This window comes from Tachyglossus aculeatus, chromosome 17, assembly GCF_015852505.1.
Source record: "Tachyglossus aculeatus isolate mTacAcu1 chromosome 17, mTacAcu1.pri, whole genome shotgun sequence".
NCBI lineage: Eukaryota > Metazoa > Chordata > Mammalia > Monotremata > Tachyglossidae > Tachyglossus > Tachyglossus aculeatus.
In genome coordinates, this window is record NC_052082.1 from 28,769,098 (window position 1) to 29,057,455 (window position 288,358).

General features: G+C 39.7%; 1 non-coding gene across 1 annotated transcript; it reads left to right on the forward strand.

Moving 5' to 3' along the window:
* The first annotated feature begins 87,548 nt into the window (after window positions 1-87,548).
* LOC119939817 lies at window positions 87,549-87,686 on the forward strand. Its single transcript, XR_005454780.1, has one exon. It is a non-coding gene; the product is annotated as a small nucleolar RNA SNORA7 (small nucleolar RNA).
* Window positions 87,687-288,358: the final 200,672 nt, after the last annotated feature.

Below are 288,358 nucleotides of genomic sequence, written 5' to 3' on the forward strand. Positions count from 1 at the left end.
ATATGCTGATGACTCTGCTTGGGAAGGAGACATACATAAAAGATATGCAGGTGATTATAATCTGCTTTCCAAAATCAGCAAACTGCTTTGGATTCATAAGTAGTCTGAATATGATTGCATTTCTGTACCAGGCTGCACCTGGCAAGTATTTACATTAGCAACCTAGGACTGAAAACAGGTTCTGAATCCTGTTCTCCAGGTAACACATTTTCCAGTGCTGTAAGGATCAAAAAAAGGTAGAAGACAAAATCAAGAAGGCCAACCTGTGGTTTGAAAAGTATCAGAAGATGCTGATAATGAACTTCAATCCAAACTGAAAGTCTACAGAGAAATTGTCAGATTTAATCTATTCTCTCTTACTGTAAAATTCTGGACACATCACTGATCTTACATTTGATTTCTAAACAGATTTGCCAACACCAAATACATGCTGTACTCAACAGTTAATGAAGCTAGCTTTTTTTAAGAAGTCCATCGAACTTATGATCTCATTCTTACGTACCCTCATTGTGTTTATATGTGTGATATAATTATATACTGTATATGAGGACTTATTTATTTGATTATTCTAGCTGTAAACAGTTCTATGCTTATCTCCCTGTTAGCATGTAAGATGCGTGGGGACAAAGAAAGTGTTACTTTCCAACCATCTGTTCTGTGATAAGTTCATGTGGGGAAAGTATAAACAGGAAAAACATAATAAATGTGTTAAAGAGTCACTGAAGCAATAGATGAAAAATCTAGGGTGGGGAACATAGTTGTGGGCATCTTAGAGTCAGCAATATGAGACGAGCAAATCTGGTGTGAAAGCAATTTGAACTAGGGAAATTGTCCTGGAGGAGATACGGAACAGAAGGCAGACACAACAATGGCAATAGCTAGTATGGGTAATGCTTGTTTTAGTCTGGTAGGAGGTGATCTGCTCGTTCAACTGATGTTTAAGGGAATACTAATCACTCATCAGTTATAAACCACACTCAAGCACTGATAAAATCTTTACCATTAGTAAAAAAGCATCTTCAAACCCCAAAGAATAACTACATACGTTAATGGGCCTGGTACTTAGTATCTTGAGGAAAATGAATACTTTTATAACTAACAGAAATTAGTTTTAGGAATTCACTGAATTCTATGGCCTGCATTATAGATTTTGAGTTTAGGAAACAATGAAATTGTAAATAATGCATTACTTTGGCTCTAGCAAAAAAGTGCAATGGAAAAACATTTGAACAGTATTTTTACTAAATCCATCCATTTATTTAAATGGACAGCCATTAGAAAAATCTTGTTAAATGAAGCATTTAATTTCCATTAGTAGTTCAAAATAGGCATGCCATGGACAATACAACATATTTCTTTTATCCATTTGTTGCCTCATCAATACTATATAAATCATCAACTTCTCTGCTCCTTATATACAGCGCTTAACTTGTTGTCTGATTAAAGGCTGTGTAAAGTGAATCGTGTAAAGCAAATTCAGGTTATTCAGACTGGTGGTGTGCAATTGTCTAATCACAAGAGAGAAAAGCCCCAATATTCAAGCACTTTTACTGACACAGATCAAGCAGCTTTAAAACCCTGTCACCTTGTCTCTTCCTACCTTACCTTACTGATTTTCTATGACAACCCAGCTCGCAGACTTCATTTCTCTAATGCCCATCTACTCACTGTACCTTGAGCTCATCTGTCTTGCTTTAGACCTTCATCTGTGTCGTGCCTCTATCCTGGAACTCACTCTTCCTTCATATTTTAATGGTATTTGTTAAGCACTTAATATGTGTCTAAAAAGCACTGCTCTGAGTGCTGGGATAGGTACAAATAAATTTGGATGGGTGCAGTCCCTGTCCCTCATGGGGCTCGCAGTCTAGGAAGGAGAACAGGTATTGAATCCCCAATTCACAATTGAGAAAAGTGAGGCACAGATAAGTTAAGCTACTTGCCCAAGGTCATGGATCAAGAAATTGACAGAGCTAGGATTAGAACCCAGGACGTCTGTCTCTCAGGCCCATGCTCTTTCCACTAGGCCAAACGATCACTCTCCCCACTTAAAAAGCTTTACTAAAAGCAGTCTCCTCCAAGAAGCCTTACCTGACTCAGCTTCATTCCCTCTTCTCCCACTTCCTTCTAGGCTGTAAGCTATTCGTGAGCAGGGACCATGTCTACCAACTCTGTTATACTGTATTCACCCAAGCACTTGGCATGGTGCTCTACACGCAGTAAGTGTTCAATAAATATGATCGATTGATTGAGTATAGCACCCTCACTGTGTGCAGAGCACTGTACTAAGAAGTTAGTAAAGTAGAAAGCAAAGGAATTGGCCGACATGATTCCAACCCACAAGGAGTTTACAGACTAGAGGAAAAGACAACCCAAATCTAAGATATCTTAATGCTGATGATGCTGATGCTAATGATGGTAACTTGACTTATTTCCTACGTGTGGCAGCTACAATAGAAAAGATACCTCTTTTGTTTGCACAGTGTGGTTTTATGCGGACTTCCACAGTCTGGTGTGAATTAGGCATTGGGTTTCTGTCTGTCCAGTATTTTTCTGTTTTCCATGTGGTACCTGTATTCATGTAGGCATAATTTCTCTGTAGCAAACTGAAGTGTCAGCAATTACGATGGAGAAACTTACTCAGTTCAAGTGAACGTCCACACAGTAGGACATATGACATCATCACACTATGCCTCATACCCACTATAATGCATGCATCATCTTGTGCATCTCAGTATCCTGTATTCTATATTGCCATATAATAATGATGATGATGGTATTAAGTGCTTACTATGTGTTCTAAGCACTGGGGTAGATACAAACTAATCAGGTTGGACACAGTACTGTCCCACATGAGGCTTACACTCTTCATCCTCATTTTACAGATGAGGTAACTGAGGCACAGAGAAGTTAAGTGACTTGCCCAAGGTCACACAGCAGACAAATAATGGAGCCTGGATTAGAACCCAGGCCCATGCTCTTCCCACTGGGCCAAGCTGCTTCAGTGATCATCGTGCCTTTAGGTTAGAGGAATGGCTCCAAGGAATTGTGAGATTGGTGGAGCAGAAGAGAATGGTACAATAAAATTGCTCCTAGCAAAGAGGGCCCCTATCTGTAGAAAGAGCTTCATGTAGAGAGATTTGCACCAGTCAAATGACAGGGCTAAAGTAGGCTTCACACCCAGTTGTCAATTGAGCATTAGTTTCACCAATCTAAAAAGTAAAGTCACTTATCACTTAGCTCAATCATTAACTGAGGGCAAAGATATATTGTGCTCAATAAATACGATTGAATGAAAAAATGAATTTAGAAGGGTTGGAGAAGAAAGGAAGGATGGGTGGAGTCTCTTTGAGGCAACTATGAACCTGAAATAATTGTATCACTCAGAATTTCTGAGGCTTAGAGAAGAGTCTTGAGCAATTTTGTGATTAAAGGAATGACAGGGATTTTGCAGAGAGCCCCAAGCAATGCAATCACTTATTGTAGGCATTGGTAGGCTGCATTTGTCAGTAATTAGGACACTTAGCAACTAATTTGGGCTCTGGGTATTGACAGAAAGGTGGGCTGGAATGTCTTGTTTTTGACCATGGATTTTCACAATAATGTCTTGAATTTACATAGCTCTTTAATATTCCAGAATGCTTTCGCATGTTATCCCATTTTTGTCCTCATAACATCCCTGTAAGGTAGGGATAGACAGTTATTTTTTTAATCTCTTTTTTACAGGTGAAGAAACTGGGGCCTAGAGAGATTAAGAAGCAGCATGGCCTAGTGAAAAGAGCATGGGCCTTGGAGTTTGAAAACCTAGGATCTAGTATTGGATATGACAAACGCCTATTGTGACCTGGGGAAGTCACAACTTCTCTGTGCCTCAGTTCTCCTCTTCTCCCTCCTATTTAGGCTCTTAGCACCATTAAATCTACCACAGCATTTAGAACAGTGTTTGACACATGGAAAGTCCTTAACAAATACAATAAAAAAAAGTGATTTGGCCAAGAACAACACAGCAAGTCAGTGGTAGAGTATTGAACATTGGTCTCCTGATTTTGACTTTGTTCCAGTTCCAAGTTTGACTATGTCCTTAATTAAGAGAAGCAGCTGTGGCTCAGTGGAAAGAGCACAGGCTTTGGAGTCAGAGGTCATGGGTTCAAATTCTGGCTCTGCTAATTGTCAGCTATGTGACTTCGGGCAAGTCACTTCACTTCTCTGTGCCTGTTACCTCATCTGTAAAATGGGGATTAAGAGTGTGAGCCCCCCATTGGACAACCTGATCACCTTGTAACCTCCCCAGTGCTTAGAACAGTGCTTTGCACATAGTAAGAACTTAATAAATGCCATTGTTATTATTAATTATTCAATTCTCAAATACTTCTGATTAAGAAGTATCAGGCCCAAAATGACAAAATTACTAATACTTTTGCTCCTTGCATAGGACTGAATCTTGTCAAGTTCACATTGATTTTATTTTGAAGACTTTGAAATTGTACTTAATTCCCCCTACCTATCAAACTTCCACATTTCACTTGTTTACTATATATCATACCCTAGCATTCTACCATTTCTCCACCACTATTTCTTCTACCATTATGAACACTGAAAAAAGGATCAAAATTTACATTGCTTTTCTCACAGGAATTAATAACGAGGCAGCTAAAGTAAATGTCAGAACACGGTCAATTTAAGAAGGTACAACTCAAAATTTTGTTTATCTGAAACTCAAGGATACATTTAAGGCAAGCACAACTAAGTTTTTATAATGGTATTTGCTAAATGTCTACTATGTACCGTCACTGTACTTAACACAAGCTAATCAGGTTGGAAGCAGTCCATGACCCACGTGGAGCTCAGTCAGTCCCCTTTTACAGATGAAGTAAATGAGTCACAAAGAATTTAAGTGACTTGCCCAAGGTCACAAAGTAAACAAGGGGTGGACCCGGGAATAGAACCCAGGTTCTTCTGACTCTCAGTCCCATGTTCTATTCAGTAGGGCACTCAATCCAATTTATGGAAACACATTACGAAGGTGAACATAGGATTTTCACAGATGACAATGGACTTTTTCATGCACTGAAAGAAACAGAAATCCTTCAAACAATTTGGTCTCTTTAACACCAGAACTCTTAGGTTTGCTCTAGCCAGTAGAAAAAAAATGTTTCAGATTGCATTTATTCCTTACCAAACCTAACCAATTCAGTAGAAGATAAACAAATCTACAATATATAATTAAAAAGGGTTAGGCATTCTGTTTCATCTACTCTGATTTGAGTTCTACATTTAGGGAATATTCCTTAACTAAGCAATTAGATCTCTCCCTCATGAGCAGCTATCTTCTCATCACTGTCACCCAAAGTGGATGGCAGTGCCACCATGGGTGACAAGTGATACTAGGCAACTGTAATTTATTTTCCCAGCTCAAACCTTAATATATAAACAGAAAATCTCAGTCTTCCTAATTCACACAACTCACTTATTGAAGACTACTTGAACTATTTGGAAGTATTATGCTGATATTCTGAACAATGTATATGGTACTGTAGTATCCCCTACTACATAACTAGGGACTAGGTTATCGTTTGGATAGAGATGGCATTATTCTGCATCTAAATAATGCCTCAAAATGATCAAATCTGCTTTTATGTTTCTAACCAACACAGCTGAGGGAAGTACAAGTTGGCAACATATAGAGATGGTCTCTACCCAACAGTGGGCTCACAGTCTAGAAGTCTTTAACAAATATAACAACAATGCAACAACAATACTTTAGGGTTGAACTATTGTCCTCGAGCAGCTGCTTGACCAAATCATAATTTCTAAAAATGATCACAATATTCATCTCAATTCTGGACTCTTCTGTAGCATCTCTAAATTTTTTTCACAAAACTGCTACATATTGGAATCTGTGATCATTAGCCTGTAGGCTTTAGCCTGCACTCGTTAGGCATATACACCTTATTTGTTTCTCCTGAATAACTTGTGTGTGCATAACAACTGCAGAATGGTGCTCATTCATAAATTATTCATTGGATATTGCATTCAGAATTTGAAGTTCGGGTCAGATTCCAAGAAGTTCGTGTTTAAAATTCAGATACTGACGGTTCTAAGGGGGAACCGTAAGGAAGGTGCTAACCTTTGGGTTGTGAATGTATTATGAAAGTTATCATCCTTTCTTGTATATTTTCCTCATAGTAATATGCAAGATTCTTCACCTAGGCAGTTTCTTTTTGTCAACATCCCTTAAAAACATAAATCCTTCCTCAGTTACTTCTATTGCGGTTTATGTGGATATGATTTAGAGAAGCAGCGTGACTCAAGGGAAAGAGCACGGGCTGGGGAGCCCCAGAGGTCAAGGGTTCTAATCCTGGCTCTGCCCCTTGTCAGTTGTGTGACCTTGGGCAAGTCACTCCACTTCTCTAGGCCTCAGTTCTCTCATCTGTAAAATGGGGTTGAAGACTGTGAGCCCCACATGAGTCATCCTGATTACCTTGTATCTCCCCCAGTGCTTAGAACAGTGCTTGGCACATAGTAAGCACTTAACAAATACCAACATTATTATTATTATTACTACTAATAATTGTAATCATCTTCTTATCCCCCTTTGAACTTAACATTGTTTATACTATCACTTAAATCAGTTAACTTTGAAGTTTTTTAACCTTTGGTTTAGAAAGAGATTTAAGGAAGGCTAATTAAATAATCAATAAAAGCCATGAGCTAGCAATTTATCTGATGAAATGTTGGTTTTGATTTGTAAGTAAAACAATGCTATATAATTTTAATTACCTTTAAGGACTTTAGAACCACTGTTTAGCTATTAACTGTATGAATTGATTGAGTTTCGCTAATAAGTTATTTACATGCCAACAAAAATAAGTTTTTTGAGCAAAGCAGTGGCCCATGAAGCTAAGGGTATTAATCTTGATGACAATCTGAATTGTTGCAGTAAGCTATTTTCTCAGTGTGTGCTGTGAATTCATACTGAAGAAGTTTCAGATGAAAAATGGTTCTTAAATTATATGAAAAATGCAAACTTTTAGAGTTGTGATGGACAATATTTTACAATGAGAATTACCTGAAAATAATCTGAACAGCCTAAGTTTGAAAACAAATGTCTTTCCTAACAATGTATAATACTTAATTGTGACAATGGAAGTTATTATATTTGATTTTCCCTCTTTTCAAAGTTAATCCCTATAGTGACAGAATTACATTCCTTGTTATTTCTTTCTTTTGATGCCAAAATAATCCTGTTGCTTGACAATTAAGGGTGCCCAAACTATTGTTCTGTAATCCATTTCCTGGAAGGGGCTTGGGTATTTATGATAATTAATGGATGAAGTTGGTACAAAGCTGGGATTTGTTTTTACCATAAAGACAATGGGAGAGAACTAGGACAAGGTGGTGTGGGAAAATAGCATCATACTTTCAGAAAGGAGTCTTGTGGGGAACCATGCGGTCTTGCCCATCAGTACCCCAGGCCTGTCTGGGCTGTGCACTTTTGAATACAGGAATGCAACTTCTTTGGAGAAGAAAGGCCAGTGAAGGTCTTGAGGACTAACTTGTATGTGAGATAGCTAGATACAGAGAATTGCACATTACAACACTAAGCAAAGCAAGATTTCCTGATGATAGATACCTTCTAGAAATAGGGGCTGATTACTCCCGTTGCTAGATAGGTCTTCCTTCTGTGAATGCAAGTTCACAGGCATGGACTTCCTATTCAGAAAATCACACCCTAGAATTAGTTTCTGCTAAGATTATTCTTGTGGGAGTTGGAATTACAATATATCAATCAATCAATGACATTTATTGAGCACATACCATATGCAGAACAATGTACTAAATGTTTGGGAAAGTACCATGTAACATATATAGCAGACACATTCTCTTTCCATAATAAACTGCAAGAGGAGACATATATTGATTAAAAAATAAACAATTTATAATATGTAATTTAAACAATGAATGTAAGAGTTCTGGTGTTGAGTGTGGAGAATATATCAGATACCCAAGGGTCACAGATATAGTTGCATAGATGATACTGAAGGGAGAGTGAGGTCTTAATAGGGGAAGTCCTCTTGGAGGAGATGTGATCTTAATGATGCTTTAAGGTTGGGTGGGGAGTAGTGGTGGTAAAGGTGAATGATATATGCTTCAGAAGAAGGGAAAAAGAAAGATGCCAGAGGTGGAATGATGCAAAAGTGGTGCTGGGGAGTAAGAAGGAAGCTGACTCCTCCCCATTTCCCAGAGAGTCTGGTGGAGTGGGAGAAGATGATACCCCCTCTAGAGAGAGCAACATGGAAGGCAGTGTCATCTGGGGAGAGCCGGGCTTCAGTGATGGTGAGAGGGAGTGGTGATTGGGTAAGGAACAGGTGATGAAGGGAAGATTTCCCATGATGTAGTGGCGTTTCCAAAGGCTGCACTTGACTGAAGTTTGGATGGCGTGCAGGGGTAGGGGATGGCAAAGTGGGAAATTATTTTGATTCAGGTGTCTGGAAAAAGAAATGAGGCATTGATTGAGTAATTTAGAAAAAAAGGGGGGGGGGGAGTCTTTTGAATGATTGAACATCAAAGGCATCTTTACTCAACACCTACTCCCAAGATGTTCTACATAACCCTTTTCTCCAACACTTTTGGTTCTGTAATTTCTCTGAATAAGAAAAAGGACAAGGCTGAAATTGCCTACATATACTTTATATGATGGACAGTATTTAGTCATTCAAAGAAAGTTATTGAAAACTACTGTGAGCAGAACACTTCATGAGGCATTTGGAAGAGTACATTAATAGTAAAAGATATGACCCTTGCCCTTGAGGAGTGTAACCTCATTAGGGAGACATATATTATAAAAATTCCATGGGAGTGGGAGGAAAGCAATAGATGAAGCTGATGTAAAGATTTTGAAACAATAACTAAAGGGATTAAGTGATTAATAGAACATATAAGTCCATTCATAACTGTTTAAGGAAGATATTGACTTGACCAAGTCCATGAAAAATAAATGGGAACTGCCTCCTGAAGGAAGCGGGGCTTCAGGAGGACTTGGAAGATGGGGAAGGTTGTGGTATGGTAGTTAAGAAAAGGGAAGGGAGTTACAAGGCAGGGGGAAGGATGTAGGCAATGGGCTGCCGACCAGAGAGTTGGGTGACATTTACCACAGCTGTTCCATTTCTACCATTGCTACTACCACCATAGATGAATTGGCATGTTCTGGGAAGTCCATGGAAATGTCCACATGACCAGGGTAATCTGCTTAGAGAAGCAGTGTGGCTAAGTGGAAAGAGCTCGGGCTTGCGAGTCGGAGATCATGGGTTCTAATCCCGGCACCGCCACTTGTCAGCTGTGTGACTTTGGGCAAGTCACTTCACTTCTCTGGACCTCAGTCACCTCATCTGTAAAATGGGGATTAAGACTGTGAGCCCCATGGAGGACAATCTGATTACCTTGTATCTCCCCAGGCACTTAGTGCTTGGCACATAGTCAGCGCTTAACAAATGCCATCATCATCATTATTATTACTATGTCTGCTCTGGAAACTCCAATTAAAAGCCTGTTCAGTTAGGTTGGTAATTATGGTGGTGGTGGTAAAGACAGCAGTAGAGTCAGCAGCTATTGCTTCAAGGAAAGAGAGGGGAAAAAGGTGATTACAAAGGTAATAATAATGATGATGATGGTATTGGTTACATGCTTACTATATGTCAAGCAGTGTTCTAAGCATTGGGGTAGATACAGAGTAATCAGGATGTCTCACATGGGGCTCATAGTTTTAATCCCTATTTTACAGATGAGGTAACTGAAGCACAGAGAAGTTAAGTGACTTGCCCAAAGTCACATAGCACAAGTGGTGGAGTCAGGATTAGAACACACATCCTCTGAGAAAGCATTATAATAATAATGGTGGTATTTGTTAAGCACTTACTATGTCTCAAGCACTGTTCTAAGTGCTGGGGGTGGGGGGATACAAGGTGATCAGGTTGTCCCACGTGGGGCTCACAGTCTTAGTCCCCATTTTACAGATGAGGGAACTGAGGCCCAGAGAAGTTAAGTGACTTGCCCAAGGTCACACAGCTGACAAGTGGCGGAGCCGGGATTCAAACCCATGACTTCTGACTCCCAAGCCTGTGCTCTTTCCACTGAGCCACACCTTGCTCTTCTTCCACTCCAGTAACTGTCATTGCCACCACTGCTTTTTTGTCCATGTTGTCTGCCCTACTGTTGGGCCAGAACAAAAGTAGTTTTGTGACTTTCCCTCTCTCATCTCTCATCTCCATTTTCCCTTGTTGTCTCTCCATCTCCCTCTCTCTTCAGTCTCCCATCTCTTCCCTTCTTTCTATCTCTGTCCCCTTCTCTCTGCCCCCTGCCAACTCTATCCTTCACCTCCTGTCTTCATCTTCTTTGTCCCTTCCCCTCTTTGCATTTTATTCCACTTTTTATTTTCACTCTCTTACCACATCATGGAAATGCCATTTCTTTCTAGCTTCTTTGTGACTTTACATCCAGAGCAAGGAAAGAATCAAGTCAATCACAGACCTGATTCACAATTTATCTTATGTATTACTTTATAAAAGAGAGCTCCTTCCTATAAATTTGTTTTTGAGACACAATATATTTTTAGATTACAAAGCACTAAAAAAAGTTAAAAGAAAAAAATCCGAAAGAGATGTATATAGAATAGATGTTATAGTTATAAATTCATATATTCTGATACATACAACTACAATAATCACTTTGATTTAAATTTCATTTCAAATAATACCCAAACTGTGTTTCATTATGGAACATTCCTTTTCCCATTTTAATGTGAAGTATAAAAAGATTTTTTTCATTAAGGGCAACTTTGAGGCTAGAACTAGTTTGCACTTCAAAACCTGTAAGCTGTATTTAGAAATTTACTTAATTCTTACCTTCTGTAAATATCTGAAAGTAGAACTAGGGAGAAAAAAATGAGCCTAATTCCTGACTTTCTACCATAACGTTAATTTTCCTTGGAAAATTATAATTTAATCTGCGTTCTTCAAAATTTCTAAGGAACCTAGCTAACCCCAGGGGGTTGGTTCTAGTGAAGACCATTCTTTCATTATTTTCTTTATTGCTTTTTTTTAAATGCAAATCACCAAAAATTCAGATTCTCTTACATATAAATATCGCTCCCGTTTATGGTATAAGGACTTAGGACATTCTATATACCAAGTATATCTGACTTTTTCAAATGATATGTGGTTATCAAAAATTTAAATGGAGGCTGTATACATATATTTCATCAGGAAGCTATTTTCTTAAAATTAAAAAAGTACTCATTTATGTGCCTTATAGTATAAATCTGTACAGAAAAAAACAAATGTCCATTTAAAAAAATGAAGAATCCATATGTTTTTTAATGGTCCTAATTCTAATGCCTCATTAGTTAACTAATGATTCTGGTTATAATTACAGAGAGGCTAAAATTACAGTTAAGCACTGAAGGGCTGTAAAATCATTGGTTGAGTACAAATAGGGTGATTGAACATATGACCAATTCACTAGGAAAACATCAATTTAAAATAATTTCTTCAGTATCCCCGAAATCCCGAAGTATTGGAAAGCACAGATATATCCCAGATTATAAGAATACAAAAAAATAAAAATTGCCGTTTTGAGTCATATAAATGTTTCATCCAGATAAGTGGTGGCATCAATTGGTCAGTTTATCATATATTCATTCACCTTGGAAGTATGGGTGTGTCATAAAATATTTCTAACTGTTCCTTCTTGACATTTAACCTCTAACATTTCAGCTTTTTCTACTAGAATCATTTATTACCTCCACATACAGGTACTATGTTCAGTCTCATAAATTGTATCTATCCCAGTACTTAGCATGGCTTAGTGGGAAGAGCATGGGCTTGGGAGTCGGAGGACATGGGTTCTAATCCCAGCTCTGCCATTTGTCTGACCTTGGGCAAGACACTTAACTTCTCTGGGCCTCAGTTACCTCATCTGCAAAATGGGGATTAGGACTGTGAGCCCCACGTGGGACAACCTGATAAGCTTGTATCTACCCCAGTGCTTAGAACAGTGGTTGGCACATAATAAGCACTTAACAAATACCAACATTATTATTATTATTCAGTCTCTCCCCACTGCAGTCCATACTTCATTTTGTTGCCAGATCAGTTTTCTCCAGAAACGTTCAGTCCATATTTCCTCATTCCTCAAGAACCTCCAGTGGTTGTCCATCCACCTCCATATCAAATGGCAACACTTTACCAAGGGCTTTGAAGCCCTTCTACTCTTCCTTGCTGCTCTCCTACTGTGACCCAGCCCACACACTTCACTCTTTTAATGCCAATCTACTCACTGTACCTCGATCTCATCTGTCTTGCCACCCATGTCTTGCCCACATTTTTCCCCTGTCCTAGAATGCTCTCTCTTCATATCCATCAGACAATTACCATTCCACCTTCAAAGCCTTATTGAAGGCACGTTTCTCCAAGAAGCCTTCTTTAACTAAGCCCTCGTCTCCTCTTCTCCCACTCCCTTCTGCATCACCCTTGGACTTGGATTTGCTCTATTTATTCACCCCTCCATCATACCCAGAGCACTTAGAGAAGCAGCGTGGCTCAATGGAAAGAGCCCGATCTTTGGAGTCAGAGGTCATGGGTTCCAATCCTGACTCCACCAATTGTCAGCTGTGTGACTTTGGGCAAGTCACATAACGTCTCTGTGCCTCAGTTACCTCATCTGTAAAATGGGGATTAAGACTGTGAGCCCCCCATAGGACAACCTGATCACCTTGTAACCATCCCAGCACTTAGAACAGTGCTTTGCACATAGTAATTGCTTAATAAATGCCATTATTATTATTATTAAGTACATATACATAATTAATTCATTTATATTATTGTCTGTCTTGTCCTCTAGACTGTAAACTCACTGTGAGCAGGAAAAGTGTCTGCTTACTAACTCTGTTCTAAGAGCTTAGTACAGTGCTTCTACACACAGTAAGTGCTGAATAAGAATGATTTACTAGCTACTAAATACCTGCTTTCCTTTCTATTATGACAGTGGGATAGGGTCTGTGTTAGACCTGATTATCTTTTGTCTACTCCAGAACTTAGTACAATGCTTGACATGTAGTAAACATTTAACAAATACTACTATAAATTTTATCCTCACTCAGAACTTTACATTTCTTATTTCATTGGATGACTTGTTTTCTTCTGCTAATCTCTCTGACTTCTTCACTATTCAAATATGGTTTTTATTCTGTCATCTTTTTTGAGAGGAGGAGGTTTGATTTTGGTTTCTAATTGGGTGCTTTTATTTGCCACCGAGCTTTTTGGAAGGCATTTAAAAATCTACAGTTCGCAGGGTGCTCATGTTATTCTGTATGTATATATGTATGTATATGCTCCTTGATCCATTTAAGAAATGTATTCAGTCTATTATCGACTGTACTATTTCCTCCATGAAAGCCATTTAGCCACTGGACTACTTCCTCCTTGAAAGCCATTTAGCCCATCCATAAACCTTATTGCCATTTACCTGATCTACGTGAAGATAATTTAAACTACCGAACCTAATATAGGATGCAAAAGAAAAAATTGGGGAAACGAGAAAGCAGCCTGGAAACAGTGTGCTTTTAGTACAGAGTATCCTCTGAGGGTCAGAGGATCTGGGTTCTAAATCTAGCTTTTCCAGTTGTCTGCTATGTTCTCTTGGGCAAGTCATTTAACTTCTCCATGCTTCGTTTTCCTCATCTGTAAAATGGGCATTCAATATCTGATCTTTATTCTAGAGAGACTGTAGGACCCATGTGGGACAGAGACTTGTCTTTGTACTGATAAACATTTATGTCCCCCAGTGTTCAGAGCAGTACAGTAAGCCCTTAAATGTCATCATTAAATGAGTTAATCATCCACTTGAGATGGGGAATCAAACTTTAGAAGAGCTGAGGGACAGATATACAACCCTAATTGGGCTGCTTTTGTAGACTTGCCCAACAAAGAATATACATGTGAGTAGGGAGAGAGGGTGTGTATGTGTGTGGGTGTGTGATTTATGATACAGGAAGGGGAGTACAATGTGTATGTGTTGTATGACAAAGGAAAGGGAAAGGAGAATCAAAATAACTATATCATATTAACACTAGCAGGATGGTTTTAAGTATCTGATTGCCAAAGTAGTGACTTCAGATTGTGCATATTGTGCTTGAAAAATGGAAAACAATGATTACACTGATGATGCAGATGCAGTTTGGAAAAAAAACATTGTTTCATGATATAGTCCACGAGAGTAGTTGAAGTTGGATGATCTTAGGAGAGAACAGATGAAAATGGAGTTGTAGCACAACATTTCAGATTTGGGAAAGTTTAGAAGATGACATGTGACTACAAGGGTTATGAGGCCCTGGAAAAGGTTAACAAGAAAGGTTGTGAAATCTTGTTTTATAATAGGATAAATATTCATATTTTTGAAAGCTTTACTGGCCTGAGGAAGGGAGATGATGTAAATAAGACCACTATGACTGGCTCTTTGATGCTTACCACAATCGAAATCTTTTCACAGGCAAAGATGCATAAAAGTGTTAAAAGGAAATGTAACAATAACTATAAATCATGTTGGCATTTTGAATAATCTTGTAGTCACATAAGTGCATTTAAAATTGAATTTTAGAGGTGACCAAAAGCTATCTTAAAACCAATTTTAACCAACTACCTAATGTCACAGAACACCGCCCCCTTATAGTTTGTAAAATATTTGGTTGAAAATTCTATTATTTTGTAAATTGCAAAGTTCTAAAACATTAACTTTAACATGATGCTTTATTCTAATCTAGGTTTCCAACTATTTTCCTCCCCTATTTCTACCACTTGTAATTTAAAGGGCTACGGGAAATTATAAGCATTGTTGAAATTCTATTGCATTTCTCTTAATGGATTACAATTGAACATCTGTATTAGAGTGCATATATTGCTGGGAATTATGCACATTTTAAAAATGTTCCTAGTTAGCAATCCATATTTCCCTGCTTGTTAGAGGAAAAAAATTATCTTATTTTATGTTCATTTAATACATATATATATATATATATATAAACACACATATATTAAAATCACAAATATGGGTGTCTTCTCTTAGATATGATCCAAGTCTCGATTCAGTGCTCTATCACTGTCGTTTCTCATAGTAGGAAAAAAAGCTACTATCCCCTATCCCTATTATGTTTTAATGTCTGTATCCCACGTATACTGCAAGTTCTTTGTGAGCAGGGATCATATCTACAGATGTTATATTCTCCCAATAACTTATACAGTCTTACATACCCAGTAGTTGCTCAATAAATACGACTGATTGATTGGTGTGACATACCAATATCTAGAAATCAATCTATTATAAACTGCTTTAGGGGCAATGTTTTAAAAGGTCTTTGAAGATACAAAAGGGAAATGGGCCTGAAAGCAGAATACTCTCTGGCTTGTTCTCTTTAGTGCTGCACAGCTTGGAAAACCAAGATTTTAATGGACAAGTGTGAGCTACAGAGCATCTATATGGGGCTAGAGTGACAAAGGAGGAATTTTCTTTTCCCCTCCTCATTCATTCATTCATTCAATCGTATTTATTGAGCGCTTACTCTGTGCAGAGCAGTGTACTAAGCACTTGCGAAGTACAAGTTGGCAACATATAGAGACGGTCCCTACCCAACAGCGGGCTCACAGTCTAGAAGGGGGAGACAGACAACAAGACAAAACATATTAACAAAATAAAATAGAATAAAAATGTACATAGCTGTGTGACTTTGGGCAAGTCACTTAATTTCTCTGTGCCTCAGAGAATTTACCCCATCTGTAAAATGGGGAGTAAGACTGTGAGACCCCTGTGGGACAACTTGTTCACCTTGTAACCTCCCCAGCTCTTAGAACAGTGCTTTGCACATAGTAAGTGCTCAATAAAAAACCATTATTATTACTATTATTATTATTATTATTATTACTATGTTGTATGGGCTGTGATTTAAAATGGAAATGTAAGTTGCACTCTGTTCACTAGTAGACATGGTCACATTCACATTATATGTTGCCAATTTGTACTTCCCAAGCGCTTAGTACAGTGCTCTGCACATAGTAAGCACTCAATAAATACGATTGATGATGATGATGATTCACAGACCCAATCATGAGTCTAGGCCTGTCTCATCATTCAGCACTAATGGCCCATATTTTTGTACCTTATGAAAAAAGAGTAACAATGTGACCTGATGTTAAGCAAACTATTGACTCTTTTCTACTCTTTCATTGGATCAGAAAGAGAATTAAGATTATTTAAGGTATTTAAAAGGATGTAATTAGCTCCAAAGTAAGTATTTCTATGCTTACTATTTATAATTTCTATTTAACTAATGTTTTGTCTGGTGGAAATGTTCTATGACCCAGTGTTATACAGTAATGATAGAGTTCATGGTTAGTTTATAGTCTGCATTTAATAATTAGGCCCTTAAATGAATTCATTTTCTACTGCTCACTGTCAATGTTTATTTTAAGACCACTTAGGGAATTGTGATAGAGGACTTCATGAACATTGCTTCAGCTTTTATTTTTCTCCTGTTTTTCCAAGGCACTCGTTAGGCCCAGTGATTCAGTTTATGCTGTGTTGCCGCAAATACAAATATATCTTTTAGGATTGAGGGTGACACTCCTAATCAGGAGATTTTCTTTGCATGAAATGTAGCTGAATAAACTATGGCATGACAGGCATTTGACATATTCACATTGGGCATATAAGCATCACCTGTGCTTCTCTACCACTTGTAAGGCACTTTGGTAATTAAAGCACCAAACAGAAACTATTTGGGAGAAGCAGCATGGTATAGTGGATGGAGCAGAAGCCTGGGAGTCAGAAGGTCATGGGTTCAAATTCTGGTTCTGCCACTTGTCTACTGTGTGACCTTGGGCCTCAGCAACTTAACTTCTCTGGGCCTCAGTTCCCTCATCTGTAAAATGGGGATTGAGACTGTGAGCCCCACGTGGGGCAGGGACTGTGTCCAACCTGATTTGCTTGTATTCACCTCAACTCTTAGTACAGTGCCTGGCACAAAGTAAGTACTTAACAGATACCACAATTGTTATTATTATTACCTATAGGCCGTGAAAGTAATTTGCCTCTGTTTCACGGTGTTACAATTTTCTTGAAGTTTCTCCTCTAAGAGAATAAGTATATTTCTAAGTGCTGCACACCAAGTAGATCTGTCTGATTCTGGTTTCACCCAGCTCTCGACTGTGAGGAATTATATGATGATCTGTTTCTTTATATCTTTAAGACATATCCTCCCTCCTCTTTATTTAGTGCTTATCCAGTTGCCCATTCTGATTGTATTCTAAAATTCTGTATCTACTGGTTGTATTTCATCTACCCCTGTGCTTAGAAGAGAGCATGGCACATGTAAACACTTAACATTTTCACAAATTATTATTATCATAATCATTATTATAATTAATAAAGCTGTAGCTGCTCCTCCTCGGCATCAACAGCCACAGTAGTCAGTGGTTCCAGATTGGGAAGTAATGCAAAGACTTTGATGCCCCACAGATCTGAAACAGCTCCTTCTTTAGTGGTTCCAGAGCGCTTAGTACAGTGCTCTGCACATAGTAAGTGCTCAATAAATACAATTGATGATGACTAAGAACCCCAGTCTCTAATTCCAACCATGCCTTAGGAGATTTAGCCATCCTTATAGGAAGTTACTATTTCCATAATAATAATAATAATAATAATAATAATAATAATGGCATTTGTTAAGCACTTACTATGTGCAAAGCACTGTTCTAAGCGCTGGGTGGGATACAAGGTGATCAGGTTGTCCCACGTGGGGCTCACAGTTGTAATCCCCATTTTACAGATGGGGTAACTGAGGCTCAGAGAAGTGAAGTGACTTGCCCAAGGTCACACAGCAGACATGTGGCAGAGCCAGGATTTGAACCCATGACCTCTGACTCCAAAGCATGTGCTCTTTCCACTGAGCCATGCTGCTTCTAATAATAATAATGATGATGGCATTTATAAAGCTCTTACTATGTGCAAAGCACTGTTCTAAGCGCTGGGGAGGTTACAAGGTGATCAGGTTGTCCCACAGAGGGCTCACAGTCTTAATCCCTATTTTACAGATGAGGCCCAGAGAAGTGAAGTGACTTGCCCAAAGTCACACAGCTGAGAGTTGGAGGAGCCGGAATTTGAACCCATGACCTCTGACTCCAAAGCCTGGGCTCTTTCCACTGAGCCACACACACACGTTTACAGATACACCCACCACCCCCGCCACTCTCCCAACTTTAAGACAAAGTATGAGTGATAAGTACTGGAAAGAGAAAGTAATTCTCACTGACAACTATGCACAAATGAAAAACAAGATTCTTAATTACTTTGCAATTATATTGTTTTAAAGGGCAAAGAACACAACTTGCATGCATAATACATTAATTACATGCTCCTACTTATAAATGGAGATAAAAAATATTTCCATTATTCAATCACTTCAGATGGAAACAGCAAAGGAAAAGCAAAATCCGAAAACAACTAGAAATCATTAATAACCCCAGGAAATTTGTTAACCGGGCACTGAATAATGCTTGAATTTTTAATGCATATGACCTATTCTTTCCCCCTCCTCACTGAGGAAAGTTAAGTAAAGAACTGCTATCCCTGGCAACTGATTGAATTGTTGTAATCATTATCATCATTACCGAAAACGTGTATTTATAAAAAGTTTCCAATCCTGAAAACCTGGGTGCTTATCGTTTGTGGAAAACTGGCTAAGATCTTTTCATGTGTACCAAGGAATCTCATACAGTCCCCAAAGGGTCACTGTGTGTGGAAAATGGAAGAATTTGGGGGCTCATTGCTTTTGTAGTATCATGGAAATATATCATATATGATATATGATATATGGAAGCAGCGTGGCTTAGTGGAAAGAGCACGGGCTTGGGAGTCAGACGTTGTGGATTCTAATCCCAGCTCCACCACTTCTCTGCTGTGTAGCCTTGGGCAAGTCACTTAACTTCTCTGGGCACAGTTACCTCATCTGTAAAATGGGGATTAAGGCTGTGAGCCCCACTTGGGCAAACTGATAATCTTGTATTTATCCCAGTGCTTAGAACAGTGCTTGGCACATAGTAAGTGCTTAACAAATACTATTATTATTATTATTATTATCAATGCTTCTGTCTCCTATGAACTGTTTGAAATCTCACTAAACTGATGAATACATGAGGATTACTGGAGAAAGACTTCTGAGTCAACAAATGCAGTTTTTAATATACTCTCCGAAGTGCTTAGTACAGTGCTCTGTGCACAGGACATGCTTGATAAATGATTGATTGGTTAATTGATTTCCTCATTGCTTTATCCAGCTGGGGTTATGTTGTTGGTTGGAGAAAAGAGGAGGAATAAAGGAGAACGTGAGAGAAGGGAATATAAATACTGGGAGAAATATGTCTGTAGTCTCTTTAATAAATGATTAATATCCTGCTTTCAGTTCAGTTAGATTGAATTGATTTTCCTTTTCAATCCCAGGAAGGCACTACCCACATATAGAGGGCAAAATAAGCCTCCCCTGCCTCTTTCACTTCCTTCTTCTCTTCCCACGTATTATTCTCCCTATCGGTTTTTCATGTAGTGTTGCAGATATTGTTGATGTACAGAAAAAAAAAATCTATAATCTACAATTAATATCCATTCACAACTTACTATCATACAGGGAGAAATTGATTTGCACATTTCCTCAAAGATGTAACGTTAGCTGAGCACAGCTGGGTGTGAGTGTGTGTTTGTGTAAATGAGTGTTTCCAGATGAAGCAAGATGCTTTCAAACAGGGCATACTGGGGTCAGTCACTTTGGTAAGCCATGGTTTGGGAAGCCAAGAGCTTGTAGGCAGGCATGCAGGTTGAAGTTTCTGATGTTTCTATCAGCTATATTGGAGAGGGTTAGAGAAGACACAACAATGGCTTTTATACTCATCCCAGTGTGCACAGAGCATGCCAGGGACAGGTAGAGAGTTCTTCAGTGGGGCGAGGGTCAGTGTGTGTTGAGGGAGTGAGCATAGGTGTGCAGGGAGGCAAGGCTGTAATTACTGGAGATTCAATTGGCTGTGCTGCAGAGGAGATAAATGATAACTCTATTTTCCAAGAGCAGATACCTGAGCCAGGGAAATTATTCACAATGCTAATGATAGAAAATATAGAATTAATTAAAGTAGTGCTGTATTTTGCAACTAGAAAAGACAAAAAAAATCTCTCTCACACCTTTGACAGTAGAGAATCCCTAAAGTCTCAGTTCTGGATCCCTTATATTCTCTTTCTACACCCACTCCCTTGGAGAACTCATTCACTTCAACTTCCATCTCTACATGGGTCATTCCCCAAAACTACATATCCAGCTCTAACCTCTCTCCACCTCTGCAGTCTCACTTTCCTCCTGCCTTCAGTTCTCCCCCTTCTAGACTGTGAGCCCGTTGTTGAGTAGGGACCATCTCTACATGTTGCCAACTTGTACTTCCCAAGCGCTTAGTGTAGTGCTCTGCACACAGTAAGTGCTCAATAAATATGATTGAATGAATAAATGAATCTCTACTTGGATGTTCCTCCATTGCTTCAAACTAAACATGTCAAACAGAACTCTTTTTCTTCTCACCCAAATCCTGCCCTCCCCCTGACTTTCCCATCACTGTAGCTAATACTACTATCCTCCCTATCACAAAAACCCTTAACCGTGGTGTTGTCCTTGACTTATCTCTCTGATTTAACCCACACATTCAATCTGTCACCAAATCCTGATGGTTCTGCCTGTGCAATATTACTAAAATCCATGCTTTCCTCTCCATCCAAATTGCTATTATATTGATTCGAGCACTTATCCTATCCTACCTTGACTACTGAATCTGCCTCCTTGCTGACCTCCCTGCCTCCTGTCCCTCCCAACTTCAGTCTACACTTCACTCTGCAGCATGGATTGTTTTTCCAGAAAAAAGGTTAAGTCTATGGCTTCCCACTCCTCAAGAACCTCCAATGGTTCCCCACCCACCTCTACATCAAAAAGAAACTCCTTTTCATTGGCTTTAAAGCACCTTAGTCAGGTCAGCCCTTCCTACCTTAGCTCCTGATCCCCTACTACAGCCCAGCCTGTGTGCTTTGCTTCTGTAATGCCAGCTTACTCTCTGTGCCCCGATCTCATCTGTCTCACCACTGACCTCTTACCCATATCCTCTCTATAGTCTGAAAATCCCTCCACCTCTGTATACCCCAAACCACCACTGTCCCCAACTTTAAAGCAATATTAAGGTTACATGTCCTTCAAGAGACCATCACTGACTAAGGTCTCTTTTACCTGTCTCTGCCTTCTGCACCACTATGAATTAGGATCTGTGACCTTTAGAGATTTACTGTTCCCTCCACCTTCAACCCCATAGTCATATGTACACATCTGTAAATTATATTCTATAAATTATTTGTTTACATCAATATTTGCCTTCCCCACTAGACCATAAGATCTCTGTGGGAAGGGAACATTTCTTCAACTGTAGTGTATTTTAAAGTCCATTGTTGATTTGGTTGCCTATCATACAGAGTAAGGAAGCAATTCAGAATGAAGCTTCAGAGTTGTGGAAATCTGCAATTTTCTTTAAATCCGTGACATTGGATTCTACTACAGATGTTACCTCTGTATTCTTGAACATCACATCATCCATGATCCATATTTCACAATCAATAGTACTAAGCCTATGATGCACCCAGTCTTCTAGCAGGGCTGATGGATGGTGTATCAGGAAGTGTGGATTTAGCTTTCTGCCATCAGCTTGGTTCTTTGACTTCCAGACTTCTACTCCCCTGTGAAAAGTCATGCCAAGTTTGATTTCACTCCAAACTAGATTTCACACACGGAGTATGGGAGGAAACTGTGGGGATAAGTATTGATTCACACTTCTGGGAAGCAGGAAATTACACACAATGATTGAGAGTGATTTCATACAGCTCTGTTGTATTGAACTCTCCCAAGTGCTTATTGTAGTGCTGTGAACCAAGTCAGTGCTCTATAAATGCCATTGATGGATTATAGTCAGGTGTGTGAAACAGTTTCTATAACCAGCTGGGTTCTGTGAGAAAGATGAAGCGTGAAAGAGTTAAGAGACATTATGTAGAGTGAGAGAAAGGCTGAAACAATATAAAAATCCCAGGAAATATTTTTCCAAAAGCGGAGTCTATTTACACAGTCAGACTACTCCCAGATCAAAAAGGACGTGAACAAATATTCATTCATTCATTCAATCATATTTATTGAGCACTTACCATGTGCAGAGCACTGTACTAAGTGCTTGGGAAGTACAAGTTAGCAACACATAGAGACGGTCCCTATCCAACAGCGGGCTCACAGTCTAGAAGGGGGAGACAGACAACAAAACATATTAACAAAATAAAATAAATAAAATAAATATGTACAAAAAATAAATGAATATGAATCCACACAGTATCTTTTGCACTAGCTTTTGAATGTTTTCTCTTGGATAATCAGGGTGGGGCTCAATCAGAGAAAAGACGTGTGAGCTGGGATTAAGGCGTTTTTAAATTATATGAACATATTCATTGATCACTTTCTGTGTGCAAAGCACTATACTAAGCGCTTGATGGAGGCAGAAAGATAGAACCTCCAGATTTTCATATGAGAAAGTCTAATTCCTCCTTTGGTGCCACATTTAGGAGGCAGGGTAGGGAGAAAGCCATAAGAGTCACTCTGTGGTGCCCTACCCCAAGGGAACAGTATAGATTAAACCAAACCAATCCGGAGAAGAATTGGAAAGGAATTAGAGGGGTGGGGCAGGAATTTGGAGAAGTGGTCTTCTGCCATCTTGAAGGTGAAAGATTATAAACTGTGCATGGGAGAGCAGGACACAGGGGAAGCTCCTGCTCTGACTGAACAGATAGAGGGCACAGGGAGAGATCAGAGATAATTCCAGATGAAGGTTAGGGTCCCTGGAGGTTTGTGATTCAGGGCTAAGAAGCCAGAGGAGCAAGGGTCCTATCCCTAGTCTCTAGACTATAAACTTGTTGTGGGCTGGGGGCGTGTCTACCAACTCTGTTATAGTGTACTCTCCCAAGCACTTAGTTTAGTGCTGTACAGACAGTAAGCACTTAATAAATATAATTAATTGAGGGTAAGAAAGGAGGCCGAGGGACCCCACGTTCAAAGAGCCCAGAAAGGTTGAGCTTGGGATGCCCTGAGAGAAGAAGGAAAATAATAGAAGAATGTGAGTCTTGGGATGCTTACTGGGAAGTACAGAGGGTCCTGGGGTGGAAAAACATCATTTATAGGGAAAGGCAGTTTGAACAGGGATTATTTTCACTGTTACTGAATTAAGAACCTATTAAACATTGTTGTGATCTCACAGTTTCTACCTGTGGAAGAGGTTGGAAGAGAAGCTCTGGGAACCAGGGAGACATGAAAACCATAAAGGGAGAAGCATTTTCTCCACAAGTTTCCTTTAGCTGGTTCTGCAAAAGGGACAATAGGCCAGTCTCCAGTGCCACCTATGTCTTCAGGGAGATGCCTAGGCTTCAGCTAAAGGGTGGTGGCAGAAATGGGATGTAGGGACTTGGGGTGTCCTGATTAGAATGTCTCCAAATGTGTACTGGAAGAACAGAAGGACTGGCGAGTTTCACGACCCACACAAAGCTAGGAAGGATAGGGTCACTCCTAAAGTGATTCCGGGGTGCTTTTTTGTCTGTAATTTAGGGGATTAATTGTTAAATCAAGGTGGTGGGATAGTAAAGTTGAGGTTCTGTACTTGGGGATGCCCTGAGAGAACACTCATGAGTAAAAGCACGGACCCATGGAAAGAGCCTGGGTCTAGGGATCAGAGGATTTAGGATCTAATCCCTGCTCTGTCCCTTGCCTGTCCTGAGATATTGAGCAAGTCATTTCTCTTCTCTGTGCCTTTTACCTCATCTTTAAGATGTGGAACAGGGACTGGGTCCAACTGGTTATCTTGCATCCCAGTGCTTAGTAAAGTGCTTGGCACATAGTAAATGCTTAACAAATGCCTTTAAAAAAAGACTCTTCAAAAGATAGGTGCCAACTTCTCATTGAAAGCAGAAATGTAAGAAGGGACAGGGATATTAGGGGAGGATAGACACTAGGAAATACAGGCTTCAAACGCCTAATAGATCAGAAAGCACCAGGTTGGGCTGTGTTTGGAAATTCTCCAGTCTTTCCAGGGATCTGGATTATGCAGCATAGCTCAGTGGAAAGAGCACGGGCTTTGGAGTCAGAGTTCACGGATTCAAATCCTGACTCCACCAGTTGTCAGCTGTGTGACTTTGGACAAGTCACTTAACTTCTCTGTGCCTCAATGACCTCATCTGTAAAATGGGGATAAAGACTGTGAGCCCTCAGTGGGACAATCTGATCATCTTGTAACCTCCCCAGTGCTTAGAATAGTGCTTTGCACGTAGTAAGCACTTAATAAATGCCATTATTATCATTATTATTATATGTGATAGTCCGATTTAGAAAATTGTTGGGGAACACCTCCATTATTTTCCTGGATTGGGCACATATGCCTGCAAACCAAACCTGGGAAGAGAATGGAAGGAAAAGCAAGGGAATAATCTCAAGGATTCTTAGATAACTCGAAATCCAGGAGCTTTCAACCCAGTGGTCCTTTTAATCTGTCAGCTAGAGAAGGAGTGAGAGGACGCTAAATGCTGGAACCATCCTCCTCCATGGCCCACCCTCCAACAGGATCCAGAAAGCTCCCTAGCATCTCAGAACACAAGTCACGTTTCCCACGGAGCAGAGAACAGGGGAAAGGGGGTTTTTATAAACTAGAAATGGTTGGGAATGTTCTGTCACTATACTAAGGAGGGTCAAGTAAAAGCATTAGAGAGAAAAGGGACCAAAATAGAAGGCTGCTATTCTGGAATGCTATTCTGAATGTTTAATGTTAACTGCTTCAGTTTTTTCCCATAGCTTATACATTCCTCAAGGGCAGGGACTTTCATTCATTCAGTTGTATTTATTGAGTGCTTAATGTGTGTGAACCCTGTACTAAGCACTTTCTTCCATTTATGTCATCTTTGTATAGTCCCAAGAACCCACTATGTATCCTAGTATATAGTGGAAATTTAATAAATGCTGTTAAGAAATAAATGGTAGAGGAACAAATGATGTTTACATAAAGACAGTTTCTTAAGATTAAATTTGTATGGATGACAACAGTATATCTACCTGCTATTTAGGAAGCTGAAAAGGTAAACCAAAAGGTTAGGGGACAGAAGACAATCAAAAAAAGGTTTTAAAGGCACAGAAAAACAAATCCTCAGGCAATGCAGCACCCCAGCTGAAAACTGGAAATCAGTTGCTGAGCCTTGACCAAGGTGGTGCACTGCTATTAGAAAAAGAGTGGCTGTTTTTGAGCAAAGCCTTACTTAAGGAATGCCCATGAAGCAAAAGAAAAGCAACGCTAGGTAACACAAGCATTAAACATGACAGCACAACAAGGGGTAGCCTTTCAAAAACAACGGCAAAACTGAAGTGGCATTACCACAAATACTGTGGGCAGTAGATATGTCATAAGGAGAAGAATACAAGGAGGCAAAGGTTAAGAACAGTCTAGACTGTAAGTTCATTTTGGGCAGGGAGCGTATCTATCATCTCTTTTGTCTCCTACCCTTGCAAATGCTTGCTTAATACGTGATCTGGACACAGTAAGTGCTCAATGAATAGCACTGATGATGAAAACTAGATAAAAATCCATTCTCTCCTCTCTCTCTGTCTTCATCTACCTATTCCTCACTCTCTCTCTTCCCCTCTTCTCCTTTGTTGTTCTGCCCCTCATTAACGTAGCACACCAACCCTGCCCTTATCCAATCCACTCACTTCATCTTTGCTCAGGTTCTCTTGCTGGCATCAATGTGGGCAAAGTGCTTCCTCTGAATTGGCCCCCAGGTGAACTGTCCCTTGAGCTGGGCAAAAGCAGGAAGAAGGGGAGAACGGTGTTGTCGCCCTCTCCCCCAACCCCACTCTACCTCTTTCTCTCCCTCTCTTCAGGGTCAGCACCTTGGTGATGTCTTGAAAGGAGGAGAGAGGTGGAAGGTTGTGGGTAGGAATGAGAGGAATCTAGGAGCAGGAGCAACACGCCTGTGGCCACGCACACCCCTCCTCCCTCCCAATGCCAAAGAGCTGCTGAGTCCATTGCAATATCCAGGTCAGGGATTCCTTTCCTTTAATTTGGGCAAGGGGTGGGAACTCTTGATGGCTGATTGGGTGGGCAGAGTGGTGCAAGCCCAAACTCCAGAGTCCCTGGTATTTGTTCAGTGGGGCATTGTGCCCATAATCCTCTGGAGGCTGTCACCTACCCATCTCTTCCAGCAGAAGCCCCAGCCGAGATTCCTCTCCCCGCCCCCAACTCCATTCCTCCTTCCCACAAATGTTCTCCTTCCCCTCTCCAATCCCCTCCAATTTCCCTTCCGCTCTGCTGTCACATCCCCACTGGCAACGACAGCTGTTGCTAGGAAGCAGTTACACAGTGTAATGATCCCATTGCTTTAGGCCATGTGCAGTGGAACATTAATACCATTAATGTGGAGGTGGAGAACAAATTGTATGGTTCTTTGTACACCAACTGTTCAAAAATGCATTTTGTCAGGCTTTTCTGACTAAAGTTTACTGACCCCTGGGTTAGTCCTGCCAGTTCCTCATCAACCTGGCAGCAATCATTTCCCGTTGAACTCATTACTGCTCAAGTTTCTGCTTTAGCAAATATGCCGGGGAAATAACCCCTCCCTCTCTGATCCTGTCCATTCTTCCTGCTTTTAATAATAATGATGGCATTTATTAAGCGCTTACTATGTGCAAAGCCCTGTTCTAAGCGCTGAGGAAGTTACAAGGTGATCAAGTTGTCCCATGGGGGGCCCACAGTCTTAATCTCCATTTTACAGATGAGGGAACTGAGACACAGGGCAGTTAAGTGACTTGCCCAAAGTCACACAGCTGACGAGTGGCAGAGCTGGGGTTTGAACCCATGACCTCTGACTCCAAATCCCGGGCTCTTTCCACTAAGCCATGCTGCTTTTGGCAGTTTTCCCAAACTCCCTCCCTATACGCCAAATTCATCTTCATGCTTCTCCATTCCCATGTACCCCCATCTTCTAGTTCTATTATTTTAACACATTTATTTTTCTAACAGCAGCTACTACTGTTGGATTCCATTAAGGATCTTTCTGCAGTTATCATCACATGAATTCCCAGTGTGAGTCCAAGGAGCAGGGATGCAACACAGTGAAACAGGAGGAGAGAAGGTAATTGCGGGGCAAAGGAGAAGATTGACAGTAGAACTTACTCCCCTTCTCTGCCTCTGCTCTAGACCTGTTCACCACTCTCTGATCCTCTGCCTTCCATCCCACCATAGTCCAGCTCAACCAGTAGGAAATACAAGTCATGGAAGGGGCCAGTGGTTGTGGCAGCAGTGTGATATCCTTTACAATTGCTGCAAAAACTGAGAAGTTCAAAAAACAGATGGAAAGCTATCAAAGTTATGTAGGGTGGGCTTCATGGCATGGTGAGTTTTGTGATTCCCTTGTGTGTAGGGACTGTGTCCTATAAATGTATCTTGCATCTACCCCAGCACTTAGCACAATGTCAACACATTATTATTATTATCAAATGCCATCAAGCCCTTTATGATTCATAACGACTCTGTGGTGCCAATACATAGTAATCACATAAATAATATAATAATGATAATAATTTCTGTTAATAGTGCTGTGGAGATGCGGGATTAGGGAGGAAGGCTGAATTTGAGGCGCTATGAAAGGGAACAGGGGAACCAAGATAGAGAGGGCTGTGTTTACGTGCCTCTTCAAGAATGAGGCCGCATTCTTCTTCTTGCAGCTCAGGGAGGGTTGCTGAGCTGACGTCTTCCGGAAAGGTTCCACTCTCCCAAAGAATACTGGGAAATTTCAGAATCAAAGATAATATTCTCTGCACCTGGGAGAGTGTTACAGGAAGTGCTAAATCCTATTCTTCCCCCATTCTCATCCTATCCCAGTAGGCCAGAGAGGTTACACATTCAAGTCTTGCCAAGTGTTGCCAACTTGTACTTCCCAAGCGCTTAGTACAGTGCTCTGCATACAGTAAGTGCTCAATAAATACAATTGAATGAATGAAAGCGTGGCCAACATAGCAATTAACCATTGTACCTACTGCTGATCAGCTATGAACTTTATAGCTCACAGGGAGGTGAGGCCACAGGCACAGAAAAGTGAAAAAGCATGCATGCCAGAAGGGAGTCAGAAAGTATACTGGATCTGTACTCTCCCTTGGACCATTTCCCTTCTCCTTCGGAAATGGTCCAATGGGGAGCATTGATGCATTACACTTGCTGCTGCTGCTGCTGACATTCATTAAGCGCTTACTATGTGCAAAGCACAGTTCTAAGCACTGGGGAGGTTACAAGATGATCAGGTTTTCCCACAGGGAGCTCACAATCTTAATCCCCGTTTTACAGATGAGGTAACTGAGGCCCAGAGAAGTTAAGTGACTTGCCCAAAGTCACACAGCTGACAAGTGTTGAACCCATGACCTCTGACTCCAAAGCCCGTGCTCTTTCCACTGAGCCACGCTGCTTCTCAAAGCTGCTGGGTGTATTCCAATTATTCCAACCAGAAGCAACATGGCCTAGTAGATGGAGCACAGACCTGGGAGTCAGAGGACCTGAGTTCTAATCCTGGCTCTACCACTTGTGCCTCAGTTACCTCATTTATGGATGGGGATTAAGACTGTGAGCCGCCCACGAGATATTGGCTGTGTCCCAACTGATTAGTTTTAACTGCTTAACTGATTAGTACTTTCTACCCCAGTGCTTAGTACAGTGTCTGGCATATAATAAGAGCTTTAACAAATACCATTAAAAGCTAAACAAAAAAACCTAGGTTCTAATTCAAGCTTAGAATGGGTATTAATATTGGGAGCATCATGTGGGACATGAACTCTGTCCAACTGGATTAGCTCATATTTACCTCAGCATTTGATACAGTGCCTGGAACACAGCAAGTGCTTACCAAATACTATTAAAAATCATTCAGATCACCTGAAGCCTAGTCTTATATCCGTTAGTTTGTAAGCTCCTTGTGAGTAGGCACTCTGCCCTCTGGTGTTGTGGCATTCTTCCAAGCGCTTAGTAGAGTGCCATACATTCAGAAAGTGTTCAACAAACAGTACTGATTCATTTGCATACACAGAAAACAAATCATTAGCTCAGAATTTTGTAATAGGAAGAGCCACAATATCTAAATCTTGTCCCGGGGATATTGTTTGGCCTCCACACACATTTTAAACAACTAATACCAAGAAGCTTTACATCTTAAAGCCAGTATGAAAACCTGATAAATATAATGTCACTACTTCAGCCAATGTGTTTTTCAGACAATTGGATGCAAAATAAAGACAGAGGAATTAAGAACAGTGATAGTATTGTAGCATCTCTTAAGAAAGGCGTAACATTAAAATTTAAAGACTTAGCCTAAAAAGAAAACAGAAAGTGATAAAGCTAGTCTGTCCTCGATTTGCATAAGATGCAACAGGGAGAAAAACAAGCAAACAATATTACTTGATGACTTTTTAACCAAGCAGTCAGTTCTTCCAAGGTCCACTGAATGCTTCTCTGTCTTGTGGTTACTAAGTGAAGACTGCAAGAATCTGGATATAGTGTCTGCAAAATGCTGAGGACTTATTACTGATCATAATACACTTCTCTGTCAAGTATTTTATTTGTAATTTATCGGGCCTCTTTCTGGGGCTTAGACTCCTTGCTCCAAAGAGGGTCATCTGGGCTGTACTGCCTGAGCTGAAAGAGTTGTATGGAAAATTGCTTCCCTATTGATGAACTTTGTGAACTAGATTGATGAAATAGATTGATGAACTAGATGAACTACTAGAGTAGTTCTAATTGGACAGTCAATCACCTTGTCCTGTCCTAACTTACCTCCCTCATTTCCTACACAATCCAACAAACATACTTCAGTTCTCTAACTCCAACCTACTCATTGCACCTAAATCTTGTCTATCTCCACCATCTACCCCTCACCACATTCTGTCTCTGGCCTGAAAATCCCTCCCTCTGTATATCCAAAAGACAGGCATATCCCTGCCTTCAAAGCCTTATTAAAAGCATATCTCCTCCAAGAAGCCTTCCCCGACTAAGCCCTCATTTCACCTTCTCCCACTCCCTTTTAAGTCACCCTTGCACTTGGATTTGGACACTTTATTCAATCCTCAGCCCCACAGCACTTATATTCATATCTGTAATTTATTTATATTAATGTCCGTCTCCCCCTCTAAATTGTAAGTTTGTTGTGAGCAGAGAACATACCAACTCTGTTGTACTTTCACAAAAGCTAGTTCAGTGTTGTGCACAAACTAAGCATTCAGTAAATGATTGGTTGATTGGGCACCTTTATGACACCCTGCAAACAACAAAGAAGTATGACAATGTTTGGGAACTGAAACTGGAGCAGAACGTACTATAGTGAACAGAGAGGGTTCTTTTAGCATAGTGTTTCCAATAAGTAGGCACAGTTTAATTGTCTCAGATTCCCCAACTAAATTCCTTGATTCTGCATCCTGAAATTGATCAATCAATTATATTTTTGTGTGCTGACTGTGTGCAAAATGCTGTACTGAGAGATTGGGAGAGTATAGTATCTATCCCTGCCCACATCGAGTTTACAATCTAGAAATAAGCATGATGAAAGTGGAAGGTTTGGAGTACAACAGAGTGTGGCTCTGGGCAGTTGTTCTCTAAGGATAACACTGCTAATGCCTCACTGGTCATAAAAAGGAGAACTGAAGACATCTTCATTACCAACCTTTGGCTAGACTTTTGACAGTACAGTAGCCCTGGAAAATGCAACTCTTCACTTTGTTTAGGAGTGTTGGGGATGGAAGGTTGAGGAGTGGAATGATGGAGAGAAAGATAAGGAGTGCGGTTTCATTGACACAACATGGACCTGTGAATCAGAGGACTTGGGTTTTAATCCTGATGCACCATTTGTCTGCTGTATGACCTTGGGCAAGTACAGTGCCTGGCTCATAGTAAACAATTAACAAATACTATTTAAAAAAAGGAATAGGGAGGGAAGAGAGAAGCAGCATGACTTAGTGGAAACAGCATAGGCCTGAGGAACCTTGAGGCACAGCATGGCCTAGATGATAGAGCAAGGGCTTGGAAGTCAGAAGGACCTGGTTTCTAATCCTGGCTCTGCCACTTGTCTGCTCTGTGACCTTGGGCAAGTGACTTCACTTTTCTGTGCCTCAGTTACCTCATCAGGAAAATGGGGATTAAGACTGTGAACCACATATAGGACAGGGACTAGGTCCAACCTGATTATTTTGTATCTACCTCAGTGCTTAGTGTAGTACTTGGCACATAATAAGTGCTGAATGAATACCATTAAAAAAAGTTCTTCAAGTTATGTGTGCCTACATTTCCTCATCTGTGAAATGGGGATTAAATACCTAATCTCACTCTCTCTTAGATTGTTAGCCCCTTGTGGGACAGGGATTCTTTCTGATCTGAGTATCTTGCAAATACCCCAGTGATGAGCAGCATAGTCCTTGTCACATAGTAAGTGCTTAGCAAATATTGTTAATAGTAACAATATTACTAATGATAAATCAAAGAAGGAGAAAATAGTAGAAAAAGAAGAGAAGTGAAGGGCAAGTGGAGGATAATAGAGGGGGAGATGAGGAAAGGAGAAAAGGCAGAAAGTGAAAGAAGAGCAGGAAAATAATATAGACAGTAATATCTATGGAAGAAATGATTGCATGAATGAATGAGGGAAAGAATGAATGAATTTATCAACATCATCAATCATATATATTGAGTGCTTACTATGTGCAGAGCACTGTACTAAGCGCTTGGGAAGTACAAATTGGCAACATATAGAGACAGTCCCTACCCAACAGTGGGCTTACAGTCTAAAAATCCTTCTAGTTACACCATTTCCTCCTTTTTATCTGACAAACCTGTTGCCTCCCTAAGTCTTTCTTTCCCTCTAAAGGCATGGAACAAATCTTCAACTTCTGTTTTACTCTAATTATCATGCACTGAACTTAGGTAGTCAAGAAATAGCATTACTTTTATTGCCCGAGTTCAGGGACTGGATGAGAGGGTCCTCTAGTCCCTAGCCATATGATAAGCCGAGGGCCCGCCGGGTCCTGAGCCGCCCTAGATCGCCCAAGGGGTGCTCTGGTGCTGAGGCTGTGAAGCGACTTTGATACTGTTAAGGCAGCTACTGGAATACTACAGGAGCACCGAGCACTCTACCACTTTCAGGTCTAGAATCGCTGTGCTCCACAACTGTCACTGGCCACACAGCGGCAGGTCTAGGACTTGGTGCTGTGACTTCTTAGACTCTTCAAATATGAATAGCAAAGCAACCTCCTTCAATCTATATATAGTGATACTTATTCAGTCTTATATTCCACATCTACACATGTCAATGTCCCTTAACTATGTCTTCCTTTTCAAGGTCATTGATTTTTTTTCACATTTTTTTGGATTCTTTATTTTCTATTTATCAGAATCTTCCATTGATTATGTCAGGGTTCATGTTTCTTGGTTCTTTTTCAGTTTCCAAGACCATCAATCTCACTGACGTCCAGACTAATTTGTGTTCCAATCTGATATTGTCCAAAAATGATCTACGTGAAAACAGTTGACTTTTATCTGCCATTCAAGAAAATGTAATTTGTTGTTCCTTTTTGGAGATTAGCAATGATATGAAGCCAACTTCATTTGCTTTATTTATTGAACAGTCATATGTTACTAGCAAGGTTTTGCTTAGGAAAAAATAAATTACTTTTCAGCTGTTCATTCAATACAACAAATCTGTTCCTGTCTATTGTCCATTAGAAATATATGTATTAGTATAGAAAGTCAATTGGTACAAATGGAATAAAATGGAAAAGTTCATTGTTATGTCTTTTTAATTTGATTAGGCCATTTGGAGCAGAGGATAGTGTAGTAGAAGTGTGAATTTTATAGAAAGTTCTGAAGATCTTGAGAAGCAGCATGGCCAAGTGGAAAAAAGATGGGTTCTAATCCTAGCTCTGCCTCTTATCTTCTGTGTGACCTTGGGCAAGTCACTTCACTACTCTACCTCATCTGCAAATTGGGGATTAAGACTGTGTGACATGGACTGTGTCCAACTTGATTGTCTTGTATGTACCCCAACATTTATAACAGTGCCTGGCACATAGTACACACTTAACAAATGCTAGGAAAAAAATCCTTTGAACATATTAGAATGTTGGGAATCCATGATTTTTCTTGTCTTTCTATTTTCTCTATTTCTATTTCCCTTCGAAACCGGCTGTCATTTTAAAGAACGGGCCTTTCCTTTATTTCAAGCAATTTTATGGCTAAAGACGGATGAGATGCTAATCTGAATGTCCCAGTTATTCTTACAGCAGCAAGAGCGACACACTTGAGAATGAGTTTATAAATGGGTGAGGGGTAGCAGTGTCTGTGGCTGCAGACGATGGCCATAGATTATTCTTCTTCATAATCACAGGTAGCCCCTTTAGCTCTGATCAACCATTTCCCAGTATCAACTGCTGGTCACAGGAGGATTTTTTGCAGGAAGGTGAATTGCTCTATATAAGCCACAGCAACTATTATAAAAAGCAGTGAAAGCCTATTCTCCTGACTGTGATAACCACCTTATTGTTCTAAACCAAGTCCTCTGCAATTGGCAATAAAGGGTGTTGTTTACCCAGTTAATCCAGTTCATCCAGTGAGGTAACAGTAGTATCCACTGATTGCCTTGGGGTATGAGAAGCTCTATTTAGGAATCCATTGGTCACTCTGAATGGGAAAAACCATGAGAAAATTGTCTGTCTCATCAACCTCAAAACTGGCTACCCAGAAGATTTGGCCTAATCCTGTGGTACAATAACACAAGGTAAACCAATATATTAGGCATACAATTTGCAATACTCATGACACTACAAGATACAATTAATAATGATAACAGTTAACCAAACAGAAACACAGCAGTCACTGCTTACAAACTGGACAGATATAGAGTCAATATGAGCAATTAATCAATCAGTGGTGTTCACTGCACACAAAGCACAGTACTAAGAGTAAGCGGACATGGTCACTGCCCTCAAGAAGCTTACAGTCTAATGGGGAAGACAGACATTAAAATAGGCTACAGTTAGGAGTAGAGTCTAGAATATGTACATCATTATGGGCTGATACCATGTTTCTTGATTCTGTTATATAGTACTCTCCCAAGCACTTATAACACTGCCCTGCACATGGTAAATGCTCAATAAATACCACTGATTGATTAAGTGCTATGTGGATGGGTGAAACCTTAAGTCTTAAGGGAATAAGAATGAATGCGTGTGTGAGGAATAAAGACAAATAGAGAATAAAAATTCCTGAGAGATCACTCAGGGAAGGCTTCCTGAAGGAGTTGTGATTTTAGTTGGGCTTAGAAGAAGGTGACAGTGCTGGACTTCCAAATATGTAAGGGAGGGATTTCCAAGAAGGAAGGAGGGTGTGAACAAGGGTGACGTGAAAGAGATGGACTAGTGAGTAGGTTGATATTAGAGTAGCAAAGTGTGTGGGTTTGGATGAAGTGATAAAGGAGTGAGGATAAATAAGGGGGTGATCTAATAGAGTGTCATATAGTGAGGAGTTTCTGAGAAATGGAGAGATGGATGTGCTACCAATGAAGACACTTGAGGAGTGTGAAGATGTGCACAGGACAATTTAGAAAAGTGGTTTGGGCAACAGAGTGAAGTATAGACTGAAGAGAGGAGAGGCTGGAGGCAGGGAGGTCTGTGAGGAAGTTGATGCAGTAGTAGGGACAGATATGACAACTGCTTGAACCATTGTGGTAGCAGTTTGTATAGAGAGGAAGAAACACATTCTGGATGTTGTGGAGAAAAAATTGACAAGATTTACTGACTATATTGGTTGGAGTAGAGAGATGAGTCAAAGATAATGTCCAATGTTGTAGGCTTGTGATGCAGGAATGATAGTGGTTTCAGCTACAGAAATGGGAAGTCGGGGGGAGAAAGTTTGGGAGAAAAGATTGGAACTTGGGTTTTGTACATATTAAGTTTGAGCTGATTGTGGAACATCCGGGTAGCAATGATATTACAGAAATGGGCAAAGGTCAGGACTGAAGATAAAGATTTGGGAGTCATAAACATAAAAATGATCGGTAGAGTGGAGAGAATGAGTACGTTCTCCAAAAGAGAGGCTAGAGATAGAAAATAGAAAGAGACCTAAATTGAGCCTTGAGGGACACCCACAGTTAGGATGTGGGAGACAGAAGAGAATGAAAAGAAGTGGTCTGATTCATAGAAAGAGAATCAGAAGAGTAGAGTGTCAGTAAAACAAAGATTTCCAGGTGGAGTGGTTTACAATCTCCAAGGCAGCTGAGCTCTAAATTAAAATTAAGATGGAGTAGAGTTTTGTTGTCACAAAGTTCCTTACAGATGATTTCATTCTCCATAAGTTCAAAATTCAGCTCCTTTGTGGTTTATTTTATCAATCCCTTATTGCTCCATAATGTTTTCCTCATTTCAGCGTCCCTGCACACATATATTTCAATCTCTTACAAGAATTAACAAACTGTTATATTTTTGCGACTACCAATGAACATTTTCTTTTTCATTTTTTTCAATCTGCCCTACAGTCTGGTGTTCATTTTCCTATTGTATTTAGCAGGTGAAGTTCTGACTGCAGATATATCTGATTGGTGCTAATTATTTTTTAATAACCAGATTCACTTCAATAGGTGAATTAAATTTGTATCATATCCCTGAATATGAATTATTTCTACAAGATGTTGGCCTCATTCCTTTAACTGGGCATAGAATGATGAATTTATGAATTACTCAACCTGTTCTAACATATCAGAAGAGAAAAACATGAGATTAATTTGATGCATGAATGAGTCAGTGGCCAAACAGGATTCTGGCATGGCAGTGAGCTGTGAAAGGGCGCAAGATACTGAAGGAACATTAAGAGCATATGGCAGATTTTTTAGGAAAGGACAGAAGGCAGGAATTATTAAATTACTGTTCTTCATGAAGGCTGTCTGAGAAAGCATGGAAAACAGAATTAAAGAGAGCAATCTTATCTCCGATTCTAGATAGTCGTGTAAAGTAATGGTCATTAATACCAAAATTTGTTGATTGCACTGTAAAATGCATCTTCCAAGAGTTGAAAGTAATAACCTTGCAGAGAGACCAATCCATCAATCCAAAGTATTTATTACTGAGTGCTCACTATGTTCAGAGCACTGTACTAACTGCAGATGAGCACAGTAGAATTACAAGATAATTGGGTTTGACACGGTCCATGTCCCATGTGGGGCTCACAGTCTTAATCCCCATTTTAGAGGTGAGGTAACTGAGGCACAGAAAAGGTAAGTGCCCAAGTTCACCAGCAGGCCATTGGCTGAACCAGAATTAGAACCTAGGTCCTTCTGATTCTCATGCCTGTACTCTTTCCACTGGGCAATGCTGCTTCACCATGCTGCTTGTTGTGGAAAGGAATGGGTGTTTCTGCAGTGTTGGGAAGTGAGTGAGAAGCAATCATCTTATCCATTCCAGTAGCATTTCAATAGTGTTATCATAAAATACAAAATACTTGAAATTAAAATTATATTGGTAATAACATTAGAACTTTGAGGCCCATTCTTAAAGTGTGCTTTATGATTCCAGCTGGCTTAATTAAGCCTAATTCATCCAAGAGGACTTCCTTAACTAAATCTTCATTTTCTCTTCTCCCACTCCCTTCTGTGTTGCCCTGATTTGCTTCTTTTATTCATCTCTCCCTCAGTCCCACAGCACTTATGTACTTGCCCTTAACTTATTTATTTATATTAATGTCTGTCTCCTCTTCTAGACTGCAAGCTCACTGTGGGCAGGGAATGTGTCTACCAACTGTCATATTGCTATATTGTACTCTCTTGAGTGCTTAGTACAGTGCTCTACATTCAGTAATCACTCAATAAAAATGATTGATTGATTGATGGATTTAGAAAGCAAGTATAGTCTATGAAAGTATTATAAAAACCCTTCACTCCAGCCCTTTCTTTCTATTATTTTTCAAAGTCCATCCTTAAGATCAGTCTTAAAGAGTTTGGAATTCTGATTCAAATGGAGTTCTTGACTAAGAAGCAATTTAAGACGGAACTGTGGTAGAATCTTCAATTTACGGAGCCTACTTTGGTAGATAGATAAATTGATAGATAAAAAAAACTTTGAACAGGGGTATTGGGAGAAAGGCCAGGCCATCTTCTCTTCCAGTTGACCTTGTCTTTCACCAACTCAGAATCAAATTTGTGAAGCATGCAAGGACCATATGTGCACACTCCCTTTGTTCTTTTGTGCACCATGTGATAGCTTTATCTAGGTTGCTGAGTATGACCAGTGTGATTGCTGCATTGACAACAAATTCACTGCAATAATTTTCACCCCCTTGCTCATTTTGATCAAAGCTTCTTCACCAAGAAATGTCTGATAATTCCATAATGAAGGCAGGTCAACATTGGATGCTAACTTTGTGACCATGTTGATCTTAGATGACACTGATGAAACTGCCTGATAAGCCAGATGGAACTCTTGGATAAATTCCCAGTCTTTCAGACATATAGAACTTGGCCACCACCAGAGATTTCTATACTTTCAATTTGTTATGAAACTCAGTTCCCTGCTGCTGCTAAATTTGTTCTGTCAATCTCCTAAAGGACAGACCAGACTTCTTGATTTGCTTTCTACTTAATGCATTTTCCTATCCATTAATCATTGGATTACAGTGAATTTTCCAAGGTAGCCAATTTAGAATGTATATAGGGTTTCCCTAATGCATGCTGGTGTGCAACCTCAGTTTGTTCTATTTTATTGTCAGTGCTGACTCAGTGAATCAGTTAATAAAGGCACATACGGCAGGTGCTTAAAGGCTGCCTCAGAGACTCTCTCAGTGATAATAATGATAATAATGATGGCATTTATTAAGCGATCACTATGTCCAAGGCACTGCTCTAAGCGCTGGGGAGGTTACAAAGTGATCAGGTTGTCCCACGGGGGGCTCACAGTCTTAATCCCCATTTTACAGATGAAGTAACTAAGGCACAGAGAAGTTAAGTGACTTGTACAAAGTCACATAGCTGACAATTGGTGGAGCTGGGATTTGAACCCATGACCTCTGACTCCAAAGCCCGTACTCTTTCCACTGAGCCACGGAATCACCTTTTGACATATCAAAGTGTCAAACTACATGTTTGATTATAAAACCAGCACGTCAAAGGTGAGGGACAGGTGTTGCTTAATTGTACAGTAAATACAATTAAGTGAAAGTATTCTTTTGGAAAATGTATGTATGCTCACAGTCTGTGGAGTACAAGCTTTGGGAGTCTAGTTATCTTATCATAGCTCCCAGCATGGTAGCTTTGAATACACTGAACAAGGCTGGTTGTTGAATAAGCTTCATTTTTTTTTTTCTTGATAGCGATGGAGAGAAGGTGAGTCTGGCATGTTTATCTGACTCAGCTGGGCATATCTTCATGGAGTAGGTCTGTTTTCTTGATAAAAATTCTCTAGGCAGTGAACTGTATTTGCAGGATTTGCAAGTACAGCAGAGAAGTCTTGGTGTTTCTTCCTGAACTCCTCCTGTATCTGAAAAAAAGTCTGCCAGATTGTGTTTTGTTCCAAAGTCATATTTGAAGTGGGCTTTTGTAGGTTAGAGACATATATCTACAGTCAGCCCTCCTCATTTGTTCTAAATAGTTCTGATTCACATTATTTATATATCAACAGGTAGTTCTATTCTGAAACAATTTTGCCGTTATAATTTAGCTAATATACAAATAAATCTTCAGAAATATTGATTGCATTCTTTATCAAATCCCGTGCTTTAGTCAGAAAAGAAGTAACACAAATCCTGCTGGCAGAAACATTTAGCTTTATTGTTTTTTGTATTATTTTTTGTGGCACTGTACTAAGCCCCGGGGTGGGTACAAGCTAATCAAGTTGGACACAGTCCATATCCCACATGGGACTTCCATTATTAATCCCCATTTTACAGATGAGGTAACTAAAGCACAGACAAGTTAAGTGACTTGACCAAGGTCACACAGCAGACAAAGGCAGAGTAAGGATTAGAACTCAGATCCTTCTGACGCCCAGGCCCATGTTCTATCCAATAGGCCACTCTGCTTACAGTTTTAGGATCCTGCTGGCATGTTGAAGAGTGAACGAATCCTAGTTTTCTGATACTTAGCTTCAATTGCATTTTTATGCTTTCTTTTGTTTAATACATATAGCACCATATATTTGGTAAAGAATGTAATCTCAAATGCCATATTTACTCATAATTGCCTCCACTGCATAATTTTTGCCCCAGACTTGATTTTGAGGAGGGAATTAATTTTTTTACTATATACTGTTAATTGAAGCAGCATGATCTAGTGGAAAGAGGATTGGCCTGGGAATCAGAGGACCGAATCCTGGCTCTGCCACTTGCCTTGGTTTTGTGATCTGTAAAATGGAGGTAGAATGCCAATTCTCCTTAATATTTAAACTGTGAGCCCAAAGTGAGACAGGGACTGGTTCTCCTTGATGGTCAACCTATACAAATGGGTTTATCTTTTTAATGAATGAGTTCTCTTTTCAATCAATCATATTTATTGAGCGCTTACTGTGTGCAGAGCACTGTACTACTACCACTCCACCATGAGAATTCCAGGTCATTTTTCCCCTTGGTCTCCCACGGACTCTGATAATGCAGTCTCTCTTGAAGAATGACTGAGGTTCCTCTGTCCTGAGGCTTCAGCCTGTAGAAGGTAGCATGTCCTGATGGAAAGAATACAGGACTGGGATTTAGGAGATATGGCTTTTTGCCCCACTGACTGGCCTGCTATATGACCTTGGACAAGTCACTCAACATCTCTGGACCTCAGTTTCCTCATTTGTAAAGCAGGGATTCACTCATTCATTCATTCAATCTTATTTATTGAGCACTTACTGTGTGCAGAGCACTGTACTAAGCTCTTGGGGAGTACAAGTTGGCAACATATAGAGATGGTCCCTACCTAACAGCGGGCTCACAGTCTAGAAGGGAGAGACAGAGAACAAAACAAAACATATTGACAAAATAAAATAAATAGAATAAATATGTACAAATAAAATAGAGTAATAAATACGTACAAACATATAGACATATATACAGGTGCCGTGGGGAGGGGAAGGAGGTAAGGTGAGGAGGAGGAGGGGATAAGATAGAAAGTGGGAACTGTGTCTAACCTGGTAATCTTGAATTTAATAAATGGCATAATTATTTTTCAGGATTAATACCTTGTGCGCAGAAACTGACAGGAGTGCTAGTGTTGTTGTTTTTTTAAGCACCACTCCCAGTATTTCATTCCTGCCAATTGTGTCCCGATTGGTGTATGGAATATAGTGAGCAAGTAATTAGGCAAGGATGTAACATATTGTAAAGGGCATATACTTTTTTTTTAATGTACAGACCCATTTATACTCAAAGTGACTGCACTGTGTTGTGCAAGAGCCTCATTATGCGTTAACTCGTACTTTCTAATCAGGTAGTCTATACCCTTTACCAGGCTTTACCTGTTACTTCTCACCTTCCTTTTACTTATTGGAATGCAAAAGACATTTAATGGCACTTTTTTTTTTAAAGAGCCAAAGTTGAAAATATTCTCAAAAATGCATTGCTTTATTCTGGCAGTAGTTTTAACATGGTTCATTTCTACCTTCCTTCTATTCCAGCCTTAAATTATCTTTAGTTATATCTGTTTGTGACAGGCACAGCCCAGCTCCATTTAACTAATTAACAACCAAACTAGCCACATAAAACACTAAAAAAAGCTGTACAATACCCAGGAATGAATAGAGATAATCTGTATAATATGTTCAGAAGGGCATCAAGATTCAGATTCAGTAAAGGGGGACTCTGCTTCTCCACAGTAGATCATTTGAAGATTTGTAATCAACTGGCTCATTGTAGAATCAAATGTTCCCAGAAAGAGAATGTCAGTGTTGCTAAGGGCCTGAATTCACTAAGACAGTGATGTACTGCCAAATCATTTGTTCATGCAGACTTTAACAGTCAGGCCAAGAGAAGTTCAGTGTTCAGAGCTGTATTAATTGAATATGAATCATTTACAGTCTCTTAAGTGAGGATGCTCAGGTTTAGTCTTCTTTTCTTATCCCCAAACTTTAAAAGAACATTTGAAGCTGCCAGAGTCTGGCTAAGTCTATATGCTTCATCTGGTTGAGGCACAGAACCCTACAAATCATATTTCAATCAATCATTCAATAAATTAATCTCTGCCTCTATGTAGTGGGGGTGATGAGTATTTAAAAAATACATATAGGGAAAATATGTCTACGTAGGAGTGAGTACAGGTATTGAATTCCAATTTTAGAGATGAGGAAATTGCATCACAGAACAGGGTGGATTAGTAGAAAGAGCACAGGCCCGGGAGGAAGAGGAGTTAGGTTCTAATACTGGCTCCACCACTGGTCTGATGTGTGACCTTGGGGACGTGACTTAATTCATCTGTGCATCAGTTAACCCATCTGTAAAATGGGGATTAATCAATCAATCGTATTGAGCACTTACCGTGTGCAGAGCACAGTACTAAGCACTTGGGAAGTACAAGTTGGCAACATATAGAGACGGTCCCTACCCAACAGTGGGCTCACAGTCTAGAAGGGGGAGACAGAGAACAAAACCAAACATATTAACAAAATAAAATAAATAGAATAGATATGATTAAGACTGTGAGCCCCAGGAGGTACAGGGACTGTGTCCAACCTGATTATCTTGTATCTACCCCAGTGTTTAGAACAGTGCCTTGTAGATACTAAGCACTTAAATACCATAAAAAAAGAGAATTAAGTGACTTAACCAAGGTCACACAACAGATCATTGATAGAGCTGTGATTAGAACCTAGGTCCTCTCCTTTCCACTTGGTCATGCTGCTTCCCACGACCTTGTGAATATTGCCTCTTGTTGCTTGACCTGCATTCTTCACTATCCTGTAGCACATTATTTAACAATGCAGTTAACCATCTTGGAATCAAAACTCAAAAACAACTTGTCACACGCATTAGAATTTTTAGGGAGATGTAAACAGAGTCAATCAATTATGGTATTTACGGATCAGTTACTGTGTGCAGAGAATTGTACTAAACACTTGGGAGAATACAATAGAATTGGTAGGCATGATCCCTGCAGATTAGAGTTTAGGCCTAATTGGGGGAGACGGACATTAAGGTAAATTACAGACAGAGGAAGCAAGAGGGATGGGGGTGGGTGAAAATTAAAGAGCTAAGGGGTATAGACACAAGGGCAAAGGCTCTGCAGAGGAGAGAGACAGTAAGGTGGGGGGTAGAGAGAGAGGTAGATCAGGAAAGAGTAATTAGGAAAGGGGATGAACTCTTTTGCAGTCTCAATTAATCAACCAATCATATATACTGAGCACTGTGTGTGCAGAGCACAGTACTAAGAAGCAGTGTGGCTCAGTGGAAAGAGCATGGGCTTTGGAGTCAGAGGTCATGGGTTCAAATCCCATCTCCGCCAATTGTCAGCTGTGTGACTTTGGGCAAGTCACTTCACTTCTCTATGCCTCAGTTCCCTCATCTGTAAAAGGGGGATTAACATTGTGAGCCCCCTGTGGGACAACCTGATCACCTAGTAACCTCCCAAGTGCTTAGAACAGTGCTTTGCACATAGCGCTTAATAAGTGCCATCATTATTATTGTTATTATTACTAAGTATTTGTGGGAATCCAATAGAACAGAATTGCCAGACATGTTCTCTGCTCACAGGGAGCAAGAGGGAGAGGCAGATACTAAAATAAATTATAAATATGTACATAAATGCTGTGGGATTGTGGGTGGAGTAAATATCAAGTGCTTGAAGGGCACAAATCCAAGAGCAAGGGTGAAGCAGAAAGAAGGGAATAAGGGAATTGGAGGCTTAGTCAGTTAAGGCCTCTGGGAGAAGATGAGATTTCAATAAGGCTTTGATTGTAGGAGGAGTGAATGGTTTTATAGAAAAATGATCCAGGCAACAGAGGGAATTATGGAGTGGACTGGAGATAGGAGGCAGTGCGATAAGCAAGAAGGAGGATGCGGTCCTACAGACAGGACAGGATAAGTGCTTGGATCAATGTAGATAGCTGTTTACTTGGAGAGGAAATGGCAGATTTTAGCTATATTGTGAAGGTACAAGCCAGCCTGCAAACTTTGCTCCTCTGATTCCAATCTACTCACTGTACCTTGATGTCATCTATCTCTCCTCTGACCTTTTGCCCACATCCTGCCTTTGGCCTGGAATGCCCTCCTGCTTCATATCTGACAGATAATTACTTTTCTCAATTATTCTTTAAATCCTTATTGAGGGCACATCTCCTCCAAGAGACCTTCCCTAAGTGTCATTTCCTCTTTTCACACTCCCATCTGTCACCCTGATTTGCTCCCTTTATTCACCACATCCTCAGCCCCCTACCACTTATACACATATCCATAAGTTATTTATTTATATAAATGTCTGTCTCCCCATACTAGACTATAAACTCACTGTGTCCAGGGAATGTCTCCAACTCTGTTGTATTATACTCTCCAAAGCTCTTTAGTACTGTGCTCCACACACATTGTGCTCAATAAATACCACTCTTTGATTAACTGAGACATTGCAAAAGAATCCTTCCTCTTTCCTAATTGCTCTTCCCTGATTAACCCCTCTCCAGCCCCACCCTGTTTGCCCTCCAGTAGGTGCTTAATAAATATGATTGATTGACAGGATTTGGTGACAGATTGAATATGTGGATTGAATGAGACATGAGTAGATTATAATGCCAAGGTTACAGGCTTGTAAAACAGGAAAGATGGTGGGTTCTCTCCACAGTGATAGGAAAGTCAAGGGGAAAACAACATTTGGGCGGGACGAGGAGTTCTGTTTTGGACATGTTAAGTTTGAGGTGTCTCCCCGTTGTAGAAAGTGTGGAAATCATCTTAATCCCTGTTGTCCAGTACTGGTTTCATATCCTGCATGTTCTTCTGCATTTGTAAACTACAAATTCTGGGCCTAGAAAATAGAATTAAAAGAAAAAAACAGTCAAAAGCAATCAACCTTACAAGCATTTTAGTTTCTAACAGCTGGAGATTATGGAATGAACCAAGTTAAAATGTTTCTCTGTCTCTGAGGACAGAACTTGATTCTTATTTGACTTTTGCCGAGACCTACTTGACAAGCACTATTCTCAAACTGAAGGGCAATAAGGCAGCAGGTAGGTTGAAGACCAGGGACCTGAGGGAGGAATGAGCTAAACTGTTCCAACAAGGGAAGGTGCCCCTCACTTTCCAGGATTTTGATATCTCCTGTTTTGCATTATGGTATTTATTTTGACCATAGTCTAATTCTATCACTTCTTAAAAACCTGTCTCGGTAAAATATAACTTTTGTTGATTTTACTTCAACACACTTCAGAATGCAAACACAATATGGTCTCCTCTTCCCTTACCAGCTGCTTGCAAATGTTGGAAATCTGATCTGGATGCAGATCAATCTGCATTGATAGATTGACATTCCTGTAGAGCTCACAATTAAGTCTCTACTATCTTGCTTACCTCTATTCGGGGAATCCTATGTAATGTTGGGTAAAGGGCTGTAATGACAAGAATCATTCAAGGAAAAAATGAAGCAGAGGGAGAACGTGAAAGGGACGGAGGTGCAAGCTCCCGGCCACTAAAGCTAAGGTGTACAGGACCTTGGAGGGCTAAAATGTCCTCCCCACCTCCAAGAAAACCTTCCGCCATCGATAGTACCCAAACACTGCCTCTCTTCTTAGTGCAATGAGCAATCTGGAAATAAAGGAGAAACGTTGCGGCACTGCTATAGGAATAATGTCAGTATCACTCTTCAGACTTGCATTTTAATTTCTTAAGATTATGAGTTTGTCAATTCTTGGATCTGATATGATGAGCCTATTCATATCCTGACATCTTTTGCCTTTTTCTTCATGCTACTTGTCATTGTTGGCATATGTGTTTATGATGGGAGGAAAAGTCTTTTGCTTTATAGGCAGCAGTAGAGACATCAGCTGGTCATTGAAATTTCTGGGCAGGTTGGGAGGGCCAGAGAATAAGGACTGTTTGGCTACCACCCAAGTGATGCCACTCTGGAGAGAGAGACCTTTCCAAGGGCAGACAAGTACATTGCTCTGCAACAAGTAAATGCTCAATAAAAACTATTGCCTGATTGATGGTGTATTCAGCACCATTCTCTGTGAGCAGTCCTTCCATGGCTAGTCTAGTTTGACTCAATGCTGTGAAATTGATGCCTTACCTGGCCATTTCACAAGTACTGACCTTCTTTGTGGAAGATTATGTTTTTCAGTATCCAGTCATGTCTTGATTTCCATGATGCGATGGTGAATTTCTCTCTATTTATTATTTTTCTCTTTGTTATTGCATTTAAAGCTAGAGATTTACCAGACACAGTCAGACTTGAGCTTGGTAAGGCAGAAAATACATAGTACATTTTTTCTAGTCCCTTCCTCGTTTACAGTGAATCATGTACTGCTAAATAGGGCTGCCCAGGCATCCAGGAGTTTGCCAGGTGATCAGTCCTGTTACCTCATCAGTGATTCAACAGCCAGGATCCTCAGGTACCTACTATATAAGATTTTTTGTCTAGGGCAAGAGAAGGTGATACCCCTCTGCCAGTTGAGTTGGAGTGGTGATGGTTTGCACAGAGCTACTAATACTATCTCTCCCGATACCCTGTGACCAGCATAATTGTCATCTTCATGAAAAAATGATTGCCGACTGTGGAAGCCTGTAAATCAATATCCCTATGTTCCATAGCTGGGAAGATCATAGTGGAGGTTAAATCCTACTCCCTCCTACTTAGACTGTGGGCCACAGGAAAAGGGACTGTGTCCAACCTGCTTAACTTCCATCTACCCCAGCACATAGAACAGTGCTTGGCACATAGTAAGTGCTTAATAAGTACTAGACTGTAAGCCCATTGTGGGCAGGGATAATCTCTCTTTATTGCTATATAGTACTTTCCAAATGCTTAGTACAGTGCTCTGCACACAGTAAGGGCTCAGTAAATATGACTGACTGACTGAATAAGTACCATAAAATTACTATAATTATTGAAAGTGCCAACTCTGGGTACATACCCAGTGAGGATGCCTTTGCTGGTTTACCAGATATAGCTAGTTGCTCAGGTCAAGGTAATCAGCAATACATTGCATTTCTTTCATTTCTACTTATGGTATTAGGTTTATTTACCACAATCTTTAATATTAAAATTTATCCCAGCTGTACAAGAGCTTTCCTTTCACTCTAGAAAATGCAGCGGTAACTGATTAGCCAACTGAATGCTGGGCATCTTAAGGAAGAGGACAGAAGTTTTTTTTAAAAAAAATTCCAGAATGATCAAACTGATGAAGGAGCTTCTCCATGAGAAGAGACTAAACTGATTAGGACTCAGTCTGGAAAAACAAAGACCAAGAGATGCAATTAATGAACTCGGTACAATCATGAGAAGCAGCATGGCATAGTGGATACAGCATGAGCCTGAGAGTCAGAGGGTCATGGGCTCTAATCCTGGCTCTGACACTTGTCTGCTGTGTGACCTTGGGCAAGTCACTTCACTTCTCTGTGCCTCAGTTACCTCATTTGTACTGTTTAGCCCCAGGTAGGATAAGGACTCTGTCCAACCTGATTTGCTAGTATCCACCCCAGCACTTTGTAAAGTGCTTCCCACATAGTAAGTGCTTAACAAATACCACAATTATTATTATTATTACTGTTGAGAGCAAGAGAAAGCACAGAATTGTTCTCAAAATCACACAACCCCAGGTTGAGAGCATCCATTAAGTTATGAAAAAGCAAAAGAAATAGAACAAATGAAAATGAATATTTCTTTAACACAAGAATTTGTGTAAGCTGAAAATAACAGCAGGTTCAAAAGAGATTTGAATAAATTTTTGGATGATAGGTGCATGATGGGTTAGAGAGGCAGTGTGGCTCAGTGGAAAAGAACACGGGCTTTGGAGTCAGAGGTCATGGGGTCAAATCCCAGCTCTGCCAATTGTCAGCTGTGTGACTTTGGGCAAGTCACTTCACTTCTCTGTTCCTCAGTTCCCTCATCTGTAAAATGGGGATTAAGACTGTTAGCCCCCCCCCCCGTGGGACAACTTGATCATCTTGTAACCTCCCCAGTGCTTAGAACAGTGCTTTGTACATAGTAATCGCTTAATAAATGCTATCATTATTCCAGGGATAGCCCTGGAATGCTGGAGTGGGTACCGATTGGCCTGACCCATAATGGGCATTTCTAGTAGTTTCAAAAATAGTAGTCAATGAATTGGAAAACCCTAATAATATAAACAATAAGATATTTTGATTCCACATGGCTTTAAAAGCTTTAGCTCATTGTTATTTTGGGGCAGGGACAGAACCAAGCCTTAGAGAAAACTGCAAGGATGAAACAGTTATTCCACTTCACTGAATAAGCCATGGGGTATTATCTGCATTTGGTGTCTGGCCAAACCAAAGCCATAGGAAAGTAGAATTTGGATCAGGAATCAGTTTTGACTTGTAAACCATTGTTATTTCCTAATCTCACTTCCTTTTCTAGAGAAAAGAAGTGAGATTTACCAAAGTTCCCACCACAAGAATCCATTTATCTCAGCTGTATTTTCACACATTCTTGTAAGCCTGTATTCCCATAGGAACTTGTGCAGTCAGAAGCAAACTCTCTAATGCAGTCCCAGGGCAAAGCCAGGTCTAGGCAACTCCAAATGCTGTGAAGCTTAGAGATTCTGGCCACTGCAGGTCTCCAAGGGCATTACCCAGACTGTAGGATTATTATGCACTGACAAAGGAGAAAGGGTGTAGGTTTATGCATTAACATGTGCGGTGAAAGCCAGGCCTGCTTAAGGATGTGAGGCAGAATGCCAGGAAGACAGATGAGGCTATAAGGGGGAAAGCCAGGGATAAGGCCTCTCCTGGTTCTCCTCTTATCTCTCCGGCCATTCATTCTCAGTCTCCTTTCTGGGCTCCTCCTCCCTCTCCCATCCCCTTATTATAGGGGTTCCTCAAGGGTCAGTTCTTGGTCCCCTTCTGTTCTCTATTTACACTCACTCCCTTGGTGAACTCATTCGCTCTCACAGCCTCAACTATCATCTCTATGCTGATGACACTCAAATCTACATCTCTGCCCCTGCTCTTTCTCCCTTCCTTCAGGCTCGGGTCTCCTCCTGCCTACAGGACAGCTCCATCTGGATGTCTACCCACCATGTAAAATTCAATATGTCCAAGACTAAACTACTTATCTTCCCTCCCAAACCCTGCCCCTCTCCTGACTTTCCCATCACAGTAGATGACACTACCATCCTTCCCATCTCACAAGCCCGCAAACTTGGTGTCATACTCGACTCTGCTCTCTCGTACATCCCTCACATCCAATCCGTCACCAAAATCTGCCGGTCTCACCTCCGCAACATCGCCAAGATCCGCCCTTTCCTCTCCATGCAAATTGTTACCTTGCTGGTTCAATTTCTCATCCTAACCCGACTGGATTACTACATCAACCTCCTCTCTGATCTCCCATCCGCCTGTCTCTCCCTACTTCAGTCTATACTTCACGCTGCTGCCCAGATCATCTTTTTGCAGAAACACTCTGGGCATGTTACTTCCCTCCTCAAAAATCTCCAGTGGCTACCAGCCAACCTATGCATCAAGCAAAAACTCCTCACTCTTGGCTTCAAGGCTCACCATCACCTCGCCCCCTCCTACCTCACTGCCCTTCTCTCCTTCTACAGCCCAGCCCGCACCCTCTGCTCCTCTGCCACCACTAACCTCCTCACTGTAACTCGTTCTCGCCTGTCCCGCCATCAACCCCCAGTCCACGTCCTCCGCCTGGCCTGGAATGCCCTCCCTCCGCACATCCGCCAAGCTAGCTCTCTTTCTCCCTTCAAAACCCTACTGAGAGCTCACCTCCTCCAGGAGGCCTTCCCAGACTGAGCCCCCTTTTTCCTCTCCTCCTCCCTATCCCCCCTGCCCTACCTCCTTCCCCTCCCCACAGCACCTGTATATATGTTTGTACAGATTTATTACTCTATTTTACTTGTACATATTTACTATTGTATTTATTTTGTTAATGATGTCCATATAGCTTTACTTCTATTTATTCTGATGACTTGACACCTGTCCACATGTTTTGTTTTGTTCTCTATCTCCCCCTTCTAGACTGTGAGCCCATTGTTGCGTAGGAACCATCTTTATATGTTGCCAACTTGTACTTCCCAAATGCTTAGTACAGTGCTCTGCACACAGTAAACGCTCAATAAATACAATTGAGTGAATAATCCAAAAACCGGGATAAGGCACACAGTCCTGGATGTCATGACAACACGCCCAAGCTAGAATAAACCTATGAACTCTGGAAGAGAACAGAAACTAAGTACTCTTAGAAATGTAACTGCAGTACAGTGATCAGAGGGCCTATCTTTAGGTGTATTGTCCCAAGGAATAAAAATGATTATCTAAATAGAATTAGCAGTGGCTGCTTTTAATTGTCGGCACTCTCTCTTCATATCTGACAAACGGTCACTCTCCCCACCTTCAAATCCTTATTTAAGACACATGTCTTCCAAGAGGTCTTCCCTGACTAAGCTCTTTTTTTCTTCTCCCATTCCCTTCAACTTGGAATTGCATCCTTTATTCACCCCTTCCCTCCAGCCCTACAGTACTTACATACCTATCCATAATTTATTTATATTAATGTCTGTCTCCTCCTGTAGACTGTAAGATCATTTTGGGCAGGGAATGTGTCTACCAATTCCATTATACTCTCCAAAGTGTTTAGTACGGTGCTCTAGTAAGTACTTAGTAAGCGCTCAATACTTACGATTGCTTGATTGATTGATGATTCCCTTTCTCAAATCTATTTACATTTGACCTTAGCTTTGCTAGAGAAGAGATGTGGGCTGGGGGAAGTAAGGTGGATCAGGGTGCTGCCTGGGTTTTTCATTGGGATTCAGAGACAAGCAGTAGAAATGCTGCCAGAAAGTAACTTCTGGCAAGCACGGTACGGTTGGGAGTGAGGCTTGTGACAAATGGGCTCCCCCCTCCCTCCCTCCTTCTCTCCTCACTCTCTATGGGGCAGCCTGTGGCAGTGTCTGGTTCCAAGTGGGTTGGAGTGAGGACATTCATTCATTCAATCATATTTATTGAGTGCTTACTGTGTGCAGAGCACTGTACTAAGCGCTTGGGAAGTACAAGTTGGCAACATATAGAGAAGGTCCCTACCCAACAGTGGGCTCACAGTCTAGAAGCCTGGAGCCCGTGGAAGCAGCAACTTCAAACCAGACTACATCGTCACCGACTCTCTTCAGAAAAATCGTCATTGTGTTGATAGATGCCTCAAGGGGTGTTTTTGTTTTGGGAGCAAAAGGACCACATTTCATGTTCTACACTAACTAGCTTGTAGAAAGAGGATCATTGCATAATTTTGTAGCTGAGGCAAAACCTTCCACTGTCACTATACCTCCAATCAAGGCTCTGATGACAGGTAATATATCTGGTTTTATCGATATTGTTATGAATCTTAAATCCTTTATCGATATTGTTATGAATCTTAAATCTCCTGCACTATTGGAAGACAACTTGATTTGACAAGTAAATCCAGATGGAAAAATAATAATCTTCTATGGAGATGAAATATGCATTAAGTTATTTCCAAACTTGATTTGGCAAGCAAATCCAGCTGGAAAACGAATAATCTTCTATGGAGATGAAATATGGATTAAGTTATTTCCACAGCATTTTGTGGGATATGATGGAACAACCTCTTTTTTTGTGTCAGATTTTACATAGGTGGATGTTAGTATTACCAGGCATTTGGATAAAATTTTGAATATGGAAGACGGGTTCTATTTATACTTCACTACCTAGGATTGGATCATATTGGTCATTTAACTGGACCAAATAGTCCATTGGTTAGACCAAAGCTTAGTGAAATGGATAACGTACTAAAGGAGATTCACACTTCACTCTTGGCCAAGTTAAGATACATTTCTTGGCATACTTCTGATAGTCAGTTTTTTTGTATGGCTATAACTTTCTCAGAAGATAGAGAGGGCACGTTTCTAGTAAGAATATGGTCTTACTTTGGACAATGTGTTGGTCATATGTACATCCTCCTGGGCATACTTCCACCTCCCTGAATTCTTTTGGATTTTCAGTTAGGAGTGGTAGCCAATGGCCCATTCTTCTTCGCATGTTACCTATTCTTGAGTTATCTACATTTTTTGTGCTCTGACTTAGCTCTTTACAAAACTATTCCTATTGAAGGCACATCTCCTCCACGAAGCCTTCCGTGACTGAGCTGTCCTCTTCTCCCACTCTCTTCTGTGCTGTTCATACTTGCTTCTTGATTCATCCTCCCTCCCTTTCCTACAGCACATAAGTACATAGATGTATATATCTGTAATGTAGTTATCTAATCTATTTATCATTTATTTATATTAATATCTGTCTCCCCCTCTAGATTGTGAGTTGTGCATTCAATCACATTTATTGAGTGCTTACTGTGTGCAGAGCACCATACAAAGATCTCGTTGTGGGCAGGAAATGTGTCTGTTACTATATTGTACACTCCCGAGTGCTTAGTACAGTACTTTGCACAAAGCAAGCGCTCAATAAATGTGATTGAATTGAACTGAATTTCTCTTAGAACCCCTTGGATCAGAATTCTTTCCTTTTCCTTCCCTCCTGGAGCTGAATACCTAGTTCCCAACTGCTTACTTCACCTGCCTTACTCCCATTAGAGAAGAAAGCTAGGGTTTTTTCTTGGGGATTCACGGCTGAAATCAGACAGCCTCCAGGTGTGGTGTCCAACAAGGCTCATCCTTGGACATGGACTGGACAATATTTTCTGCTTTCCCTTCCACTTGTTTGCAGTTTATTATCAGAGTTCATAAGTTATTGAAACTCCCCAAGGTTTTCTCCCTTCCACTCCACAGTCCAGTGATTCTATCAAAACTGTCCCCTCTCGCCTTTGACATCACCTGCCCCCACCCACAACCTTGCAGTTTTTTGGTTTGGTTTGTTGTTGTTTGTTGTTGTTGTTGTTCTTGCTATGGGCAGATCGTCATGCTGGTAGTCAGAGCAACTGGCAGAGTGCCTGTTGCTATGAGAAGTAACATACAGTGGGGGCTAAGTGCTCAACACACACACCCTCCCAGATTCAATTTCCTGTATATTGCACCACTGACATAGGGAACCATTCAGAGAATAGGACAGGAGGAGCCGATTATAAACCAATGTTTTAATTGGAATGAAATAACAAAGGCTTTCCAGAAGCCTTTCATTTGTTGTGGAGTCATATATTAAATAGTTGCAAACCTGTCATATACTTTCCTGTTTACATTGTTCTCAATAGTTCTGTGCAAAGGTGAAACAAGGGATCTGGAACCTGGCATCAGAATAGATTTCAGTATTTTTGGAAATGATTCTAATAAGCTGAGAGCATGATCATGAGCCCTTGAATTACTCATATGCAGATGACTGTTCTGGAAGACTACCCATAGAGAATTTCAAATGATTAAGAACTGCTCTCCATGGTGCCATGTCAGTGGAGATGACTTTCGTTTAAGAGATCTATGAGAAAGACTTATTTACTACATTTGTTTACCCACCCCTAGTGATTTTATCTAAATGATTTCGCCTTAACAAAGGCTTTATCTTATCATGCTTAAGGTAATCCATAATGCTAAAAGATAGGAGAGTGAAAAACTTTGAAAAACTCAATGGAATTGGTTTAAAGTTTTAATTTGACCAGAAAAAAATATTTGACATTATTCACAGTAATGAGAAGGCAATGATTCATAAAATGATGACAAATAAAATAAAATCCAATCCTTAAGGGTCCGTTTATTCTTGAAGCATCTGTGGGAACATTTATAAACCCAAAAGGAAATATTAACATAAGAAAAGTCGTTACTGGGATGAGAAAATAATAAATAATTGAAAAAAGAGAAAAAAATACATCTGATATTCTCTTTAAGAAAAATATGGGGAGTTGATTAGTAATTTTAAGTGAAAAATACAGACGTGGGTTTTTTTTTCAGTTCTTGAGAAATTGCCTTGAGTACTTTAAAGTTTCGGGAAATGGCTATAGATGTAGTTCATTGTTTGCTCTTCCTATTCAAACTGAGTCTCTCTTTTAACAAGCCCATTAACAGGGGAGGGGCAGGCAGGATTGTAACCTATCTGCAACCTGATAAGCTTTTAAAATACAAAAACGTTCAATCAGATATAAAACATATTTAGAATTTTAACAACAAACTTCTCCTTCGAAGGGAATTATTTCATTTGAAATGCAAGTAGCTGGGGGATAGCCCACTCAGAATCAACACAATGGACTATGAATGAACAATTAATAATGATGGCATTTGTTAAGTGCTTACTATGCTACTGTTCTAAGCCCTGGGGTAGATATAAGGTAATCAAGTTGTCCCATATGGGGCTCACAGTCTAAATCCCCATTTTACAGATGAGGTAACCGAGGCACAGAGAAGGTAAGTGACTTGCCCAACGTCACATAGCTGACAAGTGATGAAGTCAGGATTAGAACCCATGACCTCTGACTCCCAAGCCCATACTGTTTTCCACTAAGTCAAGCTAAAGGAAACCTGCCTGCATGGCCATACCTTCACAACACTAAAGAGTAACATAAGTGAAACAGAGCTGATTTTTGCCAGTGAATCCTTCTTCGTGGGTAACGTATTGCCCAATGAAAAAAGATGGACAAAACAGTAGAAAACAAATTCAGAAAGACTAGTGTGTCATTCTAGTACTTAAAGACAGAATGTGGTACCATCCAAGAAGTCCGGAAACGAGCAGGGCCTGTTTTATGGCTGGAGCAACAGTCCCCTTGTGTTCACCACCACTTACTCTCCAAAGTGCATAGTACAGTGCTCTGCACATAGTAAGTGCTCACTAAGTACAACTGATTGATTGATTGATTGGAGACCAGACCTGATCTTCAGGAGAAACTAAGTATGCGAAACACATCTAGCCAGATAATTTAAAATTTATCTGAATTTTAAAATTTGGGTTTTAATAATAGGTCCTTAATAAATACCACAATCAGTTAATTGGCCAAGATTTAGACCAAACTGTAGATAGCTTTTTTCGGTTTGTGAGACTTGAATTTTTCCAGCATTACAGAACTCTAAGTGGCAAGACCATCTCACGAACAATGAGATTCTTTAATATACTCAAGCTACTAGCTGCAAGGTAATATATTGGACATTTGAGCATATCAGGCAGCAGCTGAAATGGGGTAAACTCTCAAATTGTATGCTGTAGATTTTAAACACCTTGGATCCAGGAACCACAGGCCTTGACTACTGTTGCATACTACCAAATCCTTAGTAGAGAACATTAAACTCAGTAGATGTTCAATTAATTTCATTGTTTCTTTTAGATAAGAGGGACTCTAACATTTAAAAGACATGGATTTATTGAGCTCTTACTCTGTGCAGAGTACTGTACTAAGAATTTGGGAGAGTACAGTACAACAAGAGTTGGTAGACATGTTTCCTGCCACAACAAACTTGCAGTCTAGAGGACATACAGTAAACATCAATCATCAAAATGTGGTGAAACAGTGGGCAGTTACAGCTAGATTGTCAACAATGGGCCAGTTCATCATGTCACAGTCAGATATAGGGTAACTATGACAGGGGTTTGAGAGGGTCATATTACCAAGGAAGAGACCCCCCCCCCCCCCCAAAAAAAAAATCCAGACTTTGCAATAACAAATAGAACAATGAAACAATAGTTTCCACTACATAACTTGTGGGTGGAGGAGATTATCTGTCATGCATTGGCTTTGTTAAACATGCCTGCACAGATTATAATCTGTGTCTCATTGTCATTGTCTCATGACAATGAGATAATGACTCATTGTCATTAGTGCCATCTTTAATCTTCGGAATCTTTTCACAAACATACACAGGCACACAGTATGGGGCAAACAATACTGATGTAAATTACGGGGCAGGATACAGGAAAACTTCTATGTATTATAATAATCATATTTTTATCCTTTCATGGAGTTAATAGGATCTGATATTGGTATTATACATAATGCAAAATAAAAGTACTTCTAATTTATGTAACACCTTCCTTTTGAACCCCTCTTGCATTCTCATCTGTTGTTGAGGCAAGAGGAAACTAGACCTTGACTTCATTGGTGCCAGCTTCTCTGTCCTTTCCAAGAGTATAAATTTCCCTATGGCCCCAAACCATAATCAGAGATGAAATGAAGATGTTGGTTTCCCTAGTGAAATCCATGTCTGTCCTTTACTCCTCATAGTCCAGAAAACAACTTGGAAACATGAAACACAGAACAGGAATTAGCAGCAGCAGAAACAAGCAGCTCCCCTTTCCCTATTCTACAGACCTCAGAAATCTGAGATTTTCTAGTCTATCTGTAGTTCTCTGCCCACTGTCACCTCACGCTGTCCCCGAGTGCCCTGCTGGGAGTTTGAAAATTGCTTCCTATCCTCCTCTTAGTGCAGGGCAGAGGTTTGAGCTGGGTGGAGCAGGCATTCACATTTATTTCCAAGCTCAACTTAAAATTGCATTTGAAAAACACTTTTGTTGGATCTTTTTCTAAAAGAAAAGTCTAAAGGTGATATTACTATTTCACTCATGCTATGCTGAAGTAATTTCATTTCCTCTAGCTTTCTATATGAGTACAGCAATGATGGCTTCCCTTTCTCACATTGGCAGTGTATCAATTGAATGCATGGAACCAACATTCTTCTGCCACACACAATTTTATTGCTCTTCTCAGAGTCACGCTTTATAAAAATGCACTATTTTCAAAGGTTCAATTTAATAATGTCAAATGTTACTGTGTTTTCAGCAGCTCTTCTTGTTCATCCTTCGGCGGTGCATGTTCATAAACAGACAGAAGCTTGAAGGTCAATTCAGCAAACTGAAGCACTTCAAGAACCTTGGGTGAAGTAAATTTATTAGTTTTAAAAAAAGATCACATTGAGGGTAAAATATAGGAAGAAGGTCTGAAACTTTGTTTTTTCCAGTCCTTACTTAATTTTTAGCTCAGGTCAGATTAAGAAAAAAAGTAAAAACAAACAAAAACACGAATGTTTCACCCCCTCCCTTCCCACTCCTGGAAATAAACAACTGTTTATGTTTTTCAAAGCAGTTGTTTTCCCCCCTAATCAATTCAGTAAGGGGTAACATTTTAACATAAACAAAAATTTTGTGGTCAATTAGAGCTATGCAATTGGTGGAAATAGAAAACATTGCTTCACCCGACTGTAAAATGAATAGTATAAATAAGGTTATTTATTAGTATTCTTATTTCCAAGAAGTAGTCAGTGGCCTCCTCCAGGAGGCCTTCCCTGACTGAGCCCCCTTTTTTCTCCCCTCCTCCCCTCCCCATCGCCCCCTCCCTCCCTCTGCCCTCCCCCCTCCCCCTCCCCACAGCACATATATATTTGTACATATTTATTACTCTATTTATTTTACTTGTACATATTTACTACTCAATTTATTTTATTAATGATGTATATATAGCTATAATTCTATTTATTCTGATGGTTTTGACACCTGTTTACTTGTTTTGTTTTGTTGTCTGTCTCCCCCTTCTAGACTGTAAACCCATTGTTGGGTAGGGACCGTCTCTATATGTTGCCGACTTGTACTTCCCAAGCGCTTAGTATGGTACTCTGCACACAGTAAGTGCTCAATAAATATGATTGAATGAGTGAATAGTGGCAACAGAAGGAAAAACATAGATTCAGTTGGAATAGCAAGGGTATGGACACATGAATAGATCAGTGAATGAAAAAATGAGTTTGAAAATCAATATTGTTAATGTGGTAAGGGTGGATCAATCAGTCACTATTTATTGAGTGCTTACTTTGTACAGAATACTGTACTAAGCACTTAGGAAAGTACAATACAACATAGTTGGCAGACACATTATCTGCCCACAAAGAGCTTACAGTCTTGAGGATGTATACTAAATAAAATCATTAATAGATAATGAATAAATGATCTTATGATGATAAGGAAGTGGCTTTTTAGAGATGTGCAAATAGAGAAACTCATAGTGGGTTAGAGCTGAGGAAAAAGAGAGTTATTCAATACAGGGGGAAATGCAAACACAAGAGCAATGCATTGAGACATGATAGTTTTGACACAGGCATACTTAAAATAGTAACCTGATGATCTAGGATACAGAGGGAGAAGAGAGCCATTAGGTGAGAGAGGAAGGTAGATGGTGTGATCCTTGAACTCAACAGATAGAGAAGGTTTTACTCTATGCAAAAATAAATGGAGTTCCACTGGAAGTTTATACGAGGGACCATATTGTGTTGGAAGTGGAATAATAAATAATAATAATAATGATGATGGTATTTGTTAAGTGCTTACTATGTGTGAAGTACTGTTCTAAGCACTGGAATGGTAAGTGATTATCATTGCTACTTGTGTAAAGGTAGATTTAAGATAGGGACAAAACCAGTATGGAGATCTGGATTAATCCATCCAGTGGGAAAATAATGAGAATCTGAATCAAAATGGTGGGTGGAGTGGTTTTGTTAATAGTGATGGAAAAGTTGAGTTTGGCAGGAAAGTTTTTGACCTATCGGTATAAGGTGCTGTAAGGAAATGTCTTGGCGGTAGGAGCAGACCGACAGGAAGTAAGTGTTGAGAGGATAAAACTGGAAATGTAGATTAGGGAGTCATCCTTAGAGGTGGTAGCTGAAACCGTATGAGAAGGTGAACTCCTTGGGGAAAAATAGTGAGGAATAAAGGGTCAAGAGGACTCAGAACCGAGGCCTACAGACACCCAAAATGGAGGGGGAATTGAGGTAAGGAGTCAACAAAAGCATCTGTGTTGTAGGACAATAACTAAAAAAAGCCCTCTTTAAATTAAACTAAGGTTAGAGAGGCTATTCGAAAGGAGGAAGTGGTCAGCAGCACAAACGGCAATCGGGGTGTTGAAGAGATTTAGGACAGAGATTTATGTTGCCCATTTGTACTTCTCAAGTGCTTAATACAGTGCTCCGCACATAGTAAGCGCTCAATAAACATGACTGAATGAATGAACAGAATATAGCCCATTAGATATATCCCATTGGACTTCCAGTACATAGATTTATTTCTATGGAAATCATTAAAGCATTATTTTAAAATGATTCATTTATATATTAAATATAATCTCGTTTTTGCTTGGAAATGTTTTTTTTTTTAATTTGGACACATTATCAAAATAAAGAGATTTATATGAATAAAGCTTCAGATAAAAGTTCAGGACATTATTCAAGTTTTACTGGACACAGAAAGCTTCTTTTATTGTTAATACACATTGGGCATTTGTTCTACTGGCCAGGTTGTTGGCACTTCATCTTTTATTTTCAGAGCACTTACATTTTAAGCATAAAGTACTTAGAGACAAGGTTAACTGTTAGCAATTAAACTTTAAGGAGGTAGGCGTAAGGGTACAACACAGTAGATGGAGCTCTGTGCTATCATGACTCCCACAGAGGAGTGCTAACACCAACGATTTCAAATAATAGGCTTCAAATATATGATTCATTTTTTTACAAAAGAGAACTGCCATGGGCACCTATAGGGAGCTATGTGAGCAATTTAAGACAACTGCTTTCCTTAATCATACTCTATCTGGAGTCCATGAAATAACATTGTTCAACTGAATTGTAAAATACTTGATTTGTGGGTGAGTATAATTACCTTTCCCTTAATTAATATCAATTTTGTTACCAAAAAAATGACCTACTGGTCCTCCAAAGAGAAGGTAATGGTCCTGTACTTTAAAAATAGAACTCCCCAGTCATTTGATGACTTTTTGTAAAAATTTAGCACTCACAGAGGCCTGATTGATAATATTTCGTGGCTCAATGGAAAGAGCCGGGGCTTGGGAGTCACAGGTCGTGAGTTCTAATTCCGGCTCCTCTGCTCATCGTTTGTGTGACCTTGGGCAAGTCACTTCACTTCTCTCGGCCTCAGTTATCTCAACTGTAAAATGGAGATTAAAACTGTGAGCCCCATTTGGGACAACCTGATTACCCTGTATCTACCCCAGCACTCAGAACAGTGCTTGGCATATAGTAAGCACTTAACAAATGCCATTATTATTATTATTTACCCATGTTTCAATTGCTAGGTCACAAAATAGCACATCAGCTGTTTCTTATCTTTCTCCAGTTTGCAGTACAGACTTAAATTTTATGGAAAGATCCTAGGAGAAACACCCTGCAAGTAAGTCTAAATGATTTGCAAATTTATCTTCATCATATATATTATTTCTATTTTCTTCATGCTATTCAAAGATGTGGCAGGGTGGCCTTTTTGGCCTTTTGGACTAGAGCCCCTTCAAACTCCATCACCCATTTTAAAAGTCTCCACTCAGCATGCAGTCAGCACAAGCTAGGCATTATCCCCATTAGCCGCAGCCTCTCCAGATGGCATGTGGTGGACACTGGCCGCACACACAGGTGTGGACAATCCACATCCACCTTTCATTCACTCTCAGCCACCCATAGAGGGGCGGCTTGTGTGCTGGGGAGGGAACACAGATTGGAGCAGCCCTGGCCCTGAAGGGCACAGATGTATGGCCCTCTGAGGTGAAACCTCCCCTCCCCTATTTTAGATTGTGAGAACCTGAGGATCAGAGCCCTTGTCTAATTCTCACCAGTGTAGTCTTTCTCAGTGCTTAGTATCGTGATCTGAACACAGTAAGCTCTTGCTAAGTACTGCTATTACCACAAAAGATAGAAAAGCAGAGATGGGGAGGAAGAATTTGCAGCTCGACCATTTACAGCTGGCAGATTCTCGAACAAAAGGCAGATGATCTTGTAGTGTAGAATTTTGGCTAGAAGTCTTTCCATTTATGTCCTAGGATGCTCAACACTCCAGAAATGGATTTTGAAATCTGCAATTGTTAATAACACAATGGTCAGTAAGCTTAGTCCCATGACTCAGCACTTAGGTACTACCCCAACTCCCACAGTATTTAAATATATATGTCATAAATTAATAAATGGTATTTATTGAGTTCTTATTTTGTGGAGAGCATTGCACTAAATGCTTAGGGGAGTACAGTACACTTGGAAGTCATGGACTCTGCCCTATGGTAACTTAGATATCCTTCTACTCAGTGGCTTCCTCTTAATGTAATGTATTTTAGTGTTGTTCTCTGCTGCTAGGCTGTAAGCTCCTAGAGAGAAGAGATTGTGTCATCTTACTCTATTGTATTCTCCCGAGAGCTTAGTACTGTGCCCTGTACAGAATAAGCATTGAATAATGCCATTGATCAATTGACTGATTCTAGTTTCTTTAAACCAATAATTATTGGCTGAGCCTAAAAATATATTTTTAAGCATTCATTCGTTCATTCAATCATTCAATCGTATTTATTGAGAGCTTACCATGTGCAGAGCACTGTACTAAGTGCTTGGAAAGTACAGTTTGGCAACAGATAGAGACAATCCCTACCCAACAACGGGCTCACAGTCTAGAAGTCTAGTTCATCCACCTAGACCTACTTAGGTAATTCACAACCTGTTCAACTAAAGTCCTATTGGTTTTTTTTTTTTTTGGTGGGGTGGGGTTTCATTAGGAAAATATTCAAAACCATAAAGCTGATTTTAAAGTGGTATTTTAATTCTATAAAGAAGACTAATTTTATAATGGCAGCCAGTAGTAAAATAGGACATCTTGCCCTAGATATTTGAACAGACAACAGAGTGTATTTTCTGCCACACGCAGTGAAGTCTCAGACCAAGATGTTAAAATTGGTATTACAGAACTAGTGGAAAACATATATTTTGACAAGTGTAGTAACCGAAGGAAATGATAAAAACAAAAGGCTATGTTGGAAACAAAATCACTGTGCCATGAATTGGGGAATGTGGTTTATTTTGTAGAAAGGGTGAGTCAAACTGGAGGATGAACTGAGATTATTTTAGAAACAGTTGAAAGGAAAACAAATAGAAAAGGAACTGAAAGAAAAGGCTCTTAACCACAATTTTTAATGCCAATGCCAGTTCTAAACTTTTTTTGCAGGTGAAGAGATGATTTGCTACACCTGCCTCACCTGAAAGATAATTTCAGTTGTCTTTAGAAAACCAACGTGAAAATGTTCCTTGAAATGCCTTTCTCCTCCAAAGCACAGGAATATTAGTCTGTCATTTTGGTGGGGGGTTTTTAATGGGGAGGGAGTTCCAGGGTGGAAGGAGGTCACAGTCAAGGGGTCAGCAGTGAGAATGATGAAAATGAAGTACAGTAAGTAGATTGGCATTAGAGGAGCCAAGTGTGCAGAGACTAGATGGTAGTAGGAAACTAGGGAGATAAGTAGGAGGGGTTGAGTTGATTGAGTCCATTAAAGCAATGGTAAGGAATTTCTGTGTGATGTGGAGGTGGATGGGCAACCACTGGAGGTTCTTGAGAAGTGGAGAAACATGGACTGAACATTTTTGTAGAAAAATGATCAGGGAAGCAGGCTGATGTATGGACTGGAATCAAGAGAGGTGGATTAGTAGAGGTGGGAAGCAGTGAGTTCAGCCAGGAAGCTTGATGCAGTAGTTGAGGCTACTGATGGATTAGAATCTCCTCTGGCATCTTGGTTGGTATTTTTTGTGGAATTTTATTTGTATAAATCAGGGCTCTGTGACAGTGAAAAATCTTTTTTCTGGCTGATCAGTGTGACTGTAAGCTCTCAATAAATAAGACAGAATGAATGAATGTCTGAGTAGTATTCTCTTGTTGTCTAATACTCTCTTCTTTAGAAACTCTTTACAGGAATGCCACTTTCACAAGAACTGGGAACCCATATGGTTTTGGGCAAATGGTTTTGGAGCACAGGGAACAGGTGGGGCAAAATGGCAGAAAAGAGGAAAAAAACACGCAGCTGTCAGTGCCAGGAGTCAGGAGAGTGGAAGATTCAGTATGATCTCATCTTTTCTATTTCACTCATTCTTTGGTTGTTTTCCTTCTCCTTTAATTTCCATTGTGTACGTATGCATTTGATTAGTATATAACTAATTTATTCCTGGGTAAGTTTTTATCTAATTATTCAAGTCACAGTACTTACACTTGTCAACTTACATCTTAAATGGACTCACTAAAAAGTATTGTTACCAGTAGAACTTGGGAGAATGATGGAATTTCACTTGTCTGTATTCCTTCCTGGTTACTCCTAGAACCAAATGTTCAGCTGGAATGCAAGGCACGTTGTAAGCAGATTTCTTAAACTGCAAGGGATAAGAGGAGTAGAAATGATCAGGAATGAGAGCCTTATGTGGAGAATTTCAGGAGGGGACCCTGTGAAGTCCGGGGGGACCTTTGAAACTGGAAGAGAAAGAACTTATGAGAGTAAAACTTAATTGCTTTGAATGAATGTCTCCTCTCCATAGAGAAGATTGTTGGAGGGTCCCAATCTTTTGGTAGCTTTTGTCACTGCTACTGAGCCTCTTCATATCCCAGAACTCCCACTTTCTGGGGATGATGATGATGATGGTGATATTTAATAAGCATTTATCATTTGCCAAACACTGTACAGAGTTCTAGGGAAGATACAATTCAAACTAGGCACAAACTCTCTCCCATGTGGGACCCAAGGACGAAGATATTGAATCCCCATTTTATAGATGAGGAAACTGAGGGAAGGAGAATTTAAGCGACTTGCCCATGGTCACCTAGCCGGCGGATGGAGGAGCTGGATTAGAACTCAGGTCTTCGGCAGTCAGTTAGTAGAGATGGCATTAGAACCAGGTCCCCTAACCTCCAGGTCCTCCTCTTTCATTAGGTCACTAGGGATGTATTGAGGCAGTGTGTTTAGTGCTGGGGTTTACCATGCAGTGCTTCCCTCCAGCTTCTGCTGCTGTTATCCGACATTATGAGCAGCAGCAGGGAAGAAGATAGCTGCTTGGCAGTACCAGGAAATTCTGATGCTGCTGCTCCTGCCACCACCACCCTCCAACTAAACCTGTCCACCCAGTCTGACCTCTGAACCTAATCTATCTCGCCACTGACCCCTCTCCCATGTCCTGTCTCTGGCCTGGAATGCCCTCCCTCCTCAAATCCAACAGACAATTACTTCCACCCCTTTCAAAGCAAGTCACTAACTTCTCTGTGCCTCAGTTACCTCATCTATATAATGGGGATTAAGACTGTGAGCCCCACGTGGGACAACCTGATCACCTTGTATCTACCCTAATAATAATAATAATGGCATTTATTAAGCGCTTAATATGTGCAAAGCACTGTTCCAAGTGCTGGGGAGGTTACAAGGTGATCAGGTTATCCCACAGGGGGCTCACAGTCTTAATCCCCATTTTACAGATGAGGTAACTGAGGCACAGAGAAGTGACTTGCCCAAAGTCACACAGCTGTCAATTGGCAGAGCCAGCATTTGAACCCATGACCTCCGATTCCAAAGTCCGTGCTCTTTTCCGCTGAGCCATGCTGCTTCTCTAGTGCTTAGAACAGTGCTTAGAACAGTGCTTGGCACATAGTAAGCACTTGACAAATACCATTAATCATTATTATTATTAAAGTCACACCACTTCCAAGAAGAATTCCCTGATTAAGCTCTCCTTTCCTCTTCTCTCACTCCCTTCTCTGTTGCCCTGACTTGCTCCCTATATGCATCCCCCCGCCCACCTAGCCCCACAGCGCTTATATACATATCTGTAATTTATTTATATTAATGTCTGTCTCTCCCTCTAGACTCCTGGCTGCATCCACTTGACCACAGTGTTTCTCAAGGCTGTTATGTCCTTATTCATTCAGTCAGTCAGTTTACTGAACACTTACAATACAACAATAAACAGACACATTCCTTGCCCACAACAAACAAGGTAAGGAGGACTGGGGTAGATACAGTGTATACAGCTTGGACACAGTCCCTGTCCCACATGGGACTCACAGCTTAAGCAGGAGGGAAAACGGGTATTTAATACTCAGTTTACAAGTATAGTGGGGTTGGGATTACAACCCAGTTCCTCTGATTCCTATCCCTACACTCTTTCTACTACACCACACTATTTCTCACTAGGCCACTGTGAAATAGTAGCACCTTTATTTTTTAATCCATTTCTAAAGCATAATAAAGTGAAGTATGATAATCTCAGTGATGATGATGATGGTGATGATTATGAACAGGATTTTCCACTGTGAACCACAGATGGGCTTCAGACCAGTCATAAAGACCTGGGGACTGGGAACCAACATAAAGGAATTGGCTGTAATGCTAGAGGCTGTGCAACGCCACTCACACACTTAACTCTGCCTGCCATGTTCCTAATGGAGCACAGAGTCTACTGGTGTGCCATATTTAGAAGTGCCCACAAGTATTACAGAAAATATTTTACTGGAAGCAACATGGCATAGTGGAAAGAACACAGGCCTGAGAGTCAAAGACATGGCTCCTAATCCTGGTTCTGCCACTTAAAAAAAAAAGGAATTTATTAAGTGCTTATTATGTATCAGACACTGTACTAAGCACATGGTAAATACAAGGTAGTCAGGTTGGACATAGTCCCTGTCCCAGATAGGGCTCACAGTCTTAATCCCCATTTTACAGATGGGATAACTGAGGCACAGAGAAGTGAAGCAGTTTACCCAAGGTCACACAGCAGACAAGTGGCGGAGCCGATATTAGAACCCAGGTCCTTATAACTCCTAGAACCATGCTGTATCCATTTGGACATGCTGCCATTTCTTTTCTGTGTGACCTTGGGTAAATTGCTTCACTTCTCTGTGCCTCAGTTGCCTCATCTGCAAAGGAGGCATTTAAGATTGTGAGTACCACGTGGGACATGGATCCGGTCTGGTCTGATTAGCTTATATCTGTCTTAATGATTAGGTACAATACCTGGCAGACAGTAAGTGCTTAACAAATACCATTCAAAAAACAAAAATGAACGAAACATTCACAACTAAAATGATGCCAGAATACTGTTGAATCTCTACTCTAGCACCACAGACCAGCAGGTAATTACCAAAATAATAAGTCAATCAGTAGTATTTTTTAAGCACTTACTGTTTGCAGAGTACTGTACTAAGTGCTTGGTAAACTACAATTGAGTTGGTAGATACACTCACTGCCCTCCAGGATATTACTGTCTAACGTGAGTCATCTGAGTAGTTGTTGTGGTCTTCCCTAACTATATTAGCCAATTTTTTTGTGTATTCCTGCTAAGATTATCCACCATACAGTGTTCACCAGCCTGCCCTTGCTTTCACTCCTGGGCTTAAAGGGGATTTAGGAGGTTACTTTTTTCTCCTCATTTCACAGTATAGTCCAAAGACAAAATTATTTTCTGAATTTTTTGTATCATAATGTAAAAAGGAAATCCCTTAAGGAGATACTTTTCTGTAGTTTATCCTGTAAACCTATGCACAAAACCCAGTTCTTGAATTAGAAATAACCTACATTATTAATGATCATTTTAGGACACCTTCATGCCAATTTATGCCTTCATCTAAAGCAGGCTCAAAATGTATTCAATCATCAATTAACTCTACTAATAGACATGATGATGATGGTATTTATTAAGCGTTTACTATGTGTCACGAACTGTTCTAAACTCTGGGGTAGATACAGGCTAATCAGGTTGAACACAGTCCCTGTCTCATATGGGATTCATAGTTTTAGTTCCCATTTTGCAGGTGAGGTAACTGAGCCGCAGAGAAGTTAAGTGATTTGTCTAAGGTCATGTACAAGACAAGTCATAGAGTCAGGATTAGAACCCATTTCCTTCCAACTCCCAAGCCCATGCTCTATCCACTACACCATGCTGCTTCTATAATCATCAGCAATGGTATTTAACAATCCCATGACAGTTTATGTAAAAACATAAAGAATTTCCTATCCATTAAAAAACACACTTCTTGCCAACTTGTACTTCCCAAGCACTTAAGTCTTCTAGACTGTGAGCCCACTGTTGGATGGGGACTGTCTCTATGTGTTGCCAACTTATACTTCCCAAGCGCTTAGTACAGTGCTCTGCACACAGTAAGCGCTCAATAAATATGATTGATTGATTGATTAGTACGGTGCTCTGCACACAGTAAGCACTCAATAAATATGATTGATTGATTGATTCTTACAAAGCTATGGTAAGTGACCCATTAAGAAGAAATATCAAGAAATTGTAATTAAGAATCCCAAATGGATTTGAAGTCTGTAATTTTCTTTGTACTGATTGATTTGACTGAAAGAGCCAAGTGATGCAGAGGTTTTCCAACATCTTGGCCCATTCACAGGAGATCTTAGACTCATTACTATTGCTTATTTCTGCACTATGAAGAAAAAAAAACTGAATGCTTTTATAAGTGTTACTTCTGTTGGATGATAATATGTTTTCTGTTGAATTAACTTATAACAGGAGGTAGAAAAAGCAGAAAAAGATGATGGTTATGAGAATGTAATGGTGGCCTGGTATATAAAGGAAAGGTAAATTGATTTTTCTTAAAAGTTATTAAGTTAGTAGTGCATTAGAAAATGTTCAGAAATTCAGAAATTGCTCATATAGTGAAAAGTTTCTTTCTTGTGTTCTATTGTTTTTATTTGTTCCAGTTAAGTTTACATATTCAATGTTGAATGGAAAAAAGGACAAGTCCTTGTAGTTTATGCAGCTTTACATCTCTTTTCTAATCCCTTAATCTTTTTTAATATATTCCATCACAGTTTGAATTGTTAGGCATTTATTTTGAGGATTATGCATTTTAATTACCATTTTATAAATACTATTGTTAATTTTTCAACAAAAGAAATCAAAAGGTATGAATTTGAACAGATGTTAAATACAGTTTGACCAGTAAAGACTTAATTAAGATGCTTAGGGAACTAAAACATTATGCGTAACCGAAGGTTAATGGCAAAAATTTAAACAACTTTTTAATAATTATGATATCACCAATTTTGGTTCTGGTTTGGTATGTTCATCCTCTGATTCTCAGAATTACTAAGAACCAATTCTGTTGTATTGTACTTTTCCAAGCTCTTAGTACAATATTCTTCCACAGTAAGCACTCAACCAATACTACTGATTGATTGCTAAGAAATCATCAGTTCAACCTGTATTGAATCTGATCTAGCAGATTTCTCCCAGTTAGTATAGGGTAGATGCCAGGTAATCAGGTTGTCCCACGGGGGGCTCACAGTCTTAATCCCCATTTTAAAGATGAGGTAACTAAGGCACAGAGAAGTTAAGTGGCTTGTCCAAGGTCACACAGCAGACAAGGGGCAGAGCAAGGATTAGAACCCACATCCTCTGACTCCTAAGCCCAAACTCTTTCCACTAAGCCTCACTGGGTAGCACACTGTTCAGTGATTCAAAGATAGACAAGTAGAAAAACAAATCAAGAAGCCTAATATGTCCTCTGTGATCTTCAAACACAGTGTCTATCTCAACATGATATCGATTCAAACCAACTGAATGTGAAATGGGCAATAGTGATTTCCAGTCTTCTTTGTGTATCATATGATTTCTCTAGCTTTCCACCAGACATAACCATCACACCATATATAATGTTGTGTCCTGGAATTCTGTCAGACACCATATCAAAGTAATGTATGTTATCTGACATCTTTGCCTGTGAAGAATACATGTAAGAAAAAAGGCTTGTATCAGGGTTCCCCCAAACTGAACTGTGGTTTGCTGCAGAGGGTAACTCATAGATAAGGCGGACTGAAGAAACTCCTTAAGTACACATGGAGTGAAATGTCAGCCACCTGGCATAATCATGGACATTTGGAAGACAGATGAGAAGACAGGACAGCTTGGTGTGTGGCAATCAGAAATGGGATAACTGTCTGAAAGCAAAAGCTTTGTGAAAATCATAATCCAATAATTAGGCAGTCTTGTATTTCCTCCTGTCTTCAAGACATCACTACTTGGATGTCCTGCCAACACCTCAAACTTAACATGTCCAAAACAAAACTTCTTATCTTCCTACCCAAATATTGTGCTCCCCTTTGACTTCATCATCACCATAGACAGCACCATCATCCTTCCTGTCTCACAAGCCCATAAACTTGGCATTATCCTTGACTCACCTCTCTCACTCAGCCCTCATATTCAATCTATCCTGTCCGTTCAGCCTTCACAACATGGCCCTTTCAATTTCATCCAAACTGCTACCATGCTAATCTAAGCATTTATCTTATCCTGCCTTGATTACTCTATCGGTCTCCATACTGACCTCCCTGCATTCTTTCTCTCCCCACTCTAGTCCATACTTTACTCAGCTGCCCAGATCATTTTTCTACAAAAGTGGTCAATTCATGTTTCCTCACTCCTCAAGAACCTCCAGTGGTGGCCTATGCTCCTCTACATCCAACAGAAACTCCTTACCATTAGCTTTAAAGTACTCAATCACCTTGCCCCCTCCTAACTCACCTTGCTGCCATTCAACTCAGGCTGCACTCTTTGCTTCGATAATGCTGATATACTCACTATACCTCGATCTTGTCTATCATACCTCTGATCTCCTGCCCATGCCCTGCCTCTAGGCTGGAACATCCTTCGTCTTCATGTCCAAAAGACAAATGCTCTCCCCATCTTAGCCTTAATGAAGGCACATAACATCTCCTCCAAGAGTTTTTCCCTGATTAATCCCTCATTTCCTCTTCTTCCACTCCCTTTTACATCACCCTGATCTGCTTCCGTTATTCACCACCCACTCAGTGCCACAGCATTTATGTACATATCCATAATTCATTTACATAAATACATCCTTTTTGGGGTATCTGTTTAACGCTTACTATGTGCAAAGCACTGTTCTAAGCGCTGGGGGGGATACAAGGTAATCAGGTTGTCCCACGTGGGGCTCACAGTCTTAATCCCCATTTTCCAGATGAGGTAACCGAGGCACAGAGAAGTTAAGTGACTTGCCCAAAGTCACACAGCCGACAAGTGGTGGAGCCGGGATTAGAACCCATGACCTCTGACTCCCAAGCCCGTGCTGTTTCCACTGAGGCACGCTGCTTCCCACTCTAGACTGCAAGTTTGTTGCGGGCAGGGACTGTGACTACTAACTCTGTCATATTGTTACATTGTACTCATCGGAGAACCTACTACAGCAATCTGCAAAAAGTAGGCATTCGATAAATACCAATTATTTATTGGTTGATATCTGTCACTTATCTACTCTATGATCTTGGGCAAGTCACAATTTCCTCATTATAAAATGATGATTAGATACCTATTTCCTTTCCCCCTTAAACTGTGAGTCCCATGTGGGGCAGAGGCTTTGTCTAATTAGATTGTATTGTATCTACCACAGTGCTTTGTTAAAAATACCACAATTATTATTATAATACATTTCTTCATAGAAGTTCTTGGTTTTTTAATCTTTTAGGATGGAAGTCTCCAGAAGTTTAAATAATTTGAACCGCTGGATCAGATCAAATTAAACCACATATTTTGCCCAGCTCTAACATTAGCACAGTGATGGGAGTTTATTAACTACTTTACTAGTTAGCATTTATTGTTTCCCTCTCTTTTTTCATATCCACAATCCTTTTGCCTCTTCTCATTCATGATTGTCCCTGGGGCTCTGGAAGTCAAAGATCTCCTATAAGGTTTCAAATGATTGCTTCCTAAATATTTGATTTAAATTTATTTATTCCAGTTGAGGTGCTTTGTTGTATTTCTGAACACCATGTGGTAGGGGAAAGAATTTTTAGGATATTAAGAAAGGGAAACAATGTCAGATGGGCTACTGAATTGTCTGAAATGACTTGGGTCCCAGAGCATGGCTTCACTCTAGTTTAACTAAAACTCATGAGTGTAGTAATTTTGGCTTCAGTGAAATGCTGTTTAGGGTGGAGAAAGAATTACTAATTTTAAAACTGTAGTTATATTTGTGACATTTTCCAGATCTAGAATATGGCAATTAAATGTATTGTAAAATCACTCAGATTACATATACAATACTAACAGCATCTTGCAAAGAACAATTTCTGAGTGATTTTTTCCAGAAAAATGCAGTAGAATAATTTGAGAATTATAAGATAAAAATTAAAATACAGTATTCTCTAGCTGAATCACTTGCATTGTCTTTGGGTATGTGTGAAGGAAAAAGGGATTTGAATATGAAGATGAAGATGGTAAAATAGCACGTTGTTTTTAGAGAAGTTAGGAGATGAGTACAGGAGACACAGATATAGGGAGAGCTAGTTTTTAAGAATATGAAATCCCCTCCTAGGATACAGTGGGAAGGAGAAAAAATGGAGAGAAGAGAAGGGAGATATAGAGAATAAAGTCATCTATGAAGGAATTCTGTTTCTTTGTGCATAAACCCACTTTATTCTAGATTTCACTCTGTCATGTGCCACTCTTTTGAGAGTTTTCTTATCACTTCTTCCCTGCAAGGATTAGTTATATCAATCTGTTTAGAATTGCTTACATCCTCTCTCCTTCAAGCTATTGCTTATTGCTTCTAGGCCCAAACACTAGTTTGTAGATCTCTTACTCATTAAACCTTCTTGGAGCCTTATAATTACTGCCAACTATTTATAATTACTGCCAGCTGGATGTCCTTGTTTAGCCACACCAGGTGCCTTTTCTCCTTTCCACCCCAACAAAGCACTAAAATAAGTTCCACTGAGTGGGCAATAAATGTGAGGAAAAATGTTAGTTGCTCACATTCGTGACACATGATACCAGAACTAGGATGGTAGAAAGAGATGGAGAAGCAGCGTGGCTCAGTGGAAAGAGCGTGGGTTTTGGATTCAGAGGTCATGGGTTCAAATCCCAGCTCTGCCAATTGTCAGCTGTGTGACTTTGGGCAAGTCGCTTCACTTCCCTGGCCCTCAGTTACCTCATCTGTAAAATGGGGATTAAGACTATGAGCCCCCGGTGGGACAACCTGATCACCTTGTAACCTCCCCAGCACTTAGAACAGTGCTTTGCACATAGTAAGTGCTTAATAAATGCCATTATTATTATTATTAAGAGAGCCCACAGTCCACCGTGTAAAATGGCAGCTATAGAAGATGCCCTATTCCTTGCAGCAGGAAAAGAGCTATTGGATCTATTACTTCCTTCCTCTTGGAAGGAAATGTCTGTGGAATATTGTCAGCACCAGTAAGATTCAGGGCCAGGACAGAAACAACTTTTGTCATTTACCTCAGTTCATGGGGATAAATTCGGTGGTGACCCTGATGGTGATAGCAACTGAGGAGGAAGAGAAGATGGTACAGTAGGTAGGTGAGCTTCTTTCATGGAGATAATAATAATAATGGAATTTATTAAGTGCTTACTATGTGCAAAGCACTGTTCTAAGCACTGGGGAGGCTACAATCAATCAGTCAATCATATTTATTGAGCGCTTACTGTGTGCAGAGCACTGTACTAAGCGCTTGGGAAGTACAAGTTGGCAACAAATAGAGACGGTCCCTACCCAACAGTGGGCTCACAGTCTGATCAGGTTGTCCCTCTGGGGGCTCACAGTCTTAATCCCCATTTTACAGATGAGGGAACTGAGGTACAGAGAAGTAAAGTGACTTGCCCAAAGTCACACAGCTGACAATTGGCAGAACCGGGGCTTGAACCCATGACCTCTGACTCCAAAGCCTGGGCTCTTTCCACTGAGCGACGCTGCTTCTGTATGTATGTATGTATGTATGAGATCCTACTTTATGTAGAACACTGACTGACTAGATAGCTAAATCAATGGTATTTGAGTGCCTACTGTGTGCAAAGCACTGCACAAAGCACTACAGAAAGTCCAATATAACATGGTTGGTAAGACATATTTCCTGCCTACAATGAGGAGTTGTAGGTAATTGGCCAAGCATTGCAGAAATAAAAGATATAGTCCCAAATGTCATTTTACTTTCCTCTCCTTTTATTACGTGATCTCCTCCTATTAATTCTGTGAGTGTCGGGTGGGACAGGAACTGCATCTACCCTGAATAACTTGTATCTACGCCATCACATAACATGCACTTTAAACAGAGTAAGTGTTTAACATCTACCACATTCTAGACTGCTTATTTTTCTAGTTAACCATCAAAACTGATTCTGCAAGTATGTTCTGACTCATTATGAAGCTCAGCCATTAAACTGGAATATTATTTTCTTGCACTAGTGAAACTATACATTAATCCTATCATACTGGAGCAAGGAAGGAAGGACTCTGATAGAAGAGGCAGGAAAGTGGCTCCCTTTCTATTATTATTATTAATAATAATGGCATTTGTTTAGCACCTACTATGTGTGAAGCACTGTTCTAAGCACTGGGGGGGATACGAGGTGATCAGGTTGCCCCACATGGGACTCACAGTCTTAATACCCATTTTACAGATGAGGGAACTGAGGCTCAGAGAAGTGAAGTGACTTGTCCAAAGTTATACAGCTGACAAGTGGCAGAGCTGGGATTAGAACCCATGACCTCTGACTCCCAAGCCCAGGCTCTTTCCACTAAGCCACACTGCTTCTCTATTGGGGGAAGAAGCTCTCATAAAGTATAAAATTGTAATTAACTTGAGGAGAATAATAATGATGGCACTTGTTAAGAAGCCTCTTATTTTCACATCTAAACCCATCTAAACCCCTAATCCATGCCCACCAAAGTGGCTAACTATAAAATTTTTAAAGCTCTCCCAGGAAGGTGATTCCACAAACTGCTTTTGAAAACCCATCCTTCTATATGAATTCAGGAAATTCACTTAATTCTTCCTTATGTCAAAAGTAATCCCTCATGCCACAATCTGATTTTATGCCATCTACGTTTTTATCCTCACCGGAAAACAGCTGACCATTGTGTGAAATGAGTGTTCTAATGCCTAAGGACTGTCTCATTTTCTCTCCTCCAGACTAAAGCAAGTACTTTATTTTTCATTGATTGTATTTTTCCAACCTTTCATCATCATTAATTCTCAGAATCATAATCAGAACTGCAGTGCCTCTAAAGGTTAGAAGCTTAGAGCAGGACATAACATTTTGTGGAAGAAGAAGGGATTTTACCTCAGTGCTGTGCTTTCTTTTGAACAGTAATTCTACATTTCTGATTTTTCCAATTATCTTTTACCAACTTTCAATCTTTATTAGTTTTGTTACACCACACCAATCCTCTCTGCTTTCTCATCAGCTACCTGTAGTACTCAAATATATGTGCACTAATATACCCCACTTATTTATTCACATTTTCTTTTCTTCAGTTTGTTTTCTATTTTCTTTGCGCTGTCTAATTTGTCTCCTCATCTCTCTCATTAATTATATTATACCCTTCTCAAGGTTAGGGAATAGGCTTTTCATTTTACCGTACCTAGGACATGCCCAGCATCCAGTGGGAACTTTAATAAATATGAATAATGGATATAATGATGAAGACTACAATGATTTTAAATAACTATATCTCCTCAAGATTTTACCTCTTCTTGATTGCTTTAAGCCACAATGCCTTCCAACAAACCTCCATTAAATCACATTAGTTAAAATGTGTTTCAGCACAGATTAAAATGATTGTTCTGTCCTCGTTTGTGTGCACCCCCATCTTTGGTCAAGCATAGAAATGTTGTTTGGACATTCTGTTTTCATTTCTTTTCTGTAAAATGTCCACTTAGAAAAGCTGGTTAATTGCGTTTCAGAATCTGCTGGATATTGTTGGCAGTTTACTGTTCAGTCTGAGTTGTAGGTGGCACAGACGAATTTGCTTGCAAAGCCAAGTGTGCCTTTTCCAATCTCACTACCATATGAAAACAGGTTGGACACTACTATAGCTTGGAAAATGTACATTTCAGTTAGAAAATCAATGCCCTATCAGCCTTCTTTATTTAGCTTTCTACTTTATCCATGCAGGTAAGCATTTATTGTGGCCTAATAGACAGCACACATGCCTAAGAGTCAAAAGGGCCTGGGTTTTTCTGACTCTGCCATTTGTCTGCTGTGTGATCTTGGGCAAGGCACTTCACGTCTCTGCACTTGAGTTAATTATCTGCAAAATGGGGATTCAGACTGTGAGTACCATGTGGGACCTAGTCTGTGTCTAAATTGATTAGCTTGTACCCCAGAACTTAGAACAGTGCCTGGCACATAGTAAGCACTTAATAAATACCATTGAAAACAACCCCCCCCCACCAAAATACTCAGGTGCAAATAAAACTGTGAATTAATGGCCGGTACCTAACTCAATTTCACTTACTTTATAATGCTGACAACTTCATCATCATCAATCGTGCTTAGTGGGGTTCTACTGAGTGAAAAGTAAAATATAATCACTTAATTATTTACAACTGAAGCCATGCACATCGTTACTGACCCAAAGAGTCCAACATTCCAATGGGGTGGACAGGCAGGAGAAAGACTAAGGACTGAAGAAGGAGTCATACAAATGTATCATGTTGCAGAGAGCTAAATAAACAATTGAGTATACGAATGCTTATGTACTTAAAAACTTAAGTGCTGAGGATAGGAATAAAATACATGTCAAGGATAATATTGGGTTGCTGTGACTGGTGTGTTGTGAAGTGATCAGAGAAAGGAGCTTCAGAAGATGTGGAGTTTTAGGAAAGCTTTATTGCTGTGGAGGGAGAGGGAGTTCCAGGCTAGAGAAACAGTGTGAGGGACAAGTTGTTATTGAAAGAGTCAGGAATTAATGCATTTGAAGATTAGTTTAGGACAGAGTAGGATAGCCTAATGGAAAGATCACAGGCTTGAGAGTTAGAGGTTCTAACCTCAATTCCAGCACTTACCTACTATGTAAGTAAGAAGCAGCTATGTTAGAGAAGCAGCGTGGCTCAGTGGAAAGAGCCCGGGCTTTGGAGTCAGAGGTCATGGGTTCAAATCCCGGCTCCACCAATTGTCAGCTGTGTGACTTTGGACAAGTCTCTTAATTTCTCTGTGCCTCAGTTACCTCATCTGTAAAATGGGGATTAAGACTGTGAGCCCCCTGTGGGACAATCTGATCACCTTGTAATCTCACCAGCGCTTAGTACAGTGCTCTGCACATAGTAAGAGCTTAATAAATGCTATTATTATTATTATGTGGCTTTGGGAAAATCAGTTATCTTCTTGGTGAATGGGGATTCAATACCTCTTTACCTTCCCTCAACCTGTGATTTCCATGTAAGATGAGGACTGTGTCTGATCTGATTACCTATTCTGATCTGATGATCTACCCCAGTGCTTGGAAGTGCTTTATAAATATTATAATTATGATTGAAGAGGTATTGGTTATTAGAGGGCAGAAAAAGTTGAAATGGAAGATGGAGAAAGCTTATGAAGAACTCTGAAGCTCATGATAAAGGCATTTCTGGACTCTGAGTAGGGAAGACTTCCTAGTAGACTGAAAGTGTCTATTGACATCATCTTCACATTTTCCAATATGGCAAACTAGAATAAACTGGATATTGGCACTTACCGTATAGGCATTATGGGCAGGGAATATGTTCATTTATTTTTGTTTTGTACTCTCCCAAGCTCACTGCTCTGCACACAGTAAGCACTCAATAAATATATAAATACAATTAAATGAACTACATTGAACACAAAGTTAGAGAATCCCTCCGTGCTTCTTTCTAGGTCCCCTTCTATTTTCTATCTACACCCATTCCTTTGGAGAACTAATGTGCTTACGTGGCTTCAACTACCATCTCTACATGGATGCTTCCCAAATATACATCTCCATCCCTGACCTCTCGCCTCTTCTGCAGCTTGCATTCAGCATGGTTCAGTGGAAAGAGCAAGGACTTGGGAGTCAGAGGTCATGGGTTCTAATCCCAGCTCCGCCACTTGTCAGCTGTGTGACTTGGGGTAAGTCACTTAGCTTCTCTGTGCCTCAGTTCCCTCAATTGTAAAATGGGGATTAAGACTATGAATCTTACATGGGACAACCTGATCACCTTGTATCCTCCCAGCACTTAGAACAATGCTTTGTACATAGTAAGCGCTTAACAAATGCCATTATTATTATTATTATTATTTAGTAGCCATAATGTGGTACTTTCCCATGAACATTTAAACAAAAAATTATTAGAAATATTATTTGGATTTAAATTACAAAATCTGAGTAACCTGAGTACATTTAGGCTTGTAGATATTTATACTATTAAGAGTAATTTTCCTAGTGCATTTTTCTGAGCTTTTGAAAGACAAAAATAAAAACTCATGAATGTTATATGGAGATGGAAAAGACATAACTCCAGATGCAAACTGGTAGAGGATTCTAAGTTGAACAGAAATACCTCCCTGTAAAATTCTGGTTCCTTTCAAAGTGGGTAAAGAAGCTCATCCGCAGTGACTACGATTAGCTGTGGGATGTAATTCAACAGCCAATGTCAGGGAAAGCTGGAACTCAAAATGCTCTCTGGTTAACAGAGACACCCTGAAGATTCACACCTGTTACCTCAATACTGTCTTTACAGCATTGGCAGTAAGCCATGGTGAGGCAGAAATCCTGTTTCTCTAAGCAGGCTATTAAAACATTCCAAGGAGGAAGTAAAGGGAGAATGCTTGAATTCCCTCACTCTCCTCAGTCCCTTACTAGAAGAGGTGGGGAAAAATAAGAGAGAGAGGTAAGGAATAATGGCTGGGGATAAAACACCCGCATTCCTCTTGATGGGAAAACACCATTATGTATAGAAGGAAATATATGGGCAAGCCTATACTTCTAGTGCGTACACTACACACATATAAAGCCCACAGAGCTCCAAATTCAGTGAGACTATAGTCCAGGGACATACATAGGGAAGATAATCCCTCAGACTCAGGGAGAAATGACAAGGCTCTTGAAAATCCTAAGATGGATTTCTGATTGTATTTACCCGTACAAATAAATATTTTAAGTTAGTTTCACTGGAAGAGTTTTAGGGTGACCTTATGAAAGCTATCACCCTATAGGTATGGAAGAAAGGCTCGAGAAACCACTCTGGTCAATCAGTCAATCCACAATTGGTCTTAAAAACACAGCTACATCAAATTAGAGTGGCCGCTGGGAGTTGTGACCGGTTTAGACTCTGAGGCCTGTCTGCCTCCAACTCTGTGACTGATTTGAGTATCTTATATCTGTCCCAGGGCTTAACTCACAGCTTGGAACAGAGACAGTGCTCAATAAACACTCCAAAATTAGTGTGGGTTGAAGGGATAATCAAAGTCCCGATTGAGAAAAGCAGCGATGAAGAAGCAGATGAGATTCCTGGTAATTCTCGGAACCATTGCGGATCCTTCTGGGAAAACAAGCGAACAAAAAAATGCCTTAAGTTTATTTTCAACTGGACCTGGCACCTTCATTGACTCAGCTTCCCTCTTGAAATTTACCTCTTCTAAATTGTGTGGAAGATGCAGACTGCCAGGTAAGCAAGGCAACCTAGATAACTGAGGCACCTGGCCTTGCAAATGAGCTGAACTAATAAAAAAGAGTCAGTCTATAGAGTAAAATTAGAAGGGCCACAGCTACAGAACATAATGAGAAAAACTAGAGCTGCTAATGCTATCGGGATTGCCTCCCTAAATTCTGCTGCTGCCATTAGTCTGCCACAGGCAACTTTGTGATTCCAAATGTTGGACCCACCTCCACTTACAGCCTCAGGTACTGCAATGACCCAAACATATGCAGCGGAAGAGCAGATTCTATTCTTACCTGCTCCTGCTCCTCCTCACTCACAGAGTGTATGCTTTGGTAAATATCTATCCTATGTCTGCCTGGTCTGTGTCACTGCGTCTATCCCGCTATTTTCATTTAATGGTGCCTTTTCTTTCGTTTTTACTGTAGGATTTACATTTCCAAACAAGTGGATCGAAGAGTCACCGGACTAATTATTTCTGATGCTTTTATTTCCTGTTAGACTTAATTATTGAGGTGGATTTCCTTACCCCACTTCATCCTTAAGTAAAATTTTGTATGCCCTGGGTTCTCTTCTCCCTGCTTGGACATAGATGACTCCTGCTTAGCCTCACCTTCAGTGTAGAAAGAAAATAGGCCATCCTGTAGGTTTTTCCTTTCGTCCACTCTGATCTTGGCAGCAGGCAGCTCAGACTGTTCTGACAGGAATGAAAGAGTAGATTTACTCTTGTGTGGAGAGGTAGAGTACTGAACCACTTGTGCTGTGGGCATTTTTATAATCCTCTGATCATATAGACTTGTCATTTCCAGGGTACTCACTTTCTCTGAGGAGATAGGGCTCAGGAATGGATGTCTCATCAGAGCCTATAGCTCATACTTAGAGGCCTGCATCCTTTTAGTAGGGAGACAAACCTTCCTCTTTCCCCCTTCCTCAGTCTCCTTTCCATCACATTAAACTACGTAAAGATATCTAGAGCATTCTTATGTACTTTTAGCAAGCTACCCACTGTGAGAACAGGACAGATTGTTCATTTATTATTAACGTGTTTTTTACAGGTGCTGTAGATTTATTTTGGGAGTTATTTTTTTTCTCTCCAGTATTTACTTGACTTATTTCCTTAGCCACAGAAAAGTGGACAGACTCACCTGGTACTTTATTTTCTAATTTTACTTCTTAACCATTCCCTTCGTAGTCCCTGAGAGCTCTACAAGCGTATGTTTAAAAAGGAAGAAAGATGAGAACCAATTCTTATTTCCAATATGGTGAGGTCTGTGATCTAATTTCTTCTTAAAGGGTTCAACACAAGTGAAAAAACACATCAATATAAAGTAACTTGACATGTTTAGCTTGACTTTTTTCCCCTGGGACAAAGTTAATGTAATCAAACCTATTGTCTATGCCGCTTCCAGAGTGGGATGAGCTTCAGAATTTAATATATAGATCACAACAAAAATAACTAATTGAAACAATTTGCAAATAAACTAAGTTTAACACAATGAAGTCAGTGACATAGGTTAGTAGGAGCTGATAATAATAATAAAAATAATAATTTCTGTTTTTTAAGCACTCACTATGTGCCAGGACCAGGGTAGATGCAAGTTTATCAGGTTGGACACAGTTCTTGTCCCCCTTCTGCGTTTCCCTGACTTGCTCCCATTATTCATCACCCCTCCACCACCCTCACAACACTTATGCACATATTTGTAATTTTATTTATTTATATTTATCTCTGCCTACCCTTCTAGACTGTAAACTCTATGTGGTCAGGGAATTTGTCTGTTATACTCTTCCACATGCTCTACAATGCTCTGTGCACAGTAAAGCGCTCAGTAAATATGAATGACTGTGCTTTCTTGGTTCTCCTCCTATGTCTCTGGCCACTCATTCCCCTCCTATGCCTCCCACTTCCTAACTGTGGGAGAACCTCAAAGCTCAGTTCTGTGTCCCCTTTTATTCTACATCTGTACCAACTCATCTGCTCCTATAGCTTCAACTACCATCTCTGTTGACGGCACTACCATCCTTCCCGTCTCACAAGCCCGCAACCTTGGTGTCATCCTCGACTCCGCTCTCTCATTCACCCCTCACATCCAAGCCGTCACCAAAACCTGCCGGTCTCAGCTCCACAACATTGCCAAGATCCGCCCTTTCCTCTCCATCCAAACCGCTACCCTGCTCATTCAAGCTCTCATCCTATCCTGTCTGGACTACTGCACTAGCCTTCTCTCTGATCTCCCATCCTCATGTCTCTCTCCACTTCAATCCATACTTCATGCTGCTGCCCGGATTATCTTTGTCCAGAAACGCTCTGGACATATTACTCCCCTCCTCAAAAAACTTCAATGGCTACCGATCAATCTGCGCATCAAGCAGAAACTCCTCACCCTGGGCTTCAAGGCTGTCCATCACCTCGCCCCCTCCTACCTCACCTCCCTTCTCTCCTTCTACTGCCCAGCCCGCACCCTCCGCTCCTCCACCACTAATCTCCTCACTGTACCTCGTTCTCGCCTGTCCCGCCATCGACCCCCGGCCCACGTCATCCCCCGGGCCTGGAATGCCCTCCCTCTGCCCATCCGCCAAGCTAGCTCTCTCCCTCCCTTCAAGGCCCTGCTGAGAGCTCACCTCCTCCAGGAGGCCTTCCCAGACTGAGCCCCTTCTTTCCTCTCCCCCTCGTCCCCCTCTCCATCCCCCCGTCTTACCTCCTTCCCTTCCCCACAGCACCTGTATATATGTATATATGGTTGTACATATTTATTACTCTATTTATTTATTTATTTATTTTACTTGTACATTTCTATCCTACTTATTTTATTTTGTTGGTATGTTTGGTTCTGTTCTCTGTCTCCCCCTTTTAGACTGTGAGCCCACTGTTGGGTAGGGACTGTCTCTATGTGATGCCAATTTGTACTTCCCAAGCGCTTAGTACAGTGCTCTGCACATAGTAAGCGCTCAATAAATACGATTGATTGATTGATTGATTGATCTCTACGTGGATGATTCACAATACTATTTTTTCAGGCCTTGTCTTTCTCCTTCTCTTTTGTCTCATATTTCCTCCTGGCTTTGGGACACCTTTACTTGAGTGTCCAGCTGACATCTAAGCAGCATAGAAGCAGCATGGCTCAGTGGAAAGAGCCCGGGCTTTGGAGTCAGAGGTCATGGGTTCAAATCCCAGCTCCGCCAATTGTCAGCTGTGTGACTTTGGGCAAGTCTCTTAACTTCTCTGGGCCTCAGTTCCCTCATCTGTAAAATGGGGATGAAGACTGTGAGCCCCCCGTGGGACCACCTGCTCACCTTGTAACCTCCCCAGCGCCTAGAACAGTGCTTTGCACATAGTAAGTGCTTAATAAATGCCATTATTGTTATTATTATTATTATTATTATTGTTGTTATTATCTCAAACTTACCATGCCCAAAACAGACCTCTTTATCTTCCCACCCAAACCCTGTCCTTCCACTGAGTTTCCTGTCATGGTAGATAACACCATTATCCTTCCTGTCTCACAAGGCCATAAACTTGGTGTTATCCTTGACTCATATCTCTTGACTGAAGTAGATTTCATATATTCATTCCATCATTAAATCCTAGCAATTCAACCATTCAATATCGCTAAAATCCATCCTTTCTTCTCCATCCAAACTGTTACAAGGTTAAGCCAAGCACTTATTCTATTCTGCATTGATTACTGCATCTTCCTCCTTGCTGACCTCCTTTTCTCCTGTCTCCAGTCCATACTTCATTCTGCTAACGCGTCATTTTTCTACAAAACTCTTTAGTCCATGTTCCACCTCTCTTCAAGAACCTCCAGTGGTTGCCCATCCTCCTCCATATCAAATGTAAACACCTTATCATTGGCTTTAAAGCATCGTCACCTTGCCTTCTCTTACCTCACCTCACTGCTTTTTGATTACAACCCACCCCACAAATATTGCTTCTCTAATTCTTGCCTATTCACTGTAGGTTGATCTCGTCTATCTTGCTGCCAAGATCCACACCCTGACTCTGGCCTGGAAAGCCCTCCTGCTTTCATATCTGACAGATGATCTCTCTTTTTCCTCTTCAAAGCCTTTCTGAAGGCACATCTGCTCCAAAAGGACTTTCCCAACTAGGCCCTGATTTCCTTTTCTCACAATCCCATCTATGTTGCCCTTGCACTTGGATTTGCACATTTTATTTCACCCTTCCTTCTATACCATAGCATTTATGAACATAACCATAATTTATAGATTTACGTTAACATATGTATCCCCCTCTAGGCACTAAGTTTGTTATGGCCTGGGAACATATCTACCAACTCCATTATATTGTATTTATTTTATTATTTTATGGTATTTGTTAAGTGCTTACTGTGTGTCAAACACTGTTCTAAGTGCTGGAGTAGGTACAAATTAATTAGGTCAGACACAGTACTCTCCTAAGCTCTTAATAGTTCTGCACATGGTAAGCACTCAATAAATACAATTGGATTCCCTGGTGCAGAGTGATACAGACTGGACACAGCACTCTCCTAAGCATGTAATACAATGTTCTGCACACAGTAAACACTAAATAAATACAATCGATTGATTCCCTGTTGCAGGGGAAATACATAACATTTTCATTAGATTTATTGTCAGCCCCATAGCCTGGCTGTTTCCATGAAGAGTTTTGCAATTAATTTAATGCCTCCTTGGGTTTGAATTTCCAGGATGTGGTCATCTGCATACAGTAATTCTTGCGTGACGGTTATTGGGTGATGCTTGAACTCTGTTGAGGTGGGAGAATGTGAAAGGGTATTCTAAAACCTGGACCCGGCTCTCTTATTGCATCCTCTAACACACAGAATAAATAGAATGGGACCAGTCCCACTACACTCTTTTGTTTTACTCTACTGGCAACATGGAATGGATCCAACAAGGTTCCCTCATATATACCCTCTTATCCTAGAATCTTGAAAAGTTTATCAGTAATGACAATTTAGCTTATCACTTTTCAGATCCCAGATCTGCTGACCATACCAAGTGATTTGATGAGGTCTGTGAAAACTTTGTAGAAGTCCTGGTCTTGTTCCCTGCATTTCTACTGTATCTGAAATGCAGTCCACTGTGTCACACTGTGATCTGAAACCACATCATGATTCTTGAAGTTTTCAGTCAATGATAGATAGATTTAGGAAGATCCTAGATAGGATCTTCCAACACTGGAAAATACTGTTATGCCTAGATTGCCACAATGAAAACTTTCACCTTTCTTCTTAAAGACTGTGATAAAGGTGAAATCTTTGAACCCTGTAGTGTTTCCTCAGTGGCCCATATGTTTGGGAAGAGATTGTTCCAGTTCATAAGCAGGGGTACACTCTGCATGTTTGAAGATTTCAGGTTGCATGACAAGGCAGTGTACTTTTTATTATGGCACACAATTCAGGCAAAATCCTTCAAAATCCTCTATCAGGCATGCCGTCTCAAATGTCTTTGGGACAATCTGTCTCCCATATTGAATTACTAGGTCGCCTGATCTGGAGAATGAGCTGAGGTGGACTTTCCATGAAGCTGGGGAAGAAGAAATCCAGTATGATTGTGGGAGTGAGCATGGTTTTCTCTGAAACTGAATTGTGTGGGGGTGAACCAGGAACTGACCCCTATAGTAGAGGGGACCCAAGTCTGGTCAGTCACTGCCGTGGTCTCCCAGCTAATCTCCTTCTGCTGCTGCTGCTACTGCTCTCAGGGCTGTGAAAGGTGGCGGGGATAGGAGCTGGAGAATTGCTGTTAGTGCTGCCCTATATACAAAATAAATCCTTTGGCCTTGAGGTTCCCCTGTCTATGCATATGACTGATTGGGAGGATGTGATGGTGGGCATTCTTTAAATTTAAAAATCAACAAAAAATAAGTTTCCTGGTGCTACTGAGCCTGATTCTACCCCTCCTACTCCCTCCACTCTCCAGAGCTCTGAGCCCTGAGAACCTGGTGCAGCTGCAGTGGGATAATTGGTGAGCCTGGATTCTACCCCTCCCAGATGACCTTCCACCTCCTCTTGGTCCCCCACCATGGCTCTGTTCCCCAAGGAACCATGTTGGCTGTGGGTGCAGAGAAATGGAAGCCCTGGATCCAAACCTCTCCCATAGCAGGAGCAGTGGGGCTGGGGACAAGGAAGGATACTGATTTTGATTTTTCAGAAACATTCCCTCCATCTCTCAGTCTCTGTGTCTCACTATGATCTCGCTATTACCTGGTAACAGGGGGTTTTAATAAAGCTTTAGCACCTCCTGAGATGCACTTTTTGTGGCTCTGATTTCCAAAGTGACTTTTCTAATTGTTGGTACATGTTTCATGTCTTCTTATATAGGGAAGTTGTGTACGTTTTGCAGAACTTTGTCTTCAGTGATTGAGAATATTGAAAATTTCTTGTCATCTTAGGAATGACAAGTACAACTAGCATAAAGCAATTATCTACAGGCAGGGAATGTGTCCACTAATTCTGTTGTACTTTACCAAGTGCTTGTGTTTCATGTCTACGCTGATGACACCCAGATCTACATCTCTGCCCCTGCTCTCTCCCCCTCCCTCCAGGCTCGCATCTCCTCCTGCCTTCAGGACATCTCCATCTGGATGTCCGCCCGCCACCTAAAGCTCAACATGTCGAAGACTGAACTCCTTGTCTTCCCTCCCAAACCTTGTCCTCTCCATGACTTTCCCATCTCTGTTGACAGCACTACCATCCTTCCCGTCTCACAAGCCTGCAACCTTGGTGTCATCCTCGACTCCGCTCTCTCATTCACCCCTCACATCCAAGCCGTCACCAAAACCTGCGGGTCTCAGCTCCGCAACATTGCCAAGATCCGCCCTTTCCTCTCCATCCAAACTGCTACCCTGCTCATTCAAGCTCTCATCCTATCCCGTCTGGACTACTGCACCAGCCTTCTCTCTGATCTCCCATCCTCATGTCTCTCTCCATTTCAATCCATACTTCATGCTGCTGCACGGATTATCTTTGTCCAGAAACGCTCTGGACATATTACTCCCCTCCTCAAAAATCTCCAGTGGCTACCAATCAATCTGCGCATCAGGCAGAAACTCCTCACCCTGGGCTTCAAGGCTGTCCATCACCTCGCCCCCTCCTACCTCACCTCCCTTCTCTCCTTCTACTGCCCAGCCCGCAACCTCCACTCCTCCACTGCTAATCTCCTCACTGTACCTCGTTCTCGCCTGTCCCGCCGTCGACCCCCGGCCCACGTCATCCCCCGGGCCTGGAATGCCCTCCCTCTGCCCCTCCGCCAAGCTAGCTCTCTTCCTCCCTTCAAGGCCCTGCTGAGAGCTCACCTCCTCCAGGAGGCCTTCCCAGACTGAGCCCCTTCCCTCCTCTCCCCCTCGTCCCCCTCTCCATCCCCCCATCTTACCTCCTTCCCTTCCCCACAGCACCTGTATATATGGTTGTACATATTTATTACTCTATTTATTTATTTATTTTACTTGTACATTTCTATCCTATTTATTTTATTTTGTTGGTATGTTTGGTTCTGTTCTCTGTCTCCCCCTTTTAGACTGTGAGCCCACTGTTGGGTAGGGACTGTCTCTATGTGTTGCCAATTTGTACTTCCCAAGCGCTTAGGACAGTGCTCTGCACATATTAAGCGCTCAATAAATACGATTGATTGATTGATGTCTTCTCATATAGGGAAGTTTTGTATGTTTTGCAGAACTTTGTCTTCAGTGATTGAGAATATTGAAAATTTCTTGTCATCTTAGGAATGACAAGTACAAATAGCATAAAGCAATTATCTACAGGCAGGGAATGTGTCCACTAATTCTGTTGTACTTTACCAAGTGCTTAGCGTAATGTCCTGCACATAGTAAGTGCTCAACAAATACCATTGATTGATTATTGCTTTATTCATTAAATAATTGACCATAAAAGTATTAATGTTGAAAACCATATTTTGACCTTGCCCTTAAGTGAAACTGTATTTTTTTCAAGGAACCAACTAGATAGTAGGCAAAACAAATAAGAAAGAATGAAACAGAATAACTGACTCTCCAAAGTGCTAGGAAATGGTGGAGAATAAATAAATGGGGCACAACCAAGTAATAGCCTGAGGAAGTCATTTAAGAGAATAACTTCCCAAAATGGTTAGATCACATGGTATCGACTCAAATCATCCCAATATTTTCAGAGGCAGCAGAGTATAACTTAAAATTCTAAGTTTTAGTGAGAATGTGGGTTTGTACTTTTAAAAATAGTACTAAAGCATTTTTTCCTCAGTGTTCAATGAATCCCATTAATTGATTGGATAGTTAAAAATGCACTGCCTCCTCTGAGGGGAAAAAATTGTATTATAATATGCATGGACTGTATTGAGGGACGGCTGATAAAATTATTACTATTTGGATAATTATTCTGTATGGGAATTGAGTTCAAATTCAACTCGATATTCATTGATTTTGTAAAAATGACCATTATGATCATTCTTCCAGTTCTCTCAGTCATCAAAGTTACTTTCTACTTCTACCTTTGGGAAAAGCCTTCATTCTTTCAGACCACAGGGAACAATTTGCTCCATTGCTTCAGTGTATGCAGAAAAGTTAGCAAATTGAGGTTGTGATAATCAGGGCAGAGCAGACAGAGAGTTTCACAAAATGCCTTGCTTTTAGCTCTCTGAAAGGAAACTTGGGAAACGTCAACCAGATCACCTCAGTTCTGAAGGAGCATAGGGAGAGAGGCACTCCGTAAAATATCCACAGCTCATCATCTTCAGGCTTTTAGATTTTAAATCACAGTCAATGCCCACAGCTGCCTGTGGCAGTAAATGCAGCATGTGAACACTGCAGTAATATGCTCACTGTTACACAGCAGTCAACAGTCCTGTCAACCACCTTTTTACCATGGTCAGATTCCTGGAATCATTGAGGGTTTCTCCTTTAGAGTTCGCTTTAGTAATCCTTCTCACAGCTCACAAAGATGTAGACAATGATGACAAGGTCTTCACCTCAGAGAATAATTTAACAGTACCCTAGATGCAGGAGGAGAAAAATATAGCATAGTTGCAACCTATGACTGTCATTGCTTTTTAAGTCCACACAGCTGCCCACTACCAATCGAGGATGATCTCTAAATTTTGAGCAGCAACTGTATTTACTGACCACCACATTGGTATAGATTGTGAAGTCAAGTTGATCGAGTGGATATGGAAGCTGGAAATTTATACTAGTCACCTGCCAATAGGGAGTGAGGTCTCGGGAGTTTGAGGTTCTGGAAAGTCGAATAAATTGTACGTATACCTATATATCTACACTGATCAAAAGGGATCTCTCCCACAGACACAAATAGTTCTCAACTCCAATTCTCAGACAGGGGAGTGTTCTATTGTAGAATCCTGCTAATGCAACCCAAATGTCCTCAGAGGGAACATAATGAGGAGTGGTCTTCTTCTGTAGCAGCAGGAAAAGCAACTGAGATCACTGCTATCATCCCCCATTACCCATACAGATAAATGGGTTTTTATCTACTGTCCCAACCAAAATATCACCTAGTAGAGCACAGGCCTGGGAATCAGAAGGACCTGGATTCTAATCCTGGCTCTGCCACCAGTCTGCTGTGTGACAGTGAGCAAGCCACTTTACTTCTCTGTGCCTCAGTTTCTTCATATGTAAAATGGGGATTGACTGCGAGTCCCATGTAGGACATGGACTGTGTCCAACCTGATTAGCTTGTATGTACCCTGGTGCTTAGTACAGTGCCTGGCACATAGTAAGTGCTAAACCTTCTAGACTGTAAATCCAGTGTGGGCAGGGATTGTCTCTATTGCTGAATCGTACGTTCCAAGTACTTAGTACAGTGCTTTGCACAAAGTAAGTGCTCAATAAATATGACTGAATGAAAGAATGAATGAATGAAACTAGTACCAAAATTATTATTACTATTATTATTATCTATGTTGTTCCTCTTTTGGTAATAAGAAGATATCATCCGGGAACATCTCTCATTTTGTTTTCTCTATATCGCAATACCATGTTGACTTTGTTCATCTTTAAAGTCAAGGAACATCTATCCATGTTGGTAAGACTGTTTCTGCCATTTTGCATATGGTAGGATATATTTCCACCCCTCTCAGGATCACACCTGGAGAGTTTCCAGTACTCTACCAGTCTCAACTATGGAAGGGAGAGTCAAGCAGAGGCATACCCATTCTTTTCCTAGCTTGGACAGTGGCTAGACAGTAGAAGGAAATCTGCTACAAGTCAAAACTCACCAGTGCTGGGAAGCAGTGACATGGGAGAGAATCGAGGGCAGAAACTCAGGTTTCCTGTGTGGAAGAAGGCAATGGTAAAACACTTCTGCATTTTTTGCTAAGAAAACTCTATGGATACATTACCAGAACGATTGCTGATGGAGAGTAAGGGCATTCTGAGAGAGATGTGTCAGTGGAGCCACTGTGGGTCGGAGACAACTCTACAGTATAAGACAAGGATCTATTTCAGAGATTTTTCAAAGAATGTTCTTAAATGATCCAGTGAAATTTGTTAGATAGGAAGTGACATATTTTGGACATAATGGCAGGTCCTAAACTTTGACTTTATAAAGAAAGACATTGTAAAATTAGGGACTTTCCAGTTCTCCTTCCTTTACCTTAGTTGGTATCATAAACCAGATGGTTTTAGTCTTGATATCCCTGCCAGACTTTGTGATTTTAATATTGATTCCTCACATCTCAGAATTTGGAATATGGGGCCAAGTTTCTTACTTTTCAGATCAGGATCCTATTCCAATTGCAGGAGCCAGACATTCATTCTGTGGCGAAATTCTGAACAAAGGTTTTTCCTTTACTGTCTCTTTGTGGAAACTCTGAATCCCCTAATGCAAGTCTGTGTGGGGTAGGTGTGCTTTTCTCCTTAGCTCAAAAGTCAAACTATCTGTTAGTTAACTTCAGGGTTGTTTTTTTTTCCAGAATTGACTTTTTGCATTAAGCAGTAAGAGTTACCTTTTTTCTCTTTGCCAGAAACTGATGCTTCTAGGGTCTCTGACAAGTGTTATGATGGCAGCTGAAGTGGCAACCCAGGGTGCTGCAGTATCTACCAGATAATTGGAGCTGTTAATGAGATGAATGAGTTTCTAGGGCCAACTGCCATCAAACCGCCCAGAGAGTCTGCAGATGCCCTTTTTGTAGAGGCAGTAATTTTTGAGTTAACCCTCTATACTCTTGATATGCCAGGAGAATAGATACAATATAAAGAGTCAAAATGTTTTAAGGTCATCTTTTCCATTGACAGATGAATCTTTTTCAGTTGACCTTTCTCTTATAAGGAAAATGTACTTACCAGTTTAGGTAATTTGTAAGGATAATTATGCTGGTATGAAACATCTTCAAATTCAGTGCAATATAGCTTGGATTATTGAGGTTAATTGCATCTGCCTCGTTCCATTACATATGGTCATGAAACTGCTTAGATCCTAAGAGGACACAGCACGGAATGGAACAGATATATCAAATGATGGAGATTCCTTGGGAGATGAACTGCAACAGATATTTTTTAAATATTAGTATTATTTTGTAAAGAATGTGAAGATGATTTGTATCAAGAAATATGGAAAGAATCATGATTCCCTTTAAAAATTAAGATTTGATTTTCAGTGGAAGAGAAATATTAAGTGTAAGAGGTACAATTGTCAGTGGAAGTGATGGTCCCTCCAATGCCTAAGGTGCATTTGATTGGATTTCTGGTATCCGTGAGCATCCCTATCTGATCATCTTCCACCAGGTGAAATGTTTCAATTACAACATGCTCATGAGCTGCATCCTCTGATTAGTTCCTGCAGACAGGAACTGATTGACTGGAAGATCTGACAGTCTCCCGAGGCAGTGAAATCACGGTGGGACACAGAGGCCAAGAAAAAGATGGGAGAATATTTCTGGAAAATAAAAATCAGTGCTTTTATTCAAATGAACAGGTCATTGTTCAAAATGATGCTAATCATTTAGGGAACCATTGCAAGTTCATTGTAACCCTGAAGACAAGGGGATTGGGGACTGACTGTCCCAGTATGGGCTACCGGAGGTTTCAGTGGAAAGGGCTCCAATCCTCTCACCTCAAAATGGTTCAGAGTCTCCTTCCTCCCCAACTTGGTCCCCTTCAACTTTCCCAATCCTTCCCTCTGATTGATTTGGTTAAGTTAATGCCATAAAAGCATTAGAAGCTGCTTATTTTATCTTTCATCAGGAAAGGCCACCCAAGAGTCCATCTTCTGGGTTCTGCTTCCCTTCCTGGGTGTGGGGCCTGGTTGGATTGATTGCCACACTAGGCACTTGGAAACAGCCTAAAGAAGAATGATAATAAATGATAGTAGCATTTACTAAGAGGTATTTGCCAAAAACTGGGGAAGTCAGTCAATTGTATTTATTGAGTGATTACTATGTGCAGAGCACTGTACTAAGCACTTGGGAGAGTACAATATAACAAGCAGACACATTCCCTGCCCATACTGGTAATCAATTCAAATCAGATATGGTTCCTGTGCTGCAGGAGACACACACACAGGGAGATTACAGGTATTTTATCACCGTTTTACAGATTAGAAACCTGAAGCACAGAAAAGTTGAGTAACTAAACCAAGGTCATGGATCAGGCCAGGGGAGGAGTTGAAAGTATAACCCAGTCCACTGAAATGCCAGCCTTGTGTTCTTCCCCTAAGCCATGCTGTCTCTTCAGAGTTCTTCCCCTAGAAGAGTTTACATTCTAATGCTGGATGAGGAACTGTTTGTTTTTGAATGCTTGATGATCCTACCTTCAAGCTTTCAAGCTTCAGTTTGTGCCTCCTCTTCCCGGTGTTTTGGGATTTGGAATGTAACACTTCTAGGCTAGATTATCTTATGTAAAGGATACTACATTTGTTGTGGGGGTTTTTTGTTGTTGTTGTTTTCTTTCCATCTTCTCTTTCAAATGAATATACAAAACAATTGTAAATCTTTCAAGAACTATCCTGGACACATTCTTAATGTTCATCATATGTGAACATAATCACTGCATTTATTGTATATATTAGTTTTGGAAAAATAAAAATAAAACTTTTTTCATTTCCAGATGCTTGCAAAAATCTTAGGAACTAATTAGAATTTGTTTTTTAATAAACATTATTCTCTCTGAATATATTGACACTAGTATACCCAATGTTTTGCATGTGTTAAAGAAAATGCAAAATGGTATACCGGATATAGAAGGGGGGAGAGTAGTAAGAAGATATCTGAGAAGGAATGCTGTTTTTGGAATGAAGTAAATCCAATGTAAAAATCACGAGTTCTAATCCCAGCTCTGCCATTTGTCTGCTGTGTGACCTTGGGCAAGTCACTTCACTTCTCTGTGCCTCATTACCTCATCTGTAAAATGGGAATGAAGACTGTGAGCCACACATGGGACAATCTGATAACCTTGTACCTATCCCAGCACCTAGAGCAGTACTTGGCACATAGTAAGCTCTCAACAAATTCCATTATTATTATTATTATATTTTAAAGAAAAAATGACATAAAGAAAACCCAGAAAATGTTCCTATGTTTTTTAAAGGATACCAAAAGAAGTAATGACTACAAGAGATGGTATCAGTAGGCAATATTTTGCACTCAGAGATTTATCAAAAGTAACTGTATCAACTAGGTGCTGATTGTAACGTTAGGAGTGTTAGACCAGTAATCTCTGGTCTAAGAGATGAACAGAAAATTCAAGAATGTACAAAAGTGTCAAGTGTTTTTTTTATTATAATTGCTATATGAAGCACTGGAACAGTTTATTTTTGTATTAGGGAAGGGTAAAGTAAAGAAGGAACACAAAATAGAAGAAAATATTAAACAGTCATTTGAAAAGTGTGAAAGAAGTAATGTAATGGGAAATAGTAGCATTGCACTTTCCAGTTTTGAATGGTGTTACAGTAACTATAGAGGTAGTATTAGAAGATCTAGGTCCTATAAAAGTGTGACATTGTGCAAAAGAGCCAAAGAAAATGACTACCGTTAAAGGAAAAACATTTAATGCTGTTCAAAAATGTGCTTGCAGTAGAAATGGGAATGAGTTAGGGAAAGCATAAGAGGATCATATGTTTCCTTTAAAAGTACATAAAAGATTAATAAGAGCATCTTAAAATGTCAGTAGGTATGATTTTCCAATATGAAAATAACAAGTAATAAAAGACAGACTATGAATGATCGTGAACGGACGCCAATGACAATTAAAATAAAAAGCAAAGGTGCAAGAGGAAATACAAAGGTAATACACAGTGAATGGAAGATTCACTAGAATTTAGACATGCTGTCCTTCAGGATTTGTGAAAAAATTCTAGGAAAAAGGTTTTTAGTAAAGAGAAAAAAAAAATGTCATTGTAGTAGGTGGAATAATCTAAAATACAGGCAGTCAACACTGTGGCGATGCTCCAGACTTCAAAGATACACCATAATCTCTATCTTTAAGAAGATAGGGGAGACATCTGACTTTAAAATTTGCACTCCAGCTCCTTCTCATCATCTCATGCTCCTGAGTTATATACAAAGAATGAAAGATTCCTAATGACCTACTCATTAGCTCAGATAGTTCATGAAACTGGTTTCCAAATGATAGATTTGACAAAAACAACAAGAACAGAAGATCACTAAGAAAAGACTCAAGAAACTAACCAAATGGCCTGTCTCCTATCAGTGTTAATAGAAAGTAGACAAATTGTATCAGATGGGGAAAATGACCACATTTGCAATACCTTTTTTTTCTTCATTCTGTTTTCAGCAACTCTGAAGACACTCTTAATTGCTTCATCCGGAAACATCAAGGTTGGTTTGATGAGACTGATAAAAAAACCCCTCAAGAATAGATTGCCCACAAGAGCATAGTCTTTTGTTTCTGGCAGAGTAATATGAAATAAGGAGGTAAACCATCTAATAGCCAAAGCTGAGATCTAAGGGTACTTTTTGGAATAACTAGGGAAGAAGTGAAAAAAAGTTAGCATATTTCCAACATTAACAGTGTGCTTATTCTCATTTTTTTGTTTTTTTGTGGGGGTTTTTTTTGGTAACTAAGTGCTTATTATGTGCCAGGTACCATATTAAGTGCTGGGGTAGATACAAGTTAATCAGGTCCATGTATCATATGAGACTCATGGCTTCAATCTCTGTTTTACAGAAGAGGTAACAGAAGCACAGGGAGACTAAGTATCTTGCCCAGACAAGTGATGGATCCAGGATTAGAATCCAGGTCTTTCTTACTCCCAGAATCCTGCTCTATCCACTAGGCCATGTGGCTTTAATGCCACTAAACCATTTGATTCACTGAGCACCCAACCTTCAGATCTTTTGAGATCAAAAGTTTGAGGATTCTTGAACAAAGATGTCAAAAGCAGTAGGCAGCAGCAATTACACTGATGGAAGAACTGCTAGAAACGGATACCAGGATATGAGATAGTGAGAAGGTTAACCTCAAAGGAACAAAGTGTGCTGGCAGGATTTTAATAGGAGAGTAGTGAAGTGAGGTAGGAGGGTGCAAGGTGATTAACTGCTTTGAAGCCATTGAAGAGGAGTTCTTTCTTGCTGCGGAGGTGGTTGGGCAACCACTGGAGTCTCTTGAGTGTGGAAACATGTCCTGAACATTTCTTTAGAAAAATGATTCAGGCAGCAGAATGAAGTATGACTGGAGTGGGGAGAGACAGAAGGCTCATAGGTCAGCAAGGAGGCTGATACAGTAATTAAGGCAGGATAAGACAAGTGACTGGATTAAGGTGGTAGGAGTTTGGATGGAGAGTAAAGGGCAAATTTTAGTGGTTGTGAAGGTGGGACCGACAGGATTTAGTGATGGATTGAATATGTGGGTTGAATGAGAGAGAGGAATCAAGGATAATGCCAAGGTATCAGGCCTGTGAAACAGGAAGGATGGTGGTGCAGTCTTCAGTGATGGGAAAGTGAGGGGGAGGACAAGGTTTAGGTGGAAAGATAAAGTTCTGATTTGAATTGAGTGGAAGCTGAATACATACTAATATTACTACTATTTCTCATTTAGTCCCCATATACAGTTTTGTTGCCATATCCTGTTGTCCTTCTTCCACATCTCCACATCTGCCCAGTCCTCTCTCCATCAAAGCAGCCACAGTGCTGATCCAGGTACTTGTTACATCCCAGCTTGGCTACTGCACTAGCCTCCTCACTAATTTCACAGCATCTGGGTTCTCCTCTCTCTAGTCCATATTTCTCTCAGCTGTCCAGATCATCATTGTAAAAACCTCATTCTACACATGTCTACTCACTCCTTAAGACTCTCCAGTGTTTGCCCATTCCTCTTCACATCGAGGAACTCTGATCATTTGCTGAATAGCACTCAACAAACTCTCTACCTTCTACTTATCTTCTCTCTTCACCAACTTCTAATTTGTATTCTTCATTACTCTCCAGCTAATCTTGTTCTTTTCTACCCCACCTCCAACATCTTGCTTAAAAATGTTTCCCCCTATTTGGAACTCCTTTCTCTTCCAAATCTGTACCATCTTCAAAGCCTTCTGAAATTACATCTCCTGAAGGCCTTCCCCAGCTGATTCCTGTTCTCCACAATTTGTATCCCTCAATTTATCACTAAGCATTTCTGCACCAGCTATGGAGTTGAATACTTATAATCAAGTGTACTACTTCCATATATTGGTTCAAATTCTATTATACTCTCCCAAGCACTTAGCATAGTGCTCTGCCCAAAATAGGTGTCCAATAAATACTATAGATTGGCTGACTCCATGCACAAAAGGGAGGCTATTTGGGATTTTCCTTCCCAATCATACCCAGAGCTGAATTACTGCAGAGCACTGTATTAAGTGCTTGGGAGAGTACAATACAACCATGTTACAGACACACTCCCTGTCCACAATGAGCTTACATTCTGGAGTGGGAGACAGACATTAATACAAATAAATAAAATTACAGATATGCACATAAGTGTTGTGGGACTAGAAGGGGGTATGAATAAAGGAAGCAAGTCAGGGTTACTCAAAAGGGAATGGAAGAAAAGGAAAAGAGAGATTAGTCAGGGAAATCCTCCATAATTGTGCAATTCATAAAAGGCAAAAATATTTTGCTTGGCCATAGCCTCAGAAGCTAAGGTATTTTTTTTACAATTTTTTTACAAATTTGGTATATGATGATGAATATTGAGAATTTCAAGTGGGATAAAAGTGTTACTAGGAAACAGATAGTAGTGAACAGGTAGTGAATGCCCCACAAGGGCTAAATAAATGTCCACCTTAGAGCTGAGATTCTGTTTACCAACTGTATTGTACTTTCCCAGGCACTTAGTATAATGTTCTGTAAAAAGTAAGCACCAGTGAATATCACTAATTAATTGATTGATGGGAATTTAAGCTTCAGTTAGTATGTTTGTCAGAAATGTACCCACTAATGAAGTAAATTACTATAAGGTGAAAATACGTGGTGATTGTTGCATTAGTGGAAATCAAGGAGGCAAACTGCGGCTGCATAATAAGGCAAGAATTACATGAAACAAAAAAGATTTTCTGAATCAACACACACTTCTTTAACTCAGCCTGTGTCCCAGAGGGCTGTATTGCAACCCAATGAGAGAGGTCCAAATTTAGTGGATATTTAACACTTTTGAAAGTTTTCTGGAAAATTTCCTTACACCCCACAGGCTGAAAATTAATGCATCCAAGAACTCCAAACTCCCTAAGCAATTTCAGAAGGGTAATCACTGGCTTTACTGCCCTGAGTAAGGTCATCCATCTCGAGGGAGGAAACCAACGAGGGTTACAGTCTTTCTGCCATTTCTCTAGATTTTTCAAGAAGATGGAGGGCCTGAGAGAGAATCGCAGAAGGAATGTAGGGGTTGGGGGAGGAGCTAGATTTCCTTTCTCAGATTCCAGAGGCCATGTTTGGGGTATTTTGTGTTACTGTATGTTTTCATTCTGTCAATTGCTGCCTCATTTTATTGACATGACAAGCCTCCTGTGTTTTTGTCTGGCATAGTTTTCATTACATCCTGCCAGCTTGTGGAAATGCATTTCCAAACGTAGAGCAGTGAGTTGATCTGAAGCATCTAACTGGGCACACAATATCTATTACACTTGAAGAGAGATTGCAGTTGGTTTGTAATCTGGTGCAGAGTGGATGAGGGACTCTTAGATTCTGGTTAGGTAACTCTGGGCCTAGACCCAAGTACATCTAGGCTTTCTTCCAATTTAAAAGACTAGGGAAATAGGGGGTTGTAGGAGTTTGGCAGCAAGGCTTCTCTTCCTCTACCACTTCTACCACTACCATGTGCTTCTACCACTCTGAGGTCTAAAAAAGATTTACGAATATTTAGGAAATGGCCTAGCACCTGGCAAGCACTCAATAAATGTCACTTGGCGATTAGTTGATTGAAATTGAGGCTAAAACAAATAATAGTAGGCACCAATGCAGGGAAGATACCCTGGTAAGCTGTTTTAATAAGTATTGAAGTACAGTCTTCTAACTTTGAGGAGTCTTTCTGTAAAGATAGTCAAAAAAGCTATAGTTCTTAACTATTTCCAGAGAGCTATAAATGTCTTTGGTGACCTTATGAATCTTTAATTATAGACATTTGATATGGTTTTCAGATCAGAGGATCTCAGAGGACCTGGGTCCTAATCCTGGTTCCACCACTTTTCTGTTGTGTGACCTTGCACAAGTCATTTAACTTCTCTGTGCTTAAATTTCCCCAAGTGTAGAATGGGAATTCAACACCTGTCCTCCCTCCTATTTAAACTGTGAGCCCCTTTCGGGTTATGTCTGACCTGATTAACTTTCATTTAGCTCAGCACTGAGAACAGTGCCTGAAACCTAGTAAGCACTTAACAAATACCACAAACAAACAAACAAACAAAAAATGTGGTCCTGGAACCCAGTCAGTTCACCAAGATTGGGTCAGTGGCACGGTGTGAGCGAGGAATGGGATACCCAGACACCAACTTCTTGGTGAAGTTAAAGGGATGAAATACAATTTAAAAGGTCAGCAAAGGGATTCAAAGTTTGTGTACAAACAATATAACATAGAAGTTTATTGTTGAGAGACCACTGCAACAAGATAAACCAGCCTGGTAGTCAGCAATCAGTGGAGGGGTTCATGAAAATTAAGATATCAAGCAGCAGGCTCAAAATCAGGGAAGGATCTCCATTAACACAGCAAGGAGCCATGCTTATGTACAAACTGTAGAAAGACATAAGTCACATCCACTGTGAGTTCATTCGTTCATTCAATCGTATTTATTATGTGCTTACTGTGTGCAGAGCACTGTACCAAGTGCTTGGGAAGTACAGATCGGCAACATATAGAGATGGTCCCTCCCCAACAATGGGCTTCAGCCAGTCTCACACACACAGAGGAGGCCTACCTTTTAGTAGAATAATAGTAATAATAATAATAATTATTATAGTAATAATAATAATGGTACTTGTTAAGCACTTATTATGTGCCAAGCACTGTTCTAAACCCTGGATAAAGAGTACGGGCTTTAGAGTCACAGGTCATGGGTTCAAATCCTGGCTCCTCCACTTGTCAGCTGTGTGACTTTGGGCAAGTCGCTTAACATCTCTGTGCCTCAGTTACTTCATCTGTAAAATGGGGATTAAGACTGTGAGCTCCACGTGGGACAACCTGATCACCTTGTAAACACCCCAGCGCTTAGAACAGTGCTTTGCACATAGTAAGCACTTAATAAATGCGATTATTATTATTATTTAATCAGGTTGGATACAGATCCTGGCCCACATGGGGCTCACACTCTTAATCCCCGTTTAACAGATGAGGTCACTGAGGCCCGAAGAAGTTAAGTGACTTGCCCGAGGTCACATAGCAGATACACGGCAGAACTGGGATTAGAAACTAAGTACTTCTTACTCTCAGGGCCTATGCTGTATCCACTACACCGCATTGCTTCATCAAAAAGGAAAGATCTTCAAAATATATACTTCACTAAGATTGTGCATTGCTTAAGCTTTTAAACTGTTGATTCTATAGTAATTTCCTTTTTTTTTTTGGTAAAGTGATTCTGTTTCTTAGGATCGTTTCCTAAAATATCCATCATCCAATAGGTTCATTCGTACTACCTGTTTTGAAAGTCTTGTCACACTAATCTACCCTAAGTGATTTCTGTGAAACAATTTCTAATACGTGCTTTCCAGGAGCAAAAATGGAAATTGACAACATAAAATCCCTGTGTCTTCCATCTTAAGGTCTTATTAGCTCCCCCAGTTTGCTCATCCATTCTGGAAGTTATTGATAAATTATGTGGAAAGAAGAGTTTTTGACTGTAGAATCATCCTTGGAACTTTGTGTAAAACTAACGGAAATTGTCTTATATTGCCTGCCATTTACATTGTAAGTCAAGAAGGAGTGTGTCAAAGACGTTTTGTCATGACCTGGGAAACTCATGGAAAAAGAGTTGATATAATGGAAAGCATTTTTTTAAGAATTATGAATTATTCCTCTAATTTATTAATAATGTTGTAGCTGCTTTTTTAAAGAAATTTAACCCACCCAACTGAAGATAATCATCATCATCAAATGTCATCAAGTTGTTCCCAATCCATAGCAACTCTATGTACATATTTTCTCCAGAATGTCTTATCTTCTGCTACTGAAGATAGTACTCAATAAATGTAATCAGTAATACCGTAACTGCTTTATATAAAGATTATTACCTGAAAAGATGAAGTCTTTGTACTAGAATTAATTGATTGTAATTTAATCAAATTAGTAATTCTATTAACTAACGGGACAGGATAACTAGAAAAAAAAAAATCTGGTTTTAGCTTTGTCCAGGTAGATCTGACCTCTGAATGTTCTATAATTTAAATTGCAATTTACAAATTGGTCACCCAGAAAAGTACAAAGACATCTTTAAATATTCTTCATGATTATGTTCATAATGCATGTTCAAAAGGAAAATAAATATCTCAAAATTGTATTTCAAATGTCTTCAAAATACAGCTGTAGTCACTTAAAATACAATCAGGTGTAGGCCAATTTGATTTCTCCAAGACAAGTAAGGGGCTAAATAATTAAACCCCAAAGATCCTGTGCTTTGTTTCCGAATATGACTAATAAAAATACTTTGTGTTCTTGATTTTCTTGACAGCAGAGCAAGAAACTGAAGAGTCTTTGGATACTAAATGTATCCTCACTCAATTTAAAGGACAATTTCAGAAGCAATACTTTGAGTCACATTTCTGTGGGAAAGAGCATCTTGCAATTAAAGCTGTATGTGAGAACAGCTGGTACTTTGGGTTATTTTTTTAAACCATGATACCCAGACCTATGATATCTGATAATTGCAAGTCCAAATTACTTCCTACATAAATGAAATCCCATCTCTAGATTAAGCACTTCACGGACCACTTTGAAAATCTGAATTTAAAACTTGAAAAAAGTGCTTTCACAACTCCAAACTGTAGATCCTGCTTGGCTTTTTCAGCCACAGAATCACTCAGAGGTGAACTTCATTCATTCACTCAATTGTATTTATTGAGCGCTTACTGTGTGCATAGCACTGTATTAAGTGCTTAACCTTCGGGCCTGGAAGTCAGAAGGTCATGGGTTCTAATCCTGGCTTCACCACTTCATTCATTTATTCAGTCAATGTGCTTACTGTGTGCAGATCACTGTACTAAGCATTTGGAAAGTACACTTCAGCAACAAATAGGGACAATCCCTACCCAACAATGGGCTCACAGTTTTTGTCTGCTGTGTGACCATGGGCAAATCACTAGACTTCTCTGTGCCTCAATTATCTCATCTTTGAAAAATATGGTGATTGAGATTGAACGCTCTACATGGTATAAGGACTGTGTCCAACCCAATTTGCTTGTATCCATCCCACTGCTTAGTACAGTGCCTGGCAGATAGTAAGTGCTTAAGAAATACCACAGTTATTATAATTATTATTTATTTGAATATGAAGGGCAATTATATATCCTCTATCCACTCTCTTAGCAGCATCTGCCATTGCCTGGAACTAGTGGGAAGCCTGAGTTTGTGTGGCCCTGAGAATCCACTCTGACCCACCTGCCAACTTGTACTTCCCAAGCACTTAGTACAGTGCTCTGCACACAGTAAGTGCTCAATAAATACGATTGATTGATTGATTCTTGATGGCATGGGAGGAAACATGTGGATAAATGGACTGATGGACCACCCTCACCCCCACCCCAAGGTTGCACAGTGACTGATCAGGTCTCTCAGTGGCTTATCTTTACACCACCTGGTTTGGAGCTGTCCCTAAAATCTGGCCTGCAACTGCTCACAATGGGACAACCTGTATCCCCACTTATGTTTCTAGACATGGGTGATAGAGCACCACATATGATGACCCTGTGCCCTAAATCAATTGGCTCCCTTCTCCCACCCAAGTGATCTGCCAAAGTAGGAGGGAAGAGTGAAGGATGGATGGAAAACAGCCAACATGGAGCGCCCTGGCACTAACATTAATGTACAACTAAAAATCAAGCAGCTAACTAAATTAAAAAAGAGTCTTTACTTCAAGGGGCAACCGTGAGGGGTTGTTGGAGCAGTCTGGAGAAGAGTGAGATCCCTGTACAAAAGAAAGCTAAAGACCATATGCAGTGCATGTGACATGGATGCAGTGAGCATGTCAGTCATTAAAATCTATTGAGCGTTTACTGTGTGCCAAGCACTGTACTAAGAGTTCAGGAGAGTACAACATATCAATAAACAGACATTCCTTGTCTACAGGGAGCTTCTTTTTAGGTCTGGGGTAGACACCATTTTGCATGTTGCAAGTGATGATCATCTCATTAGGGTGGTCATGAAGCTGGCACTCTTTCTCCTCTTCCTCACCCTCACATTGCAGATGGCTATCAGAGTAATGTAAGTATTAATTATAACGCTTTTATTTGGACATTTATTGTTATTTTCCAGCAAGCCTTAAAAATTCTACAAGCATAATACACAGTAAAGATGTTCAAAATTCCAAGGAAAAAAGATTTCCTCCCTTTTCTGTAGCATCAAAGATAGCAGATTTTTATAAATCCAATTACAGTTGTTCTAGTCAGCAATTGTTACCACTGACACTTGTAAATTTGTAGCTTATTTAACTGTCAAGCATTCCTAAAAAAAAATCCAAATTATAATGAAGAGCCCAAAAAGATGTGCAGTTGCATACATTGTTAGTCTAATTTCTAAACAATCTCTCAATCTTTATTTTTTCCCAAAGCTTTCCAAAATGCTGGTGACTTGGAGCTTGAAAATGATCACTTAAGAAATGTGGATGTCAAGTGGGTTTTTGTCTACATGGATGATTGCCTTTGCGTTTGCATTTTCCCAGATTACCACGTGGAGAAAATTTATAAACATGTGTTATAATTCATTTATCTAAGGAAATTCTCACAGATTCCTAACAGTATAATCAGTAGAACAGGATGAAAAATAATCTAATATAATATTGTTATGGATCAAGTCAAACTATGAACAGAGTATTTTATTGCTCCATTTGGCTGTAGCCATTTTTCTCTTCCGTCTTTCTTGCTAATTTTGGAGAGGGTTAGGGCTAGGGTTAGTTACTTCTATATGATGAACCTGTAAACAATCTGTAATCAATAATAATAACAATGATGGCATTTATTAAGCACTTACTATGTGCAAAACACTATTCTAAGCACTGGAGAGGTTACAAGGTGATCTGGTTGTCCCACAGGGGGCTCACAGTCTTCATCCCCATTTTACAGTTGAGGTAACTGAGGCACAGAGAAGTTTAGTGACTTGCCCAAAGTCACACAGCTGACAATTGGCAGAGATGGGATTTGAACCCATGACCTCTGACTCCAAAGCCCAGGCTGTTTCCACTGAGCCACGCTGCTTCTCAATGATTCTGAGGAACCAACTGAGATCAGATCCATTGCTACTAGAACCTGCATTTCTTGAAATAAAAATGATGTTTTTTAGTGGTAAAAAAAAAATTTAAAGAGAATACCAAGCAAGTTGAAAACCATACAATTGGCTGGCATCAAGTATTTAACCTATGTAATGTCTTTTACATACATTTGTGTTGTATTATCTGTATAGAATGATACCAATCTCTGGTACAGCTGACAGGACAGCAACAAATATTGTCATAGATGCCTCAACTCTGTGCATCATAATGTCTCTATAATTCAGGCCACTTGGGCGTACTGCTCCAAAATAATGCTTGCATCAGCATTACAAAGCTATACATATCATCATCAATTATATTTATTGAGCACTTACTATGTGCAGAGCACTGTACTAAGCGCTTAGCACTGTACTAATTATTTGAATGAAGAGCTGTGAGATATACTCTGCACCTCAATCAGTAGCATAATTGAGCTTCTACTGAGTACTAGGTACCTGGAAAGGTGTCAGTAGCAGTATACGTGTTTCCTGTTCCTGAGGAGATTATAATTTAATAAATTTAATAAACAGGCAAAGAATATTACAGACAGTGAAGACTGAAGGAATGTTAATGGGAACCTAATGGTAGATTGGATGCTTTTGGTTTTCAGTCCCGTAATCTATTTGTGAACCACTGGGCAATATGTTGCCTGTATACCACAATTTGGTGATTGTTTGAATTTCTTTGTTATTAGTGATGTTGTTTTAAGAAGCATTTCCCAAAAGTAATGATAATAGTAATAATAATGGTATTTGTTGAACACTCAGTATGTGCCAAGCACTGTTCTAAGCGCTGGGGTAGATACAAGATAATCAGGTTGTCCCAACTGGGGCTCACAGACTTAATTCCCATTTTATAGATGAGGTAATTGAGGCACAGAGAAGTTAAGTGACTTGCTCAAGGTCGCATAGCAGACAGGTGGCACAGTCGGGTTTAGAACTCACGACCTCTGACTCCCAAGCCTGTGCTCTTTCCACTAAGCCACCCTTCTTCTCTAGGGTAGACTAATGCCTGACTTCTGTTGTCTTCAGACTTATTATCAGACCACAAATCTTTCCTCATATATACAGAGCACCAAACTATGGCACAGTGACCTTGAGAGTTGGTGGTAGTATGTTGTTTTGGGTATTTGTGCAGCATCTCCCAGGTGCATGTCTTGTAAATTCACAGTACGTATCTATTTCCAGTAATCTCAGTCCCAACAGTCACACACACACACAATGCACATGCACAAACAAAATTATATAAATATACGCTTGTACATATACATACATAGACACAAACATATGCATAAACGTATCTCTTCTAAACATACATATATACATGATGTGAGAAGCAAATATGAAACTGAGGGGACGGTGGGGATTTTTCAAAAAGGCCACAACTGTAGAGTGCCTGTCTACAGTTTTACCCTCTGAAGAAGAAAATAAGGATCATTTGCAGTGAACAAAAGTTACTGCGTCCCTCCCTTTCTTAGTGAATGGACATTCACACCAAAAAATATATCTCCATTCATATGTGTAATCAGTGGTTTGATAATTACAGCATTTGTTAAGTAAGTGATTACAGTGTGCCATTCACTGTTCTATATGCTGGTGTAGACACAGATAATAGAGCTGGAAACAGTCCCTGTCTCACACGGGGCTCACAGTCTTAATCCCCATTTTGCAGATGAGGGAACTGAGGCACAGAGAAGTGAAGTGACTTGACCAAGGTCACACAGCAGACAGGTGGTGGATCCGGAATTGGAACCCATGACCTCATGACTCCCAAGCCCATACTCTATCCACTAGGCCATGCTGCTTTTCAGCAGAGAAAATTTAAAATACAAAATTATGTAAACAAAATTAGCATTTTAGGTTTTCACTGATGTATAGTTTTTCACTAGTGAGATTTAAGTTTATGGTCTTTGATTTTCATTATTAATTGAAATCTTTAATAGTGAGTAATTTCATCTAGCAGAAACACACTTTTTAAAAATAAACATACTTCATAAAATGGCCTTTACAAAAGTTGTGCCTAAGTTTTGATATCACATTTGTGAATCACAATTTTAGATAGAATAAAGGTTAAGCTTCTTCAGAAGAGAGACAAGGTAAAGGAAAGGCCCTGAAGTCAATTTGAAAGCATCATCATTCAGAAGCTATTGATCTGAGGAGGGAGGTTGCCAGGATGCTATATTTTTTTGGTTATAAAGAGAAGATATATGGGCATTTCAGTCCATTTAATGACACAAAAGTAGAATTAGTATCTTGTAGATAATTCTAGTTGAAGCAGAAGCCAATATAAATCTGCCAAGATATAACGAATATGTTGTTGCTTCCCAGTAAATGTTAAATTATGATCCAACGAGTTCTGGACATGCTGCAACATTATAAAAAAAGGAGGTAACCTTATAAAAAAAAGGTAATAAAACTGGACATTCCAATGATTGATTACTCTATCAATCAATTAATCTATGTTATTTATCACCTACTTTGTATAAAGCACTGTACTAAATGCTAAAGAGAATACAGTACAGTTGAGTTACTAGACACTATTCCTGCCCGTAAGGAGTTTGTATACTAGAGATACAGTCTAGCAATATGGAACAGGATGAGAAATAAATTAATAAAACTCACCAAAGATCATATTTAAAGTAGGCACAGGTTATGCATGCTTTCTTCATGAAGTAGCAAATCCGTATATTTGAATGCTTTAAGATATGAATGGATTCTTCCCCTTTTAACATTGACAGAGCCTAAACCTGAAAAACATCTTGAAACCACATTATATGTAGAAAAGATATATACCATCTGTCTTATGAGTCTGGAAGGTGGGGAATGTGTGACTAAACACATTCTTCCACATTGATACACTTATGAATAGACTTTGGGTATATTAATGGGATTGTCCAATTCAGGGCCTATCTCTTTTCAAACCAGCCCTTTGGTATCCCAGTCTTCACAAAGCCTTTAGTCAAGAAAAACCACTCCATCATGTTTGCTGCAGTGCAGTGCAGTGCAGTGCAGTGCAGTGCAGACCATCTGGTCTGTCTGCCTCAGTGATCTTCCAACAGTTCACTGCTATATAATAATTATAATTATTATGGTATTTGTTAAGCGCTTACTATGTGCTAAGCATTGTTCTAAGCACTAGAGCACTGTTCTAAGTGTTGGACAAGGACTGAATTGCGTATCCTTATTTAATGCACATAGTGTGTATCACTATGTTTTCTTATTACTGTGTTCAACATGTCCATAACAGAACAGATCTTCCCACCCAAACCCTGTTCTTCTCTTGACTTTTATCGTTGACTCATCTCTCTCATTCAATCCACATATTAAATCTGTCACCAAATCCTGTCAGTTCTACCTTCAGAACACCGATAAAATCCACCCTTTCCTCCCCATCCAAACTGCTATCATGCTAATTCAAGCACTTATTCATCCTCTCTCTTGAATACTACATCAGCCTCCTTGCTGACCTCCCTGCCTCCTGTCTCTCCTTACTCCAGCCTGTACTTCATTCTGCTTCCTGGATTATTTTTATTAAAAAAAATCAGTCCATGTTTCCCCACACCCCAACAACACCCAGTAGTTGACCATCCACATCCTCTTCAACAGAATCAGGACTTCCACTATCAAGGCGAAAGCTGTTCTAGATATCGAATGCTAGCCAATGTGTTGGAGATATGACCCGAACCCCATCTATTGAGAAAGAAGCTTCTGTAGTCATAGCCAGCACCCAGATGAAATTTTTGCAGCAATCTACAAGTGTAAATGGGTCCTACAACTCAGACATCTGAACAAGCTTTGTTTCAATGCATGGAATATTGAGGAGATGTCCCAGTACTTCAAAGCTGCCAACAAAATCATATTTTCAAGGTAAAAGGGTAGAGAACTGACTATTATATTATGAAGCAGCATGGCCTGGAGGAAAGAACGTAGACCTTGGAGTCAAAACAGTTAATCCTACTTCTGTCACTTGTCTACTGTGTGACCTTGGTCACATTACTTAAATTCTCTTTGACTCAGTGTCTTCATCTGTAAAATGGGAATTAAAGCCTACTCACTCTACTTGGGCTGTGAGTCCCACTAGAGACAGTAATCATGTCCAACCTGCTTATCTTGTATCTACCCCAGTGTTCAAAACAGTGTCTGGCACATAGTGAGTATTTGATAAATACCATTAAAAGAACTGAGAATAGGAATAAATAAGTTCATAAATTCTAGGGAAGGTTGGTAAGATGGATAAACCATTAATATTTACTACACCTACAATGAAATCTATCAGGATTCTTTCCATGTCATCTTTCAGAGACAATATTGAAAGCTTATCCTTTTCCATATAGAATCTGTATTAATCTTTAATGCTATTTGGCATGCATCCTAAAAAAGACAGTGCAGCAGTTTTCCTTCAGAGATTCTTATAGAGACATTAAGGTCACTAACGTTTTGGGATAGATTTGGGAGTCCAAAAATTAAACACTGAGTGCAAAACCACACTGGAGTGATGTTGTTCTGAAGACAGAAAGCCACAAGGAGCTCTCCTATGCTGTTGTTGAATGTGGTACTCACATCAGCCATACAAACCATTTTTGTATTTCTTTTCACTTACAATGTCACTTAAACGACTTCTGTTTTTAGAAGTACACTGAAAAGCTGTAGACCCTGTTTAATTCCCAGGCAAAATTAGACAGTGTGTGGGTGGTAAGTCTACTGAAATGTAAAAGGTAAAGGAGATAAAAGGAAATTACAGACATTTCTTGTGTCCAGGCATATGTTCATTTTCTGGATAGTAGTACGCACAGTAGTAGTTTCACATTAATGAAAAAGCAGCGGAAATACGTGGTGTTCTAGTGGTGGTGTAGCCCTATCTTACCCTATTCCCTTCAACTTTAATGGTTAAGTGCTGAAGAGGCAGTGGTGGCTTTTGGTGATACCAGGACTTCTGAGCAGCTATACTTAACAGTATTAGAATTGGTACCCACTAAAAAATAAAAAAGGACATACCCTTGAAAGAAAAAATAATGCTCATGTTAATTAAATTAATTATATAATCCAGGCATGATCTAATGACTGAGGGGAATTAATTTACCTTATTTCCAGATAATTTTTATTTCATTTATCATGACATTGTGTGATTAGGTCTTAGATAAAGAGCAGTAGGGATGCATTAACATGGGGGAGTTGCTGTACAACACATTGGCAATCCATCAGTACTTAGAGACATTTTCATACTAATTCATATTCATATTGAGCATTTCCCTGAAGATACTGGGATAAGTCTTCAGTCAGGGAAGCTATAGTGTCTCTATATTTTAATTTCACAGAGGAAATGAAAATGAGGCCCAGTTTCCCATGAATTCTGTAACATACCATTCAGTCTGAGATTTGCAAACTGAACCTCAACAGAGACTCCCAGTTCCTGAAGCTTTTCAAGATGCTAGGTCAATTTTCATTAAGTATAATCTACATTTTGATTATAAGGATCAAAGGTGAATTATTATTTTCCTGCTGGGCAGTGGATCTGCCACTTTAAACTCGGCTGCAAGCTTGCTTTGATCTTCATCTTCTTTTTGGGGAAGTCATTATTTTTAATGAGGGAAGGTAGTATAAAGAACATTATAATGGCTGGAAGCCTTTTAATAGGTGTTGCTCATTGCCACATGGCACAATTTTAATGAAGTATAAGTGTTAAATGCATGTCCTAAAATGCATGAAAGGCAACTGTACACAGAGCAGCATGGAGTGAAATAGCACACAGATGTAAAATATCCCTAGGGAAGAATCTAGTAATGGATTATATATAGCACTGAAATGCTGATCTACCTTGAGATTTCCACAAACCACATCATATCATTTCTAAATCAATTACGTGCTGATTCAGGAAACATTTTTCACATTTTTCATTGTCAGATTACAACCTGATAAAAGTCAGTAATTATTATTTTTTTCTCTCTCTAATCAGTGTAAAGTTGCTGTACTAAACCAAAACAAAAATGTACTAAGTGTGAAAACCGAATCATTTCTAATCACCTCCTAAAAAGCCTTGAGGCAGTTTTACAGTTCTACAACTATGATAAGTATTCACAATGTAGGTAAATCATTGATATCTTTAGATAACAAGCATTTATTTTAAGTAATACTTTGTGATAAAATGTCTTCAATGTAGTTGACAAAAAAACTGAACCCAGAGGTGGAATTTTACTAAATGTATTTGCATATAATATACTATATGCATTTGCATATATACTCTACTATATACTATATGCATTTGCATAATTGCCCCACATTTTCCGTATTTTTTGCAACCCCAAAACAGGGAGGGATGTTATGCAAGAATTTAAGTCTAGCAATAAGGGAAGCAGGAGACAAAGAGGACCAATCAATCAATCGATACTATTTGTTGAATGCTTACAGTGTTTGCAGTGTATATTACTAAGCAATTGGAGAAGTACAATGCAATAGAGTTGGTAATAGTGATGGTACATGTTAAGCAATTACTATGTGCCAAGCACTGTTCTAAGCATTGGGGTAGATACAAGGTTCTCAGGTTGTCCTACGTGGGGCTCACAGTCTTAATCCCCATTTTTCAGATGAGGTAACTAAGGCACAGAGAAGTTAAGTGACTTACCCAAAGTCACACAGCTGACAAGTGGTGGAGGTGGGATTAGAACCCAGAACCTCTGACTCCCGAACCCATGTTCTTTTCACCAAGCCATGGTTCTTCCCTGCCCACAAATAGCTTATATTGCCTACTTTATTTACCATATTATTTTCTACTGAGTCTAGCTTCTGCCCTAGTGATTTTAGTGGAATTATTTATACCCCCCTGCTTTGTTGTCATTTAACTCTTCTCCTCTTCTTTTCCCTAACCCCCTCCAGCATGCAGCTATGATTGATTAAAATTATGTAGTGTAAATATGATTTTTTATTTCCTCTTCAAAAATTAGGCTGGGGATATCATGCAGTGGAAGCATTAATAACAATAATTGTAGTATCTGTTAAGCTTTGACTATGTGCCAAACACTTTACTAAGCCCTGAGGGAGATCCAAAAATCATCAGGTCAGTCTTTGTTCCACATGGAGGTTCACAGCCTAAGGAGAGAGAAAAGGTATTGAATCCTCATTTTGCATATGAGGAAACTGAGTCACAGTGATGTTAAGTGATGTGCTCATTGCCACATAGAAGCCAAGATGCATAGTAGCTGGGCAAGGGAGGAACTTGAAAAGCTTCCCGGCATACTGTAGTGTCAATTCTGCAATCTAACTCTTTTAGCTCTGTATTAAAGCCCCGGATAGAAGGAGAGAGTTAACTATATCAGGGAGGTTATTTTTTTCCCTTCCATCTGCTGCTAACAATCCAGGGATTTGGCTGATGTGCCTTCATCCTCTGCAAAATTATACTTGGAGAAAATAACCAAAAGTGGCCATCACTCCTATGAACAACCCACATTAAACTTGCCTGTGTAATATAAAGAGGATAATATATTTTTAAAATGATTAAATTATCAGCAGTATTAATAGCAATAGTAGTAGTAGTCATAGTTGTAGTAATAATTTGGTAAATGCCACTTGTCTGCTACGTGACCTTGGGCAAGTCAGTTAACTTCTATGTGCTTCGGTTTCCTCATCTGCAAAATAAGGATTCAATACCTGTGCTCCCTCCTACTTAAACTGTGACCTTCATGTGGTCTTCCTGATGATCTCATATCTATCCCCGCACTTAGTACAATGCTTGGCACATAGTAAGCAGTTATCAAAAAACACAATTATCACTCATTCATTCAACCGTATTTATTGAGCGCTTACTGTGTGCACAGCACTGTACTAAGCGCTTGGGAAGTACAAGTTGGCAACATATAGAGACAGTCCCTACCCAACAACGGGCTCACAGTCTAGAAGGGGGAGACAGAGAACAAAACATGTGGACAGGTGTCAAGTCATCAGAATAAATAGACATAGAGCTAGATGGACATCATTAACAAAATAAATAGAAAAGTAAATATGTACAAGTAAAATAGAGTATTAAATCTGTACAAACGTATGTACAGGTGCTGTGGGGAGGGGAAGGAGGTAGGGTGGGGGTGTTTGGGAGGAGGAGAGGAAAAAGGGGGCGGGGGGATGAGAAGGAGGAAAGGAAAAAGGGGGCTCAGTCTGGGAAGGCCTCCTGGTGGAGGTGAGCTCTCGGGCCTTGAAGGGAGGAAGAGAGCTAGCTTGGCGGATGTGGGGAGGGTGGGCATTCCAGGCCAGGGGGAGGACGTGGGCTGGGGGTAGGTGGCAGGACAGGCAAGAATGAGGTACAGTGAGGAGTTTAGTGGCAGAGGAGCGGAGGGTGTGGGCTGGGCTGTAGGAGAGAAGGGAGGTGAGGTAGGAGGGGACGAGGTGATAGCCTTCAAGCCGAGAGTGAGGAGTTTTTGCTTGATGCGTATACAATATAATCAGGTAGGGCACAGTCTGTGCCCTATTGGGGTTCACAGTCTTAATGTCCATTTTACAGATGAGGCAATTGAGGCATACAAGAAGTTAAGTGACTTGCCCAAGGTCACACAGCAGGCAAGTGGTGGAGCTGAGCTTAGGACCTAGATTCTCTGATTTCCAGGCCCATTCTCTTTCTACTAAGCCATGCTGCATTCCTCTCTTCAGGTTGGGTGCTATTTTAATAATAATAATAATAATGATAGCATTTATTAAGCGCTTAAAGGTTACAAGGTGATAATGTTGTCCCACAGGGGGCTCACAATCTTAATCCCCATTTTACAGATGAGGCTACTGAGGCCCAGAGAAGTTAAGTGACTTGCCCAAAGTCACACAGCTGACAATTGGTGGAGCCGGGATTTGAACCCATGACCTCTGACTCCAAAGCCCGTGCTCTTTCCACTGAGCCACGCTGCTCCTCTTTTGTTTAGAGAAGATATGCAGGAATACGTGTTTCAAATCTAGACCCCTGAAAACACGTTGCTAACATCCTTTCGACCCAAAGCAGGCAATGTGTTTGCTCTTCTGTATTTCTTAAGACCGTGAACATTTTTAACTGTGCCTAAACACTGCCACCCAGTGTACTTGAATAAGAGTCAAAGATGCTTTGATGTGATGTTTACCTAGAAAATGGGAGAAAAAACGCAAAGGAGTAAATACCAAAATAAAATGAAACTTGTACTGTTTTTGTTTAATCCTTCTAAACTACAAAGGAAAGAAAAATGTGAACAAAGGCTCTAGGATGATATCTGTAAAATGTTGTAACTAGTTAGTTGAAAACAAATATGACAGGAGGTTGCAATAGATACAGCTAGACAGGATGAAATTATAAGTCATGTAACTAGGTTATGAAAGAAAATCAGCATAATTATGACCTAAGGACTCTAAAAGAGATTCTTCTTGCCACATATTTTGGTGCAAATCTTCACCTCATTAAATCTAGGGTAGGGAAATAAATATGGAAAATGTAAAGAGATCTATATTGCACAAAACCCCAGAGTTCTTGAGACTGTGGAGGCTGTTGACTCTTCCCTCTGCTAAGGAACTGTAAATCTCACCCAGCCTCTGAAACAGAAGCAGGAAGAAGTGGCCTTTTCAGTTTTTAAAATGTTATGGAAAAAAATTAAAATTCTAAGATGCTGGGTGGGACAGGTTGCTGCTTTACTTTCAGACCATAAAAGCATATCAATTACTTCCAGGAGAATAATATTTTCTCTAAATACAAGCATATTATTCCTCTTCATCATTCCCCTCCCCCCATTTAAATTGTAATGAACTGTCATTCATTCAATCATATTTATTGAGTGCTTACTGCATGCAGAGCACTATACTAAGCGCTTACAGTAGAAACGAGGGATGGTGGTGTAATTACAGTTTTTAGTTTATATTTCCTAGTACCTAGTGCAGTGTGTTGCACACTGAAGTACACTAGACAAATTACTTAAAGTGATAGCGGTGATAGTGTTTCTCATTGTTTATTAATAGGAAAATCTGACTAGTTTTGAACTAAAATTGGTACAACATTCCTTTAAGAGAAAAGACAACTTTGCAAAAAAATGATTAGTAGTCATCTAAGTTCAAGTTATATAAGCAGAATGTCTAAAAAAAACTAATGAGACATTCTTAAAACTTATCCTGAGCATGCTTAGCTGTGGGTGTTTGATTTTTAACCAGGTTTCAACTGGGTTGAACGGCTAACTCTCGTAACTCCATCAACCTGCACACTATCACAGTGCATTTCTAGGGTGATTTTAAAAGGCTAATTACCCTGCCTATTTTGTGAGAACAATACCGTAACAATAAGCAGCTTGGCTTAGTGGAAAGAGCACGGGCTTTGGGGTCAGAGGTCATGGGTTCAAATCCCAACTTCGCCACTTGTCATTCATTCATTCATTCAATCGTATTTATTGAGCGCTTACTGTGTGCAGAGCACTGTACTAAGCGCTTGGGAAGTACAAGTTGGCAACATATAGAGACGGTCCCTACCCAACAACAGGCTCACAGTCTAGAAGGGGGAGACAGACAACAAAACAAAGCATATTAACAAAATAAAATAAATAGAATAGTAAATATGTACAAGTAAAATAAATAGAGTAATAAATATGTACAAACATACATCAGCTGTGTGACTTTGGGCAAGGCACTTCAGTTCTCCGGGCCTCAGTTCCCTCATCTATAAAATGGGGATTAAGACTGTGAGCCCCCCCCCCGACCCCTGTGACAACCCGATCACTTTGTAATCTCCCCAGCACTTAGAACAGTGCTGTGCACATAGTAAGTGCTTAATAAATGTCATCATTATTTGACAATATTTTTAGCGCATGAATAAAAAGAGAAAGAATGGGAGAGAGGGAGCGAGAGTCTTCATTGTCACAGATCATTATCAATAGGGAGTTGTTAACCATAGGTGGGTGGGGGCTGCTGAAAAGACAAAGGTGTGGCTGTCTGTCCCTTCTTTAGAGAAGCAGCGTGGCTCAGTGGAAAGAGCCCGGGCTTTGGAGTCAGAGGTCATGGGTTCAAATCCCGGCTCCCCACTTGTCAGCTGTGTGAGTTTGGGCAAGTCAGTTCACTTATCTGGGCCTCAGTGACCTCGTCTGGAAAACGGAGATTAAGACTGTGAGCCCCCTGTGGGACAACCTGATCACTTTGTAACCTCCCCAGTGCTTAGAACAGTGCTTTGCACATAGTAAGCGCTCAGTAAGTGCCATTATCATTACTGTGAGCAGCTAAAATAGTTTCTTGCTGTAGTGCTGTGCTGCCAAATGAAGAGGATGTCGCAGTTATCAAGCCCATCTGTTGGTATCTCACTCTACCGATACCAACCAAATCCCTTCTCTTAGTAACTGTGTTTCAGGCTGACCTGCCTTCTGAGTCTTCTCTCGCACTGTTTGCAATTGAATGTTATCATTCCTTTAAAGTTTTTGTTCTGCCCTCCTTTTTTACACACACCCCCTTCCAGTCAAATATGTCCTGGTTCTTGTGTATCATGCATTTGTGCATTCTAATGAGTCCTGCCCAGTGAAGCTGTTTTGCTGTGAAGAATGACTTAATACTGGTGAGTTGGCAGTGTCCCATGTCCTCATTGTTCTTCTTTTGATGTTCTATATGTTTCATTGGTGCTCCTGGTGAAACTGCTAAAAAGTTGGAGGCATATTCTGGGGAGCACTAGAGGTTTTTTTTTTGATGGTGTTTGTTAAGCATTTATTATTTGCAAGACACTGTACTAAGCGCTGGGGTAGGTATAACGTTGTCAGGTTTCAACACAGTCCCTCGCCCAAATGGGGCTCACAGTTTTAATTCCCACTTGGTAACTGAGGCACAGAGAAGTGAAGTGACTTGTTCAAGGTCAAACAGCAGACAAGTGGCAAGACAGGATTAGAACCCAGGTCCTTCTGATTTCCAGACCCGTGCTCTCGATCCACTAGGCCATGCTGCTTCTCAGCCAAATAGGAGGTTAAACATTTTAGGAGCTCTATAAATCTTCACCTTAGTGTGAAGCTTAATTACCCAAGACCCACACTTAGTCTGACGATGTGCCAAAGGTTATAGAAACATTTCTGTTTCCATATCTGTCCACCTCTGTGGGGCAGTGCCTAAATATCAGAATTAGGGAATAGTATTATGTACTGTGTTTTCTCTGAAACACTTTGTTTCATTCAATCACATTTCAATCGTATTTATTGAACGCATACTGTGTGCAGAGCATGTAAGCTCTAGACTGTAAGGCCATTAAGGCAGAGAACATGTCTGCTAAATCTGTTGTACTGCCCCAAGCACTTAGTACAGTGTGCTGCACGTAGTAAACACTCAGTAAATACCTCTGATTGGTAGACTGAGGAAAGGCCTTAAGGGAATGCAGGCTGATTGATTCTGTTTTTACCCTCAAGGCTTTTTGTCTGTAACCAGCACTGGGCTGACTCTGTGAAGCCGTTCATTATCATTATCATTCATTATCACTCTTTTCCTAACAGTGCTCACCTCAGTCAACTCAGTCAGCTCTCTCCCTCCTATATACTCACTCTCCTAGTTCCACGATGGACTGGCATATTTTGCACTGTGGTAGGTTAATCAAGCGAACTTCTTCAAGATGATGCGATAAACGAGTTGTATTAGCTTCTGATCAATTATTTTCATAGTTTAAATTTCCAAATTGACCAATCTTGCAAGCCGGGTGTAGAGCCGGGGAAGTGAGAGGAAGAACTTCCTTTCAGAGCTGACTCCTATGGCAGAGGCAGAGAGGATGGTCTCATATACAGTTTCCCCGGGAAGCTGATCTCTGTCTAGGCTGCCATTAAACCCTGGACAGAGAGGAGAAGTAGGGTGAAAAAAAGCAAAGCAAAGCCATGTCCTACCCACCCACCCCAGCACCTGGGGGACAGAGCTGTGGAGGGGAAAGGAGAGGAATCTGTGGGAAGTGAGAAATTCTTTAAAATGGTGAGTAAATGTCTGTTTTCCCTTGCCCATAGACTGTGCTTAAAAACCCTATGAACATTACTGCTTCTTTCCCATGCACTTTAGTACCCTACTTAATTTATTAATAGAGTAATTTTTACCCAGAACAGGAAAGGATCAGAGATTTATTATCCCAGGAGAGAGCTGCTACCCTGGAGGTCTGGGGTCCAGTAGCTGGGACTCTATTTATTCTGACGACTTGACACCTGTCTACATGTTTTGTTGTCTGTCTCCCGCTTCTAGACTGTGAGCCCGTCTCTATGTGTCGCCAGCTTGTACTTCCCAAGCACTTAGTACTGTGCTCTGCACACAGTAAGTGCTCAATAAATACGATTTAATGAATGAATGAATGAATGAATGGAGAAGTGAGGTTCCAGTCTCTTAGGGAAAGAAAGGACACTGAGATATCCTGCTCTTGTAAGACCCAGAGCTGGTGACACTGGAACCTAGAATACCCCAACAGAAGATGATAAAGCACCAAGGGAAGTGAGTCCTCAGACACCTGCAGAGAAGTACAGAGTATCCCATTTAAACCAGAATTATTTATATTGTTACCAGATTAGAACACTCAAGCATTACTGACATCTCAGATCTTGGTGTTTGCCTGCAGTAGAGTTTGGAAGAGAAGCAATGGGGATCCAGGGAGAAACAATGTCTTGAGGGAGTCATGGAAGGGAAAGGAGCACATTTTCCATGAGCTTCCTGTAGTTAGTTCCAGGAGAGGGGGGGTCCCTGATGATCCTTTGGAGAGATTCATGGGCTTTAGGCAGCAACAGGGGTGCAAAAACGTGAAGTTCAATGAGTAGAATGCTCCCAAACCTGTTTTTATAACAACAGAATCTATGGAGGCTTTAGGACCCAGCTGCTCGCTCCTAAAGTGACTCTGGGAGCTATTCAAGTCTGAATTTAGGGCTGAGCACCTTGTCACATCACAGCCATTCAGATACAGAGTATCATGCAGATTTGCCCACTCACTGTTCAAATACCAATTGTAAGTCAGAGTTTTCAATTCATTCATTCATTCAATCGTATTTATTGGGTGCTTACTGTGTGCAAAGTACAAAGTTCTACAGTACTAAGTGCTACTTACTGTACTAAGCACCTGGAAAGTACAATTCAGTAACAGAGACAGTCCCTACCCAACAAGGGGCTCACAGTCTAGAAGGAGGAGACGGACAACAAAACAAAACAAGTAGACAGGTGTCAATACCATCAAAATAGATAAATAGAATTGTAGATATATACAAATCATTAATGAAATAGAGTAATAAATAAGTACACATATATATAAGTGTTGTGAGGAGTGGGGGCGATGGGGAGGGGAGGAGGAGCAGAGGAAAAGGGGGATCAGTCTGGGAAGGCCTCCTGGAGGAGGGGAGCTCTCCGTAGGGCTTCGAAGGGAGGAAGAGAGCTAGTTTGGTGGAAGTGTGGAGGGAGGGCATTCCAGGCCAGAAGTAGGATGTGGGCCAGGCGTCGAAGGTGGGCCAGGCGTCGAAGGTGGGACAGGTGAGAACGAGGCACGTATAACTTCATGAGCACATTTGGCTACCAAAGAAGTATTCCCAGAAATCAGAAAAGCTTTATTATCTAAAGTATTATTTTTAAACGAAGTACCCCCTGAGGTCAACCTTTACATCCCTCCATCAGGCTCATCAATATGAGTCCAGTCAAGAAAAAATGTAGAAAAAAATTAGGGTCCATATGAGCATTCCATATATTCTGATACAAAAGGAAGCCAGGAAAAATTGACAAGAGAATCTCAAAGCAAGCAATACTGTCATTTTTGAAACATCAGGTTTTTCTTTAATGTTTATTTCCACTTTTTAAATCTTTTTTTAAATTTAATCAATCAATCAATCAGTTGTATTTATTGAGCACTTACTGTGTGCAGAGCACTGTACTAAGCGCTTGGGAAGTACAAGTTGGCAACATATACAGACAATCCCTACCCAACAGTGGGCTCACAGTCTAATTTAAACACACTATTCAATTATAGAGGTTTTTGGGTCCTGCCAAATGGACTGCTTGCAATTGCTGAGTAAGGTTTTTCCCACACACAAATTGTTTCCTAAGAGTTTGACAATTTTGAAATCTATCTTTCCTCTTTTAAGACTGCCAACATGCCTTTCAGTACATTTTTGGAATTTTTGCTTTAGAGCATCGTGTCCTAATGATTAAGTTGCGTCCTAATGACCTAAAGCAGTTGAAACAACTGCCTTATTTATGCTCAAGAAGAGTTTATGATGTGGTAAATTCACTATTGTCTTTTTAATTCAGAGTCAACTCTACTGATAGCAAGATGCTATCTGTATATTCAGATGCGATGGAAAGAAATGCAGACCACCCTCAAAACAAACACCCATTGCTAAGGGCTTGAATACGCTATTTGCAGTTGCTGGTCTTGTTTGTGATTATTCCTATTAAGATTGCCTCAGACCTCTACAGTTTTTTTTTTAAAAAAAAAAACAAGCCAAAAACCCCCCCAGTTCTGCTGGCAAATTTTTACCATTTTTCTCCAGGCAGCTTACAGTTACGTCACATCATTCTTTATTATGTTTCAGTGTATTTTTAGAATGATTCTTCATTCTGTTAAATCATGAAATCCCCTCAAGTTAATCAAAGAGTTATTGTTTAGGTATTTCTGTATCATTCTTTCATCCTGAACAGTAAAGTTTCATTGTGACAAACATGACGCTTGTAGAATGACTGTGATTGAGGATTTAGTAGTTGGCTACTCTGATTTGACTGTTGATTTTAAATATGATTAATCAGACTCCTGATGAATCTGAAATTTTTGATTCAAGTTTAGGTTTGATAGGAGGCATTCAGTTTGGTTTGAAATTCGATGCTGTGTTATTTCCAAAGTTTGTCAATCTCACAGAGGTCATATGGACCATTGAAATTTGGACGATTTGTTGCTGGAAAAGAAAAATGACAACATTTGATCCCTTATGCTGATAAAACTCTTTGACTCTGTGGTTAGGGATTGAAGGTAAGAAAAACAATAAAAGGCATAGACACTTTCAGCTAAGAAGGTAGGTATACACACACACACACACACACACACACACACACACACAACCCCACAGCGTTCCCCCCCCTGCCCCCGCAAAAAAGAAGGATCCCTTCTTGCCTGTATATCTGGGCTGGAATATCATAGATATAGGTATTTGCACTTCTTTATAGTTGTAATCACCATGGTAGCTTCATCAAGTGTTAGAGCAAAATCCATGACTGGGAAATGATTCATAATAGAGCGACATCCTCATCAGTAGAAAGTTCCCCTCTGGACTACTGCATTAGCCTTCTCTCTGATCTCTCATCTTTGTGTCTCTCCCCACTTCAATCCATACTTCATGCTGCTGCCCGGATTGTCTTTGTCCAGAAACGCTCTGGGCATGTTATTCCCCCCCCTCAAAAATTTCCAGTGGCTACCAATCAATCTGCACATCAAGCAGAAACTCCTCACCCTGGGCTTCAAGGCTGTCCATCACCTCGCCCCCTCCTACCTCACCTCCCTTCTTTCCTTCTACAGCCCAATCCACACCCTCCGCTCCTCTGCCGCTAACCTCCTCACTGTGTCTCGTTCTCACCTTTCCCGCCGTCGACACCCGACCCACATCCTCCCCATGGCCTGGAATGCCCTCCCTCTGCCCATCCACCAAGCTAGCTCTCTTCTTCCCTTCAAGGCCCTCCTGAGAGCTCGCCTCCTCCAGGAGGACTTCCCGGACTGAGCCTCTTCCTTCCTCTCCCCCTCGTCCCCCACTCCATCCCCCCCATCTTACCTCCTTCCCTTCCCCACAGCACCTGTATATATGTATATATGGTTTGTACATATTTATTACTCTAATTATTTATTTTACTTGTACATATCTATTCTATTTATTTTATTTTGTTAGTAAGTTTGGTTTTGTTCTCTGTCTCCCCCTTTTAGACTGTGAGCCCACTGTTGGGTAGGGACTGTCTCTATATGTTGCCAACTTGTACTTCCCAAGCGCTTAGTACAGTGCTCTGCACACAGTAAGCGCTCAATAAATATGATTGATTGATTGATTGACTCTTCCCTGAGACAGTGAAGGGGACTCAGTCCTAAGGGGAAGTTTTATTTTATTGCCAAATAGAGTTCACCAGAAGAATGCATTCAATATCAGAGTTGTGGTATTCAATCAATGGTATTTATTGAGCATTTACTATGTGCTGAGCATTGTACTAAGCACCTTAGAGAGTACACTACAATAGAGTTAGTGGACATGTAATCTGCCCATGAATCAGCTGTCCTGAGGGGCATACATTGCAGGTTTACAATCCCAAAATTTCAGTGCCCTCCCTTCCCCTAGATATTCTACTTACTCTGTCTGGGCTTCATCAGCACTTTAGTGTGATCCCAGCTCCTCCTTTTCTGTAATCCACTCACTGGAGTCTGCAACCTGGTCTTGGGTCAAGAACTAGGTGGGTTTGCATAATGGCTACCACTTACCAGTTAGTAGATAAGAGGATCTTGTTAAAATACTTATAATAATAGTGATGGCATTTATTAAGTGCTTGCTATGTACAAAGCATTGTTCTAAGTGCTGGAGAGGTTACAAGGAAATCAGGTTGTCCCACCGGGGGCTCACAGTCTTAATCCCCTTTTTACAGATGAGGGAACTGAGGCACAGAGAAGTTAAGTGACTTACCCAAAGTCACACAGCTAACAATTGGCAGAGCCGGGATTCAAACCCATGACCCCTGACTCCAAAGCCCATGTTCTATCCACTGAGACACACTGCTTCTCTAGAGTAGGAACCCTAAATAGTAGTAGCCCTTCTCCAGATCAGAGACATTCAAAAGGAATGGAAGAGATGTGGAATCTGGTCATAATCCAAATGGCTCCCTGCCTGGCTTCTTTGAAGAACTGCAAAAATCTGGTTATGTCTGCTAACAAATAATGTTTCAATTGGAGATACATTAAAAAGGATGCCAGAAAGTAAATTCAAAACAAGATTTACAACCACAAATTAAGATTTACACCAGAAAACCCTTAAATAATCTTCAAACCCCATTTCCCAGGCCTACCTTCCCATCAGCTTAATAAAGGAATCTGGGTTTTACTCATGCAGAGGCAGATCTGGAGGAGTTTTTAGCTGATCAGGGAGTGGACAGCAGAGAGATCAGAAATCCTCCCCATAACTAACAAGCAACTCAGGAACTTGGCTATGCCCAAGACCACCTCTACTGTGCAAAGATTTCATGAGTCAGCCCTTTGCTTCCTGGGAAAAGTTATCCTTTTCTTCCCCCACAGTTCCTTGGCAAACTTCAAACAGATCTTTTGAGCTACCACTTGGGTAAACAAAACCTGATAATACTGCACTGCCAACATATATCATTTAGTTTCAGAGCATAATGTTTCCTGTTTCTGAGTCTCAACAAATCTGGCCCAATGTTGGACTACTGTAGGATTTGACGCACTCAGAAAATGGGGCCTCTGTGGTGAGCTGGTACTTACCAATGTGTAAACCAATATCTTAAGGCACCAATCTGACAGAAACAATTCATTTCCAAAGGATATTATTATTAATCAATTTATTGAAAATTTAATTTGGGCAAAGCACTGTACTAAGCATTTGAGACAGTACAATATAACTGAGTTGCCAGGCAGGTTCCTTGTCCATGAGGAGTTTGCAATCTAAAGGACCTCTTAGAGGTCCACAGAAAAGAACAAGACAAAAAGACTATCTGGAGGTCCAGGTGTTATAGTCTTCCAGACCTGATACCAGTGTTTTTCCAGGGAATATTTTAGAGCCTGCTCATGCCCATCCTCTGAACCACAGAAATCTGGTCTTCACCATTTTTCTCTGTATAATTTGTTAATATGGAACCCCATTTATTGGTCCCTTTTTTCCCCAAGTATGTTTCAGAGTTGCACTTGTTGATGTGTGTTTGAGGCTTGGGGTATGCAAATTATTGAGACAGAAATAATAAAGCAGAAGGACAGAGTGAGGCAGTCCCAGTAAGTGGCAAAGGGACAAGTGCGGAGAAGCATGATCAAGTCAATTGCTGGCAGCAGCAGCAGAGAAGCAACAGAGGATGATCTCTATGGATAATGAGACTGGACAAAAGCAAGATAATCCCATCATTCTCAAGAAGAGGATTATAACTGAAAACATAAAAGAACAAAAATTGAGGCCCTGGAACAAAAGAAAATAAAGTTATGCAGTTACAAGAAAACCACCTCTCAAACAATCGATTAATAATATTTTTCAAGCACTTACTATGTGCAGAGCACTGTACTCAGTGCTTGGGAGAGGAAAATACAACAAAATTAGCAGACATATTTCCTGCACATAACAAGTTTACAGGCAAGAGGTGAGGTGATGAGATGATAAGATAAGGGCAATTTTCCAAGCTAAGAGGTCATGATACTTGAAGAGACAATACCTTCTTTAAGTCCTGCATAGTTATCAGTCAGCTTGGACACAATTCAGAAACGCCCCATACCACCAAAGAAGTGACATCCTGATTAACAGTCCAATGTTCGACAGAAAGCAGGACCTGGGGGAGGCAAGAAGAGTGTAATTGAGAAGACTGGATACAACAAGGAGAAAGCCTGAGACAAATCACATTCACTGCTGCTTTTCCTAGCCTGTACCCTGGTTGTGATCCTTCTCTCATGGGAATTTGGAGGCGGTGGAAGATGGTGTCCAGAGTACAGAGGAGGGTTCTATGGAGTAGAGGTGGATTCTCCCAAGAATTATGGGACACCCCATTTTGAATGCCCACCTGCTTACTCCTGACCAGGTTGTGGCATGAGACCCACCATTCCTCCTTCCCTCGCCCCACCTCCTCTTTGTTAAAACTACCCCAAGTGAGCCTCAGCCCACTTCATATAGAGGATAGTAGCTTTGAGAAACTGGATTAGAAATGGTCAATCTTTGAAGAATTCACTAATCAGAAGGATCTCTGTCCTTAAAGTGAGCTTGATTTCATGGTACCAATATTTTCTGTCCAGCTGAAAGGGACAATTTGGGAAGGGGCAAAAGAAAACTGTTTGTTTATGGTATTTGTTAGGCACTTACTATGTACTAAGCACTGTGATAGTAAAATAATCAGGTTAGATATAATCCATGTCCCACATGAAATTCCCAGTCTAAATCCCCACTTTACAGATGAGTTAAGTGACTAGCCCAAGGTTACAGAGAGACAAGTGGTGAAACTGGGATTAAAACCTAGGTCCTCAAACTCCGAGGCCCTTGTTCTTTCCCCTAGACCACGATCCTTCTCCTATTTATCATATAATAGAAATATGTTATTTCTAATATAGTCATCTGAAGAGAATAAACCCCAGAATCTTCCAGGAAGGAGAATAAGTCTCTGAGTCTTATTTTAGTGTTGTTCACTGTAAACTTACAGGATTCTAAGGTGAAAATAGGGGTTATTCGAGAAATAGGGGTTATTCGAGAGCGTGGCCAGAAGCAAGCCAGGATTGGGGTCCGCAAGTGTGCTTCCCTAGTAATTTCTGAGATGACTCCACCAGCCCCTTGGTGCTCCTAAACAAGGTTCTTCCTCTGAATATCTTGAGTGATTTGAACTCACCCAGCCACAGAACAGCTGACTGGAGCCATTTAGTTGGGCCGTGGCTTCTGCTGTAGTGAAGCAGTTCTTGGACTACAACCATGGCGAATGGGGGTGGTGGGAAGAGCATCTTCCCACTACATTTCTTGAAGATGTGTTTTGAGTTTCTTGTCAATGAGAATAGCAAATATGTCTTTTTCGATGCTAAGTGTACTGTCAGGATCCTTGATAAAAGAATAGGTGAACATAGATTGATCCTGTTTCTTAAGACACAATAACCGAAGTAGTATCATTGCCATTTAATAGTAGTAATTCTGTTATCCACAAATTATTATTTTGGTGAAGGACACAATGCTGTTATTCATTACACAACACCTTAACTGAATCACTTGAGATAACTTTCAACTTGCTGCTAATCTGAGCACAAATGTGTGCTTGCCTTCCCACTTGGATTCAAGCTATTTGGAAAAGGAGATTTACATTTTTGATCATGTGTTAATTGGGATCATTTTTACTGGCTAATGGATCAATTATTGATAAGGATATTATTATAAGGATAAGGATTGATATCACTATTTTATAAATACTTTTAAAAAATAAAGTGACTTTGTACTCTTGAACACAATAAAAGAACAGTACATTTTCAAACGAATATTTCTTTTCCCATTTCTCTTTGCTTGAACAAGAGTGGTGCCCACACAGTCATGTAGAACAATCGCAATATTGCGGGGGAAGTGATGACTTGTCCATCTAACTTAGAATTTATCAAGTGATATTAACTGTAATTTGCATGGAGATTATAAACCTTCATATAAATTTTCACTTCATTGCCTGACATCTTAAAAATTCCAATTTTCAAAGATTTAAAAATAATCTGATTTAAAAAGAAAATAATTCAGCCGTAGAAAGAAGTCTAGGAAGTCTGCTAAGAATTTCCCATTATTCAAAGCAACCTTCTAACAGTGACCCTAGTGACCCTAAAGACACTGAAAAATGTCTTTACCTCTTGTACATCCAGGGGGAAATGAATTATTTTCCTAAACCAGAGAATTAAATGTTACATTTAATCCTAAGAGAAAACAAAAAGCACATCCTCTTCATTATTATAGTCACGAGATTCTGGGCATCATAGGAATATGAGAATAGGGACTGACAACATGACTGACAACAGAAGAGATCATTTTATTTTAAAAAATAATATGTACCCTCCAAAAAGAAAATTATTTTCTGTAGGACTAACTAAGCATACCACTAGGTATGAGGATAGTTTGTAATTCCTGCCATTGACTTCATGGAACTTACTCCTTTTCTTAGCCTCTACAGGTCCCTGAGAAAATCAACAGGTTGGTGAGAGACAGTTGGAACATTTTCTCTCCATATTAAGGAGGGCTGGTGGGTAGATTAAGCTATTTGATGGTGGAAGTTGTGCTTACTTACTCCACTGTACTCTCCCAAATGCTTAGTACAGGACTGTACAAACACAGTAAGTATTCAATAAATATCACTGCCTATAATGATAAGTGATCCCTTTGGTGAAAGGTGTGGACATGGGAGAAATCCCCTCCCTCCCCTAAATATTTGTGTTGAGAGTTCTTGTTTATTTCTTGGTTCTTAACACATTGGTTAAATGCTTACTGTGTACTGTTCTAAGTGCTGCCGTAGATACAAGGTAATCAGGTTGGACAGAGTCTCTTCCCCACATGCAGTTCACAGTCTTAAACCCCATTTTGCAGATGATGAAACTTAGGCACAGAGAAGTGAAGTGATCTGCTCAAGGTCACACAGCAGGTAAATGATGGAGGTGGGATTAGAATCCAGGCTCTCTGACTCTTCTCAGAACTGTGCTCTTCACTAGGACAAAGTGCTTTAAATCATTCACTTCATTCTTCCTTTCCAGCTCTTTTGTGTTGGGCTAGTAATAATAATCATAATGATAATAATAATAATGATGACGATAATAGCATTTTAAGTGCTTACTCTGTACTCTAGTACAGTTCTTGATACTAAGACCTAAGATCAATACAAGATAATCAAGTCATACCCAATCCCTCTCCCTCATACGACTAACAGTCAAAGGGGTGGGAGATACTGTTTCCCCATTTTACAGATGAGGGGACTTAAATATGGGGAAGTGAAATTCATTCATTCATTCAATCGTATTTATTGAGTATTTTCTGTTTGCAAAGCACTATACTAAGTGTTTGGGAGAGTATAATACAACAAAAACAGAAACATTCTCTGCCCAAAGTCACATAGTAGGTCCTCTGACTCCCAGGCATATGTTCTTTCCTAAAATGCTCCTAATCAAGATACCCTTGCCTTCCTGAAATAAGGGAAAGTGGAGAGGGGCTGGATTTGTGGCATACCAGTAGGGTGGCTCAGGTTTGTCACCCATCTTAGATGTTGTCCCTCCATCACTGTCTGGCAGAAAATACAGTGAGGAAAACCTGGTGAACAGGAATTCAGTTAGGAATGAATAAGATAAAAAATTGGTTTTTTCACAGTCTTAATTGGTATTATACAGGTGAGAGAACTGTGGCACAGAGAAGTTAATTAAATTGCCCAAGGTCACACAGCAGACAGGTGGCAGAGTCGGCAATAGAATCCAGGTTCTTCTGACTAGTCCCATGGTCTATCCATAAGGTCATGCTGCTTTTGTCCTAAGAATCATATGTTTAGTTAAGAAATATTATGTGGCATTAAAAGCCTGTTTTATTTGGAATTTTTATGATCAATCAATCAATCAAAATTACCTTTTATCTTTTATCAATCATCAGAAATGCACAAAGCATACACCAAATATCTTATATTGTAACACAACTGGGATAATGCTAAGAAATTTGAATCATTTTCAATATCAAATTACCTCCTTTGAGTATGCAGAGTAATCAATTATCATTTACCCAAGCCTCTTATGATTATAACACTTTCAACTGGACAAAACATTTCAGTTTTATATATTGAAATAAGATATAGATATCTTAATATCTATATCTTATAAGATATATAATAAGATATAACTCCTCACTCTCGGCTTCAAGGCTGTCCATCAACTCACCCCCTCCTACCTCACCTCCCTTCTCTCCTACAGCCCAGCCGGCACCCTCCGCTCCTCTGCCGCTAACCTCCTCACCGTGCCTCGTTCTCGCGTGTCCCGCCATCGACCCCCAGCCCATGTCATCCCCCGGGCCTGGAATGCCCTTCCTCCCCACATCTGCCAAGCTAGCCCTCTTCCTCCCTTCAAGGCCCTACTGAGAGTGCACCTCCTCCAGGAGGCCTTCCCAGTCTGAGCCCCTTCTTTCCTCTCCCCCTCCACATCCCCCCGCCCTACCTCCTTCCCCTCCCCACAGCACCTGTATATATGTTTATATAGATTTATTACTCTATTTATTTTACTTGTACATATTTACTATTCTATTTATTTTGTTAATGATGTGCATCTAGCTTTACTTCTATTTATTCTGATGACTTGACACCTGTGCACATGTTTTGTTTTGTTGTCTGTCTCCCCCTTCTAGACTGTGAGCCCATTGTTGGGTAGGGACCGTCTCTGTATGTTGCCAACTTGTACTTCCCAAGTACTTCAGTACAGTGCTCTGCACACAGTAAGTGCTCACTAAATACGATTGAATGAATGAATGAATGTAGAGAAGTAAGAAAGACACAGTGGTAAATAAATTAAACATGAAGCTTTATTTCCCAAGGATCAATGGTTTCTAAACTGAGGTTTTTTACAAATAGCACAAATCCAGTCTTCCCCCAAATTCTGCCAAAAGGTCTTATATTTTTGGCTCTAGTCTCACTTGCAGAATTCTTCATGACTAATTACTTGTCTCTTTACGTTAGCAATTATCTTTTTCAGGAGGTTAATAATAGGAGAGCTAACCAATCAAAAAAAGCCTTTAAAATATGCACTATGAAAATTTGATTTATAAACGACATGGGATGATAGTTGGACTAGGTAACCTTTAAATTAATGAAAGGAGGAACACACAAAATTGAAGAATCAAGCATAAAATTAGGGGTGATAGCAAACAAAAGTGTGAAATAGGTGATTTAGAGTCATAGCAATCAAATACCGCTATACAAAAGTTGTTCCATAACATTAAAAGTGAAGAGATGCTAGAACGATTTAAGTCTCACCCCACATTCCCAGTGACAACCACAAACAAACCAAACAGGTCTCCAAGGGCAGCTCAAATCTCTGGCAGGACAATTGTATCCCAATTTGCCCTGGGTCTCAGGGTCTCCTAGTACAATGTATTGTTAGGGAAGCGCAAATTCTTCTGGTGAAGCGAAGATAAGGCTACTTCAAGCAGAGGAGCAGGAATTGTTGTCAGGAGACCATCTCTCCCCTTGAAGCTCCGAGTGTGCACTTCCTAAAGTCTTAACCCAGAATGGTGGGTTAACATATATCCACAAATTATCCTTTGAGCCTTAGATTAACATTTGATTGTATTGTTCTGTAAAAGTTTGATTCCCAGTCTATGAGTCCTATCTTTATATAGTGTCCACCCTATTCTTTAGCTCAATAGCGAGTGCTTAAAACGTAGCACAGTTAGTGTTGAGAAGCAACAGGTCCCAGTGGAAAGAGCATGGAGTTGGGTGATAATTCTGGCTCTGTTATCACTTACTATATGATTCCTACATTTCATTTAACTTCTCGGTGTCTCCATTTCCTCTTCTGTAAAATGATGGGTACACTACCATGATGGGAGATGACTTGACAGCATAAGACAAGATAATGAGAATTAAACACCTGTTCTTCTTCTTCTCTAGTCAGGGAGTCCTGTGTGGGACAGGACATTGACCAATCTGAATATCTTGTATCTATCTCAGTACTTAGTTCAGTGTTTGGCACATATTAAGCACAATTCTCATTATTATGTTTTATTTATTTCTCCTGGACAATCTGTGGAAGCCATATAGCTGAAGATTGATTAAATGGAACGGTAATTAGTCTCTACAGTCTCCCTCAGTGAGGCGTTGACATTTATTTTCACAGGTGGGGTTTTACAGAATTTTAAAGTGAGTGGAGAGCCATTTACATACTCCACCAGTTAAGTTGTGGGGTGGAATGCAAATTAAATGGTGGAAGGAGATCTGTAATGGCTCATGAAGGCTTTGACCCATCCACACATGCAGTTAGCAAGCGCAACACACCACAACCCTGAGAGCACAATCATCTCAGCTCTGTCTAGTGGAAAGAGCAGTGGCCTAGGAGTCAGAATATCTGGGTTTCAATTCCAGCTCCGCCGTCTACCTGCTATGTGACCTTGGGAAAGTCACTTAACTTCTCTGTGCCTCAATTCCCTCATCTACAAAATGGGGATTCAATACCTTTTCTCCCTCCTAATTAGAGAAGCAGCATGGCTCAGTGGAAAGAGCACAGGCTTTGGAGTCAGAGGTCATGGATTCAAATCCCGGCTCTGCCAATTGTCATCTGTGTGACTTTGGGCAAGTCAGTTAACTTCTCTGTGCCTCAGTTACCTCATCGGTAAAATGGGGATTAAGAATGTGAGTCCCCCGTGGGACAACCTGATCACTTTGTAACATCCCCAGTGTTTAGAACAGTACTTTGCACAAAGTAAGCACTTAAAAAATGCCATCATTATTATTATTATTATTAGACTGTGAGCCCTATATGGGGCCTGCTTATATCTACCCCAGTGTTTAGTACAGAGGTTGGCATATAGTGAGCACTTTAATACTATTATTATTATTACAATTATGCTATATTGTACTCTCCCAAGCACTTAGAACAGTGCTCTGCACACAATAAGTGCTCAGTAAATTTCATTTATTATTATTATTAGCTCTGTGCTAGTTTCTGAGAAATATACTACTAAAAGGAAGTTCAGTTATCCTGTTCAACCCCTGGCTGCAATACAAGAATAATTCAAAGCAATAGATCTTTCAAATATTTGAACTTTGACAGGCTAAGTACTTCCAGTTATCCATTTTCTGAGCTCTTAGTTTCCTCTGAATCAATTGCAGTATTTGAGCGAAGATCTTCACTAGCCACATTTCCCATCGACTTCCCCACATTTCTGTGCTCTTTCTAGGTCAAGCTAACTTCTAAATGCCAACTTCTAACTTCCCAGTGCTACTGCTGGAAAGCGAAGAAGGTGTATTTTTTTACTTTACATATTTTATTACAGACCAGAGAAGCAGGCTAAAGCGACATCGAGAGAAGCAGTGTGGCCTAGTGGATAGCATTTGGGCCTGGGAGTTAGAAGGACCTGGGTTCTAATTATGACTCTAATCCTTTCGCTGACCTTGGGCAAGGCACTTAACTTCTCTGTGCCTCAGTTCATCGGTAAAAATGGGGATTGGACTGGAACAGGGACTGTGTCCAATCCATTTATCTTGTATCTACCCCAGTGCTCACTACAGTGCCTGTCACATAGCACCCCCCGGGCCTGGAATGCCCTCCCTCTGCCCATCCGCCAAGCTAGCTCTCTTCCTCCCTTCAAGGCCCTACTGAGAGCTCACCTCCTCCAGGAGGCCTTCCCAGACTGAGCCCCTTCCTTCCTCTCCCCCTCATCCCCCTCTCCATCCCTCCCATCTTACCTCCTTCCCTTCCCCACTGCACCTGTATATATGTGTATATGTTTGTACATATTTGTTACTCTATTTATTTATTTATTTATTTATTTATTTTACTTGTACATATCTATTCTATTTATTTTATTTTGTTAGTTTGTTTGGTTTTGTTCTCTCTCTCCCCCTTCTAGACTGTGAGCCCACTGTTGGGTAGGGACTGTCTCTATATGTTGCCAACTTGTACTTCCGAAGCGCTTAGCACAGTGCTCTGCACACAGTAAGCGCTCAATAAATATGATTGATGATGATGATGATGATAGCAATCGCTTAGCACATACCATGATTATTATTATCAGTACTATTATTATTATTATTATCGAAATGTCTCCTCAGATGTCCAGAAGATTCTGGAACAGAATTCAGATTCTTCAGTTACCATTTAAACATGCTTCTCATTAAATCGCTGTGACTCCTGTTGCTTTGCTTATAATAAGTAGTTTCTCAAGAGTATTGCGGCATGGGTATTGTGGCCATAGATCTCAGCCAATTTCAGTTTTTACACTCATTAGAATATGACATGAAAGTAATGTAAATTAAATGTTATAACACCATTTCCCAACTATACATCTTTCTTACCTGATTTTATGTGGCTCTCTTGTTTCATACCTATGGAAATGTTTGGTGAAAATTTCAGGATCAACCATTCATTCATTCAATTATATTTACTGAGCGCTCACTGTGTGCACAGCACTGTACTAAGCACTTGGGAAGTACAAGTTGGCAACATATGAGACGGTCCCTACCCAACAATGGGCTCACAGTCTAGAAGGGGGAGACAGACAACAAAACAAAACATGTGGACTGGTGTCAAGTCATCAGAAAAAATAGAAATAGAGCTAGATGCACGTCATCAACAAAATAAATAGAATAGTATCTGTTTTTAATTTCCATTATGAATACTCATTGTAATGGCTGAAAGAGAGAGACTTCCCCAGTGCTAGGCACAATTAAGTCATATCTAATTTGGAGATTTAAATGTTATGGCTTGATTTTTGGACTTTGATCATTACCTTGGAAAATGTAAAAGTATATATTCAGTTCATATATGAAAATATTCACGTACACATCAAAAATGAATAAAGTAATAATATTGACCCCAATTCACCACAGTGTCTCTCTGCAAAATGTCCAGCTTCTAGTGGCGTGTGCATTAACTTTTTCAGTCCATTAAGAACAGTGCTTAGCACATAGTAAGCACTTAACAAATACCATCATCATCAATAAAGTCCTTTAGTGCAATGAGAAGTAATGCTCAGTTTCTTATGAAATGAAGCTACTGGTATGCTCACACAATAATAGTACTTTAGGGACCTTAAGGAGTTCATTGCCAATCTAGTTTACCTGAATTAAACATTAAGCATACAACACTTTTTTTTTTCATTTCTGATCATTTTGGGTTTGGTTAAAACAGCTATAAACTTAATTAAAAAGCAAGGGAGTTACTACTGACCCAGATGTTAAATGTGGTTCTTTATTATTCTATTTAAGCAGGGGCAGATGAGTAGAACTGTGGGCTGAACAGCCTTCAGGGTGAAACATATTTGGCTGGCAAATTAAGCCCCTTTGTAGAGGGCTTGGCTCCAGAGGGGTTCAGTCATACATTACCTACTAGGGGAATTCAGCCTCCCCCTGACCTTTTCATATTTCACTAGTTGCAGATCATGAAGGCCTGCTTTAATTATTGAACTTTTTTGAGTGTGAGTGCAGGGAACAACCATCACCTACAATCACCTACAACCATCACCCTACAATGAAAGTTGAACCTCAGAGTTCTCAGTCTGAAGAGGAGATTCCCAGGAGTCCTAGGCTAAAGGTCAGAGCTCCAAACACTTCACAATATGGTCCTAGCTGTACAAGTTGTCTTCACAACTCCAGCTTCTGCCTAAAGCTGTGCTACCTTGAGCAAGTCACTTAACTTCTTTGTTACCTCATCTGGAAAATAGGTATGAAAACTGTGAGCCCCATATCAACTCCAACTCTCTCCTAGACCTGCTCCAATCTGGCTTCCGTCCCCTACACTCCACCAAAACTGCCCTCTCAAAGGTCACCAATGACCTCCTTCTTGCCAAATCCAATGGCTCCTGCTGTATCCTAATCCTCCTCTCCCTCTCAGCTGCCTTCAACACTGTGGACCACCCCTTCTCCTCAATACGCTATCCAACCTTGGCTTCACAGACTCTGTCCTCTCCTGGTTCTCCTCATCTCTCCAGCCATTCGTTCTCAGTCTCCTTTGCGTGCTCCTCCTCCCCCTTACTGTAGGAGTTCCTCAAGGGTCAGTTCTTGGTTCCCTTCTGTTCTCTATCTACACTCACTCCCTTGGTGAACTCATTCACTCCCATTGCTTCAACTATCATCTCTATGCTGATGACACCCAAATCTACATCTCTGCCCCTGCTCTCTCTCCCTCCCTCCAGGCTCATGTCTCTTCCTGCCTTCAGGACATCTCCATCTGGATGTCTGCCCACCATCTAAAACTCAATATGTCCAAGACTGAGCTCCTTATCTTCCCTCCCGAACCCTGCCCTCTCCCTGACTTTCCCATCACTATAGACGGCAATAACATCCTTCCCGTCTCAGAAGTCTATAACCTTGGTGTTATCCTCAACTCTGCTCTCTCACTCACCCCACTCATCCAATCCATCACCAAAACCTTCCGGTCCCACCTCTACAACATCGCCAAGATCTGCCCTTTCCTCTCCATCCAAACCACTACCTTGCTGGTTCAGTCTCTCATCCTAACCCTACTGGATTACTGCATCAGTCTCCTTTCTGATCTCCCGTCCTCCTGTCTCTCTCCTCTTCAGTCATTCAATCAATCAATCAATCATATTTATTGAGCACTTACTGTGTGCAGAGCACTGTACTAAGCACTTGGGAAGTACAAGTTGGCAACATATAGAGACGGTTCCTACCCAACAATGGGCTCACAGTCTAGAAGGGGGAGACAGAAAACAAAACAAAACATGTGGACAAGTGTCAAGTCATCAGAACAAATAGAATTAAAGTTAAATGCACATCATTAACAAAATAATTAACAAAAATAAAATTAAAAAATAATAATTAACAAAAAGATAAAAGATTATCTTTGTACAGAAACTCCCTTAATTCCCTCCGCACATCTGCCAAATTAGATCTTTTCCTCCCTTCAAAGCCCTACTGAGAACTCACCTCCTCCAGGAGCCCTTCCCAGACTGAGCCCCTTTTTTCCTCTCCTCCTCCCCATTGCCCGTCCCTACCTTCTTCCCCTCCCCACAGCACTTGTGTATATTTGTACAGATTTATTACTCTATTTATTTTACTTGTACATATTTACTACTCTATTTATTTTGTTAATGATGTGCATATAGCTATATTTCTATTTATTCTCACGGTTTTGACTCCTGTCTACATGATTTGTTTTGTTGTCTGTCTCCCCCTTCTAGACTGGGAGCCCGTTGTTGGGTAGGGACTGTCTCTGTATGTTGCTGACTTGTACTTCCCAAGCACTTAATATACACACAAGCCCTTAACTTTGGCTTTATATTTGACTCCTCCCTCTCATTCAACCCACATATTCAATCCATCTCTAAATGTGGTCAGTTCCACCTTCACAACATTGCTAAAATCTGCCCTTTCTCTCCATCCAAACAGCTACTACCTTAATCCAACCAATTAGCCTATTGTTTGTTGTTTACTGTATCAGCAACCTTGCTGACCTCCCTGCCTCCTGTCTCTCCCCACTCCAGTCCATATTCCACTCTGCTTCCCAGATTATTTTCCTTTGAAAGCATTCAGATTATGTTCTCCACTCCCAAGAAATTCCAGTGGTTGCCCAGCCACCTCCGCATCAAAAAAAAAAACTCCTCACCATTGGCTTTAAAACACTTAATCATCTTGCCCACTCCTACTCTCCCACTACAATCCAGCCCACAAAACTCACTCCTCTAATGCCAATTGTACTTCAATCTCACCTGTGTTGCCCCCGACCTCTCTCCCATGTCCTGCATCTAGCCTGAATGCCTTCCCTCCTCATATCAACAGAAAGTTAGTCTCCCCACCTTCAAAGCCTTATTGAAGGCACATCTCCTCCAAGAGGGCTTCCCTCACTAAGCCCTCCTTTCCTCTTCTAGTCCCTTCTTCACTGTCCTGACTTGCTCCCTTAATTCATCTTCTCTCCCAGACCCACAGAAATTTTGTACGTATCAGTAATTTATTTATTTATGTTAATGTTTGCCTCCCCCTGTAGACTATATGTTCTTTATGGGCAGAGAGTATGTCTGTTTTATTGTTATGTTGTACTCTATCAAGTGCTTAGTACAATGTTCTGCATACAGTAGGCACTCAATAAGTATGATTGAATGAATGAATGAATGCTGCCTTAGAAGAATTGTCTTCTAATGATCATTTAACAGTGCACTGACACTGACGAGTTCCCACTTTATGGAAGCTAGTAGTGCCCCAGGTCAATCAATCAATCAATCTATCAATCTTATTTATTGTGTTTACTAAGCCTTTGGGAGAGTATGTACAACTGAATTAGCAGATGGGGTCCCTGGCTATAGTGAGTTTACAGACTAGGACTAAGGACATACTTTGGTGGCATACTCTAAAACCTGAAGCAAGAACAAGCCATCTGGAGATATTTATGAGGAGTTGAGTGTGAGGTATGTTAATTGTGAGGTACTAGGGAAATTCTTAGGAACCATTACTTACCTTTGGTAAGGTATTTCAAGTCCCTGAGTGTTACTATTATTTGGGGCAATAGAGACACAAGTTATTGAGGAAACTGTATCACACAAGCTTTGGACTTGTCAAATTAAGTCAACCTAAGTAGATCATCAAGCCAATTAAACAAGCAGAGAGTCAAGCAGGTTGACTGCCTGCCAGGCTCTTTCTAAGGGAATAATTCTTACTACTGTGCCTTGCTGCCTGTCTAATATTCTTCCAGAGAACAGTTCAGGTCTGGAGAGCACTGACTTAATATGAAATGACTAAATCTTGATCACCAAATGGTGATTTTCTCTCATCTGTTATTCAGGAAACATCCTTTTGTGCCAACATTGAAACTATGAATTATTTAAATGCATCATTTTAATTTAAATAGCTAAATACATGGCAAACTAATCATTGATAACCAACCCTAATCCATATGCATTTTATAAAATTTGGCAATATTTCCTTAAGCACAGTGCTGCTTAATAGAATAATATCAAATTAATAATATTCTTTGATGAGGTAATTCAAAAATGATTTCAATGTTTAAGTAATCTATCTACATGATTATTACTGGTGTTAATAGTTATTAGCATTTTATTTAATTACCCTAGTTCTCTTCTTTCATCCTGGTGGTAACAATAATGAACTCTTTGAAAAAATGAAAATGAGTTACATCTCCTGATCTAACATATCTTCCCTTAGACTATTATTTTTTCCGTATTATTTTGATTTCTTATTATTGGGTCAGTTTTTCTAAAACATTCACTTTTCTGAGGAAGTCCGGAGTTGAATTAAAAATGTAATGTGAACCAAGTGTAATTCCAATAACTCAAATTAGAATGAATGTGAGGAAGGTCATGACTTCTGCTCTGAAATGAAGAAAACTTTTTTTAAATGTATGCATGATAACTACTACAAAGAATCACTCTATCAACATATACATGGCCCTTCTATAGTTCTTGTGAACCATATTTCATTTACAAATGCTCTGCTATAAACAAAACCTTTTCCAGTCCTGTATTGGTGACTAAAGAGATATGTGAGACTGACACTCCCTCATTTCTTCCATGTAAAATTAGATGCTTGCTGCATTAATGAAATTGATCCATTTGTGGTCTCTGTTCTCAAACTTCCCATTTAATAATCTATATCACCCACTGGTCAAGAAGAAGCCATATTTCAACTGCTGACTGCAAGAATGATGAGTCAGCTGCAAGGTTGCATCTACTACATAGTCTACTGCAATAGCATAATCTATTGCTATGTCAGCTGCAGGGCCTCTACTCCATTATTATCCTCCTCGACCTCTCAGCTGCCTTTGACAACGTCGACCGCCCCCTTCTCCTGGTAACATTATCCAAACATAGCTTCACTGATGAGGTCATCTCCTACTTCTTCTCCTATCTCTCTGGCTGTTCATTCTCAATCTCTTTCATGGGCTCCTCTTTGTCTTCCCTAATTGTGGGAGTCTCTCATAGGTCCGTTCTGGGTTCCTCCTGTTCCCTATCTACTCTCACTCCTTTGGAGAAATCATTCTTTCCCATGGCTTCACCTACCACCTCTAAATGGATGATTCAGTACATGTTTCCCTATGTCTCAAGAACCTACAGTCACTGAAACTCCTCACCCTTGGCTTCAAGGCTGTCCATCACCTCGCCCCCTCCTACCTCACCTCCCTTCTCTCCTTCTACAGCCCACCCCACACCCTCCGCTCCTCTGCCGCTAATCTCCTCACTGTACCTCGTTCTCGCTTGTCCCACCATCGACCCCCAGCCCACGTCATCCCCCGGGCCTGGAATGCCCTCCCTCTGCCCATCCGCCAAGCTAGCTCTCTTCCTCCCTTCAAGGCCCTACTGAGAGCTCACCTCCCCCAGGAGGCCTTCTCAGACTGAGCCCCCTCCTTCCTCTCCCCCTCCTCCCCCCTCCATCCCCTCCGCCTTACCTCCTTCCCCTCCCCACAGCACCTGTATATATGTATATATGTTTTTACATATTTATTACTCTATTTCATTTGTACATATTTATTCTATTTATTTTATTTTGTTAATATGTTTTGTTTTGTTCTCTGTCTCCCCCTTCTAGACTGTGAGCCCACTGTTGGGTAGGGACCATCTCTATATGTTGCCAACTTGTACTTCCCAAGCTCTTAGTACAGTGCTCTGCACACATGAAGTGCTCAATAAATACGATTGAATGAATGAATGCAAAGTATTTCCATCAGTCCTGTTCAGCAGTGATATGGTAGTTTGCATTCAGTTATTTAGTCTAGGTATTTTTCTTGTCACCTGTATGCAACATTCTCTTTTCATATTTTTTTTCCTTACCATATTTGGCATTTCTGTTTGTATTAAGTAATCATTACCATGGAATGTGTGGATCTTAGCCCAAATATTGTCTTTTTACTCTTTATGTATTATTCCCCTAAACTTTCCCATGTAGGAACAGGAACACTTGGACATAGAAAACATGGCAGCATCTGGATTTCAAAACTATCTCCTTAGTTTTAGGACACAAACACAGTTTCTTGAGAGTAATAATAGTTTTCAAGTTTATCTTTGAACTTTATTCTGTTATTTTCCTTCTCTTCATTCCTACCAGAAGCACTTAATATATGCTTAGCTCTGGAGTTTTTTTGAAAGGAAAACCTGGTCTGTTTTATCTCTCACATATAAAAGAGCATGCTTTAGATTTGTGGGCAAAATAATTTTATATTAGTTCTCTTACTCATTTCTTTGTCAGCTTTTTACCTTCTCTTTATATCTTTTCAGCCGAGGTCAGAGTTCTAAGAGTTTATGCTGGAGGGCAGTTCCAGGCAGTGAGCCCGGTTTACATCTTACTGATGTTACCCGAGGGCACAGTAACCCTGCCACTATACACCCTTCATGGTGCCCAGTAGTAAAATTAAATATATCTTACTTCCCTAGGGATAAGCATCCTTCACACCTGTAATCAGTATTGCAATATAGGTTGCAGAGGTAGAAATGCCTTTTGTCTTAAATTGGAGATTTCTGTCTCCAGAGGCTATTGGCCACCCCTGGAATGTACTTGAATTATCTCTCTTACAGCAACCGCAGCATAACTTCATTACCAACTTTGTCTCTCAAGACGTTCAAAAGGAGTTTGCATCACCCCATACTACAGGGATTAGTATCTTATCAAGTTTTGAATAATGCTGCTTAAGAGAACATTCATTTGCTTGAAATACGATAAAACAGAGACATAGTATTGGGGAAATATCATGTTATCTTGATATTCAACGTTACAATGTTACATCTACTTAAAAAAATTGATCTTTCGTAAATGATTTTGCTTTATGCTAATACGTTGAGCACCTGCATGAGCAATGATCATGTCATGTTTCAGAACTTTAAAAATAAATGCATTTACTACTCTTTAAACCTTCACTGGGTTTAATGTATTTGAGATTACAATTAGATTGAAATTTAGCTGAAAGATGACAGTTTACTTGTGTACTTGCATTATTGTGTACTTAGGGTATTTCCTAGTCAAGGTAATTTAGGGGCAATTTGTTGTGCAGTGAGCATCTTTTTCTTAAAATACTTAATCAATTTCAGGGCAAAGACAATGGCAATGTAATTAGGGTTGGGAAGACATTGCTTAGATAATTGGAAAGATGCAAGAATATCTCAGGAGTATAGTGCTGCTAATGAGCACCAATGCCAAAAAGAGATGACAGCATTGCAAATAAGAACGTGAAAACTGTATTTACTTAACAGAAAATGATGGGTCTTCTTCTCTAACCAGGAAGAAATGGAAGATTGATCACCAAAAGTTTTTTTATTACCGATTAGCATGCTAGTCATATCACTCAATACAACGTGTAATTGTAAATAATTGTTTATCTCTCATGCAGTTGATAGCCACTGAAATTGCTACATCTGATTAACCAGCAATCAAGTTAGAGAGGTTAACATACTGGCCCATATGGACAGAAAGCTTTCATTGATATTACAAGAGGTCTATGATGAAGCCTCCTGGAAAATATATTTTCATCTCTTTCTCCAACATTTTTAAATGATCTTCATTTTAACATCTATTTCCATTCAGGGACAAAGAGTAGAATTTATGAAGGGATGAAGAGTAGAATTTATGAAGATAGTACTAATATATTGGATAATATTTATATTTGATTATATTTGCAAGTGAATAAATATGGTAAAGTAAATGATTGTACCTACCATTATGATGATTGTACACTGCAGATGGAACTGGGTACCCAATGTGGACATAAAATAATTTTAACTGAGCTTCAATTCCACATCAGGTTTTATTTCATTTACTTTTTTTTACCATTTCAAGCAGATTTAGATCAGAATTACTCTGGTTGGACAAGCGCTTAGTACAGTGCTCTGCACACAGTAAGCGCTCAATAAATACGATTGATGATGGAATTGTTTATTTGATGACAGAAATTTTACTCCTCTCTACCCACATATATATCCCAATTGTATTCCTTCTCCTTTTGCCTCAGTACCAAATTAGAATAGCAGCAAGAAGCACAGAACTTTCTCTATTAGAAACAGTGGGCTTTCCATCTTATCATCATCATGACCATTTTTCAAGATAGGCTGAATGTGGAACTTAGTTGTCTGTTTTCTCACTCCAAGTCTGTGCCTTATATGCTGCCAACTTGTACTTCCCAAGCGCTTAGTACAGTGCTCTGCACACAGTAAGCGCTCAATAAATGATTGAATGAATGAATGAATGAATATCCAGTCCACTAATCTCTACATGACCTTTACTCCATATTAGCCATAATACCTTTTCCAAATTCAGTTATGGGACCTACTCATCTGTCAAGGAAGAATAATGAAAGGCCTGTTTAATTTTTAAACTAGTTTTTGGGTGTTCTTTGAATTTTCTGTAGGCTTAGAATGAGCTCTATAGAATCTTCATTCATATTTATTGAGCGCTTACTGTGTGCAGAGCACTGTACTAAGTGCTTGGAAAGTACAATTTGGCAACAGATAGAGACAATCCCTACCCACCAATGGGCTCACAGTCTAGCTTCCTTGAGCCTAAGAACTGTATCTTTTGTGTTCTGTGAAATTCATGTAAGTTTTCATAATACATTTAAAATGGATATCTTTTCTTTAAATCTAGCATCCTCGCGGGATAGAAAATCCTTCCTCACACTTTATCCTGATTTTTAATCCTGTTGCCAAACATCATTTCACCTCCAGCAAAGAAACTTCTTAGCAGCTCTTAGGAGTAGCACAAAATGCTCCTGTTAGAGCAATGCTGTGACCAGAGTGACCTCCACTCTGTAGTGTATGTGGCTATGAGCAGCTACTGGAAAATCCTCACAGAACTGCATTTCTGAGACCAGTGTGTGAGCTGCGGGATTTTTGTATGGACTGGAAGGAACCCAACAAGGTTGTTTCTCTGTGGGTTTACAATGAGCTCCTCTTTCCAATACCATTCAATTTCTGGCAGTGGAGGTATACCACTGTCCACGTGGGTCACTTGTACTCCACTGGGAAAGCTTAACTGAACTAGATTATTCCAGTTAAACCGATTAATATAGACATATATGTAGAAAATTTGTAAACATCTTTCTTTTTCAAAATAAATATTGACAATACATATTCAAAATTGTTCATCACACATGCAAATTGATAGTTACACATGAAAAAGGACATCTTTTACAACCAAATTGCATAGTTTTTATGAATTTGGGAAGTTCAAGATAAATATTCAGAAAATTGCAGACTTTCAAAAACAATGACTCAAAAGAGTGTAATATTTTAACATATACATATTACAAACTAACTTAAATATGGACATTTGAGTAACACACTCAGCTTATCCAACAAGTGATGAAACTCCTCTGAAATAGTAATTAAGTTCCTTGCCAGATCAAAAGTCTGGATTAATTCACTAAGTAAAAAGTCTGGATTAATTCACTAAGTAATTTGTGGTGCTAATCTTTGATAATTGAAAATAATTTATATTAATAAATGCTGATTTATTTATTTGTTATTGTCATTATGTAGCAAGGAAATGGCTCAATTACATATGAACTAGATTCTTTAATGGGTAATTGCAAAAAAATAGGTTTACCAAATAATCTTTCTAGTAAACACAGAATATATTAGAGAAGCAGTGTGGTTCAGTGGAAATAGCATGAGCTTGGGAGTCAGAGGTCATGGATTCTAATCCCGGCCCTGCAACTTGTCAGCTGTGTGACTTTGGACAAGTCACTTAATTTCTTAGTGCCTGGTTATCTCATCTGTAAATTGGGAATTAAGACTGTGAGCCCCAAGTGGGACAATGTGATTAACTTTTACCCCTTCCAACACTTAGAACAGTTCTTGGCACATAGTAAGCCCTTAACAAATACCATCATTATTATTATTATTTATTGTAGAGGTTAAAGCATTCCAGTAAGGAGCAGCAAACACAGATTTTTTCCCTATGATTTTGCTCATTGGGGCAAGCACTATCAGTGTCATCACTATCATTGATGACACTCCTGATGGTGGGTTCTATCTGTTTATCCAAGCATGGCAGCTAAAACATATTATATGGACTGTCTGTGCATGTAACAATTATCCTTTTTGGTCTTGTCACATTTGATGCCTAGAGTGACTTGCACAAAATTAATTTGTTGCTGATTGGAGTCCTCTGCTCTAAATTATTCCATTTCTAACTGCTTAATACCAGATTGTTCTGTTCACTATTGCCTTCTCCAATGTTCACAACTCTGCCGTGTTGTCTTTTGCTTTGCTTCAGTGGGTAATGATAATTGTAATAACTGGAGTGTTTGTTAAGTATTCATTATATTGCCAAGTGCGATGATGGGTTCCCCTGGCTCTACACTTAGGAGAGGGAGGAGAAAGTCAGGAAAGTCATTCCTTGGTGATGCTCCCTGAAGTGTAGGCTGAATCAATTAGACAGACTGATGAGGAAGGGAATAGAGAGTCCAGGAGGGGGGAAAAGGAAGAACCTCAGCCAACTTGAGATGATGGGAGATGACCTGTGTGTCTGGAAGAGCTGGAAATGGGGAAAATTCATGCTGAGGACTCTGGATGGGCATAGCGCACACAGAGGGATCAGAGAGAATTTCTGGATGTTTGAAATTCAGTAGCTAGGATTCTGGAAGAGGGAGACAGACTCCTGCTACTGATGGAGAGAAGAATGCATGCCCCAGGACAGCTATAGAGATGTCCCGAGAGTGCTGGAGGAAAAAAAAAAAAGATTCAGGGAAAGGCAGTTTGAACCTGGTTTGTTTCAACTGTTACCTTGTTAAGAATCTATTGAATATTATAGAAATTCCAAATTTTTGTGTCTGCCTCAGCTAGAGGCTGTAGGGAAAAGTGCTAAATGCTGGAGAGACATGTGTCCTGGGGAGCTGAGGGTGGGATCTCTTTTTCTGTAGGCTTCCAGCAGCTAGTCCTGAGAGAGCATGTTAGGCTATGCCTGGAGTTACCTGGGCTTCAGCTGTAAATTAGTGTAACAAGAGGAGTGCATGGACTAGTGGGAAATGAGTAGGATGTCCCCAAATCCTGTGTTAGAAGATTGGGGAAGTTTAGGGCTTTAGGAACCATGGAGGCTGGCCAGGTTTGGCCCCTCCTAAAGTTACACCACAGACTCTTTTGGCTGGGGTGTAGGGGTAAAAAACCCCATAACTTTATACCAAGTACTGTTTTAAGTGCTTTAATTCAAGATGATCATAGTTGTTTCAGTTCTTTGTTCCAAATATGGATCACAGTGTAAGTAGGAGGGAGAACAGGAGTTTCACTGCGTGGCTTAATGGAAAGAGCACGGGCTTGGGAGTCAGAGGTCGTGGGTTCTAATCCCGCATTGCCACTTGTCAGCTGTGTGACCTTGGTCAAGTCACTTAAATTCTCTGTGCCTCAGTTCCCTCATCTGTAAAATGGGGATGAAGACTGTGAATCAAGCCAAAGCCTGCCAGCTGCTCAATTATAGAACACATAGAGCAGGGAGGAAGATGAGGGTAAAAGAGAGTTGGAGTTTGAAGAGTCTGATGAGAGCTGGCAAGAGCCAAGCTGTTTGGGTGGTGAGCATGGAAGTTTCTGCCCATGTCCACATCCCAAGCCCAGAGGAGCCAGTGTGCCCTCCCCTGTACCCCAATAAGCTCTCCACTATGCCATTATGCCATTCACTCATGCCATCCCCACCATGCCATTCACTCACAACCTGGGCCTCTCATCTATCCCTCCCATAATAATGATGGCATTTGTTAAGTGCTTACTATGTGCAAAACACCGTTCTAAGCACTGGGGTGGATACAAGGTGATGAGGTTGTCCCACGTGGGGCTCACGGTCTTCATCCCCATTTTACAGATGAGGAAACTGAGGCACAGGGAAGTTAAGTGACCTGCCCAAAGTCACACAGCTGACAAGTGGTGGAGCTGGAATTAGAACCTCTGACTCCCAAGCCTGGGCTCTTTCCCTTGAGCCAAGCTGCTTCTACTTGTCCATATCCCAGGAAGAGCTATAACCTTCTTCCAATATGTCTCCTTGGGTGCTGGGGGCATACTTTTGGCTCAGGTTCTGGTCTCTTCCTGGCAGTACAGCCTGCACAGTTTAAGTCAGTCATCATTTCTGCCATCACAGTTGAACAGAATTGTGCCTGAGAAACAGTTCTGATTTGCTGTCTGCATATACTGTGCTCTGGTGGGCATTCAATCAACATTAATTGAATAAAAGGAGGAGTTTAGCTTCTATCTAATCACCATGACAGACTTGTTATAATAATAATAATAATGTTGGCATTTGTTAAGCGCTTACTATATGCAAAGCACTGTTCTAAGCGCTGGGGGGGATACAAAGTCATCAGGTTGTCCCATGTGGGGTTCACAGTCTTAATCCCCATTTTACAGATGAGGTAACTGAGGCTCAGAGAAGTTAAGTGACTTGCCCAAGGTCACACAGCAGACATGTGGCGGAGCCGGAATTCGAACCCATGACCTCTGACTCCAAAGCCCGGGCTCTTTCCACTGAGCCACGCTGTTATGTAAGTGTAACAGCATCTTCTATCCATAATTTCTCAACTTGATGGCCATTATTTCATTCATGGGGGTCAGAGTCCAGGTCTCTGCTGTTCAACAGTTTTGTCTAAGTTCTAGCTATACTATCTTGATTAATTTGCTTCAATTTCCTGTGCTACTCATTCTATCTTAATTTTATCGCATCATCCTCTTCATTCTCATCATCAACAACAAGAACATTTATTGAACATTACTGAACATTTTCTGGCTGCAGAACACTAGCAGGAGCTGTGGAAATATTGATAAGCAAATCATATATGAAAATAAACAGAGATAACTTGAATTCTGATTGATAACTGGTGAAACTGGGAATAGTGGTGAGGTGGCCCTCAAGAAAACCCAGAATGTGATTTGGTTGAGCTGAGAGGAGAGGGAGTTCTCTGTAGAAGGAAACACTGAAGCAGTGGACCAGAAATGAGAGCATCACAAATGAAGAAAAGGTGGAAGAATATCCTGGGATGAGTGAAGAATACTACATTGATTATTGCAGGAGAAGATAATATATGCACAACTAATGCCGCACTGCACAGAAAAACATTATTGTTAAAACCAGTTAGTTTTGTACCATTTTATATCAAATCTAAACCAGCATATATGCCAAATATCGATTTTCCCGCATCTTAGACTCTTCTCTCTATGTAACCGTGTTTCCCACTACTTTAAAGCTACATTTGATTCCAGGGAAATTAAACCTGTAAAACAATTTGGTGATTAAAAACTTTTTCCTATGTCTCAAATTTGCAGTGCCAATTTCAACAGATGCAGAGAAAAATCAGAGTGAACACAAGATCCTAAAAGATAGCGATATAGAAGTCAAGCAAAACCTATTACCATAGTTTTAAATCCTACAGACAAATGGAAAATTATATTCACAAAAGCCAATATGACATCCATCATAAGCAATAAATCTACTTAGTTCTGATTGAATATGGTATCTGACCACTTAATCTAGTGGGGGAAATGGCTATAGTTCTTCAGATAGAAGAAAAATCCACCTGTTTTGATAGGTATATAATTTGCATAGGTTATCATAAATATTCACTCTAAAAATATATTATTTGAGATACCAAAAATTAGGGAAAGGGAAATTTACACAATCAGACTAGCAGAAATCAATCAGGAAATCTGAACTTATTTCTCAGTGTTCAAAAAGCAAAAAGGAAGTTTCAAAGACATTTAATCTGATTAAAAAGTTAAATGTCATCCAACTGTTTGCATATCTCAGTGTAATCACAAAATGGATATATTCAGTGCATCTTATAGTACATTACTGATAGCATTGAAATCTAGCAATGCATATAAATACATTGAGTCTATAGCCAACTGGTCTCAGGCAGTTTTGCATCAGGTATAAATCAACATTTTTAACAGCAAAAATTTGAATAAATATTAGTCTTCTACTCTAAGTAACAGTATCAGTGCTGAAAATAAAAGGTACCAATCATGGCTACTGTTACAAGATCTTTCATAAATATGAATTAAAATGTATAGGAAAAAATGGAAAGTTCCTAACAATCCTCTTTGACCATTCTTAACCTACTATGTTTTTATGAATAGGAGATGTCGTTAAAAAAAGAGATGGACCCTAACTTCCAAACCTCAGTAAGCAAAAAAAAATATTTTGATGTGAAATCTCAAAAAGAAAAATGATCTATTTTCTTTTCAAGCTATGTCCCTTTCTTTTCATTATTTCACTCACTGTTTCTTTCTTTTTTTAGACTCCTCCTAGATCTACAGCTCTGCTCCCAACACCTATTTCATTTACCTTCTGGTGCAACACAGGAGATGGGAAAATGCCATGGTGAAAGTCATATTTCTACAAGTTCAAGGTATTGATCCTTGAAATTAAAAATTCACCAATTAAATCTGGGAAGTACATGACCTATATACTCATCCCTATCTGTAACTTAATCTTACTGACTTCCCTGACATTAATCCTTGCTGTAACACTATTTCTAACTCCACTCTCATCAATTTAACAGCCAAGCAGTACATTCCTGACATATCTGCGGGCACTAGCTCTTGTTTATCAATGTCAATCACTCCATTGAGCTCTTACTATGTGCAAAGTACTGTGTTTGGGAGAATAGCCTACAACAGAGTTAGCAGACATGTTCCCTGCTCAGCATCTGAATATCGTTGGTTTGGTCTTGGCAAAATATATTTTACTGGATGTCAGGTTGATTATATTAGCAAATTGAAAGCATTACCTCAAACAAGGGAAACCACACACATTTCTTTTACACGCAGTTCTGCTAGAATGCATGTTTTCACTGCACATTTTAGGTAGAAGGTTATTGAAGAACTGGCAATATTCTTTCTACAATGTGTATCTGAATACAGTGCAAAGAGATGTTGGAAGAAATGGTTGTGCAGACACAAGTGGCAATAACAATGTGGCAAATGCTACAATGTAAGTTTTCCTTACACACAGTTCCGCGAACATGCAAGCTCTGTGTTATTGGAATATTTAGTGCATAAGGAAACATGAGTCCTTTCTAGTACTTCTGAGTGTTCCCGGTACAGTAAGCCTCCCCTTCTACTCCCAGCAACCTACTGTATTGAGCTGGGTTCTTTTCAATTTGTTGGCTTCTCTCTGATCCGAACTGTGTCCATGATTGGCTTTGTCTGGCTTTCTGTTTGTGTCCTTTGGTCTCTTTGCCTTTCTGGGTCACCTTGTCCCTTTCATATGATTCTGTTCCAAATTTTCTTTCTCATTTTTCTCTCTCAGCCCTTATCACTCTATTTGTCTGTTCATGTCTTTCTATGTCCCTGCCACCCTCCCTCTATTTTGTTTTTCTACCTCTATTTTTGTCTCTTTGAATCTATATTTCAAATCCAGTTTGTGCTTCCTTATCTATATGACAATCTCATTTTATCATTGTCTCTCTCTATTTTTTTCATCTCTTGGTCTCTTTTTATCTTTCATAATCTTTTTCTCTTTTATGTCAATCTCCATCTCCCTAGTTCTCTGTATAATTCTGCTTTATTTTTTTTCCCCTCTCTCCATTCACATATGACTCTCTCCTTAACCCTTTCTTTTTCCTGGTTCTGTTGATGTCCCTGTCTTTCTCAGACACCCTTTTTTCTTCGGTCTCTATCTTGCTACTTGTGTCTTTTTGTCTCTGTGACTCTAGTTCTCATCTTACTATACTTCATCTTCTTTATTCATGTCCCAAAGATTTTCTTTTTTCTGTCTCTCTGTGCATTATTTTCTCTAAAAATATTTTAATGTCTTCTTTAGTCTATGTCTGGTGCTAATTTTATGTGGGTCAGTATGAATGTAACAGTGGGTTTCTTGGGGTCTTCTCCTTGGTAATGTGTATTCCTCCTTAAACAATTGTAGTGTCTCTCAACAGGGAGATAGACCAAATGCTTCCATCTTTAATCTGCATGTTCCTTGATCTTCACCCAAAATAGTTCCTATCTCTGTGGCTTGGGGTAGTTTCTTTGGGCTTTCTGGATGGCCGTGGAGTGTTTTTGTCATGCTAGTCTTGCACATGTGAAAATCTATAAATATTTACAGAGATTTTTAGTTTACTGCTGCATAAATTAGTTGCCAGAATTAAATTTGAGAAATAAAAGCTCATTATTCCTGATACTTTACCTAATTTTTTTGAATCACCCTAATTAAAATTCTGGATTCATTACTATTTGGGAAAAATAGAGTATGTTGACTTTAAATTTGCCAATTTGTGCATAATTACTCTGTCATATTACACTTTGCTGGATCAATGACTTTTTAAAACTGAATTCCCAACTAAATGATCAGTTACTGTTTTTGAAGCACCTACAGAAAATGAATTTGGAAACATTTCCCTATATTTTGAATATAATTCTTCAGAAAATTATGCAAACTATGCAGATTTAACTTTAAATTATAAGAGTGAACTAATGAAGAGAAACTACTACTATTTTGTTAGTATGTTTGGTTTCGTTCTCTGTCTCCCCCTTTTAGACTGTGAGCCCACTGTTGGGTAGGGACTGTCTCTATATGTTGCCAATTTGTACTTCCCAAGCGCTTAGTACAGTGCTCTGCACATAGTAAGCGCTCAATAAATACGATTGATGATGATGATGATGGAATGCCCACCCTCCTCAAATCCACCAATTGCTCTTGTCCCCTTCAAAGCCCTACTGAAGTTCACCTCCTTCAAGAGGACTTCCCAGACTAAGCCCCCTTTTCCTCAGCTCCCCCTCCCTTCCGTGTCATCTTGACTCTCTCTCTTTGCTCTTCCCCCCGCCCCACAGCACTTATGTATATATGTATATATCTATAGTTCTACTTATTTGTATTGATGCCTGTTTACTTGTTTTGATGTCTGTCTTCCTCCCTCTAGACGGCAAAGCCATTGTGGGCAAGGATTGTCCCTCTTTATTGCTGTATTGCACTTTCCAAGTGCTTAGTCCAGTGCTCTGCACACAGTAAGTGCTCTATTAATATGACTGACTGAGTGAATGAATGATCCTGAGATGGGGGCTTCATAGTACCAGTCATTTAATTTGCTTTAGAAATAGCCCTCTCCCCCAGCCTGGTTTATCTCCTACCACGGGTAAATCCCAAATAACTTTCCCAGGAAGGAACTGAAGAGTTTCTTTGTTCTTAATCATAAAATAAGTTAGAGTGGTCTTCACATTTCCCCCGAATTCAAAGAGTGTATATGGCTGAGGGGACCCACCCTTGGAATTTTCCTGTTTGCTATGGCCAGACAGTTTAAGAAAAATAATAAATTTTCTACAGAAACGATCATTAGAGAATGTTGATTATTGAACCCAGAAGTCACATTGCAGCACTTGGTGGTTTATAGGTACTAACAGCTTGTTGCACAAGTTCAAAGACACATATTTCATGTAACCTGGCTCTAAGCAACATATTTCTACACTGCAAGTGTTCTGAATAAATCTGTTTTAGTCCCAGATTTTTGCTAGCTGCCATAACATGTTGTCAATAATTCAAACTTGCCAGTAAAGGAGTTATGCATCAAGTTATCAAGTTTTACCACAGAACTATATTCAGTTCTTGTGATTCAGCCCTTTTTTTTTTGACCTCAACTGTTCAACAGGAAATTGGAATATATTACTCTCCAACTCTTTTAAATAAGATTTTTACAGTTCCCAACTTCACATTGTAATAGTAATTCAAAGGAATTCATATAATCAAACCTTTTGTTTAACATTTAAAATTAATGCATTGACTGAAATGAAGTGTATATTTTCATGAAGTTCCTTATTTCTGTACTTTTTTCTACATCTTTCATCATATTTCTAAAGGGTGCAATTTTATTAGTTTTGAGAAAAATGACTTATTTTACCCAGATGACTGGAATTAATAATCCTTAATTATATAGAACTATTGTATAAATCATCAATGATATAGACCAGAGGTGTCCCATAACCATAAGAAGAAAAGTGCTATTAAACAAGCTCCCTAGAATTCATTCCTACCCTTAATCTTTACTTTTTCTAGTTCTTTCTTGACTCCCCATTCCCAGTTCCCATACAATATTACAATAGTTACCACATGGTACTGTTAAATCAGCTAATGCACCCTGCCCTTGGATCATAAATTTGGATAACTTCAGATTTCTATAAACTATCTGAGTTTGGAATAATAATAATAATAATAATAATAATAGCATTTGTTAGGTACTTATTATGTGCAAAGCACTGTTCTAATTGCGGGGGGGGGATATAAGGTGGTCAGTTTGTCCCATGTGGGGCTCAAAGTCTTAATCCCCATTTTACAGATGAGGTAACTGAGGCTCAGAGAAGTTAAGTGACATGCCCAAAGTCACACAGCTGACAAGTGGTGGAGCCTGGATTAAAACTCATGACCGCTGACTCCCAAGCCTGTGCTCTTTCCAAGGAGCCATGCTGCTTCTCTAGTTCTTAGTTCTTGGAAGTTATTAGTACAATGTTCTGTACATAGTAAGCACTCAATAAATACCATTTATTGATTGATGGGAAGAAAAATATTGTGGTGGTTAAAGTGTGACCTGAATAATAGGAAGCAACAGGTAGGAGAAGGGACTTTTCTGTAAGCAAAGATGTAAATAATGGGGTCCCCCAAGAATTACTCTTAAAGTTTTAGTTATATTTCATAAACAATCAGGAAGAGGAAATACATACTGAATATTCAAGTTTCTGCACTAAGATCTTCTGGGTGGTAAAATTCCATGTTGGTGGAGATGAATTACGGAAAGATATAAAACTGAATGGCCAAGCAAGAAACTGCTACATATTCTTCAAAGCTAGGAAATATCAATAAAAATGATCATGGAGAAACTACAAAGATTGATGTGGTTCTCTGAGATACCGGTAAAAATAAAGATGGTATGTATTAAATGCTTACTATATATCAAGCACTGTTCAAAGCATTGAACTCAGGAAAGAAATATTGAAAACATTGTCAACTCTTCCTTCAAATTATTAGCTCAGTATGCAGAAGGTAACCAAAAAGACCAACAAAATTTTGGCCTCTTCAGGATTTACTCAGGATAATTTTTCCTGATAAAAACTGTTTATTCTTCAGGTACTTTGTTGTTGTTGTTTTATTCAAACTAGGAGAACTCCAAATGCCCTTGAACATTTCCAAACAATTGTTCTCCTTTGTTCTTCAAGATATCCAAAGGTCTTGTCAAGCTTCATGCCTGTTATCTATAAGTATGGGAGAGACTCTAAAACAGATGGTAGAGACTTTAAAACACTTCCAGATACCAATTCTCAGACTTAATAGCTACTCCAAGCTATGGGAAATAGATCAGGGATATATTTAGCAAGAAGCGAATTGCCGATGAATCATTGGTAATCATTCTAAATTTTCCACGGTATTAGTCACCCATTGTTATATGGTGTGACAGCAGGGACAATAATGGGTTTAGGAGAATTCAGACAAATATCAACTTGTTTGGTGAGAGAAGTACCGTTTGGCTTTGTTGCTATTATTGTTGCACATGTGAGTAGAAATTGAATAATGAAGTTAGTTATCTCAGTCTTCAGCTTTTAGTTATAGTCATATGAAAAGGATATACAAATATACTTGCTTATCCAGCCACTGAAGTTGCCTATAGATGATAGCTTTGTATATCTAGTGGAAGCTATCATTACCTGCTTCATCTTATTTTAAGTTTGTTGTGAACACGCAAATACTTGTTTTATCTTTGATTTTTTGAACTGCATTAGTTGATTTGCTTAAATGTTTCATTTTCAATGCATAAAAATAAAGAATTATTTCCAGATACATTGTTACCTGCTGTTAAAATAATGAAAACCACTTCTCCCAGTGTGTGACAGAGTTTGTAATTATTTTCAAAACACCAGCCTCTTTGCACTGGTCAAAGGGCCTATTCAATACTATGTCAGACATACGGATAAGTGGCTTTATAGAGTGATGGCTTGGAAAACAATTCTTTGTGGAGAGTTGGTAGTAATTCTGCACTGTAGATGAAAAGAGACAAAAGGAGGAGAAGAAAATGGACTTCACAGAAGAAATGATTATTTAGAAGAGAAGAAGTTGACAAACCACAATGAAAATCAACTTAGAAAGTCCACTGTCCCAAGTCGAATGAAATCCAGGCCTATATAAGAAAGAATGTTTTTCAGTAAAAGAATGATGGCAAAATAATCACAAATTATCTTTATAGCTATTCTCCTAAGGGTATTTTTTTAACCATGCCAGAGGCCTTTTAGTAACAATTCATTCAGAAAGAGCATGTTGCATGAGCATGTTGTATCATCTCCCAAGATGAACCTATTCACATAACATGGATAAGGCCCTTTTAATTTTCAGTTTTCTGATTCTTTTTCAAAAGGATTGATGATGTTTGAATTGCTTTAACTATTTTTGCAACCATTATGACACCTAAGAGGTAATCAATTGCCCCCATGTTTGATGTATGGATTAGCCGGCAGAACAACTGGAGAGAGAGTTCTTGGGATACTATTATTGGTAGAAGAGGATTGATTAGAAGAGGATTGATTGGTAGCAGTAATGTCAGGGGCTTTTCCAAGTGGCAGCACAAGTCTGAACAGAAGTGATGGTGGGTTTTCTATAGTTCTTGTACCTCTGGAATGATGTGCCCTAAAATCATTTTCCATATTTTGCCAGTGATAACTTAAAGGCTTAAAGGGCTAGCAGTAACTGTGGGGAATGGGAATCCTTAGAGCTTTCCCAAACCTACCCTAGGGGTATTTTGGTAGCAATTTGATGAACTGATCCTAACCTGATATTTCAATGCACTATGGGTAATGATGCAAAAGTTGGAAAAGGACATCAGAATTAGGGTTGGAAAGGTATATGAGATTTGGAGGCTATTGCTCAGGGACCGTGCCAAGTCATAATCACCGATACCAACGTCCATCTCCCAAGTAATGAAATTGGAGGGCTCCATCTCCCTCAGCAAATGTTTTTCAAACATCATGTTACCTACAGACATATTTAAATATGGAGTCAGATCCTGTATTAGACAAACACAATTAATAGCAAGGATCTATCTCTTTATGTAAGAGTGAATACTGATCACACTGATTTCAGCCTGAGTTGAAAGCATAGATAGGAATTCAGGACCTCAAAGATCGATACAAATATTCTTGTATACATATTTATTTATATATATATATATATATATATATATACATATATATATATATGAGAAAACAAATGCATGGATATTTGTGGGTATCTTTTTCTATCTATATATCTGTATCAGTGTACATATGTATTTCTATACATCTCCACACCCTATGTTGAGTTGATATGAAAATATCAAAAGCATTTTTAAACATTTCTCCCAATCAGTTTGATTACTTAATTCTTCTATTTTTCATTATTGAAATTAGTTTAAATCATACTTAAAACAGAGCATTTGGTGAGAGTAGAAATGTTTAATAGCAACACTCAGATTCATTGTATGAATCAGATGTCATTTTGAAGTCGAGAAAGTGGTATATTGTTTCCAATTTAGAACTACAACCAGGGCCCAATAGGCTGGAGAGAACATTTTATGACATGTCCTTTACTATCAGTCTCTGGACTCAATTGATTGAATCAAAGAGCATTTTTTTTCCACTGCTTCATGATTAAACCATTTTTTAAACTACAAATGGATTCCATTCCTGAGTATGCAGGTCATTTGTTCTTCTAAATATAATATGAGTCTCTGGGTAATGAAATATCTAGGGTCATGTCCTAGTTCATTTCATTTTGTACAGATGACAGGTACATATCTGTCTTTGAAGATTTTCATTTTAAGTAAGATTTTCATTTTCACTAAATGAGAATAAACAGAGTTTAAGATATGCACCATTTAAAACATAGGCATCTTTTGAAATGCAACCACATTTCAATTTAAAGGAAAAACATGGTTTAAGCCCAAGGTATTAATATATGAATTTACATTTTCAGTGGAGCAGGAGACAGGGTACAGCACATCGTGAAATGCTTGCCATAATTTTATGTAAAAAGCCCAATACCAGCTAGAATTACTGTAATACATTGCCAGTGTTATTTCACTTTGGAGAATATGCTGGCAACACTGAGACTATTTCTGTCGGCTGAAGTGTTCTGAAGTATAAAATATACTTATTTTGCACACCTGTACATTGTGTCCATGGAAATACAGCCCCTTTTGGAGTGTCTTGCCATTTTGGTAGGCACTCCCCAGACACCAGTGATTTAGAGGGGAAAGGGGAGCACTGCAGGATAGGAAGGAAACAAGTAGGCCACTGAATACATGATGGATGAAATAAATGAACACCGAAGTGGGGGCTTAGCTTTTTGTCAAACTTACAAAAAATGCTTTCAATTCTATTAATCAATATTTAGATAATCAATGTCAATTTTAAAATTAGATCCTAATATCTTACCAAATTAAATTACAAACATCATCTTATAGAATTCAAGACAGTCTTAGTAGGAGTAGGGGGCTTTTAAAATCAAATAAATTTGGGGACAGTTCACAGACAGGAAAAAAACATTGGTTTGGCGCCTATAAAGATTTATATTTGAATGTATAATGATTTCCTACATCTTTTGGTAAGGAAACTACAGTAATCAGACTTCCAAGAAAGAGTTTTATGTTACTTTAAAATAATAATTAAGAAAAAAATTCATAAGACTTTTATTTCCACTATAGGAGCCTCGGTAAATTTGTGATATTGTCTTTTTAAGGTTTACTAAATGTCTCCTTTGAGCAAACTTAACTCACTCACTATGTATTTACTAAAGATAAAAATATATTTGTTACCTAACTCAACATAATTGGGTTATTTCTTAACTCTTTGCATTTGTTGGCCTTTAGCAACAGTGTGGCTCAGTGGAAAGATCATGGGTTTGGGTGTCAGAAGTTGTGAGTTCTAATCACGGCTCCACCACTTATCAGCTGTGTGACTTTGGGCTAGTCACTTATCTTCTCTGTGCCTCAGTTACCTCATCTGTAAAATGGGGATGAAGACTGTGAGCCCCACGTGGGACAACCTGATTACTTTGTATCTACCCCAGTGCTTAGAACAGTGCTTGGCACATAGTAAGTGCTTAACAAATACTATAATTATTACCTATTATTATTATCCCTTTTTGTTATCTATGAGAACATTTTTGGGATTGCTATCCACCCTACTACTAGATTCACTAGTCAACTTTTTCAGTGTTATTTAAGTAAGTCATTATTAGTCTCATTATTCTGATGTTCTGCATTACATATTTATTGGAATAAGATAGCCTTTCCTTTTCTTGTACATATTTACTATTCTATTTATTTTGTTAATGATGTGCATTTAGCTTCAATTCTATTTGTTCTGATGACTTGACACCTGTCCACATTTTTTGTATTGTGTCTGTCTCCCCCTTCTAGACTGTGAGCCCCTTGTTGGGTAGGGACCGTCTCTATACGTTATACTTCCAACTTGCCAACTTTTACTTCCCAGTTGCTTAGTACAGTGCTCTGCACACAGTAAGTGCTCAATAAATATGATTGAATGAATGAATGATTAATTGTTATTTATTGAATCAAATCCATATACTCTGTCAATAATCTTTGGAGGTTTTTTTGTATGAAACAAATTACAGCCTAAAATTTGTGCTAGTGCGCCTTTCAAATCTGTGTGACATCATACAAATAGCATTAGTTGTTTGCCCTGGATAAAACTGTAAAGTCATGGATAAAAGGTGGTGATTTCCAACAGCTAGCAGTGGCTATGGGTGGACACTTTATCATTGTTGCGATGCCAGAGTTGAGAAATCGGAACAGATAGATACAATTTTCTCCAAGAACGAGATCAATTTTGTTTCTTGGCAGTTTCTAAATTGTGTTTGCCAATTGTTAGTGAAATTATGGAGATAGATGATCACTAGAATTGACCTTTCATTACTACAAGGCCAAAATATAAAGGAGTGGTGGGCAGCTTTTAAGCCTCCTGGCTTTGTTTCAATTTACAGGATCTCAGGTTTCATTTCTCAAAGTAGAGAATGAGATAACTGTCTTGAAAACCTTATGGGAGCTTCATTGTTGTACTGTACATTCTACTTCTGACTTGTAAGCTTTTTCTATCCTTAAATTTTTGTAGACAGAAACTTTTTTCCTTTAAAAATCTTGCATAACACTGCATCTGATTTTTCCACTTAGTCCTGGTTCAGTTAAGAATGTCCCTAGCAGGCTATCAGATTATCTTTGCAGTGGAGATTTGGTTTTCTCATTCCCTTCGTTCAATTATTTGACACTGAACCCACTTCACAGACTTCAGAAAGCACAATCTGTACATAGCTATGAAGTTAAATAGAAGGAAATAACAAACAAAATGCTTATAAATGTTCAAAAGTCATGGTCATTTTATATGAATGTGAACTATATAAAAAATGAGCTTTTTAAGGATTTTAGTTTTTTTTTTAAATTTAGCTTCTTTACTTCCTCCAGGAACAAAATTTCTGACCCCTATTGTTTTCTATCTCAAGTAGTAAGTTTTCTCCATCTCAGACCAAAATATTTTAGCTTTATGTCTGGTCAGAGTCCGCCTTTTTTTTTCCCTTGGGATCCAGTCTGTTTGCTGGAAGGTTCATCTGTTGTCCCATCAAAGGCATACAGGGCCTGATCATCTTGGTTTTACTTCAAACACAACTCCAACTGCACCTCTTATTCCATCCCTTCCCACCTTATCAGAATACTTGCCCCCTCCCGCCCTCCCTTCCTCCATGTTCGACATTGTGACATGTCCAAGGCCTGTGGTCCATTTTGTTTGGCCAAGCTACCATTAGCTCAAAGCAGACACAACACATATGCCACTATCTCTTGAGGTCAACAGATGCAGTTGGGTAACCTTTGACCATAGTTGTTGACCTCAGGGATCCAGATAAGGGAGTGGGATTCACCCACACCCATGAGCTATTGAGCAAAGACAAGGAGAGCTAAGCAACTACCTCGTGGTGAAAATTATGAGTTTGGACAGATACCCCTATATAAATCAGCACTGAGAAACAGCCCTTCATAGCAAGAAAAGCACAGTGGGACTCCACTCTGAGATGATACTGCTAGGAATACAGAGAGCCCGGCTGGATGTCATTCTGCTAGCTAGAAATATGTGAGGGGAATATGTGCTAGCACTAAACAAAATTAATTCACTGCTGTACCTTTGACATAGGTGTTGCTGGTGGCTTAGCCTGAATTTTGCTTGACCCATATTGGGTGCGTGTGTGAGTGGGAATGAGAATAAAGAATCCAGGGCTTTATTTTAAATGTGCTTTGTCTTGTCCTATCTAGTTACTGGATTTATACTGGCAGCAATAAATGGGATTCGAAACCCAGATCTATTCAATCGGTGACAGTCATTTTCAACCATTTACTTTCCTTTCTTCTCTACTGTTTTCCACATGCTCATGAATCAATCCCATGGTCCCACAACTCTCTCTGGTTATCATCCCATCTCCCCTCTACCATTCCCCTCCAAACTCCATGAGTGAGTTGTCTACATAAACTGCCTTCACTTTCTCTCCTTCAATTCCTTCCTTGACCCCTTCCAATCTGGCCACCATTCCTTTTACCCCTCAGAAACTGTCCTCTCTTAGATCACAGTGGCCTTTTCTTGCCAGATCAAACAGCCTCTACTTCAACCCAATCCTCTTTGATGGTAAGCCACCTCTTCTTCTAACTTTGGCTTCACTGACATTGACATTATCTTGTTCTGCTTCTCCTCCTATTTTCTGACAGCTCATTCTCAGTCTCTTTGTCTCTTCTTCTGCCTCCCTCCCACTAACTCTGGAGGTGCCTCAAGATTCAGTTATGTGTCCCCCTGTATTCTCTATCTACACCCACTCCCTTAGAAAACTGGTTCACTCCCATAGCTTGAACTACTACCTCTACATGGATCATTCTGAAATCTGCATCTCCGGCCTTGACCTTTCTCTTCTCTGCACTTTTTCATGGTATTTTTTAAGCACTTACTCCCTGCTGGGGTAGATACAAGCTACTTAGATTGTACCTCCATCTCAGCTATATCACCACTGAACCCCTTGCTCACATCTTCTCTCTAGCCTAGAATTCCTTCCCCCTTCATATACAACAGACCACCTGCCACTCTCCCCTCCTTCGAAGATTTATTAAAGTCTCATTTCCTCCAAGAAGCCTTTACTGATTAAGTCTTCATTTCCCTGATTCCCTCTCTCTTCAGTGCCACCTATGCATTTGGATCAAGTACATTTTAGGCACTTACGTGCATAGCCATAATTAATCTTTTCTTGTTTGTCTTCCCCTGTATATTGTAAGCTCCTTGTGGGATGGTTTGTGAATACCAACTCTGCTATAGTGTACTCTACCAAGCACTTAGTATAATGCTCTGCACACAGCATACATTCAATATGTACCATTTAATGACTGATTAATATTGAGCGTTTAAGAAAGTATAATATGATATGCTGAGAAGCTGGGTTGCTTAATGAATAGAGCACAGGCCTGGGAGTTTTAGAAGGATCTGGGTTCTAATCTGGCATCCACCACTTGTCTTCTGTGTGACCTTGGGCAAATCATTTTACTTCTCAGTGCCTCAGTTACCTCACTGTAAAACAGGTATTAAGATTGTGAGTCCCATGTAGGACATAGACTGTGTCCAACCTGATTATCTTGTACCTACCACAATGTTTAATACACTGCCTGGAACATAGTAAGTGCTTAACAAATATTGTTAAAAAAATTTGGTTGGTAGACCTGTCCTCAAGGAGCTTTCTGTCTAATGGGGAAATAGACATTAGAATAAATTACAGGTAAGGGAATAGTTGGTTAAATATCATTTAACTAGTCACATACAAAGTCAACCCTATGTATTAAACCTCCACTGTCTACAGAGGTACCATGAAGCTCCTCTGACTGTAGGTACTGATAGTCTCATGTCTGAAGAATATGCCAAAGATTACTTGTTTTAGAAAGGATTTTACAATGCTCCCTTTATCAAGTTTCCTAGGGCCAGTTTGGGAATTCTAAGGGTATAGGTCATGGAGAAGAATAAGGATGGGACAGAATCCTGCTGTTGGGTTGTTCCCCACTTGCCTCCCCAGGACCACTCTTAAGTGTGGGACAAGTGGAACTGGTTATTATCCTCAGTGTGGGAGGAGGAAACCGGGAGAGTCACTCCTGAGGAAAGGGTAATGACTTAGCTGAGACAATCAGAGAGAGCACTGGGAAGGAAATGGGTAGATAGAAACTTAGCCATCTAAGGAAAATAGAAGTGGTGAGCCATGTGGCTGGGAGGGCAGGAGCCTTGGAAGACTCAATCCGTGCCCCTGAATGGACACAGGATTCAAGGAGAGCTCTGATATGAATGACCCTCATTGAGAGTTAGGATACCCTGGACATTTGGCAGCATCTAGAACATCAGAGGGGGTTCCTACGTCTGAGGGAAGAAAGGACACTGAGAGACTGCTTCTGAAGAACTCAGAGAAGAAGAAAAACAGAAGAACTGGACAGCTCTAGGAACCAGCACAGACTGAATGGAGTCCTAGCAAGCTAACAGAAATTCTAGTGCTCTTTCAGATGTGATTTAGGGCTGAGAACCTCGGCTAATGTGAGACATGACAGCTGGGAATCTAAAATATTCTGACTTGCAGCCCTCTCTAGTTGATATGGAACTTACGTCAGGTTTGGCTCTCTTGAAAACAGCCTCTTGCTTCTTTCATCTCTGCATAGTATTCCACTGTATGTAACTGTGCTTCATTTCTGAAGTTCTCACTGATCACTGATGCAAATATTGCTGACATTCTGGTCCACAATGTTCACATGTAAAGATGACTTGTAAACCTACTGAATTTGCTCCATACAGAGTCTATCTCTATTTGGAAGTCTTCCTCTGAATATCCCATCCTTTCTCACTTTACTCTTAACAATTACTAGTTCCACATCATATTACATGTTTCCAATTGATTGAGCATTGTGCCTATCCTCTCTCATTCAGAACCAGAGGCTCTCATACTACTTATGTGAAACTCAACAGGCAGATTTTCTGACCAATCTGTACAAGGTATGGCAATCACAAGCACTCAACAGGCAAATTTCCCTACTAATCAGTTCCTTTCAAGAGAAACCAGAGGATGGGATGGGAGGGGCAGATCAAAAAACGATCTTTCAAATGGATGAATTTGAAAAGGAAAAATTTCCCCAGAAGCCTTTTAAATGCCAATCCCATCCCTGTCGTGTTCCTGTCTGGACTGTGGTGCCACATAGGTGAATTTCTATTTTGAGCTGTCTTTTCTGAACACAAAGATCAGCTGTATATAGAATTAGGCAGATGCAACATTAATCACCAGTCAGAGCTATCTTCTTTCTTCAACGCTATAATTATCGTAGCATTGTTAACGTTCTTTGCTCAGTCGTCTGGGTATTAAGACAAGGTTTAAAAGTAGGAAGTGTTTCTTCTACACTTATTTAAAGATTTTGCAAAGGATTCATGTACTGCATATACCTGCCCATTCTACATCTCTTCTATGACTTTCCTCATCTCACCCATTCGTTGTTCATCCTTACATCATCGCTGACCAAGGTTACTGAATTAAACACCAAGTCAACATTTACCCAAGATGGTCTTTCACATGAGCATCAAATTGATTGTCTTATTGAACCACCGATTTGTGAGCACTCTATTAAATATTCCATCCACCTCTATCAATAATATCACAGTTCTGGAGAAAAACAGGAAATAGTTCTGGCATGAAGCCAACAGAATGATTGTAATTAATCATATATTATAAATTGTTTATTCATATTACTATCTGTCTCCTCCTCTAGAATGTAAACTCGTTATGGGCAGGGAATGTATTTGCTAATTCTGTTGTACTCTCCCAAGTGTTTAGTACAGTGCTCTGCATGTAAAGGCAATCAATCAATATGATTGATTGATTGTATTGCTGTGCTGCTCCATCTTCACAGAGTTATTAGGTGACAGGCTAGGTTGCTAGAGGCTTTCTCTGTTTTCTGTGCATTTTTCATAAGGTTGACATCAGAAGTTAAGCTATCAATTACAAAGCTTCTACTTACAGAGATCCTACTGCTTCTTTTTCTTCAGTTAAGTATCTTCGTATTTCTTTCTCATTTTGCAGATTCATTATATAGAAACATTGTGAAAAGAAACTGAATAAATTACTTTGTTTCTTCTTATGCATGACTATACATGGAAAAAACTGCAAACAAAATCTAAATAAGATTATAAAATATCCCAGGGTAATAAGCTATAAGCCTAAAGGTAAACAGATTTAAGGCTAATCCCTTTCTTTTTGCTACCTGACTAGAGTTCTTGTTGTCTGGTGCAGGAAGAAATTAAGGTATTCAACTTGGCTTTCTTCAAAGAGTTTTTTTTTAATGTTTTAATTCAAAAAATTAATAGAGGAAAGAATCACTGAAGTTGTTGAATCTTCTTCCTGAAAGATTTTCAGGAATGTGATACATAATTGGATAGATGGATGAATGAATACTTGGACAAATCTATATTTGGGATGACTGATAAATTCTACTACATATTTATAAAGACTTTGGGAAGTATCTATTATTCAAGAGCCCAAAAGCAAGGGTATGGCCTAAATAGACAGTATGAATACCTTTGATTCCAAATTTCCTGATGGCTGCATAGATTTTTTATATGCAAGAGAGACCAGACTGTTATTATTTTTTCAATGTAAGGTTTATCTCTTTAAATTATGAAAAACTCACCTCAGGATATTCTTGCTGTACACAGTGTCACCTACATGCTCATAAACGTTTCTTCTGACTGCGTTCTAATAAATCCAACCAGACAAACATTTTTCAGAGGCTATTCCCTAAGCCTGACATGGAGTTCTATCCTAAATTTGCAAAAAAAAAATTGTATTTGAGGAGAGCTAACTGTACAGAGTTTATACCTTTCTTTTCCTAACAAGTAAGAAAACCTGATGATATTTGGAAAACTGATCAAGATTAGAGCAGAGGCTGAAATGAGGGAAAGAGAATAAAGTATACAATATATAATGCATTATTATCATCTTAATTATCAACAACACTATCAGAATCAGTAATTACCGAATGCCTACTTCATGCAAAGCAGCGTGACTGGTGCTTTGGAACTTATAATAGAAATGGAAGAACAGACTAATAGGACACATTTATTCCTAAGGCAATTCACTAACAATGGCCATGTAATCTGTTATAGTTCATGATTCTCAAGACATTAGCTTTTTCTTTCTTATGGAGCTGGGGTGAGAAGATGATAGAGTTGTAGAGGGCTCACACAGCTTTATAGAGCAGTTTCCTCTGTTTTTGAGCATCATTGACAATAAGGATTAGTGAATGCTCATCAGGGCCATCAATCAATAAATCAATTCGTTGAGTGCTTAACGTGTGCAGAGTTATTGTACAATATAGCAGACTTGGTAGACATGCTCCCTGCCCACAACAAGCTCACTATCTAGAGGGAGACAGTTTCAGTTCAAGGATGATGTAGAAGGGAGTGAGAGAAGAGGAAATGAGGGCTTAGGGAACACCTCTTGGTGGTATTGTGCTTTTAATAAGGTTTTGAAGGTGGTGAGAGTGATTGTCCACTATGAATAGGAAGGGAGTTTCAGACTAGCAGGATGTGGAAGAGAGATAAGTGGTGAGGTAGACAAGATCAACTTAAATTGAGCAGGCTGGCATTAGCGAAGCGAAGTGCGTAGGCTGGGTTTTAGTCGGAAAGCAGCGAGGTAAACTGGGAGGGGGAAAAGTACTTTAAATAATAATAATAATAATGGCATTTATTAAGTGTTTACTATGTGCAAAGCACTGTTCTAAGCACTGGGGAGGTTACAAGGTGATCAGATTGTCCCACAGGGGGCTCACAGTCTTAATCCCCATTTTACAGATGAGGTAACTGAGGCCCAGAGAAGTTAAGTGACTTATCCAAAGTCACACAGCTGACAATTGGCGGAGCCGGGATTTGAACCCATGACCTCTGATTCCAAAGCCCATGCTCTTTCCACTGAGCCAAGCTGCTTTAAAGGCTATAAATACAATACACCTGCAAACATCTACCTAAGGGTATTGGTAATTTTGTAGCCCCTTGAACCGCACCACTTTCCTGTTCTAAATTTGACTAGATTTACTGAAACAGTTCTCTAACACTGAATTCGTTAGCTTTGTGCTATCTTCCTTCATGTTGATATGGGTGTAAACAGAGTTTCATCAGGGAAATACCGAAAAATATATGCTCCAGTAAATTCAGGGGAGACTAGGCTCCAGGGGGTTAAGAAATCTTTATTAGGTTTCTATTCTTCAAGGGCCAGACTAGTTAGGTTGCTAAAGTGCCACATAAAGTAGCATAAATGAGGCAAATAAGAAGAGGCTTTTCTTTAGCCTGAGAAAATATTATCATCAAATTATATATGTAGTTTGAAACAAAGAGACTCAACAAGCTTTTAGTCCATTAGAACAGTCTTCTACTCCTCAGTAAAGCATAGAAGAACAGAGTGCAGATCTAGAGATAATGGAATGAAGTACTCATAGCAGAAGCCTGAGATAAAATTTATCCAAGGAGAGCAGCCCTCATCTTACATATTAAATCTCTCTGAAAATTGAAAATAATAAATGCACAGCCCAATAGAACAGACAGAGGACAAGGAAATTGAAAGATTCTAAAAATAATTGGAAGTTGAACTTAAGATGTCAATATCTGCAACAGTTAAGGACTTTGTCTTAAGGAAGAAATAGAGGAATCAAGAAAATTTTATGGGTGAATTTGTAAAAGGGCAGTGATATTAGGGAATAATTTGATTGGTCAGTTTGGCCAAATCCAATAATCTGTGTATGATGAACAAAATACACTGAGAAGAAAAACGATATCCATGTACTAGAATGTCCCTAATGAAGTCACTAAGAACCTGATTGATTACCTGCTGTTGATCAAAAAACTTCCCAGAACTCTCAACAATAGACAAAACCATTCTTTACATTGGTTCAAAGGACAGATTGTTGCAACTGAGGTTATAAAGTGTCACTGCTCCAGAACAAATTAAAAGAAAAGACTCAGAAGCCAACATAAAGAACGATTTAGCAAAGTTTTTAGAGAAAAATTATATACTTTAAGCATTTAAAGTACTTTGCTTTAAAGTACTGTACTTTAAGCTGCTGAGAAGCAACATGGCTTAGTGCAAAGAGCAGGGACTTGGGAGTCAGAGGTTGTGGGTTCTAATCCTAGCTCCACCACTTGTCAGTTGTGTGACTTTGGGCAAGTCACTTATATTCCCTAGGCCTCAGTTACCTCATCTGGAAAATGAAGATTAGGACTGTGAGCCCCACATGGGACAACCTGATGACCTTGTATCTACCCCAACACTTAAAACAGTGCTTGGCACATAGTAAGCGCTTAACAAATACCATCATTATTATTATTATCAATTAATATAACACTGCCAAGAGAAGAACAAATGATCGCAATGTATCCATTACAAAAATAAAGTGAAAATAATATTCAAGAAAATAAAATCGTTTGAGTTGATAAAAATGAAAGGAGTAGGGAAAAAATGGCAAGGAATACAGTATGCCTTACATATCCATTCAATAGATTGTGAACATCATTGAAAGATTCAAAAAAAGTTTCAAGTGGCATATAAAATGGAGAGCTTGATGATAGCTGAAGGAGATATAAGCCTGAAACAGAATATCCGGATCATTGCCATCACAATCTGGCATTAATATGTCAAGTAGAAACTCCTGACAATTAGCTTTAAGGCACTCAATCAACTCTCTCCCTCCCATTTATCCATTCTCTTCTCCCCCCATACTTTGCTTGCATTTTAAACTTCTTTCCGGCTGTGACTTATTTACGTCTCTCCAAAATCCATATACTCAAGGCCTCTCTCTTGCTTAGAATTTCCTCCCTCTTAGAATCCAGTAGACCAAGGATCTCATCAAGATCAAAGTTATTCTGATGTCACAAATCCTCTGGGTAGTCTACCCAAACTGATTTAAAGACATAGTGTGGTAGACGTGTGGCTCAGTGGAAAGAGCCCGGGCTTTGGAGTCAGAAGTCATGGGTTTGAATCCCTGCTCTGCCACTTGTCAGCTGTGAGACCTTGGGCAAGCCACTTAACTTCTCTGTGCCTCAGTTACCTCATCTGTAAAATGGGGTTAAGACTGTGAGCCCCACGTGGGACAACCTGATCACCTTGTATCCCCCCAGCACTTAGCACAGTGCTTTGCACATAGTAAGTGCTTAATAAATGCTATTATTATTATTATTATTAGAGTCTCCAGCAATGTAACTTGCAGACAGAGTTGCCTCATGGACAGCAAATGTTTTGGAAGAAATCAGATTCCAAGAGCCTTCTGTTAAATAATAAAAATAATAATAATGGTATTTGTTAAGTGCTTACTATGTGCCAAGCACTGTCCTAAGCACTGGAAGCACTGTTCTAAGCATTCTTTGAGTGGGTCAAATTAATTTGTGCCGAAAGTATCTATGTTCCTCATACTTAGTTAGACCATAAGCCCACTGTGGGACCGGGACTCAGCACTTAGTACTTAGTACTGAGCAATTCATTTAGAAAACATTAAGCACTTAACAAATACCATAATTGATTAATTAAGGGGCTTTTGGTGACACTTCAGTCTTTTCAGCCACTCTGGTATGTCTGGATATCTACCTCTTGTCAGAAATGGCATCTTCAAAAAAATACATTTTATACACAAATGTGCATGTGTATTTATATATATCTGAAAATTAAACAAACCAATTAAATAAAATGCCAAGGAAGAATCAAAAAATAACTCCTCCAGTACTGTGGCATCAATGACATAGCCATCAAAATGCAGGTCTAAGTAGCTTGGGATTAGAGGAGCAAAGTGTCTGGGCTGAGTTATAGTAGGAAAGTACATGAGTACCATTGATTGATTGATTAGTTTTGATTTGTGAGTTTCAATTTATTAATGTTTGCAAAATTCCTAAACTTAAATTATTATGACAATGCACAGTGCTTAGCACATATCAAGTGCTTACCGCCTTCCACAGTTGTGATATTGGCTTTCTAATGTTTCAAGGTACTTTTGTACAGTTTGTAACATTTTTTGCATTCATTAAATATTGAATGATTACATGGTCAATTTTCTCTTCTAATAATTTTACTTATTTAATCAATTTAAACCTTTGAACAATTAAGAACAATTAAGAAGACTCCTATCATTTATACCAGATTACTAGCTAACAAACTTTTCAAAAAAACTTTGTAACCCTTTCAAATCCATAATAAAAAAAAGAATTAAAACTAAAACGTAAAACTATACTGGCTCATGAAATTGTGAAGAAATCAGGAAAAAAATGCAAATGGACAGACATACCACTATTTCTTTTCTTACTAAAAGGCTGAAGCCCCTATTTAGCTTCCCAACTCAGACCTCTGTTGACCTTAATTCTCTGTAAAAAGAAAGGAAAGAATGGCAAAGAGGCTTTGTATAAACAGATCTTGAAAGGGCCTCCCTGAGCTCAGCAGGGGCAAGATACCGCAGGGGCAAGCCCAAGAGAATGATTAATTGCCCCCGCTGAAGCAGATAAATAGTCTCTAGAGCATTAATGCCAAAGCAGGAGCATCAGAGAGATTAAAAGACAAAAAGAAATGTGATGCCCACTCTTTCATTTCCCTTAATTTCCTTTTTGGCATAATAATGACTTGAGACACTTTGGGGCAGACTTTGGCCATACTAATGCTCACAGTCCTCCCACTGGCATGCTTTAGAATAAATACCAGTGTGGTGTTTATAACTGAGGGTTGCCTCTGATCCCCCATGCATGAAACGTTGGTTACAAAAGAAATCAAAGATCAAAAAAAGTGGGGGTTCTGCTGGCTTTTGTCTGTTAGGTCTCCAGTGCTATTATTTGGTCTGAATGCTTTTCTCTACTTTTATTTGGGCATTAATTATTACTTAGGGACTGCCAGATGAGGTCTAATTCCAGCTGCTTAGGCAGAGAAAAGAGCTAGTATCCTTCCTTTCAGAAAGAAGGCATGGCTTATTATCTTTACCTTCAGGAACTTTGTCTCCAGTATCCCAGAGCTATTTTCAAATAATAGTTCAAAGAAAATATTTGAGCTATGAGGTAGAACATGGCAAACAGGGCTCACTGTATTTCTGTTCAGTAATAGCATTGTCTTGTATCTGGATGGGGAGGGTGAGATTGAGAAGTGCACTGATCCTGTGATTTATCATATGAGAAATTACAACCTAAGCAGCTGTAGGTGGAAATACAGAATCTTGTGTCCAAACCATGTTATTTAGCAGTAATGAAATGTTCCAAAGAATTCATCATTACTCCCACAAGATCTTTCAGGACTGTAGTAATAGGAATTGAACAAGTTTGATAGGATCATGTCTTTTGAAGTGGTGTCTTTGTGCTATTTTGCTATCTTTTAATGAGTCATTTTTCAACTGCAACATTCCCGTTATAGCTGAGTTTGTGGGTTGGTTTGTTGGGCAAGTTTCAAAATCGTAATAAGACGTTTTATAAGTGAAAGAATTTTAAAGTTAACAATTGCACTTTAAAAATAACTTGAAATATTGTTTTTGAACTATAATTGTGCAGACTAACTGAAAAATATGAAAAAGAGAGAAAAAGAGAAAAAGAATGAATGAAAGGGAGAGATATAGGGAGAAGTGGAGGGAAAAAGAGAGTGAGAGAAAAAAGAGAGTCAGAGGAAAAAATAAAGAAAAGGAGAGAGAGGGAAAAGAGCTATTCAGTTTATTGTTGGTTTAAGTCAAACCTTTGATGGCAAATTTTCTTAAATTGAAAAAAAAGCTCCATCCTTTATTTCTGTAATTACTTTTATGTTTCTGAAGACAAAATAGACAGGTACCAGAACATTTTGGCAGGAAAATTATAGCAAGATATAGAATCCTCAGAAGTGCAAGTGTTACGCCAGGCAGAGATTTCTCAATCAACTGACATATAGTCGTTGAGAGAGAAAAATTATATCTTTTCAGTTTTAAGAACAGCTTGACAAACAAACAAAACAAGACTTGAAATTTGGAGAGTGTGTTCTGCCAGTAGGTGGAGTTGCAACCTTATTTTCCCTGGTGTACCTTTGGCTTTCCTTAGATGGAACTCTTCCGATTGGTTGTCTTCTTGTTTCATCTTGTGTTGGAATTACATTGCAAATCGACTTCTGGAAAAGCATTAGTTGTCATTGCATGAACCACTATTCATAAATATAATTCTACTTTGAACGGGAAGGCTGTAATGATAACTGTAGTATTTGTTAAGTGCTTCTACCTGGGGTTCACAGCCTTAATCCCCATAGTAAAGATGAGGTAACTGAGGCACAGAGAAGTAAAAAGACTTGCCCAAGGTCACACAACAGTCAAGAGGTAGAGCCAAGATGAGGACCCAGATCCATCTGACTCCCAGCCTGTGATCTATCCACTAGACTATGCTGCTTCTCTGGATTTCGAAGAACATGACTGTTACCAACATTAACCCTCTATTTACAGGGTCAAGGCCCTTGAAAGAGAACTCCCCAAAAGCTGTAACCCCCACCCCACAACCCAGCAGCCCAGTACAATTACCCAAAGAACCAGCTGAGCGGTCATGGAGTCTTCCCCTATGTTGTGTGCAGGACACTGAGATATGAGAAACAGCGTGGCTCAGTGGAAAGAGTCAGAGGTCATGGGTTCTAATCCTGGCTCTGCCACTTGTCAGCTGTGTGACTTTGGGCAAGTCACTTAGCTTCTCTGCACCTCAGTTACCTCATCTGTAAAATGGGAATTTACACTGTGAGGCCCACATGTGACAACCTGCTTACCTTGTATCTACCCCCAGTGCTCGGAACAGTGCTTGGCACATAGTAAGTGCTTAAAAATTACCATAATAATAATTGGAGAACCACCATCCCACACTAGCATGCCCAGCCAGTGTTCGCCTCACCCAAGCAGGGCCATAAAGCCTCCAGGGGTTAATAGGGACATCACTATTCCCTCCAAGTCCCTCTAGAATGCCTCCAAATGTCCCATTCCCTTCCTAGTTCTAATCTAGAAGTTCTTTCCCCACTTTGGGCAGTCTGGAGTGTACATGGGGCATGTCTGCAAATTTTGAAATGTTTCCTGGTCTAGTGTCTGCTCAATCCTTGCAAGGGGTTAGGGGTAATTCAGTTGCCGTGACCTCTGTTCCTGGAACAAATACCCAATCTGATTGTCTGGAAAGAGGGAGAGGCTTCTTCTAACTTCATGATTGCTGCTTAATTGCTCCAAGAATTGCTTAATTCTTTTGTGTCTGTGATATTAATAATCTTTATGGAGATGGTTGATCCCTATTGTTATTGTTGCGGTCCGATTGTCTATCTACTACTAATAAATGCTCTGATTTCATCACCTATCTTTTGGACTCCATTTATCACCATGCTACTGCCCGTAACTGCCCCACACCATCCTCCTATTCCTTCTTACATTCCCCTCTTACAATTTGACTGCTCCTAACTCCAAAGTACAGCCACTCTAACATGGATGATGTATTCATCTCATTCATAATTTAATCATGAAGATATATATATGTACTATATGAATATATGGACACAGTCCATTTTGTTTAATTCCCATAGCAAATATCGGTAGCATTTTCTAATTATATAAATTTATCATCCAGAGAAATAATGCAATAAACAGTCTAATGAATTTTTTAAGGGTGAAACATTTAATCTTGTTATATATTTTCCAGGGATACTTATTTTATTGATGGATAGGTAAAGAACTACTAAGAATGAAGATATTCCAACCTCTGACAAGTAATCCATATTCCTGGGATATCTCAATACCAGGGCCCTTGGCTTTCTAGATCATAACAAAAAAGTCTTCTATGCACCATTTATAATGTTACTGAGACCATTTTTAACTGAAATTTCAAAATGGTACAGGGTAACCTGGGTCAGCTGCATCCATGAATGTGACACAACATTTATTTGAAATCACATTTAATAGTTAGCTACCAGGTGCTATTTCTGATTCCTATTTATTCAGTTATGTATTTGCTTGGATAAACTTTGCCTATTGGAAAGTGACGACGATAAGACATTAAAAGACACTGAGCTGTTTGAGCAGGGGTAGGTCATTTTAAAGCACCTAATAGCTGAATAGGCAGAATTAAAAGCACTAGGAGCAAGTATATTTCAGGTGATCAGCATTTGTTCATAGACATTAATGAAGAAGTACCACAGTGTTGTTTGCACCTTTTTATTTTATTCAGGACACAAATTCACAGAGAAAATTGCTTTGATGCAATTTAACTTGAAAATTTCATAAAAAAACTAAACTTCCCAGTTAAGTAGCATTTGGGGGTGGTGGGAACAGGTTGCCATTGCAAGCACTTAGTACAGTGGTCTACACACAGTAAGCACTCAATAAATACAACTGAATGAATGAATGAATTGCAAACATTCATTTTTACATTCAGCCTAGTGATAAAGAAATGCTGCTTATCCAGAGACCCTGGAGAAGTACTACATTTATGAATAGGGCATTGATATCGTATTTCAATATCATGGTTTAAGTGAGCTGGAGTGAGCTGTGAATATAGCTTTAATTCTATTTGTTCTGATGACTTTGACACCTGTCTACATGTTTTGTTGTCTGTCTCCCCCGTCTAGACTGTGAGCCTGTTTTTGGGTAGGGACCATCTTTATATGGTGCCAACTTGTACTTCCCAGGTGCTTAGTACAGTGCTCTGCACACAGTAAGCGCTCAATAAATACGAATGAATATGAATGAATGAGTAGAGTATCACTCTTCAGAGACAGTTACAGTCTGTTAGCTGCAGACGCTACTGCTTTGCTCATACAGGATATTTTACATTGGTTTACTGCTATCATTCATTCATTCATTCAATCGTATTTATTGAGCACTTACTGTGTGCAGAGCACTGTACTAAGCGCTTGGGAAGTATCGGGCATTCTAAATACAAGAGCTTTGTTAATTCCAACAAATTGACAGTTCTATATAGTTAATTAATTTGGTGGTAATTATATCGAACTCGCTCTGTGCAGAATCATGTCTACTAAGTCTATTGTGCTCTCCCAAACATTTAGTACACTTCCTAAAGCAGCACTGGTAGGCCAAAAAATGTGAGTCTCTTATGGGGTAGATCCTGTGTCTGAGCTGATCATCTTGCATTGTCCCCAGTGCTTAGTACAGTTCTCAGCATAATAATTATTATTACTGCTACTATTTAAAGTGAATGATCAAAAAGGGCAGCAAGACTAATGTTCAAAATTCCTTTCCAGGGTAAAGGTCAATAAGGCTGTTTTAACTCTTCTGCACCTTCTATATGGCTATTAAACAGGAACTTATTATGGATATTATACCAAAAGAAAACACTGAAGAAAATAAAATTGCCATATAAATTTCAGGAGCATGTTTTCCAGTATTGTTTATGAACCATACTCAGTATCAGATAGAAGACATCTGTCCACAATGAGGTGACTGAACTCAGATCTCCAACATTTAAGCAATGCTTGCAGCAGTACGTTCATTCAATCGTATTATTGAGCGCTTACCGTGTGCAGAGCACTGTACTAAGCGCTTGGGAAGTACAAGTCAGCAACCTATAGAGACGGTCCCTACCCAACAATGGGCTCACAGTCTAGAAGGGGGAGGCAGACAACAAAACAAAACAAGTAGAGATGTGTCAATACCGTCAGAATAAATAGAATTATAGCTACATACACATCAGTGCAGCTTGATTAGGTAGACATGTGAGGAGACTATAACAGCAGGGTGTTCCATCAGCTGCTATATGGTGACTTGAAATGAATCAAAAAGGGGACACATGCAGGACTCCTTTTCATTTACTTTTGGCTCCTGCTTGTAAATCATATGTCTGTTTGTTTCTCCCATTACACTGTAAACTCTTTGAGGGGAGGGACTATGTCTTTTGTTTCTGGTGTACTTTCCCAGGTGCCGTTGATTCAGTGTGGCAGACAACCCACCTTGGTGGTTAGCAATTAGGAGAGAAATTTCTCTCCTGGAGAAATTTTGGATTTCTTTTCCAACAATCAGAATTCCAAGAGGCAGTCTCAGAAACAGAATCAGACTGTGCATGGAACAAACACATTAGCACAGTAAGGAAGTGTTTTTATGTAAACATATTGCAGAAGACAATGTTTGGCATGTTTCTGTCTTTTGGGTGGGGAGGACTGAGCAGGCATAGTATTAGAAAGTAAATTATTCCATGTGTAGCGGTGGACCTCCAGCCCCTTGAGGAGGTCCCTGTATATATGTATATATGTTTGTGCATATTTATTACTCCATTTATTTATTTATTTTACTTGTATATATCTATTCTATTTTATTTTGTTAATATGTTTGGTTTTGTTCTCTGTCTCCCCCTTCTAGACTGTGAGCCCACTGTTGGGTAGGGACCGTCTCTATATGTTGCCAACTTGTACTTCCCAAGCACTTGGTACAGTGCTCTGCACACAGTAAGTGCTCAATAAATATGATCGATTGATTGATTGATTAATTGATTCAGCCACGCTGCCCACACATATCTCCTCATTAGTAGGGTCATCTTTGAAAACTGAGGATAGCTCTCTCACTCTTTCTCTCTTTCTGTGATTGTGTGCGAATGAATGTTTCTAGAGAGATTTTTTGCCATTAGGAATAGAAAGCAGGACTGTTGACTGAATGGCTAAAGTTCTAATCACTTGTCCAAACAATGTATATAAGCTACTATTTGATCATTTCTGTAGAAAGTCTAACACTTGATCCTGAGTGTATGTGTGTGTTTAATGAAGATAACTCAAAGCATTAAACCTCTTTTTGGCAGCTTTGAGTCTTACTATAGTAACTTTTGAAATATATACTTGGTTTACAACTTAACATGCTGATGATAAGATGAAGATGATAATTATGATTTTGATTTTGATATTTGTTGAGTGCTTACTATGTGCCAAACATTGTACTACACACTGGGGTAGATACAAGATACTCAGACACGATATAGTCCCTGTACCTCACGAGGCTCACAGTCTAAGTGTGGGGGAGAAGAGACATTTAATCCCCATTTTACAAATGAGGAAACTCAGGCACAGAGAAGTCAAGTCACTTGCCTAAGGTCACACAGCCAACAAATGACAGAGCTGGAATTAGAACTCTTGTCTCCTAACTCCCAGGACTGTGCCCTTTCCATTAGACTAAGTTAATTCTCTATTTATGGATATTATGTAAATATATTAATACTTAGTTTTTCAGGCAATATTAAAAAACATACCTTTTCAAAACTAGGAAGGCATTGACCTTTCCTTCTTAAATCATTGGGTTTCATCTATGATTTGGGCTATTTGTAATAAGGCATTTCTAATAATATTCTACAAATTAACTCAAACATTTGACTCACTTTATTTCCTGTTTAAATGGCATGTAAGAGAGTGGAGAGATAGCTAAAAGGAAATGTTTAACACAAATGCTCTTTTATTAGCCAGTTGGTTCCACGCCTCTCTTGGCCTTAAGGTTATGGATATCATCATATCTACCTTGAAAATGAAATCGTGGGGACCAGATAACTGGGGCTTCATATTTGTCAGCTTTCAATTTATATATATATATATATATATATATATATATATGTATATATGTATATATGTATATATATATATAATACATCTATATGTATTATATATATATATGTGTGTGTGTGTATGTGTGTACAATAATAAAGTTGCAGAATGTAAACGGAATATTGCCCAAAGTTTGTGATGAAATCATTCAGCTAAGGAGCTTCAAGGTTTTAGATATCTTGAACATATTACAAAAGACCACATTCCTTACTGCATTAAGAAGAAAATTATATCAATGATTTAAAATCAGTTTTTGATGTTGTACAGGGAAGCAGCGTGGCTTAGTGGAAAGAGCACGGGCTTGGGAGTCAAAGGATGTGGGTTCTAATCCCGACTCTGCCACTTGTTTGCTGTGTGACCTTGGGCAAGTCACTTAACTTCTCTGTGTTTCAGTTACCTCATCTGTAAAGCGGGGATTAAGACTGTGAGCCCCATAAGGGACAGCCTGATGACCTCGTATCTACCCCAGTGCTCAGAACAGTGCTTGGCACATGGTAAGTGCTTAACAAATGCCAGAGCCTGGAAGATGGAATCTACTTCTATAATGGGAACTGCTAAGAAATAATTATCCCACACAGTTAAATTTATTTCAATATTACATTAACAATCTAACCTGCCTGTTTGAGTTTTATGACCCTGAAGTCTATTCTGGCTAAATTTGCTTTTCATTTTAAGTCACTTGTGTAATCAATTCCACTTTAATATGGTGCTCTGCACAGGAGTGTTCTATAAGTACCATTTATGGATTGCATTTCCTTGATGCCCTCTGCTATGGTGCATTTGGTGACCATACCTTGGGTAAGCTTCTAAATCCCATAAATAATTATTCTTTGATAAGACAACATTGTTAAGATGTTTAAAATACTTCATATACACGTTTTAATTTGAATGTTAGAAAGATAATCAAGTTAATTGCAACATAATGAGTTTGAATATCCATACTACACAAAAGATCAAGGACATTTTAAAGAAATCATATCCAATTTTTCAATACAATTTAGGCAAATTGAAACAACTATACCACTGCCCCTTAAGCATACGATATGATCTCTAACCCAAACTTTCAACTTAGCAATTTCAAAAGTATAACAATATATTTCTTAGTATTATTTTTAGTTTTTTAAGGAAAATAGTGTACCCCTACAACTTTGCTGAAGACTGCAATGTGCTTCTGCACTTTCAGTGAGATCACAAAAATTGTCTTCTAAATACGCTCATTTCTTAGAATTTCTGGTTACGCATACTTAATAGATGATGGCATTTTTATGACAAGCAGGGCCAGCATCTAATAAGGTTACAGCCCACGAGCTTTAGGCTTAGGCAGGTCCCAGCTGCTGCATGAAAATCAGGCCCTCTCCCTTGACCCTGCCAACATATCTCCTGTTTGGGGCATTGTGAAGATGACGCCGTAAACAGACCTTCCCCAAATGGTCACCATACTTCTGCAACATCAGCGGAGATGCTATTTGTCTGCAGGCTCTTCTTCCTGAGCCTTCCCTTCAATCCCTCTAATATCTTACATAAGTAGTGGTCGTTTTTGTCATAGATAGGATGGTTGATGAAGATAAACAGGCTTTTAGATTAGGTATAGCCCCAAGGCTCTGTTCTAAACCAGACCTGGCTCTGCTCCAGATCTGGCTCAGCTCATTCTCACCAAAATCTTCCCAGCTGAACACAGCTCCAAGGACAAGGCTACTTGTACTGACATGTCTGGCTCTTCAGCAGTGTGGCTCAGTGGAAAAGAGCCCGGGTTTTGGAGTCAGAGGTCATGGGTTCAGTTCCCGGCTCTGCCACTTGTTAGCTGTGTGACTTTGGGCAAGTTACTTAATTTCTCTGGGCCTCAGTTACCTCATCTGTAAAATGGGTATTAAGGCTGTATGCCCCCCCAATGGGACAACCTGATCACCTTGTAACCTCCCCAGTGCTTAGAACAGTGCTTGGCACATAGTAAGTGCTCAATAAATTCTATTATTATTCTTATTCTTCTTCTTATTATTATAGTCTGCCCAAATCCTGGGAATAGGAAGCACAGGAGAGGAAGCTGCATGTTTCAAAGCTCAGCAAAGCACCTCCCTACTTAGTACAGTGCCTACTTAGTGTGGCGCATAGTAAGGGCTTGACAAATACCAATGAAACAAACAAACACAAAACCCAGGACTCTAAAAGATTAGTGAACAACTAATTAATCACCACAATACTAACAAATTCAGTAAGATCTTTAGGCTATTCCACAACAATATCATTGGTCAAGTTAGAGTCAAAGTTTCACCATCTGACCCTTTCCCAACGACTACTGAAGTGAATCAGGGATACATGATAGACCCAATCCAGCTGAAGCTATTCTATTGTTTCGGGTAAAAAGGGAATCTTGATTTCCAAGGTAGACTATGCTTTCAAGACACCAGGAAAATCTTTCAGTTAAATAGACTTCAAGAATTATTAAGTCATTGACAGAATGATTCAGGGGCTAATATGTGCATGTCCACAGGCTCTTAAGGTTCATAAAGAGGAAGACATGAACATGATTATGAATTACTTTATTTGATATAAGTACAGGACTCTTCTTTTTCTATAGGAATTCACAGGAGTGACATCAAATGTTTTTTTTAAGTGGAAGAAGTGATAAGCAGTCATTAAGTTATCGAGATCAGTCACCCCAAAGGGAAGGATGCAAAGAATTATAAAGAGGTTCTGAGATGGCAAGCTGTTCAAAGTCTTCCAGTTCTATTCTCCAGGACCAACATTATAGAGGAATTTTCTCCCAAAATCTCAGAGCCACATTTGAATCTGGAAATCAACATGGTTGGATTTCCTTGTTAGACACTGTTATTTCAATGGAGGACAGGGGATGGAAGGATATTCTGAGAAATTAAAGAAGCAGCATAGCTTAATGGAAAGGGCACAGGCTTAGGAGTCAGAGGACATGGATTCTAATCCTGGCTCTGCCACTTGTCTGCTGTGTGACCTTAGGCAAGTCACTTAACCTGTCTGTATCTCAGTTCCCTCATCTGTAAAATGGAGATTAAAAGTGTGAGTCCCACGTGGGACAACCTGATTACCCTGTATCCACCCCAGCGCTTAGAACAGTGCTTGGCACATAGTAAGCTCTTAACAAGTATCATAATAATAATTATTATTATTAAATTCATAGGGATTGGACCTTGGCCCAGATTGACTTAGGCCTTTCTGTTAACAACTTGGATCAAAGAGCTGGTTCAGAAAAAAATATTTCCACAATTGCAAGTATTTGGGGGAGCACTAAGGAAACAATTAGAATTTGAAAACATTCTGGAAGGTGACAGATAAGAAGAAAAGAAAATCTGCATGAATTCAGCACAAAGAAGATTCAACTGACTGGCAAGAAAATAGACCTGTGGACTCATTGTGAACTGCCAGTTAAATGATTCATCAGCATACTTGTCTACTGGCTTAACCATTATAATTATGATGATGGTACTTATTACCTGCTTACTATATGCCAAGCACTGTGATGAACAGCCAGGGCATTTCAATCTCTGTCTCCCCTTGTACCCTTTAAGGTCCTTGTGTGCAGGCATTGTGCTGACCAACTTTGTTGTGTAGTATTTTCCCAAGCACTTAGTACAGTGCTCTGTACATAGGAAGCACTCAGTAGATACTGTTGATTTATAAATAATAATTATAATTAATTATGTTATTTGTTGAGGCTACGAGCCAAGCACTGTCCTGAGCACTGGGGTAGATGCTAGTTAATCAGGTTGGACACAGTCCCTGCTCCACATGGGGCTCACAGTCTACTATGGATTGAGAAAAAGCTGAGTTTAGCAGACCCATGTCCAGCCACTGGGCTCACAGTCTTAAATCTGCAGTTTGCATAAGCACCCCTAGAAGATAGTGCAAGGTCAGTCACTTCCCTCCAACTAATTGTTCTACAGCCAAACAAGTCTCACTTGTTACATGCAATTGGCATGTCCGTGCAAATGAGTCTCTGGTGACATAAGAATCATCATCAAGCGCTTAGTACAGTGCTCTGCACACAGTAAGCGCTCAATAAATATGATTGGTGATCTTTGCCTCTGCATGTTTGTCCATTAGGCCATGGATTAAATTTAGGCAATTAAAACTTTCTCAATGGGGCTCCTGATCTGTTTCCATTTGGTTCCAGGCAGTCCCTCTCCGTGATTGATTCAGGGCATCATTAGCTTTGCACCTCACTGTGTTTTCCTTAGCTGTGAGCAGGTTATTTTAAGAATGCAATCCTGCCCAACAGGGATGCCTTATCGTTAACCTTTTGTTCCCCAACAGAACCTATCACACAGCCTTGATTCGCTCTGAAAGTGACTGGGAAAGCATCAAAGGGAGCACCTTCAACTCTGACTTCACCAACAATTGCATGAAGTAACCTAAGTATTTTGGCAAATATTCAGGCATCCAAAATAATTTAGCAATTTTCAGGCCCTGATCTGTTTGATGTCATCACATGCTTTTGTGCAGTGAACATGATGTAGAAGTCTTGTTGTTATCTTTTGCACTCCTGTGTTTTTCATACTGTAAAGATTACATGTGCTACGCTGTCATGAGATTCACACTTGAATTATACCAGAAAAGGAAACAGAGTAATTCTCTGGGAGTTTTGTCTGTCAGTTTTTCTCCCCTGTTATCTGAAGTTAGGCTGGCATCTCTGAATAGTGTTTTGGGCTACGGAATTGATCATACTGAAATGTGTTCCAAGTGAGGCATCTATGGTATTCTCATATCTCAATCTTGGAAATAATCAATGTGTATGTCCAGTTTCTGATGTTGGATTGAATTAGTCGGGAATTCCCTTGAGGCCACTATCAGGTCAGAAAAGAAAGCTAGGTTTGCCTTTTATTCTGGCATCACTGAACTCAGGTGGACTTCAGTAGATTGAAATGGCAAAAAAACAGCCCATCTCCTCCTTGGGTACATTCCACCCTTGGAATGTACTACAGAAATAGGATTCACTAAGTACATTTTTGTTCCAGAGCACACCAGTGCTGAGTTCTGGAAATACTGAGTTTGACAGCTCATCGCCCCAGCTTCCCTGCTTTCCTGCTGGTCCTGTGACACGCCAGCAACAACTTTTCTTGATACCTGGTACAACCTTTTCTGCACTTATGTTACTGACCTACTCAGGGAGAGGATCTTTGAACAATAAGAACAATCCCAGACAACTTAAAAGAAATGTGAGTTAGATCTTGTCTAATGTTTGCTAAATAATGGATTCTTTTATGTAAAGAATCTTCTTTCCAGAATTTTCTCTTAAGGATAGGACAACTGAAGGAGAGGAGGAGGGCTAAACTCAAGATGATGTGCCTGCAGCATTCCCTGAGCTGTGCTTTTAAATTCACTGTGAAGCCTGGACTGGGTCTAAATTAAAGTGGGTCTATCTTATACCTCTTACGGGAAGCAACATGGCGTACTGGATAGACCAAGGTCCTGGGAGTCAGAAAATTATGCGTTCTAATCCCAGCTCTGCCACTTGTCTGCTGTGTGGTCTTGGACAAGTCACTTCACATTTCTGTGCCTCATTTCCCTCACCTGTAAAATGGGAATTAAGACTGTGAGTATATTTATTAATTTTACTTGTACATATCTATTCTATTTATTTCATTTTGTTAGCATGTTTGGTTTTGTCTCCCCCTTTTAGACTGTGAGCCCACTGTTGGGTAGGGACTGTCTCTATATGTTGCCAATTTGTACTTCCCAAGGGCTTAGTACAGTGCTCTGCACACAGTAAGCACTCAAAAAATACGATTGATGATGATGATGATGTGGAACAGGTACTGTGTCAACCTGATTTGCTTGTATCCACCCCAGTGTTTAGTACAGTGTCTGGCACATATAAAGCGCTTAACAAATGCCACAATTATTATTAATTATTATTACTGCCATTAAATGGCCTTGAGTGCACTTGAAAGAAGTGGCCCATGCACCCATTCACCTTGACTGCTGATTTATGCCTTAAAAATGCCTTAAGGAGAGGCATAGTGAGTACAGCTGGGAGCCTCTTGGCTAGACCCCTTGAGCAAGGGCCTGAGAGTCAGAAGGACCTGGGTTCTAATCCCTGCTCTGCCACTTGTCTTCTGTGTGAACTTGGGCAACTCACTTAACTTCTCTGTACCTCTGTTTCCTCATCTGTAAATGGGGATTAAGACTGTCAGTCCCATGTGGGATGTGGACTCTGTCCAACCTGATTACTTTAGTAAGCCCTTACCAAATGCCATTTAAAAAAAAAATGTGTGACGGGAAAAATCAAGCCCCCTCTGGAAACCCAGCAAAATAGATTGACTTTCTAAAGTTAAAAACTGCATTGCAGAGGTCTGTTGCATAAGGACCGCAGCCATTCTGCTTCATGGTGATTTACACTTCATGTTGTTTCTGTGGAAACAAGATGTTTAGTAGGCCCTGGGATTTTACAAGCAATACATTTTGCATCACAAAGCTTTTCAAATGGGTGATTAGGTTATTTGTAAGGTAGTAATAATGTGGCCAGGGAGAGACATGTGTTCAAAATGCTACTTTCAAACGCTGAGAAGTAAATGTTATAGTTGTGTGAGTTAGCGTTACTCAGAAATAGCTTTGCTGATTGCAAAATTAATTTTGGCAATATGAATGAGCATGGGAATGGGACCCTTGAAGGAACCACTCTTAGGAGCAGGGCATGCTTATTTAAAGGTTCAGGAGCATGGGAGGTCAGCGGCTTACATGATGCTGTCCCTTTATGATTTCAGACTGTCAGGGTGCTATAGAAACTGAGTCCTTTGGTCCCTCACCTTTACCTTTGACAGTGTTTATCTATGAATTAACACTTCACAAACTCCATCTAGGAAAGGTCTGTTTAAGGAGCCTATCTTCTGGAGTGGCAGGGAGTTCAATTTTTCAGTAAACTCTCCCTCCACAGCTCCTCACGCTAAAGCCCCTAGATGTCAAACTTTTCAGGCAGGCCCAGTTATTTTAGATGCTTTTCAGAGAACCTTTTTCCCAACTGTTAAATGCTTACTATTCTTTGGAAGCAGGAATACTGATGATCAGTCTTCCAAATTGATTGAAGGCTTCTTTTCTTTTTTTTAACTGATGCATTTCATTACACAGGTGACTATGAAATTCCATACAAATTCCTAGGTTGTCATAGGATATTTTAGTAGATACCAGTGTGTTGAAATGCATCAAAGATTTTTTTAATCAATCAATCAATGGTATTTACTGAGCACTTACTGTTTACAGAGCACTTTACTAAGCACTTGGGATTGCATTGATAAATGCATTCCAAGTACATAGTGCAGAAGGAAGAGAGAGTTGAGAAAAAGAGGGCTTAACTGAGGAAGGCCTCTTGGAAAAAATATGATCTAAGTAAGGTGAGGGGAGTGGTGGTCTGATGTATATGGAGGGGAAGGGAGTTCCAGGACAGACAGCAGACTTGGGCAAGGATTCAGTGGCAAGATAGATGAGATTGAGGCACAATGGGTAAGGTGGTGATAGAGGAGCAGGTTGCAGCATGGAAGGAGATGTGAGGTAAGGTAGAAGGGGGTAAGCTGATTGAATATTTCAGAGTCAATGGTAAGGATTTTCTGTTTGATGTGGAAGTGGATAAGTGCTTACTAGAGGTTCTTTAGGGGTAGGGAGATGTGTACTAACTGTTGTATTTTAGAAAAATTATCCAGGCAGAAGACTGATATATGGCCTGGAGTGGAGAGAGACAGGAGTCAGGGAGATCAGCAAGGAGGCAGATGCACTAGTCAAGGAGGGATAGGGTAGGTGCTTGCATCAGTGTAATCACAGTTTGGATAGAAAGAAAAGGTAGATTTTGTGATATTGTGAAGGTAAAAACAACCTGCTTTGGTGACAGATTGACTGTGTGGGTTGTAGGAGAGATGAGTTAAGGATAATGCCATGGTTACAGGCTTGTGAGATAAGGAGGATAGTAATATTGTCTATTATAGGGAACTTTTTCAAAAGGTTCACATAAAATGATAAAAATTAGGTGTTTATTCATATGTAGTTAAAGTGTAATATTTAGTAAGCACCGTGGCTAGTGGAAATTGCATTGACCTGGGATCAGAAGACTCAGGTTTTTATGCGGCTCCACCATTTGTCTACTCGGTGACCTAGGACAAGTCATTTAACTTTTCTGTGTCTCAGATTTATCGTCTGTAAAATAGGGATTCAATACCTGTTCTCCCTCTAAGATTATGAGCACTGTGTGGGATAGGAACTATGGCTGACCTCATTTTCCTGTATCTACCCCAGAGCTTAGTGCAGTGCTTCACACATGGTAAGCACTTGAAAAAATATTATTATTTGTATCATTTGATGATTGTAACAATAGTAATAAGGATAATAATAATAGTAAATGATGAGGTTCATCTAGTCATAAAAATATTCCATGTTAACATTGTCTCAGTAGCAATTTAGACTATGGATAAGTAAAATAGATTGAGAACAGAATTCATAATATTTATAGATAATTTATTTGAAAGATATCAGCATTTCTAGAATTCCATAATTTGTAGATATAAAATGTAATTTTAATATGCTTGTGCATACTAAGCAACTTAGTTCTTTTTTAATATTGGGCTCAAATTGTCTATTTTAATCAGTTTTTTCTCAGGCAATGATTTCATGAAAAGACATAAAGCAAGGAATCTCTTTTAGAGTCCTTATATTGCCCTTTCACTTTCTCTCACTTGGAAAAGTCTATCCAGTATTCTCTTTCCAAAAGTGGCAAGTGGCTATTGTCCTCCTAACTCCCAGTGGGTGGTGAATGTCCCCATCAATGCTATTGTATTGTACTTTCATAAGAATTTAGTACAGTGCTCACTAAATGCCATTGATTGATTGACTTTGGTTATGAAGAGTACACAATAGGTTTGCAGTGTGCTAATTTATGACTTCCCAAACAAAGGGATAAATGTGAGCAAATAAAACTTATGTTGTTCAGTTTCCTCCAATTAAAACATCAATTTATGATCTTCACCCTGTGTCCTGGAGTCCCAAGCAGGGTCTGTTTGGTTGGCAAACTGCCTGTTGAGTCTATATGTATATATATATATAGTCCCTGTATATATGTATATATGTTTGTACATATTTGTTACTCTATTTATTTATTTATTTATTTACTTATTTTACTTGTACATATCTATTCTATTTATTTTATTTTGTTAGTATGTTTGGTTTTGTTCTCTGTCTCCCCCTTTTAGACTGTGAGCCCACTGTTGGGTAGGGACTGTCTCTATATGTTGCCAACTTGTACTTCCCAAGCGCTTAGTACAGTGCTCTGCACACAGTAAGCACTCAATAAATATGATTGATGATGATGTTGAGTCCCCAACGACAGTGAAACAATCCTCACTGTTTCAGAATTCAGGACCTACTTGACCTGTCTCCAAGGTCTCCCAACTAATTAGTCCTGTTCTCTTTCTGTAGCAACAGTAAATGCTTTAGGAAAAGGGGAATAATAATAATAATAATAATAATAATAATAATGGCATTTATTAAGCGCTTACTATGTGCAAAGCACTGTTCTAAGCATTGGTGAAGTTACAAGGTGATCAGGAAGTCCCACGGGGGGCTCACAGTCTTAATCCCCATTTTACAGATGAGGTAACTGAGGCCCAGAGAAGTTAAGTGACTTGCTCAACGTCACACAGCTGAAAGTTGGCGGAGATGGGATTTGAACCCATGACCTCTGACTACAAAGCCCGTGCTCTTTCCACTGAGCCATGCTGCTTCTCAAATCAGAAACTGTGGGAGGTGGTGAGTTTTAGACTGTCTGGATGTTTTCATTGGACTTAGAATTTGGACTACAAGGGAGAGAGGTGTTTTCTCCTCTTACAAGCCTAGAGGAATTTCAATACTTTTTGAAGTTTGCAGTTCGGGAAGAAGGGACCCAGGCCAACCATGGGTGTGCAGATTCATTCATTCATTCATTCAGTGGCATTTATTGAATGCTTTCTGTGTTTACAGCAGCTTGGCTTAAGTGGAGAAGCAGCGTGCCTTAAGTGGAAAGAGCTCCGGTTTAGGAGTCAGATGTCGTGGGTTCTAATCCCACTTCTGCCACTTGTCTGCTGTGTGACTTTGATCAAGTCACTTCACTTCTCTGTGCTTCAGTTTCCTTCTCTGTCAGATGGGGATGAAGTTTTTGAGCCCCACATGGGACAACCTGATCAGTCAATCAATCAATCATATTTATTGAGCACTTACTGTGTGCAGAGCACTGTACTAAGCACTTGGGAAGTACAGTTGGCAACATCTAGAGACAGTCCCTACCCAACAGTGGGCTCACAGTCTAAAAGGGGGAGACAGAGAACAAAACCAAACATACTAACAAAATAAATAAATGGAATAGATATGAACAAGTAAAATAAATAAACAAATAAATAGAGTAATCAATATGTACAAACATATATACATATATACAGGTGCTATGGGGAAGAGAAGGAGGTTAGATGGGGGGGATGGAGGGGGGATGAGGGGGAGAGGAAGGAAGGGGCTCAGTCTGGGAAGGCCTCCTGGAGGAGGTGAGCTCTCAGTAGGGCCTTGAAGGGACTTTGTATCTCTCCCAGCACTTAGGACAGTGCTTTGCACATAGTAAGGACTTAACAAATGTCGTTCTTTATTTTATTTTATTTTATTTAAAGCACTGTACTAAGCACTTGGGAGAGAACACTATAACAACAAATCAGGGAATGTGGATTGTCCACTGAGGGTATGCACTCATGTGCATTTTCCTCCACTGTATTGGCTCCTCCTGGAGGCTTCATGCCTCCGCAGGGAGGGGTCGAGGTCTCTCTGCCCCCATTGGTAAGTCCAGGCTCCAGAATGGCCACTGGAGCAGGGAAATCAGGACCCTGGAGAAATGGGTGAGATGAAAAAAAGCATCATGTTTGTTTTCAAAATGCCCCTCAAAATCATCCGGGGTCAACTGTGGTTTAGGGCAAGGACATTCCCTGCAATAGGAAGAACTGAGTCCAGGGCTCAGCCCGGTAGAACCATGCCTGTTCCTCCATTGCAGCTGCACAAATGCATTCAGGGGACGGGCGCCTAGCCAGCATCAGATTGAAGCATATACCTGCCAAGGAGAGGCAGCGTCATGATGGGTCATAATTCAGCCTTTTCTACTAGGGATTGGTAGAATTGATAGGATGCCCAGACAAATTTATCATCTTATTCAAATCATAACCCCAGTATAGACCCATACTGACATCAGGGTTCTTTGCTCAGCCCCAGGTATATTATTGAAAAATAAAAATGAACCTTTCTTTGTTTGTATAAAGCTATTCCTATAACAGTTTTGTTTACAATGAGGTTTACCCTCTGAAGGTCGAGGTCAAATACTCATATTTTTAGCTTAGAAGCCAGAAAACATGTTCTTGCTCTGCAGGCTCATCCATTGTACTCTCAATTTATGAAGCTATCTCAGTCAGTCATCTGAATCTTAAGGGAGATGGTTAAGTGGTCATCCATTCTTTAAGTGAATAAGGGCTCTGAACTTGCAGATTGCACCACTGCTTTCATTAATGCTTTCAACAACAGCACTAATAATGAATCATTTGCAACCAATTAAGACCTATAATTTGATGTCCATGAGAGAAGCAGTGTGGCTCAGTGGAAAGAGCACGGGCTTTGGAGTCAGAGATCATGGGTTCAAATCCCGGCTCCACCAACTGTCAGCTGTGTGACTTTGGGCAAGTCACTTAACTTCTCTGTTCCTCAGTTCCCTCATCTGTAAAATGGGGATTAAGACTGTGAACCCCCCCATGGACAACCTGATCACCTTGTAACCTCCCCAGCCCTTAGAACAGTGCTTTGCACATAGTAAGTGCTTAATGAATGCCATCATTATTATTATCATTATTATTATATCATCCATTTTATTTATATCGTCCCTTTCCAATTGCTTCTCCATTACATTAATAATTCTGTAATCAATTATAGTTGTGGTCTTTATATTTAATTTTTCATTGTCTGCTTAACAGTAGTAACATATGATGAATAATACTTTTAAAAAATAATGAGGAGAAAAATGTTCCATCCAAAATTATTTCTCTTTTTTTTAATGGCGCTTGTTAAATCACTTGTTAGATAACTCTGTCTCAATCACTGTACTAAATGCTGGGTTAAAAACAAGGTAATCGGGTTGGACGGTCCCTGTTCCACATGAGATTATAAATAGGAGGTATTCATGGGGCATTCATATCCTTATATAGGTGACATTCTGGGATCCTATCCTTGTTTACAAGTATACCTAGAAAAATCCATGCATGATTAACATTCCATATCACATTGCTTGCATATAGAGATAGTTTCTCACTGATTTTTTTTACTGGCCCATACAGGATCAGTCTCTGTATATGTAACTACCACTTGCCATCCTGTAATTTGTGAGGCCTTTGCACTTGGAGAACAATGCCCTTCTTTATATCGTCTGACAGATTGGTCTCTCTAATGCAATGGTCTCCCAGCAATACAATGTCATTTCACATTGTCTGAAACAGTTCACACTCTATTCTGCCTTCCAGTCTGCTGTGACTCCTTTCACCACAGAGGCTACATGCTGCCATCCATTCTGTTCTGTATTCTGTATTCTGTATTTTGTAATTCTGTATTTTGCCAAGAGAAGCTAGTTTCTGTAAGCAATTGCTCCAAAACTAATAGTTTATTAGTAGTGTTAACTGTAGTTGCTACATTTTAAAATTTCTTGTTAGTATCATTATGGCATTTGTTAAGTTCTTACTAGGTGTCAAACACCATTCTAAGTGCTGAGATAGTTATAAATTAATCTTGCTAGTAAAATCTATGCTGGTAAAATAGGCTCCTTGTGCAAGAAATAGCTGCTATAGCAACAGTAAAATACAATAACATCCCAGGCCCAGCCTCCTTGAAATGCTAGTACAATAGGTTCCTTGGGCAAATGGAGTGACTAATACTATAGTAACAGTGAAATACAATCAGATCCCAAGACCAGGACCTCTGAAATGACAGAAGTGTTAATCATTGTCAAGGAAATGGATATGCACAAAACTTTACACTGCAGTAGCCAGAATGACTCATAAATAATTTGGGATTGATTATCTAGGGAAACCTTCATGTGTTTGTATGTGTTTTATCTATGCCAACGTGGCTGTAAAATTGATTCATGACTGATAATTTCTTTTTAATACCGGATACTGTACATCGGCTTGGCACCATCCTGTTTTAATGGACAGCTAACAGGTTTGAACCAGTAGGCCATTAATGAATACATAGCTAGATAATTGTAACAACACTGGGAGGCTTTGTCTGTGAACTTCCTGAAACGGCCCTGGCAGGAGGGTGTGATAGACTACTCCCTTATGGCTGATGACCCTTATGCCTTTCTGGAGATGCTTTGGCTTTTGTCCGGGATGGTAGCAGGGATAGAAGTGCAGGGAGCTAGGGAACATGGAGCAGTTAAGGCCCCCAAGCCCATTTTAGTAGAACAGAAGAATTGGAGGTCATTAGAGGCACCCCAGATCCATGAGCTCTTAAAGTGACTTGGCAAGGGCTCTCTCTGCCAGGATTTAGTGCTGAAAACCCACCAGTGGTAACACAAGGACTGTAGAAAAGAGCCACTTTTAAAGTATACTCTGATGTGAAGCAGAATTAGGAAATGTAGTCAGAAGCTACAAAAACAATAAAACAGCCTACATAATTTTCAGAATCAGCTATAAATTTTTTTCTTAATCAATCTGTATAAATAGTTGTTTTCGCCATGAAAATGTGAACCCAACAACCCAATTTGTATCCGTTGAATAATGCTCCAATGGCATTTTAACTTTGCTGTGGTAATTACCAGTATTTAATTGAATAGCTGATACTTGAAGGCTTCTTTTTGTTTCTCTTTAAATTCTAGTTTCATTAGGTATAAAATTAGATAAATAGCACCTAATGACAAATGATAAACCTCTATGTCAAGACATTTATTGCTTCATTAAAATGACGCTCTTTACCCCTGAATTATATTTTATGGAAAATTGTAGTTCCCACTCAGTTTAAACAAGGTTTTCTGCATGAGGGGATTGGTTCATTGTTTCAGTCTCTTGGCAAAGCCTGGAGGTGTAAAGCAATCAGCTAAGATCCTATAGAGCATGTTTATATAGAGTTTATAGAGAGTATATGGAGTATAGAGACATGCTGTTTCTAATTAATTAGAACTGGTGAGAGGAAAAGAACAAATGCTGCAAAGGCTCTAGAGTGTTTTTAAAGTCTAAAGATCCTGTAGTGCAGCAGTATAGCTGTTGAAGAATATTGAGTTAAGAGGGCATTGCCTTTTGGAGTGACTGCAGGGCTGGGCCCTGCCTTCTTAGGGCTTGTAGCACAGAGGAGGCTCTGCAGCTGCTCCTGACCCTACTTTAGGGTGCTCTATATGCCTCCATATATGCCGCTTTGTACCACCCTAACCTTGCCAAACATATTCCTTCTTATTGTCAAAATTAGCTTTAGTTTGCTTTAGTTTGGGTAGCCTCATTCAAACTTTCCCAACTGTACTTAATTTTAAGTTGGGGGACAGTAGGAACGTCTTTCTGAAAATGGAGGAGGAAAATGGCTGAAGAAAAATCAAAACAATCACAGAAGTCATAATAATAATGATAATTAGTATGCACTATGTGCCAAGCACTGTACTAAGCACTTTTATAAATACAAGATAACAATATTGGACATAGCCCCTTGCCCCAGATGGGGCTCACAGTATAAGAGAGAGGGGAAAAAAAGTATTTTATCCCCATTTTACAGATGAGGGATTGGAACGAGTGACTTGCCCAAGATCACCCAGCAGACAAGTAGTGGAACTGTGACTAAATCCCTGGTTTCTGGATCCCCAGTCCTGTGATCTTGCCACCGATCGCATTGCAACAACCCTTCTCTAAACAACTTTTAATTACTGTGGGCAGCAAAAGATAGTAATAGTTTCCAAAAAACATAGTGATATAAACAATGTATGAAGAAAAATAATAAATGTATTGGTGACAAAAGGTAATATATAACACCAATTTTTAGTTTAAAATAGCATAGATGGTATTTTCCACAGCAAAACAATAAAACACACACATTTCAGAAGCATAATAGCAAATGTTAAAAAACAAATAGTAAAGATATAGTGAAAACATTCTTCTTTTAGTATCTCGGTAATTCCCTCAAACTGTTAACTCCTGGTGGACAGGGATCGTGTCTACCAATTTTATTGTATTGTATTCTCCCAAGTGCTTAGTACAAGCATACACATTCTAATCAGTCAGTCAATCATTTTTATTCAGCAGTTACTATGTGCCAAGAACTATACTAAGGTGCTTGGGAGTGTAGAATACAACAATAAAACAGACACATCGCCTGGCCACAGTGAGCTTACAGTCTAGAGGAAGCTTATTCTAGAAGCACAAAAAAGTAGATCACCTATGTTTTATAGGTGAAAATCTCATTCTAGTTTTCTCACCTTTATCACTTTTAACATAATTTATGCATACTTTTGTGTTGTCAGAATTGTATGGCCATGGGAAGATGGAGTGGCCTTAGCTCTTAACCTTCTCCCGAAGGATGCTGAAGCCCATGGTGGGGGATTGTCACATCGTGTGTCACTGGGATTCTGACTGCCCTTCACTTTGGAGCGGCCCCACACAAAATAATGAGCCACCTGATGAAGGCCTCCAATGAATGGAAAATTTTATATATAGGAGTGAAGTTACCATTATTCATCTTTTTTTAATTTTCAAGAATTCTTTAATACTGCTTTTTAATGGTATTAGGTTAGTTCAGATACCTACGGTGGAAGAAAATGATTCAGAGGTACGAACACATTTTGAAAGCTAACAGGTAGTTATCATTACCCACTTTCCTAATATGGATTTACCCTAGATTAGAGAATAGAGCATGCATGTAGCCTCATTGATTGTGGAAATAAGCTCAATATTTTGGTGAAGTTCTATGCTTAATTTTGGTAAATTTAGAAGATTGTGCAACTTATAATTGAGAACTTCTAATATATTTGGAATTTAAATATTTTTCTGGAATACCTGGTTGACTGATTTTATGGCCAAAGACAGCCAAGAGGCCAATGAGGAGTGGAGCAGAGTAGAGTAAATGTGGCAGGAAGGAAGTTACTAGTGACTAGTGACTAGTGACTTCAGTAGACTGAAGTTCAATTTAAACCGCCATGGGTCAAAGAGGGAATTAAAGGAGATGAAGGGGAGACAGCAAATGTTAACAACCCACTCGAGGAGTTTGGAAAGAAATGGGAGGAGGGAAATGGAGTGATAATTGAATGGTGTAGTAGGATCGTGCAATGGCATCCAGAAAATGTGTTTCACAATAAGGAATACATGGATATGTTTTTCAGAGAGAGGAGGAGTCACTAGAGGGGAAGCATTTGAAGATGGCAGTCACGGAGGGAAAAATGGAAACAAGTGCTCTTAGATAGTGGGATGGTGCCAGAGGTGGAGGAACTGATTTTGAGAACAAATAGGAGATTTCATTTTGGGAGACAGTTGGGAAGGATCAGAGAATAGATATGGAAAATGAGGGAACTGGGTGGGTGAAAGGAAGATCATACCTAATGGTGCTGATTTTATCAACAAAGCAATTGGCAATGTGATCAGGAGCAAGGGAGGAGTAAGATAGAGAGTTTCAATGAGAGAGTTAAAAGAGAGAAATGGTTGTAAATAGTAATCTGGTTAGCTTAAGTGAGGACAGGTAATGATGAACTTAACTTCTCTGGACCTCAGTTACTTTATTTGTGGGGATTTGTATGGGGATTAAGACTATAAGCCCCAGATGAGGCAAACTGATTACCTTGTATCTAACCCAGCACTTAGGACAGTGCTAGGCACATAGCAAGAGCTTAACAAATACCATCATCATTATTATTATTATTATTAATTTGAAGTGGCCAAAGATGGTCTGTGGCCTAAAGTTCCACCAACAGAATTTCATAACAAGAGCACGAAGTGCACTGTAGAGATGATCCAAGAATAGAGATTGAATGTGCTAGAATGGTAGATGGTCAAAGGTATGAGCGAGTTGAGTTGGGCAGAGGGGGTAGTTGAGGGCATGAATTTGCACGTCACATGCTGGATGGTTTGGAGTCTGAAGGAGGAACAGGAGGTTGGGGGAACTGAGGAGTAAGAGGAAGCAGTTGGATGGGGAGTAGGAATCCCCAGGACCATCCACATAGATACTCTGGTCCCAGAAGGTCCGTGTAGGGGAGGAGGGGGGAAAAGAAGAGAAATCAAGTGAGAAAGCCATCAAAATTTCTCAGAAAATTGGAGGAGAATCCACAGAACTGATAGACAGTTGAAATTAATGGTTAATAGAGGTGATAGTGGGTGACAGAGTTGGATGGTGTGAGCTTTAAAGGAAGAGAAAGTGAAGGATAGAGGGGCTAGGATGGTGCAGATGCAGCATTGGTGGAAATGGAGTAGACTACTTCTCATTTCCCATTGAAATGAGAGCAGCAAGGGATATTTGAAATTTTTAAAAAAATATGTGCCGGGCACCGTTTTAAACATTGGAGAAGATACAAGATAATCCCTATGGGCACCATAACCTGTCCCACATGCAGTTCTCATTCTAAGTAGGAGGGAGTAGGATTTAATCCCCATTTTACAGATGTGATCATTGAGGTGCAGGGAAGTTAGTGATTTGCCTTATTAAAAGCACATCTCCCAAGAGGCCTTCCTCAACTAAACCCTCATTTCTTCTTATCCTACTGTCTTCTTCCACGTTGCCATTGCCCTCTATTTACCTCTCGCCCTGTCCCGCAGCACTTATGTTCAAATCCATAATGTATTTATAATAATAATAATGGTATTTGTTAAGTACTCACAATGTGTGAAGCACTGTTCTAAGTGCTGGAGTAGATACAAGGTAGACAGGTTGTCTCATGTGGGGCTCCCAGTCTGAATCCCCATTTTACAGATGAGGTAACTGAGGCCCAGAGAAGTTAAGTGACTTGCCCAAAATCATACAGCTGATAAGGGGCGGAGCTGGGATTAGAACCTGTGACCTTTAGTATATAATAAATAAATACATAAATTTATATTAATGTCTATCTCCCGCTGTAGACTGTAAGCAGCAAGCGTGTCTACCAACTCAGGTATTCTGCATCCCAGGCCTATGCTCTTTCCACTTTGGCCATGGCTACTTCCCATTATCTGGAGAAAGCCTTACCTCTATGATGGTGACAAGGAGCAATGACAGAGTCAGAAGCAGGTTTGCTCATGATGGAATGAGGCTACAACTTTACATTTAGACAGGACTGTGGGGAAAAGGATGGGAGAGGGAATGCTGTTGAGGGTAGGAACAGTTTAACACGAAACAGTTCAATCCTGAAGTTGCAGCATAGAGTCTGATCTGATTATTTGTATCTACCCCAGTGCTTAATACAAGCTAAAAAAAAAAACAACCATCATTATTATCCAGCATGTGTTGCATAATGTTTCGTTTCAATCAGGATTCCCAGTATGGTCATGTCATTTGCAACACAACATAGAGTAACTCTTTCTAAAAGCAATATTAAACACAATTAAAAATACTAACATATGCTGTGAGCTAACCTGATTGGTATTTCTGCACCTCTTCAAGTTCCACTAGACCGATGTTTTAGTCAATGTGTTCACACACACATTGACTGCACACACACACACACACACACACACACACACACACACACACACACACAGATTTACATCTATTAGTGGGTTATGTGGTGACTGGCAGTAATTATTCCCTCTGGCCACTCTACAACTTCTATATCTCAAATAAACTCAATCTAAAGTAGATTATTCCATTACAGTTATGTTTTGAAGGGTTTAGAGCTATTTAGCATTTCCCGTGTCCATTTTGTACTTCTAAAATATGACTCTAAGAAAATTATTTTAAAGCAATGGTTATTCAGTAATTATGGAATGAGAAATCCCATTAATGGTTTCATTTGTATTCCATTAGAATCTCATGTGCTGGACAAATTTTTAAAAGTAAAGTTTCCATTAATTAGATTAGTCAAAATGTATTTCAGATTGAATGTTTTACTGATTTAATTGGCCAAGAGCACAAATTCAAGATTTCATTAACTTCTTCAAACAGAAGAGGGACAGGGGAATCTCAGTTCATGCATGTTTTTAAAAAAGAGGATAGGAAATAAATTAGAAGCTCTAATCTGATTATTAGTTCTATCCAGACCTAATTGATCTTAGAAAAAATGGCACCTTCATTGTATCTTTTGGCTTCATGAATGGAGATGGGAGAAGGAAAACATGATTTTATAGCTTTGTTAGAGTTATCAAGCCTGTGTCAGCTTCAGATTTGTTTACTCATACCCACCCCATCACATCTGTATTAGCAGTTATGTACATATCTATAAATTAAAAATTCTAAATTATTTATTTATATTATTGTCTCTCTTTGCTTGTAGATTGTAAATGCTTTGTAGGCAGGGAACAAGTGGGCAAGGAACAAGTCTACCCACTCTATTGTATTGCACTCTCCCAAGTGCATAGTATACAATGCTCTGCACACAATAATTGATGATGATGACAATGATGATGATATCTAACATAACCAATTACTACAGAACTAATTCACCTTTTATTTCTTTTTCTTTTCTGTAAATCATATGTGTTTGTCCCCCTCACTACATTTCAAACATCTTGATGAAGGTTTTACTCATCTACTCATATTTTACCTCTCCCAAAGTAGGTGGCCAATCAATATGTACTGTTGATTGATTGTTTGAATGAGTAGGTGCTTGCCAACAACAGAAAAAGTGAGATCTCACAATAATTTATGCAACCAACTCTTTACTTGAAGATGATGAAAACAGTGGTATCTTGTAGTATTCCTTAACTGGTCCAGGTAAATCCAATGGAAGAGCAACATACTTGTAACTCTCAGATAGAATAACATCACATCTAGTTGCTTGCCATTTTTTTACAGTTTTCAAAGGTTGCAGTGAAATAATAATAATAATAATGATGGCATTTGTTAAAGCGCTTACTCTGTGTGAAGCACTGTTCTAAGTGCTGGGGGGATACAAGGTGATCAGTTTGTCCCATATGGGGCACACAGTCTTAATCCCCATTTTACAGATGAGGTAACTGAGGCTCAGAGAAGTTAAGTGACTTGCCCAAGGTCACATAGCAGACATGTGGCAGAGTCGGGATTAGAACCCATGACCTCTGATTCTTAAACCTGTCCTCTTTCCACTGAGTCACGTTGCTTCTCTAAAGTCATGTTTACACTTGTCACAACACGAGCTATTCTTTATTAAACATTATTCTTAATGGTGGGAGTAGTAGTAAGGAAATGATCAAAGTGTTCTTGCAATTACAGCTATTATAAGTAGTAATACTACTTATACAACAACAACAGAAATACAACTACTACTGCTGCTAATAAAAATAAATTCCTTTCCATGTATACTTGAACTCAAAGTATAAGAAATTAGAGGGAGCAGGTATTTTTTCCCTATTTTAGAGATGAAGTAATTGAAGTACATCAAGGTTAAATGACTTGTTCATCGTCACAGAAGAGGCATATGGCATAGCCAGGACTATGTTTTTAAAATTTTATGAATTAAGGTAGAGTGTTCTTTACTGTGGTGGTGTGCTTATACACCCGTCACGGATGCATGTCAGTCCTTGGTTTGATATCCGTTCAAGTAACCTTGAATTGTTTTCCCATTGTAGCACTCCATACTTCTCACACCTCTCACCCCCCTTTTGAGACTGCTACATAATGATGAGAGTAAATGAATCAATTATACATTAGTGAGAAATATTTTGCTTATGTGCCATATTAAAGCATCATGTCCATAAATGAGCATTTAAAGATCTGTAAATTCTCTAATGTGATTAATTAATCCAGCTCTCCAAGGATACTTTGTAGTGTCAATCAGATGCAATCTCTCCTTAAGTCGCAGGGCAATCTGTTCAGCTATTAGTTTCTGAGTCATCACCACTGAATATCTTTGCTTCGCTGAATTCCCACATTTAATTAATGTTCAGTACCAGAGTGAACTATTTTCCATCAGATGCCTTGAACAGAATGAGACAGCTGACAGGAAAGGGATATTCTGTGCTTGTGCAAAACCTAAAAGTACAGAGTATGGGCCTTCATTACATATCCTAGATCAGTGAATATTTTGTAAAATAAATTATTCAATTATCTTTTTAAATCCCAGTAATATCATTCCTCTCTTAAGCTATATTTGTTTATATGGAAGTTGTTTGCGGATACTTGTTCTTTACCTATATGTGTGTTACTTAAAAATGGAATGATAGGTTTGCCATATTTTTAAAAAATGCCAAAAGAAACAGGCTTTACTGGAAAATCCCTTACATAAACTATTACTTCTCTATGCAGGCATAGCTGAAAAGCAAATAAAATTCAGTGGGAACTACCATGGAAAAAAATAACATGGTGTTTTTCATCATCATGCTTAGAGAAAAATTCAATTACAATTCCCATATGAAAGGAACAGGCCCAGACAAACAGTAGCTCAATAAAATGATGTTAAGCATTAATCAAAATATGGAGCTCAGAGGTTAGACCTTAGAGAAATTTGGTATTCTGTATTCTCTTCTTGCTTACTTTATTCACTTTTTATGAAGACTCGAACCTAATTTCTTTGGTCGTTTTTCTGCTTGAGTCACCTAACCTTTCTGTTTCCTTACCAGTAGAATAGGTTAAATCATTCATGTTATTCTTACAGGGTGAGTGAGGTTTGACTTTTAATTATTTTGAAGCACTTAAAAGCTGAAGAATGATTTACCATTCAGAAAGGAGTATGCCTAACTACCCATCAATCCTACTTAGTGTTTCTCATTATTGCATTGCGTTCTCCAAATCCTGTTGAAATTATAATCCAAACTTGTACTGTGCTTTGGGAGCAAATGTTCTGGAATTCTTCCAAGAATTCAAAATTATTATCACCCCAGTTTCCAAATATTTAGACTTCATTACCTGAAAACCAATCTTTACCCCATGGGAACAGAGATAAGGGGGCAGCAGGAACAGTGTTTTGTCTGACAGCTAGCTACTCTTCGAGAGAGATCTTCCATTATCTATTATAAATGCTTGTAATTTATCTAGTGCTAAATTGGAATAGGGTATAGCCACTCTATTTGAATCATTTCAAAGGGAGGGGGAAAAATGTGCTTATTCCAGGTTTAATTATTCAGTATTATCTCACAATGAGAAAAGACTGTAAGTAGTAATATTAGCATTATAGTAAGCTTTGAGCAAATTTATTATTTAACAAATCAAAGTTTTTTTTTTATTTCCTACATATAAAGATTACCCTAGAGATAAGGTGGCACACATCACACACAACTGGATACTTTTTCACATGGAAAATTTTGAACCTGTTGGATTTTTGCTGCCATATTTGAAGGTAGAATCCTGATTTAGAATTTAATTTCACATAAGACAAGGAAAATCAAACAGCTCATTTATAGGTCAAGGTTCATACTTCAACATAACATAATGAAATATCAATAAGAAAGAAAAAATGGACAATAAATTGAATGTCATAGGTTTAAAAACATACAGGGAATAAGGTTTAATAGTATAGGGAGTAAAATGGTATAAATCATTGATTATTGTAACGTGTAAGAAGCTAGTATAATGACATTGTAATAGTAATAAGCACTTGCTACGTGCAAAGCATTGTGTTAATGGTCAGGAAAGAAGTGACTGGCTCTTAGTGGATTTCTCATGTATCTTGCAGTGCTGAACAAGTACCATTATTATCATTACTCTAGCTGTTCGAGCTGCTGTGCTCCTTTTGTGGAGAGGGATGGTATCAATGGAGGAAAATTTTATATTAATGTCTGCTTCCCCTTCCAGACTGTAAGTTCTTCATGGGCAGGGAATGTGTCTGTTATATTGTACTTGCCCAAGAGCTCAAGTGACCGGCTTGTGGATAAACATGGCTACACTGAAGTACTACTTGGATTTAAACCTGACTTCCTAGTATTTACCCCAGTGCTTAGAACTTGACACACAGTAAGCACTTAACAGGTACCATACATTTTTTTTATTTAAAGTGCACAAATGAGACATAGATACAATTTCTTGTCCACAAGGTGCTCACAATCTAAGAGAAAGGAGAGAAGGAGACTGGTGACAAACACATAAGGAAAGGCAAACAAAAATATATATGGCAATGATAATGGTAGACATGAATGGAGTGGCAGGATTCAGAATCTTCAAAACTCAGACCACCAGTCACAGAAGTCACCAATTTCTAAAAGCTGAGAAGGTAAAATTCTAAAAAAAAACCTAGGATATGCTAGGTTATAAATCATCCCCAAATTCAGTGTGTAACTACAAATGAAATGAGTCAAACACTTGCAATTATAGACAGCCAATCAAAATTTATTTTTTTTAGATCTTAAATGTAGGTGCCAATTCCTTAAAGGATTGGGGGTTTTGCCCCTATTGAATTATCACCCATCATTTTTTGGGTCGGTTGAGCAGCAATAACTAGTTCCCTTCCCTTGTAATGGAAACATTTTGATCCCACATTTTGAATCCAACTCTTGCCCCTTTACTGTCATGATTCGCTCATTCATTCATTCATTCATTCATTCATTCAATCATCATCATCAATCGTATTTATTGAGCGCTTACTATGTGCAGAGCACTGTACTAAGCGCTTGGGAAGTACAAATTGGATCGTATTTATTGAGCACTTACTGTGTGCAAAGCACTGTACTGCCACCACTGCCACTGTCAGTGCTGCCCTAATTGCCTACGCAATTGCTGCTGCTGCCTCTCTTATTCACACAGGATTTGGGGGCTTTGTAAGAGACTTCCCCCATCTTTACTGCTTTGTGCCACTGGAGAAAGGGTGATGAATTGCCACTCCAGTATCCCATAGGTTAGAATGCTTTTCAACTTAAACCACCTTGCAAGCCACAGTGGACCAAGTAGGAGCTACCATGGTTCTTGTGACATCAGCACCAATATCAACATTGCTGCAGTTCCTTCTCTGGGAAAGCAGTCAGCTGTATCTCACTGAGGTTTGAGGGCTGGGGATGACAATGCCATCACTGGAGCACAGTGTGGCAAAAAAAAAGAAAACCTGGACAAGAAGAAGAAGGAAGAGGAGAAAAGAAGGAGAAATAGAAAGGAGAGGACCACTTGGCAGAAACATCTTGAACGCTAAGCTCCTTGCCCATCATCAGTTGTCACTCAGGCAAGCCTATACCAAAATCAATCTACCAGGAAATGTATCAAGCACCTAGCTTGTGCTGAGGACTGGTCATGGGTTCAAATTCTGTCTCCATCACTTGTCAGCTGTGTGACTTTGGGCAAGTCCCTTACCTTCTCTGTGCCTCAGTTCCCTCATCTGTAAAATGGGGATTAAGACTGTGAGGCCCACGTGGGACAACGTGATCACCTGGTATCCTCCCCAGCGCTTAGAACAGTGCTTTGCACATAGTAAGTGCTTAACAAATGCCATTATTATTATTATTAAACAACGAAAGCAAAATAATCTAAATCTTCTTGCATAAACTGAAGATTCTCATCATTTCTAATGGTCACCCAAAGTAGGGGTGAGAGCTAGGAGCAGCAACAGCCATTAGATATGTGATCTGGTGGTCACATACATGACGCAGGATGTAGGCAAAAGGCCAGAAGCAAAGATAGATGATATGGAGTAGTTTGGCACTAGAGGAGTGAAGTGTGCAGGCTGGGTGGTGATAGGCAAACAGTGAGGTGAGTAGGAAGGGGCAAGGTGATTGAGTGCTTTAAAGTCAATGGTAAAGAGTTTCTCTTTGATGTGGAGGTGAGTAGACAGCCACTTCAGGTTCTTGAGGAGTGGGAAAATACTGAATGAACGAATTTTCATAAAAAAAAAAGATCTGGTCACCTCATTGTTGGCAGGGAATGTTTCTGTTTATTGTTGTATTGTACTTTCTCAAGTGTTTAAGTAAAGTGCTCTGCACACAGTAAGTGCTCAGTAATACTATTGAATAAGTGAAGTATGCACTGGAGTGGGGAAAGACAGGAGTCAGGAGGTCAGCAAGGAGACATACAATAAACAAGGCAGGGTAGGTTAAGTGGTTGGATTGATATCGCAGCAGTTTGGATGGAAAGGAATGGGGGAATTTTGGTAATGCTGTGAAGGTTGAACAAATAGGACTTAGTGAATAAATTGAGTATGTGGGTTGAATGAGTGAGGTGAGTCAAGGATAACACCTAGGTTATCTTCAAAAGCACCCAGCGGCTACCCATTTTCCTCTACCTCTAACAGAAATCTACATCATTGGATTCAAGATTCCCAGTTAGCTCTCTCCACCGTCCATACTGTCTCTTTTCAACTGCTACTCCTTGATCAGTCAATTAAATAAATTTTGTTTGTTTCCCCATTTACATTATTGCTCTTTGAGGGCAAAGAGCTTCTGTCTTGTGTCTGTAGTACTTTCCTAAGACCTTTAAATATAGTTCCTTTGCACACCGTAGGTACTAGATACATACTACCATCTGATTGATTAATAAAGACCTGGACTTAATGTCTTTAAGAAACAAGCAAGTACCCACATTTGCTGTTTCCTAAATCATCTAGGAAATAAAAATAAACAATGTGGTTTCTCAGAAGTTCTTCAAATACAAGCAATATAAATTACAATTACATTGTATTTTAACATGTAGGAAACAATTTGTGTATAATGATTTACTTTTGAATTCCAAAAGTAAGAAAGAAAAACTTTAAGAATAATCACTAGCCTAGTCAATATGAACTGATCTCAGTGAAAACAAATGTTAAAAAGTTGATCCTCTTCATTTTTCTTTTTGGCAGGCAGAAATAACTTCCCATTTAAAATGGAAAGGAAGACTTTTAACTTTCTATTTAAGGTGGACATTTAAAGCCAGAACGTAAACTTTAGGCACACATACTACTTCATGTCTCATTATTACTAACATAAATCAAGGTTGAAAATATGTTGTCTATTTCTCTCTATTTTTGGAGATAAGAACATAAACTAGATAAAACAGTTAATGAGAAAAAGGTTATAATGTGATGTAAATTAAAAGCCTATCAAGTAAAATATAAATGGAGGAGTGAAGAAAGCAATTTAAATGTGGTGTTTGTGAAATAATTTATGGCAAGATTGAAGGTGTATTCTATAACCAGTCCCAGAGTCATCATTGAATTCTTCCGCATGGGTTCACAGAATAAATTGACAGAACTGGTCCTGTATTGTACATCCTTGCCTTAGCCCACTGTCAATAATAAATAGATCAGATAAGCAATTCCCATCTCTGACATGACCAGTCATAACATCTTGCAGCAGCTTTAGAATCTGAATGAATTTCTCGGGGTCAGCTACATTGTCTAAGCCTCTGAAAGGGTATAGAGGTGTGGATGTTGCTCCTGGTAATTCTTTTCTAGCTGCTGCTAAGGTGGTATTGACAATAATAATAAGAATGGTATTTTGTTAAGCACTTATGTGCAGTGTACTAAATACTGTGGTAGATACAAGATAATTGGGTTGGACATAGTCCCTGTTCCAGTGGGGCTCACAGCCTTAATTCACATTTTACAGATGAAGAAACTGAGGTAAAGAGAAGGTAAGTGACTTACCCAAGATCACAGAGCAGACATATGGCAAATCACGGATTAGAATCCAGGTCCTCTGAGTCCCAGGCTCTTTGTGCTCTCTCCACTAGGCCATGCTACTTTTATTCATTGTAATAAATAATAATGTTGGTATTTGTTAAGCGCTTACTATGTGCACAGCACTGTTCTAAGCGGTGGGAAGGTTACAAGTTGATCAGGTTGTCCCATGAGGGGCTCACAATTTTAATCCCCATTTTCCAGATGAGGTAACTGAGGCACAGAGAAGTTAAGTGACTTGCCCAAAGTCACACAGCTGACAGCTGGCAGAGCTGGGATTGTTTATTCTAGTCTCAAATGACATCCCAGGAGCCTGTGGTCAAAAAAAAAAAGTATTTGGTAGATGACTGTTAGAATCTATTCCTGCTCCTGGCACTGTCAACTAAAAACTCTCTGCTCTGGACTCCTATACCTGATCACCCCCTGCTCAAGGGCTCCTCTGGCTGAGCACCCCTTTCTTTAATGGTATTTGTTAAGTCCTTCAGGGACTGTACTAAGCACTGGAGTAGATAAAAGCTAATTGGGTTGGACATAGACCCCCGATGTCCCAGATGGGGCTCACGGTCTTAATTCCCATTTTACAAGTGAGGTAACTGAGGCACAGAGAAGTGAAGTCATCGACCCCCGGCCCACGTCATCCCCCGGGCCTGGAATGCCCTCCCTCTGCCCATCCGCCAAGCTAGCTCTCTTCCTCCCTTCAAGGCCCTACTGAGAGCTCACCTCATCCAGGAGGCCTTCCCAGACTGAGCCCTTTCCTTCCTCTCCCCCTCGTCCCCCCTCCATCCCCCCCATCTCACCGCCTTCCCTTCCCCACAGCACCTGTATATATGTATATACGTTTGTACATATTTATTACTCTATTTATTTATTTATTTATTTTACTTGTACATATCTATTCTATTTATTTTATTTTGTTAGTATGTTTGGTTTTGTTCTCTGTCTCCCCCTTTTAGACTGTGAGCCCACTGCTGGGTAGGGACTGTCTCTATATGTTACCAACTTGTACTTCCCCAAGCGCTTAGTACAGTGCTCTGCACACAGTAAGTGGTCAATAAATACGATTGATGATGATGATGACTTGCCTAAGGTCACACAGCAGACAAGTTGCAGAGCGATGATTAGAACCCAAGTCTTCTGATTCCCAGGCCCGTGCCATATCCACTAGGCCATGCTGCTTCTCTGGGTTCCACCCCTTGCTTTGGGCTCCTCCAGTGAGCACTCCCTTATACCTAGTCCTACAGCTGAGCTCCCATAGCTAAGCATACCTTGTTTCTCATGCCTACAGCTGAGCACAGCCTGCCCTTGGTACCCATAACTGAGTTATTTGCAGCTGGAAGGCAGAAAGCATCACTCGGTGGGTGGGAGGCTTAGAAAATAGATTCAGGCTTGGCGAGAGAGTACTGCCTGCCAATCTGCCTGGTTGAAGGAGAGGAGACTTCCATCCCCATCCAGCATTCCAGGAGTCCGGCAGGAGAGCTTGGACAACCCAACTGCCCAGAGCCGTCTCAGGCCTGTGATGGCTCCTGTAGACCAGCCCCCCTTTCCCTGCAGCCCCCAGCTCCCAGTCTACGGTGGCAGAGGTAGATGTGGAAGGTCTGAGTTAAAGGTAACAGCTGCAGGGATAACTACAGCCATCTACCTCCTAGCAGAAACAGGTCATTCCGAAGTTCGATGTCTAACTACAGATGAAATAAAGGTTAATTAATGCCTTGCAATTATAATTAAACAGCCAATCAAAATTTCTTTCTTTTATTGACCTGAAATAGTCACATAGAGATGGTAGTTGAAGCAATATCTTTGATTTTTGTCTTTATATTGTCTAACTTTTGTTTCATCACTCAATGTGTCTGCCTCCAGTCTCCCACCTCCTTTTTTTTTTTTTTGTATTTTGGGAGTGTGAGCCTCACAGGGGAAAGGGATAATTACTAATTCCCACGTGCTTTCTTTGATAGTGCTTAGTATAGTATTGTGTATCACAGGAGGTGCTTAATAATAATAATGATAATAATAATAATAATGATGGCATTTATTAAGCACTTACTATGTGCAAAGCACTTTCTAAGCACTGGGGAGGTAACAAGGGGCTCACAGTCTTAATCCCCCATTTTACAGGTGAAGTAACTGAGGCACAGAGAAGTTAAGTGACTTGCCCAAAGTCACACAGCTGACAACTGGCGGAGCTGGGATTTGAACCCATGACCCCTGACTCCAAAGCCCGTGCTCTTTCCACTGAGCCACACTGTTAAAAATTATTACTATTATTGTTACTATCTGATCTAGGTGTTTTGACAATTTTAATGGCTAAGACTCTGGGCTGACTTCTTCAATAATGGGTTGAATTAATGTCTTCAGACAGTAGAAAATTTCCTAGGATTTATAGGATTTTGTCTTCTATGGAATGAGAGAATGGTAAAGTGTTATTGCCATTTCCACAGGATTCCTTTCTTGCCCCAGAAGGTAGAACCATTTGGATTTTCATGAAATTAAGAAGCCAATAAGTAACATTGTCAACATCCTATAAATGGACTTTTAACATCTTATTTAATCTAACCAAGTACACATCCTTAAAGTAGCTAGTAGTTGCATTTCAGGTGAAAAATGTCCACTTTGCTGCCTGCTTAGGAGCTTGAAGACAAAGTTTTGTGTTCCAGCAGGACTGATGAAGGTATCTTTGTTCTTCCAGTTTTGGTAAAGAAATACCAGGTTCATTCAATATAATCTATATTTAGCATGAATAAAGTAAAAATAAGAGAGTGATCACTTATCAAAAGAGAGGTTAAGAAGTTTAATTACAGTTGCAAAGAACAACCTTGTCACAAGCTAAGGAAAAATTGAGTAAGTAAATCTATCAGTGTATTGTTAAGAATATATTCAAAATGTAATGTTTAGACGTTTCAGCATTTCACAATTTTGCACATGAAAATCATCAGGAAAATTAGCATATTTTTTCAATGTAAATTCAAAAAGTTTTAGCAATTTATTTGCATAATCTGCTTAATGCAAACTACTTTCAGAAAGAGTCAGTTTCTTAACCTTTAATGCAAATTTAATGCCTTAATAAGAATCTAACACACTCAAGGCAGGATAATTGGTAAAATTATTGCTTGCTTTAGCTTTTTGCTTTCAAGCATCAAAGAGATATAACCATTTCTCTGAGAATGCACTGTTCAAAAAACTTCAAGCACTTTCTGAAGTGATTCAATGATAAAGCAAATTTGTTTAAACAAAAGCATTTTTACTTCTTAACCAAATAGATTGCATACATTTATACACTTCTCATTAAAATGTATGCAATCTATTTGGATAAGAAATAAAAACGCTTTCGTTTAAACAAATTTGCTTTATCGTAAAATCACTTCATAAAGTGAGAAGGACATTTCTTAACTTGAAAAAAAGTGGGGATTTTATATATTTTTCATTGCAATGTGCTCTGATTCATTTTACTCAACATTATAGAAGTTGTAACTTCTCAGGTATTCTAAAAGCTAATGTGACTCCATGGAGTTCCTTTGTACAAATTGGATTAATTTCGAGGCAGATTTTAGGTTTGTCCTTTTGAAGAGCAACATTTGGGTGTCTCGGGAGCATTATTCGGCTGTAAATGTTAGATAACTGGATGGTTTGTAGGTAATAACTAGCTGGATGGCGTGGAAGTGTTAGTTTAGCTGGATGCAAGGTAGCTAGAACAAATGAATAGGAGACTTGAAATACCCTCAACCAGTACTGAACTGCAGCAGCAAATGAATGTTTGCTCAGCAGCATGGCTTAGTAGAAATAACACAGGCCTGGAAGTCCGACGCTCTGGGTTCTAATCCTGACTCTGCCACATTTCTACTGTGTGACCTTGGACAAGTCACTTAACTTCTCTGTGCCTCATTTACTTCATCTGTAAAATTGGGATCAAGAGCCTCATGAGGGACATGGACTATGTCCAATCTGATCACCTTGTATCTACCCCAGCGTTCAGACAGTGTTTGGCCCATAGTAAGCATAGTAACAAACATCACAATTTATTATTATTATTATTTCCATAGGAAAAAAGAGCCAGCCAAAGCATCCAGAGCCTGAGGAACTGAGTAAGGAGTCAGGTAGGATGGTTGTCCTGTTACCCTCTCCCATAATAATAATAATAATGATGGCATTTGTTAAGTGCTTACTATGTGCAAAGCACTGTTCTAAGCACTGGGGGGATACAAGGTGACCAGGTTGTCCCACGTGGGGCTCACAGTCTTAATTCCCATTTTACAGATGAGGGAACTGAGGCACAGAGAAGTGAAGCGACTTGCCCAAGACCACACAGTTGACAATTGGTGGAGCCGGGATTTGAACCCATGACCTCTGCCTCCAAAGTCCGTACTCTTTCCACTGAGCCACGCTGCTTCCCATGCTCACGACTCCTGTCCCTGCTCCCCCTCTCCCCACTAACCTTGTCTGTCCACCAGGCCTTTTATGTTATAGAGGAAAATCTCAGAAGAATTTCATTTTGGGTTAACAAAATCCTATGAATATTAAGATGTGCACAATATTTGTATTCCCCACGCCTCCAAAGACTCCGACCAAGTTGAACTACATTAAATTTCACATTTAAACATAGAATTCATGCCATTAGGTGCTTTCATTTATGTAATGTTCTCTATTCAAGCTTTGTTTCAATCAAAAATAGTTCATTCTCCACTTCAACTAAAGTATAATTAACACACACCATCTATTGTGAGATTTAATTCAATTAAACAAGTCTGTATTTTAATTTATGTAACTAGATTGCATTAATTTTACGTTTTAGTTGAAACACACTCTATTTAAAAGCCGTTTTCAAGTTTCTATAAATTCTCTATAATGACAAATGAAGAGAAAACTATTTTATTTTCTGCTGTGTTGTTTTCCATATTGTCAATTCTTCAGACTTTTTCCTGAAGGGAAATCTATGACTTCTCACAACTATTTAATATTATAATCATGACTTATCACATGTAGACTTTAAACCAGCTGTGGGCAGGGATTGTCTCTATTGCTGAATTGTACTTTCCAAGCACTTGGTACAGCACTCTGCACACAGTAAGAGCCCCAAAAATACAGTTGAATGAATGAATTAATCTTGAATGTACTCTCATACAATATCTAACCTCAATCTTACATAAAATCAGTTATGTAAAATCTGTATAGAGTGGAAATCTTTGACTGGATTGTTGAATTGATGAGAGCTATGTGAATACAAAACTCCCAGAGTGGAAGGTAATTGTAACAGTCCCCTTGCAGTAGAGGAAAACAGATCCAGATTAGCTGGAAGAGAGTGGGCATCATGCAAAGGCAATGATAAGCATCTTTTAAAACTTATATTTGAAGGGATTCTCAATGCATTTTTAAAATAACGTTTCTCCTGATGAGCGGGGTGGCAATGATCTGACTAAACAGAGGAAAACAGAGGTAATTTGCAGCCAATAAGGTGTTCATTTAAAAGTAGTACTGGCCTTTGTCAAAAAATAAAAAAAGACTAGATTAGCAATACAAACAGAGAACAAATCCAAGAGGGTATTTTCTTAATTCTCCTATGGACCAGTAGGTAGTAGAAAATATTTTTTTGTGCAATGATGGGAGTCACAAGCTGCAATACCCCTCTGGTTTTATAACTAAGTTGCTATTAAATGTGGGAATAAGTATTAGTTGCTCTTCTAAACTTTTGTGAAATTAGTATTGTATGTGAGGATGTTGGAATTATTTTAGCTTTAATTTATGTCAATCACATTTATTGAGAGTTTACTGTGTGCAGAGCACTATACTAAGTGCTTGGGAGAGTACAAAGTATATATAACAGACAGATTCCCTGCCCACAACAATTTATACACCAACCACGTGCATGAAGATCATAAATCATGACATCTTGCATTTCTTTCAGTCTTCTTCACACTGGCTTATTTGCTTTAAAGGATGATACTCATTTTTAAGGAAGAAATTGGCATTTTTTCCTAGGAAGGGATGAAAATTGGATTTGAATTTGACCAGAACTTTCAAGTAAAAACAAACCTATTCTAGTTTTTGATGTCTGCTAGACTTAGATGTTCTACGGAATGGATTCATTTTCAAGAATTGTGCCTTAACTATTTTAACAAAACTTTAATTAAAGTGACATAAAATTGTTTCTCATATTGGATAAATTTGCTCAAGAATTTTAACTTGTGATTCATATAAAACCCACTAAAACTATGGCATTTTCTTCATTGAAATTGAGCAATGCAAGAAGAAGATTGCACCTGGCCTGACTCAAACACTGTTTTGTGGGGATGACACACGCATGAACTGTTTCTTATCAATTCTCCCATGCTTCCCACCAAAACCCATCTGGTTAAGAGGGAATGGGAGAAGAGATTGGAAGAGTAAATGGAAAGGGTGGTATATATGTCAGGCTGTGTTGTATTATAGTCAGTCTTTGATGAGAGCTATGTGAATACAAAACTCCCAGAGTGGAAGGTAAATTTCAGAGAAAGAATATAACCAAGAAGCCAATGGACTGTCTCACTAGACACGACTGTAACAGCTGTTCTGAGTGGAGCCAAGCTCCCAGGTTCTCAGGGAGGGCTGGAATTAAATCTTGATTTTTTTGGACTGTGCTGACATTGCCTGAAGGTGGGTCCTGAAATTCTGCTCCCAACCTGGTAATTCATTCAATCATATTTATTTGAACTTACTGTGTGCAGAGCACTGTACTAAGCACTTGGGAAGTACAAGTTGGCAATATAAAGAGACGGTCCCTACCCAACAATGGGCTCACAGTCTAGAAGAGCTGTTGGTAAGTTCTTTATGTAATCAATTAGGAGAAGGAAGATCAGAGAATAGGAGTTTGTGATCTATTTGGGGGTTTGAGGTTTAAATCTGAATTTCCCCTGCCTTCTTTTCAATAGAAATTTTGATTAAAATATTACTTCCTGAGAATGTTTGAACGTGGAAGCACTGTTCAGACCTGATCAGCGTGCCATGTAACTTTTCAAAGGACTCAGGCAGAGTTCTAATATGAATTCTGGACAGATTCCACATTTTCATTATTCCATTTGAATGCCTGGTTTGATGATAGATTGAGTCCCTTTGCTTCTCATTCTAGGTGTTGTAACAAGATGGCCCCAGTATCACAAAACTGGTGACTATTTTTTATTGATTATCTGCTGTGCGCAGAGCTCTGTAAAAATGCTAAGGAAAGTATACTGGAGGTAAAAGGCTTTATCCCTACCCTCAAAAAGTTTAAGATTGAACAGGAGAAGCAGCCAGAAGCAAGTTCTTTAAAATTAGTGTCAGGAAGAGGCAAAAGTCTGTCTCATGACCCCATTGAAAGAGCCTGGAGTAACCCCTTCCTTAGATGAAGGAACATATCAGTGCTCTCCCTCCATCTGAATCTTGGCCAGATTGTGATAGGAAACATACTCTGTCTGCCAATTTATCTAAGCTTAGCTCAGCATTCCAGAAACATTGATAAATCTCTGCTTAAAAAGCTTCTCTGACCCTCAGAGTTCTCCTGGTTCAGGGATTGAGTTCTACTGAGATCAGATATTGCCTCAGAATCCTTTTCCAAATCCCCAAATTTACTTGGAATACTCTTGGATCTGTAAAGAATAAATTTCCAAAGGAATCCAAAGGAATCCTTTGGCTACTACATGTCTCTAGACTGTAAACTCATTGTGGATAAGGAACCTGTCTGATTATTGTTGTATTGAACGTCCCCAAGCACTTAGTACAGTGTTCTGCACACAGTAAGCTCTCATTATATATGATTGACTGACACTAATTACGAAGTTCTGAAAAAGGTACAAGTTTCTCTACAGAGGGAAAACCTGGTTGGCAAATGAATCCTCCCTTGGGAATTATTTTCTCCAACTAGCCAATCTGTTAGTAGATTAGGAGCGAAAACATTTCCATTTTACAACCTCACAGAGCATAATTAGGAGCCTTTCATGTTATTAAATGTGCAATAGTTTTGGGGTTTTTTTGTTTGTTTACATTCCTCAAATTGCTGTTTACCATTTGGGGGATGCTGTTCTTTTTTTTATTTTTTTTAATATAATATTTGTTAAGTGCTTACTATATGCCCTGGGGTAGATACAAGATAATGAGGTTGGTCATAGTCCAAGTCCCACATGGGACTCACAGTCTTAATCACCTTTTTACAGATATAGTAACTGAGGCCCAGAGGAGTTAAATGATTTGCCCAAGGTCACACAGTAGAGAAGTGGTATAGCCAGGATTGGACCCAAATCCTTCTGATTTTCAAGTCTTTGTTGGCACTACCAGGGTTTTGTTTTAGATGTGATTCCTGCATTCTGCTGTATGGATCACAAGCTCATCCTGTGAGAGATCTGCAACTACAACTTATTAATAATAATAATAATAATAATGGCATTTATTAAGTGCTTTCTATGTGCAAAGCACTGTTCTAAGTGCTGGAGAGGTTACAAGGTGATCAGGTTATCCCACAGGGGGCTCGCAGTCAAGACTAAAATCCCCATTTTACAAATGAGGTAACTGAGGCACAGAGAAGTTAAGTGACTTGCCCAAAGTCACACAGCTGACAATTGGTGAAGCCAGAATTTGAACCCATGACCTCTGACTCCAAAGCCTGTACTCTTTCCACTGAGCCATGCTGCTTCTCTCTTATTATCATTAGTAGACCCATGTGTCTATTTATCAGTGTTCTTCATTGAGTGTACGCTGTGAGCAGTATATAAGCGCTTGGGAGAAGTCAATGCAGTACGGTTGATAGACATGATCCCTGCCCACAAGGAGACTACAGTTTAGAGGTACAATTTTAATTTTAGCCCTTCCAGAGAATCTGGGAGCTTGGCTCCACTCAGAACAGCTGTTACAGTTTGCTTACAGGTAAGGGAAATTGCAGAATATAAGGATATTTACATAAGTTTTGGGGGGCACCTAAGGAGTCATACACACAAGTGCAAAGGTGACACAGAAGGGAAGATAATAATAATGATGGCATTTATTAAGCACTCATTAAGCAAAGCATTCATTCAGTTGTATTTATTGAGTGCTTACTATGTGCAGAGCACTGTACTAAGTGCTTGGGAAGTGCAAGTTGGCAACATATAGAGACGGTCCCTACCCAACAGCGGGCTCACGGTCTAGAAGGGGGAGACAGACAACAAAACAAAACATATTAACAAAATAAACAAAACAACATATTAACAAAATAAAATAGACTAGTAAATATGTACAAGTAAAATAAATAAATAGAGTAATAAATATGTATAAACATATAGATGATAGATAGATAGATAGATAGATAGATAGATAGATACAGGTGCTGTGGGTAGGGGAAGGAGTTAAGGCGGGGGGATGAGGATGAGCCCTGAGTGGCTCTCTGTTGTGGACTCCCTCGTCCTTTCCTTTGACCTTCTCTCCTAGGATCTCTTTTACCACCTGTGCTGAGGTGAACCTGGGCACTGGCCATCTCTTGGTCAAAATGCTACCTCTGACAACTTCTCTGGCTGGAGGTTGCGGCGGGGGGGTGAAAGATAGGTTTCCCTCACCCTTTCATTCATTCATTCATTCATTCAATCATATTTATTGAGCGCTTACTGTGTGCAGAGCACTGTACTGTTATCGACAAGGGTGCAAAATAGGTTAATCGGTATAAATCAGCCGCAGGATTCATGTACCCAAGGTGGTGACGCACATAAGAAAAATGATTCGGAGACATGAGATCAGATAGAGCAGTAAAGAAGAAAAGTGGCTACCTGCCCGTTCACCTCCCGGGAGAGGGACGAGTGACAAGCAGCCCCGATCCCAGCTGCTTCTTCCTCTTTTATTGGGTTTCAAATCAGAGCTACACAATTGTGCCGTATTTGAGGCCTTGGCATTCCTAGATCCCAAGTTAAAGTACAACCGTTTGTTTGTTGTGGTTTGGTTAGTGTTAAAATCGCTATTTACAAGATGTTATCAGGAGATAATGGTCAACACAGGATGGGGACATTCCAGACAGAGAGGAGCCACTTTGGTTAATGTTACTTACAAACACTGGAGTGCTTTCAGTCTGCATAAAATAAAGGGTTACTGTTGGTATGCACAAGATGGAGTCAGTCATGCCAAGTTTGCTGGTAGACAACAGTAAGCACTTTCCTTCAACCTTCTCTCCTAGGATCTCTTTTACCAACTGTGCCGAGGTGAACCCGGGCGCTGGCCATCTCGAGGTCAAAATGCTAACTGTGACAACTTCTCTGGCCATGGGCTGGGGTGGAAAGATAGGTGTCCCTCACCTCCATGCTGACCAAATAAGTTATGGAGGATGGAAGGGGCAGAGATTGAGCAACCAGAGGCCGGGTAATAAATACCTGCTGAGTCTGTCCTGGGCCGCCGACTGAAACGTGTTGTAGCAGCAGCTTTCTACGCGTCTGCCCTGCCCGGAGTGCCAAGTGCCCGCTCAGCAACCAGCACTAGCGCGCTAAAAAAGGGCCGCAGGACTGGTGAGTGTCTCGCCCGTCGTTGGTGGGTGCGGCGGGGAATGCAAAAGTGGATTCCTCCCGAATGGGAAGTGCACGTGGGTGGGAGGTCAAATCTGCCAAACAGTCACTCCCCTCCCCACCCCCAAGCCCTACTGAAGGCTCACCTCCTCCAGGAGGCCTTTCTGGACAAAGCCCCCCTTTTCCTCTACTCCATCGCCCAGACTCCCTCTCTTTTCTGTAGCCCCCCGCCCCACAGCACTTATGTATATATGTACATACTTATAATTCTGTTTACATTAATGATGTCTTTATATCTGTAATTCTATTTCTACTGATGCCTGTCAATTTGTTTTGATGCCTGTCTCCCCCCTTCTAGACTGTGAGCTTGTTGTGAGCAGGCATTGTCACCATTTGTTGCTGAATTGGGCTTTCCAAGCGCTTAATACAGTGCTCTGCATACAGTAAGCGCTCAATAAATACGATTGAATGAATCAATGAATGAATGAGCTAGCTGCCTCACCACGGACAGACAAACCATAAGGGAATTCCTCCTGGGGGGGACCTGGGGGTTTGGCCATGCTCGAGTGATGCATAAGTATATTCCTCCCCATAGGGAAGTTCTAATATCATTAAGTAATCATATCCCACCCCTGAAAGGGAAGTTCAATTCGCTGCGTCAAAAATAATCAAAATCGAAACAGGACTTCTTATTGCACAAATCAAAATCAATGGCATTTATTGAGCACTTACACTGTAGTAAGTGCTCGGGAAAATACAATGGAATTAGCAGACATATTCCTTGCCCATAACACAACTTCATACAGCATTCCCCCGCCCCCACCAAAAAAAAATCTTTATACGCACACTGTGAAGCAGGACTGTAAATCATGTCAATTAGTCTTAAAGGCTATATTTACCTGGAAAAGAGTTGCTATCAGTGTGTCATTTTCAATCACTAAAGGAATATTGTCTGTAAATTTTTCTTGTTCAATTGTTTCAATAATTTCATGTTTAATTTTTTAGCATATTGACACTATTGCTAACTCATCTTCACCTCATATAGATGATAATCATGTTTTTAATGGGATAAATTCAAATTGGTTTCTTTCAGAATCCTCGGTTTTTCTTAATGGCCTCAATTTCCTTGCATAGCAGTCAACCAAAGTTAGGGTAATTGCATATTGAGTTTTTCTGTTTGTTTATTTCAATTCCAAGTAGATATTGAGTAACTTAAGGTGGGGAATTTGGGTTGTGATATTGCATCCTCCTACATGCCTCTTGATTGGCACAGAACTTTGCCAATTGTTCTGCTACAGGGAGTCCTAGCCATCCTCATGGTCCACCCACCTTAATAGCCAAGGAGATAATGTGCTACAGGAAGTCCCTAAGCAACTTGGCTTAGTGGCAAGAGCTTGGGAGTCAGAGGTCGTGGGTTCTAATCCCGGCTTCGCCACTTATCAGCTATGTGACTTTGGGCAAGTCACTTAACTTCTCTGTGCCTCAATTACCTCATCTGTAAAATGGGGATTGAGACTGTGAGCCCCACATGGGACAACCTGATTGGCTTGTATTTACCCCAGTGTTTAGAACAGTGCTTGGCACATAGTAAGTGCTTAACAAATATATCATTATTAGTATTATTATTATTAAGGACTCTATATTGGGTCATAGCTGCTTCAATCTGTACTGCACTGGGTCATCTGGGTTAACATTTGGGTGAGGCTTCCCTTCAATTTTCTTCTTTACGGATTCATGGAAAAACATTTTCTCAAAATCATATTGCCATGTGCAGTCATGGCCTAAGTCCGCGTGTAAAACAGAGTCAACGGTTCCAGGCAACCACCTGTGTTCCCTGAGGAGAATTGAAAATATGCACATATTTTTCCCCTTCACAGTGGTATTCAAGAACCAGAGATAGGATGGGAAAATGACCTATCTGTAGCAACAAATGGCAGCAAAGTCTCCAGTTGTCTCCTGATGGAGTTGTAGATGTTTATATAAGACAGCCACACAACAAGCAATCTTACACTCCCTATGGAGGAGCAAAGTTTCTCCATCCTTCCTGTGCAATGGATCTTGAGGACATTTTCCGGACTACTTACGTGTCCTTTTGTTAAGTGACTTCTCCATGAAGGAATGGCAGAATATCTAAGTATTATCCAGATAGATGTTGAAATTAAATAATATGATCTTTGTTTCATCTCTGTACTGTTTTTGTTGTTGTTGGCATCCATATGACACTCGGAGCAGTAGAAACTTTTAGCGTTGTTCTCCCACAAATATATCTTTCTGGTGTCCCTTTCTATGATGGCACAGGCACAATTGCAAGGTGGCAGTGTAAAGGGCTTAACTCTGAGGCCATTCCTTGAGGATTCTTTGAGACCATCACCAACTTAGTTTTTCTTTAAAACCTCTGGAAAGTCATGCCTCTTCCCATTGATTTCTTTTTCCACCTAGAAAGACAGAGAAAAATGCAATTTGGGAGCTTGGAAAGATGGTTCCCTTGCCTTTCAAGTTTCTTCAGCACTTTACTTAGCTCATTTTCAGTATAATGTCCTAACAGATGCTCCGGGAATAATCGAAAGAGATTTCTTGAGTGCTTAGAAAATCCAGGCATCAACAGGAAAGCTGAAAAAAACCCAAAAAGCCACATCGCTTTCCCAGTTATTCCTGTCCCTCTCACCCCTAATTTCCCCTGTGAATTTGGTCACTGAAGGTGGTGGCACAGAAAAAGAAGAGTGCAAAGAGTCTTTGAAGTTTTACTATAGAAGAGGAAAGAAGGAATGTCAATACAGTTCCAAAATCAAATTTACTGTGCCCATGTTTTATTTCCAGATGAGTTACTGTTTCCAGACGGTAGCACAGACTGCCAGCATGAACATGAACTTCTTGGTGGATTTTTTTAAGCTTGCGTTCATTCTCATCACTTTTTATCTGTGTCTTTTTGTACCGTGTGAAATTGGATTTCTGTACCATTTTGCATTATATTTACAAAGCTAAAAGTATTCTTAGGCTAATCCCACTAGTAAAATTCATCAAAATCTCTTTTCTTTCATTAAATAGCTAATGATGATAACAAAGTGCTCTATATTACTATTGGAAATAAGAAATGTTATTGAAAGAAGAGTTGTTTGGAGGGTCTCTAATACTGAAATGTAAATAGAATTGTTCCTTTTGTCCTTAAGTATCCAGGGTTGAAATCGTAAGGAATACTTGAGAGACCTGGAGGAGTCAATTTTCGTTCCATCTGATAGCTTTTTGAAAGCGAGATAAATGGCATCATGTATTTTATACTCCCTCTCAACATAATTTCTAACCAACTCTTACTGAAAGCCCATTGATTTTGATGAGGTCACTTTAGGTGATATCATTTAAGAACCATAGGAGTAGGGGAGGCTGGGGAATTTAAGCCACTTGTCTGAGAAGAGTGGCATTAATGATGGAGAGGGGGAAAGGATCTGGCTTCTCTTGGCATCTTCTATAACACAGGTGAATCCGGCTCTATAACTTATTATGCTATTGCTGATTGCAAAACTGAGTGCTGATGTATTTATATATTACCTGTCATTCTCTAGCACTCGGAAAACAGTGGGGGTAGGACTCAATTTCCCCAAATAACTAATTTAAGTACAAGTTGTGATATTCAAGTTCAAGATCTTCCAAGTCACTGTGACATCTAAGCTGCGTGGGTAAATCTCAAATATTTTTGCAAGTTCTGTCAAGTCCTGCTGACTCACAGAACCTTAAATTGAAAGCAGTTCGCACATCACTAATATATATCTATTTCAGACGAATAAATCAAATGTTGCTAGATGCCAGAAACTTCAAAAGACTTTCAAAGTCTTAAATCCAGGATTAGTTACACCATATGTTCTGCTGTCAATCAAAGGCTTTGAATAACATATACACAGCAAATAATGATCTTTCATATATCTCACTGATTTTTTTAAATTGGAAACTCTACATTTTCATTTTTATCCTGTATCAAAAATGTAAGTCTCTCAAGATTAACTCTTCCAAATCTTTTTTCTTCACATATCCATTTAGCTTTAGGGTCCAAATTAAGTCTAAATTAGATGGCATTTATATCTGTCCTTGCTTTTAGGGGACAACAAAACTTAATTTACTCAGGTGAAGTGAAATGGAGAATTGAACAATTATATGGGAGATGAGGATTAGGTAGATGGACAAGCAGGCTGATTGGGATTTACCAGACAGTAGGGATGCCTGTCCTTCATGGGTGATAAAGTGTAAATCCCCAGTGATGTCCAGAGCTGGAAGTAATCTATTCATGAAGGGGAACTTGGAAGTGGCAGGGGAGCAAGATGGGATGAAGAATCTTGATCAATATAAGAATTTTCATTAAGGACTGCACCAGTCTTTTCAGTAGAACGGGGATCAAATAACAGTGTTTCATCTTGGGAAATTGGTGCATGGAGAGCTGAAATTGAGAAACTGAAAGCAAGGAGGGCAGGGGATGTGTTATAGCTCTTGACAAAACAAAGACTCAGACACTGTTGCGTTCCAGCTGCAAACTGAGAGCCAGTTGCTGAGGATAGACCTACATGACTTTGCCCTTGAAAAAGCAGTAGCTTTCTTGGAGCAGTAGCCTCATAAGGAATTAGAGATGAAGAACACATCTCCTCCAAGAGGCCCTCCCAGACTAAGCCCCAATTTTCCTGATCTCCCACTCCCTTCTGTGCTGCCCTAACTTGCAGCACAGGCATTACTGCAATGCAAAGACATTTCCCCCATCTCCCTGCCCCACAGCACTTATGTAAATACCTATAATTGTATTTATATTGATGTCTGTTTTTTTTGTACTTATATCTGTCCCCCACCCCCCCAGCCCCAGACTGTGAACTCACTTTGGGCAGGGATTGTCACTCTTTATTAATCAATCAATCAATCAATCAATCGTATTTATTGAGCGCTTACTATGTGCAGAGCACTGTACTAAGCGCTTGGGAAGTACAAATTGGCAACATATAGAGACAGTCCCTACCCAACACTGGGCTCACAGTCTAAAAGGGGGAGACAGAGAACAAAACCAAACATACTAACAAAATAAAATAAATAGAATAGGTATGTACAAGTAAAATAAATAAATAGAGTGATAAATATGTACAAACATATATACATATATAACATATATACATATATAACATACATACATATATATGTATATATTACTCTATTGTGCTTTCCCAAGTGCTTAATACAGTGCTTTGCACACTGTAAACTCTAAATAAATATAACTGAATGAATGAAGAGGTAAAAGAGAAAACTAGTGTCAGGCACTGCAAACATTAAGCATGACAAAATAACATAGATGTTATCATTTTATAATCTAAGAACAAAGGCAGGTCTGAAAGTTAGTGATAGACATGTGAGGAAACTGAGAATACAATATAAGAACATAAGGACAACACAAAATACCAAAGTTGGTACAGAATATTACAGCAAACAAAGTTTTTGGGCTCAGTGCAACAGTCCCTATAGCAATAACCACACCTTGTTACATTATTACTGCGATTATCATTACTATTGCATTTATTAAGTATTTATTATTTCAATCACAGTTCTAAGTACAGGGGTAGGTACAACGTATCAGGCTGGATACAATCCCTGTCCTTGTAGGGTGCACAGACTAAGAAGAAAGGAGAACATGTGTTTAATCCCCATTTTATCATTGAGCAAATGGAGGCACAGAGAAGTTAAGTGATTCCTCACAGTCACACAGCAAGTGATTGGCAGATACAGAATTAGAATCCAGATGCTCTGATTCCTAGTCCCATGATCTTTCGATTTGGCTACGCTGCTTCTGAACATCTTAAAATTTGAGCTTCATCAGTTTTCTTATTTGCTCTGGAAAGGCAGGTTGAGGTACCCACCCCAGTCAGTGTAAAGGAAGGTCTATGTGTCTCCCTTATTATCAGGAATAAAGTGAAAAAACTAGACTATTTTAAGATATGCTAATGCAACTTTGTTTTCATGAACTTTTTATTGGCTATTTTAAAAACGGTATTTGAAAAAATCTCATTAGAACCCTTATAACAGTTACAAATTTCTGTCCTTAGTGAGAGGTGATTATAGTTATCTAGTTCCTGCAGAAGGGAGTGGGAGAAGAGGAAATTAGGAGAAGGCCCCTTGGAGGAAATGTACTTTCAGTAAGGGTTGAAGGGGACAGTGTAAACTTATTTCTAGACTGTAAGCTCATTGTGGACAGGAAATGTATCTGTTTATTGGTATATTGTACTCAAGTGCTTAGTACAGTGCTTTGCACAGACTAAGTGCTCAATAAATATGATTGAATGAATGAATGAGAGTGATCGCCTGTCAGTTATAAAGAGGGAGGGTGTTTCGGGCCAGAGCAGGACATGGGTGAGAAGTGGGCAGGAAGATGAACAAGATAGAGGGATAGAAGTACACAGTGAGTAGGTTGATGTTAAAGGAGCTGGGTTGTAGTAAGAAATCAGGGAGGTTAGGTTGGATGGGGCAAGGGGATTGAGAGCTTTAAAGCCGACAGTAAGGTTGATTTTTTTTTCTCCACCAGAAACATTTCCTACATGTTCTCTCTAACCTTTCCTTGTTGTTGTGAGTTTAATGAAGAAATCATAGCAGGATAACTCTTATTCTGTTCCTGGAAAGAAGTAGATTATAAACTGTGCATGCAAAGTCATGTTTTTGTTTTGTTTTTCTTTTTCTTTTTTCCTGGCACTTGCACTATGTCTTAATCTCCTACTCTGGTGAAGTATAAATGAAGGAAAGTGAAGTATGAAAGTAGGCCTCATTGTTAATTTTAAAGTTTTCATTTAAAGCATAAACCTGAATGATCTGCCATGTAGCATCTTGTCCTTGAGTAGATATTTTTTGTTGATGCTGTACCATTTGTACACCTAACACAACTGTATTTATTCATTCATTCATTCAATCATATTTATTGAGCACTTACTGTGGGCAGAGCACTGTACTAAGCACTTGGGAAGTACAAGTTGGTGACGTATAGAGACGGTCCCTACCCACCAGCGGGCTCACAGTCTAGAAGGGGGTGACAGACAACAAAACATGTGGACAGGTGTCAAGTATTTAAGGAATGCCTATAAATAAACACATGGTTTTCCTCAGAACACTCTTTGGAGCCAGAATTCCATGCCAAATTTTTCTGAGTCCTCTTCATTGCCAATTGGATTTTAATATAAAAATGCAGTGCTTTGGTTATATTTCCCTCAGGTTTCCCTTACTAGGTTTGTTTGTTTTTTTCCTCTTTCACAGGAGATTAAAAACTGTTCATTAAACTGAAGTATTTTTTTTAAATATATAGTTTAGGTCTAGAAGTTGTCCAGTATGGCTCATTAAACATATTTTTAGCTCTGCAATTTAATGTATTCATATATGTTATACATATAAAATATTTGTCCCCCATTTAAAAAAATGAAGTTACTTACTGGTAAGATACTACATAGACATGTGAGCAGGGCTGATAAGACAAATGTGAGACTACCACACGCTGGGGCACATAGAGGAGTTGGGTGTTATCCTAAGTGCTTATTAAAAATTAAAACACCAAAGGGTGTTTGTAGTCTTTAAAATGGAGAGTTTTTTTCTCTGTATCTGATAAAAGCTTCAGGTAGGTGGGTCTATTGAAATAGCATTCCTAGAAGTAGTAGTAGAAGTAATGTTATTCATTGATCATATATAAAAGAAATGCACTGTACCTAAAGCTTAGGAATTACAATAGGAGGACAAAATATTTCCCTGCCAAAAAGAAATATATATATATATAGTTGAAGATTAATATAAATACATAAATCTGTTAATACAAGAGGCAACTGAAGGGTTGGAGTGATTTAGAATGGAGACAGTCAGCAGGAAAGGTTTTTGAATGGGGTGGGTTTCTATAAGGGCTTTGAAGGTCGAGAGGGCTGAGATCTAATGATTTGTGGAGGAAGAGATGGGTCCCTGCTCTTTCCATTAGGCCACAGTTCTTTCCAATTTTCATACTTAACTAACTTTCTATGTCCTTTTTCAGTTTTGGGGAAGTGGTTGATAACTTGAATCCCTAAATGTTTCCTCCTGCTAATCTCTTACACAGAAAAACAATCCTATTTTGCTCTTCATTAACGTTCTTGATAACTATCCAACTACCTGTTTCAAGCTTTCTGCACTCTTTTTATCCCTTTATTCCATCATACTTCCATTCTTCTTCTTAGCTGGCTTAAATATATTCCTTTGAGAAAAATCAAAACCTTTGGGTGTAGCTACCTGCCTGTTGCCCTGTCGATACACCAAGTCCCTCCACCTTCCAAATATCTCTTAGGTGAAGATGCTCCTTTTAGTCCAAAAAGGCAATACTTTCACTTAAGCCTTCTCTGCATAGCATTAAGCCCCAACAACCTTAGGTTCCAATGCATTTCATCAGGAATTGAAAAATTTGGGTTGCATATAAAAGGAATTTTGTTTTGTTTCTTCCCCATAATATCGTTGTGCATATCTCCTAACAGGTCTCAGTGTCTGCCTGACAACTATAGATAACAACAGTTTGGGATGTTGCTACCTCTGTGCTGCTCCCTCTTTCCTGCTCTTAGCCCATCTGGATGGGGGAGTTCCACGGTGACAGTAAAGTCGGGGGGTGAGGCTAGGTAGAAGAAAACCCCAAAATTCATTCCGTTAAGTAGGTTGACTTGACAGTTCTCTAGATTTACTGGGAGGAGAAACTAATGGCATAGTCTTCCAAAGAAGTAATCCTATCTGCATGATGCAAATTTGGTCCAGGAGAAAAACATTATTTCCAACTGGAAGATTAAGAGAGTAATGTCTCCCTAGAGAAACAATCTTCATTGAATTGAGAATTACAGAAATACTTATTACATTTTTATTCATTCATAGACTACTCAACAAAATAATACCTACTTTCCTTTACTCCCCCCCTCAACTTTGGATTTTTTTCTTTTATTTTATGTTTCTGAGTTAAAATGCTTTCCTTCTCTTGTAAATTAATTTCTTTGCCTATATTTTCAGAAGGGCATACACACTTGCGTACACAGTTTGAATTTTCTTTGGAAGGCATCCAAAATCTGTATCCTAAACCTAAATTGTCTTGTTTTAATTTGGTCCAGGTCAACATGGGCCAAATCTCAACATGCAGCAAGACAGTTTAAGAAATTGTCCACTTACCCCAGTAAGATTTAGAAAAACAATTTTTTCCTCCTTCAGCCACTAAACCCTTGTTATTAAAATTAACATTTTTAAATGTTCATGTGGTGCTGTCTCAGTGATGGCAAATCCTTTTGGAAAAAAACCCAAAAACCCTTAAATACCCAGAAATTAACTGCAAGGAAAAGACTACTGTGGTTGGAATTTTCAATTTTCTGAAGCTGACATCTGTTGATACTGAAGTTGGTTTTGAAATCCTGGCAAATTAATGTGAACTGAAATTTTCAAATTCATGGAAAAAAATCGAGAACTTTCAGGGTGGTTTGAGGTAATCATTTTCAAAAAAGATTTGATCTTATCAGAATGCATTAGCTATCATAAGCTTTTCAGCCAGCAGAAAATTGCTATGCCACTAGCTTACACTGCTGCAAAATTGGACTACTGTTATATTCTAAATAGATCAGTTTCTCAGACATAAATCTCATTTTTCAATTTATTGTAATTTTGATAGTTTAATATACTAGTACAATAATATATTCAAATGGTAGTTAATTTAAACATTTCATTCTTTCAAAAGTATTGAATATCAACAGTAGAAAAAAACAATGTATTAAACCCTTGGTAGAGTACAATAGAAATAAAAGAAACCATCTCTTGCTCACACAGAGTTTACAGCCTAATGTGGGGGGAAAGGGTTAGTGTAAATTCTTAAGTGAGAGCAATAGGAAAAATAGAGATGTGCCTAATAAAATCAAGAATTAGGAGAAAATGAATATATTCACAAATAAATGAATTAATAAATGGAATACATTAATGAGAAGCAGAATGGTGTAGTGGATTGGGCTTGGGCCTTGGAGTAAGAAGGTTATGGGTTCTAAAATCCCATCTCTGCCACTTGTCTGCTGTGTGACCGTGGGCAAGTCACTTCACTTCTCTGTACCTCAGTAAAATGGAGATTGAGCCTGTGAACCCCATGCGGGGCAGAGACTGAGTCCATCTTGATTAGCTTGTGCTTAGAACAGTGCTTGGCACACAGTAAGCGCTTAACAAGTACTATAATTTTTAATTATTATTATTATAATAAATTCCTATAGCCAAATCTGTAAAGGGTGATACTTAAGCACAAACTTCATATATACTAAATGATGAAAGCACTAATTTAGATGTCAAAATGGTGCTACTAAAATACACTAAGTTGAATTCTAAGAATCTCTATTCCCCTTCTGCCCAGTTTCAGTGAGAAAATGTGAGCTCTGCATTCTGAAGACATCCCTTGTTATACATTTAGGAGATGGTGTTAAATTTGTATTTCTCATTTACACCCACATCATTTATTTCCTTTGGAAAAAAATTAAATTTAGAACATTGTTAGAATGCAGTCAATTTGTGCTTGAAACATCCAGAAACAATGGTTTCACAAATCAAGCTTAAGCAGGCTTCTGCTCTGGCTGCTGTTCTACTCCAATACATTCCGAGTGATTAACACCACCTGTGGCTCTCCTAATTCACAGTAGCAGACAATTATTTCCCTTGGATACCCATTACCAGTAATTATTCCCAAGACATACTATTAGATATGGGTTCTGAACATCTCCGCTTCAGAAAAAAATGAATTCTGATATTACCATTGAAATGCAAACCTTAGTGAGAAATCAGATGAGAGGCATGCTATATCTTAGGAAGTTCAAGATCCATACTGGTTTGTGGAGATGTATGATGCGTTACTTCAAAATTTTTTTCATGAGCTTTTGCAATCTAATTATGTGATTTTTTTTTAAACAAAGACAATTACAAATCCTGTTAAGGTGGCACAAGGGGCAGTTTAAAACTAATTGTCTATGTTTATCACATTATTTGTAATTTCCAAAAATTTGTTTTGGAAACTAAAAGGATCCAGTATGACAGAGTATATAGAAAGGTGTTTTCAATAAAAAGTGTACTTAATTTAGTGTTGTTTTGTTGGCTGTCTCCCCCCTTCTAGACTGTGAGCCTGTTGTTGGGTAGGGATTGTCTCTGTTGCTGAATTGTACTTTCCAAGCACTTGGTACAGTGCTCTGCACACAGTAATTAATTAATGATGGCATTTGTTAAGTGCTTACTATGTGCAAAACACTGTTCTAAGTGCTGGGGGAGATAATAATAATGGCATTTATTAAGCCCTTACTATGTGCAAAGCACTGTTCTAAGCACTGGGGAGGTTACAAGGTGATCAGGTTGTCCCACCGGGGGCTCACAGTCTTAATCCCCATTTTACAGATGAGGTAACTAATCAATCAATTGTATTGAGTGCTTACTGTGTGCAGAGCACTGTACTAAACACTTGAAAGGCACAGAGAAGTTAATTGACTTGCCCAGAGTCACACAGCTGACAATTGGCAGAGGCAGAATTTGAACCCATGACCTCTGACTCCGAAGCCCGGGCTCTTTTCCACTGAGCCACGTTGCTTCTCAGCACACTACTCAGCTGCTTCTAAGTGCTCAATAAATACAATTAATGAATGAATGAGTACATGCTGATATACTTTTGGACACATGTTTTGCAGAGATTGTGAAATATCATTTATGACCTTATATGAAGTCCTTTCAAAACAAGAACACTTTGTGCACAAAGAACAAATTAGAGTTTTAATACTTTGTGCTGAAGCTCAAAATACAAAACAAAGATATAATCCTATCATTATTAAAAACCACAATGTTGGTATAGATGAATGATGAGACATTCTCTCATGCCCAGCAGTAATAACTGCATTTACCTGGAGTACTTGCCCATGCTAACAAAAGCAACACAGCATATGATGTCTTTCACCTAATATTAAATTAAAAGTGTATTGACTATTCAATTTCTAATTTTAAGCACACTGGATCTCACAATGATACTTCAGACTCCCAGTGACGAGTTCTGAATCTTTACCATTCCTCCTGAATCTTCCAGCTTCTGTTGGTACAGGGATATGAGCTATAGGGGTATTGAGTGCAAGTACAATTCACCTTAAAAACCCTAGTCCAATTCATTTTAGGAGCCTCACATAGAAAAATGAATACCCAAACATCCTCCCATCTAGCCTGAATGTCTTTTAGTTTTAAATCAGAAACTAAACTGTAAAGGTTTCACGGGACCTGACTGATGCAATCCCCTCCCAGGAATTACCCTTCCTTCACAAGGAAGTCAGTTTAGGAAATGAAAACAGCCCCTCAACATGTTGCCAGAGGTAGAGTAATAACACAGAAGTCCTTAGGGTGAACAAGAACCTCATTCATTGGAGGAATTTTTCTGCTATTAGACTAGAACATCTACTAAAATCATTTATGTCAAAGCACTTCAGCTGTTGTTGATGGGTACCATTGGTACAACTTCAAAGGTCAAGGATGTATAGTCCCACATCCTATATTTGTGGATGCTACCTTTCTTGTAAACAACATTTTCTCATCAGAGGAGTTTGTTCCTGGATGATTTTGCTCAACCCCACAGCACTTATGTACATAAATCCACAATTTGTTTTAATGCCTGACTCCTGCTCTAGACTCTAAACTCCTTCTGGGAAGGGAACAAGTCTATCACCTTTGTTGTACTTTCCCAAGCAATAGCAATATGAGGTGGCACCTATTAAAGGTGGGGAGCAATACAGTGTGGCAGATTTGAGAAAAACAGTGGCTAGAAAAGTGATAGAAAACCCATGAGTGAAATATATTTAGAAAGTTATTATGGGAGGAATGAAGAATTAGTAAAAAATTTCTGGTGAATTTTTGACAGCTAGATAATCAGATATGCCAGCTCAAGAGCAAAGATACTTTAAAGTTATGCATCTTATTTGTCTGCCTCTATAGTGCATAATGTGTAACTCCTTTCTTCCCATACCTATCAGGAAAATTCCAGCCAAAACTAAATTATGACCTTATTCACATTGCCTAGCTGCACAAGGTAGGTGCTCAAACCCTGCCTTCCGGAAGACACCCTGTAGCCACATTTTCCTTGACATTCATCCCCATTCTTTTCTCAGTCACAACAGGATGGGATGAATCAGTGACCATATCTTCTGAAATTTTAGAACATGGCTGAAACAGCATTGTCTAGTGGATAGAGCACGGGTCTGGGAATCAGGAGGATCTGGGTTCTAATTCCAGCTCTGCCACATGTCTATTGTATGAATTTGGGCAAGTCACTTAACTTCTCTCTGCCTCAGTTACCTCCCCTGTAAATTGGGTATTAAGATGGTGAGACCCAGGTGGACTGTGTCCAGCTCATTTGCATGTATCCATCCCAGTGCTTTGAATAATGCCTGCCATGTAAGTGCTTAACAAATGCCCCAGTTATTATTATTATTGGCTGTTGTGACTGTTGAACGCTGAACATGGCTTTTTGGGTGAAAAGAACATGAAACTGTAACTCCTGGTGCTTATATTCTGGGCTTTTTAAGTTTTCTGTTCTTTGTTTCATCTTCTCTGTGTATCTGTGGAAAGTGGAGAGTAATATAGTGCGATGTACCTAGTAGGTGTTTAAATACTATTGCTCTTAGTGGTATCACTACTCACCCAACTTGTACCTCCCAAGTGCTTAGTACAGTGCTCTGCACACAGTAAGTGCTCAATAAATATGATTGAATGAATGAATGAATGAATGTGACAGAAGATATACAATCAGAACTGTGAGTCTCCATCTAGCCAGTTCAGTGTCAGTCTCCTGGGGAAGATACTAGATACAAATCCTGAAAGATACCCTGAAAAAATGTCTCAGCTACTCTCTTTCCCTAACTGAAAGCTTCATTTAATTAGCATGTAGGGGTTTATCTTGGATTCTATTATCAGTCAACATCAGGTATAGGGGTACTCTGAATGACAGTGAATCTCTTTCCTCCATCTTGACCCCATGAAACTGCACTCAGCAAAGTCACCAAAAACCTCCTCCTATCTATTTAATTTTCCTATGCTCTAATCTTTCTTGACCTCTGGGTCTCTTTATTCCTGTAATATTATCTAACTTGATTTATTTTCCACAGTCCTCATCTGATTCTCCTCCTATTCTTCTGTGCCTTCCTTCTTTGTCTTTTTCATGGTTTCTCCTCTACCTCCCCACCCTTAACTTTGGGGGTCCTTCAAGGCTCAATTCTGTGTGCCTTTTTCTTCTTATTCTATACTTACTCCCTTGAACTCATTCACTCCTTCTGGTTTAACTCCCATATCTAATGCAGATAACTGAGAGATACGTTCATTTGATCTGATCCCTTTTTCTCCTCCACAAACTTGAATATTCTCCTGCTTTCAGGAAACATCCCACCAAAAAAACCCACCTCAGTATATCTGAAACTTAAGTAATCTTTCCTCCCAAACCATACTGTGCTCCTAACTTTCCCATCACTGTGGATAGCGCTATCACCACACCCTTTGTCAAATCCTCAGCTTGGGCATTTTCCTTGATGCCTCACAATCTTTAAATTCTTTTCCTCAAATTCCACATTCATTCAATCACCTATATTGCCGGGTCTTCACATCACTTTCAGAATTTTCATTGACTTTTTCTCTGTTGCTTTCAAGCACGCTCATGCATCCCTTCTACTAAAAACAAACAAAAAACTTCCCTTAACTGAACAAATTCCTTCAATTCTTACCTCCTCTCCCTACCCTGAAGGATATTACAGTCAAAGAGTCATTTAACATTAAGCCAGGGCCCTCAGCAAGTTTTCTGAATGAATTAGTTCTTAATTCTTAGTTGTGACAGATTATGTCTCTCCAGAAATTCCAGAAATTCTTCAAACTTAACATGTTCAAAACTGAGCTCATCTTCAAATCCAAAACCTTTCTTGCCACAACTTTTGACAACAAAACAATCTTCCATGTCTCACAAACTCATATCTTGGTATTATTTTTGATTTATCTCCTTCAACCCACAGTCAACAAAATCCGTTGGTTATAACTTCAGAACATCTTCCAAATCAGCCTCTTTCTTGCATCCAAACTGCAACTACACTAGGCTTTATCATATCTCATTTCAATTACTGCATCACACTCTGTGCTGAACTCCTTGTCTCCAGATTTTTTCCTCTTTAGTCCTAACTGTCCTGTGCATTGTTCTGTCCATTCTTCAAAAATCCCCAAAGGCCATCCATCCATCTCCACATAAAGCAGAATCCCCTCACTATCAATTGGCTTCAAGGAACTTAGCTCTCTCCCTGTGACCTAAGATTATTTGTCTCCTACTACAATTCACCCCACATATTCTGCTCTTCTAATACAATTTTATTGTATTGCACTCTCCCAAGCACTTTGTACAATACTTCGCACATTAAGTGGTCAATAAATAACACATATTTAGTAGTAACCAAGTCACTGTGCCTTGCTGTTGTCTATCTCACCTTCCTTTCAAATTCCTATTTGACAAACCAGCATTATCATCATCTTTTAACCCCTACTAAAATCAGGGGTTAAATTCCTGACTGATTGCCCCATCCAGTTTTTCCTCCTTATTGCTTAACCTATGAATCCCTAAGCATTTGGCTACTCACTCCACACCCACAATTGTACATATATTTCTACTTCCTGCAATATATTTTAATGTGTGGCTTCACTGCAAGATTTTGAATTCCTTGAGGACCAGGATAATATCTATTTGTCACATTGTACTCTTTCAATTGGTTAGTTCAGTGCTCGGCACACAGTAAGTGCTCAATAAATACCACTGATGGATTGTTTGAGGATAGGTTTAATTGTAAATTGAAAAAACTGTTTTCTGATTAATAACAATGATAATAATAATGGCATTTATTAAGCTCTTACTATGTGCCAGGCACTGTACTAAGCCCTGGGTGGATACAAGCAAATCAGGTTGGACACAGTCCCTGTCCCATGTGGGGCTCACAGTCTCAATCCCCATTTTACAGATGAGGTAACTGAGGCACAGAGCAATAAAGTGACTTGGCCAAGGTCACAAAACAGACAAGTGGAGGATATGGGCTTAGAACTCATAACCTCCTGACTCCAAGGTCGATGCTCTATCCACTATGCCATACTGCTGGAAACAAAGTGTAAACTATTCATTGTGAAGAATTCAGGATGCACAATGTACTCTGATTTAGGGCAGAATAGCAGCTTCATCCTGCCTAATCCATTTTTTGAGACACCCCCATTGTTATTCATTCAATCACATTTACTGAATGCTTACTGTGTGCAGAGCGCTTGGGAGAGTACAATACCAAAATAAACAGACATATTCGTTGCTCACAGCAAGCTGGTCTCGACCTGATGTTTCTGGTGACTCCCCTTTTCTGCTCATCAGGAATTTGCTGACAGTTCTGGTTCACAGGAATCAAAAATTGTGGTCAGTAAAATGCTGTATACTATTAAAAAATAATTTGACTTTAGTTCAAAGTCAGCATGTCTTGAATGGAAGACAGCATTATCAAAATAACTAAACATGAAATCAATACAGAAATGAAATAACTGGTACATAGTACTATAAACAACATTTAAATTTGACTAATATAAAAATTCAGAAAAAAAGTTACATCTGGCTATGCCAGCTTTCTGGAATTAAAACTGCTTATCAACTATGGATATAGTCCTTTATTCATTATGCATAGTGACAAATGTTTAATTGCCCATTTTTCATGGATGTCACAAGAAATCTATGCTTTGACTGTGAAATCACATTATATCCAAGATAATAAAGAGAGGATTACTTAAACCTTGCAAAACCTGCTATGCACTTGGGATTTATTAACAAACTAAAATGGTGCAACGATCATAATGAATACATCATATTAAAAAATAAATGAGAGCTATATTAAGAACATACATGAGTTCAGTAAACTCGATAAAATCATGACTTGCCTTCATTTTCCAGCAAAACACTAATACATCTAATGAGGCAGGTTCTCCACTAGTGTACTCAGGGGATTTAGCACTGTCTTAAATAGACCATTAAGCCTGTGAGTTGCAGAGATCTGAGTTCGTCCCCTGCCTGGGATTCTTCAGCCAAGAAGTTGTCCACATCAGCTCTGACTATTCAGACTATTTTGGGTTACTGCTCACTGTGGCTGCTTCTGTGGCAGCAGAAGCAGTACTGCCTAGGAGAAAGAGTAAAGCCCTAAGAGTCAGAGGAAGAGGGTTCTAATCCTGGCTTCACCACTTGTCTACTGTGTGACCTTGAGAAAGTCACATAACTTCTCCGTGCCTGTTACCTCACCTGTAAAATGGGGATTAAGACTGTAATCACCGTGTGGGCCAGGGACTGTGGCAGACCTGATTACCTTGTGGCCAGAGAACGTTTCTACCAACTCTGTTACATTGTATTCTCCCAGGCACTTAGTACAGTGCTCTGCACACAGCAAACACTCAGTAATGATGACTGATTGATTGAGAAGGCTTTCATGTACGGTATTTGCCTACATGTGTAATTGCCATCTATGAAAGAGCATTAAGAATGATGAAGCTCCTGACACAGTATGGCCTAGTGGAAAGGGCATGAGATTGGGAGCTGCCAAACCTGGGTTCTGATCCTGGCTCCATCACTTGCTTGATGTGTGACCCAGGGCATGCCATTTAATCTCTGTGTGTCTCAATTTCCTCATCTGTAAAGTGTGGATTAAACACCTTTCTCCCTTCTACTTTGCCTGGGAGCCCCAAGTGGGTCAGGGCTTGTGTCTGACCTGATTACCTCTGTCTACCCCAGCATTTAGTACAGTGCCTGCCACATAGTAAGGGATTGAAAAATTCCACTATGATCACTTTTTTTTTTTTATTTTATTTGTTAAGCTCTTACTATGTGCCAGACACTGCACTAAGAGCTGGGGTACATATAAGACAATTGGGTTGGACACAGTCTGTCCCCCACATGGAGCTCATTTAACAAGATGAGGTAACTGAGGCCCAGAGAAGTGAAGCAAACTGTCCAAGGCCACACAGCAGGCAAGTGGCATAGGCAGAATTAGAATCCAGGTCTTCTGACAACCAAGCCTGGGCTCTTTCCACTAGGCCACACCTGCTTCCTAAGTGAGTACTCTTGGAATGGTTGGTAAATGTCATCTTTTCACTGTGTGATCTTATTGACAAGACTTTATATAGACACATTAAAGAACATGGTATTAATGTTTTTTTCTAACAAGGAGTTTGCTCCCCTAAATTCTATTGCATTCTTCTTGATCTTATACATTAGTTGAGCACGAGCTAGTATACTTAGCCCACCCTATCTTTACCACCTCCTTTAAATTGCATTCTTCTTCCTTTTGCTTCATTTCCCAAACAGTCTGGTAGCCATAGCTGGACAAAAACCAGAAATAATTAAACTTGGGTTACTCTCTTCTCAGCAGTTTTGGAGGCAGAAGTTTGGAAATTATTCTTCCTAATAACGAATGTGAAAACATACATGTGGAAAAGGGAAGTGTCCTGAATATAGTCCATATATGTCTTGTCTTTCTATAAATATATGATATATCTATTTTTCTAGATATTTAGGATGTGTTATTAATCAGTTAATATTTAGGGATCTACTGTGTACAGACTGTAAGCTTACTGTCGGCAGGGAATGTGTCTGTTATATTGTTATATTGTACTCCCCCAAGGTCTTAGTGCAGTGCTCTTCACACAACAAGTGCTCAATAAATATGGTTGATTGATACACAGCACTGTGCTTATGTGGGAAAATATTAAGGTAGACAGGATCCTTGATTTAATGACCTTATAATCTAGGGGGTGAGACACACTGGAAAAAAAAAAAACCATACACAATAGGAATAAGGAAAAGGAAATATATACTTAAGAAATAAGGTATCTAAGAAATGTTCATAAGTGCTATAGGAATTTGAGAGCTTAGGGGGTACAAATCTGCCAAATTGGCCATTTGGGGGATGTAAATTGCAAAGATGACGTATTTATTCATGGAAGGATTAAAGTTGGAGGACAAGTGATTTCAGAGAGACTTTGAAGGTAGGAAGGCTGGAGTCTGGCGAATTTGAAGGAGGAGAGAATTCCAGGCAGTGGAGAGGAAGCGACAGATTCTCCTTCCTCACTTTTTCCTCTATTTTAGATGGGAGATTTGGAACCTTGAGATTAATCATTTAATTTCAAACCATGAGGGAATCGGTCACAACTCGAGCCTCTCATTTTGCCTATTTTCAAGAGAAATGGCAAATTAAATTATGGACAATTGGCATCAGTTGTAAAAGACAAGAAGAAAGCATATGAAAAGATAAACCTTTTTCTATAGTTCCAAATAAATGTATTACTTGAAACCTTTTCGCAGTTATTTTAATAAATATGTCATCTGTCTACATTGTAAGAAAAGATTCTCAAAGATGCTTGTTCATTTGGAAATTGAGAGAAGGAGAAAGGTTAACCATGAAACCTGAAACAGCAGGAATGTAATAATTCCACACAAAAATGCGTGAAAATTCAGAGCTGGTTTATCAGCAAAATTATCTGTGTCTTTTAAATATGTATGAAGTTTTAAGCAGGCAATTTTCTATAATTTATCACCCCACTGCATACTATCATTACATCTTCCTGGATAAAGAGATCAGCATGAATTATGTAAATTTTGAATTGTGTTATTAAGCACTCTTGTACTTTAATAATAGCCGCTTGATGCTTTGCACTTTGGATATAATGCCATGCAGCGTTTCCACAACCCATGCTTGTAATTTGTTGAAGGAATAAATATGCAGGCTGTGTTATAAAATGAAAAATTATTCTTCTAATTAAAAAGCATGGGAACCATATGCTGAGCATCAAGTCTATTTCATTATACTTAGCACAGCTTGTTTTTATAACGATGAAGTTATTTGTTTGGAATGATTGAGCTACTTAAAATGGTCTAAATGTGCAAAATCTATTATTTTTACTAACACCAATAAACAACATTCCATAGAAATTGTAATTTCTTTGAAACTATAGAACTTGTAGTGTTGTTACTACCAGAAAAAATCAAAACCAACTACATTGCATTACAGTTGGAATGCTGACCTACATACTGAAAGCTACATTTCTATATCGTTTTTGGCTACACGTTTGTATTGTAAGGCAGATAATCACCCCAACTGAAATATTTTTTGTTTTTTTGGTTTCTTGGGAGAGCATGCATTTATTCTAGGCAGAAATGAAACAAAGTACTTCAAAAGCATTCCACAGCTCAGATACATTTCTCATCAGAAACAGGTAAAACCCATGAAGAGAGAATAACGACCAAAGGAATCAGAACTCAAATGGTCTCTACAGATTCACTGGAATAGGTGGGAGGAGGAAGGAAGAATCTTCTCTCATAATGGAAATTACCTGTTGAAAAATGAGATAGAAGTAGCAGCATTATGGCCCACTGGATAGAGCACTGGCTTGGGAGTCAAGAGGACCTAGGTTCTAATCTTGGCTCTGCCATGTTTCCTTGGGCAAGTTACTTAGCTGCTTTTTGCCTCAGTTACCTCATCTGTAAAATGGTGATTGACTCTGAGCTAAACATTTGACATGAGCTGTATTCAACCTTGGGGAAGCAGCATGTCTCATTGGAAAGAGCACGGGCTTTGGAGTCAGAGGTCAGGAGTTCAAATCCCGGTTCCACCAGTTGTCAGATGTGTGACTTTGGGCAAGTCACTTAACTTCTCTGTGCCTCAGTTACCTCATCTGTAAAATGGGGATTAAGACTGTGAGCCCCCGGTGGGACAACCTGATCACCTTGTAACCTCCCCAGTGCTTAGAACAGTGCTTTATACATAGTAAGTGCTTAATAATGCTATTATTATTAGTACTGTTAACCTGACGTTTGTACCTACCTCAGTTCTTAGTACCTCAGTGCCTAGTACAGTGCCTGTCACACAGTAATCACTTAAATACCATAAAACTCCCCATAATTTATACATATTTGAAAATATTTAGAAGCAGCATGGCTCAGTGGAAAGAGCCCAGGCTTTGGAGTCAGTGGTCATGGGTTCAAATCCTGGTTCTGCCAATTGTCAGCTGTGTGACTTTGGGCTAGTCATTTAACTTCTCTGTGCCTCAGTTATCTCATCTGTAAAATGGGGATTGACTGTGAGCCCCCCATGGGACAACCTGATCACCTTGTAACCTCCCCAGCACTTAGAACAGTGCTTTGCACATAGTAAGTGCTTAATGAAAACCATTATCATTATTATTATTGTTCCTTCTAACATTCTGTAAGTATATCTTACAGCAGACATTCTGTTATTAGTAGTCTTTTATCTTAGGTATTTCAAAACGTAACCTTGGTATACTTATAGCATTCCAGGTCATTCTTCCTGAGTTCCTCCTACTAAAACATCACCTAAAAATGGCAGTCAGACCTTAGGTGGGAGGCATTTCTTGAAACTCTATAAGGGTACAGAATAACTACATGTTATTCTGGTTCTATATATACAGTAAAATTCATTACTTAAAAATGCACTCTGAATAATTTATGAACTCATATTTTTCCATTTTCAGCTCAACAGTCCCAAGAGGATTTGAAACCTGCTAATTTTATATGATTAAATTTCAGATATAAAGATATTAATGATGAAATTTGCAAGAGGTAGGCAGAAAGAGAGGTAAGGGGCAGAGTGAGTAGGCTGGTATTAGAGGAGCAAAGCATCAAGGTGCATTGTAGTGGAAGTGTAGCAAGGATAAGTACTGAGAAGAGAGTCAGCCTTAAAACAGATTTTGAGAAAGTCCTGCTTGTTATAGATTAGAGAAGCAGCATGGCTCAGTGGAAAGAACACAGGCTTGAGAGTCAGAGGTCATGGGTTCAAATCGCAGCTCTGTCAGCTGTATGACTTTGGGCAAGACACTTCTCTGTGCCTCAGTTTCCTCATCTATAAAATGGGGATTGAGACTGTGAGCCCCACGTGGAACAACCTTGATTGCCTTGTATCCCCTCAGCGCTTAGAACAGTGCTTGGCACATAGTAAGTGCTTAACAAATACCACCATTATTATTATTATTATTGTCTGCTGGGTGACCTTAGGTAAGTCACTTTGCTTCTCTGGGCCTCAGTTACCTCACCTGTAAAATGGGGAATAAGACCTGTAAGTGGAACATGGACAATAGCCAACCTGTTTATCTTGTGTCTTAGTACACTTAATACAAAGTGCCTGGCACAGAATAAGCACTTAAATACCATTCAAAAAAACAGCAGTGACAAAGACTCCAGGACCAGGAAAAAGTAGGCAAAAGAGATTTTCTTAGGGATTTCTAGTACTACACTATCAAAACAAAAATGCATTTTCTCACCTCCACTATTTTATTCAAACTCTTATGTAAATAGTTTAGATATTCCTAAATTATTGTTGTTGCTCACAAGAGAAATGGAGGAAGGGGCTGCTCTGCTTCTGCATCCAGGTTTTGTGGCTTTTAATCAGCAAGATGTAATAGGTGAAACTCAGCTGAGCATATTTGTGCCTGCATCAATCTCCACCTCAGTTAAACTGTATTTGGGCACTGTTACAGTCAGAGTTTTATTTTGCAAGATTGAAATTGGGCATGTTTGCCTGTGTAACACTAAACCAGGACCAAAGGGTTACCTATTCTCAATTTAGAGTGATCCCAGAAAAATACATAGATTGTTAGCTCCTCAAAGACAGACTCCATATCTAATTTCCTCTTTCATACTCTTTCCTAGTTTTTAGTACAGCAAGCACCCTGCACATATTAAGCACTTGATTCTGTTACTCTTACTACATTATTATTATTATTATTATAGCATTTGTCAAGTGCTTTCTATGTGCAAAGCACTGTTCTAAGCGCTGGTTAGGATACAAGGTGATCAGGTTGTCCCACGTGGGGCTAACAGCCTAAATCCCCACTTTAAGGATGAGGTAACTGAGGTACAGAGAAGTTAAGTGACATGCCCAAAATCACACAGCTGACAATTGGCAGAGCTGGGATTAGAACCCATGACCCCTGAATCCCAAATCGGTGCTATTTCTATGATTGGCAGCTCCAGTAAGGACCCAAATGAGAGCTCTGTGAAAACCCCCAGTAATCACTGCCAAACCACATACCCCAAACAGGTTTAATGACTATGGTCAAGATTTAATCAATATATGATTTAGTCTAGCTACAGCTATAACTGCTGATGTTTCCCAATGATACATAAAACTACTGTTGATTTAAAGCTGCAGATGTGAACATGTTTACCAGAAATCAGTTACCATCTTATCAGTCATAGGTCCACCTTAATATTTTGACTGGAGAAAATTACCATAAAAATCACAAATGACTTTATTCTAGTGTCCTATTACCCCACGTATATCATAAAACAAAAGACAGACTACCACATGGAATTTTTCTTCTTGGGGTGAGGGAGCCACAGCTGGAAGCTGATTAGAAACAAGACACAACAGGAAAATCGATTCACTGCACCTGTTCTAAACTTTCTCTTTGAAAAGGTCTGCCACACCTTTAGTGGGTGAGGCTTGGCTGGTATTGGCAGAGGTCCTAATCTCCTCCCAAAGTGTCTTGGGGAAAATGTAGGCACCAAAAGCTTCTCTGCAGTTTGAGCCTTGTAGTTTGTGCTTCTTGTTCCTTCACTGCAATTTTTCAGCCATGCTTGTTTGGAAAAGGCTGAAAATGTTTTTGCCCTTAAGACTTTAATGCATTGATACTAAGGGCAGGAGGTTCAAACCCCAGACCTTCTCCATGGAGAGGAGTGGCCTGGTGGGCAGAGAAGGAGAAGGGAAGGTTTAACACCCAGGACCACATTGTCACTAGTCAGGTAAGTAACATGATTTGCTTAAAGAGGCCTAGTGGAATCTAGAATGGATTTATACATGTTTTGTATAGCAGTGTCCAGGCCAGTTGGGGTTCATAATAGTAATGATAATGATGGCATTAATTAAGTGCTTACTATCTAATCTGCTAGTCAGACCTGGCCTGCTAATGTTGCTCTAACATTGGTTTATCTAATTTTAGGGATGTTGGGAGGGGATCAGTAATATCCAAGTGGGGCTTGGAATATTGAGTTTGATGATGCCAGTGTAGATTTAGATTAATAGGTTGAATTGGAGCTTCAGCCATTGTTAATTACTAACTTATCTATTCTCTCTCCTTGGCCATTTAAGCTGTGTTTTGGGTCTTCAAGAGATAGTAGAGAATTCTGCTTTTTTTGTTTCCTTGTGATTCTTTAATTCCAATGTAACAAAATTCCATTCTAGAGTCAGAAGACCCTTTGGCCTTTGACCAAATTTATGGTTAGTTGGACTACTATAAATGAGCTCTTTGGAGAGACTGAATCCTAGATGAGTGGTAGCCTGCACATCTGCTTCCTAATTGACACTCCTTTCTCCCTGGAACACCAGGGCAAATTTTCAGGGCAATGAGTGAATTGGATTTCCTATGGGAGCCCAGAAGCATTTTGAGGAAGAGTATACAAGAAGTCATTTTTGCTTTCTATCATCCACAATAAATTCCCAACTTTATTTCAGAACAAATTGCTTTTATAAACTGTCATTTTTGCTGGAACACATTAGTTGCAATCTTGAACAAACTCATGCTATGGAGAAATAATGTTAGAGGAAGCACTGATTCAGTGGAATCTAATGGGTTAGAACTCATGAATGACATACTGATAAAATTCCTTTACTAAGTGCCATTATTAGAATGGCTTATACCTGCTATTTTACTAAAATAATGGTGATTGTGGTGGTATTTGTTAGGTGCTTAATATGTAGTAATCATTGAACTAGAGAAGCAGCGTGGCTCAGTGGAAAGAGCATGGGCTTTGGAGTCAAAGGTCATGGGTTCAAATCCCAGCTCCACCACTTGTCAGCTGTAGCCACTTCTCTGGGCCTAAGTTATCTCATCTCTAAAATGGGGATTGACTGTGAGCCCCCCGTGGGACAAACTGGTCACCTTGTAGCCTCCCCAGTGCTTAGAACAGTGCTTTGCACACAGTAAGGGCTTAATAAATGCCATTATTATTCTTATTATTTATTATTTACTAAGTGTTGGGGTAGCTACAAGATAATCCCCTTGACTTTGAAGATGGAGAGAATAATAGTATGTAGTTTATAAGGGGAGTGAGTTCCAGTCCTGAGATGTATTTATTTATATTACTGTCTATCTCCCCCCTCTAGACTAGAAGCTTCTTGTGGGCAGGGAATGTGTCTGTTTATTGTACTCTCCCAAGTGCTCACTACAGTGCTCTGAACACAGTAAGCACTCAAATACAATTTAATGAATATAACAATGTCCCTACCATTGCTTACCTCATCTCTAATTCCCACTGCCACCATATGAGAAACGAAAAAGTTAAGAATGGTCTCCCTTTTTCCATGTTTTCAAAATAAAGTGCTTAGCCCCCCCCATTTAAAATTTTCTTCTAAAATTCTTCTGAATCATTGTAACGATTAATCTTCAGTTGCTTTATAAAATTTGGAATTTTCCTCTCCGTGCACTGAGAATAGGGGAATTTTTTTTGCACTGTTATGCATTGTTTCTTTGACTAAAGGTTTTTGTTCCACAGCTGCATCAAAATGAAAGCAAAAATAATTCCCTCTTACACCTAAATAGCTTGTAACAGGGAATCAGTGGACAGATTTACTTAAAGATACATACTGACTGAACTAGTAGTAATAGTATTTGTTAAGCATTTACTATGTGTAGAGCACTAGGGGTACATAGGTGGGGATTACATATTATCCAAGTCCCTCGGAGGGCTCACGATCTAAGAGTATAAGTGGGGATGCACTGAAGGCAGATATGTGAGTAACGATGTTGTATTATACTCTTCCAGGAACTTAGTACAGTGCTCTGCACATAGTTATTATTTTATAAATAATATTGATTGAAACAATAAAATGCAAAACTGACATGCACGCAATTAATACCAAAAAAAAGCAGGGTGATGTGCTAGAAAAAATATTTAGGCTCCTTGTTCAGAGGCCAAGGCTTTGTTGAAACTTCATGCATTGTGGTTTGTTTTTTTTTTCTTTCCCACAGGATATGGAAGGTAGGATGGGATGGCATCTCCTCAGTGGTGCAGAGGAGAGCTTTTGCTGATTCCTGGGGATATAGAATGGCTGGTGGTCTGGTGAAGGAGCTCTCCCTGGCCCGATGTGCACAGGGTATGCTGTGCACACAGTAAGTGTTCAAGAAAGATGATTGACTGGTGCACCCAAAAGGCAAGAAAGCACTCGATAATTTAAGTAACTGCAAAATGTCTGTCTGAATACCATTTCTCTTTGACATAGTCTGGTGGTCAAGATAACAGCTTGCTCAGTTTGATTCCTGCCTCAATATGACTGAATTTTAGTTAGCTATAAATCCAAGGCATTGTACTTCAATCTAAATATTCCTGTCATATTCAAAGATGGGTCATGCATTATATCACCCCCAGGTCTCTCCTCCAACTTAACAATTTTGATTCCTTTCTTACATTCCTTCTCATTTTTCATCCCTATATTGATCCTTGGGGAATTCAGTATCCACGCAAATGTCCCCAACCATCCTTCCACTGTCCACTGCCTCACTCCTCCGTTTCAATGACTTTCTGTTCACCCCACTTCACATACTTACCAACTTGTGCAGACAATTGATCATATAACATCTAGTAATTGTACAGTCCCTAGCCTCACCAATTCTGAAATTTCTCTACCAGACCACAACCTCCTTACCTGCTCTCCTTCCCATGTACCCACCCCCACAAATCTGTCTTCCCTGATTGAGCCAGGGAAAAGAGAGCTTATTCTCCCTTCTGTGTCATCTATGCACTTGGATCTCTGACCTTTAGATAATTGATATTCACCCAACCCCACAGCACTTATTTATTCATATAAATGTCAGTCTCTCCCTCTAGACTGAAAGTTTGTTGTGTGCAGGGAACATTTCTGCTAATTCTGCTGTATTATATTTTTCCAAGTGCTTAGTATAGTACTCCTCGTAAAGTAAGCACTCAATAAATATCACTGATGGAGGCAGTAGACCACCTACTCTTTGCTGTTGATCTCTAAATCTCCTTCAGTGATAAGACAATTCTTCAGATAATGGCTTCTCTGGAATCAGGATCTCAGTGGATATCATGTTAGCACCCTATGTGCTGTTTGCTTGCCACCTGGTTTATTTTGCTTGTTAGCGAGCTAGGAAATCTTAAGGACTTTGCAATTAAGGGCTAAAAGATATTGTTAACTATAATAGCCAATGCAGAGATAAAGTGAATGATTTCAAATGTTGAATTATATAAAGAAAGAATGTAATGGTGAAGAACAGCTATTTATCTGGAACCAAATCCCCTTAAACTTTAGTCTGTTGGAAAATTACCTCATTCCTTCAGTTCTCCTATATCATAGACAGAATTTCAAATGCATGTGCTCTTCTGCATAAATACAATGTTTGCTGAAGGAAATCTTTAACTGAAGTTAGAGATTTTAGCATCAAAGATACCAAATTGACTGAACAGTTGAATTAAACATTTGATAATTGAAAAATGGCAAAACCAGAAACATCATTAGCACTGTTAATGCTTGAATAATTTGTTCTTGAATGAATAATGCTCTTTGGGAAGGTGAAAGTAAAATTCAAGAAATGGAATGAATAAAGAAAACATTCTACAATATAATGTGGTATGCCAAGAATATGAATAGGCCTGAGGCCTACTTTCTGCCATATCACTGAGTGTGGGGGGAAAAGATATACCCGTCTAAAGAAACTGCTATGTATCTTGCTTCCTAGAGCCATATTCTATTTATATCTAACACTTTTTAACCACCTCTAGTGTGATTACTATGGTTGAAAAATAGAACAAAATATAAACAAGTTATCCCTGTGAAAGTCAAGGGCCCTGATTCCAATGTTTTAATCTAAAACAATCCAAAGCTGTCAAAACCCATTCACAAAATGACTTTTTTAATCCATTCAGTTTAGCTGTAATCTCAGCATCTCCTATGATCTTGGCTGTATTGACAGGTTATCACTATAGTATTTTTGACTTATCTTAGTAGGGTTAGTTTTATTTTTCACATAAACTAGCATTTATATTATACCCTAAATGAATGACCTTGAATAAGAAATACATGGTTTTGCAAGGGAATTTGATGTGTGCATTACATCCCTCCCTCCCTCTGCCCTACCCCCCTTCCCCTCCCCAAAGCATTTGTATATATTTGTACATATTCATTATTTTACTTGTACATATTTACTACTCTATTTTTATTAATGATGTGCATATAGCTATAATTCTATTTCCTCTGATGGTTTTGACACCTCTGTACTTGTTTTGTAGACTCTCTGCCCCTGCTAGACTGTGAGCCCTTTTTTGGGTAGGGACAGTTTCTATATGTTACCAACTTGTACTTCCCAAGCACTTAGTACAGTGCTCTGCACATAATAAGCACTCAATAAATATGAATGAATGAACCTTGGGTCCAAAATATGATTATTAAATAAGATTTGTACTATTTTTGTACTACAAGTGCTCAGAAGGAAGTTCTGTCAGTCACATCCCATTTAAATCTATCTAAATGTCAAAGTAGAAATTGTAACCTACATACCTGAAGGTCATATTGAAGTGTCTTCTCAGAAGGAAAATGACCTCACACTAATAGACTATGGGGAATTTAAAAGCCTATGCCTCCGCCTATCATTTTGATTGCATGTGCTATTTTAAAATGAAATAACTGAAAATGATGAAACATTAATTTTTATTAATTGATATTGCCACAGTGGGCCAATATGTAGTTGGGTAGTCAGATCGTTACTATCTTTATCATAAATTCATTCATTCAATCATATTATTTAAATTGGATCTTAAATAATAGAAAAAATTTGCAGAAAAACCGCCGTGATTTAAAATCCACTTTTTCATACAAGATTACAAAATGTAACTTAGTAGAATTTCAAAATCCTAAATTTTAGTAAAACTACAGTACACCTCTCATCTAGCAGCCTGGCCTAATGGGAAGAGCATGGTCTTGGGAGTCAGAGGACCTGAATCTAATCCCAGTCCTGCTAATTGCTTGCTGTATTACCTTGGGAATGCCAGTTAACTTCTCTGAAGTTGTTTCCTCAACTGTAAAATGAGGACTCTGATAGTGCACTCATGAAGCTTTTAATACAGTGCTCTACTTAGAGTAAGCATTCAATAAGTATGAGGACTGCTTAATGGGCACCTCAGTTTGAACTCATCTTCTTTCCCAAATCCTCTCTGCAGTTACACTTGACAACGACATGCTATCCTGTATCTCAATCTTGTTACTTTAGCATTTGCCTTGACCTCTCCCTTTTTTTTCCAACCCCCAAATTATTCTAGCACTTCCACCTTAACACTTCCAGAATACTCCATTTCTTTCCACACAAATGGCCATCATGCAGGTCCACACATTTGTTATATAATGGTATAATTATTAAATCAACCTCCTCATTGTCTTCACTGCCTCCAGTTTTCCTTCTCTCCAGGAAATATTTACCCTACTGGTCTGAAGATTTTTTTCTAAATAATGATGACATTTATTAAGCGCTTACTTTGTGCAAAGCACTGTTCTAAACGCTGGGGAGGTTATCAGGTTGTCCCACAGGGGGTGCACAGTCTCCATTCCCATTTTACAGATGAGGGAACTGAGGCCCAGAGAAGTGATGTGACTTGCCCAAAGTCACACAGCTGACAATTGGCAGAGCTGGTATTTGAACCCATGACCACTGACTCCAAAGCCCGGGCTCTTTCCGCTGAGCCATGCTGCTTCTCCTAAAGAGTCATTCTGCACATATCTCTCTACTCAGAGCCCTATAGTGGTTGCCCATTCTTCTTCACATCAAACAGGAAATCAATCAATTCATAAATGTTATAGAGCCACTGTGCTGGGTGCTTGGGAGAATACAATATAGTAGAGGTGATAGATATATTCTTGCCCACAAGAAGCTTACAGCCTAGAGGGGCATATAGATATTAAAATAAATTACAGCTAGGAGCAATAGTTTTTATGATCTAGTGGCCCTCACTCTTCTACCACTCCATACCTGATCAGTTGCTTCATTTCTTTCAAGCCAGCCTACTTAGTCTCATCTTTTGTACCTGTGAGTTATTGTTCACGTTTTTCCTTCTGCTTGTAATTCCCTCCTCCACTCCCAGCACATCATTGCTATCCCCATATTAAAGGCTCTTTTAGTATCACATTTCCTCCAGGAGGTCTTTCCTGAGTAATCTTTCATCTTCCCACTTTATATCCCCTCCAATTTCCAGTTCAGCTCTTCTATGCCAGCCAAACCCTTGGCTATTTTCATTCTCCACGTCACACTTACGTACATTGCAGTATTCTCCGTTATTTTAGTCTCAATTATAGTAGGGACTGAATAACTGTTACAGAGATCACTCCAGGTGGAAATGGACTGCTCCCAGTGATGCAGGGAAGAGGCAGCAAGCTTGTGATTGGGTCTCACTACTACCTTTTCAATAATGCCCAGCTAGCAGACAGCAGGTCATTTCCAGTAGAGAAGGAGAGAAAACAATTGGTTCATCCTCACTGCCTTGCAGCTGATCTGCAGCATTAAGAAGTTTGAGTGCATATGGAGAATTGAATAAATGAATGTGAATGTGAATAAATACTGAAATACATGGATTGCCTGATATGCATAAATAAAAGACCATATATCAGAAACTCAGACACTTCTACCTACCTTACATCCTCAGATATTCATTCCATATGCTTGCCACCTACATTCAGATTTTTGCCCCCAAACATATCTGTATCTACTCCAAACCCACTGTAATGCACATATCACCTCCACAAACAATGCTCACTGGGGTCAATTCACTTCAATGGTATTTATCGAGCTTTTACTGTGTGCAGAGCACTGTACTAAGTGCTTGGGAAGTACAAGTTGGCAACATATAGAGGCGGTCCCTACCCAATAACTGGCTCACAGTCTAGAAAGGGGAGACAGATAACAAACCAAGTAGGTGTCAAAACCATCAGAATAAATAGAATTATAGCTATATGCACATCATTAATAAAATAAATGAGTAGTAAATATGTATAAGTAAAATAAAGTAAACATACAAATATATACAAGTGCTGTGGGGAGCAGGGCAAGGGGGCGATGAGGAGGAGAGGAAAAAGGGGCTCAGTCTGGGAAGGCCTCCTGGAGGAGGTGAGCTCTGAGTAGGGCTTTGAAGGGAGGAAGAGAGATAGTTTGGTGGATGTGTGGAGGGAGGGCATTCCAGGCCAGGTAAAGGATGTGGGCCAGGTGAGAACGAGGCACGGTGAGGGGGTTAGTGGTAGAGGAGCGGAGGGTGTGGGCTGGGCTGGAGAAGGAGAGAAGGGAGGTGAGGTAGGAGGGGGCGAGGTGATGGACAGCCTCGAAACTGAGAGTGAGAAGTTTTTCCTTGATTTGCAGGTTGACAGGCAACCACTGGAGATTTTTGAGGAGGGGAGTGACATGCCCAGAGCATTTCTGTACAAAGATAATACAGGCAGCAGAGTGAAGCATAGACTGAAGCGGGGAGAGACAGGAGTATGGGAGGTCAGAAAGGAGGCTGATGCAGTAATCCAGTCAGGATAGGATGAGAGATTGAACTAACAAGGTAGTGGTTTGGATGCTGAAGGCCACTAGAAAGCCCTGTTCCAAATATTGAAATTATCCTGACACAATAACAAAACAACCCAAAATAAATGACTGTTCAATACAGTTTTCAGACAGAAGTGTATTCTCTTTTTTCCTCAGTGTTTCAGAAAGGCTACATGTATCAAAGGACTCTAGTGCCATGGCACTCATTAGGTATATTTAAGTTGTAGTCTTAGGGGGTTAAGTATCATCTTCTATTCAGGTCCACTGCAGATATTAGAAGTGGTCCCATAAGTTTCATGATGCAGTGCACTTACTCAGAGGCGCATACATATTTAAAGCTCAGAATTCTGAGAATTTCAATTCTACAAACACTGATTAATCACTGCACATTTGTCATCTCTCAGAGTATTCATGAAAATTTATGTTGCTGTTTTTATTATTGAATCTCTATACCCTATTGAATACAAACTAGGTAAAGTCAGTGAATCTCTATGATGGAACAAAAGATGGATACTTGCTGGGAAAATAGCAGAAAATGGGCTAATCATTAAATAACTTCAATTCCCCAGATAACAGAGGATAAAACACCTAAGCCTCGTTTCTCACATTTAACTTCCATAATCCTACAAATAATAGTGGGATAAATGTCCAGTTTTGTACATGGGGAATTCTGTACCTACTTATCTTTAAATATTAAGATTCTTTCTCTTCATTGCTTCTTCAACCCTGAAACTGTTAGCATATCTCTTTAATGCTGTACTTTTTTTTTTTTTTTTTTGCTGTGGGTGTCCAATGTTTAAAGGTGTTTAAGAAGATATATATATATATTTATATATTCACACATACCTTTTTATGGAAAAGTTTTTAATTTAAAAGATGTTAGGAATTGTCTCCAAAATGATGACTTCTCTTGTGCAAATAGAAATTATCTCTATCTACCTATTGTGAAAGTTCCTCCTACATTTTTCATTATATATTCTGTATTTATTCACCTTTGTTTCAAACATTTAAACAGTCAATAAATATGGGATAAATGGGATAGGATGGCTGTAGAGTACAAGAGGGAGTCAAAATAACAGGTTTCTGGGGGGGAAAAGATAGATTTATGGGGGAAGGTGCATGGGAAAGAGAGCAGGTGAGGAGTTTGTGGTCTGATAGAGAAATTTCAGAATTACTGAGGGCAGAGAGTGTATAGTTAGTAGAGATTATCAGACCTAGCCATCTTATTTATCAGATCTGTGGTGGTGCAATTTATAAAACATACAAGAAATCTGCTTGATTCAGTAACATACACCATTTGGGAACAGAAATGGAACCTTCCATGCTGTTTATCATATACTTGTTGAGCTGTAAAATTTTCAAGGACTTAACAAGGAAAAATGAGTGAAACAGTAAGTGCATATTTACATCGTCCCACCTCTTTTGTTTGGGTCATCAGAACGAAAATATGTCTTGTGACAGTTTTTCGCTCTGTGTCTGTCCAACCTTTTGGAAAAATTATCCAAAAGACAATGTTCAGGAGCACTTGCTGTACTAAGACACACTTAGAAAGTATTTGTATTGGAAGTGCCATTGACTAAATACTACACAACCAGATAATCATTTGGATTTACTGATTGCTTACTGTGTGTAGAGCACCGTACTAAGCATTTGGAAGAGTACAATATAAGAGAACTGGCAAACATGTTTCCTGCCCACAAGGAGTTTACAGTCTACAAGGGAAGACAGACATTAAAGTGAATTGTGGCTATATATGTAAGTGAAGTGGGGCTAAAGGTAGAGTGAATAAAGAGTAGAAATCTAAGTATATAAGCAATGTAGAGAAGGTAGAGGGAGTAGGGCAGATGTGGGCTTAGTCGGATGAGACATCTTGAAGGAGATTTGATTTGAATAAGGCTTTTAAGGTGGGTAGAATGATGGTTTGTCGGACATGAAGGAGAAGGGAGTTTCAGGCCAGAGGGAGGATGTGGGTAAGAGGTCAGAGGAGAGAGAGACAGATGAGCTCAAAGTGCAGTGAGTAAGTTGGCATTAGAGGAGCGAAGTAAGCTTGCTGTGTTGTAGTAGCAAATCGGAGTGGAAAGAAAGGACGTGACAAGGTGATTGAATTTTTTAAAGCCAATGGTAAGGAGTTTCTGTTTGATGCAGAGGTGGATGGGAAACCACTGGAGGCTCTTGAGGAGTGGGAATATATGCATTTATATTTGTATTTTTAGAATGTATTTTTAGAAAAATGAGCTGGGCAGCAGAATGAATTATGGACTGGAGTGGAGAGAGAACAGAGGCAGGGGGGCAGCATCGAAGCTGATGAGTGGGGAGGGTGGGATAGGATAATCAATCGATCGTATTTATTGAGCGCTTACTGTGTGCAGAGCACTGTACTAAGCAGTGCTGATTACGGTAATGGGAAAATCATGAGGAGGGCAGGGTTCAGGAGGGAAATTGAAGAGCTCTGCTTTATCCATGTCAAGTTTGAGGTGTCAGTGGAACAACCAAGTAGAGATGTCATGAAAGCAGGAGTAAATACAAGACTACACAGAAGGAGAGAGATCAGGGCTGGAGATGCAGATTTGGGTTCATTTGCATAGAGATGTTAGTTGAAGCCATGGGAGTGAATAGTTCCCCAAGGGAGTGGGTATAAATGGAAAATAGGAGACCCAGAACTGAGCCCTGCAGGCCTCCCACAGGTGGTAGGCAAGGGAAAAGCCTGTGAAAGAGACTGAGAATGAGGGGCCAGAGGCCTCCAGGAGGCCTTCCCAGACTTAGACCCCCTTTTCCTCTCCTCCTCCTCCTCCCCTCCTCATCGCCTCCCCTCCACCCTATCCCCTCCACTTCCCCACAGCACTTGTATATGCTATATACATATATAAATATGTACATTTGTACTTATTTATTACTCTATTTTACTTGTACATATTTACTACCCTATTTATTTTACTAATGATATGTTTGTAGCTATAGTTCTGTTTATTCTGAAGGTATTGACACCTGTCAAGGTGTTTTGTTTTGTTGTCTGTCTGCCCCTTCTAGACTGTGAGCCCACTGTTGGGTAGGGACCATCTCTATATGTTGCCGACTTGTACTTCCCCAGTGCTTAATATGGTGCTCTGCACAAAGTAAGCAGTCAATAAATGTGATTGAATGCATGAATGAATGAAAGGGAGAAAGGAAGAGAACTAGGAGTGGACTGTGTCAGTGAAACCAAATTTAGATACTGTTTCCAGGGGTTGGTCCACAGTGCTGAAGGCAGCTGAGAAGTCAGGGAGGATTAGGATGGAATAAAGACACTATGTCCTATGAGTAGATCATGGAAAAATAATTACTTGGCCTACTATTCTAGTAGGCTGAACATATTATATATGCGCTATTGTCAGAGGATGGAAGAATATCAGATATCATTCAGAAAGCCCTTTGGATCTCAGCCATGGCTGAAAATAAATGGAGGGCACCTTCTTCTATAGATAAGCATGTTCACTGAGTCTCTAAAGGCATATCCATTGATGCTATTGATGTCTATCTACTAATTTTGTTTTGTTGTCTGTCTCCCCTTTCTAGACTGTGAACCTGTTGCAGGTAGGGATTGTCTCTGTTGCTGAACTGTACTTTCCAAGAACTTAATACAGTTCTCTGCACAGGGTAAGTGCTCAATATATATGATTGAATGAATATCCACTTTTCTCTCTTTGAACTGCACCGAACTTTCAGATTCAATTTAATTTTGAACCTATGCTGTGCCATACGCTCTGAGCTGTCTTGTCTTATGTCACTGCTAAATGTGACATTCCACAAATAGAAACTCTTTATGATTTAATAACAGTAATAATAATAATAATAATGATGGCATTTGTTAAGCGCTTATTATGTGTGAAGTACTGTTCTAAGCGCTGGGGTGGGAATACAAGGTGATGAGGTTGACCCACGTGGGGCTCACAGTCTTGATCCCCATTTTACAGATGAGGTAACTGAGGCTCAGAGAAGTTAAGTGACTTGACCAAGGTAACACAGCAGACATGTGGCAGAGCCGGGATTCGAACCCATAATCTCTGACTCCAAGGCCTGTGATCTCAGAATAAAGACAGTATGTCCTATGAGTAAATCATGTAAAATTTGACATATTAAGAAGCCCAGGAAAGTTAATAATCAGAATAAATCAATTAATAGTATTGATTTGACACCCACTTAATTTTAGAGCCCTGAACTATGCAGTTGCATAGAGATGATAGTTGAAGCCATGGGAGTGAATAGTTCTCCAAGGAGCGGGTATAAATGGAAAATAGGAGACCCAGAACCCAATGATGCTAAAGAAAAACAAAAAAGCAAAACAAGAATATTGCAGAGAAAAAGACTATTACTTTCAGATAGCTTAATCATTTGGCTATAATTCAGTCTGAGACAGGTAAAAGAGAATCATATCAGAGAGTTTCTGGTTTACACAGAGCTCACAGTCTAATAGATCCAGAGAACAGATACACTGTCTCCATTTTATGAGTGAAGCAACTGAGGTACCCTGGAGTTAGGTGACTTGGCCAAGGAAATGCAGCAGACCATACACATCATGCAGACTAGTTGGGATTAGAACCAGGTCTCCTGATTTCTTCTAGACCCTGAGCCCGCTGTTGGGTAGGGACCGTCCCTATATGTTGTCAGCTTGTACTTCCCAAGTGCTTAGTACAGTGCTCTGCACACAGTAAGCGCTCAATAAATACGATTGAATGAATAAATGATTTTCATTCCTACCCTGTCTCCACTAGACTATGTTGCCTCATTTCACCTATCACATTTGTTAGCTCAGAGTTTTGTCTTTGGAGATTTTTAGTTATCAAAATATTGAACTAGTGTAAGTATATGAAGTTAAAGATGCTCTATCAGTATTTCTTGTACGCCCCACCTAGTGAAGCAGTATTCCTAGGAGCATTGCCTCATTATTAGTGCCTCATTATTAGTGCACCAATTGTTTCCCAGGACCTCATTGTTGGTATTCTTGCCTGTCACTTGATATTCATATGTTGAAACTGCTTCAGTAGTGGGATTGGTGTTCTGTAGTAATTCCAGGTCTTATAGCCACACAGAAAGTTGTTAATATTCAGAATAAATAGTTCTGTGTAGGCCCCAAGTGGACATGGCCAGGAGTTCGCAAACAGACTCTGCACATTTTCAAACTGTTCTACCTATATAAAATAATACCCACTTGCAAATATTTTAGTGTAAAAAAGTGACTGATGATAAGAAGCAGCATGGACTAGTGGAAATAAAACTGTCCTGTGACTCCAGGGGGGCCAATCCCTGTTCTTTCACTTGCTGATTTAGAACCTTTGTCCAGTCACTTAACTTTTCTGCACCTCAATTAACTCATCTGAAAAATGGGGCTGAAATTCCTGTCCTTCTTCCCCCATTTTATTTTGAATCCCTTGTGGGAGAGGGGCTGTGTCTGACTTAATATTCTTGTGTCTAACCCAGTGCTTAGTCCAGGGCCTGTCAAATAGGAAGTGTTGAAAAAATACCACAATTATTACTATTTTTCTGATCAATTGAATGATTTCGTTTTTGCAATCCATGAGTTGTTCAGAACTTCCTATACAGTTATATTTTTCCAAAATTTTACTTTACACTAAATAACAACATTAAGGTACTCCCAGAAAAATCTCTGAAAAGATAAAAAAATAATGTTATTATTGACTCACTAAGCTCAAAGCAATTTCAAAAATCAATCTGATCCTCTCCTCAGTTCCCAGTAAGGACTGTACATTAACTATTTCATATAAATCACTATATCTTTAAAGCTGCATGGAAAGGTATTGCTTATCTCTCATGGCAACCTTCCCCTGCATCTTATTATTGGTAAACGAGAGGAATTCAGACTTTTAACTCATCTCTTTTTCTTGTCTAGCTGAATTGTCTCATTTTCCAACCATCCTTATCATATTCTCTATCATCCCATTCATTGATTTCTTGCTGAATCTGTGTCTTTATAACCAAATGATACAATCATCTAGTTTTTCCATACCTCAGGCTAGCTATTCCAATATGAAAAAGAAAAACTAAATAGAAATCGCCACACTATTCAAAATTCCTACCTAAGAGATTTATGGAAGGACACATTAGGATTCAATTTTTTCTAGGATGTATAAAATGGTGACCGGGATTAGGAAGGTAAATCTGACTTTATAATCCATCAGTAGTGTTTATTGAGTACTTATTATGTGCAGAGGACTGTAATAAGCACTTGGGACACTGAATAGATATGAGAAGCAGTGTGGCCTATTGGAAAGAGCACAGGATTGGGAGTCAGATGACCTGAGTTCTATCTAATCTCAGCTCTGCCATTTGTCTTCTGTGTAACCTTTGGCAAGTCACTTCACTTCTCTGCGCCTCAATTACCTCAACTGTAAAATGGGGATTAAGACTCTGAGCCCCAGGTGGGACAGTGACTTTGTCCAACCTGATTAACTTGTATCTACCCCAGTGCTTAGTACACTGTATCGCACATAATAAGTGATGAATAAATACCACAATTTATTATTATTATTGCTATCATTATATTTATCTTCCCATTTGGAAGATTCTTCAAAGACTGATCATCTTTTGTCTGGCTTATCAAAGTGACTACACCCTTTCCCGTAAATTTTAAGGCTTGGTTTCTACACTGCTAGTGGAGAGGGGGAAGGAAAAGAGGAGGAGTTGGAGTGGTATTTCCTCCACAGCCGGGTCATGAGTGGGTGGTCAGGGATTAAGAGCCCCCCTGTTCACCAACCTACAAACCTATTCTCCTTCCTTTCTCTCCCAGGAACAGAACCAGACTCTGTTCTAGGGCAAGTGGCAGTGAATATAATTCAGCTCAGACACCATCCCAGTTGCATACACACTTCTCCATCAAGTCCTGAATTTCTGATTTTCCTATAGAAATGACACAAAACTGGTAGTTGGGAAACCTGAGAAACGAAGTGTCTGATATCTTTTTTTTTACAGAAGCTTCTGCTTTTGTTATAGAAAGACCTCATAACTTTTCCAAAAGCTGTCACTTCCAAGTAGCTCCCACCTCCACGTGGATATGAGGAGCTCAACGGGCAGGTTTCCCACCAATCAGATCATGGAGAATACTTAACAGGCAGTTTCCCACTAATCAGATCTTGCCTGGGGAAAAAAAAAATGGAGAGGTGAGTAGCTTATAAAACATTGTTTTAACCTATAGAATCGAAACAACAAATGTCACCCTAAACTAGCATTTTTTATGGGGATCATAAATTAGTAAGTCGCTAACCTTTCATGTTACTGAAAACAGCAAGAGCCTCAAAGAAAAGCAGCAGTGGAAGATGACCTTAGTCAATAATTCATTCCTTATTCTTTCATCACATCTTCATTTTCCCTCTTTTCTTCTCTTGACCTCTTTCCCCTTTCCCTCAACCTTACCTTGCACCTACTATCACACTTTGTATATAGGAAAGCTGACCCTCTTATTCAAAAGCTTTGATTCGCTCATTCATTGGAGACAGTCTTACTTCTTTCGTATTACCTTGACTTATGCTTGAAGAGTGACTATCCAGCCCACTGTAATAGAGAAGAGAGGTATTTTTGAAGTGCTCATTATCATATAGACTGCGAGCCCATTGTAGGTTAGGGACCGTCTCTATATGTTGCCGACTTGTACTTCCCAAGTGCTTAGTACAGTGCTCTGCACACAGTAAGCACTCAATAAATACGATTGAATTAATGAATATAGGAAGAAGGCATATAAACATAAACTAATATTTGGCATACTTTCATTGACATAGCTTTACAGAACTATATTTTAATTAATAATTGTATTGTTAAAGCACTTTGTATTAAACAGTATGGGAGATACAAATTAATTAGATCAGACACAGTCCCTGAGTATTTTTAATGGTACTTATCGAGCATTGACTCTGTGCAGAACACTATACTAAATGCTTAGACTGTCTCACATGGAGCGCACAGTCTAATTGGAAGGAAAATAGATATTTAATCCCTGTTTTACAGATGAGTGATCTGAGGCCAACACACAGCAAGAAAGGGCAGAGCTGGGATGAGAACCCAGATCCCTGCTCTTTTCCCCATTGCTTAGAACCTTTGGAATGGTGTATTATCAATCAGTTTTATAGAACAGGAATAGAGATATTTTGCATGTATTACCAGTCTTTTCCTATAGCTGAACTAAAATATTTCATAACTAACTGGAATTTGATATCCATATTTTTAAAATCCTAGTTATTGTTTTTTATGGTATTTTTCAATCAATCAATCAATCAATTATATTTATTGGGCGCTTACTGTGTGCAGAGCACTGTACTAAGCGCTTGGGAACCTTCTTGGGAAGTACAAGTTGGCAACATATAGAGACAGTTCCTAACGTCTAGAAGGGTAAACACTAAAAAACAGTATATGTACAGGGAAGCGGAGTGGCCTGGTTGAAAGACCACAGGCCTGAGAGTCAGAGGACCTGGGTTCTAATCCTAACTCTGCTACTTGTAAACTTTGTGACCTTGGACTAGTCACTTAACTGTAAAACGGGTATTAAGACTGGGAGATTCACCTGGGACATGGACTTAGTGCTTAGTAGAGTGCCTGGTATTTGATAAAATCAATGAACATCAATTGCCTAAGAATTAAAGTTCTGAGGCAAAGAATTTGATATTCTGTGTAACCATGTTTTTACCAACATGGCATCCATTTGTTTCCCTTCCAGCTTCCTCAATTGCTCCTTCTCAGGCTTCTTCATGGACTCCTCTTCTTCTTTCTCCTACCCCTACCAGTGAGTGTCCTATAAGGCTAGGTTCTGGACTCTCCACTCTTCTGACTGTATAGACTTTTCTTTGGTCACTCATCCACTCACATGGCTTTAACTACCAATTCTATGAAGATGACTCTGAAATCTTTGTCACATAGTCTGGACAGCTCATATCTGGCTGTATGTAAAGTCTTCTGTTACTTTGTGCCTCGAGATCATTTCCACAGGCATGCAGGCACCTTAAACTCAGCACGGTGAAAACTGAACTCCTATTCCCACCTAAAGAAATCTCCAAACCAATTTGACAAATTCCACCATCTACCTCCCCCAGAAAGTTTTAAATGTGCAGTCATCTTTGTATTCTCGCTGTCTTTAACTTCTCACATTTAGTCTATTCCTATATCCTGTTGGTTTTACTTCCTCCATGGTTCCCTATCTGCTCCTTGTCGCCACGATGACGGGTTCTACATTGGTTCAAATTCTTGTCATTTGCTATTGAGTTATTGCATTACCCTCCCCAATGGGTTCCCTCCTTCCAGTCTCTCTTCTCTTTATACTATCCTACACTTGGCTTTGTAGATCTTGTTCTTAAAAAAATAGTTCAAGCTATATCACTCAAAGTGGCCAGCCATCCTTAAAACCCACCCAAAATTCATCATGTCTAACTCCCCTAAAACGATTTCAAAGTCTGCAAATACAGAGGACCACCACATTGTGGTAGCAGTGGTAGGAATCCTCTTTTGCTTAAACTGAGGGCCAGAAGGGGTGTCTCTTGAAGTACACACTGGTTTCCTGTGAAGAGCTCCTTTTCCTGGGATGCTCAGAGCAGCCATTGTTACCTGAGCAACAGAGGAAAGCAACTTTCCTTCCTTCGAGACACTGCTGTGATTAAATTAAACTAAGATAAAAATAGTCTGCTCTCATCTTTGTACTAAAATTTAGGGACAGAAAGATTTGTTTCTTTTAGTATGATTTTTTTTCCCTAATGAAACATTCAGTGATTTCTTTAAAATATTTCAGGAATGAAATATTTTTAGAGATTGTGCGAGTTCACTCATGATATGATTTCTTTTTATTTTTTCAAAAGCATGGACATTAATTCAAAAAAGCAGCAGAAATAACAATAATAGCAATAATGACAGGAATAATAATTACATTAATAACAAAAACAAGTTTTATTTAAAGATCAATGGGTCAAAGCACTCCACCAAGTTCTGGGATTGTTAAAATATTATCAGATCCAACACGATCCCTGCTCCACATAGGTCTCAAAATCTGAGAGAAAGGAAGAACTGGAAACTTATTCTCATTTTACAGATGAGGAAACTGATCTAAGTGACAAGTACCGAAAATTCCAGTCACTGGAAAGGTTGGTGAGGAATCCCCACCCACATCCACCTATTGTAAGTGTTGGGAGAAGGAGCTTGCTTGCCTAAGCCCTTCCCTATTCCTGGCAATGAGTGACAGCTATCACTATGGAACCTGTTCTATTTTGACCCCTTTCCTTCCCAGATCTCCCTATCAATTTGGAAGAGAGGTAACAAAATCACTTCCTGTAACTGTTGACAGAAGGCATAGAATTTCTTGCAAGATGTGTGATTTCCATATCATGCATAAAAGCATACATCAAGCATTTGGCTTTGCTTTACATAAAATTGAAATGTTGTTCATATAGTTAAGAACTACTCCATGTTTATACAACACAGTGTCTCTCTAACCACAACAATGCTGTGATATCCTAGAGAGGGACTTCTTGTTTATCTTATTTTGGCCCACACATGGTGATAGATGCATAGTAAACTTCTGGTGATGATAGTGGTGAAATAATAGGAATGGATGGGGAACACTAGTACAGTGCTATGTAATTGGTAATGCACTCTCACCATGACACTAACTAGATGAAGTCACTGAGAATCCGCAAAATTATCATCAATTGGGATAATTCCAATGTATTCTTTAGTATTATGGTGTAGAATTCCTGGTTTTAATCTGTTCATTCATTGTACTCATGAAGCACTAAGGTTTATAGGCCTAGGTTTTTGGTTCTCCAAGTTCTGGTTCACTGTATAGGCAGAACATATTAAATCCATCACTATTGTAACTGACAGTTAAAACTTTAAAATTACCATTAAAGGATATCTGCATCTATATGTAGATATAAAAATATATATAAAAGATGGCTTAATCTTGCCTAAGGCTGACTTTTATAGTTGGGCTGGTATGTTTGTAATGCATCCTGATCTTAGATTAAAAAGTGTCCAAGGACATTTTAAAACAGTACATTTTTGTGTCCATATCTTATTTACTTTTACTTTGAGGTTTATGTAACCTAGTAGCCAATACCAAATAAATAAAAAAATCTGAAAATTATTAATATTGAGAAAGTGCTGTACTCCTGCAGTAAACTCTGTGCTAACTCTAGATCAATATTGGTGTAACACAGACCTAGTTACTGATCCAAGGAGAGAAATCCACCTAAATGCATCACCATGAAATAATGAAGTCCTTCAACAACACAGTATATAGTAATATATGCTTGTGTTCTGCAAATACCTTTTCTAACAATGGCAGAGCCCCTTTTCTATTTGCTTACTTCTTAGCAAAAGTTTCCTTACCTCATTTCTAATGGCGAGTATGTTTTCCTTCCTTATCAATACAGCCAAGAGGAACACTGCTTTAGTGGACATAGAAGTGGAGACAAAATGGGAATCTGAATATAGAAGGAATGGTATTCACCTACAAATATGTGGACCTTCGACTGTCTCAATCACTATCACTAGAAAAACAACTCAAGTTCATGTGGTAACCAAGAAGAAAAGTCCTATGCAGGTGAGTGACTCAGGATATCTTTCATATTTAAAGATAACACTGACTATTAGGTCCTATTCATGCATGGAAAAGTTGCTAAAAGACTAATACCTCATTGACGTTCTTTCCCACATTGTTTGCAGATAAGCTGTTATTATACTGCAAGATTCAAGTTCACTTGGCATAGTCCTCTGGTAAATCAGTTCTGAAGCCAATAAGGGGAGCAGTGCTTTTGGGACCTTTCCTATTTGCTTTCTAATTTGGGGTGAGCAGGAGATCCCTAAATAGACTGCTTAGATTCTTAGGGCATTGCAAGCAAAAATGATGTCTCGTCAACAAAAAAAATGATCAATCCTGAGCCTCCTAATTGCTTAGGACTTTTGTTTGGAAGGTGTCCCAGTGTAGAACATGCATTACAGTTGTTTAACCAGCTGTGGTGATGGTCTGTGTAGACACATACTCTGTTAGCTGGTCCCCCTGTGATCAGCAGCTGGCACTGTAAATTGGCTGATCAAGCTTAGGAATGCAGTCTTCTCTAATTCTGTGGGCCCTGGCCATAAGGGTCATAGCTATATGGGCAATGGAGAAGGCCCTTAAAAGTCATGGATGGGATCAAAAGGACAGCGAGGTACTGCAGATTATTTCGACTCCTCAGAAGAGGAAAGCAATATGGAGATCTAGAAAATCAGAGGTCTCTGCAGAAGACATCACCTCCTTACTTTGATCAGTCAATCAATCAATGGTATTTATTGAGCAGTCATTTACTGTAAGCAGAGCACTGTACTAAGTGCTGGGGAGAGTATAGTATAACAGAGTTGGTAGACACATTCCTTGCCCACAACAAGCTTACAGTCTAGAGGAGAGACAGATGTGAAGATAAATTATGGATATGTACATAATGAATCAATCAGTGGTATTTAATTAGCACTTATTATGTGCAGAGTGCAGTTCTAAGTGCTTGGGAGAGTACAGTAGAATTAGCAGACAAGTGATAGGGTGATGAAACAGGAGTGGGAGAAGAGGAACTGAGCCCTTAGGGAGGACCTCTAGGAGGAGATGAGCCTTCAACATGGGTTTAAATGTGGGGGCAATGTTTGTCTGTTGGCTATGAAGAAGGAGAGCATTCCAGGCCTCTCACATGGGTGAGAAGTCAATGGTGAGATTGAGGTAGTGACTAGGTTGGCATTAGAGGAATGAAGTGTGCAGGCTGGGGATGAGAGCGATGAGGTAAGGTAGGAGGGTGCAAGATGATTGATTGCTTTAAACTTTATGGTAAAGAGTTTCTGTTTGATGAAGAGGTGGATGGACAAAAACTGGAGGTTCTCGAAGAGGAGAAAACATGGGCTGAATGTTTCTGTAGAAAAATGATCCAGGGAGCAGAGTAAAGTATGGACTGGAGTCAGGAAGAGACGAGAGGCAGGGAGGTCATCAAATGTGGATTAAGACTAAGAGCCCCATGTGGGATGTCGACTGTGTCCAACATGATTAACTTGTATCTGTTCTGTGCTTAGCTAAGTGTCTGGCACATAGTAATTGCCTTGCAAATACCATTAAACAAATAAAAAAAAAGAAGTGATATAAAGCAGGCAGAGGAAGGGTCATCAGGAACATATGTGTGGACATTGATGTACCCAAGGATCAGTGTAGGGTTGGAGGAAGAGAAAAGGAACTTGAGAAAGAGATCGAAATCGTTCAAAAAGTTGGAAGTGTGACCTGGGATGTGGTAGGCATAAGGGATAAGAGGGGTGGGATGGAAGGAGAGGATGGTAGGTAACGGGAAGGGAGGACAGGGAACAACTAACTGGAGGGAGAGGATCAAGGGGATATGTGGAAGTCAGGAAAATTTCAGAGTTACAGGTTATGAACAGCAATATCCACTTAATCCAGTGTTTCCCTGAGTAAATTTTTGGATCATATGCAAGCCCTTGGGTCCTAGAGAATGAAGAGGTGAACTTCTAGGAGTATTTGGGGTGATGTGAAACAGGAAGCTGTTGACATGTGAAAATACTGGTCATTGTACAAAGTTGTCAGACAGCCACACCTGTTCCGTGTTCTACACTGTGGATTCAGGCCATACTTCAGAGAGAGGAAAGGTGAAGAAATGGCTGCAGTTTGGAAGCAAAATCTCTGTGTCCTTCGGGTAGATGGTAGGCAGTGGTTCCGATGTTCGATGTCCTGGGCCAGCTGAGGCAGCTTGTCAGGGAGAGATCTCAGTGTCCTCGTGCAAGTCTCTATCCTGGGCATTGTTTAATGGGCCTTGCCTGCTGAGGCCACTCGGCAGGGAGAGATCTCAGTATCCTTGAGCAGGTCTCTGTCCCAGGTGTTCCTTAAAGGTCTGCGCTGGCTTTGGCATCTCGGCGAAGAAATCGCAGTGTCCTCAGCAGGTCTCTGTCCCAGGATCACCCAAAATTAGAGAAAGAGACAGACATCAGTATAAATAATTCATAATGTATAATTTATCATTTGAATGACACTATTGATACAATACTATTTGGGGGGGGGGGGTGTGTGGCTGAAGACTGCTACATTCTTTCCTATTCATTGCTTTTCTTTTTGTTATTGAAAAGACGGTGATAATAATATAAAAAAAAATTTAAGCCCTTACTATGCTTCAAGTTCTTTGCTAAGCTGCTTGTCCAGCAGCTAACCAGCCCTTGATCATTGATAAGGCAGCAATGACTTTTTTGGTGTCACTCAGTAGATCTCATTATCACTATGTAGGAATGTGCTGCTCACACTGAATGGCGATATGGGGAACTAGAAAAGTCTCTAAATTTGAGGAAGATTGTGATAATTCCATGGCTGTCTTTTCAGCCAAAGTGCATGCATAGATAGGATCTTCTGAAAGCAGGAGCATCTTTGAAAATGAAAAACATCTACAAATTTCAATAATATATTGAAGTTGTGCTTTCCCATGGACTTAAAATATTTCTTCAGGCTTCCCTGCTTGAAGCTACCACACTTCAATTGTTTATTTTTATTCATGCTCCTAGGAGGGTTGTACTGAAACAAATATTGATTCAATGCCGTCAGTCTGCTGTTTAGAAATTCATGGTTAGTTATCCTCTCTTTTCATTTTCTGTGAAGTTTGAAGGAGCAAGAATGGACTATCCCTTTAGGAACGAAGGATGAGCCTTGGTGCTGATACTTTAGGACTGAGAGCATGCTCAATAACCTCAGAGGTAAGTCAGTTTGATTTCTTCCTCCTCCAGTTTAGCAGGACCTCAAATTTAAGTCAGTTTTATTCCTTCCTCCTTCAGTTTAGCAGAACCTCAAAACTAAATCAGGTTTATTTCTTCCTCCTCCCGTTTAGCAGGACCTTAAATTTAAGTCAGTTTTATCCCTTCCTCCTCCAGTTTGGCAGGACCTCAAAGCCAAGTCAGTTTGATTCCTTCCTCTTCCAGTTTAGCAGGACCTCAAAACTAAGTCAGTTTTATCCCGTCCTCCTCAAGTTTAGGACCTCCAAGCCAAGTCAATTTTATTACTTTCTCTCAAGTTTAGTAGTTATTATAATAATCATAATAATCTTAATAATAATGAATGACAGTTTTAGCCCTTCCCACTCCAGTTTAGTAGGACCTCAAAGCAAAGTCAGTTTTTCCTTTCCTTCTCCACCTTACATGATCTCAAAGCTAATTCGGTTTTGTTCCTTCCTCCTCCAATTTAGCAGGATCTCAAAGCTAAAGCAGTTTCATTCCTTTCTCCTCCAGTTTAATAGCATGTCAAAGCTAAGTCAGCTCAATTCCTTACTCCTCAAGTTTAGCAGCACCTCCAAGCCAAGTAAATTTAATGCCTTCCTCTTCGTTTAGCAGGTCAGTTTGATTTCTTCCTCCTCCAGTTTAGCAGGACCAGTAAGATAAGTCAGTTTGATGCCTTCCTCTACCAGTTTAGCAGGAGCTCAAAGCTGTCAGTTTTATCCTTTGCTCCTCTAGGTTAGCCGGACCTCAAAGCTAAGTTAGTTTGATTCTTCCTCCTCCAGTTTAGCAGGACCACAAAGCTAAGTCAGTTTAATACCTTCCTCCTTCATGTTAGTAGCACTTCAAAGCTGTCAGTTTTATTCCTTCCTCCTCCAATTTAGCCAGACCTTAAACCTAAGTCAGTTTATTCCACCTTCCTCCAGTTTAACAGCACCTCAAAGCTAAATCAGTTTATTCTATTACTCCTCCAATTTAGCAGCACCTCAAAGCTAAGTCAGTTTGATTCCTTCCTCCTCCAGTTTAGCAGTACCTCAAAGCTAAGTCAGCTTGACTCCTTACTCCTCAAATTTAACAGGATCTCCAAGCCAATTAAATTTAATGCCTTCCTCTTCCAGCTTAGCAGGTCAGTTTGACTTCTTCCTCCTCCAGTTTAGCAGGACCAGTAAGTCAGTTTTAATCCTTCCTCCTCCAGTTTAGCCAAAGCTCAAAGCTTATTCAGTTTCATTCCTTCGTCTTCTAGTTTTAGCCGGACCTCAAACCTAAGTCATTTTTATTTCTCCAGTTTAGCAGCACCTCAAAGCTAATTCAGTTTTATTCCTTCCTCCTCCAGTTTAGCAGGACCTCAAAGGTAGTCAGTTTTATCCTTTGCTTCTCTAGTTTAGCAGGACCACAAAGCTAAGTCAGTTTCATTCCTTCCTCCTCCAGTTAAGCCGCACCTCAAAACTAAGTCAGCTTGATTCCTTACTCCTCAAATTTAGCAGCACCTCCAAGCCAAATAAATTTAATGCCTTCCTATTCCAGTTTAGCAGGTCAGTTTGATTTCTTCCTCCTCCAGTTTAGCAAGACCAGTAAGGTAAGTCAGTTTGATTCCTTCTACCAGTTTAGCAGGACCTCAAAGATAAATCAGTTTTATTCCTTCCTCCTCCAGTTCAGCAGGAGCTCAAAGCTGTCAGTTTTATTTCTCCTTCCTCCAGTTTAGCAGCACCTCAAAGCTAAATCAGTTTATTCCTTCCTCCTCCAATTTAGCAGCACCTCAAAACTAGGTCTGTTTGAGGCCAGTTTAGCAACACCCCAAAGTTAAGTCAGCTTGACTCCTTACTCCCCAAATTTAGCAGGACCTCTAAGCCAAGTTAATTTAATGCCTTCCTCCTCCAGTTTAGCAGGTCAGTTTGATTTCTTCCTCCTCCAGTTTAGAAGGACCAGTAAGGTAAGTCAGTTTGATTCATCCTCTTCCAGTTTAGCAGCACCTCAAAGCTAAATCAGTTTTATTCCTCTCTCCTCCAGTTTGGCAGGTCATTTTGATTTCTTCCTTCTCCAGTTTAGCAGGACCAGTAAGGGAAGTCAGACTCATTCCCTCCTCCTCCAGTTTAGCAGAAGCTCAAAGCTTATTCAGTTTTATTCCTTGCTCCTCTAGTTTAGCCAGATCTCAAAGCTAAATTAGTTTGATTCCTTCCTCCTCTAGTTTAGCAACACCTCAAAGCTAAGTTTATTCCTTCATCCTCCAGTTTTAGCTGGACCTCAAACATAAATCATTTTTATTCCTCATTCCTTCAGTTTAGTAGCACCTCAAAGCTAAGTCAGTTTTATTCCTTCCTCCTCCAGTTTAGCAGAACTTCAAGGCTATGTCAGTTTTATTCCTTTCTCCTCCAGTTTAGCAGCACCTCAAAGCTAGGTCAGTTTTATTCCTTTCTTCTCCAGTTTAGCAGCACCTCAAAACTAAATCAGTTTTATTCTTTCCTCCTCCAATTTAGCCAGACCTCAAACCTAAGTCATTTTTATTCCTCCAGTTTAGCAGCACCTGAAAGCTAATTCAGTTTTATTCCTTCCTCCTCCAGGTTAGCAGCACCTAAAAGGTAGTCAGTTTTATCCTTTCCTTCTCTAATTTAGCAGGACCACAAAGCTAAGTCAGTTTCATTCCTTCCTCCTTCAGTTTAGCGGCACCTCAAAGCTAAGTCAGCTCGATTCCTTACTCCTCAAGTTTAGCAGCGCCTCCAAGCCAAGTAAATTTAATGCCTTCCTCTTCCCGTTTAGCGGCTCAGTTTGATTTCTTCTTCCTCCAGTTTAGCAGGACCAGTAAGGTAAGTCAGTTTGATTCTTTCTTCTTTCAGTTTAGCAGGACCTCAAAGGTAAGTCAGTTCTATTCCTTCCTCCTCCAGTTTAGCAGGAGCTTAAAACTAAATCATTTATATTCCTTGTTCCTCTAGTTTAGCCAGACCTCAAAAGCTAAGTTAGTTCGATTCCTTCCTCCCCCAGTTTAGCAGCACATCAAGGCTAAGTCAGTTTGATTCCTTTCTCCTCCAGTTTAGCAGCACCTCAAAGCCCAGGTTTATTTGTTCCACCTCCAGTTTAGCAGAACCCCAAAGCCCAGTCAGTTTTACTCCTTCCTCCTCCAGTTTAGCAGCACCACAAAGCCAAGTCAGTTTTATTCCTTCCTCCTCCAGTTTAGGAGCACCTCAAAGCTATGGTAGTTTTATTCCTTCCTCCTCCAGTTCAGCAGCAACTTAAAGCCAAGTCAGTTTGATTATTTCCTCCTCCAGTTTAACAGCACCTCAAAGCCAAGTTAGTTTTATTCCTTCCTCCTCCAGCTTAGCAGCACCTCAAAGCTAAGTCAGTTTGATTCCTTCCCCCTCTAGTTTGGCAGGTCAGTTTGATTTCTTTCTCCTCCAGTTTAGCAGGCCCAGTAAGGTAAGTCAGTTTGAATCCTTCTTCTTCCAGTTTAGCAGGCCCAGTAAGGTAAGTCAGTTTGAATCCTTCCTCTTCCAGTTTAGCAGGACCTCCAAGGTAAGTCAGTTTGAATCCTTCCTCTTCCAGTTTAGCAGGACCTCAAAGGTAAGTCAGTTTGATTCCGCCCTCCTCCAGTTTAGCAGCACCTCAAAGCTAAGTCAGTTTGATTCTTTCCTCCTCTAGTTTAGCAGCACCTCAAAGCTAAGTAAGTTTGATTCCTTCCTCCTCCAGCTTAGCAGCACCTTAAAGCTAAATTAGTTTGATTCCTTCCTCCTCCAGTTTAGCAGCACCTCAAAGCTAAGTCAGTTTGATTCCTTCCTCCTCCAGTTGAGCAGCACCTCACAGCTAAGTCGGTTTGATTCTTTCCTCCTCTAGCTTAGCAGCACCTCAAAGCTAAGTCAGTTTGATTCCTTCCTCATCCAATTTAGCAGCACCTTAAAGCTGTCAGTTTGATTCCTTCCTCGTCCAATTTAGCAGCACCTCAAAGCTGTCAGTTTGATTCCTTCCTCGTCCAATTTAGCAGCACCTCAAAGCTAAGTCAGTTTTATTCCTTCCTCCTCCAGTTTAGCAGCACCTCAAAGCTAAGTCAGTTTGATTCCGTCCTCCAGTTTAGCAGCACCTCAAAGCTAAGTCAGTTTGTTTTCTTCCTCCTCCAGTTTAGCAGCACCTTAAAGCTGTCAGTTTGATTCCTTCCTCCTCCAGTTTAGCAGCACCTCAAAGCTAAGTCAGTTTGATTCCGTCCTCCAGTTTAGCAACACCTCAAAGCTAAGTCAGTTAGATCCCTTCATCTTCCAGTTTAGCAGGACCCCAAAGCTAAGTCAGTTAGAGGCCATACTCCAAGTGTTTAGCAGCAGCTCAAAGCCCAGTCAGTTTGAATCCTTCATTTTCCAGCTTAGCAGGACCATAAATATGTCAGTTTTATCCCTTCATCTTCAGTGTAGGAAGACCTCATAGATATGTCAGGTTTATCTGCCCCTGCTCCAGTATAGCAAGACCTCAAAGCCAAGCCACTTTTATTCCTTACTCCTCTAAACACAATTCAAAAAGCTAAGTTAGATTCCTTTATTCTCCAGTTTTGTAGGACCTAAATTTAAAATTCTTACATTTTTATAGGTTAAATAGGTTGAATTTGTAACATAAATTTCTCAAGTTTTCCAGTTTAGCATGACCTCAAAGCCAAGTCAGTTTTATTCCTTACTCCTCTAGTTTAGCACAATTCTCAAACCTGTTAGATTCCTTTATTCTCCAGTTTAACAGCACCTTAAAGCTGTCAGTTTGATTCCTTCCTCCTCCAGTTTAGCAGCACCTCAAAGCTAAGTCAGTTTGATTCTTTCCTCCTCCAGTTTAGCAGCACCAACATAAATTCATCTTAAATTTTCCAGTTTAGCATGACCTCAATAAGCCAAGGATTATTCCTTAATCCTCTAGTTTAGCACAATTCTAAAAGCTAAAGTTAGATTCCTTTATTCTCCAGTTTAGTAGGACATAAATTTAAAATTCTTAAATTTTTATAGGTTAGATTAAGTTTTTAATATAAATTTATATTCTCCTACTCCATTTTAGCAGGACCTCTAGGAATAGTCAGTTTGATACCTTCCTAGTCCTGTATAGCAGGACCTCAAAGCTAAAATATGTATTAGGCCTTCCTCCTCCACTTTAGCAGCACCTCAAAGCTTAGTTAGGGTTCATTCAATCAATCAATCAAGCGTATTTATTGAGCGCTTACTGTGTGCAGAGCACTGTACTAAGCGCTTGGGAAGTACAAGTTGGCAACATATAGAGACAGTCCCTACCCAACAGTGGGCTCACATTCCTTCCTCCTCCAGCTTGGCAGGACCTCATGGGTAAGGCAGTTGAGGACATATTCCATCATCTCTTCCTCCTAGGAAGGAGTTAATTTTGAGCTACTCCTTTCTCCTTGGAGCAAGAGATGGTGTGAGTCCTCAACTGCCTTACCCATGAGGTCCTGCTAAACTGGAGGAGGAAGGAATGGCAGGTGTTCTTTATTAGGTAGTTACTGAAAGAGGAGATAAGGGTGTGCTAGGGAGGTTGTTGAGGGAGGAGGAGAGAGTGGTGCAGGAGGTAAGGCAGGAGGCTAAAGAGCTGGAGGTTCTAATTCCACCTTTGGCTGTGGGTATGAAAAATTAAGTTTTTTTAGGGAAATTAAAACAAGGCAAAGAGAGAAAGAGTGCTGTGTTTGTTTTTTCTCTCTCTTTTTCAAATCTAAGTTAATTTCATTCTTTCCTCCACCATTTTAGCAGGACCTCAATGCTGTCTTTTTTTTTTATTTCCTCCTCCAGTGTGGCAGGACCTCAACACTACTTAGTTTTATTCCTTCCTTCTCCCGTTTAGTAGGAACTTACAGTCATGTCTGTTTGATTCCTTCCTCTAATTTAGCAGGACCTCAAAGGTAAGTCAGTTTTATTCTTGCCTCCTGAACTTTAATAAGACCTCATGCCTAATTGAGTTTTATTCCTTCCTTCTCCAGGTTAACAACAGCAAGGTCAGTTTTATTCCTTCCTCCAGTGTTGTAGGACCTCAATGCTAAGTCACCTTATTCCTTTCCTCCAGTTTAGCAAGACCTCAAAGCCAATTCCGTTTTATTCCTTCCTCCTCCAGTTTAGCAGGACTGCAAAGCCAAGTCAGTTTTATTCCTTCCTCCTCCAATTTATCAGGATCTAAAAGCCAAGTCAGTTTGATTCCTTCCTCCTTTAATTTAGCAGCACCTCAAAGCCAAGTCAGTTTGATTCCTTCCTCCTCCAATTTAGCAACACCTCAAAGCCAAGTCAGTTTTATTCCTTCCTCCTCCAGTTTAGCAGCACCTCAAAGCTAAGGTAGTTTTATTCCTTCCTCCTCCTGTTTTGCAGCACCTTCACATTAAATTAGCTCTAAGGCCTTATTAAATTGGAGGAGGAAGGCACAAAACTTACTTAGTTTTATGCCTTCCTCCTCCAGTTCAGCAGCACCTCAAAGCCAGGTCAGTTTTATTCCTTCCTCCTCCAGTTTAGCCGCACCTCAAAGCTAGGTCAGTTTTATTCCTTCCTCCTCCAGTTTAGCAGCACCTCAAAGCTAAAATAGTTTTATGGTTTTCCCCTCCAGTTTATCAAGACCTCAAAGCTAAGTCAGCTGTGAGGTCCTGTTACACTGGAGGAGGAAGGAATCGAACTGACCTGGATTTGAGCTCCTGCCGAGCTGGAGGAGGAAGAAATCAAACTGCCTGGCTGGGACGTGCTGCTGAACTGGAGGAGGAAGAAAGGAAGGAAGAAGTGAGCTGATTTTATTCCTCCCTCCTCCAGTTGGGCTGGATCCCAAAGTAAAATCAGCTGTGAAGTCTTGCTAACCTCTAGGAGGAGAGAATGAAACTGCCTTTGGCTGTGAGGTTCTGCTGATTTGGAGAAAGAACTAAACTGACCCAGCTGATTTAGCTTGGAGGTCTTGCTGAACTAGAGATTGGCAGGACCTCCAAATTGAATCAGCTGTGAGAACTTGCTAGACTGGGGGCAAAAGGCATGAAACTCAAAATAAAACTATTTTATTCCATTCTCCTCCAGTTTAGCTGCACTGCAAAGCTAAATCAGCTGTAAGGTCTTGATCAACTGGAGGAGGAAGGAATAATACTGATTTTAGTTTTTTTGTTTTTTGGTTTTGTTTTGTATTTTTGTCTGTCTCCCCCTTCTAGACTGTAAGCCTCTCTATATGTTCGTTTTGTACTTTCCAAGCACTTAGTACAGTGCTCTGCACACAGGAATTGCTCAATAAATATGATTGAATGAATGAATGTGGGACCTGGTTATCTTTTATCGAACCCAGTGCTTATTACAGTTGTTGGCACATTGTAAATGCTTAACTACTATTTCTTACTATTGTTATTATATTATATTAATATATTATATATCATTATATTTATTATTTATTACAGTCTTGTCATTCTTATTAGTATTACATTTGTCAGAATCAGTGTTTTTCATTTTGCAAAAATGTATACAAGTTAATGAGAGTCCATTGGATATCTTAGAAGCAAAACAAAACATTATTAAAGTACTGACCAAGATGAGATGGTACTAATGCATATCTTGTTTTCCATATATTTCCATGCATTTTTCAATTATGGAATTCTTGTGTAATGGACTTTCCAGATCCTTGAATTGGACTATTCATCCAGTTGCTTTCAGTAGAAGCAAAATGATTGACTGAGATATTGCTGAATTTATGGCTAGAGCAAAAGAAAGGTCTGCTTTATATGGGTGCAATATGTAAACCTACACAAACCATAAACACGAAGACACACTAAGTAGAAACAAATAATAATAATAATACTTCTAAGCACTTACTATGTGTCAAGCACTGTTCTAAACACACAAACAGAAGACTTTCAACACCATGAGGAAGGAGTGGGGTGTTGACTAACCTGGAGGTAAGGAGGTGTACAATTTCTAGGGGTGGAAGATGACAAACAAGAACATCAGGTCTTTGTACAGTGGTGTCACCATTAGTTTGGTAATAGACTTTCAGACAGAACCACATATTCACAGAAATAACAAGACATACATACACCCACCCCAACCTCTCACACACACACACACACACATATATATACAGTGTGGCCTAATGCACAGAGCCCTGGCAGGTAGTGCATTGGGTGTGCCCTAATGTAGGACAGTCAAATCACAGCTATTTCATATAGTCTGCAAGTCTATACAAACACTCATTCCCCTAACTTCAACAAAATTATCTTAGAGTTTATCTTAGGCTTTTCAGAAGTCAGAAGGACCTGGGTTCTAATTCTGGCTCCTCAACTTGTTTACTGTGTGACCCTGGGCAAGTCACTTACTTCTCTGTGCATCAGTTCGCTCATCTATAAAATGACACATGGACTGTATTTATTCATTCATTCATTCAATCGTATTTTTTGAGCATTTACTGTGTGCAGATCACTCTAAGTGCTTGGAAAGTACAATTCATCAAGAAATAGAGACAAATAGAGACTATGTGCCAGGCACATAGTAAATGCTTAACAAATACATTATTATTATTGGGACTAAGACTGTGAACCCCATGTGGGACTTGGACCATGTCAACCTGCTTAGCCTGTATCTACCCTAGCACTTAGTACAATGCCTGCCACATAAGCCCATAACAAATACCATAAAAAAATGGGGTCAACAGTGAGGAATAAAAATAGCAAACTCAACTGCCTTGCTAGCCTCCTGCAATAACCTTCTTTTTACTCAGTGTCAGCTCCCTGAGTTAAATTCTCACAGGTACCATGCACAACATTGTTAAAGCTGAGAAATACGCTTATCCTCAGGCCTCCTGGTGAGACCCTCAAGTTTACCAATATAACTTTCCAGTCAAGGATCATATGATAGATCATATTATGACATGGTTTAGTTTTTTCTAAAGTCAAATCACTTTAAAATATGATAGATTCCTGTGTGAATGTAAATCTATAAATTAAGAATACATTTTAGACAGAATAGCTGATATGAAATGTATGAGTAATCAACATTTTCACTCCATTTATGATTTTAAATTGTTAAATTCTGAATAGAATTTAATTATTGGCAATTTAAATTCTATTTCTTTGAGAGCTTTGAGAGCTAAAGTACATTTCACCTAAAAGGAGTAAAATATGCAACTCGGGTTCTTTGCAAGGAAATATCTAAGAAAATGAACTAGAAACTGTTTTAAAATTCAGGAATATTTTCCTCCCAATGAGTTTAGGACTTTTCACTGAAATCCTTCAGGAGGCTAAATCTATGCAGGTATATTCCTGTATACTAATTAGTTGCCCTGAGGTCTCCTTTAGACTTTTGAGAATGTCTCCAGGGTTGTCAGCCAAATTAGCTGTAAGGACCACATTTTACATATAAAGGACTGTAGCCTACTTTTAAAAATGTGTTCATCCTGGTTTAAGTGCTGATGAACACTGTAAAACATCCTTTCTGAATGCCACTAACAGAAAAATGCTAATGACGTCTAAAGATTTTAAGTCTTCCAGTACAGTACCATTAAACAGAAGTGGTGATTTTTTATTTCACAAAAATAAATACATGAACCAACATGTATCGACTTGTAGGGGGACTTTTAGGAGATTAATAACAAATAGAAGACAGGTAGTGCATTGGGTGTGCCCTAATGTAGGACAGTCAAATCACAGCTATTTCATAGTCTGCAAGTCTATACAAACACTCATTCCCCTAACTTCAACAAAACTATCTTAGAGTTTACTACTGGCTTTTCAGAAACTACTAATACTAAGTGATGCACCTTAAAAACAAACAAAAGAAGAGACATCTGAGGTCAACAAACAGTGTTTTCTGTTGAGGCATTAGGAAGACATTAATATACAAATAATCGGGTCAAATAAATTTACAACATATGTGCAAACGACCTAAATACTGACAGAAAGAGCTCCAGAGTCACTGAGGGGTTTCTAACCTGGCTCAGCTCCAGTGGGTCCTAAAATCCTACATTCTTCCAATATTCTCACCGAGGTTTGGGGAGCATGTGGTCGGTGCACGCCAAGTTCCCGTACTATCACTCCTACCACCCTTAGATTGAAACTCAGGTGTATCCCCAGAGGTGGAGGAGTCTTCAGGGACAAGCCACCTACCCCATTTCCAGGGCTGGCTAAAGGACAAAGTGCTCCCTCCTGCATGGTGGGTTCTCATGTCTAAGTGTCCCCTTGGCACCCAAAGGTTCTCCTCTATTCCCTACCACAGACACCAAGATCTAAGATATCAACAATGTTTGATAGTTTCTTAATTAGGTAACAATGAACAAATATGGCTCACATTGTCTTTCCCTAGATCTACTGTTTCTCCCCACCAGTACCCTCTGAACTTTTCTGTAAACATCTCAGGGCTCATGTTCCTCTGAGCCTTTGCCTTCTTCTCTCAGAGCAGCTCAGGTTTCACTCTCATCCTCACTTAAATCAGACACAGGGTCCCAGCATCCTGTCTCCTCCTCAGAAGCAGGAGCAGGAGCCCTGCTCCTCTGGAATCCTAATTCTGGATCCCTAACCTCCATGGTATCCTAACCCTCATTCGGAATCCTCTTGGATCCCTCACTGAGTCCTCTGTTCATCCAGGTTACAGAGTGCAAGCCTTTCCGGTATATTGTTCGCCTACTCTCATTTCCAAGATGACCGAGGAACTTCTAAAACTACCTGGCCCCACTACTTCCTCCTCAATCCTTCTCTCTGAACCAGTTGGCAAAGTCTTAACTCTTCACTCAGGGAGGGGGTACCACAAAAATGATTCTCCTGGCCTCCAACTCCTCCTTGTACTATGTGTGCGCGTTCACTAAAGAACCAATTTTAAAATCAAATGGCAAGACAAGATTACCAACCTCAAGTCCTGGAATGCAGTCAGTTCATCAGACTGAAGCAATGCTGACAGAAACACAGCTCCACTGAGTGTGATATGTGAGGAGAATCAATAACAACAGGATGCCCAAACAGCAGCAGTGTGATGAACTAAAATGGGGCACAAGCACAACCTTTTTATGTAAAGATATGAAGAAGTCCAGTATCAATAAATCAAATGAGCTTTCTAGGAATCTTTTGGGTAGCAATTGGGAGAGTTCTCAAAGATTAGGTTGGGAGGAGGTGTCTCAAAAACAGAGATAGCCCCTGAGAATGACAAACATATCAATGCAACAAGGATCAATCTTAGCGAACATACCATGTGAAATTGGATGTCATTCTTACATCAGATTTTTAAGTTACCGTAAGCTCATTGGTCTTTTTATGGAAGAGTGAATCATTGTAGACATATAAAGCTATTTTTCACATACTACAGTGCTACTTTGCATTCTTAACACTTGTTTTGAAAACACTATGTGTCTTATCTTTGCTCAACTAGAGAAGTACTAGCTTCTATTTTTTATTCCACTTTGTTGCTGCAACGTTAATAACTGCATTCAAGCTAGCTCCATCAACTTCTAATTCACAAAGTGAAAGACAAAAAATGGTGGACCCAATGGTAATATGAAGCTTCACTCATCTAGACTGCAGTCAGAGTAATTTAAGCAGAAGCTGAGATCGTTAATCAAGATTCAGGGTATTACCGTAACTCATTGCAGTACACAGACACAGTAGAGATGTGCAGCCCTAACTTATAATAATGCTCCCTGGCTTGTTAGTTTCTGCAGTGCTATTTGTGGTTGCAGCAGTGTCCATCTGAAAACTTTGCCAAACCCTTGACCCATTTAATAATGAGCTCAATTATGAATAAAACATCCAGGACAGCAAAATTATATAGCAATTTAAAAACAACAACAATAAAAAAAATCAGGATTTTAATAATCTGCTTCAGAAGTGCAAGAACAAAATTTAATGTGGTGATTTCATTAAAATGAATGCTAAGGCTAAGAATTATATCCCGGATGTGGGTGGGATATAAACCGAAGGAAGAGTGTCGCACCTAACACCCACATCCATGTACACAGAAGTACATTTAACAAGAGATATTCTTCATGGAGCAGCTGGGAACTTAAAGGGGACTCAGCTGGATCAATATAAAAAGGATTTAAAGTGTTTTTAATTGAACCCTAGGTATCCTGGGTTCAAAGAAAAACATAATGGGGGGATTTTTGGTGTGTGTTATGTAGAGGTTTGAGGAGAGAAGATTCAACTAATACAAAAATGTCTGTCTTTCATACCTATGTTAAGAGTACACTATGAAGTCCTCACCTGTAGCCACCCCTGTATGTCCTGTTCTCAGGGCAGGATGGAGGAATGGTGCATTTGTGAGTTGGGCCAGGACTCTGACAGCATTTGTCCCCATGCCTGGAAAAGAGAAAGTCTCGTAGCTGACCCCCTCGAGGAGAATTGGAAAGAATTAATAGGCAGTCTCCCTTCTGACTGCCCTTTCATATCTGTCTGAAGAATGAGTCAGACATAATGTCCCAGTATTTGTGCTGAATACTGCCCTGGACTCTGAAGAGGATGGCTGAAAATTGTAACATCCCACTTAATCAGTGTGAATTAAAATAGCCCATTTTTTTTGGATCTGTTCATTATTCTAACATTCATTGTCATGCCTGACCTTGATTTGTATTCTAATCCAGTTTTGGCTTCTACAGATAGAAGCTTTTTCCATTTAAGAGATTGATATTCACTCAACCACAATTACTTATGTACATTTCTGTAATTTATTTTAATGTCTGTCTTCCCCTCTAGACTGTAAGCTCTTTGTGGCTGGCAACATATCTACCAACTCTGTTGTTCTGTGCTCTCCCCAGCACTTGGTGAAGTGCAGTACACACAATAAGCTCTCAATAAATGTCACTAAGTACCATTTACTGAAGTAAAGAAAATCTTTGCGTACAGGATTGTCCACATTTCAAAACACAATCCAAAGCACTGCCATTTCTTGAAATACCCCAGAATCTGCAAGCTGCTCCCACCATATTTTATTGTCACCACAGGTGAATCACTTTTTTCTCTGTTCCCTATCCCATCCTTTATGCCTTCCTGTCCTCTCAGCCTCCCGATGCTCTATGGTACAGTTTTTGATTCTTGAACCCTTAATTCTAATCTGAATGGCCACTGCTACCCTCCCCTTCCCCTTTTACACCACTTCACCTATGGTAGCTACACCCCATCTTCTACACTCCCTCTGGGGCTGAATGTATTGACACAGTGATTCGTTCAATCGTATCGAGTGCTTACTGTGCGCAGAGCACTGTACTAAGTGCTTGGAAAGTACAAATCAGCAACATATAGAGATGGTCCCTACCCAACAATGGGCTCACAGTCTATAAGGGGGAGACAGACAACAAAACAAAATAAGTGGTCAGGTTATACCATAAGAATAGGTAAATAGAATTATAGCTATATACACATCATTAATCAAATAGAGTAATAAATATGTACAAATATGCACAATTGCTGTGGGGAGGGGAAGGGGGTATGAATTGTGGGTGCAGCTCAGGATGAGATACCACCCCCATTCTATACAGTCCCATTACATTGCTGTCCTTCTCCCTATGGCCCAGACTTGTGTGGGAAAGCTGGGATGAAAGGCAGAGAATAAGAAGTTGGGGAAGCATGAGGGGAGGTTGGGGAGGAGGGTGGAGTCTGGGAAGGGTAGAGGGGACAGAGAACAAGTTGTGTCTGTCATGGTAGCCACTAGAGTTAGAAGCGGAGGTGAAAAAAGTAAGAGCCAAAAATTGTAACATAGAACATAATTCAGCAACAGAGAGTGAAGAAGAGGTATGAGCATTGAAGAACGTCCATTTAGGGGTGAGTAGAACAGTGAGGAAGTAGGAAGGGGGAGGTGGAAGGCTGGGGATAGGTACCAGTTACCTAGGCCAGAAGCACATTTTGAGCCAGTTGCTTTGTAGGTAGCACAGAGGAGAATCACTATGCAGTTGGGTAACTAATATTTTAAGATTATGATTAATGTTAAATTACCACATCTCTTCCAGGGACAGAGGTAGGATGGGGGGGATGGGGAGGGGGAGAGGAACAAGGGGGCTCAGTCTAGGAAGGTCTCCTGGAGGAGGTGAGCTCTCAGAAGGGCTTTGAAGGGAGGAAGAGAGCTAGCTTGGCGGATGTGCGGAGGGAGGGCATCCCAGGCCAGGGGGAAGATGTGGGCCGAGGGTTGACAGTGGGACAGGCGAGAATGAGGCACAGTGAGGAGTTTAGCAGCAGAGGAGTGGAGGGTACGGGCTGGGCTGGAGAAGGAGAGAAGGGAGGTGAGGTGGGAGGGGGCCAGGTGATTGATGGAGAGCTTTGAAGCCGAGAGTGAGGAGTTTTTGCTTGATGTGTAGGTTGACTGGTAGCCACTGGAGATTTTTGAGGAGGGGCATAACATGCCCAGAGTGTTTCTGCACAGAGATGAACCGGGCAGCAGCCTATATAAATGTGATGCTTATTACCACCAGCATTTAGTAAACACCAATTATGTATGGCGTTCTGTACAAGGCTTTTGGGACCATGAAATTCAAAGACACCATCCTGTCTTTCAGGAGCTTAGGAGTTAAAAGGGAAGCCTCAGATATATATTGTTCAAACATCTTCTGTGTAAAATAGAGAATGGACATGAATGCTAAAAAGGAAAGTGTCCAATTCATTCAATAATAAACAGAAATATATGTAAGCATGGAACTGGTAATGAGAGGACATAATTTGATTGTGGAGTATTAATCAGAGGGTTTACTTTGGAGAAAATGACTTTTGGTACGGATTTTGAAGGTGGGATCAAATGATGACTGGTGGAATGGATTCTAGAATGCGTCACTCCCACTTCAGTCTTTACAGCAATATTTGCATATGTGGGTTGTACTTTACTGTCTTTCGCGTTGTCCTGGACTTTGTCCCTAACTTAAGGCTGATATCGCCTGCTCCCTCTTCTCAGAGGTCAGAACCCCAGCTCCAGCTCCCCTTCACCCCTGCCCAGCGTGTTCTGGAGTCAAGTGGTACATGAAGCTTGATTCAACCCTCCCCAAGGTCCTCCTTTCACTCCTGGTTCACAGTGCTCAGCCTTCACAGCGCTCAGTCCTCAATGATGCCCTACATTCTGGAGTTTGGTGGAGGCCCAACCTGGATGCTTCCTCTCCCCCAAATGCTCAAGTCGTGACTCCCAACTGTATGGCGGTAGCAAGCCCATGATGGCATCTCTGGGTGTGCCCCAACAAGAGAACAGGATTTGTGATGGTGACCACTGGTCGGCTATGGGATTTGAGTGGGAACTCATTCAACTCAATGAGCAGGGAGAGGAAAATCGTGGCTAAATTAGCCCTTCCCCAAATCTCTTTTGGATTTCTATCCCATTGGCTCCTGGAACTCTCCAAGCCAACATACTGTAACTCAACCCTTGCCATCCCTGCTTCTCTGACTCCCCCATAGGCTTCCCTGTGGGGATTCCCTCTGCTTACCTTGGGACAGGACATTATGCTCTGTAACCCAAACATCTCTGTGAACAGAGCTGAGCAAAGAATAGGGGTAGTACCCTCCCAGGCATCCTCCCCATCTTGGTCCCATCCTGTCCCCACTACTCTTTGCCTTTGGCATTCCTGGAAGTAAAAGACACCATGGCCTAGTGGAAAGGGTATGAGCTTTGGAGTCAGAGGACCTGGTTTCCAATCCCAGCACCACCATCTGCTTGCTGTGTGACCCTGGGCACTGTTCTGTGCCTAAATTACCTCATCTTTATAATGGGGATTAAGACTGTGAGCCCTGTGAGGGACAGGGACTCTGTCCAACCCGATTATCTTGTATCTACTCCAACACTATGTGCTATGTTCCTGTCACATAGTAAGCACTTAACAAATACCACAGTTATTATTAATCATTATTATTATTATTAGAAATATATGGCAGAAAGGGACAGGGGTGGTTGTGGTAGGGCGATGTTAAATTTTTTGAAAGTTTGCAAGTTGGATTTGCCCGTCAAGGTGTAGGGTCAGTCCAGTGGCATAGGAGTGCTGCAGAGAAGAAACAGGGATGGCAGTGGGGTATGTTCAGATTACAGATGCAGGGAAAAGAACCATAGGTAGGTCTTAGGAAAGAAGATTCAGAAGAGCCACAAGAGGATGGAGCAAGTAAAGAAAAACAAATGAAAAGTTGCATGTTGGTGCTGGTAAGGCAGACATGTGGTCCCACTGCAAAAACTTTCATTCAACATGCGTCGACAGGCTATAAATAAATCGATCATATTTATTAAGTACTTACTGTGTGCGGAGCACTATACCAAGCACTTGGGAGAGTACAATATAACAGAGTTTGTAGAAACGCTCCCTGTCCACAAGAGAGTACAGTTCCAGAATTAAAAGCTTTTTCTCCCCTATTGCATGACTTCCAGCATTCTGAAATATTGCATACATTAAACCATCATTGTATTGCAAACTCATTTACCGGATCCTACCATTATTAGTTCTTTTGTCACATAATGTCTTTTTTCCAAGTATCTTTCTCTCCTGGCTTACATTCTATACCAGAACTAACCTTCATTTTTTTAAAAACACAATTCTTAACTTGTAGTGAAGCAAAAAAAAAACATACTGTAAATTCAGTCGGTTTGCCTCATAATAGATATCTATGGCTTTATTTTTAAGAGCAATTTTAGCACTGAAAGTACATTGTGCCCCATGATGTGATTAATTTTCTTCAAATTTTATATCCAATGTAGGATTTCTTGAAAGTCTAGATCTTATCAATAACTTGAGCACACTCTGTTCTTTTCATAGCAAGAGCATTAGTACTTTTTTCTTTTGATATCATTTTCTCTGACCTCTAATTTTCCAAATAGGTTCTCTTTTTTCATGCCCCCTGAAGCAGCTTCAGGTTTTTGAATCAGCCTTCATAGTTTGGCTATTCTAAAAGCTTCCTCTTGTTGCATGACCTTCTTTCCTACCATTTTTTCCTAAGATGCAAGTTGCAGGAAATAATCTTAGATAAATTTCAATTGCTGCCTAGATTTTTGAAGAAATCACTGACAAGTAACATTGAGCACCTTATCTGCGAAAAGCACTGAGTTAGCACCACTAGCCCTTCTCTCCTGGACACCGGTACATGACAATTTCTACCAATCCTATGACTCTTCCTTTTGGAGCCAGTCCATTCCATACTTTGCCTATACAACTTTTGGGGGAGAACCTTTATCATGGATTATAATTTTGGTTGTTAGCAAATCCTATCAATTAATGGTATTCATTGAGTGTTACTATGTACAGTTAATACTATGTACTAAGGTCAGGAGAGAGAACAGACTTGGTAGACACACTCCATGCCAAAAAGGAGATTATACTAGATTCACAGCAGCCAAAAAAAGGTTTTGCTTTGTGGATTCCTGCCTCAAACACCATCTATGTGCAATCTCGTCTCCCACATTCCACAGAGTTAAGTGTGGAGGCAATAACTCTGGAAGAATTTGAGGGCTGACTTCCAATTATTTTTTCTGATTCCTAGTGGCAGGGTATGTGGGTGCCACAAAAATTCTGTGGTATCTCTACCAGAACTACTATTATTATTTTGCTTTCACCAGGTTGATGTCAAGGTCACTTAGGTGTATAAAATCTAACCAGGACCAACGTTAGCTATTCTGCATTTAGTGCAATTTAAGGAAGGGGTGAGTAGAAACTCCAATGAAGATCCAGTTGATAACTCTGTGTAGGCCCCAGGAATCATAGCTGAACCAGAATCCCTATATGTGACAATGACCAAAGTTAAGATTTATCTATAATAGTAATGATAATAATAATAATTGTGGCTATAATAATAATAATAATGGTATTCGTTAAGTGCTTACTGTGTGTCAAGCACTGTTTTAAGTGCTGGGAGGATACAAGGTAATCAGGTTGTCGCATGTGGGGCTAACAGTCTTTATCCTCATTTTACAGACTAGGTAACTGAGGCACAGAGAAGTTAAGTGGCTTACCCAAAGTCACACAGCTGACAAGTGGCAGAGCTGGGATTGGAACCCAGGCCTGTGCTCTTTCCACTGAGCCACAAGCATTGTGCTGAGTACTGAGATAGATACAATATAAGCAGATCGGACACAGTCCCTACCCCATACGGCACTCACAGTCTAAAAGAAAGGGAGAATTTGAGGATTTGATAATATCAACTAAACAAGCCTCAAAATCCTTCATTCACCCTTTTGCAAATGTTCGAGATACTCATTTTTGCTATGGTGGAGAAATACTTTAAGCTAACTTTTCACTGAGAAATCTTGCTTAAGAACTGTGCTTATCACACTGAATAACTAAACATAATTCTCATTTACATTATTAAAATGGGTGAAAAGGCACAAAGACCACATCATTCATGTGGCCTAAAAAGTACAGGAGTAAGTGTTACTTTACTAACAGATGGCATAAGCAATGTCGACAAGGCCTTTAATTCTTTTTAATTAAAGTCAGAGGGTGATATCTTCACTTTAAAGATCTTTAAAACAGCATTTGGAGACAGTAGGTTAGTGCAATGGTGAAATGGTAGGAGAAATATGAGATTTCCATTTAGACGAATATGTGTGGGAAGGTGTTTTTCATTAAAGAGAACACTGTAGAGAAACGGAGGATTGGGAGTAAAAACTACTATAGCAATTCAAAGTAGTAATTATGGCTCTGGAATCATAACTATATTAAAAAGGGAAATGTCTTGGCAAAAAGAAATTATACTAACAGAAGTGTAGGCAATACATTTTTCCCTTAGGATACATGTCCCACCTCATAATATGCATTCCATAAATATCCACTTTAAAATTTGAATATCAATATGAAATTCTGAGCCCCCCTGGTGAAGAAGGAAAGTGGAGCCTTGGCAATCTGCAAAGGCTCCTCTCCTGGATTTGTGCCAAGGAGAGGAAAAATCAGCCGCTCCCCACAATCAAAATCAATTACAATTATTGTACTTGTTAAGGGTTTACTAGGTGCCAAGCACTGTTCTAAGCACTAGGGGAAATACAAGTCAGTCAGGTTGGACACAGTCCCTGTCCCACATGGGGCTCACAGTCTTAATCCCCATTTTACAGATGAGGTAACTGAGGCCTAGCGAAGCAAAATGACTTGCCCAAGTTCACACAGTAAACAAGTGGCAGAGCCAGGATTAGAACCCAGGTCCTTCTGATTCCCAGGTCCGTGCTCTATCCACTAAGCCACTTGACTTCTCTAAGTGGCCCTCGGTTTCTCCAATTGTCTTTATTGAACACTTACTGTGTGCAAAGCACTGTACTAAGTGCCTGGGAGTGTACAGCATAACAATAAACAACTGGGGGGCTGGGGCTGGCATGACCCTGCCTGGGGTTTCATGGTCAAGCTGCCTTGGCCAAAGGGGTCCCTGAAGTTGTGACTCAGCCAGCAAGGCAGCACCCAAAACACTGGCAGAAAAAACATACAGACCATATGCTGCAGTCCTCTGGACTGGAAGCTCCTAGTGGGCAGGGACTTCTTCCAAGTATTTATTTCAGTGCTCTGCACACAGTAAGTGCTCGATAAATACCACTGATTGATGGATGGATTGATTGGGTCTCCTCTCTTGGCTCAGTGGGATCCAACTTCCAGTGAAGACAGAATGCAATGTGTTTTGCAATTAATCAATCAATCAATCAATCGTATTTATTGAGCACTTACTATGTGCAGAGCACTGTACTAAGCGCTTGGGAAGTACAAATTGGCAACATATAGAGACAGTCCCTACCCAACAGTGGGCTCACAGTCTAAAAGGGGGAGACAGAGAACAAAACCAAACATACTAACAAAATAAAATAAATAGAATAGATATGTACAAGTAAAATAAATAGAGTAATAAATATGTACAAACATATATACATATATACAGGTGCTGTGGGGAAGGGAAGGAGGTAAGATGGGGGGATGGAGAGGGGGACGAGGGGGAGAGGAAGGAAGGGGCTCAGTCTGGGAAGGCCTCTTGGAGCAGCATTCCTTCCTAGAATGTGTCCCAGACAATTCACAAAGCCACGTGGGAGGCAGTGTGGTCGAAGGGAAGCGTGTCAGTCTGGAAGACAGCAGAACCAGGTTTGAGGCTAAAGTCTGTCACTGGTCCGCAGCATGATGGTGGGTGGGTCACATAAGCTCTCTAAACCTCAGTTTCCTCTTCTGCAAAACGGGGATAAAAATCCCTACCTTTCGATCTACTTCATAAGGTGGTTGTGATGGAATAAGTGAGCTAAGTAATGTGAGGGAAATAAAGTGAAAGTGCTTCGGGAATAGAAGTGCTATTCAAAACCAATACAGTGTTGTATTTTTCAGAGGAATAGTACGGCCCAGTGTTAAGAGCATGGATCTGGAACCAGAGGACCTGGCTCTGCCACTTAGCTGCTTTGTGAGCATTAAGTCACTTTTCTGTGCCTCAGATTCCTGCTCTGTGAAACGGGCATGCAATGTGTTCTACCTCCTACTTAGACAAGTGAGCCCCGTGTGGGACAGGGAACTGTGTTTCAGCTGATTACCTTATAACCATCCCAGAACTTAGTATAGTGCTTGGAACTTAGCAAGCACTCATCATTTCCCACCTTGTTTACTGCTTCAGTCTCCTTGCTGACCTCCCTGCCCCCTGTCTCCCAGATTTCCACTTCATATTTCACTCTGCTGCCTAGATCATTTTTTGAAAAATACTCCCTCTCCACTCCTCAGAAACCTCTAGTTTTCCACATCCAACAGAAACTCCTTATCATTGGCTTTAAGGCACTCGATCAGCTCTCTCCCTCCTACCTAACCTTGCTGATCTACTACAACACAAACGGCACACTATGCTCTTCTAACACCAACCTACTCTCTATAATTTCATCTTGTCTATCCTGTCACTAACCACTTGCCCACCTTCTGCCTATGACCTGAAACTCCTTTGCCTTTCATAGACAACAGTCCAATACTCTCCTCACCTTCAAAATCCTCCTAAAATTGTATCTCCTCCAAGAGGCCTTCCCAGACTAACTCCTTTATTGTACCTATTGGCCCTCCCCTCTGCTTTGACTATCCACTCTAAGCCATTTAAGCAGTCTGATACTCAATCCAGCCTTACAAGACTTATTCATTCATTCATTCAATCATATTTATTGAGCACTTATTATGAAAATTTTATTATACTCTACTATTTCCCCTGTTCAATCAATCATATTTCTTGAGCACTTATTTGCAGAGCATTGTACTAAGTGATTGGGAGAACACAATACAAATAGAATTAGCAAATACGTCCCCTGCCCACAACGAGCTTATATAGCTAGGTGGTTACTTTGTGCCAACCACTGTACTAAATATTGGGATTGATTCAGCGTGTTTAGATACACCTCTTATTCCAAACAGGGCTCATAGTCGAAGTTTGGGGGGTCAGAGGAGGTGAAGGGAAGTGGGAGGAAACATGTACCTTATCCCCATTTTAACAGATAAGGAAAATGAGACAAAGAGAAGCCAAGTGACTTGTCCAAGGTCACACAGCAAGCCAGTGACAGATTTGGGCTGAGAACCCACATCTCCTAACTGCCCAGTCTGTGACCTTTCAACTGTATCATTTTGCTTTTCAAGAAAATGATGCATTAAGTCCCACCTATAGTGCCTCAAAGGAATGTGGCCAGAACACTTACAATAATAAGAATGTTTCAGAGAGGGAACTGCACAGTTCAGCAGTTGTCCCCCTACTGCAGCATGAATCAGTGGAAAGAGCATGAGCTTTGGAGTCATGGGTTCAAATCCTGGCTCTGCCAATTGTCAGCTGTGTGACTTTGGGCAAGTCACTTAACTTCTCTGTGCCTCAGTTATCTCATCTGTAAAATGGGGATGAAGAGTGTGAGCCCCCCATGGGACAATCTGATCACTTTGTAACCTCCCCACCCCTGTTCCAAGAACAGTATCATGAGGCAACCCCCCGCACACTCATCATACAGGAGAGCTTTAAGGAGAGAGGAAAACTGTACCCGTACGAGTACTTTCACAAAATTCTAGGTCCACAGGATAGCAGAACTCACCATATACTCTTCTTCCCACCCATCCCTGGCTCAAAATCAATCTCCTAAACTAAATGAATAAATAGCATCATGGAAAATGATAGTCAGTACTAAAGTCCCAACTCAAAGTATCCATAAACTGATTTGAAGAAGTGCCACCATATGACATCTCTTGGTTTATCATCCTAACATGAGAAAATGTACAAATCAATGTTCTTAACTGCTTCAAACCCAATTTATTATTAAATATGCTTTGACAAATTTATGGCTCAGAGATTAACTACAACTCTTACAAGTCTTTCTTCCTCAGGTGAAGTTATTTCTCAACAGTGAAATTAATATGTAGCTTCAAGCAAGAAGAGATATTATGTTAATCCTGATATTGTCATAGTTCAAATTTATAATGCTTTTTCATTCCAGAAATAGAATTATTTATGCTGGAAGGGAAAAAAAAAATCAGATGTTGAAATCAATGTGTTCTGGATAATCATGCTTTGGGTCAAGTGATAAGGGAAACAGAAATTAGTAAAATTAGACATCATAAAGTTACAGCCTGGAATTTTCTGAAGTCCTAGAAAAAAATATCATCCAGGAAAATAAATTGTTCAGATTGAAATCCCATTATTTTATAATTTCCCTTGAAGTCTAAAATACTACCTCACAATGAACGCTGAAGTGCTCAAGACAAAGTTGTGTGGTTAAGGCAAAGGGTTCCTTAAACCAGTCAGTACATCACTAACCTAGGCTATTCAACCCTTGGGCAGTGGAAACACAAAAAGAGAGGGAGGACTCATTTAATAATAATGATGGTATTTGTTAAGCACTTACTACAGAGTAAGCACTGTTCTAAGTGCTGGGGTTGATACAAGGTAATCAGGTTGTCCCACATGGGGTTTACAGTCTTAATCCCTATTTTACAGAAGAGGTAACTGAGGCACGGAGAAGTTAAATGACTTTGTCCAAAGTCACACAGCTGACAAGTGGCGGAGCTGGGAATTAAACCCACAACCTCTGACTCCCAAGCTCATGCTCTTTCCATTAAGCTGCTCTGCTTCTCTAGTTGCCATTACTACAGAGATCCTGATTTCCATTTGCTTGGTTCTATCCAGCAGAAAATCTATCAACCATGATCTTTCTGTGTGATTGATACGTGTGATCTCTTTTAATTGATCTACAATGATTGTTGATTGGAGGAGATAGACATTAAAATAAATTACGTGATAACAATGAGAGAGTATAAGGATATGTACAAGGGTTTAGTACAGTGCTCTGCACATAGTAAGTGCTCAATAAATATGACTGAATCAATCAATCATATTTATTGAGTGCTTACTGTGTGCAGAGCACTGTACTAAGCGCTTGGGAAGGACAAGTTGGCAACATATAGAGACAGTCCCTACCCAACAGTGGGCTCACAGTCTAGAAGGGGGAGACAGAGAACAAAACCAAACATATTAACAAAATAAAATAAATAGAATAGATATGTACAAGTAAAATAAATAGAGTAATAAATATGTACAAACATATATACATATATGCAGGTGCTGTGGGGAAGGGAAGGAGGTAAGAGCGGGGGAAGGATGGAAGGGGAACAAGGGGGAGAGGAAGGAAGGGGCTCAGTCTGGGAAGGCCTCCTGGAGGAGGTGAGCTCTCAGTAGGTCCTTGAAGGGAGGAAGAGAGCTAGCTGGGTGGATAGGCAGAGGGAGGGCATTCCAGGCCCGGGGGATGACGTGGGCCGGGGGTCGATGGTGGGACAGGTGAGAACGAGGCACGGGGAGGAGATTAGTGGCAGAGGAGCGGAGGGTGTGGGGTGGGCTGTAGAAGGAGAGAAGGGAGGTGAGGTAGGAGGGGGCGAGGGGATGGACAGCCTTGAAGCCCAGGGTGAGGAGTTTCTGCCTGATGTGCAGATTGATTGGTAGCCACTGGAGATTTTTGAGGAGGGGAGTAACATGCCCAGAGCATTTCTGGACAAAGAGAATCCGGGCAGCAGCATGAAGTATGGATTGAAGTGGGGAGAGACACGAGGATGGGAGATCAGAGAGAAGGCTGATGCAGTAGTCCAGATGGGATAGGATGAGAGCTTGAACGAGCAGGGTAGCGGTATGGATGGAGAGGAAAGGGCGGATCTTGGCAATGTTGCGGAGCTGAGACCGGCAGGTTTTGGTGATGGCTTGGATGTGAGGGGTGAATGAGAGAGCGGAGTTGAGGATGACACCAAGGTTGCGGGCTTGTGAGATGGGAAGGATGGTAGTGCCGTCAACAGAGATGGGAAAGTCAGGGAGAGGGCAGGGTTTGGTCCACAAGAAGATTTAAACACTAACACATGGAATTCCCATAGCTCCCAAAACTCCCACTCACATACAGACTTAGAATGTGTGAAGGAGAAGATAAGAAGGTAAGGTATGATAAGGCATGGATTATGGCCATCAAAATGATCGTACAATTTTTTTTATAATTTCATTTTACAATCAAAATGATTGTCTCACCTGGTGTTCCCTGGGAAAATTCAGTTGGTTTTATTTGTTGCCTAAGGTTCAGGTAGGAAAGACAATAATGAACTTCCTATTGTTTTATATCATTGAATTTCATTCCAAAGCAGTGAGTAAACAATGTATTTCATTTTTGTATTAGTAGGAAACACAAAAAGATTTTTTCCCTGTGGCAATTATTGAGCATTTAACAAAAAAAGGATCATTAAAAAGGTGAGCTGTTTCCAGCTCCTCCACTTGCCTGCTATGTGACCTTGGGCAAGTCACTTAACTCCTTGGGCCTCAATAGAAAGTCATTTTCTCCTTCCTATTCAGACTGTGACCCTGTGTGGGACAGGGACTCTGTCCAACCTGATAAACCTGTATCTAGTCCCTTGATTCAAACAGTGCTTGACATGTAATAAGTATAATAATAATAATATGATGTCCAAAAGTTGTCAAGTCAGTTCTAGATGTGTGGGAAGTTGTGTGCACTGGCTTCCATGCGTAAGAGAAAAACAAGCATTTTAAAACATGTCATATTAATGAATAAGCTTTTCAAGTGTACAGAACCAATTTCCAGTTCTACATATAACCAAGAAAGCACATCTGTGAGATGGTCACATTCAAACAACATAGGAGAAAGCATTTCTCTTGCTTTGCAGTTGTTCATTTTATAAAACTTTGATAATGAGTGGTAAAATATCAAAAGTAAATAAAATGCTGCCAAGTATGCCAATGATGTATTTATGCAAATATTATCACTCATCCAGAACACAATAAAAAAGAATTACAAAATAACCTTACAGATTAGTTTTTAAAAGCCTCTCATGCATTACCATTGAAAATACTAGTAAAGTCTAGTTAAAAATAAACAAGACATCATTATAGTTCTCAGGAGTGGAATAGGTACCTAATTAGGTTGAGTCCTGAGAAGTATATTCTAACATATTTCTCCAGAAGTTGAAGAGTTCTGCTTTCAGTGAGAAATGGCAACTGTAGGCCCTAGATGAACATAGACAAAAACTTTGGAAAGCTTTCTGGGAGCAATTTAGTTGTCTATTAATCATTTTGAGAATATAAATTCCATTTCTTAAAGAACATATTCTGCCATCCTGATTGCATTATCTTTTTCTAAAAGCATATTTAGAAGACCAATGTTTTTTTCCCCTCAGATTTAGTAGTCTTCTGAGACTATTAGCTCAGAGCTCATAAAACCATTTCAGCATTTTAACCAATGGCATTGTTATGAGAAAAAGGATTCCATGTACATAAACTTATGTTATTTGATCAGTATTTCACTTTCTATTCTTTTCAAGGAATCATCCCTGACACTGACAAATGGGAGGAGGATGACAATGAGAGGCTGCTCCTCTTCTGTTATAATATATAATCTTAGATTAGAATTACTAGGATTGTCAGTTGGGAAACCAATCATTTCAGGTACATTCTTCCTCTTTTGTAATTGAACTTTTCTTTTCCTCAACCAAAGAGGAACTGCAGATTTTTCAGGCCCTATGGGACTTGAGATGACAGACTGGAGGGAGTTGTGAGAAGCAGGATTCCTCAACAATGAGTCTCCGTGCCTAGTCTTGAAGGTAGAAGGCAGTTCTGGATCATAGTGGGTCCACTGACTCTCTGTAATTTTTTCAGACTCTAAGACTCCACGAGTGGAAACTCAAATGTTCCTGGGTACACTGGATTTTAGTCTCATGCTGTTTCATGTAACATTCCACAAGATTTTAGTCTCATGCTGTTTCATGTAACATTCCACAACCAAGAATTCATGCACATAACTAACACATGTGAAAAAATAAACATGCAAGTTAAACTGGAAGGGGATCAAGCAGAGGGACAAGAATAATAATTACAATAATAAAATAATTATGGTATTTATTAAGTGCTTATTGTGTGCCAAGCACTGTTCTAACCGCTGGGGTAGCTACAAGTTAACCAGGTTGTCCCAAGTGGGGCTCGCAGTCTTAATGCCTATTTTACAGATGAGGTAACTGAGGCACAGAGAAGTTAAGTGGCTTGCCCAAGGTCACACAACAGACAGATGGCAGAGCCGGGATTAGAACCCATGTCCTCTGACTCCCAAGCAAATGCTCTTGCCACTAAGCCACACTGCTTAGTGACTTATAAGAAGGTCAGTGCATACCCATAGCGCTAAGGACTGGAAGATTAGTTGAGAACAGTCAAATATAAATAGCTTTTGGCACCTCATTTGACAATGAAGATCGACTGTTTGCTGATGCATCAGCAATAATAACAGTAATAATAATAACTGTGGTATTCGTGGCTCAGTGGAAAGAGCCCGGGCTTTGGAGTCAGAGGTCATGGGTTCGAATCCCGATTCCACCATAAGTCTGCTGTGTGACCTCGGGCAAGTCACTTAACTTCTCTGAGCCTGTTACCTCATCTGTAAAAATGGGGATTAAGACGTGGGACAACTTGATCACATTGTATCCCCCCAGCGCTTAGAACAGTGCTTTGCACATAGTAAGTGCTTAACAAATGCCATTATTATTATTATTATTTGTTAAGTGTATGCAGTATGCCAGGCATGGTAATAAGCACTGTAGGGGTTCCTCAAGGGTAAGTTCTTGGTCCCCTTCTATTCTCCAGATACACTCACTCCCTTGGTGAACTCATTCACTTTGACAGCTTCAAATATTATCTCTATCCCCTCCTCTGTTCTATCTCCCTCCCTCCAGGCTCGCATCTCCTCCTGCCTTCCCGCTACCTAAAACTCAACATATCCAAGACAGAGCTCCTTATCTTCCCTCCCAAACCCTGTCCTCTCCCTGACTTTTCCATAATAATAATAATAATGATGATGATGGTACTTGTTAAGTGCTTACTATGTACAAAGCACTGTTCTACGCGCTGGGGGGATACAAGGTGATCAGGTTGTCCCACGTGGGGCTCACAGTCTTAATCCCTATTTTACAGATGAGGGAACTGAGGCACAGAGAAGTTAAGTGACTTGCCCAAAGTCACACAGCTGACAATTGGCGGAGCTGGGATTTGAACCCATGACCTCTGACTCCAAAGCCTGTGCTCTTTCCACTGAGCCACGCTGCTTCTCTTTGTATATATCTATAATTCTAATTATTTATATTGACGCCTATTTACTTGTTTTGATGCCTGTCTCCCCGCTTCTAGACTGCAAACCCGGTGTGGGCAGGGATCGTCTCTCTTTATTGCTGAGTTGTAATTTCCAAGCACTTAGTACTTAGCACTCTGCACACAGTAAGTGCTCAATAAATTTGACTGAATGAATGAATGGAGTGCTTACAAGGAAATTGGGGTGGACACAGTGCCTGTCCCACATTAGGTTCACAGAATTAATCCCCATTTTACCAATGAGGTAACTGAGGCTCAGAGAAGTTAAGTGACTTGCCTAAGGTTGCACAGACAAGTGACAGAGCTGGGATAAGAGCCCAGATCCTTTTGAATTTTGGGCCCGTGCTTTATTCACTAAGCTATGCTGCTTCCCCTTTTTATTGGTTCTCATTTTATACATATTAGTATACTTGTGAAACACTGAAATAGAAATAATAATGCATTATTAGTCCCTTTTTTCCTCCCCATCAGAGAGAAGCAGAACTGTGTGGTGAGCTGTGTGTGAGAATCCAATTGATTCTCTACTGTGTTCCTGAGGGTGCCAGGACACATCCGCAACTGGACTCAGACTATACACTGTGGAACCATTCATTCAATTGTATTTATTGAGTGTTTACTGTGTGCAGAGCAGTTTGCTTAGTGCTTGGGAGAGTACAATTCAACAATAAACAGACACATTCCCTACTTTACCCATTATCTCCAGTCCCCAGTGAGGGGTTATTGCCCTTCTGTGTTTGATCTACTGAGAGGGAAACCATTAGTTGTACCCCCACAGTTTTGTGGGCAGAATGGGCAGTTGAGGCCTGCATTCCCTGCACCTTGGAGCTGTGAAGGAGCCAGAAGTGAGGCTGAAACACTTTTTTTGCTCCTGACCATGTTTCACCACCCTCCCACTGCCACAGCTGTAATTCAGCTGCAGATAGGGCTCCACTGCCCTACCATCAGTTGGTTTAGTGCTAATTCCCTATTGTTGATGACTGCAGCAGGTAGGTGGCTGATGGACTAAGCCAGAGAGGTGTGCGCCCCAATCTAAACTGGCGCCTGGAGGTTCAGTTTTACGGGTTCTGGAGTCAGGGATGAGGGAAACTTCTGACCCAGCTCTACAGCCCAAGGAGGGTGAGCTAAATGGAGACAGAGCAGGAGGAGGAGATGATGTGACAGGGAAGATAAGCATTTATGAAGTGCACAGCATCCCTGCTTCTATGCTCAACAGATGTTAACATCATCAAAAGTATTTGAGTGAATTGTTCAGAGACTTATCAATGCAGTTGTCTGCTCAAGTTATCGTCCCATCTCCCTCCTACTATTCCTCTCCAAACTCCTTGCGTGATATATGTCTCCACTTCCTCTCCTTCCATTCTATCTTTGATCTCTCCAATCTGGTTTCTGCCTCCTTGACTCCACCAAAACGATCCTTTCAAAAATTAGAGATTATCTCCTTCTTGCTGACTGCAACAGCCTCTACTCCATCCTCCTCAACCTCTCAGCTGGCTTCAACACTGTTGACCACAATGTTTCTCCTGGAAACATTGTCTAACCTTGGCTTCACTGACACTGTCTTCTCCTGGTTCTCCTATCTCTCTGGCCACTCAGTCTCTTCTGTGGACTCCTCCTCTGCCTCCCATTACCTACTGTGGGAGTCCCTCAAGACTCAGTTCCAAGTCTTCTATTTCTCTCCCTTCTAGACTGTGAGCCCGTTGTTGGGTAGGGACCGTCTCTATATGTTGCCGACTTGTACTTCCCAAGCGCTTAATAGTGCTCTGCACACAGTAAGCGCTTAATAAATATGACTGAATGAACTCACTTGCTCCAATAGCTTCCAGTCCACCCTTTTTTCGGCTGATTAAGCCCTCATCTCTTTACTTCTCTGCACCTTCACATTTCCTCCTGCCTTCAGGACATCTCTACGTGGATTTCCCACTGACACCTTAAACTTAACATTTCCAAAACAGAACTCCCTTTCTTCTCACCCAAACCCTGTCCTCTTACTGACTTTTCCATCACTGTAGACTGCCCAACCATCCTCCCTGTCTCACAAACCCATAACCTTGGAGTTATCCTCAACTTACTGCTCTCATTCAACCCACGTATTCAATCTCTCACCAAATCTTGTCCATTCCACCTTCACTAAAATCCATTCAAACTGCTACCACATTAATTGAAGATTATCCTACCCCACCTTCATTTCTGCACCGGCCTCTTTGCTACTCTCCTATGAATTGACACCTTATTGTAGAAGGAGATTTTGCATATGCTGATGAAGCTTAGAGCTCAGTGCTTAGTACAGTGCCTGGCACATAGTTAAGTGCTTAATAAATATTATTATTATTATTATTATTATTATTATTATTATTATTACATAGGGTTACCCATAACGGAAAAATCTACGCTGAAGCATCAAAGTTGATTCAGTTGCTCAGGGCAACAGCAGCAGCATGGAAAAGAGTCAAAGGCAAAAGATCAAGTGATCAAAATGTTGATCAAAGACAATTACAGAGGATCAAGATTTTTACTGCATGGAAGAGGGCAATAGTAAACCACTTCCTTATCTTTACCAAAAAGACTCCCTGGATGCACACACCAGAATGACTTTATGGTGGACATGGGACACTCTGGAGAGGGTATATCCATGGAGTTGCCATGTTGGCAAGTTGGTTATGTTGCCAACTTGTACTTCCCAAGTGCTTAGTACTGTGCTCTGCATACAGGAAGTGCTCAATAAATGCGATTGGATGAATGAATGAATGAGTTGCTATGGATCAGAAATAATTCAATGGCATTTGAAAAAGAAGAAAAAACCTCTTTGCTAACCTCTCTGCCTCCTACTTCTCTCTACTCCAGACCATACTTCACTCTGCTGCCCAGATCATTTCTACAAAGCCATTCAGTCTGTGATTTCATCATCAATCGTATTTATTGAGCACTTACTGTGTGCAGAGCACTGTACTAAGCGCTTTCCTACTCCTCAAGAATCTCCAGGGGTTGTCCATCCACCTTCACATCAAACAAAAAAACTTTACCACACGCTTCAAAGCACTCAATCCCCTTGCCCCCTTATATCTTACCTCCCTGATTTCCCACTATAACACAGCCCACACACTCACAACCCATTTGTGCAGCAAGGACTCAACTTTACAGGCACACAAAGGGGAATGGGTTGTCCCTCCCTCATTAGTCCTTGTAGTCACACTTGATCACATGAGTGTAGCATTGTCTTCGAAAACGGACAGTCTTATTGAAAATCTAGAGGTATGTAAAACTTGTAAAGATATAAACACACTCATTGAATACGTGAGTGTATTTGTATATCTATGTATATCTTTATATACTTCTTGAATCACATTAATGTGTTATAACAAGGATGGATTGTGTATACATAAAGAGTTCTCAGGAGGCCAAATAACTAGTAAGTTCCCCAAAGAAGTGCTTAATGAAATCTCATATTTTTAGCTCCACAACTTAACTGGTTTTCTATATATGACCCCAAGGAAAACAGATTTGCTGTTTTTATTGCTTCCTATTAGCTTCTACAAGAACTATTGGTGCTTCATAATTTCAACTGCGGTATCTGCTACAATCTCCAAATTGTAATTTCCAGGATCCAATTTATTCTATTGGAATGTGCTTTTTGGGCTCAAAGTTTTTTGAAAAACCTCGATTAAAGAATCCATTCTCCATATGACATAGAACATTTCATATTTACTACTATTAAATATTTTTTTCAACAATTTGATCATTGAAATAAAAAACGCTGCGGAAAAATAAAATAAGTAGTGAAAAGAATGATTCACAAAATAAAATATGCATTTTTAACAAAAAATAATTGGTAGGAAAATTGTCTTATATTTAAAAGGAAAGACAGAATATTTAGTTTCATTGTCAGTTTTTTGAGCAAAAGCACAGTGGAAAGTAGCATGGCCTATACAAGGAATGTGGGATCAGGAGTCAGGTGATGCGGGTTCTATTGCCAGGTTTAAAACTGACTGCTGAGTGACCTTAAGCCAGTCATTAAATTAATCAGTCAATCAATCAATCAATACTGGTGTTTATTTAGCACATATTGTGTGCAGAGCATTGTACTAAGCACTTGTAAGCCTACAATATGAGTTGATAGATGTGATTCCTGCCATCAAGGACCTTACAATCTAGTGAAGGAACAGATTATAAAACAAATTACAGACAGGGAAAGCATCAGAGTACAAGTAGATTAGCACTGCAGGCCTGGAATAGGGTAATCAACAAAATATTCAATGGATACAGAGTCACGTGCCTAAGTAACCCAGAAAGAAGGGAGAAGTTAGAAAGGATCCTGGAGGCGATATTTCAGTTGGGGTTTGAGAATGGAGAGAATGGTGGTCTGTCAGTAGAAAGAAGGAAGGGGTTCTAGCCCAGAGGGAGGATGTGAACCAGGGGTCGATGATGCGCACGATAGGATGTAGAATAGGTGTGTAGAATAGGTTATACAGAACTGGATTCAATAATCCATCCCACTATTATCATTCACTTGGTGGTGAGAAAAAGCCCAAAGTACTTCTGTTAATTCTGGTGCAGCCATTTAATCATGAAGTAGTCTGGGGATCCTTATGGATTTTTCAGGGCAATTGTCAGAGGTTAGTTGCACTAAAGATGTCAAATTGTTTTATGAAATCTGTGATGACTAGCAATGTTGTTCTCTGCATTTTTTCTTCTACATCTGACACATAGAAAAAAACCCACTTCTGCCATGCCCCACTGTGGTATGAATGGAGGCATGGCTACTGATTTTTCTCAGTAATCAATCAGTCCAAGGACAGTGTAGGTAGAAGCTTTCCAGGAGTAGAGAGCACTGGCATCTATTGGCATCTCACTGGTACGGTGAGATTACCTGCCACTAATCTCCTCACCGTTAGGCCTCGTTCTCGCCTGTCCCGCTGTTGACCCCTGGCCCACGTCTTCCCCCTGGCCTGGAATGCCCTCCCTCTGCCCATCCGCCAAGCTAGCTCTCTTCCTCCCTTCAAGGCCCTACTGAGAGCTCACCTCCTCCAGGAGGCCTTCCCAGACTGAGCCCCCTCCTTCCTCTCCCCCTCCTCCCCTTCTCCATCCCCCGCCTTACCTCCTTCCCTTCCCCACCTCACCTGTATATATGTATATATGTTTGTACATATTTCTTACTCTATTTATTTTACTTGTACATATCTATTCTATTTATTTTATTTTGTTAATATGTTTGGTTTTGTTCTCTGTCTCCCCCTTCTAGACTGTAAGCCCACTGTTGGGTAGGGACTGTCTCTCTATGTTGCCAACTTGTACTTCCCAAGGGCTTAGTACAGTGCTCTGCACACAGTAAGCGCTCAATAAATATGATTGATTGATTGATTGATCTAATCTCCCTTGCCTTCTCCTCTTCCAAAAGTGGCTTCCTCGAAAGCCTTCAACGTTTCCTCAGTGTTTCATATTTTAAAGCAAGATTGTATGGAAACAACTTGCCACCATGCTCCTTCCTTGCTTCCTCTCTCAGCCAGCCTAGGAGCTTTGCCATTCCCCATGGCTCTGACTGCAGAAGAAACTTCATCAAGGCAAAGTACTATCTATAGAATGTCATCTTCAGTGGTGGTAATCAACCAATCACTGGTATTTACAGAACACTTATCTTGTGCAGATCACTGTACTAAGCACTTGAGAGAGTACAGTAGAGTAAGTAGACATGGTCCATGCCCTCAAGAAGCTTACAGTTCAGCAGGGGAAAAAGACATTGAAATAAATGACAGGTAGGTAAGACAAATATAAGACTAGGAACCCAAGTACTGAAGGGGTGGGCATAGAGTGAGTCAACTATATGCTCAGGCGGTTCAGACTCAAAATCATCGGTGAGGCAACAGGGAGAGAAAATAGGTTGGGGAGGTGAGAAGAGCATTCCAGACTTTTAATTTTTCTTGTCATCCCTTTTATGTCTGTGATGAGGGAGGAGCCATCACTTATTTTTTGTGATGCTGTGTTGATTACATCATAATCAGTATTCAGAGATGTGTGGATGTCTTTGGTTTGTTTTTTTTCCTGAATCGTCTTGTACTTCCTTGTGACATTCATGCTTAGATAGTTTTGCATTCCACTATGTAAAACCATCGTAGCAGATATTTTGTCAAGGCTGTGAGATCTGTGTTCTTTTGGAAGAATCCACAGTATAAAAACCTGTCTGATAGAACATATCCCTTGTAGACATTCAATTTTCATCATGTTGATAGAAGCGGATAAGGTGTCTT